This window comes from Meles meles, chromosome 5 (genome assembly GCF_922984935.1).
Source record: "Meles meles chromosome 5, mMelMel3.1 paternal haplotype, whole genome shotgun sequence".
In the NCBI taxonomy this organism is placed as follows: Eukaryota; Metazoa; Chordata; class Mammalia; order Carnivora; family Mustelidae; genus Meles; species Meles meles.
In genome coordinates, this window is record NC_060070.1 from 92,131,021 (window position 1) to 92,413,024 (window position 282,004).

General features: G+C 52.3%; 4 protein-coding genes, 1 non-coding gene and 1 pseudogene across 6 annotated transcripts; 3 read left to right on the top strand and 3 right to left on the bottom strand.

Moving 5' to 3' along the window:
- Nucleotides 1-884: 884 nt before the first annotated feature.
- LOC123941338 lies at nt 885-1,328 on the bottom strand (annotated as a pseudogene).
- A 2,053-nt stretch (nt 1,329-3,381) lies between these two features.
- Nucleotides 3,382-8,654, top strand: LOC123941436 (MAD2L1 binding protein). The gene is made up of 3 exons (XM_046004581.1): nt 3,382-3,446; nt 3,939-4,204; nt 6,443-8,654. Exons 1-3 carry the CDS (start codon nt 3,401-3,403, stop codon nt 6,953-6,955), a joined length of 825 nt encoding a protein of 274 aa, XP_045860537.1. The 5' UTR covers nt 3,382-3,400; the 3' UTR covers nt 6,956-8,654.
- A 1,174-nt stretch (nt 8,655-9,828) lies between these two features.
- Nucleotides 9,829-23,460, top strand: RSPH9 (radial spoke head component 9). The gene is made up of 5 exons (XM_046004580.1): nt 9,829-10,182; nt 13,289-13,454; nt 15,489-15,618; nt 16,100-16,246; nt 23,258-23,460. Exons 1-5 carry the CDS (start codon nt 9,956-9,958, stop codon nt 23,416-23,418), a joined length of 831 nt encoding a protein of 276 aa, XP_045860536.1. The 5' UTR covers nt 9,829-9,955; the 3' UTR covers nt 23,419-23,460.
- Nucleotides 23,461-23,829: 369 nt separating this feature from the next.
- On the bottom strand, nt 23,830-39,913 carry MRPS18A (mitochondrial ribosomal protein S18A). 2 transcript variants are annotated; one of them, XM_046004584.1, is made up of 7 exons: nt 39,772-39,875; nt 32,623-32,654; nt 30,355-30,455; nt 30,110-30,217; nt 27,583-27,706; nt 27,270-27,339; nt 23,830-24,232 (listed from the first exon to the last, which is right to left on the bottom strand). In XM_046004584.1, exons 3-7 carry the CDS (start codon nt 30,427-30,429, stop codon nt 24,088-24,090), a joined length of 522 nt encoding a protein of 173 aa, XP_045860540.1. In that variant the 5' UTR covers nt 30,430-30,455; nt 32,623-32,654; nt 39,772-39,875; the 3' UTR covers nt 23,830-24,087. The 2 variants fall into 2 exon arrangements, with proteins under 2 accessions (XP_045860540.1, XP_045860539.1); XM_046004583.1 differs by lacking the exon at nt 30,355-30,455 and having other exon boundaries at nt 39,772-39,913.
- A 28,230-nt stretch (nt 39,914-68,143) lies between these two features.
- VEGFA (vascular endothelial growth factor A) lies at nt 68,144-138,953 on the top strand. The gene is made up of 11 exons (XM_046006074.1): nt 68,144-68,180; nt 68,742-68,880; nt 70,363-70,467; nt 122,490-123,630; nt 126,672-126,720; nt 130,359-130,555; nt 131,371-131,447; nt 131,767-131,796; nt 133,640-133,711; nt 134,820-134,951; nt 136,981-138,953. The coding sequence occupies exons 1-11, from the start codon at nt 68,144-68,146 to the stop codon at nt 137,000-137,002; spliced, it is 2,001 nt and encodes a 666-aa protein (XP_045862030.1). The 3' UTR covers nt 137,003-138,953.
- Nucleotides 138,954-178,920: 39,967 nt separating this feature from the next.
- On the bottom strand, nt 178,921-179,024 carry LOC123942944. Its single transcript, XR_006818564.1, has one exon. It is a non-coding gene; the product is annotated as a small nucleolar RNA U13 (small nucleolar RNA).
- Between the last annotated feature and the right edge of the window lie 102,980 nt (nt 179,025-282,004).

Consider the following 282,004-nt stretch of genomic DNA (forward strand, 5'->3'; position numbering starts at 1 on the left):
CTTAGTGTAACCCCACTCCTAGATTATGAATTACTCCCCAATATTTTCTTCAAGGAGTTTGGAGGTTTATTTTTATAGTTAGATCTTTAACCCATTTTATTTTTAAAAATATTTTATTTATTTATTTGGGAGAGAGAGAGAGAGATAGAGAGAGAGAGATAGAGGGAGCACAAGTGAAGGGGAGGCACAAAGGGAGAGGGAGAAGTAGGCTCCCTGCTGAGCAGAGAGCCCTCTGGGCTTGATCCCAGGATCCTGGGATCAGGACATGAGCCAGAGGTTCAGTCAAGGGGACTGGCAGGCAGAGGGAGAAGCAGGAGCCTTGCTGAGCAAAGAGTCCAACTTGGGACTCGATCCCAGACCCTGAAATCATGACTTGAGCTGAAGGCAGATGCTTAACCAACTGAGCCACTCACGTGTCCCTTAACCAACTGTGCCACCCCAACACCCCTTTAATCCATTTTTTAAAAAGATTTATTTACTCACTTTAGAGAGAGAGAGAGAGCATGAGCAAGATTAGGGGGAAGGGCAGAAGGAGAGAGAGAATCCTGAAGCAGACTCTGCGCTGAGCTGGGGCCAGACACAGGGCTCGATCCCAGGACCCTGAGATCATGAGTCGAAACTGAGAAGCAGCCACTAAACTGACCGTGCTACGCAGGCATCCCTAGATCTTTAATTCATTTAGAATTTACCTTTATGTAAGATGCATGGTAGGATGATTTTTCTTATAAATAAATAGGGAGGTGTCTCAAATTACTTGCTTTGAAAGTCACCCTCATCATATATTAAAATCTATGTATACATGGATCTGTTTCTGGACTCTCTCTTGTTTTTGTTTGTTTGTTTGTTTGTTTGTTTGTTTTTAAGGTTTTGTTTGTTTGTTTTTCACTGAACTAAGTGGCTATACTGTGGAGAGTTAGGATTACAATGGACTTAAGAGTTGGCATTTTGGCCCTTCTTCTTGCCAAAAGTGGGCACAAATTGACAAAGCTCCAGTTGTACTGCATCTGCTGCTTGGCTTGGCCTGTCTTCTTCTTTTTCTCCTGTTTGGACACCTTGGGAATCTGCCCTCTTACTTTCCCAGTAGAGGCCAGGGAACCATGGACTTTATCTCTAAGCATGCGGCTGGCTACTTCCAGGGAGGTCAGAGCCTTCACTCCACACTGACCTATGATAGCCTCATCCTTCAGGGGCGTGCCTGCCAGGAGCATGACTTGATCTTCTGGAATGATGCCTTCCAGTGAGGCCACATGAGCCTTGATCTGGACAATTGTCCCCTGGCCGGTCACCTCAAGGGTGTGCAGCTCCTGGGCGTGGACAAAGAGCTGCATTTCAGTGACTGAACCATGGGAACCACAGCTGCTACCACAAAGATGGAGTTGAGAAAGAGGAGGAAGTAAGGTACGCAGTCCACATGTCCTCACCCTGCTGGGTGCCGCGTCACTGCTATGGACTCTCTCCTGTTTGCTTATTTGTTTGCTCATTCCTGAACCAACACCACAGTATTGTAATCATTGTACTTTTATGGTGTGTTTGGTCTCTGCTCCCTACCTTCTGAGACATACCCCTCTTGGCCTCCATGACTTGACACTTGTCTATTCTTATATCTACCTTTCTAGATACTCCTCAGTCTCCTCCACAGGATCTTATTTCTCTGTTCATCCCCTAAACATTAGCATCTTCAGGATCCTAGCTCATTGTCATTCTACATGTCCTCCCTGGGTGATCTTACACACTCCTACACCGATGACTCTCCAATACACTTCTATTCCTAATGGTGTTCCTAAATATCTCTTCACTGTCCAATGGAACAGCAAACTCAACCTGTTGAAAACTGAACTCATCTTTTTTCCTTACACACACACCAGTAAACCTGGTCTTCCCCTAGTGTTTCCTCCTTCATCGAATGGCACAATTGGCCATAAAGTTGCTAAACTTAAAAAACCTGCTTGTCTTCTTGGTATTCTTTATCCTTTTTCCTCTTCCTGGGATCAACCTCCAAGTCATGCTCATCGGACCACCTAAATATCTCTAGGGTTCACTGATTTCTTTCCACCCCTCTGTGACTACCACAGTTCAGGTCCCTTTCACCCATACACTCGGGTAACTGCAGTCACTAGCTCTAATTGGTATCCCTGGCTCCTCTCTCAACCTCCCTGTAATGTAATCTCTATACTGCAGCCAGTATAGAGATTAAATTTATAAATTTAATCATGTCACTCCCTATTTAAAGCTTTCAAAACTTCCCCATCCCCCTCTAGGATCAAGTTCAAACTTTTTAACAGTGCTTGAAAAACTTTGCCATGATCTGGATCCTGTTTATCTGCCACAGCCTTAACTCTTTATAATCTGAACTCTTTTCTTTCCTTTTAATTTAATTTAATTTAATTTAGGGATGCCTGGGTGGTTCAGTCATTAAGCATCTGCCTTTGGCTCAGGTCATATCCCAGGGTCCTGGGATCGAGCCCCGCATTGGGCTCCCTGCTCAATAGAAAGCCTGCTTCTCCCTCTCCCACTTCCCCTGCTTGTGTTTACTCTCTCGCTGTGTCTTGCTCTGTCAAATAAATAAATAAATAAATAAATAAATAATTTTACAAAAATTTTTAAATTAAATTTATTTATTTAGAGAGAGTGCATGAGTGGGTGAGGATCAGAGGGAGAGAGAGAATCTCAGGCAGACTCTGGCTACTGAGTGCAGTCCCTAGCAGTCTTAATGTCACGACCCTGAGATGATGACCTGAGCCCGAATCAAGAGCCCTTCACTCAACCGACTGAGCCACCCAGGCGCTCCTGAACTCTCTTCATTCCTTGAATGGAGGATGCTCTTGTCTCTCAAGGTCTGCCGGATACCTACGCCCTCCTCTTTACTTTCACTCATCTTACAAGTCACAGTTTCTTGGACACACTTCCACTGGGACCACCCCTTCTTCCACACCATCTAGATTAGGGAGCTGGTCCTTCTATACACAGCCCGTGCAAACCCCACGGTATATAATTTATCACACGATATCCTGTTTTAGGCAGCAAACCCCTTAGGACTGCAACTGTCTCCTGCTTGTTTGCCAGAGGCTCCAGCACCTAGGACAGGGCCTGGCACGAAGTAGGTGCACAGTCAACAATGAACGCAGGAGAGAATGGGTACGTGAGGGCGAGTGTCGCCTGTAAGGCCGACCTCAGCGGCTCAGAGAGCGTGGGTTCCCTGTGGGGGAAGGGCTCGCCCTACCCCTGCTAGAGTGTTCGGAGAGAGCACAGAGACCAAATCCCAACCCCGCCCAGCTTCCACCGCTGTGGCCTCGCCGCGCCCCCATTCGTCCCCGCCGAGCCGGAAGTGGAGGCGAGGGCTTCCCATGATACCCCGCGGGGCGCCTATTCAAACTGCGCGGAGAAGAGGGAGGCGGCCGTGATGGCGGCTCCGGAGCCGGAAGTGGTGTGCCCGGCCGTAGTACCCGGTAAGGCCTGGGGTCCGGAGCCTGGGGAGCCTTAGGGACTTGTTTCTCCCCTACCGCCGCTATCCAGTTTTTTAGCCCACGGCCCATTCTCTGGCCCGTCTTCCTTGCCCCATCCCTCTTGGCTCCCGCTCGGCCCCAGGGACTCCATCGCCCCCTGGCTCCTGGATCCCATTGGTTCGTCCCCACTCGGTCTTCCTTTCCGCGGCGTTCTGGACCCCGCTTGATTACACTTAGAGTAAACGAATTTCTCCAGGTCAGGGCCTCCACTTTCTGAGCGGAAAGTGTCAGCGTCCGAAATTCTCTCTTCCCCACCCTCCATCCCGCCGTCACTTAGATCTTTGGCGACTGGAGTCGGGAATCTCCCCGCCACCACCCTCAAGGAGTTTTGCGGAGGGAATGTGTCGGGCTGTCCCCTCCCCAGTACAAGGAATGAGAAGACTGACTTTGGCTTTTAAATTTTTTGTCTCCCTTGTTTCTCGGCGCACCTACCAGATTTGGAATGGCATGAGAAGTCAGAGGAAACCCACGCCCCCCAGATAGAACTACTCGAGACTACGTCTACTCAAGAACCTCCCAACCCTTCGGAGCCCTTTTGCCCCAGGGACTGCATGGTGCCAGTGGTGTTTCCCGGGCCTGTGAGCCAGGAAGGCTGCTGTCGGTTTACTTGCGAACTTCTAAAGCATATCATGTACCAGCGCCAACAACTGCCTCTGCCCTATGAACAGCTTAAGCACTTCTACCGAAAACCTTCTCCCCAGGTAGGCACAGCCTTTGGGAGAAAGCTGGTGGGGAGGCTGTGACTGTACATGGTAGGCAGGTGAAAGGGGTTCTAAGGAATCTTCAGGCCCTGTCAGCCTCAACATTGGTAAGGAAAGTGTTTGAGCCCCATGGCTTTAGTTTCTCTCCACTCTAGTCTTTGATAGTCTACCCTCCAGGATTTTCTCCTTTTCATTTTCTGAAGCTGCTATTGTATTGCATTTGGACTTCATGAACTGACCTTTTTATTTTAATGTCTTTTCTCCCCAGATGTTCATCTCTCTTTTTTAAAAAAGATTTTATTTATTTATTTGATAGAGCACAAGCAGGAGTGGCAGAGGGAGAGGGAGAAGCAGACTCCCCGCTGAGCAGGGAGCCCGATGTGGGCTCAGTCTTAGGACCTTGGAATCATGACCTGAGCCTAGGGGAGATGCTTAACCCACTGAGCCACTTGAGCAGCCCTCATCTTTGTTTTTACTTACTGGGGACTTCCTTGATTTATATTCAAACACTTATGTAATTTTTTCCTTTTTTTGGCCATCATAGTTTTTTTTTTTTTTTAAGATGTTATATTTATTTGAGATTGAGTCAGGGTGGGGGAGGGGCAGAAGGAGAGGGAGAAGCAGATCCCCGCTGAGCAGGGAGCCCAACATGGGGCTCAGTCCCAGAACCCTGGGATCATGACCTGAACTGAAGGCAGTCGCTTAACCGACTGAGGCACCCAGGTGCCCTTGCAATCATAGTTTTAAGAGCTCCTTCTAATTTCTTTCACTTTCCTTTTTTATAGCATCCTGTTGTTTCATGTCTATATGATCTTCTCTTACATGGAGATATTAATTATTGGTTTTTTTTTTAAAGATTTTATTTATTTATTTGACAGACAGAGATCACAAGTCGGGGGGGGGGGGGGAGGGGGGGAGGAAGCAGGCTTCCCGCGGACCAGAGAGCCCGATGCGGGGCTTGATCCCAGAACCCTGGATTATGACCTGAGCTGAAGGCGGAGGCTTAACTCACTGAGCCACTTAGGCGCCCCTAATTACTTTATTTTTTGAAGTTTTACTCTTTTCTTTTCAGTTTCTTATTTTTTTCTGGATTCCTTTTCCTCTTTGCTTTGGTCTCTGACTTTCATGGTAGAGGCTTTTATTCTGTGTCTGATGAATATGTAAGAAAAAGTCAATGAAAGCTCTGTGTGCATGGCTGGGCCTTGTGAGCCGTAGACTTCACTCTGAGGATACTGGGTAGGAACCAAGCGGTCTCTTTGGAGGACTCCCAGAACATCAGTATGGGAAGTCTTCTCTCTGGAGAAGATAGGGTGGAGGAAATTGGGAGATGATCGAAGGGTTCTCACGTGGGTTTTCACTCAGTCTCCCTTTGTTCACTCTTCTGTGGTACCTATATTGCCAATTCCTAAGCCCTTCTGGGGTTCTGCGTGTGAATCGGTTTGCTTTTCATAGGGGCTCCCTCTTTTAGCACTTGGTATTCAGCTCCCTTGAATTTTTCCATCTGCCTTCTACTTCCCAAAAATTTGTGGTTGCCTTTGTCTGTTTCCCAGTTCTCTTTGGCCCTGGGAGTTCCTTTTCTTTCTCCTCTCCCTCCCTTCCTTTTTCTCTATTTAGTAGTATTTTAGATGGGACCACAAATAAGCATGTGTTTAATTTTCCACATTTAACTGGAAGACCAACTTCAGAATCACCAACTCCAGAATCACCTCATTTCCTGTTGTCACACAAGGCATAGCAAAATTTGCCACCTGGCATGCCACCAAATCTCCCTATTTTAGTTGCTTATTTCTGGATGTCCTCCTGCTTCACAGTACTGTCTTTGCTGTTCTGAGCATGGGAAAAGTATGGTTTTGTACAAAAAAGGCATTTTTCTTTTTTTTTTTTTTTTTTTTAAAGATTTTATTTATTTACTTGACAGATAGAGATCACAAGTAGGGAGAGAGGCAGGCAGAGAGAGAGAGGAGGAAGCAGGCTCCCCGCCAAGCAGAGAGCCCGATGCGGGGCTCGATCCCAGGACTCTGGGATCATGACCTGAGCGAAAGGCAGAGGCTTTAACCCACTGAGCCACCCAGGCGCCCCGGCATTTTTCTTTTTAAACATATTGCCCTCTGATAAAAACCCAGTGTCATGACCATGGAAACCCAGTCCCATAAGTCTACTGCATCCCAACAGGGTTCTTCAAAGGGCATTAGCTTCCCCTATCTCCTCCTTCCCTTTCACTGGTCTTTGTCCTCACAGGCCGAGGACGCGATGAAGAAGAAAGCTCGGGCCGCCGCTGAGGTGAGCAGCAGGAAATGCCAACAAGCCCTGGCAGAACTGGAGAGTGTCCTCAGCCACCTAGAGGGTCTCTTTGCCCGGACATTAGTACCCCGTGTGCTTATCCTTCTTGGTGGCAATGCCTTAAGTCCCAAGGAGTTCTATGAGCTCGACTTGTCCCGCTTGGCTCCCAACAGCATGGACCAGAGCCTGAGCACTGCGGCTTGTTTGCGGCGTCTCTTCCGAGCCATTTTCATGGCTGATGCCTTCAGTGAGCTACAGGCTCCTCCACTCATGGGCACCATTGTCATGGCACAGGGGCACCGGGACTGTGGAGAAGATTGGTTTCGACCCAAGCTCAACTACCGAGTGCCCACCCGGGGCCACAAACTGACTGTGACCCTGTCCTGTGGCAGACCCTCAATCCCAGCCACAGCCTGGGAGGATTACATTTGGTTCCAGGCACCAATGACACTTATAGGCTTCCGTGAGTGAATGGGGCTGCTTCTTCAATGTGAACACAATGGCTTTAATTATCTTTCCCCCTATGGGGCCAAGTCACCCATCTCTTGCTTGGAGCTAGAATTGCTTCCTGGTGAGAGGAATGTTCTGTCCTTACAGCTGCCTGCCTCCCTTCCTCAGACTTCCTGGTGGGCTGATTGTATGGCTGTGGCTGTCATAATTATCACTGAACAACGTCTCTTTGAATCAAAGGTTGATTTTCCCAGAAGGTGCTGGGTCAGGCATTTCTGTTCTGGTTGGAAGGCAAATACGGGGCCATAGACGGACAGTCTTATGGAAGTGGCCCTTTAATGCTTTTTGCCGTGGCATTTCAGAATTTTTGCTAGGGACATAATGAACTTAAATATAAAAATGAATGGATTTGCATTAAATTATCCTGTAACTCTCGGCTTAAAGATTCCCAGGGTTAAGACTAGAGTATTTTGTCTTTCTCCTTGGCATCTTATGCTTCAGGGTTTCTAGGATTTTTTTTTTTTTTTTTTTTTTTTTAAACTGATGATTCTTTCTCTTCATAAACCCTAGGCCCTTCTGGGAAGTGAAGGGACTTGGCCAAGGTTCTGTGACACTTCGATGTCAGAGCTGGGACTAGAGTCCTCATCAGTTACCTCCCTGCCTGTCCTCCTTTCCTCGCCGTGTAAGGGTCTTTGTGATCATTACAGTATGTGTGCCAAAGGTCACATAGGGAAAAAGGAGCTGAGAGACTAGGCTAAGAAAGGAAAACTGAGAGGGTCTTTGACAAGCTCCAAAGCCCATGGGAACAGTTTCTGAGGCCAGATGTCCCTTTAGGGGTTCTGCCTAGCGTGTCTCCATTGCAGTGACTGGTGGCTGCTGGCGGTTCCTGCTGGCAGCACTGCCCTTAGGCATACCCTGGTCTCCTGCCTGCGGCACTTCCTCCGCAGCTGTGCCTCTGACTTGGCCATCCTGATCCTTGCTCTTCTCTCCGGCTTGTGCCCGTCCTGACTACTAAGCACTGATGATCTTTGTCCCTGAGAACACCTGCTTATGTCTTGGAAACAAATTGAAGACATAGTCCTTACCCTGCTGATGTTGGAAATAGGTAGGTTGTGTGTGTGTGTGAGTGTGCATATGTGTGTGTGTGTAAATGGGGACAGTAGAAATATACACTATTTTATGTTTTAAGAAGAAGAATGTTTTTTGTGTTAAGAAAACAGAAAACATGGTTTAAATTTTACACTATATTTTAAGCACTTTACATATATTATCTCATGAAACAACCTTCCACAGTATGTGCTGTTCCCATCTTATAGATGAGGCTTGGGGAAATAGAATAATTTGCCTTTGTGGTGGAACCTGGATTCTAACCCAGTCCACCCAGCTCTAGAGGCTGAGTGCTGTGCATAGTGCTGCATGGCCTGTATGGGTTTTACTCTGAAATAATTAAGCAGATTCACTCTGCCAAAGGTGGTAGCATTAGAAAGCTGCAAGACTCCCTTCTCTGGCTTTAGACTGTAGTTCTGAGAGGGAACCTGCTGGTAATAAGTGGTCAGAAAATCTGGAATCAATGAGAACAGTATAGGTTTGGGGGATTTTTGGTGCTATGGCCACTTGAAGCATATTTTACCAGTTAGAATTTCAGCTGGTTTTCGGTCTGAGGATACTGCCTTACGAAAGAGGAACAGAGCCATATCTCCCACTTGAGAATGGAATGGACAGGCTGAGGGCTTAGGGGAGGGAGGGTTTTGGACAAGGGAGTTACAGATTGTTTTGACATGGAAAACACCTTAGGCCAAGTCAGCTCCCTCAAATTTTAAAAGCCTCCATAAGCAATGCCCAGATAATCAAAACAAAGTAATTATCTGGGTAATTTAGACACTTACTTCTCTCTTGCCTTGACACGGGGGACCACATCATTCTGATTGCATGAGTCCTTTCCAAAGGAATCCAGAAATGAAAAGGTCAGTTAATATTAACGACTCCCTACTCAGTGTGGAGTCTGCTGCTCTCTCTCCTTCTGCCCCTCCTCACCCGCTCACACCCTCTCTGTTTTTCTCTCTCTCCTTCTCTCCAATAAATAAATATAATCTTTTTAAAAAAGTCAACAAATCCCATCTCTTTCCCTGACAACAAGCTTGCTGAGACATCTGTTTACCTGTTTGACCTCGGCTGGGGACCCCAGAGGTAGATGTGAAGGAGCCTCTAACCCAGGGAGGGAAGAGCCCCAGCTGCAGTGGGGTCCTGGCCTTTTCTGTGTTGCTACCATTTGGGCCTAAAAACAACAGTTGTGGGGCCCAAGTAGCTAAATGTAGGCGGCAGGTGGTGTCATCCTTTTTGTACTTCTCTTCACATCCCGCTCCCCCAGGGTGTGGGCCTTGCCCCAGTGCCTAGGTCTCCATTTGTCAATTGGGTGGAATAGTCCTGTGGAAGGGGTGAATAGAGACCTCTCATGAAGACCGAGGAGAATGGAACAGTGGACCCCACTCTGTAGGCCCTGGCATGGGTGGGGATTAATTGCTTTAGATTCCTAGACTTTTAGAGCCAAGACCTCAAGTTCTTTTCTTCACTCAATTCTGAGGCCAAGAAGGGACGCAACTGGAGTGAAAGAATACAGCTAACGTCACTGTCGGGTTGTCTTTCTTCCCAAGCCCTCAATGCATATACAGTGAGGACTCAATTCAACTTTTGGAAAGGCTCAGAAAAGGCAAAAATATCCATGGAACTGGGGACCTTCAATCCCACACATAGGCTACCTATGTTAGGGGAAGCCACGCTGTTAGCGTGACAGCAGAACACGTGCGGTCCCCAACGCGAGAAGGACCGAGGACAGGAGCTGGTGTGTGTACAGGCTTGGGGGAAGGAAGGGCTGTGTGGGGAGCGGGGCGCGCCTGTGGCTCGGAGAGGGCGGGGCCGCGCTGGTGGAATCCTTCCGGCCCGGCGGGAGGGCAGAGCTTTGGGTCACCATGGAGACAGTGTCTCCTAGCAACCTGGCGGGCGTTGATCAGAGCCGCGGGCGCGATGGACGCGGAAAGCCTCCTGCTGTCGCTGGAGCTGGCGTCCGGCAGCGGGCAGGGGCTCAGCCCCGACCGTAGGGCCTCGCTGCTCACCTCTCTTACGCTGGTGAAGCGCGACTACCGCTACGATCGGGTCCTCTTCTGGGGCCGCATCCTCGGCCTCGTCGCCGATTACTACATCGCGCAGGGCCTGAGTGAGGACCAGCTGGCACCACGCAAGACTCTTTACAGGTGGAGGCGACGCCCTAGAAGCCGCGGTGGCCCCCGCCTCCCGAAGGGGGCGCCTCTGGGCTTCCAGGAGGGGGTGGGCGTGGTAGGAATCGAAAGGGGTGGGGATCCTGAACTGGAGAGGGGCGGGGGGGCGGGCACGCAAGTTGATGGTGACCATTAAAGGGCAGGGACCGGAGAACATCGTGGAGGTGTGGTGGGCTTGGGGGATTCGGGGGGCAGGGATTTGGAGGTGGTTTTATAATATAGGCAGGGCCAAGAACGGAGGCAGAGAGAGGTGAAAGGTCCTGGAGAATAGGGACCTGGAGTAGACTCCAGGTGCAGGCCCGGCATTCTGAAGAGCACAGTTTGGAGAAAGATGAGAAGCCCTGGAGGGTAATGAAGTGTTGTTTGGAAGCAGGTCCAGAAGCATCTTTGGTGGTGGAGTTGGCTCACAAAAGGAAGGGCCCTAGGAAGTAGAGAACGAATGCGGAATGGGAGAGGAGGGTTTAGAACCAGGGAAAATTCTCGACAGGCTACTTACCCTACAAGCCCACCCGCCTCTTTCTTGACTACCCCCAGCAATGTCGGGAAGCTCACCACCTTACAAAACAAGCCATCCAGGTCGCAGGGAGTTGTAGACTTCATTTATCTCTCCGTGCATCAATCCAACATTGATTGGAACGCATTTGGTGTAGACTTACACAAAGGTTACAAAGATGGCTGAGACTCCCCCGTCTCCAAATTATTCAGAAGGAATATAGACATGTATATATTCTTCCTTCCTTCCTAGGAAGGAAGATAGACATGTAACCCAGCAATTAAAGCAAAGTGTAGTGTGTTAACCCCAGGACAGAGAGATATGCAAAGGGGGATCAAGGGGGGTCTTCTAGAGAGCAATGAAGTAAAGATTGCTCAGAGAGATCTGAAAGCTGATGGGTAGTTCCCCAGGAAGGTGTGGGGAAAGGCATGCCAGTTAGAGGGAAGGGTTCTGCAAACTTGGCTGGAGTGGGCTTGGAGTGTTTGGGAGAACAGCAGGTAGGTGAACCTGACAGTGGCAGGCCAGGGTGTTACACACACTGGATGGAAAGACCCGGGATTTGAACTTTGTTCGGAGGCTGTGGTGAGCTAGAGAGCCATTCAGAGGCCTTAAGGAAGAAGAGTCTGCTCAGATCCGAGTGTGCAGGCTGGTCTGAAGTGGGTGAGCATCCATGAGTCTGTTGCAGTGTCCAGATGAAGGAAACCGCAAGGAAGAGGTAGCTGAGGGACTGTAGATCAGGGGGTGGGTTGGAAAGATGTAAGCGGTGGCACTAGCCAGACTTGGGCCTGAATGAGAGGTGGAGGAGAGGTCAAGGTTGACTCTTCCTTCCAGCTAAGGCGGCCGAGTAAGTGCTGATGAATCCCACTGGAACAGAATTCAGGAAGCAGGACTAGGAAAGCCCCATTGAATTTGGTATGAGTTGCTCTGGGTGGGCAGGGGGTTGGGTGGTGGCGGGAGGATCATAAGGAGGTATATTAAAGTACAAACCTGGAGTCCAGACAAAACACTTGGACTAAAGATAAAGACTTAGGATTCATTTTATTCCATAAGTTTTTATTTCTTCAACACCTACTATGCGCTAAGCATTGATCCAGGCACCAGGAATTCAATGGTAAATGAGACAAAGTCCTTGTGTTCATGGAGTCTACATTATAGTGTGTGGGGGTGGGGGGAAGGGAGACAATAAATAAACACACATACATTGCAGATCTAGAGAATACGGGATGCGGTACTGTTTTAAATAGGGTGGTCAGAGATAGCCTCTCTGATAAGAGACCTGAAGCAACTGAGAGAGTGAGCTGTGTATTTATCCGAGGGAAGAGAATTCCAGGCAAGCGCAAAGGCCCTGAGGCAGATGTGTACTTAGTGCTGGTGGAAACCCATAGAGGCTAGTGTGGCTGGAGAGGAGAGAACATTGTAGGACATGGGGTCAGAGAGGTAAGGGACCAGAAGGCTTTGCGGGGCGTTGCAAGGAGTTGGTGTAATGAAGTCTTTGGAAGCTTCTATACAGAGACATGATCTGGCAGTTGGGTGGGAAGTAGACTGAAAGGGGAGCAAGTATGGACTTGGGGAGACCAGTTAGGAGGTTACCGTAGTATCTAGGTAAGAGAGGGACTTGGACCAACGGGGAGCAGTGGAGGTGGTGAGAGGAGGTTGGGTTCTGCATATCACCTAGGGCTCTGGGAGTCGGGTGGGCCAGCCTGCAGGGAGAAAGCAGGGGTGACAGTAGATCTTTGGGAATATTTGGGGCAGTGGAGGAGAGCGAAGGGAGATGCCAGTGAAAACAGAAATGGAATGTATTTGTTGGCTTTTATGTCTTGTTGATGTCCTCCTAAGCCATTTTGTGGGGTGGTGGGGGCAGAAGTGACTGTGTAGTGGGCAGAGTGAAGGTGAGGGGAGAAAGGCTTCCACAGGGCAAGTTGTTCTGAGATTATTGTTCAGAGATGGAGGAGAGGAGTGAGAGACAAGAAAAGGCTGTTTTCCATCAGACTGTTATTTCTGAAAGCTGAGAAGTTCTGATGTTGAGAAGGGGCCAGTGGAGAGAGAAGGGTGGAAAGATGAGCAAGCCCCCCCCCCCCCACCTGCCACACCCAGCAGGCTGGTTGGGTTAGAGAGGAGTGGGAGAACGCCCTCTCCTGGCAGGAGTGGGGAGGAAGGGACTGGGCCGGTCAGTGCTGGAGACCGCAGAGGACAGGTCCTAGAGCCTGGACTGGCTTTCCTGAGAAATGAGGGAAGGTGGCTCTGCTGTTGGCTCAGTGGGCAGATGGAACATGAATCTGGGGTCTACCAAAAGTGGTGCTTGTAACTGAGGAAAGTTCAGCTTTCTAGAAGCTTATCAGGAATCTTACAGTGCAGATATCTGGGAAGAAGTTTTTGGAATTTTGGTAGGCACAAAGCTTTTGTGACCTTGACCTTCTATGAAATAAATTTGAATTTGCCTCACACGTGGGGGTGGGGTGCACCATAGGCCCTTAGGGTTTTGAAGGGGAGAGGTGTGAGTCCCAACAGTGCTTCTTGGGCTTTGTCCCTCAAGAGAAGGGGCCGTGGCAGGAAGCTTGGAAACCAGGATCATGGGGATGTCGTTGGCAGTCTGAACTGCATGGAGTGGAGCCTCCTGCCCCCTGCCACGGAGGAGATGGTGGTGCAGACGTCTGTGGTGAAGGGCCGCTTCATGGGGGACCCCTCACATGAATATGAACACACCGAGCTGCAGAAGATGAGTGAGGGCGAGAAGGTCTTTGAGGAAGAAGTAGTGGTGAGTGAAGATGAGAACGGGAGGACAGAAAGAGCCTGGGCCATCCAGAGCCCAGCCCAGTGGAAATTGTGGTGCCAACAGCATAAGCCACACAGCTCCCATGCGACAGGGTGCAGAGTAGACAGGCCTCTCCATCTGGAGCCGGGCTCTGGGCAGGGGCTGGGAGAGGCGGGTCTGTGTTGCGCTTTCAGGTAATGGGATGTGCACAGGCTCTTGTGTCTTTATATCAGTCTTTGTCTTACTGGATAATATATCCACATGATTCGCAATGTGAAGGTACAAAAAGAAATTCAGCAAAGCGTCTCTCTCGCCCCTGTCTGCCAGTCCCCCAGGTCTTCTTTCCCAGGGACATTAACGTAACCCATTTTGCGCCCATGTGCACGTCCACGTGTTGTTATGCAAAGCGCAGTCCGGACCAGAAGCATCATCATGGCTTGGGAGTTAGAAACGCACACTCTCAGGCTGGCATCAGGATCGGAATTTTAACACATTCTAAGGGGATTCGAATACACATTAAAGTTTCAGAAGCTCTACTTCCAAAGATATTTGATGCAAAACAAGTCTCAGCAAACAGCTGACCTTTCCACATTCTCTTCTGATCTTAAGACAAAACAAGTGGCAGATGTCACACACACATTTCTGCACCTTGCTTTTCTCACCTCATAAATTTTGGAGCTCTTTCTATGTCAGTGCTCTGAAGAGCCTCCCCCATTGTTTTTACTGTGCGTGAACGTCCCGTAGTTGGACCAGCGTCCCGGTCATGGAAATCCATGACATGTCCGAGTTGGAGCTCTGCCAGGCAGTTCCATAACGAATGAGCTTGCACATGGTGTCCTTTCCGACATGTGCACACACTCTGAAGGTTCAGTTCCTAGAAATGGAACTGCTGGGTCAGAAAATAAGGAGCACAGATTTTGAAACAATCAAACCTGGAATTCAAAATGCAGCCCGTGCACTTGCACCTGGGTGAGGCCAAAAGTGTTGGTAGGGGCCTGTGATGCCTCAACTGGAGTCCCCACTCCTCTCCCTTACCCCACCTGACAAACTTGACCTCCCTGAGGCTTATTTTCTGAAACGGTGGGATAATTATATCTACTTTGTAGTCTTGTACAGGTGAAATGAAGGGACCTATTTGAAGGCCCTTGCGTAGGCCTGTGGAAAGCACTGGTTTCTATCTAATGTGTAAAAATTTCAGTGGGAGCTCCTGGAAAATAGGTAGCTGAGTAACTCTCAGAAGCCCTGGTGACCCGTTTTCCCTGTCAAACACTGCTTTTCCTCAAACACCTCTACAAAGTCCTTTTGTTAGGGGTTGCCCTTGATATTGGTTGTAACCAAATTCATCTGCATAAAAATGCTATAATATGCGGTGGTGGTGCTGGGGAGGTGTTAAGTCAAAGAAGTATATAAGCTGAGACTCCAATTTTGTTTTAAATAGATACACAGGAAAGAGAACAGAAGGAAGTACGCCAGTATGTTCTTAGTGATTTTCTTTAGGAGGTGGGATTATGAATGGTTTTAATTCTTTGGCGTATATTATAAACTTTTTCTATATTACCTAAGTATTCCACAGTGATCAGGATTGCTTTTATATTTTAAAAAGGTAAAATAACCCACATTTACATATAATAGGGTGGTATCTTTCTGGAAGAGTACATAAAAAACCATTAACACTGGTTGTCTCCAGGGAGGCCAGTTGGAGGGTCAGGGTTGGGGTGAGAGAGACTGCTTTTTTTTTTTTTTTTTTTTTTGTGGTTTTAAATATTGCACCATCAGTATGTATTACTGATTTAAAAGAGAGACAGACAGAGGAATGAAAGAAGGAGTGAAGAGAGGAAGGGAAGGAAGGAAGGGAGGGAGGGAGGGAGGGAGGGACTTTTGAGAGGAGAGAAGGGGAGGGCTTGCCCAACATGATTTTCTGTGGACTTGGTGTCTATGTGGTGGCGATCCAGGTCAGGGGGTCATGCAGGGGGCCCTTGCTCCAGAGGTGAGTGGGCTTAGCACTCTGGCAGGTTGGCTTTTCTCCTGTCTCCTCAGGTCCAGATCAAGGAAGAGACCCGCTTGGTGTCTGTCATTGACCAGATTGACAAGGCTGTAGCAGTCATCCCCCGAGGAGCCCTTTTCAAGACCCCTTTTGGACCTGTCCATGTCAATCGGACCTTTGAAGGTGAGGTCTCCAGGGACCCTCTCAAGGGCAGGAGGGCGTCTCTTCCCAAGCATAATCGGACACATTTCTGGGAGTCTTGGGGAACCTGTCCCACTTCCTCAGAGAAAGACCAGCTGTATCCAGATCACTTGGAAAGATGTGGTCCATGGCCTGGGATCGGCAGTTGGCATGGGCTGCTCGTCACTGGACGCTGACTCTTTTCTGCCTGAGGGTAGAAGAGCATTTGCCACCTGGGTCCCAGGGCTTTGTGGGGGTCTGGGCTCCCTGCCTTCCCCACCTTCTTCCTCTTTGGTGTCTCCTCATTGTAGGGTCTGGACCAACCCTGGGCTGACAGAACACAACTCCTTTTTCTCCTTTTAGTTCTCTGTCAGTATCTAACTGAGTCCTTTGCAGGCCCCTCCATGTGGCCCCCATGTGTGGAGAAAGGGGGGCTGTGGGGTTTGGGGCTGACCATCCCTTCCTACCTACCACCTCTTTTTAGGACTGTCCTTGTCTGAAGCCAAGAAGCTTAGTTCCTACTTCCACTTCAGGGAGCCTGTTGAGTTGAAGAACAAGACCTTGCTCGAGAAGGCGGACCTGGACCCCTCCCTGGACTTCATGGACTCCTTAGAGCATGACATCCCCAAAGGTAATAGCCTATGACTTAGAGGACATTGGATCTGCCCCCAGGTCAGAGCAGTGGGTCATGCCACATGCCATTCTCCTCTGAGATTAGAACCAAGGGCCTGAGTGGGAGTTGGTGGTTCACTGGGGTTCCTTGAGGGTGGGGGCTTCCCCAGGGTCCGGTCCAGGGCTCGGCTCATAATAAACAGCCAGTACTTGTCTGCAGACAAAAGGAAGCACTGTCTTCCCTGTGATTCCACAGACAGGGAACCTCGGTGCCTCTTTGGATTTCCATACCAGTCTTGGAGGAGGCAGGCAGGAATCCTCTCCCAAACATCCCTGACAACATCCCTGAAAATCCTAGCCACATCTATCCCAGCTGTTGGCTTTGGGGTTAGACCAGTGCTTGGCACATAGCCGGGGCTTGGTGAGTGGGTGCTGAGCAACTGCAGAGCAGACCGCCTGCTAAGGACATGAATTCTGTACATTTGCTTCCTGCTGTGTGCACACATCCTCAGAGGTCTTCCTGTTCTTCAGGGCCCGGCTGGCCCAGGCACACCCCCAGCAGTTGGGGCTCACAGGGACCCCATGTCCTTCCCCCAAGCTGTGCCAGTAGAGAAGCTTGTGTCCTGAGCAGAGGCTGTCTGCCAGGACAGGTGCCGGGTTCTGGACAGCTGGGGGCCGGGCCCTGGGTGCTGACACAGTGCCCCTGCCTCGTTTCCTCCCCACGTTTGGGGTTTCTGAGCACTGCAGGGACCAGCTGTAGATGACAGCAGTGCTAACGACAAGGCTAATGATAGGAATGGCGACTCCTGAGAGTGACAGTCCTGCTTGCTGTGCACAGGGTGCTGCGCTCTGTCCCTTCCATGCCTTATCTCAGGTTCCTCCTCAGAGGCACCCTGCGGCGGGGCGGTGTGGGGGGACAGCTACTGTTGTCACCCCCGATTTACAGGTGAGGACCCAGGCTCAGACTCTGAAACCCAAGGACACAGTGAGCGTTAGAGCCTTAGACTCCAAGGTAGATGGTAGATGAATGTTTCCTTTTCAGTGGACAGTATTTGCCCCCACCTTGCAGGGGACCACTTGTGGGGAGCTGTACACTCCCCGCCAGTGGGGGAGCGGATGGAGGAGGCAGGGACTCTGGCTTCAGACAGCTTCGGCTGGGATCCCGAATCCACGACTTCCTAGCTGAATGACCTGCGGGGCGGGCTCCCCACTTTCCTCATGTCTCCAGTCCCTCATTCCTAAAAGGGAATAATGGTAATTTCTACCTCACTGGGCTGTTATGAGAATGGAGTGAGTTCATGCATATGCAAGAAGTTTATTGCAGTGCCTAACACATAGGAAGGACTCAAATGAAAATTAGTGATTATTACTAGTGTTATATTTAGTGGCAAAAAAAGTCTTAGGGGTGCCTGGGTGGCTCAGTGGTTAAAGCCTCTGCCTTCAGCTCAGGTCATGGTCCCAGGGTCCTGAGATTGAGCCCCGCATCGAGCTCTCTGCTTGGCAGGAAGCCTGCTTCCCCCTTCTCCTCTGCCTGCTTCTCTGCCTACTTGTGATCTTTGTCTGTCAAATAAATAAATAAAATCTTTAAAAAAAAAAAAAGTCTTAGAGGGGAGTTGGGGCAGGCCAAGAAGACCGAGGATGCCAGGGGTAGGAGGCTTACAGCAAGGCAGTGGGAGCTGCTGGAAGCTCTTGAGCGGGTCTGTGACAATAAGGTGCACGGAGGGATGGAATAGGGCCCAGTAGGGATCTGGAGGCTATTTCATGGCTACTGCAGTACCCCAGGGGCTGGGAGATGGTTCCAAGGGGGTGAGGGCTGCTGGCAGGGAATGGCCACTCTGGCCTCTGCTCCATGGGGTGACCTGAGTCAAACCTTGCTCAGCACAGAATGGGGCTCCTGGACCTGCGGTGGGGGAAGGGGCGGGGGGCAGGGATAAAGAAGGTTGGGAAGGGCTGGGGCACTTCTCCCTCATGGGACATGCTTTCCAGACTCCCATTATCTCCCCCAACTCTGTGCTCCCAGCCTGGCCAGAAGCCAGAAGGGCCTGCACACCCTGGGTGATACAGGAAGCCAGTAACACTGTGGTAGTGGGACACAGCAGCAAGGTCTGAGGGGTGGGCTGAGGAGAGTCCTCTTCATACCTCCAGTCTGGCGGCAGGAGCACTGCTCCCCTGAGCCTGGGTATGGCTGGAAAGGCCACCTCCAGGCTGACTTCACTTGCCTGCAGCTGGATACTCCTGGGCCTGTGGGTGCCGCGCTCTCTCCACAGTTCTGGCTGGCTAGGAGACTGACCCAAGAGGGCCTCCTCCCCCTTGGAACTTCATCTTCTGTGGTGGGAGCAGGGATTGGCGTGCTAGGGCCTTTGCAGGCCAAAGCCAGCTAGATGGAGTGGGGGGCCCAGCAAAGTCTACCTAAGGGAACCCCATCAATCCTGTCTGCCCTTTTCTTTTGGCTAAAGGGGACACAGGAGGCAGCCATTTCTCCCTGCACCTGGGGTTGTAAGATAATGGAACTTTGGGGGGTCTTCCTAAAGGATGATGGGGCCATCCGGATGTGTCTGGTCGGCAAGTGAATTCATCAGGAGGTAAGAACTTGGGCCTGGGAGGTAGGGGAGCTGCAGTAGCCTGCGGCCCTAGGCATCCCAGCCTCAGGCAAGCCTCAGGACTGAAGGATCAGCTGATGGTTCAGTGTTGTCCTCAGTGCTGGGGCCTTGGTGGCTGAGGGCTCCTGGTGTCTGTGTGTGGTCCTGAGAGGGGGAATGCTCCTGGCCTCACCTTGGGAAACATCAGAGCTTCTGGGCTTCCAGCTCCCTGCCTCCCAGAGCCAGCATCAGCAAACCTGCAGGCAGTGAAGCCCAGGTTTTCCTCAGGATGGTTTGGCTGGGGCCATGGTGTGGGGGTGGGAGTGTGGGTGGTCTGGGGAAGAGCAGACGCTCAGGTTTTGCTCCCAGACTCCCTTCCTTACCTGCCAGTGAAGGAGCAGAAAGAGCTGCTGGGAGGCTGCCTGCAAGGCAGACAGCTGCCTCAATGGGCCTGGCTGCGAAGAGTGGCCAAAATTCCCAGGAAGGAAGGTTCCTTGGGACACCAGCACTGGCTGGAAGGCTGGAATTTGACAGTCGTTTTCTGCCAGGGGAAGGATCATTGTTTCCTTTCTGGGACTGAGGCATTTGTTCCGGGGGACTTTGTGTCACCTGTTAGCAGGGATGGTTTGGTGTGGGCCTGCCCCCGGGACTCCAGCTCTCTGTGCCCATGGAGGTAGGCCAGCGCAGCATCTTGTTCCCGGGCCAGTCTTGGTTGCAGACAGGATGGGGAGGGATGTTGCCTTGCCACCAACGCCCTCCTGAGCTGTCCTGCCTTTGCCCTGGGGTCTGCAGAGTTTTGTGGGAGTGGGTAGCTTTGGGGGCAGAGCCATCATCCTGGTGGATAACCGGCAAGGGCCAGTTCTCTGAGCCCGTCTGTAGTCACGTGAGATGGAGCGCTAGGTCGGGTCAGACGTCTAGGCAGCACTCCGCTGCTCAGTGCTCCCCAGCCCCAGCTGTTCAATCCATCAGTAGATAGTGACTGAGCAGGCGCTGTGTGCTGGGTCGCCCGGACACTGCCCTTGCCTCAGAGACATTTGGGAAGATGAGATGAAATAGGATGGGAAGTGGAAATAGGAAGTAGAAGGGGCCTCATGCACAGGGTCACTGGTGTCCTAGGAAGCAGAGCGGGGTCTGGGGTGGAGGGCAGATGGAGCCTCTCTCCTTACAGGTCTGGGGAACTTCCAGGTCCCAGGGCTGCAGCGTTTGGGAGCCAGGCAGCAATGCCCACTTCTGGCAGCAGAGGGCAGCAAGGGGCCTGCTTGCAGGCCTGGAAAGCGTAGTGGTTGGTGGTTGAGGAGGAGGGGACAGGAGCGACAGGTGGGGGATACGGTGTGGATCAGCTTTCTCTTGGGGTTGTGTGCAGGCGGCTCCTCCCACCCAACCCCCAAGAAGCCTGGCTGACAGGTGCTTAGCCTTCTGGACCAGGAGGCCCGGCCTTGCCCATCAAATAGGGCACTCTTCACCATCAAGGGATTTGACCATGACTTCTGGCCCTGGCGAGGGGGGAGTGACCGCTTTTGAGAGAAGTGACCCATGGCCATTTCTACGTGTGTGACAAGTTGTGTGAGGCTGTTCTGAGGAGAAAGTGTAAAACCATCTACTGTGACTGGGGAACCCCTATCCCCAGTCTGGTCCACTCCCTCAAACATAATCTTTCTCCCAGGAAGGCAGGAGAATGTAATTCTGATTTGCATGCATACCTGAGGCTAGCAGAGGCTTCCACTAGCAAGGCAAGACCCCTGGGGCCCACACAACCCAGGAGGACTTCCTTTTTTTTTTTCAAGATTTTATTTATTTGACAGACAGAGATCAGAAGTAAGCAGAGAGGCAGGCAGAGAGAGGAGGAAGCAGGCTCCTTGCTGAGCAGAGAGCCGGATGCGGGGCTCGATCCCAGGACCCTGAGATCATGACCTGAGCCGAAGGCAGAGGCTTTAATCCACTGAGCCACCCAGGCGCCCCCCAGGAGGACTTCCTGCCAAGAGGCTCCATCCTTGATTTACCTGCTTGTCCCCCAGCACATCCTCAGAACACAGCTTTTTAGAGAAGAGTGGCTGCCAGAGGGAAGGAGGGCAGTTTTGGGGAGACTTGGGAGAGACCAGAGCCACAGGAGGCTGCTTCCCCTGGAGTCCGAGAGGAGGTGGTGGCGGTGGCTGGGCCCGGTCTTTCCAGCAGTTGCAATAAGTGGGTGAAGGTGACAGTGAGTGCCAGGTTCTTCAGGTAGACGCTACGTGACTCCTGGCACGTTGAAAGTCTGTGCGCGCGAGTGTGTGTTTCCTGGGCGACCAGCTGAGCCAGGGATAAGGAGAGGACAGGAGTGTGACAGGAATGCAAGGGAGGAAGGCGGGGGTGCTGTTGGCTGGCTGGCCTCTCACATGCCACTTCCGTTGGCTGCCAGCACCCTTCAGCCTGCTTGGCCTGGCCCCCTTACCCCAGTGGGGGTACTGCATTTCTCTCCCTGGCAGCCCTGTCAGTTTCCCCTTGCTCTCAGTGGGGGCTGGGGGTGCCCGGCTGATGAGCCTGGGCCCCTCCATCTACTGGAGGCAGGAGGTAGTAAGTGGCCAAGGTTGTGCAGGAGAAGGTCAGCTCTCGCCAGCATGTGCCAAGGTGCTGGTGACTGCGAATTGATGAGAGCCATCTATGCTGGGGGCCTCCAGGGGCTCATTTCTTTCCGGGCATTCGGCCCAGGCAGGTTGTTAGCTGCCCTCCTGGGTGGGCAGAGAGAAGGGAGCCAGAGCCTGACCTGCTTTCAGTTTGAGACAGCTGTGTGACTGTGGGCTCCAACGGCAGGGACTGTCCCCCAGTGATGCTCTGGGCACTGGTGGGGGTGACTGGGTGGTGGGAATGTACCTTCCTGGGGTCTGTGCTTCTGGCCAAAAGCTGAATGCTGTGCACGGGGACACTTTGTTCTGTCACATCCTCACTCCTATTTCCCCCAGGCAACCTGTTTTCTATGAGTGACTGGGAGGGGCAGGCTAGAGCCTCTTGCACTCTGAGGGCAGTTCTGGCTGGTGGAAGACCTCAGATGCCCGGAGAGGAAAGTTGTAGGAGCCAGGGGGAAACACTACCCCACCTTTCTGACCAGGAAAGTGCCCCCTCTTCCCAGGCAGTGACCCAGCCGGAGCTCTGGTAACCCAGGGCCCCTCTCCTTTCTTGATGCTGTGGTCAGCACTGGGTGGGCCTGGTGGGGGAGGTGAAGGCCCCACTGTGGCTTCCCTGCACCTTCTGAACAGGTGGAGGTGGCACGTGGTGCCGGCCTCTCCTGAGCAGGCCAGCGCCAGCTGACCTACACGCACCTGGAAAGCTCTGGCTTTGACTGGGCAGGTAATGGCATCCCGAGCAGGGCCGAGCTGCCATCGGGCTCCAGGACTCCTGGTGGTCATGTCTCTCAGATGCAGGGTGGCCCCTGGTGGGTGGAGACAGAGCCACAAAGCTGCTGGGTGTGGAGTGACCGGGGTGGGCCATGGCTGGAGGCGGCCTGTGGGAAGCTGGGGTGGTGGGAGCCAAGCAGCCGAGCTGAGCTGGCAGCTGATGAAGGCTTCAGCGCATCACTGGCTGGTCCAACACCAAAACCTTCAAAGCATTTGCCTTTCTGGCAGGGCCTGGAGCAGAGCTGCGGCCGGGCCGGGGAGAGGCCTCAGCGCGCAGGGGAATAGAAGCTCTAGATCTACATCCAGAGGCGATTTTCCCAGGCTCCTTCCTCCCACACAGGGGCTCCCTCCCTTGGTTCTGGAGCCGGATCAGGCCCTTCCCGCCAAGTCCTCATGGCTGCACAACTCAGCCCCGGGCTGGGCTGCTCCTGTCTGGGGAGCAAAAATCCAGGGCAGAACCCAGCATAGACAAAGGCTCATTAGCTGCAGCTCAAGTCCCCTCCCGCCCAGCATGGCTTCCAGTCCACCAGCTGCCAGGCTGGGCTATTGAGCTGGGAGGCCTGAAACGGCCCAAGTTCTGTGTGCCCCTAGTCAGGTCTAATCCATCTTGGAGCAGAGGCTTCTGGGACTGGGGACAAGAGAGCAAACTGGCCAGAAGAGCAAACTGCGCCAGGACTGCAGGTCACTGGTGACGGGCTGCCCCTCATACCGGTGGGGAAGCCTGGAGGGAGCCTCTCCTAGCTGGGCCCCATCTCCCCCCGCCTGTGGACTCCGCTTCCTCCCCCACTCAACCTTTAACTAGACTTGCTGACAGGAACAAAATGAACCGGGGTGTGCTTCACCTCTTTTCATTTCCTTTGCCCTCCCTCTGGAAGTGGTTTTAATGAGCAGTGAAATGGCTAAAAGGCAATCAGGAGGAGTAAAGCGCCAGATAATTAAATTGTCTTCCCTTTCCCAGTGGAACTATAGTACCCGGGCCAGGCTGCTCATGGGGCTTGCAAGGGGGAGGAAGGGGTGTCCAGTGCAGGGCAGAGCTCTGGCTCCATGGGACCCAGGCCTCCCCTCCTGCCTGCCCCCTCCCAGGGTCCTGGAGCATCCAGATGGAGAGGGGCAACGCCTTGGTGGTGCTACGCAGCCTGCTCTGGCCGGGCCTCACCTTCTTCCATGCTCCCCGCACCAAGAACTGTGGCTACATCTATGTGGGCACCGGCGAGAAGAACATAGACCTCCCCTTCATGCTGTAGGAAGCATCTACAATTTACTTTCATAAATGGCTGTGAACTTGATCTGTTTGTCTTGTCCTGCTGCTTCTCCATACCTCTGCCTCCATCTGGTGTCCAGGCTCTTGAGGACAGGCCGCTATGACGGGAGAGCCAGCCCTAGAGCAAGCGGTGGAGCTGCAATGTGCTCCTGAGAGAGATGGCAGTGGGTGGAAAGGGCTGGGGGAGGAGGGTGCAGCTCACCTCCTCACAGCCCTCAAGCCAAGGGCTGACAGCTGTCAACACAGGGCATGAACCCACTTGGCCCGGAAACTTCCTCTGGTGGCATTCACGTGGCCTATCACAAGCTGAGTGACTCAGTGCTCAAGAACTGGCTAGAAATGGGCTCAAGCCCCCTGTACTTCTTAGGCAGTAAGCACACACCCAGCAGCAGAGTCCATGAACCTGGTTTATGACATTCTTTTGGGGAGAGCTCCTATGCCCCAGCACCGGGCACTGCCCAAGGCAGTCATGAGACCACAGCTGCAGCTCAGGGTCCCAACCACCTTCCCAGTGCTGTTGTCAGGCAGGCTGAGTGCACTGGAGTCGGTCCCACTGCCTCCTGCGTCTGCCATGCCTGCCAGAGGAGCTGGGCCGCCATGGTGCGATGGGGCCGGAGTGCGGGAGCTCTGGTCACGTTTGCAGGGAGCCCAGTCAGTGATACAACACCAGAGGCCTTCCTGAGTAGGAGACGTTGTCTTTCAGGAGGGGTGACCCCACAGCCATACGAACTTTGTTCCAGCGGTGGCCTTTATTATAGATGGGCTTGACAGAGCGGGGAGACCAGCGGGTCAGGTACCTGTGGAGGCAGAGCAGTGATGTGGCTGGGAGAGATGGGGGTGATGTTGGAGCTGGGACGGTGGGTCATGTCTCCTCGGGCCAAAGCCCTTCACCAGTTTCCCTTCTCGCGGAGCAGGGACTTTTCCTGGGAGCAACGGCTAACTGTGCCGTAAACAGATGGGCTGGGCTCCTGCTGCCGCAAGCGTGTGTGGCCAGGGTCAGGCAGCCCAGGGCCATGCGCTCCCTTGATCTTTATGAGTTGTCAATTTTTGTGTGTATACTTGCTGGGGGAGGAGGCGGAGGAAGAGGCTGTCCAGAAAGCAGATCATTCCTCTCTGGCCTCAGTCACGGGGAGAGGAGAGGCTGATGTAAGGCCTGGAGAGATCCTTCCCTCTTCCCTACTTGGCTCACTCTGCCACTCTGGCCTTCCAGGAGCTCCCCTGGGTGGCCGTCACTGATGTAGGACCCCTGCCCCTCACCCTCATAATGGGAGCCAAGGGTGAGGGCCTGTGGTACAGACCTAGCCCGGCAAGGTTCACGTAAGCAGGAGGGGGGATGGGGAAAGATGGCTGCCGCCCACAGTCCTTTGGCCTCCTTTGGGGATGGCCAGGGCCCTGACAGTTCCCGGAAAAGTGGCTCATGCCGGCTGTGACTGGGGTTTACTCCATCCAGAATGAAACTTGGATCCAGTCCAGAGAGGCCCACCCTTCGTCCTGAAAGCTCAGCCATGGCAAAGCCAGGCTCCTCCCAGCCTCCACTCTAGGCTGGGGCTCAACCCAGCTGCCGCTAGAGACCCTCACATGAGAAACTTTATCATTTAAAAAATTAAACACCTTGGTTGAGAATTTTTAGATAAAACTGAAAGAAAAAATGACTACTGATTCACACATTTCAACTGAGCTCCCCTTCCCTGGACCTTGGTTTCCTGCTCTTAGCCCTGTGCAAAGGGAACAGCTCTGAAGAAAGTAAAAAGCTGTGGGAAGTGCTGCCCTACACTCCAAGTGTGATGTGGGCAGCGGCAGGGGGGTAGGTGGGATGGACACATGACTCTCCACATGTAATATCAATGTCAATGCCCCCAACAGGAAGTCCTCTGTGCACTGGGTGGGGCCTACGGCTGGCTTTTCTCTGGTTGGTGGTGCTGGGACAACAGAAGTGTAAAGGTGGAGGGAGGGGAACACCTGGCAGGTCCCCGAGTCGGCATCTCCCAGTTTTCAGAGGGAGTGGGAAGGAAGAAATGGGAGTGTGGGAGCAGGCTCCCTAAAAGGAATGTGCAATGAGATTACGGACCCTGGAAGGGCCTGAGGCTGACAAGCTTGTCCAGAGTGCTGCCCTCAAGCCATTTCCCCCTGCCCTGGAGAAGGTGGAGGGATGCTGGGCTTCAGCTAGCCCCGGGCCTGATGCCTGTGCCACATGGAATAGCTGCTGACAGGGTGGGGAGGCGGGGAGTGCATGGCCTGAGTGGCCTCCAGTTAGCTCTCTGGGGAACACTCCAGCTCTAGGAAGAACCAAGGTTCCTTCGTACTCTCCTGAAGGGGCAGGAGAAGGAGGAAGCATGGCTCCTCAGGGCCCAGCAGGGCCTGGGCCAGTCCGAGGCAGCTCAAGGCCCTCTGGATGGAATCATCAAGTCCCTTGTTGCAAGAGAATCACGCTCCTCCTAGCCAGGACTCCCCCTCCCCCTAGACTGGCCTTTTGCAACCCAAGAGCCCCCACACATCATCAATCCTGTGTCACGTTAAAGGACACCGGATATATGGGAGGGAGCCTGGCCTTGCTTCAAAGGCCTGAGGGCAGGATGGATTGTGTCCTTAGGCAGGCTGCTGTCTCTTTACATGTCAGACAGGAGGGTGGGCTCAACTCCCAAACGGTCCAGAGCACAAGTGGAAGAGCACCAGAGCACCAAGTGGGAAGGACAGGAAGAGGTTAATATATCTTGCTCCACCAGGGCTGATGGTCGAGGGCCCAGCTAGCCATGTGGGAGGTACAGGTGGAGATGCGCACGAGGCCAGGGCGCTGCCGAGGTGTCAGTGAAGACCCAGCTCTGGCCCTGCGCCCCCAGTCCAGCCACCCGGAGCTGAAGTCGCCTGGCCTCCCACCCTCCGTGCCTGCATTCTGTCGGGGATCAGCCTTGGAGGCTGGCTGTGGATGGGTGTCTTGCTTTGCTTCAACCATCTTTGGTCTCCTCCAGAGAGCACTTACAGTAGCAGCCAGACAGACTGAAGAGGGAGGGGTGTTGACAGGGCAAACAAAAAGAAAAGACCAGAGTCGATTTTCTAGACCTGGATCTACTCTCAAGCAGGGGCTACTGCAGATCTGGGAGGATGTGAGTGTAGTCGTGTCAAAGGGGAGGGAGCTCACCATAGAATGGCTGTTTTGAGGGTGAGACAGGAATCTGCTCCTATACCAGAGGGGCCCCCCCTGCCTCAACTGGAAGGCAGACTGACTGATTCCAGGGTCTGGGGGTGTTCCTCTGTTCTACAAAAGCCCAGACCCTCCCAGCCTGCCCTGGGCAGCTATACAGGTTAACTGCATGACCCTAGGGAGCGACATGGAGGCTGAAGTTCCACAGTGCACAACGGGCATAGCAATACACAGCGGCTGCACCCCCAGAGAGCCCTCCCCTTTCTCAGGCCTCACTCTGCCCTTTAATAACCCTAGTGCTGGGATACTGAGAAGTTTGTAGAAGTGCTCTGACATTTCCATAGCAACCCAGTATGATGTCATAAACAGGGGATTAGCACATTCTAATGCCCAACCGGCAGACCTTCTTACCCTCCCTGCCCCCGTGCGAAGTGCCCAGCTGGGATGGGAAGAGGAGCGAGGCGGAGGCCAGCAGGGGAGGCCACAGAAGTATACCCAGGAGCCCCGCAGCAAGTGCTGGGGCTGAAGGGGGTGGATGCTCATGCGAGGAGGGATGGAATAGACAGCCAAGGGAGCACTCTAGCCTTCCTGAGCTGTGGGATGAGCTCCAGGAAATGGCATCCCCCATGGACAGAGTACAGTAAGAGCTGCGGGCCTGCAGGGTGCTTCAGTGGGTGACGCCTGGCTTTGCTTACCGGTTGAGTTGGGGTTTGCTCTTCGGAACAAATCCTTCAGGAAGCCGAGGCCTGTGATTTGGGAACAGACCTGAGTGGAGACGAGAGCACATGTGGGATGGTCTTGCAGCTCCCGCTGCAGCTCTCGGGGGCAGGAAGGAAAGCTCAAGGGTGTGTGGGAGATGGGCACTGGGGGGGTGAGTTCAGCAAAGACTCTGGATGTTCCTATCTCTTCCAAGAGGGGCTGGCCCAGGGGGCAGCCGGCAAGGGGTGGGATGGGGGGATGGAACCCATAGCCCTCTGCCCGCCTCTTTGCCCTGAGAGGGCATTCTACCTGCTCGGTGCGCCATCTTCACACACTCCTCAATCTTGCGGTGCTCTTCCCGGCACAGGCCTGTGACCCTCCGAGGTAGCATGCCCCCGCAGGGCCGGATGAACTGACTGAGCAGCAGAACATCCTAAGGGAAATGGAAAATTGTGGTCAGCCAGCCGGCAGGCGCTGGATACGGGGCACCAGGGCCTCGCGGCCTACACGGGAGGCCGTCCTACCCCAGAACCTGAAGGGGCTGATGTCTGGAACCCACCAGAGACCACCCCCTCCACACAGAGCCTTTGCATATTGGTCTGCCTTTACCCTAACACAACTGCAATCCCAAGTTGGTAAGATTTCCCAACCCCAGGGGCTTCCAGCATCTCCATGATAATCTCTGAGACATTAGAAAACCGACACTCCTCAAGAAGCGTTCCTCTTTGGAGCCCAGGCAGCATCTCTCCAGGTAATGAAAGGTCTGTTAGTCTCCTTGGGTGAGGTAGGAGGCGTGTCATAGATTTCCACTCAAGGGGGAGAAACCAGCACGTCTCTACCCCCACAGCCTACAGGCTACAGGCTGAACACACACAGACAGACCCACCAGCTCAGTTCCCCTACAAGCGCTGGGCAGCACAAGAGCTGGGGGGGAGAGGATTGGTGGTGAAGTTAAAGAGCCACATCTTTGAAGGCCCCTGTGGCCAGATGTGAATGGATTCTTGGGCTTCCTTTGGACCATCAGACTACTTTGCACAAGGCAAGGACACAAGGAGAAACAGCCAAAATCAAACCAAGAGACCACTTCCCCCTCCACCTTTCATTGGGTGGCTGAGGGGGTTAATAAAAGCCACTGCTTCTCCGAGGAGATGGGGGCCCTGCCCACCGAGGGGCCCTCCGTGCCCGACTTCGCAGGTCTGTCCCACAAACCGATATGCTGCCCTGGCAGGCGCCTTGCTGTATAGCCACAGATTTGTTTTAATCACTGGACAGCTCCTGAGGGACCCGGGCCCCCAATTCCCACCCCTGTAATCTTTAGAATCTGGTGAAAAGAACTTGGACTGGATTATCCAGGACTAATAAACTGGGCCCGCAGCCCCAGCCACCCCCCCCCCACCCCGAGACTGCGAAGCAAGCTGACAGCTTTGTGCGGCTCAGGCTAATGGTGTCCTGGGTGGGAAGGGGTAAAAAGGAAAACAACTTTAGCCTTTACCTTGGAGGGGATTGGATTTCGTCTGCTGGATAAACAGAGCCAAGTCCATTTCCTGGAAACGGCTGGTAGAAAGAGTGCCCCATGGTGGTTAGGCAGGTGTGGACTTCACTGCCCCATCTTCAGCGGGATTCTAAGTACAGCCACGACCCCACTACCTTCTACGTTACAAGAAGCTGTGAACACTGCCCCGTGGTCTGCAGGTTTCCTATTACTCTGGGTGGCCATGAGCAGAAGGGTGGGGAGCGGAGTGGAAGGAGCGCACCCCCCTCCCCGCTGGGTGGCCTGGAGCCAAGGCTCCCAGCCCTGGAGATTAGTTGGGTCATTCTGTTTGGATCCCATGGGCATGTGGCCTCTCCTGCTCTCACCACCTGACCGGGATCCGTGCCCTGAGCCATCCCATTGCACGGAGCAGTACAGCAACAACTTGCAGGTCAAATTGGCCCAGAGCCTGCATCACCTGAAACCTAAATATAGGGTGCTTAATGTCACCAAGGGAACCCTGAAGGACAAGTATGGATTTCTCCAGGGCTGCGTCCTTCCCCCAAGCCTGCCCTGTTTCTAGAAACGATGGACAGTGGTCGTCAGGATAGTAGGCTCTGCCTGGGTTTCGTACGCTGGGTTTATGGTCTGGCTCTGATACTAGCTGGGGGACCTGAGTCAAGTTCATCAACTTTTCCATGCCTCGAAGTTCCTTGTCTGGAAACCAAGGACAAAAAAAAGGAAATACTTCATAGGGCTATTGTGAAAACCAAGCGAAGGAAGGCCTGGCACACCCCAGGGCCTGACCCGGAGCCTACACGCAGTGGGGGTTACCCATTCTTATTCAGCACCATCGTCTTTCCGTGGAGAGAATGGCTCTAGAAGAGCTGGAGCCACCAGGGGTCTCTGCAGCTCCAATACGGATGGAGACAGTAATATGTCCCTAGATCACAGTGAGAACTCCCTGAATACACCCTCCCTAAAAGAGGAGGAAAGTCAAATCCAGAGCCTGATTCCATCTGTTGGGAACACACAGGGTTACAGGGCCCTGGTGGTCTGAACTGCATGTGACCAGCCCATGACCTAAATTAGTGACTCTCAACCCTGGTGACACTGTAGAATCACCTGGGGAGCTTTCAAAACTAACCGTGGCCAGGCTCCACCCAGACCAAACGCAGTCCACGTCTGCGGGTGGGGCCTGAGTATGATTTTAAAGCTCCCTGGGGCAGCCAGGGTTGAGAGCCACCGTCTTTGGCGGCAAAACAAGATGCAGCAGTGGCCGGGGCCGGGGCTGCGGCTGAAGCGAACCAGCGACCGCGCCCCCGACGGCACGCAGAGACGGGGTCTGCGCACAGCTCAGCTCACCTCGTAGCTGTACTTGTGCTTCAGGTTCCACCGGCAGATGGGGCACTGGCCAGAGGGGTTAGGGGGGTTTGGGCTTTCCTTGGGAGTCCCTGTTAACCGGCCTTCAATCTAGGAGGAAGAGAAAAAGAGCCAGTGAGGGAGAGGGCATGTGGAGCCTCAGATCCTTGAGCAACCCCCCAAATGGTGAGATGCCAGGGAAGTTCCTCTCTGGGGGCCTCGTGGGAGTAGCTAATAGGTCTCTCCACCTCAGCAGTGGCGCTGGTTCTGCAGCTGCTGCATACTGGACCTCGGCGGGCCATGGAGACATGATCTGGTGGCATGCGAGCGTCGCGGCCAGGAGACAATGCTGGGGGCAAGAGGGAGGGGTTTGTTCTGTCAGCGGAATGCTACCTTTCCTCCACCGAAACGAAACACCAGAACATTACGCTTCCTGCTCTGGGAAAAAGTGATACACGCACACGGTCAAAAGTTTCAAACTGTGCAGGGGTACACAGTTAAAAGGAAGTCTCCCTCCCACCCCACACTTCGTATCCTTCTCAGAGGAAACTGCCCTCCAGCTTCATCCAACAGAGGCTAGTCTGCCGGCGGTTCTCAATCAGGTCCCCCAGGGGACACTGGACAATGTTGGAGACATTTCTGACTGTCACAGCTGGGGCCTGGGGTGCTCGGGACATCTAGCCGGGAAGCTGCTAACATGCTGCCAGGTCCAGGACAACCCCCATGACAAAGTCCTAGCCAGCCCCAAATGCCACCAGTGCCGAGGCAGAGAGCCTGCTCTGTGCCTTTACAAGCGGGGACCATGCGCACTCTTGCTGCCTTCCTCTCTCTTTTCGAAACACACATGGGAAGATCTATTCCCCTGCCTGCCTCCTTGCTTTTATCATTTTGGATGTCACCTTTCAAATCCTGCTGAAGCCATGTGTGCAGTGACCTCTGCCACTGCTGCTGTATCCTGTGACACAGCCTTGGAATTACTAAGTGCCATAAGCCAATGATCTGGGAGGCGGCTCTAATTACAAGAGGGGGAGCGCAGAAAGCCTTGCTGATTGAGGCCGTGGATTATGAGAGGGAAGCAGGGAGAGGTCTGAGGCTTTGGGAGGGAAGCAATACCATCTCCTGGGGCAGAAACTGGGAAAAGGGAAAGGGGGCTGTGCAGGGCACTGCTACCTGACTTTCTGCCAAGGCCACTGCAGCCATGCCAGAAACGCAGAAGTGCACTAGGGAAAATGTGGAGGTGCACGCTGGGTCTTGGGAGGGGGTTACGGTGGGTTTGGCAGGGGGCGGGGCGAACATTTATTGACTCCCCTGTGCCTGGCTCTGTGCTAATAACAGCTCAAACGTATCACCTCATCGCACCCCTAAGACCTCGTGAGGGAGGCATCATGACCTTATGTTACAGATGAAGAAAGTGAGACCCTAGAAAGTGAGCAATGCCCAGTTAGCTGCGGCAGTGGCTCTCCATGGAGGCACGGATGGGCTTCCCACCTCCTGATGGGTCTCACGGTGCCACGACGTTTCCAAGTTCATTTTGTAAATAGCAGATTGATGCCCCACATGAGAAATACTCCACACTCAAAAGCCAGATCTATTTCTCTCCCCCAGCATGGAGTTCCTCGGGTGAATGCTTGTTTTGGCTTTGATAAGGGAACCAAAAAAGGAGCTCAAAGGGGATGGGGGCCCCCTAAAAAGAACTGTTTTGAGGCTAAGCAGTGAAAAGGCTGAGGAGTATTCTGGGGAAGACCCAAAGAGAAACGGCTCATCCTGGGGATAAGGCTGCTTTGGGAAGGACCAAGCTTGGCTGGCTGCCAGAGGGGTTAAATCCTTGGTTGACATGGAAGTTATGGAGGCTTCTGGGAGCTCTGTGGAGTGGCTGAGATTACTTGCAAGCATGGAAGGTCGTGTGAAAACGTTGTCTTTTAGGGATTATAGGATAATCTAGGCCCCATGACTCCCCGGCAAAGGGAGGTGAGATGGGCCTGACCAGGGAATGGGGGGAGTAGGTGGATGAAGAATCATTCTAGCTTTTTAACCAACAGACAAGCCGGGGTGCTGGCTAGTGAGCCCAAGGCCCAGAGAGTGTCACCTTTTAATGGTATCCCTTAAGGAGTAGCTTGGTCATTCTAAGCAGGCAAGAAAGGAGCTGAGATCCAGGCTTCTGGCCATGGGTCAACTTACTTGGGCTCTCTACTCTCACCACTGCCTTGGCTTCCCCTTTGGAAAACTGATTCATCCCCAGCAAAGGACATATCAGCAAAGACCTCTAAGACCTTATCATAGGAAAGGCCACTTTGATCCAACAATGGATGCCTCAGTCCAGGCACAATGACTGTTCCTGATTCAACCACATGACAGCACAGCTTGAAAAACATTAAGACTGTGGATTTATGGTGACAGAGGGAGCTGCCCCTGACACCAGGAGTCCAGTTTGGGATGGCCTCCCTTCCTCCCTCCCCCTCTCCCAGGCAGCTCCAAGCGTTAAAGAGGTTGTAAGTGGCCAATTCGATGATACTTACTATAGTCGTCTTGCCTTCTTGGATCTCCACCACTACAGAGATAAAGGGGAAAAATCAGGTCAGCCATTTAATAAGGAACAGGGAGTTTCAAATAACAGCTCAAATTCTACAAATGCAGAAAATCGGAGCCTTTGGTCAGCACTCTCCCACGGTCCCCACCTGGGAAAGAAAGCATGCAGGGTTCATTTCTGAGTGCCAAGGCTCTCTGCTCTCGAGGCTGGGTCGGGGCAAGCCCAGATGCCCAGGTAATAGCATCTCTCTGGGATTAAGGGTCTCCACACTGTTTTCCTTTCTAAGCCAAGATTCATCCTGGTCCTAAACCAAGGGAAATGGCAAGATCCGGCACTCCCATGGCTGGCAGTAATGACCTCAGAGTTGGGCTGGGTGGGGGCGGAAGCATCTAAAAGACCTTCAGAAGTACCTATTGCGTGTCCTTTCATGACGAGAATCAGACAAAAATGGCTTCTGACCCTGAACAACGTGCAGTCTCGACACAGGCCTGAATCAGGACTGTGCTCTGGAGGCCCCAGGCCAGATAAGGGGTAAGACAAGTTCACTCGCAGAAGTCGGCCAGGGAAGCTGTGCTAAAGCTCCGAGAGGCAGCTGTGAGGGTTAAATCCTCAGTGAGCTCTGTCCCTGGGAGCGAGTGGTGACAGGCATGGCAGACAGGGGCCTGCAGGGGGCCTGCAGACGTTGGCCCGGGCTAGTTTTCAGGAAAGCAGGGCAACTACAAACGGGGGGGGGGGCTCCCTCAACGCCCTACCCAGGAGAGACCTCAAGGGCAGGATAGTAAAGTCGCACACATCCCTCAGGCTGTATGTATTTCCTAGCTTACTCAACCAGGAGGAAGAATGACAACTTCAAGAATATTCCAAGGAAGAACCAAGCCAATGGCACATGCTTGGAAAATGTAATCAAACAAAGTTCTTAGAGAGTCCCCCTTGTTCTCTAGTTTCTTCAGAAAGAGGGGAGCCGCTGCCATCAGCGTGGGAACCAGCACGCAGCAGAGGCCGTCAACGCTAGCTCGCACCAAGACCACAAAATACGGGTCCCTTCTGACTGCTACTCACTGCGACGGAAAACCTGGGTCTCCAGAGCCAGCGGCGAACTTGTCTCATGCCAGCATACCAGCACCGTACTGAAATAGCAGCCGGGCTCCCACAATTAGTTTTACTCAGCTTCAGCCGAGGCAAGAAGTAGTACAGTTTAGAAAGAGTCAAAGGTGGGGGGGGGGGGGTTGGTGGGGTGGGGTGGGGGCCTGGGTGGCTCAGTCAGTAGTAGAGCGTTGGACTTTTGGTTTTGGCTCAGGTCATTATCTCAGGGTCGTGAGACCACGCGTGCGCCTGGCTCCAAGCGGTGGAGAATCTGCTTGAGTTTCTCTCTCCTTCTGCCCCTCCCCTCCATGCTTGCTCTCATTCTCTAAATAGAGAAGTCTTTAAGAAAGAGCTTAAGGTCCTCAATGTTCAGAATCTAGTGAAAGTTATGGACCTTTTCCTGGAAACACGCTTATGAGCACACATACAATCAGACTTGTGTACCTAAATGGCAACGCTGGTTTTCTCCCAGTGGTGGCAGTATGTGATTTTTACTTTGTTCTTTATGCCTGCCTGGATTTTCTAAAGTTTTAAAAATAAACATGTACTGCTTTTGCAATGAAAAATAAACAGCAAAGAGAAAGAGAATGAATGTCTAAGAAAAAAGTGAGGCAATTCGAACCCAACTGGAGGCCCTCGGCAGCATCTGTGATCACTGAGCTCTGTGACCAACACCTAATTGGACACAGACTGCCTGGAATTGTCCCCCATTTGTTTTCTGGGCAAGGCCATTCATAAAGCCTCATTACTCCAAAACAACCAACCTGAGAGCCCCTCAGTGTTCCAAGTCCAGATATACACAAAGGAGCCACGAAGGCCAGAAAGGCCCTGAGGCTTTCTCCAGAACACTGCAGTTAACTAATCAATTCAAAGACAAACTAGTTCTCTCCCTGTAAAAGAAAATGCGTCACCTCACACACGGATCTACTTGTTCGGAACAGAGACCAGCCTGAACGGGATGTGGGTGAGACTCAGCCTGGTGCTCAGTCAGGAGGCCAGCACAGCTGCGGGGCCATGGTCCCGGGATATGTCAACGTACAGACACAGGGGCGCAGGAGCGGGCAGAGCCCCAGCTCAGCAGGGCTTCCGGGCACCCCAGGAACTTTGCAAAAACCCAACCTGGGAGAGGGACGGAAGGCAACCAAGTAAGCATCAACAGATGAGGGCGAAGTTTCTAAGAATCCAGGGAGGAAACAAAAGGTGAGACACATTCCTGGTACCCCTCTAGCCAGCAGGAGAACGAAGGCCCAAAACACAAAGCGGATAAACATGTGGTTCCCCTCTCTGTGGAGGCGCTTGGGTCCTAACCATGAGGTAAACAAATCTAACAAAACACACATCACTCCCGGCAAAGAACCAAACCCTGAAGTCATCCCACTGGCCCCTGGAAAAGAGATCAAAGCCGTGGCCAGCTCCACTGTTCGCTAGCTCCCCACACAGCAACGCTGAGCCAGTGAATCATCTTTCCCCACGCCCGCCCGTGGGTAAAACAGGCAGATGCTTACCTACTACAGACAATCTGTCAAACCAGAAAGAGGGACCCAAGAACAAGACTGAGAGTGATCAGGGCAGTGTCTCAGTGCAGGGGCAGAAGGCCTGGCTGGAGCCTTGAGAAGCCCCTAGATTTTAAGCCCCTAGATTTTAAGCCTCTGAAAACAGGAGACAGGAATCAAAATAGTATTGCTTTTCAGTGTGCATACAAAAACAGGTCAAAACCAAACAGAACCTGAGATCCATTTTGCCCCTGGCCTCCTCGCCACTCAGGATGGGGGTAACCATGAAAAACTGGACTAAGACATTTAGGTACTACCAGACACCTGGTTTAGAAAAAGGTAGAATCGCCCTAGTGTTCTGAGATACAGCTACTATGAAGTAGACAAAGGAAAGACATGAAACTGGAGTTTATGGGTAGAGTTAGGGGCAAATTTTCTACGACGAGCACGGGCACTTCTCTCGCACACGTCAAATAATTCGTCCCACACGAGGCAACGTTTTTGCTGAGCACCCAGGGAGAGCACAGCCTGGTCCCACACTGTGGAGACCTGCAACAGAACAGGAAGACAGTCTCTGCCCTAGAGGAGAAAAGGGAACGAAACCAAGTATGGGAACTTCACTACAATAAAAGTCCATGCCTCGTAAAGAGGCCCTCTGAGTACTTCAGTAAATACTCACTTAGGATGGGGTCCAGGAAGACTGAACTGTAACAGTCTAGGGCACACAGTGCCGGGGGGAGACTGCAGTGAACGCAGAAAGACCTCGATGGTCACACGAACACAGACTCGGTGAACTGCAGCAGTATGAAGACCCAACTGTTTCGTGAAGGGGAAGGGGGGACCCATGAATGATGTGGAGGGCGCTGCTGCAGGAAATGCCCAGAGACCAAGTCCTTCTTGGAAAGGATCCATGCAAACCAAGTCCCAAGCAGAGTAGAACAGAATGGAGCCGCTGATGGCTAAAGGGCAGCACTCACAAGTCCTGGGGGAGGGCCAGGGAGTGGAGTATCTGTTTGGGACCAATGGCTGCACTTCTGGCCCTTGACTACTTTTTTCAAACTCCTTCCCCACTCCCCTCTGCTCATCTTCAGTTCTACTACAAGTTCTCTGATTCTCTCATCACCTACCCCATTCTTTTCCCTGGACCTCTGAGGGAATGTCTCTCTGCACTAGGTTTCACCGGGCTTTTTCCACTAGAAGGTTCCTCTGGACTATGTCCCTTTTAGTCTTTAAAACCCCAACTCACACACTCCCCTCTCAAAGCTTTTGGCTACAGGGCTGCCCATCCTGTCAGGCGCATCCTTGTCTGAAATGTGAGGTCCCCCAGAAAGCCCTTCAGCTAACTGGAAAAGGTGAAGAAAATTCCCTTCAGCCTTTACTCATTTTAACACACTCTGCACTAGTTTCTGATGGATGATTCCTGTTAATTCAGAGAGTCACATGTGTTTCTGTTTTAAATACATTTTCTTCCCAAGAGCGATACGGCAGGAATGAGATCTAACACAATCTTTCCCATAAAAAGCACTACACGGTCTTCAGCCAGTGAACTGAGGAGAACTTTCAGGTGGGAGAACCACAGGGCAGCCCTCCCATGGAGCACCACAGCAGTCTTAGCGGTGAGGAGGGAGAAGTGCTGGCTCTGCTTCTGATGCCACCACTTACTGGCAGGTGATCCCAGGTGGCTACTGAACTCCTCTGGGCCAGATTTCCTCATGCGGAAAAATGTCAATAATATCCGCCTTTAAAGATTGTTGAGAAGATCGAATGCATGTATGTGGAAAGCCCAGCACAGTGCATGCAGCAGGCACAGACTAAACCATGATGGCCATTTTTGTCTTCCTGCACCTCTCCTTGCCTTTGTGTTTCCCTCTGATCTAACTTTCGACTAGGCTTTCTCAACAGCAGCATAACTGGCATTTCAGGCCAGGTGGTCCTTTGATGGGGGTGGGGTGGGGTAGGCATCTTGCACACATCCCTGGGCCTCTACCCACCAGATGCCAGAAGTACCACCTGTGACAACAAAAATGCTTCTAGACGTTTCCAAATGTTCGCAGGGACAAAACTGCCCCCAATGGAGAACCACTGCTTTAGCCTAAGAGTCTCTACAGGCAAGAGCACAGAATGCGGGGCACCTGGGTGGCTCAGTTGGTTGGGTGACTGCCTTTGGCTTAGGTAGTGTTCCTGGAGTCCCAAGACTGAGTCCTGTATCGGGCTTCCTGCTTGGCAGGGAGTCTGCTTCTCCCTCTTCTCACGCTCTCTCTCCCCCAAATAAATAAATAAAATCTTAAAAAAAAAAAAAGGGCACAGAATGCTGGGTGCTCATAAACTGACTAAAATTAAGTAATGCTACTTGATACCCTGAAAAGTAGGATGCTTGAATATTTTCAGCAGAACACCCAGCTTCCTGCCCACAACTTTAAATTCTGTGTCTACAATACTGTTTGGATATCAAATATACCAGCTGGGATCCTGACTCAAAATTAAGTATATATGTAATATTTTACGCCTTACACATAACAGGTAGTATATTAAGATGAAGTTTTTTTCATTTAAAGGCTCTGAAGACAGGTGGTTCTCAAGCAGAATAAAGAATACGGTAGTGCCTCCACGTAAGATCACATCAATTCAATTATTTAGCTTTTAGGTCTGACGGCAAGTAACAGAAGAGTTACCAACCCAGGTACTTATGGAAAGAGGTTCCAAGACCTATCTGATTATAGAGTCCATCATTTCACAAAATCTCCAACTGAAAAAATTCTAACCTCAAATACTCTTTTGAAAACAAAGAGACAAAAATCTATTCCTCTTGCCCATCCTCTGGGAACATAGCAAAGAATTGTTTTCATATCTGAATTTCACAATGGATATGTAAATTACAGCTATTGGAGCCTGATACTTCGTAGAGACCCTCAAAAATGTTACAGGTATATGCTTATTTTGCAGCAAGGTACAGATGAACCATTTTACATGTCCTTGCTATTATCAGCATGATTTTTTTTTTTTTTGGTATCTTTATTAGTGGATTAGTTTATCTAATATTAACCAGGCAGTATCTAGATTTTGTTTTCTTTCTAGGGTGTGATCCATCTAAATTCTTCCAACATATCTGTTTCCATTTCTTCATGAAATCTCTCTCTGATTTCCCCAAGCTGGGACCCAGATCTCACTTCCCCTGTATCTGCTGGATGGAGGCGAAGTCCAGCTGGTTGTGGCTGGGCCTACCAGGAGCCCTGTCTGCCACTGCTGTTTGAAAGCTAAAACAGCTTTCTTTCTGAGACAAATCCAATGGACTCCTAATTAGGTTCTTCTTTTTGGACTTTTCTGCTCCCTCTGACAACAATGATCGTTCTTTTCCTCTTGGCACCTCTCAGCTTTAAAGGATACATTGGGCAATACTATGCCAGAATCTTAAAAACAAATATACCGATGTCACTTCTTCTGCACATCACTCATCTACTTTGGCTTCTAGCAGTGCACAAAGGAAGGCTATGTCCTGACATAACTTTTCACTCCTTGCCAGATTTCATCCTCTTATGAGCCTATTCAAGACACATCCCCCTCGGGGGCACCTGGGTGGCTCAGTGGATTAAGCCGCTGCCTTCGGCTCAGGTCATGATCTCGGGGTCCTGGGATCGAGCCCCGCGTCGGGCTCTCTGCTCCGCAGGGAGCCTGCTTCCTCCTCTCTCTGCCTACCTCTCTGCCTACTTGTGATCTCTCTCTCTCTGTCAAATAAATAAAATAAAAAATTAAAAAAAAAAAGACACATCCCCCTCATTAAAACTTCCAATTGGGTTTCTGTTTCTGATAACCAAATCTTCCTGTAATTAATCATGTAAATACCTCACTTGCATTTATTGGAGCATATGCGTGTCACCTCATTAGAACCTTACTTCTCAGGAAAAGGGCTGTATTTTCTCTTTTTCCAGGATCCTCTGACAGTCAGAAGTACAGTACGTGGCCTTCAGTAAGCTCCCAGTTCAAGGCTAGAATCAGGCTGCCTTTCCATGCTTATGACTAATGAAAAGTAGAACCACTATGCAGCATCTGTCGCTGCTTCACCTTAGCTTCTATCTCTCTGGGAGACTAGCGGCAAAGGCGGAAAAAGCCGCCATCAGAGCACAGCATTTTCACATGAGAAACTGGAAACGGAGGCCCTGGGGAGGATAGCTACACGTCCTTCCCTCATGGTCCAGGTTTGTTTGTTTGTTTGTTTGTTTTTTTAAACAAGGGAGGAGGCAGCTAAGAGAATACGGAAAGCAAAACTAAAACACGCACACTTCTACAGAAAGCTTTCTGAATCCCGGGACAGGTTTCTTCTTGCTCCTGAACTAAGCAGGGCTTCCCCGTCCTTCCCCGCTCCTACCAGTGAGAACGCTCCCGAGCGGTCAAGATACTAACGTCAAGGTCTGTAAAGTGCTTTCAAGCACCCCCGGCGCGCTAGCCTCTACCGCGTTTCAGAACCGCGCGGAGAAAAGGGAGGGAGGGGAGCACGGTGGCTGGAGAAAGCAACCTCCACTGCTCTCTTCCTCAGCCTTGGGAGGTGGCCGGAACCCAGGACTCACCTTCCCTGAACCCGCGAGCTGGAAGCCGCGCCCAGCTGGTTGCGATCGGGCCAGCAAGGAGCCCCCGGAGCAGCCGTCTACAGGAGTACACGAGCACATTGAGGGCCACCATCTTGAAAAACAAACGGTGACCTCTTGTGCACTTCCGCTTCCGGAACGGCGTGTGCGCTGCCGCAGTGGTGAACAGGAAGTGTGAGGTTGTGGGCTTCAAGCTCCGATGCTCTCGCGCCTCCATTTCTCTAGTCTCTCCCGTTAGGGTTAAACCTGGAGATCTCTGTGTTAAGCCCGTGTTTTTTTTTTTTTTTTAAAGATTTTATTTATCTATTTGACAGAGAGAAATCACAAGTAGACAGAGAGGCAGGCAGAGAGAGAGAGAGAGGGAAGCAGGCTCGCTGCTGAGCAGAGAGCCCGATGCGGGACTCGATCCTAGGACCCTGAGATCATGACCTCAGCCGAAGGCAGCGGCTTAACCCACTGAGCCACCCAGGCGCCCCAGCCCGTGTTTTGTTCTGAGGGTCTAGGGCAGGTGTTCTAGCTCCGGTCTGCCAGTCCTCCGAGTGTCAGGTCGCTTTCGTTCCCTCACAGGCTTCCTTTGTAAAAATCACATACACCTCCCCTATTTACTTAAAAGCTTTTTCTTCGACTCAGATGACGGATTTTCTGCTTCTTGTGGCTAAGGCTAGACCTGTACAATAGAGCTTGAAATTGTTGGGACTCTGGTTCTTGAACGTCAGGTATCAGGCCGACCTGGCATAGAATTAATGCATACCTTCTCCACCTATCTCCTTTTCCCCCCACCCTCGAATCCGCACTTGTCTTTAATTCTCCTATACCTAACACTTCCCTTTGGCCCCAGGGCCTTCGCATAGTTCTTTCCTCTACCTGCTCTTTGGCCATCTGCTAAACTCCTACTTACTTCCCAGAGCTCAGCTCAAAATTCACTTCCACATAAGAGGCTTCCTTAACTTCGCTGTTACTGGCTCTCAGCGCCAGATAACTCTCCATTTTAGTACGTGGCATAATGGCATTTTACATCTATTTGTATTTTTGTCTCTCCACCAGACTGTAAACTCTGTGAAGGCAAAGATAGTTTTTTTGTTAACTTTTATCTCCAGCAATTAATGCTGTGCTGACACATGTCACTTAAGTGCAGTATATAGTTGTTGAATGAATGAGTGGAATCTACTTATAGGGTTGTGGGAAGATTAGATGAGACTTAACTGCTCAATAACCAAAGCTGATTAATAATGCAGTTACTGAGATGGCCCTCTGCTAGGTACTTGTCATAAGTTTTGATGTACTTTCATAATGAGAGGCTTGTAGTACTAAAAAAACCCCACAACTTTCCTCTTTTGGATTTGCGGAATATATAGGATGCTCCCCTAGATCTATATAAGAAGCATATGCAGCTCAATTCTTCCACCCTCCATAATATCCTCCATATTCTTTTCCACCCTCCATAATAAACCCAAAAGGGGATTTTCTAGTTAACCCACTCTGATTCATAGATGGAAAAATCGGGCTCATTAAATGGCAGAGTATTAAATGTTTCCTGATAAAGGGGAGGGAAAGAGTCCCATCTTCCAGTTGGGACTGCAGAACAGCTGCTCCATGGGGAGCTTGAGTGATATCACCATAGACAAGGAGAACAGTAGAAATATGGCTTGGGTTACCATAAAACATCACATCCAGCAAGGCAGATCCTGGAGAAAAAGATCAGTCTGGGTGAATGAGACAGACATGTGAATTAGGAGTGGAGGAGAGGGTTTTGGTGGGGTATTTTTCAAGATGTCCTGGCTAAGATCAGGAAAACCTTGGCTTTCTCTATAGCTACCACTTTCCTTCTGTATGATGACATTGAGCCCTTCCTGCTTGTACCATACCCCCTGTTTCTTTACAAGTCCCCAGCTTCTGGTGATCCAGTAGCAACAAGGGCAGTAAGAGAGCCCCTACCCAGAGCTTATTTTTGGACACAGTGAGCTAAAGTATTTGAGTGTCAACCCTCTCTTCATTATCTTATCCTGACTTATTATACTCAATTTTTATTTTAAGAAACAACTTGTATTTTGGGGTGCCTGGGTGGCTCAGAGGGTTGAAGCCTCTGCCTTCGGCTCAGGTCATGATCCAAGAGTCCTGGGATGGAGCCCAGCATCGGGCTCTGTGATCAGCAGGGAGCCTTATCCCCCGCCCCCCTCTGCCTGCCTCTCTGCCTGCCTCTCTGCCTACTTGTGATCTCTGTCTGTCAAATAAATAAAATCTTAAAAAAAAGAAACAACTTGTATTTTATACAATGACAAGTAATGTCATTATTGTAGAAAAGAGAAAACAGTAAAGTAAAAAGAAAATATATATCGCCCATAATCCAGAGAAAAACATTATTTACATTTAGCAAAATGAAATAATACTGAAATAATACTTTGCTTTTCAATATCTTAGTTTTCTGAACCTATTTATTATTAGTTCCTACATGAAAAAAAATTACCTGAGACCAGACTTTGCTCAGACTAGTTTAAAAATTTTTTTTAAAATAAAGAATAACCTGTATAGAAAGTAAACAAATTATGGGGCACCTGAGTGGCTCAGTTGGTTGAGTGTCTGCCTTCGGCTTGGGTCGTGATCTCAGGGTCCTGGGATCAAGCTCTGGGTGGAGCCCCGTGTCAGGCTCCGAGTCTGCTTCTCCTTCTCCCCCTGCTCATGCTCTCTCTCTCAGTCTCTCTCTCTGTCTAAAAAATAAATAAAATCTAAGATTTTATTTGTACTGTTTGTGCTAAGGAGTACAAGCAGCCAGAGCGAGGTGGAGAAGCAGGCTCCCTGATGAGCAGGGAGCCCAATGTGGGACTTGATCCCAGGTCCCTGAGATCATGACCTGAGCCAAAGGCAGACACTTAACTGACTGAACCACCCAAGTGCCCCCCCCAAATCTTAAAAAAAAAAAAAAGAAAGTATACAAATTATCAGTTTGTAGCTTTTTTTTACACAGGAAATACACTATCCACATCATTAAGTAGAACATTAATAGCACTTTGGAAGACCCCCTGGTGTCCCCTCCCAGACATTATTTCCTCTTCAAGGGTAATCATTATCCTAATTTTTAGCATCATACATCACTGTTTCCTTCTTTGAACTTTGTATAAATAGAATCTTACAGAGCATGTACTCTTTTGTGTCTTCTTTCACCTGCTCATCAACATGTTTGTAAGATTCATCCATGTTGTTATGTGTACTTGCCATTTATTCATTCCCGTTGCTATAGAATGTTCCACTGTGATTATACCTGCTGTTTCTCCTTCCTCTTGTTAATAGGATTTAGATACTTTCCAGTTGGGACCACTACAAATAGCACTGTGATGAACAATCTTCTGTATGATTTTTGTGAACACAGGAACAAGCATCCCTCAGGACTTTATCTAGAAGTGGAACTGTTGGATCATAGCATACGCATGTACTTAGATACTAGATAGTAGATTCTGCCAAACACTTTATTCTGGTACCATTTGTGTATAAGAGTTCTAGTTGCTCCACATAGTTACCAATATTTGATATTTTTTGTACATTTCATCTTGACCATTCCGGTGAGTATGTCATAGGATTTCATTGTGTATTTAATTTATATTTGTTTGACACCTAATGAAGATGAGTCATTTTTCATATGTTTATAAGCCATTTAGATATTTTCTTTTGTAAAATGTCTGTTCAAGTCTTTGGCCCATTTTATATTGGGTTGCCTGTATTTTTCTTTTCAATGAAGCAACTTAAAAAAAGATTTTTGTTTATTTATTTGTCAGAGAGAGAGAGGGAGAGAGTGGAAAGCAGGGGAAGAGGGAGGCAGAGGGAGAAGCAGGCTCCCTGCTGTGCAAGGAGCCTGATTTGGAACTCTATCCCAGAACTCTGAGATCATGACCTGAGCTGAATGCAGATGCTTAACTGACTGAGCCACCCACATATCCTTTCCTGTATTTTCCTTATTGATTTGTGGAAGTTCTTTATGTATTCTGGATACTTGTCCTTTGTTGGACATAACTATGGCAAATGTCATCTTCCTCTCTGAGTTGCCTTCTGTAGTATATTTTTTTGATGAGCAGTATTTTAATTTTTTAAAAGTTTTTATTTATTTATTTATTAGAGAGAGAGAATGGGTGAGAGAGCACGAGCAGTGAGGAGTGGCAGAGGGAGAAGCAGACTCTCTGCTGAGCAGGGAGCTCAATGTGGGGTTCTATCTCAGGGCCCTGGGATCCTGGCCTAAGCCAAAGGCAGACATCTAACTGACTGAACTACCCACGTACCCCTTAAATTTTTTTAAAATTTTTAATACAGTGTAATTTATCAGTTATTTCTTTTGTAGTTGGCATTTTTGATATTTTAAGTAGGCTCCATGCCCAACTTAGACTTGAACTCATGATCCTGAGATCAAGAGTCACACACTATCAACTGAGCCAGCATGTGTCCCTTTGGTTTCTTTTTAAAATTTTTTCCTCTTCAAAATCATGCAGATATTCTGTTTTTTTTTTCCCCCCTCAAAACTGTATTGTTTTACCTTTCAATTAGATCAAAACTCACCTGGAATTATTTTATTACATGATCTGAGATTGGGATTAAGACTCATTTTTTTTCCCATTAGCAATATTTAACTGACCTGGCACCATTTATTAAAAGCATCACACATTCCTCCATTGCATTTTATCTGGTCTAGATCTGTCTCTGGAGTTTCTGTTTGGTCTCTTTTTCTGTCCCTTAGCATTATTTTAAATGGCTGTATACTATTTCATTGTCTGAAAGTGTCATAACTTAATCAGTCCCCAGTTGCTAGGAATCTAAGTTGCTTTTACTTTGAACATATTTTCTAAGACCTATCTCCCTACTCCAAAAAAAGCATTTTCATCAGTGATTCTTACATACTCCGCTACCCAGTTGGGTGTGTTGTGGAATTTTTAAAAAAAGAATTTATTTATTTATTTATTTGAGAGAGAGAGAGAGAGAGAGCTCAAATAGGGGTGGAGGAGGAGGAAGAGGGAGGGAGAGAGAAAATCTCAAGCACACTGTGCACTTAGCTTGGAGCCAGATGCAAGACTTGATCCCATGACCCTGAGATCATGACCTGAGCCAGAACCAAGAATTGGATGCTTAACTGACTGAGCCATCCAGGTGCCCATGGATTTTTTTTTTTTTTAAGTAAAACTGTGGGGTGCGCCCGGGTGTCTCAGTGGTTGGGCATCTGCCTTCGGCTCAGGTCATGGTCCCAGGGTCCTGGGATTGAGTCCCGCATCAGTCTGCCTGCTCGGCAGGGCGCCTGCTTCTCTCTCTCCCATGCCCCCTGCTTGTGTTCACTCTTTCTCTCTGTCAAGTAAATAAATAAAATCTTTAAAAAAAAAAAAGTAAAACCGTGGTGTGGAATAAGAGAGAGTGAGGGCCCTTCTCTAGGGGCTGCAGAATGATAGCTGCTATGCAAAGGAAGGGTCTTTTCAAGAGCCGGAGTCTCTGGGGCTGTTGGCAGAGTCACTCTGTTGCCTGGGTCGGGCTGTTTGTAACTGCATTAGCAGTCCTGGACCCCGAAGAGCAGCAGTGACCCTGGAATGCATGGAGATGAGATAAGGGAGGCTGCTGAACCAGCCACTCCTTAGATGAACAAAATTTCCTATCCATCCCTTCTTCTGAGGAGTTCAGATCCCTTGCTTCCAATCCATTTGCTAAGGAAATCTTCCTTCTTTTGTCCATTACTTGTCCTGGATCCTGTATCTTAAATCTGGAGATAACTCACATCCCCTGTAAACTGTCCTAATGAAGGTGTCTGGGGAAACGTTCACAAGGGATAAGACCAGAAATGCTCATTTTGCCAAGAGAAACATAAACTAGCAGCAGAATCAATCTGGTCTAGAGACTTGCTCCCAGCCACCAGGCCAGCCAGATGGGGCCAGAGCAAAGACAAAACACTGGGAAGCCATGGGTGGGTCAGCCTGTCTATGGCCTCGGGGCTAAGGAAGTTCTGGTCCCAGCTGGGGATGAAGATGTTCTTCCTGCCTTCCTCCCACCTCACCCAGGAAGAATGGGTTGGAGCCAAGAGCCACACAGATGTTCTCCTGTGAATGACAGAGGCAGTGAAAAGGCGCAGGAAGGTGGAGAGGGCTGATCTGCTAGAGACCAAGGTGGGAGGGGGCTGCAAGAGAAGCCAGGGAAAAGGGCTCACAGAGTGAATGACTGTCATGTTTGCTTTCTCCTAATTAATGTGGTTTCCTTACAAACCCCTGCTGATTCCCAGCTGGTTGACTCAACCATAACAACACGTGGCCGGCCCTGCCCAGGCCAGGAGCCCAGGCTGTGAGCCTCCCAAGAAGGGTCTGGTTTCATCTGCAGCAGCTGCCCCTCCTCCTCAACTGGCTTTGGGCAGCTGAGGGAAGGGACAGCCCCTCAATGGGGGAGCGTGAGAAGTTGGGAGGGGACAGCCAGAAACGGCTTGCTTTGGGCTCGCCTGGCTGCTCACCTGTGTTTCCTGTGCCTTTAAAAAAAGGGCAGTTTCTTGCTGGTCTGGCTGGAGTGTTGCCTCCAGACAGGTATGAATGGGGGTGGGTGAGGAGACCTTGGGCAAAGAACCCTGCGCTTAGTGGTGACCTCTCTAGGGGTATGCCCTGTTTGACTCAAGGAGCCTAGAAACAACTAGGCTATGTCTAGGGCCCTGGGCAAGTCAGTGTTTTCCATCAGTTTTTCAGAGTTGTGCCTCTTCCTCACTGGGACTTTTATTCTGTCCAAGTTATGTGTCTTAACCCCTCATTTGTTCATGGATTCATTGGGCCAGCAAGTATCCATTGAGCGCCTACTATGTGCCTTTTGCAAACCAATGATTACATATACCAGGGGAGACTCTCGAGTTGTGAAAGCTCTTGTTTGACAAAGAAACATTATGTGACCTGGATGATTGCCCTGGGAACTATTTGCTTCCTCTCCCCTTCCCCTGCTTTTTAAAAAAGCATTTTCTACTAGTAAAATAAAATATGTTCAGAAAAAGCACGTAAAACTTAAACGTACCATTCAGTGGATTGATTACAAGGCAAAATGGACTCATTTCCAGCCTGGCTCTCTAGGGCTCTCTGCTGTCTCAACAAGAGCTGGAGGGAGTATGAAAGAGAAGTGAAATTGGTGAGACTTGGCTTTAGGAGCTTTGAGGACCCCAAAACCTTTCAGGAAAGTGAGGCCAGAGGAAGGAGGTCCCAGACAAAACTGCCAGAGGATACAAAGTCTGCTGAGCCCTTTAAGTGTATTCCCAGGGCACAGGCCAGAATCTTCTCCGAGAGAGTGCACCCTGGTAGGGATGCCCAGAGCTCAGCTGGCATTGGCCTCACCCCAGCTCAGCTAATGGTTGGGGCCAGTTAGACCCGCTCAGCTCAGTGTCCTTGCAAATTAAGCCATCCTGGCTGTGGCTGGAGCTTTGTGCAGAGGGCTGGGTGCCCCTTCAGAAAGGGTCTTCACATCCCCGTCAGGCTGAGGGAGCTCATCAGATTTCTTTCTCTTGGTGCCTGAATCCAGTTCTTGCATAAGGGGGAGATTTTTACCTTTTAGAGTACTTTGAAACTATTGGCATATTTTTGCGAAGAGGGACAAAATGGTGCCCTGGGTGGATGCTGTCCCCTGCTTGCACGTGGGGGACACATACAAAAACAAAAGGGAAGAGCTGCAGCCTGAAAATGAGGCTCTGCTCTGCCCACTGGCCACCTTAAGTCAGTAATGCTCTCTAGGCCTCAGTTTCCCGCTCAGTAAGGAGTTCAGTCTGGTTCTAGAGTTCGGATTCCATAAGGAGACAGAACGAGAGAGTCCAGTCCTTAGCTTGCTGCTCCCCTCTCTGCTCCTGTTCAGAGATCTCACTCTGACCGGCTCCCATCTTGACACTGGTAAGTCCGAAATCCACAGCCCTGCTCCAGCCTGAGCTCCAGCCTTTGTCCCCATCTGTCCACAGAGATCTCTTTCGTTCTTCCGAAGGAGTGTCAATGTGCACCGTGTCCAGGTGAGGCCACCGCCACCTTCCGGATAACTGCCCGCACGTCTGTCAGTCTCCCTGTCACTCAGAGTCACCGTCTACTGTCCCCATCCAGTCGCCAAAGTTTTCATACATTCTCATATTTCAAAGTTACCTCCTGATTTCCCCTCTTCCTCACCATTTCCATTTCTGTCATTTTTCCAGTACCACCATTTGCCTCGCCCCTTACCCTGTTCCTTCCTTTCCAGTCTATACGGCTGTCCCCGTCTAATTTTCCCAAACGCGCCTGATCTCTTCCCTGCTTGACTGCACCTTGTCGCCTGCAACTGGCTTCTGAATCTGCATTTTTAAAGAAGTCCTGGAACACTACCATCTGAGAATTGCTGACCAAGGGAACTAAAGTCCCAGCTTGACATACGGGGCCTTTCACGAGGTGGCGCCCCATCTCCCCCTTCCCACCCTTCTCCAACTCTCAAAGCCTCCCCCGTGCGCATTCTCCCAGACCCCCTTACTCTCACTATGTTCCTCTTCAGGGGTGCCTTCTCTTCTTTCCAGGCCCAGCCCACTTCTCCCCTCCTTCCTTAGGACTTCCTGCCTCTGAGCCTTCTGGGTATTCTCTCTTGCCTACCTGCCCTTCCAATGCTAGGCTGCTCCTACCTCTGGTGACGTGATTCCACGTTATTCCACAGAAGCCAGGACTCTCTGGGCTATAAGTGACAGTCATCAAATGTGCAGGAGGACACTGACTACCTTTTTTTTTTTTAAGATTTTATTTACTTATTTGACACAGAGAGGAAAAGAGAGGGCAAGCACAAACAGGGGGAGTGGGAGAGGAAGAGGGAGAAGCGGGCTCCCCACCAAGCAGGGAGCCCAACATGGGGCTTGACCCCAGGACCCTGAGATCATGACCTGAGCCAAAGGCAGATGCCTAACCAACTAAGCCACCCAGGCGTCCCCATTTGCTATCTCTTATAACCAACACAGGACAGGCAGATTTCAGTGGGACCTCGGGGCAACTGGAACGAGAAACTCAGAAACATCAGGTGCATCCTCTCCTTCTCTTATCTCTATTTCTCTGTGCGTTGGCCTTTATTCACTCCTTCTCTCTGTGCGGCTGCCGGTGGTTCTCAGCCTTGAGGCAGGGGTGCAGATTCTAAGATTGGCAGACCCCAGGGGAACTGCATGGAGAAGCTGTAGAAAAAAATAAGACATGTTTCCGTGAAGAAGGGGAAGTATTGTTTCAAGAAAAAGGGAAAATGCTGGACAGAAAAATGAGTCAATAGTCACCCATTTGTCGTAGTAACTGTGTTACTTGGGATTCGGCTCAGCTATTGTGTGAGGAAAGCCCCCAAGAGCAGTGACTTAAATAAGATGCAAAGAACTCCGGAGAGAGAGACCCAGGCTCCGTATAGCTTGTTACTCTGCCAGCTTGTAGTTCTAGAAAACTGCTTGAGCACCAGCCACTCCACCCATATATAGTCCAGGGAGCAGAAAGGGGAAATGAATGAAGAATGACCTGACTCGCCGTCTTTTAAAGATGCCTTCTGGAAGTTGCACACAGTTCAGCTTATATCTCTTGTATTGACAGGATTTAATTAGTTCTACAGCTATCCTTAGCTGGAAGAGCTTCTGAGGAATCCCTTAGTTTTGGGCAACCATGTGCATGGCTAAACGTCAGAGTGCTATTACATGCTGAGGACGAAGGCTGGGATGGATCTTGGACAATTAGCCTGTGCAGGGACCATGAGCCTTGAGGTGTCTGAGGGGCATTTCCAGCTGATGGGGAACACAGTGCTATGCAAGCTGACCTCCTCAATTTTTGGACAGCTCGCACATCCGTCTCTGACTGATCCCTGCCAGTTCTCGCTCTGTCCTCTAGGTCCTTTCTACACTGTGGTATTTACATTTTTAGATGTAAATTTTAGATGGCACTCAAGTCAGTTTTGGTCCTATCACCCTTAACTTTTGTTTTTCTCTCCTAAGTTCTAGACCCCAGTGTGCAGCTGAGGTTGGTCAGTATTGTCCTTAAAAATGTGAGTCCTTGAGGCACCTGGGTGGCTCAGTTGTTAAGCATCTGCCTTCGGCTCAGGTCATGAGTCCAGAGTCCTGGGACCGAGCCCTGCATCAGGCTCCCTGCTCAGCAGGAAGCCAGCTTCTCCCTCTCCCTCTGCTGCTTCCCCTGCTTGTGTCCCCCCCCCCCGTGTCAAATAAAGAAATAAAGTCTTAAAAAAAAGTGTGAATTCTTCAGCTGGGCCCAGTATCCCAGGTGTTCTGTGACCTGTAGAGGATATAACTGGGCTTTTGGTACCCGCATCTCAACACCCTACATCTGCCAATGTGCCCAAGATCGAGGGAGAATGTGCTATCTCACGTGTGGTGGGCTAATTGCCAACTAACTTCCCACTTATCCTCATGTGGTCATCATGCTGCCAAAATGCTCGTCCTCTGCCCTCTGATCCCCTGGCCGTCTGAGCCCACAGTGGGTCTTCACAAGTGTCTAGAACCTTTACTTTATACCTGGACTGTCCATTGGTGGATTTGCTCTTCCTTTTGACTTCTGCCAGGGTCAGGAGCCATCTTCCATGTTCCCCATGGAGCTGTTCATTTTTTTATTTTTAATTTTTTAAAAAAGATTTATTTTATGTATTTGAGAGAGAGAGAGAGAGCAAGCATGAGCTGGGGGAGGGGCAGAGGTGGAGGGAGAAGCAGGCTCCCTGCTGAGCAGGGAGCCCAACTCAGGGCTCCATCCTAGACCCCGAGATCATGGCCTGAACTAAAGGTAGACGCCTAACCGATTGAGCCGCCCAGGCGCCATGGAGCTGTTTATTTTGTGTCTTCCTTTGGGTAAGGTTATTTCCCTGTCAGGTGCAAGGTCTCTAGAACAATGGAAACCACCCAGACTTCAGAGTATGTTGAGGACTGGGCTCCTTAGAAGCGGGCTCTGACGTGGAAGTTAGCATGCGATGGGCTTTTTTAGGGAGTGCTCTTAGAACCGGTGTTTGCTAAAGGAAGGGAAGGAAGGAGGATCAGACAGAGGGAGGGGTCAAGCTGCAATGGAATCTCAGTGAAATGTCCCAGCCTCCCACAGGGAGCTCTGAAGCTGGGATGATCCTTCAGGATTGTCTCAAGCAGGGACAAGAGGGCCAGGCCTTTTTTTTTTTTTTGGTTATAGATTGTATTTATTTTATTAGAGAGAGAGGATAGGGGAGGAGGAGCAGACTCCCTGCTGAGCACAGAGCCCGATGTGGGGGCCTGATCCCAGGATCCTGGGATCATGACCTGAGCTAAAGTCAGGCGCTCAACTGACTGAGCCACCCAGGCTACCCAAGACGGCCAGATCTTTCAATTTGAGTGACGATGAGTCATTGGATGTGGGGTCCCCTTCAGCTAAACATTCTCCACAGGAGTTGGCCTCTCGGGGCTTTGGGCCTGCACCTCTCTAAGCAGCTGGAAAAATAGATCCTTTGTTTCTGAAATGGGGTCTGAACAATGCCCTGTGGCGTCTACCACGGAGTGAAAGAGCTGGGGGCTCTAGAACTGCGGCTGACCAGTCCTTTCACCTTGCTGACTCAGTTTCTCCTCTCATAAAAAAAGCTGGCTGGGGGGTCACCAGTGGAATGGGCTGAGGGTGGGCCAGCTTCCAGCTGTGGCGGGAGCTCGGCCTAAAAGGCCTGCTCAGAATCCGGAGGTGATTCCCAGGCCCTCCCCTAATCTCTGTCTTTATCTGGCTTACTGCGGGCATTATTCGAGAGCCAGGGGGTCACTCGGGTCTCAGGCCAGGGATGGGCATCGAGGTGAGAGGGAAGCTGCCTGAGGGACCAGCTGGCAGGGGACCCTGGGATGCTCTACTCTTTGGAATGGTTTTCCTCAGAGTCCTGGAAAGGCCTGGCAGGGGACAAAAGTCACAAAATGGTTGTCAGGGACTGAATTTTGGGAGCCCCTTCCCAATTTATATGTTGGAGCCCTAATCCCCCGGTATGATGGTACTGGGAAGTGGGAGCCTTTGGGAGGTGATTGGGTTTAGATGAGTCTTGTTGTTGGAGCCCCAGTGTTCGGATTAGAGTCCTTAGAAGAAGAGGAAGAGGCACCAGAACTTCCTCTCTCTGCCTTGGGAGGACCTGGAGAGAACGGGGCATCTGCAAGCCAGGAAGCAGGCCCTCAAGAGCCGGGTCTGTTGGCACCTTGATCTTGGGCTTCCCAGCCCCCAGAACTGTGAGAAAGGAACGTCTGTGTGTGAAATCGTCTGGTAGTGGCAGCAGGCCAAGCTGATGAGGATCCTGGTGGTGGGAGAGGAGGAAGGAAGCTGCTGAAGAACCTCTCGGGGGTCACCACTGAGGAGTAGAGTCAGGAGACTTGAGTCGCCATGACAGGTCTGCTCCTCATTGGCCGGGTGACCTGGGGTGTGTGCCTGGATGCTGTGGACTCCAGTGACCTCCTCTAAAGAATGAGATCAGATAAGAGGTCTCTGAGCTCATCTCTAACTTTGTGGTTCAATCTCTTGAGAGCTAAATGTCCTTCTTGGGCTCCTCTGTCGCCCTGGCTAGGATGGGCAGAGGGGAGAGACTGGGAGACATTGAGGCAAGCTTCCTTCTCTTTTCTTCACTCTGGCCCTGCTCTTCCTGCAGAAGCCTTTCCAGGAAGGCTGTCTTTGGGTGGGGTGGGTAGTGGTGGGGTGGGAGGGTGGTCCTGGAGGTGAGAAGAGGGCAGGGCCCAGGATCACAACCTTCCCTCAGTACTGTCCCTCCTGGCTAGTGGCAACTTCTGGGAGCTTTGGATTTGACAGTTGCAGAGTGAATTTATTAAAGTTCAGGGTACTAATAATAAAAGAGTATAAACTAGATTTTATCTGTGACATGAATACTCATATAATATGGCATGTGCTCTGTGCACGACTCGCGCGCGCGCGCGCGCGTGTGTGTGTGTGTGTGTGTGTGTGTGTGTTGAAGAGAAAGAACGAAAGAGGGAGAGCTGTCATAACTTGATGTTTGGGGGATGCCTGGGTGGCTCAGTCTGGTTAAGCGTCTGCTTTCAGCTCAGGTCATGATCCCAGGCTTGTTGCTCAGCAGGGAGACTGCTTCTCCCCTTGCCTGCCGCTCCCCCTGCTTGTGCTCTCTCTCTCTCTCTCTCTAACAAATAAATGAAATCTTTAAAAAAAATAACTTGATGTTTGGAAAAATGCCACTTTTCCCCTTTGCTCACAGTTTCACTTTGACCCCTGAGAAGATTTTTGGTTGTATTTATCACCACACAACTGCCTGCCAGCCTTGGAACGTGAGAACCCAGGGGAGGAAGTGGAGCCAACCTCTGCTCAACCCTCTGGGTGACTGGAAGGCACCGAGCAGAGCAGCCAAGCATTGGGGACGGAGACTGCTTTCTTTCCTTTCCCCTTTCTAGCCCATCTGACCCTTCAGTGGGACCTATGTCCTGCTCCCCTCCTCTCTGATGCCCTGAGGAGGGGAGGAAGGTAGATGGGATGCTCCCTGGCAGAAGAGGGAGGGAGAATGGAGCTCATGCCTTCCAGGCCAGCTTGGTCCTGGGGTCTGGGGGGGCAGGGCATGGGGCCATTCTGTGACCCCCGGCTTCCCCTGCCCCTCCCCTTGCCCCTGAAGGCCTGTGCATATTGTCCATCTCAGGCTTCCAGGCTTCCAGTGGCTCTGATGGCAGGATCACTCCTTGTCTCACACCAGTCCTGGGAGGCAGGAAGTGGCAGACAGAGGGTGTTCCCCATTCTGGAATGACCTCCCAGCTCCAGATAGGACAAATGATTTGCTTAAAGTAACATAGTTGCCAGTTAGAGTCAGAGTCCTAGTCAATCAAGTGACCTGCCTTCTAGAAATAGATTGTATTTCTGCTCTCTGATTGGGAGGTGGGAGGGGCTAGAAAAATTGGGAGGTGGGAGGGGCTGGAAAAATTCTGTCTGGCTGGTCAGGTAGTCCTGTGGGACTGGACATTCCAGTGGTCCTGCCCCTGGGTACCTCCTGAGACTCAGCAGGGCCTGCTCCTGTCCTCTCGCCCTGAGTCTGCCCTGGAACTGGGGGCCTAGGGAGCAGAGCCCAGGAAGGAGGGAGAGAGAGGCTGGGATGTCGGGGGGGGGGGGCAGAAAGGGAGGAAAAGGGCTTGGGGACAGAGGGAGCTGAGAGTGAGCAAACAAACAATGTCCTGGAAAACAACTTGCTTCCCCTTTTCCAGGCGCCCTGCCTGGTTGCCTTCGCCACTAGAGACTGTAATTTAGAATAACGAGTCATAATTTGATTACATTCTCTTCCAGCCTCGCAGGGTAAACAAGGATCTCTGCTCTCTGCGGAGAGAAGGGACAGCAGGACCCAGGATTCTGTCATACCCCACTGGGCCTCGACAGGGCTTTCCCCTCATGTCACTGTCCCTCTTTTCCTGGGTGCACTTGAAACATGTTGGGGCAGCTTCAACCCCCATTTTTTACCAAGCCTTCCATTGTCCTCTGTCTCCTAACCCTTCCTCCCCCTCTTCCTCTCTGCCCTTCCCGATCATGTATGCCAGAAGCCTGTATGCCGTGTAAATATTTAAACCCATCTATTATTTCCTGTTTAGTAGCTGTGTAAATCCTGGGTTCATTCACTGTACATCTGTCCTGCTGTATCCGTGTCAGAAGGGGAGGTCCGAAGAGAGAGCCATGTGTCTGCTCTTGCCCTGGGAGGGTCCTCCCTCAGGCCTGTAGTCAGCTGTATCACCAGTTCTGATTCCGAATGTTTTCCCTACGCATTTTGTTTATTGCGGTAACGTATGCATAATGTAAAAGGTAACACCCGAATGTAAAGCTCAGCTGTATTAAATACATTCTTTTTTTTTTAAAGATTTTATTTGTTTATTTGACAGAGAGAGAGAGAGATCACAAGTAGGCAGAGAGGTAGGCAGAGAGAGAGGGGGAAGCAGGCTCCCTGCTGAGCAGAGAGCCCGATGCGGGGCTCAATCCCAGGACCCTGAGATCATGATCTGAGCTGAAGGCGGAGGCTTAATGGACTGAACCACCCAGGCCCTCCTATTAGATACGTTCTTAATGTTGTGCAACCATCATCCGCATCCATCTCCAGAAATCTTCTCATTGTGTAAAACTAAAACTAGGGGCGCCTGGGTGGCTTGGTCATTAAGCATCTGCCTTTAGCTCAGGTCATGATCCTAGGGTCCTAGGATAGAGCCCCACATTGGGCTCCCTGCTCAGCGGGAAGCCTGCCTCTCCCTCTCCCACTCCCCCTGCTTGTGTTCCCTCTCTTGCTGTGTCTCTGTCAAATAAAAAAACAACAACAACTGAAACTATCCCCATAAATACTAATTCTGCATTCTGCTCTCTTCTCGTCCCTCGTGGCCATCTCTATGGTGTTGATTACTCCAAATAGCTCGTATGAGAGGAATCACACAATACCATTTGTCTTTTTGTAACTGGCTTATGTCATTTAGCATCGTGTCCTTGGGGTTCACCCATGTTGCAGTGTAAGTTAGGGTTTCCTTCCTTTTTAAGGCTGAGTAATATTCTGTCGTGTGCACAGACCACATTTGGCTCATCCATTCATCTGTCAGGGACATCGGGGTTGCTCCCATGTTTTAATTATTGTGACTAATGCTGCTATGAACCCAGATGTACAAATAGGTTTTTATTTTTTAGGGCAAACCTTGTTTTAGGGCTACCTTGTATTTTAGGGCTACCTTGTATTGCCTGCTTGCCACACACTCAAGAGTGTGCAGAGTCAGTCACTTAATTATCACAAGCACTTGCCAGGGGACGACTATTCTCTGTTTCATGGACGAAGAAATCGACGTTCTGAGAAGCCAGTTTGCTCAAGGCAGGGAAAGGAGGAGCGAGGACCTGAGCCTGCCCACGCTTCTAGCCATAGCCTGTCACTGCACTGCACCGATAACGGACTTGAGGAAGGAGTCTCAGGGTATATATCCTGTCCTGCGGTCCCAGGAAGGGCAGACTCTTTCCGGGACCCTCTGACTATTGAGACAGCCCATCGTCCTGTCTGTGCGGGCCCCGCCCCCCCCCCACAGGACCCTGCGGGGCCCCGGATGGGCCTATCAGCCCAAGCAGACCCCAGAATGAAACACTGTGACAGCCTTCAGGGTGCCTGCATTTCCGTCGCCTCCCCATCAAGGGTGAGGGCAGTGAGGTAGAGGGCAGGGGTCAGTGCATCATCAGGAGGGTGGGGAGCGGAGGGAGTGGGGAGTCCTCGGGCCCCACAGGGTGGGGTCAGGGCAGTCATCATCCATCCCCACCCCCAGCTCTCCCCTGTGACTATAGAGATCTCTGCTTGATGTCCCTGCCCCAAGTCCCACCCGTTCCCCCCACTCCCTCCCAGTTTCCCTGAGGGCTCCTGAAATCCAGACTGGTATCCAGGCCTAGAAGACTTCTAGGCCGGGTTGTGTCCTAAGGTATCCAGCCTCAGGGACTGCTTGAGGGAGAGCACACTGGGGTGAGGGTGCCCTGTCAGCCTGTCCTGGATTCCTTCCTCTGAGCCAGCCTTGAGCCAAGAACTCCAAGGTCCCCATGGGAATAGCAGTGGGGCAGCTCAGTTCCCATGGCAATGTCCAGGGTGGGGTCGGGGCCCCCGGAGAAGGAGGCCTGACCTGGGCCCTGGGAAACAGGTTAGTCGCTTCCTGGCTGTGCGACCTTGGGCAGCTCTCCTTGCTGGGTTAGAAAGGGCTTGGTTCACATCACTAGTTCTCAAACTCCGCTGCCCTTTGGAATCCTTTGGAGAGCTTTAAAAACTACTCTTGACTTGTTTTCAGCCTCAGAAATGCTGATTTAATTGGCGTAGGCTGTGGTCTGAGCCTCAGGACTTTTTTCTGATGATCCTCAAGTGATTTGAATTTATACCCAGGTTGGAGAACCACCGTTCTAGATAACTGCTTCCTGACCATGGTCACGTCATGATACCCCTAGAACAAGACAGTATTTGAATAGTACTGCTTTTTGTTTTTTAATTTTATTTATTTGTTAGAGAGAGAGCAGGAGCGCATGACGGGGGACGGGCAGAGGCTGAGGGAGAAGCAGACTCCCTGCTGAGCCAGGAGCCCAAGGTAGGGCTCCATGCCAGGACTCTGCGATCATGACCTGAGCTGAAGGCTGATGCTTCACCGACTGAGTAACCCAGGCACCCCACGAACAGTGCCCTGTTAACAGAGGTAACCGCGGAGGGTCTCCAACTGCCCCTAGGAGCCACAGGGCTTAGTGTCTCTACCAGCAAGAAGCTCTCCTGTCCTTGCAGGTAATTCCTCCCTCCTTGCTCCTCCAGCTGACTCATACACGAGGTTCCTGCTGAAATATCACGTGCTTTACAAAGTTGCAGGTTAAACATGGGGCATCTTCTTGGAGTACCAATTTCCTGGAAGATTTTAGGAGAAAAATTACGATTCACATTGTAAGTAACTTAAGATGTTTTTAAAGATCTAATAAGAGATATGGCTATATCCCAGAGTAGAATGCAAAGCTCAAAAATATTGGGGGGGGGTGTTGCCTGGTGGCTCAGTCGGTTAAGTGTTTGCCTTTGGCTCAGGTCCTGATCTCAGGGTCCTGGGATCCAGCCAGTGTTGGTGTCATCAGACTCCCTGCTCAGCGGGGAGCCTGCTGTTCCCTCTCCCACCGCTGTTCCCTCTCCAACCGCCCTTCCCCGCCCTCGTGTTCTCTCTCTTGTGCTTGTAAGCTCTCTCTCTCGTAAATATAATCTTTAAAACAAAACAAAACAAAACACTTAATATATATATTTGGAGGTAAAAGATCAGGTATCAAAAAATTTGACCATCGTGTCAGGAGGCATGAACCTGCGCTGGAGAGAGGGTCATGCTCCCTGACTTGGACGATGGTTTGAGAAGAACGCTGGAGAAGCCCTGAGCCAGTGTGTGTATCAGCACATGGATCAGAGGCAAGGAGAAGCATTAACTCCAGTCAGTTCAGGAGGGCTTTTTGGAGGAGGCAGCATTTCAGGGAGGTTCTTGGGCAAAGGGAGGGAAGGAAGGAACCGGGTGGGAGAAGAACATGGGCTGGGGGTCTATACAGCCTGTAACAGGAATACACACTCAAACAATGTCTTTCTTCCCCTTGGCCTGTGAATTGAAGAAGCCCCGAGATCTCTAACACATGCCTGCCCTAGTCCACGCTCTTGAGGCTGACCTGGCCCTCAGCCCACCTGCCCGGAGCAGCTGGAACAAAACCGCAACCCCAGAGCCCTCTCTCCCTTGCCCTGCCTTTACCTGCCCACCGCTGAGTGGTGGTTGCAGAGGTTGCTGCTAACCACCCAGGCAGGAGAGCAGCCCAGCTGCCCCAGTGTCCTGCCATTCTCCCCTCCCTGCTTGCTCTGGTCGCCCACCTTATGAGAGAATTACAGGGTCAGGAGCAGGGTGGAGGAAGGAGAAACGGAGTCACCCTGTTTCCTCTGTGAAGCCTGCCTAGCAAACCACTCTTTGCCTTTCTCATTCCCTGCTCCTCCCCAGTGGCCTCTAAGAGATTGGGTACAGCCCAAGGAGACCATTGGAGGGGCGGCTCTTTCCGGGGGTGAGGGCACTACAGGGCCTAAGCCTTGGGTCCTCCATCCAGTACCTTAGCCATCAGATAGGGGTCATGAACTCCAGAGCCCACCAGCTTCTCAGCAGAGTGGCCACTCTCTTTCATTGGTAACTGGGCCAGTAATGCCCTGGGGTACTGAGCATCCTCTCTGGCCACGAGGATGACCCTTGCTTCTGTCCACACAACCTCAGGGAGGTAGTGCAGCCTAAGTGTTGATACCATGGACTATTTGTAGATCTGCTATCTGTCCACTGTTGTATAAGAAGTATTTAGACCGTGCCAGGCTGTACTAAATACTCAGTTAAGTATTTATTGAATAAACACAAAGAGCCAGGCTCCAGGTTTGAACCCACACAGGCAGACAGTGTGGGACCTTCCTGTGCTTTACTAGCTTTGTTCTGCAACTTGGGGACAGTAAATAGAATCTGATTCATAGGATCAATATGTACGAAGCCTTGAGACAGTGCCTAGCATATGCAAAGCACTCAATAAATGTTTGCTGCCATTTTGAATCTCTAACATTTCCTGGCCCCACCTCCCCCATGAAAGGCTCTCTTTTGCTCTCCTCTGAGTCCCTGCTGGGGTTATAGCTGATACTAGTGGAAGCTAGCTGGATCCAGCTTTGCACATGTTTGGGGTCTAGGGCAGTGTCCTGACCATCTTCCTTTCCCTTCCCTTAACGTGCTTGTGGGCATAAACATGGTTCAAACACATGCAGACAGTCTTGCTTGGAGGAAAGGGCAGGAGGGGCCTACAGACCATGATGTTGACCGATAAGGACCAGAGTTCTCCCTTTCAGATCCTTCTTTGTCCTGCCAGCATGGTCTTTCTAGGCCAGAAAGAAGACCACGTCACTCTCTTGCTTTCTACCCATCCATGCTTCTCTGGTTCTTGCAGTGCGAGCCTGGGGCAATGCAGGGGCCTGCGTGGCTCCCAGCCTTCTGTCTCCCTCCCCTCTCCATCTCGTCTGTGGCTGTTAATCTTGGGCTTCCCATGCCAGTCAGCCCAGTTGATCTCCTCTCCTTGCCAGCTGGCCCGCAGTCACCCACAACAGGAAATATTCTATCCAGGGAGAGGTGGACTCTGACCGTTGCCTGGAAAGCTCATGCCCACCCCTGCTCCCCTGCCACTTTTCTTCCACACAAATGTTACCTCTTTTAAGAAGCCCTGGGGCGCCTGGGTAGCTCAGTCATTAAGCATCTGCCTCTGGCTCAGGTCATGATCCCAGGATCCTAGGATTGAGCCCTGCATCAGGCTCCTTTCTCCTCCCTCCCCCACTCCACCAGCTTGTGTTCCCTCCCTTGCTGTCTCTCTCTCTCTCTGTCAAATAAAGACATAAAATCCTAAAAAAAAAAAAAAAAAAGAAGAAGAAGAAGGCTTTGCTGACTCCTGCATCAACTGGGCTCACGGATTATTTATTTATTGCATTTCCTCGTTCAGGTGCTGCTTTTCTCCACCTGAAGGGTGACTGCTAAGTGCGCCTGCATCTCTGGTGCCTGGCGTGGGGCTTGCAGCTTTATAAGCTTGCTGGAAGTTTGTGAGATGAAGGATGGATGGGTTTGCTGGCCCGTGGACTCCCTGGTACATTGGACAGCTGAGGAATGTTGCATCCTCAGGGGATGTGGGGTGTCTCTGCTTGGGCCAGGACTTCTGTGTGGACACCTTGGGAGCACAGGCAGTGGAGAAGGGGGCTGGACCAACGTTGGGGTTGGCTGTCTGGGAGCTGGAAATGCCCCGCCTTTTTCTGCCTCTTGCCTGCTTCCTGGTCGCCTCCCCGCCTCCCCGGGACCTCTGACTGCTAAGCAGGGATGGAGTCAGATCAATATTTGTCTTTCTTCAGGAGCAGCACTGCTCCCTCCTTTGAAGCTCCGGCATTGGCAGTGGCTCCCTGCTGAACCCTATGAGGGATGCCATACGCAGACTTCGGCCTTAGGGCTCACAGTGGAAGTGGGAGTTAGAAGACGGTGAAAACCTTGCAAGGTGATCTTGTCCAGCCTCCTAAAGTCTCTGGAGGGGCACCAGAATGGCACAGATGACTAAGCGTCTGACTCTTGATGATCTCAGGGTCGTGAGATCAAGCCCCACGTTGGGCTCCACATTCAGAGGGGAGTCTGCTTGAGATTCTCTTTCTCCCTCCTTCTCTGCCCCTCCCCTGTGCTCTCTCTAAAATAAATAAATAAATAAATAAATATATATATAAATAAATAAACTCTTTTAAAAAAGTATCTGGGGGCACCTGGGGGGCTCAGTTGGTTAAGCGTCTGCCTTCGGCTCAGGTCATGATCTCAGGGTCTTGGGATTGAGCCCCGCATCGGGCTCCCTGCTCAGCAAGGGTGTCTCTTTCTTCCTCTGCCTCTCACCCTGCTCGTGTTCTCTCTCTCTTGTCTCTCTCTCAAATAAATAAATAAAATCTTAAAAAAAAATTAAGTGCACAGAAGTGTATAGGTTTAATAAAAGGTCTCCCTCCACCCCACCTGGGCCACTAAGCTTACCACCAGTTTTTTATGTGGCTTCCCAGAGATCTTCTGTGTATATAGGGCAACTGTATATAAACATATTTTCCTTCCTGCTTCTCCCCCTTTCTTTTGCAAATATGTCATTCACAGCACCCTGCACCTAGTTCTGTATTTACCCAACATTTGCTTAGCTTTGCATTTCCTTAGTGATCAGCCCTGGAGTAACAGAGCTTTCTGGTTTTCTGACGGCTGGGCAGTGTTCCACTGTGATTGTGCACTGAGATTTATTTATCCAGATTCATACTGTCTCACCTCCTATGGTCAAATCTCTTCCTGCTCTGTGCTGTAATTTCCCCTTGTACTCTTGAACCTTCAGGAAAGTCGGCTACACAGACATGGGCCTGGTGAGGCTTAGGAGCAGATCACTGCAAGGCAGAGGGCTTTGGGAGGAAAAGTTTGAGAGAACGCCCCATTTTCAGCCCTCAGAGATGCTGGGAAGGGCTCTGACATCCCACAGTGTGTGGATGGGGGCTCAAGGTTTCCCCCAGGTTGTCATAGGAAAAGGTAGGTCAAGGAGACCCAAGGCCAAGCAAACATTCAGATTTGAGATGCCCAGGTTACTCAACGGTCACATAATTAGAAATGGCAGACAAATAGGACAGCATGGGGTGAATCACAAGGTCATAGAATGCCCGAGCTAGAATGGTCCTTGGAGACTACTGAGCAACTGCTCCCTATGGTCATAATGACACAAACACCTAACATTTATTGAGCCCCTACTCTGCCAGGCAACATTCCAAGTGTTTCGTGCTGATTAACCCATTAAATCCTCACTCTAACCTTTGAGGTGGATGCTACCACTATCCTCATTTTATTTTATAGTATTTTTAAAGATTTTATTTATTTATTTGCAGAGAGAGAGAATGAGAGCCAGAGTGCGTGTGCTGGAGAGAGCCCGCAAGCGGAGGGAGCAACAGGCAGAAGGAGAGGGAGAAGCGGACTCTCTGCTAAGCAGGGAGCCTGATGCAGGACTCCTTCCCAGGACTCTGGGATCATGATCTGAACTGAAGGCAGAACTGGAGGCTTAACGACTGAGCCACCCAGGTGGCCCAGTATCCCCATTTAAAATAAAGAAAGTGAGACACAAAGAGGATACAGAACATTCCCAAGTTCACAAAGCTAGTAAGTGAAGAGCTGGAAATCAAAACTGGGAAGTCTGGCGTGGAGCCCACACTCTGAACCCTCACACATTCTATCTCTTACACAGAGGGGAGACTGAGCGGCATAGTAGCTGTGAGGGGTGCTGCACAGCGAGTTGAGGGCAGAGCCAGGGGGTCTAGAATCCACGACCCCTTTTAAGACCCTCTCTCCAGCACACTGCCTCACTTTTCCTGATGAACTGGGGAGCAGGGTGGTATAGGGAGAGGGCCAGCAAGGGTGTGACTCCATGGGGATGAAGAGAAAGGCGGAGATTAGTTCTGGGTGGTGGTCAGGGGGATATCTTGGTGTTTGGGGTCATTTTGAATACCTGACATTACAGGAACACCCCCCCGCCCCCCGTATCGAGGTCTAATGAAAGTGACTTGGGGGTTGGAGATGACAGCTTCAGGACTCTCTGACCTCTTCCAACAGCTCTCCTGGTTAGGCTATGGAGCTCCCCACCTTGCTGGTCCCTGCTCCCCATTCACAGCCCAAGCATCTGTCTGTGTGCTGCAGCCCTGAGCCCATCTGCAAGTCTGTGATTGAGAAACCAAGCCCATTCTGACTGGTGAAGACTGACGCTGGGCGGCCGTCTGTCTCCGCTCCCGCCTGCTCTCACGGGCTCCCGCCTGCTCTCACGGGCTCCCGCCTGCTCCCAGCCCTTACATAGCTCTGCTAATGCTGGACTCACCCCAAGTGCGTGAGCAGCTCGAGGACATCTGAGTCTCCGGGCCCCCGCCACAGCGCTGGGCACTTAGTAGGCACTCCTCAATGCCCATGCAAGTGATGAGCGAGTCCTCTAGCCTGCTGCTGGGTCTTGGAGGAATCCTGCATCCCCTCTGTTCTCCAAGTCTGTCTGACCCCTGCTGTGTACACCCCCTTCCTGACTCCCAAAGGAGCTCGTGGTTCTATCCATCTTGCCTTGCTTTTTTTGAAGGTCTATTGAGATGTAATTCACATGCCGCAGGATTCACCGGCTGAAAGTGACAATCCAGTGGTTCCTGTCTAGTCACAGGGTTGTGCAACTATCACCGCAGTCTGTTTTAGAGCATTTCCATCACCAGCCAGCCTGTCTTTTGGCAGGACCCACCCTCTCAGCTTTCAAACACCCACAGGTCTTCCTCAGCTTTAAAAAAAAAAAAAAAAGGCTCTCTTGACCCTGTTCTGCACTCTGTGGCCATTGTGCAATATGTTTCCCTCTTTTCATGACTAAACTTCTTGAATGAGTGGTTCACGCCCACTGCCTTAATTTTCTTAGATTCAATAAACATTTTTATTTTTTAAATTTTATTAAATTTTATTTTTTTTCAAAGGTGCTATTTATTTATTTGACAGAGAGAGACAGCGATAGAGGGAACACAAGCAGGCGGAGAGGGAGAGGGAGAAGCAGGCTCCTCACTGAGAAGTAAGCCAGAGGCAGGGCTTGATCCCAGGACCCCAGGATCATGACCTGAGCTGAAGGCAGACGCTTAATGACTGAGCTACCCCAGAGCCTCTCAATAAACATTTTAAAAGAGCATCTACAAAAGTGCTGGGCCAGAGGTTTTCATATACATCATCTCATTTAATCTTCACAAACACTGTGTGAGCTGGAATTATTATCTCTATCTTAGAGGCAGGAAATCCAAGACAGAAAGCAACTTGTCCAAGCGGCGTAGTCAGGATTTGAACCCAGGTCTGTCTGAACGCAGACTTGGTGCTTCACCTAGCTGCATACCATCCTTGCTACAAATCCAGCTGCACAGTCGACCTGCTGACCTTCCCATTCAACATTTGGGTGAGGTGCTCCTTGAATCCCACCACTCCTCGAATGACCTTGCTCTTGCAATCAGATTAATGCCCTTCATGCCAGGCTCATTCTTTTCTCCAAGCCTTTGTTCAAGCTGTGCCTTTCACTGGGCATGCTTTTCCTTCTTCCCTTCGATGTTGAAATATCTGAAAATCCATTTTTAAAAGGTCTGGTTCAGATCTACTTTCTCCATGAGAACTCGCTGCGTCTTTGATCAAGCCTAACTGCTCTGGAGGGTGATGGCTTGTCCTGTTCCTTATTTAACAGCTTGGTCTTGTTACTGAAATAGTTGTGGGTGCGGTTCTACACCTCCTGGGATTCTGGAGCCACCTTGGCGGCCTATAACCCCTGCCTTGCAGTGTTCAGGAAGGAGGAGGTGCTCAGGAAGTGTTCTGGAAGAAAGGTAAGAGAGAAGACAGGCGGGCAGGCAGGCAAGATGGAAGGAAGAAAGCAGGGGTGATATGGTGGTAGTGATAGTGAGAATCCCAGGAGATATGGGTGCAAAGATGTTTTCAATTGTGAAACGTATTTTAAGGGCAAAGGAAAACGTGTCTAAGCAAGGGGACTGGTGTATGCTGTGTGCTCAATCATAATTGTTTGCATTAAGTTGAATGACCACCCCTCCCCCTACAACACCCCATTGCTGGAGATAGTGGAGGTGTACTTGTCTCCTCTTCTGGGTGAAGAGTCTCCAGAGCAGGGACTACATCTGTCCCTGATCACTTTCCTGGACTGACTTAGCACAGGACCTGACACATGGCAGCCCTCCAAAAGTGTTGACCAAAAGAATCTCCTACGATGTGTTGTGCCAAGGGTGTCTTGAAGATACATACTGGCTCACTTGTCTAATTCATTCGAGAAATATTTATTAAGCACTTACTATGTGCCCGTCATAGTTCTAGGTACTTGGGATGCAGCAGTAAACAAAACAGACTTGCCTGCCCACAGGGAGCTGACATTCTAGTGGGGAAGAGAGACAATAAAAAGGAAAACATAAATATAAGTAAATCATAGGGTTTAGAAACCAATAAAGGCTTTGGAAATCAAGTTGAATGGGATAAATCAAGTTGAATGGGATAAAAGGAGGAGATTGAGAGTACTGAGGGAGGAGTGGTCACAGAAAAAAAGAGCTTGGTCAGTGTGGGCCCAACTGAGAGGTGAGATTTATGATTAAAAGAGGGAGCTATGGGGATACTTGGGGGGAAGAAAACAGCTAAAGCAAAGGCCCTGAGGCAGGAGTGTATCTGGAGTGTTTGAGGCCAGTGGGGCTGGAGCAGAGGGAAGAGTTGGGGAGAGGGCAGAGGTTGGATGGTGTGGGTCCTGGAGCCCATTGGGAGCCCTTGGCTTTTGCTCTGAGTGGGAAATAACACTGGAAGGTGTTGAGCGGAGGGAAGAGGTTGGCTTTAAAAGATCACCTCTAACTCTGGGTACTGTGCAGACAGTAGGGCCCATTGGCGGAAGGAGGGCGACCTGTGAGAGGCCACTGAAGTAATACAGAGAGAGGGGATGGCAGGATGGTGCAAGCGGAGGTTGGGAGAGGTGGGTTCTGAATACATTTTGAAGGTAGAGCCAAAAAGACTTTCAGATGATTGAAAGTGAGATCTTGGGGACAAGATTTCTGGTTCAAGGGGTTGGAAGGATGGAGTTGCCATTCCTTGTGATGGGGAAGCTGTGAGAGACGTGCCTCTAAAGGGTAAGATCAGAGGTTTGGTTTTGGACGTGTAGAATTCGAGCAGTGTGGTGGGCCCCTGCGGGCGCTGATGCATAGGCAGTTGATTATTCAGGCCTAGAATCCTTTGCAATGAACGGACTTGAGTCTCCTCTTCAACACCGATGCAGGCCCCCTGCAAGCCACGGAGAATGCCACCGTTTCCATAGACTGAGAACCCCCAGCGGATGGGGTGGCCCTGTTTCTAAGGCTTGGTTTCCTCTTTGGCAAGATTGGTACGATAATACTCATTTTGAGGGTTGTTACGGGGGCTGAATGGGATAGTAGCCATAAATCATCGGCACTCAGATGAGAGTGACAGTATATTGAAGAACCAGCTTGGATCAGCTCCTGCAGACTAACCATCAGATGGGTTAGGCGGTGCAGGCTGGGGAGTTGGGAGAGGAAAGGCCAAGGAAGAGGCTGGAGCAGAGGCGTGTGATTTCATTGTCCCAGGGGACTGGAGCTTGTGGGGCAACAGGAAGAGGAGCTGCCCTGTAAGGGGGTGTGGGGCCATCCAACTGCTGGTGACAGAACGGCTCCTTGGGTTGGGACTGTGTGACCATTCTCTGAGTGTCCCAGCCAGGATGATGAGCCGCAGGCTATCTGGCTACCTGGGGGGGTCCTAGGAGCTGTGAACCAGAGCTTAGCTTTTGAAGACACAGGTGTTCTAAGGCGAGGCTATAGCATTTCCTCAGCTTTTCTTTCAGGCTTTTCTTTCAGGCTCAGCATGTGGCCTGGTGTGCCGCAAGCCTTTGGTAAATGCTAGTATCTGTCCTTTCCTCCACATCTATAAGAGGGCGGCTGAGAAACCTGTCTTCTGCAATTGCTGGAAGATGGCATGCCAAAGCATCTGAGGAGGCATCCTCGGAGCCGTGATGACATTTAACCCCTGGGATAATCGAGTCTTAGAGAGATGTTCAACAGCTTCCCTAAGGCCACAGGTGCTGGGGGGTAGAGGGAGATTTGGGGGCAGTCACCTTCCTAAACCTCTACAAGTTTAGGAAGCAAAGAGGACCGAGCTGAGCAGAGAGGAGAGAGGGTCAGACTCCATCTGGGGAGCAAGTCCAGGTGTGGTGTGGAGGCACTAGGGAATGAGACCCCTGAAAGTGGGATGGGGAGGGGAGCGAGCAGAAGGTGTCCGGAGCAGCTCTCAGAGAGGAGCGAGTGAATGCTTCTAAGTGCGGACCACACCACAGACCACACGGAGTCCTTCCCCGGGGGTGCCATCCCTCCCTTGTACAGATGAGGCTGCTCAGGCCAGAGAGAATAAGGACCCTGCTTGAGCTCACACAGACCCACAGCAAGGCAGCTGGGCTTGAGACCGGGCTCTGGTCAGCCACAAAGCCTGCCTTCTCTCCACCACACCACGTGGAGCCCAGGCAGCACGGGGGATGGACGCTATCAGATGACCCTTTGGCAATGTCTTCCGGCAGAAACATTCTCGCAGTCTCTGCGCCTTGGTCTCCCTCCACACTTGCCCCTGCCTCCTCCCTGTCTTTCCCTCCTCATTACTCAACCCCTAGTAACCCTACCAGCTGTCCTGTGGGGCCAGGGGAGGAGGAGACCGGCTCTTCTGGGTGACTCACAGGAACGCTCTGCGGCCTGCCCACCTCCTTCCCACCCACCAACACAGGGGTGAGGACCTCCCTTCCTCCTACCCCGTCTTCTGCAGGCATCCACGACCGAGGGGTACTTCCCAGAATTAGCCACCAAGAACAGCTGGCGCAGGGAGGGGGGAGTGGGAGAAGGGATGGAAGTTAACAGCTTCCAGATGTGCCAGGGCATGGGAGCCAAGGGAGCCTCCAGTCCAATGGTCTCCCACCGTGGCTGGGAGGCCAGGATGAGCTGACCCCGCGGCCGGCCCTCCAGAGCTGCCAAGGCAGCTGGGCAGCTCCCCTCCTTAAGAACGGCGCACACACACATGTGTGCAGCGTGAGGGAGCCCTCTGTGCTGCACCTGCAGAGGCCCGTGGGAAAGCCCTGTGGCCCAGCTGCTCTCCGTGACCTTCCAGTTTCTTTCTTTTTTTTTAAACATCCAATTATTATTTTATTTATATCGTTGTGCTTAAGTTGCATGGAAGAGACAACCAGACAGTTCTGCCCCATTTCAGGAGAAGTTTCCAATCAACACCATTTAGGTGGTGACAAATAACCAGGAAGGTGACATCTTTGGGTCAAGACTGACGAAGAAGGATGGGCTCTGGTGCCACGGTTCTTCTAAGGCCGGCGCCAGCTGGGCCAATGCTGAACCTCTAGCACGGGTCAAACATCCGGGATCTCTTCTCTAAAGCTAGCAAATCAAGTGAAATAATTGGGTTAAAAGTTTGTGTTTTGTTTTTTTTTTAATGAAGCCCGAATAAGTGTAAAACTGCGTTCTTCTCGCAGTGTTCATCCAAAGTGTACACAAAATACACCTTTTTCTTTTTTTTTTTTTAAAGATTTATTTATTTGACAGATAGAGACCACAAGTAGGCAGAGAGGCAGGCAGAGAGAGAGAGAGGAGGAAGCAGGCTCCCAGCCAAGCAGAGAGCCTGATGCGGGGCTCGATCCCAGGACCCTGGGATCATGACCTGAGCTGAAGGCAGAGGCTTTAACCCGCTGAGCCACCCAGGCGCCCCAAAATACACCTTTTTCTTAATGGTATTAATACTAACCCTGTCCAGCTTGGTGCCGCTGCTCACTGCGGAGGCACAGAGACCCCTGCCCCTGCCTGGAGGGCAATGACCCTGCTCAGCCACTCACCAGCTTCCACCAGTGGTAAGAGAAGTTGTAGGACCTGCTGGGGGCCGGGGTTTGGGGGATATCATTTTCCTTCCCACTTAATCTGAAGAGGGTGCTGACTGGGAAAAATTGGCATGAGTTTGGGGGTTCAGAGAGGACCCAGAAGGAGAAAGCAAGTGCCCTAGAAGGGGGCACTAAGAACAGGTTTCAGGAATGTGGAAGGAACAGGGGGCAGGGTGTCCAGAGGTGGGAAGTAGTCCAGGTTGTCCTAGGGTGGCCTCAAAGAGTACCCGGAGCCCCCCTGAGCAAAGCCCCGGGGTCTGCTGACTGTTCTTTCTCTCTGTGTGTTTCTAGCTTTGCCAGTTGCTGCTCCCCTTCGGCACGTCTTCTGCTTGGCTGGGGCGGGGTGGGGGGTGGAGGGTCTTCAGAATTCCCCTTTGTCAAACGGGGAGGACAGGGGAGCAGGGAGGAGGAGAAACAAGAGTGAGGGGGGCTGGAGCTGGCTAGTAGGGAGGCCCGCGATTGGCCCAGCTCCCGGGGCCTGGGCCTGAGGAGGGAGCTGCCTGCCCCTCACCATTCCCTCCCCCTGCCCCCCAGGGCTCCTTGGCTGCATGGCCTGCCAGCTGGGCCCCCGCCAAGCCAAACAGCTGCCAGGGGGAGAGGAAGAAGCATTTCCGAGCAGTGAGGCCCCTGCGGACTCCAACTCAAGCCTAGAATCCCCCTTTATCATCGCCAAGTGAGAAAGAGAGCCTGTGGACATGCATGCAGGCACGTGGGGCACCAGGGAGCCCCGGGCTACAGGACCCGAGGACCTGGGATGCCACGGGTGAGGGTGGGGTACGGGTGTTCAGGAGCAGGCTTGGGAAGGGAGAGAGAGACAGGGGCCATGAGTATGCCAGGTGGGACGGGTGTGGGGGAGTTAGGTTTGGCTCATTCAGAGGTGGGGGTGTGTATGTGGTGGTTGAATAGTCCCCCCGCCCCCCGCCAAGTTATAGCCACCCGAAACCTCAGAGTGTGATCTTACTTGGAAATAGTCTTTGCAGATGTAATGAACGTAAGGATTGAGATGAGAGCACGCTGGGTTAGGGTGAGCCCTCACTCTAGTGCAAGAATCCTTGTAAGTAACAGGAAAAGAACACACAGAAACCCTGGGGGGAAGGCCATGTGAAGAAGAGCCACATGAAGACAGGGGCCGAGGTTGGAGCTCCAAGCCAGGGAACGCCTTGAGCCCCTGGAAGCTGGAAGAGACAAGGAAGGATTCTCCCCCTGGAGCCTTCGGAGTGAGCACCACTGTGCTGACACCTTGATTTCAGACTTCTGGCTTCCAGAAGTGCAAGCGAACACATTTCTGTTGTTTCAAACCACAGGTTTATGGTGACTTGCTATAGCAGTTGCGGGGCGGTGTATGGGAAAAGGGCCGGGGGTGGGTGGGTATACCAGGGCTCCATAAGAAAGGCCCGGAAAACAGAATGAAAAAGATTTATTATTTATTGTGCTACTATTCTGTGCCAGGCACTTTAGAAGATGGTTATCTCAGACCTTACAATGATCCTGCCTGTAGGAATTATGATTCCCATTCTTTGGTGAGGTTCAGACCCAAATTTGTTTTCTTTTTTTTTTTTTTAAAGATTTTATTTATTTATTTGACAGACAGAGATCACAAGTAGACAGAGAGGCAGGCAGAGAGAGAGGAGGAAGCAGGTTCCCTGCTGAGCAGAGAGCCCGATGCGGGGCTTGATCCCAGGACCCTGAGATCATGACCTGAGCCACAGGCAGAGGCTTAAACCACTGAGCCACCCAGGCACCCCCCAAATTTGTTTTCTAATAGCTGGGATGCTAACACTGTATCCTCTGTCTCACCAGCCTGGCCTCGTCCCATGTCCCCTCAAGGGGAGCCTCAGCCGTTTCGGGGTCAGACGATACGTGCTTCAGGTGGGAGAGAAGGTCTCCAGAGGTCCAGGAGGGGAATGGATTAGGCCTCACTGTGGAACAGGGCAAGGGGTCATGACCTCATTGTTCTGGAGCCTGCGGTGACTGGGCAGTTGCTACTCACTGTTACTCCCGTAGCCCTCGGGGGACACTCATGAGGGTCTGTTCACCTCCCTGAGCCTTAGGGAGGGGTGGGAGACACCCACCCCTACTCGCCTCATTCGTGCTGTTACAACCGTCAGGACCACCCCACTGCCACTGCCATCACCAGCCCCTCCGTTACCACCAGCACCTCCCCTGCCGTCATCACTGGGACCATCACCACCACCTCCGTCACCATCACGACCACCGAAGCTTCTGGAACCCGTGTCAGAGGCAGCACGGCCACGTCCAGGTTGTCACCTCCATTACTTCTGCCATGACTGCCTGTGCCATGTGGAGTCATGGAGAGGCCAGAGGTGGGTCAGGGGCCTCGGGGGAGGTCCTGGAATGGGACAGCTTGAGCGCAGTGAGCAGGGAGCAGTCAAGAGTCAGGATGTGTGTGGCTAACAGGCAAGATCAGGAGTAGAGGACGGCTCTGAGTCCAGTCTTGTTGTGAGAGGAGGTGAGACTGCCTAGTGGAGTAAACACGTAGCAGGACAGGCTGTCTTCCCAGGCGTGGGTTCAACGGGTGGAGGTTGTTTGAGTGACATATCCAGGCCCTGCCTGGCTCGTGCGTGTCTCTGGGGATGTGGATTTTGGCGGGTCCCTGGCTCCTGGCCACCTGCCTGGCCTGGCTGTGGCAGTGAGGTCATGCGAGTGGCTATGCTGGGAGCATGGGGGAGCAGGGACAGGAGGAGGGGGCCCGCCCTGGCTGGGAGAGGAAGAAGGCCTCTCTCCCTAGGCTGACCCTATCAAACATGATGAAGTAAGCACGCCTTGATGCTCCATTCCCCCAGACTCCCCTCTCCTCTGCCTGCCTGGCTCCTTGCAGGCTCTGGTGCTACGGGCTCTGAGTTTCTCTCTCCAGAGACACCTGGCTATTCAGTTCAGCCACCTGAGGGAGTCCCCGGACCAGCCAGCTCTGATCTGGGGGCAGGGAGAGAACAGACTATGGGAGAGGGATGTCCTTTTTCTCTGCTGAGCTGTGCAGCCCTTCTTTCCACCTGGGGCCAAGTGTGGTGTGTATGTGTGGTGGGGGGGTTGGGGGGTGAGGGGGTGGTTGGTATGGGTGAATTATTCCAGGAGCGCAGGCCACAGCTGTTCCCCTTGCCCCTTCCCTGCATGCCCAGCCACTTCCACCACTTTTAAGGATGGGACTGACCAGCTCTGGGAACAGCCTCTCTCTATCCTTCCAAACTCCTGAGCTGTCCAAGCGCCTGGCTAATCCCACCCTCTAGGATCGCACTTGAGAGCTTCAGGAAGCGGAAACAATGCTATCGTGGGATGCGCTTATCTCTGCATCAGGCGTGAGAGCCCGGCAGACAGGCTGGCGACTGCAGAGGCTGAGGGGCCACTGAGTCCCAGAGACGGGAGGGAATTGGAGGGTGGGGTTGGTGAACACTGGGGAGCGGGCCTGGTTTGCCCTGGACCCTGGGAAGTGGGTGTGGCTGAGCCTCCGAGGTACTTGCCAGTGTGAATCACTTCTCCGGCAAGGCTTCTGGCGGGTTAGGGAAGACATTCGCAGGTCAGGAAGACCTTCTGATGTCCACTCAGTAGTGACAGCAGGTGTTTACTGGGGACTTATTATATATCAGTCCCTTTCCAAGTGCATATTGACTCATTTAATCCCTCCAATAGCTCAATGAGGTTAGTACAGTTACTGTTATCTGTATTGCGCAGTAAAGGAAGCTGAGGTGCAGTTAGGTTCCAATGTTTGCTGAAGTTATAGTGTGGATGAGAAGTGAGCCTGGGCTTTGTGCCCAGGACATCTGAACTCCGGAGCTTAAGCTCTTCTCTACTCTAGGGTGGGGTGGGGGTAAGTGTCCTCCTGTGAAATCCCGAGTCCCCACTCCAAACCTGTAGATCCCTCCCCCTTCCCCAGTGTCCCACGCGGTGTGGCAAAACTGGAAGCCAGGTGGGGAGCCTGAGTGGCTCAGTCGGTTAGGTGTCCAACTCTTGTTATTGGTTCAGGTTGTGATCCCATGGGTCGCGGGATCAAGCCCCGCTCAGGGCTCCATGTTCAGCTGGGAGTCTGCTTCTAGATTCTCTCCCTCTGCCCCTCCTGCCCCGCCCTCTCTAAAATAAATAAATAAATCTTAAATTAAAAAGAAAAGAAAAGAAAAGAATTGGAGAGCCATGTCTTGTACCTCTAGTATGCTATGTGGCTGTGGGCCAGTCCTTACTCTCTGGCCTCACTTTTCTTGTCTGCCCTGTGCAGGCCTTGCACTGAATCTGCAGCTTCCTGAAGGCCCTTCCAGGTGCTATCTGGAGTTGAGCCACCTTGGCTTGGACCTAGTCCTGTTTGTCAGACCTCCCTGGGATCAGCCTGGCCCCTGGGAATAGCTGGGAGTTGGGGAAAAGACAGTGGCATGAAAGACCCATGTGTCTGGACAGCTCTTGTGTGTCCCCGTGGCAGCTGCCTCTTAAATTCTTCTCTGTCAAGAGGAGCAGCAACGTCAGAGATCAGAGATAATGGCCCGATTTGTTCACTTCCCCAGACCCCCATCTGGACATGGGGTGAAGGCAGGAAGAGGGTCTGCTGGCATCTAGTTCCCACCAGCCCTGGACCCCACCGCTGGCCTCCTCTGCCTGTGATCACCCTCTCCCCACCAAAGGCAGTAGGAAGGATAGGGACAGACCCTTGGCTCTCCCTTCCATCCCCTCTCTTCCATTCGTCAGAACAACTCATGCGCAGCACCTCAAATTATCCTCCTCACGCACTAAGCCCTTTCTTCCCCCTCCCGACCACACCCTGGGGAGTCTTTCTATTTATCTAGTAGATGTTTGCTAAGTGTCCACTATGGGCCAGGTCCCATGCCAGGTGTAAGAAGACAGAGAGGGATACAGCTTGAGCCCTGCCCTAAGGAGCTCAAACCAGTTCTCATTCCTTACTCTATATTTTATTACTTAGACACAATGCCATGCCTTGGATTACCAAAGGTGGAGGACAGAAGTGGAGAGAGGATTTTTGGGGAGTCTGGAGATCAGAGAAGATCTGGGGCACCAGTGCAAGCTGGACCCACAACAAATGTACCAGGCCCTGGAACCCCTTTCTTTGGACAGCTGCATGGGACGGTGCCTGAGTGGGAGGAGGATGGTGCGTGCCATCTTCCTCCTTAATGGAGGAGATTTCTAGTAAGACAATAGCATATTTGCCAAGCTGGAAGCTGAGACCTGTTGGGGCCAACTTGGTTGTGGTGAACAGATGATCCCAGATGACCACCTTTGTGAGGGAAAGAGAAACAGTCACAGAGGCTGCAATGGAGGCAAGGGAGAGCACATTTCTATGTAGGGGAAGTAGACTTCATTAGGGAAAACTGGTGAATCCGAGGACTTGGATCTTGTTGGGTTAATCTGCTATGGCAAGCAACTCCAGAGACTTGAGAAATCAGTAATAATTTCTTTTACAATATTAAGGTCATTCATCCCTTCATTTCACCAACAAGGCTTATTGAGTGACTGCTTTATTCCAGGCACTGTATTAGGAACCAAGGATTTAGTGATAAAAAGTTTCAGTTCCGGGGCGCCTGGGTGGCTCAGTGGGTTAAAGCCTCTGCCTTCAGCACAGGTCATGATCCCAGGGATTGAGCCCCGCTGCTCTCTGCTCAGCGGGGAGCCTGCTTCCTCCTCCTCTCTCTCTCTCTCTCTCTGCCTGCCTCTCTGCCTACTTGTGATCTGTCTGTCAAATAAATAAATGAAAATCTTTAAATAAAAAAAAAAGTTTCAGTACCTGCCCACTTGGAAATTGTGTTCAAGTAAAGGGAAAGAAAATATACTGATTACTCTATAAACAGTTGATTTCGATACAAATTTGAAAAGTATTAGAGAGAATGACAGGATCCTATACTATAATAATTTATAACAGTTCATCCTATCTGAGTCTATGTGACTGGGGAAAACTTCCCTGAGGAAAAGACATTTAATCTGAGACTTACAGAATGAGTACAGTGTGCTGGGGTCAGGTTCAGCCGTGAGCGACAGAAGAATTCCGCAAATAATCATGGGGATAAACAAGATAAAAGTTCATTTATTTCTCACATAAATGAAGCCCTCCTTGGCAGGGAGGGCATCTCCACGCCGTCAGGGACTCAGGCTTCTTCTATCTAATGACGTCACTCTGCCATTCTCAAATACACAGCTTCCATCTCATGGTCCAAAATGGCTGCTCCAACTCCAGTCATTATGCCCACAGTACAGTCAGTGGGGAGGAGAAAAGAAGAGGGAGAAGGCATAACCCTTCTTTTAAGGACATATCTTTGTCAGGAGCACACACCATTTCTACTTATATACCACTGTCCAGAGCTTGGTTATATACCTAGCTAGAAAGGAGGCTGGGGAATTTGTCTTTATTCTGGGCAGACATGGATCTAGCTACAGATCAGCAGTTCTATTACTAAAGAAGAAGAGGAGATGACAGATAAATTCTATGGCACAAGGAATTAGCTGGGTGAAAGATGGGGGTGATCAAGAGGAGAGTGTCAGAAAGAGGATTGCCATCTTTGAAGCCCGTTAAGCAGGTGGGGCATTGAGAATGACTCAGTGACTCCCTATTCCTGATGTGGTCAGCTGACTGACTGACTGGTGATTTCATTTGCTGAGCCAAAGGACCTCGAAGAGGGAATGGGTTTGGTGATCAGGACAAGTTCAGGGTTGACCCATTGAGTTCAATGTCCTTTGAGTCATCCATGAGGGAGGCTCATTACACAGGAGATAGGTCTATATTGGGAGTGGTTGGCATATCAGTGGCAACTGCAGCCATTATGCGAGGGAATGAGAAGGCCCAGGGGGCAGTGCAGACAAGAGAAAACACCTAGGGAACAACCCCAAGAACACAGGAAAGATGTTCACTTTCATTTTGTGGTCTTCTTGTCTCTGGATCCCTTCTGCAGCATTGTCTTTCCACCATCTTGTGGGGTGATAAGTCAGATGATCCATTCTCCCACTTAAGAGTTTGGAAGGCTTCCTAGAGACCTGTTCTACCAGACCCTCTCATCTCCATGGGATGTCCCAGGGGTGGCCATGTGACCTAAGCTCAGCTGGATAGACTCTCTCCTGGGACTGGGCATCTCGAGCACCTGACCCTAGCGTGAAAGAGGCCTTTAGAGTTCAGCCAAGTAATTTCTGCCCCATTTCCAAGCAAGGTATTCTAGCCTTCCAGTCAAATCCCTAGCTAGTTCCTCAATATTTTTCCAATAAATTCTTCAAAAAATTTTTTTGGCTTGTAAATGCCAGGGTTGGTTTCCGCTACTTGCAAACAAAGAGAAGCCAGCAAAGGAAAATGAGCCAGATAGGACTTCAGAGGGGCCTGAGGAAAGCCAGGAGAGTGAGGTTTCACAAAAATAAGCAAAAAAGCCTATCTTGAAGGAAGGAGTAGTCCGTGGTGTCAATTTTTATTTAAAAAAATGTCTACTATGTCTAAATAAGCACAGGAGGAAAAGGCAAGAAGGAGACACAGTTGTTACCAATGATTAACAATGGTGGGGAGGCTTTGCTAGATCTCTGTTTCAAAGGAAGGAACCCAACTCATATGTACTTAAGACAAGAACAACAGAAAAGTAACTTATTGGCTCATGATCACTGAAAAGTCCAGGGGTAGACCTGTCTTTGACACAGTGCAAATAACATCGTCAGGTCTGGTCTCTGCTCTCCTGGTCTCTGAGCTCCGTTCTCAGACATCACCTCCCCCGGCCTTAGCAACTCCAGAGTGGAGAACCAGCAACTCCCCAGTGAACTCCCAGGACTAGCCCCTTTGGCCTAGTCTGGGTCATATGTCCTTTGTGAACCAATCACTGTAGCCAGGACGTTTTGGTGCTTGAATGGCCAGGCTTAGATCACGTGACTCCCCCTGGAGCTAGGGGGCAGAGTCGTTTCTGTCTGAGCCACTTTTACTGAAGGCCTGTGCTTTGCCTGAAATAAATCAAGACTCAATGATCAGAAAAGGGGATGGGTCCTGGACTTGACAACTAAATTTGAAGTCCAGTTTACCAGGGAGAAGGTTACAGATGGCCACGGTTGGGTCACAGGGCTATACCTAGAGGGCATGGGGCAAGGCCCACTGAGGCCCACTTCCTCAAGGCCATGGGTACTGGACAGACACTTGCATGCTTGGGTAGTTGGAGTGGTGGGCAGATGCAAGAATGATAAAATAAGCCTTGTGGACACGTGGATGGGCTCTGAAGTCAGTGACGGCATTTGACTCCCCCTGGATTTGTCATTTGCTATTTTGCTTCTGAATCTCGATTCTTATCTGAAAACTGGGTTAGTACAGGAATAACGCCTTCCTCTTAAAATTCTTATGAGAATTAAGTGGAATGACCTACATAAAGGGTTTAGCTGTGCTCCTAGAGGGTAGTAAGAGTTCAACGAATGTTTGCTTTTAATTTTTTTATTTTATTTTTTAAAGATTTTATTTATTTTATTTTATTTTATTTTATTTATTTATTTGACAGGCAGAGATCACTAGTAGGCAGAGAGAGGAAGGGGAATGTTCGCTTTTTGAAAAGTTTTTAAGTCATCTCTACACCCAACATGGGAGTCGAACATTCAACCTCAAGATCAAGAGCCACATGCTCCATGGATGGAGTCAGCCAGGCGCCCAGAACGTTTGTTGTTATTATAACAGCCTTGGGGGTTTGTTCCATGTCCTTGGTAGGGCAGCAGGCAGTCTTCGGAGCCCCCACTCCTCATGCCATCAGAGTTCCCCAGTTCAGGGCCCAGAACTCATTGGTGGGCTCTATCAGCCCAGCGAGATTCCAACCCCAGGGACGGGGAAAAGAGTGGGGACCTGGTGGGAGGGTATGGTCAGGGTGGATCCCAATAGGGCTGGGTCAAGGCTAACGGGAAGCTGCTGGAGAGCCAGGGATGGAGGAGGACAGTGATGAGGATAAGCAAGGCCAGCAGGGAAGGTGAGGACTAAGGGGAGGGGCAATTTTGGGCAGAGCCAGCAGGGGTCACTGCAGATCTAAGTAAACTATGGGAGACTGCGGGCCACCCAAGGGCCCTCTGACACACTGCTACCTGCCTCTGTCACCGCCATCACGGGGATGCAGGGCTCAGGTCAGTTCCAGGCAGTGGGCTTGGGATTTGACTCATGCAGTTGGAGGTGGCCGCCTAGGGCAAATGCTCTGTGTCCTCCAGGCCTCGATGGAGGCCCTTATATCTGGTATGTGCCTGGATTTCCGCCTCTTTGGGACCCTTACTTCTGGCGGGACCCTTACTTCTGGCAGGGCCCAGAAGTTGTCTCTGGAAACGCTACCTTATAAAGAGCTCCGAGACCAATGAGTTTCCTCGTCTCGTTCCTCTTCTCGGAGGGTCGTGGCCCAGATTAGTGTGTTGGAGGCTCTGAGGAGTCCCCCTGGCAAAAGAACCTGTCCGACTTTTTTATCCCAGGCTTCCTGGGCTCACGTGAGCCTTTTCACAACAGGCTGAGGGAAGCACCGGTTTAAGGCATTGTCCTGGGCAGAGGGCACATGCCCTGGGAGGTTAATGGGTCGAGCCCAGCCTCCTCCTCCGACCTTTTATTGCCAAGTAATACGTAACACACGTCTGTTGTGGACAATCGGGAGAAGTTAAAAGTGCAAAGAAGAAAATTGCTTCGGCTACCTGCTGCTCCTTAGGACTACCTCGAAAGCTCTGGCCGCTTCCTAGGGAGAAGGAGGTGACATGGGGTTCCCCTCCAGGCACACCCACTTCTGCTGCAGAGAAGCCCTGTCAGAAGAGGTCATCCTGCGCAATCCTCTGTCTCCACCCTGTGCCATTCTTGCCTCCCTTCCTTGGGCACGTTCCTGGGGGCAAGAGGATGCTGGTGGTGGCTTGGCAGGTGTTGAGTGGCGTGGGGTTCGGTGTTCAGATCTTTGGCATGGAAGATCTTCCTTTCTAGGTGGGGCAACAGGCCCTGGAAGGGGGCCCTGGCTTACTGGGGTTTCACGATGAGCCAGCGGGGGAGCCGGCCGAATCCTGGGTCCTGGACAGGCACCCTCCGCAGCTCTCCTGCAGCTCTCCAGGCCAGGAGGCCGTAGAGAGGGGCCTGTGTCGTTGGAGCAGGGCTGTGGTTTCCTCTGTGGGCCTGTCAGGCCACCCGGGGTGTGTGAGTGCCGGGAGCGCGCACCCCAGTTGTGTAATGAGCTCCGGAGTGTGTGCACGCGCTCCGTAACCTGATGCAACAGGGAAGTTGCGGTCCCGTGAGCTGGGGTGTGGGCGCTTGGCTGGGGCCCAGACCACAGGGAGGATTTGGCTTGTGGCTGCGGAGGCCAGGCACTGGGGTCGCAGAGCTGTCTGCGTCAGGGCTCCTCCGTTCCTGGGTGCCCACATCCTGGTCCCTGTGGCCATAGGGTTGAAATGGGGCCACTTGGCTAGCTGATGCTGGGTAGGGGGGTGACAGCGCTGGTGCAGAGAGTAGGGGCTTGCCCCAACCTCATCCTGTTTGCCTGGATGCCTATTGTGATGGGGGTGGGGGGAATGAGTTTCCTCCCTTGGTTGCATCTCTTCCATCTCTTCCTGGTTGTAAAACGGACACCCCCTCATCCCCGATCCTGGAGCTCTCACCTCAGTTCCAGGTCATTTTGCACAGCAGCCTCTGTCTATCACTCCCTCCACCTTCCCAAATTCCCCAGTCCTCTCCCTGCCATAGCCTTTCCTGCACACTCCATGCTGAGGGAAGCTGAACAGAAGAGGGGATAAGCTGCTGAGGTACAGCCAGGTTACAGTCTCACTGCCCACCGCAAATTCTGAACCAAATGAGGATAATCTGTGCTATAAACAGATGTGCTCATCTGAAAGATGGGGCAATGAAACTTCCACCACAGGGCTGTTGGGAGGGACCCTAGGATATCCAGGAAGGGATCCTTGTGAATGAGAGTTGCCCTTTCATTCAATTCCACAAGGATGGAACATCCGGGCCCCCTCACAGCATCTCTATCAACAGATGGGGCAACGGGCACTTTAAAGAGCCAGGGGCCCTGGAATGTGGTGGCATCGGCCACCTGTGAACCCTCCTTTCTTGTCCTCGAGGGAAGCAAGTTACTTTTGATTCTTCTGCCCGTTCCACCTGCTCCCGTCTCTCAGAGAGGCAACATGCTTCAGGGTCACCAGTGGGGTGCAGGGCTAGGGAAGGGGAAGAAGGACATCTGTGACCAGTGTCCTCACCTCCATCCCTGCACCTAGGTGCAGGGGTCCTGCACCTAGCCCCCCGGGGCTCCTCCGTAGTGCTCCCAGAATGCCTCAGGTCTGAATCTCTTTATCTTGCACTAACTGCCTCGTGTTTTGATGATCTGGTTATGTATCTATTTAGAAATCAAGGTAGATAACCTAGATTGCTTGCCGTGTGCAAGGCTCACATATCAACTCATGTCCTCTTCGCAATTGAGGAAGCCACAACTATTATCTGTGAGGAAGCCGACGCTCAGGGAAGGGCAGCATCCCGCTCAAAATCAAAAAGCTGGTGCGGTCTAACCTCATCACTATCTTATCGCCCTGGTTTATTTTCTTTAGAACTTTGATCACAGATAGTTGTCTTCTATTCATGTCGTTGTTTGCTCATTTGTTTGTCTCTCTGTCTACACAGCGAGCTCTATGCAGTCAGAGGCTTTGTCTTTCTCATTCACATTCCAAAGTCTTTCCTCGTAGATGGGAGATGCTCAGTAGATATTTGTGGAAAGAATGAGCCACTGAGTCCCTTAGCGGAGACTCCTTGAGGGTGTGCTCTGTGGCTCTTCACTGTGTCACCCCCACACTGGCCAGCCCTGGCCCTGGGCTTGCCTGGGGGCTCAGTCAGCAGTTTGCTGGATGAACACAAGAATGCAGAAGAGTCTGGAGAACTCAGTTGTGGCTGTTCTGCCGTTCAGACTCCAGGAACCAGGGGAAGATGTTCAGCCACAAGAAGTATAAGGGGATAATTTATTCTATTTTATTTTTTTTAAGATTTTATTTATTTATTTGACAGAGAGAGAGCACAAGTAGGCAGAGCAGCAGGCAGAGGGAGAGGGAGAAGTAGGCTCTTGGTTGAGCAGGGAGCCCGATGTGGGGCTCGATCCCAGGACCCTGAGACCATGACCTGAACCGAAGGCAGCTGCTTAACCCACTGAGCCACCCAGGCACCTCAGGAAGAATTCATTCTTCCTGAGTCTCTGTTTTGGTTTCTCTGTATGATTTGGTGTGTGGGCACAGAGAGGGTACATGGTGGGGAAAGTATGAGAAGAAGGTTCGAAACATAACAACCCCTGGGAAAAGACTCTAATTGCTTCATATCTAAAGGCAGGAGATATAAACAGAGTGTATGTGTGTGGCCCAGAAGAAGTTTCTAGTAAGCGATGAATACATGAGTGAGGGAGCGAGTTGAGTCAGTGGCACGGTGAGCTTCTTGAAGACAGGCACAGGCCTTATTTGTCCTTGTAGCCCCAGCTACAAAAGGGGCTCCAGGGCTCTTCTGATGGGACTCTCCTCTTCCTCGCTGGGAATCACCCTTATCTGCATCGTGATCATGACCACGCTCATCTTTGGACCTGGCCTCCTGCCATAGCACTGGAGACCCTGGAGACACACAAATCGACTTCCCATTCAGGGATAATTGCTGTCTGGTTTGGCCTCCACTTCTCTCATATTTTTATTTTTAATCTCCACCCTCCAAGCCCTGACTCAGTTCCCGCCCCATCTTCTCTCTCCTCAATGATTGCAACAGCCTTCCCCACTGGCCTTTCAGCCTCTGGGCTCTTTCTCACCCCCATTAACTAATTTGCTTAATATGTAAATCAAAACCTGTCACTCTCTTGCCCTCGTGCCAAGAACTGACTAAACTTTTTTAATGGAACGCGAAGCCTTGGTAATGTGGCCCCTGGAAATACCTCTCTTCTAGCCCCCTAGTGCCTGCCAGCCGTGCCGTATGTTGCCAGGTCCTCTAACAGACCATGATTTTCACGCCTCTTTGCCTTTGCTTGTGTTGCCCCCTCCACCTAGTAGGTCTTTCCTGACTTTGTCTCTACGAGGAATGCCAAGTCATTCATTTTACCTTTCAGAATAAAAAAGGTGTCATTGCCTTTTCCGGTTATAAAAATGACACAAGGGAGACAAACCGTAGAGACTCTTAATCTCACAAAACAAACTGGGGGTGCCAGGGGTGGGGTAGGGAGAGGGTGGTCGGGTTATGGACATTGGGGAGGGTGTGTGCTATGGTGAGTGCTGTGAAGTGTGTAAGCTTGACGATTCACAGACCTGTACCCCTGGGGCTAATAATATGTTATATGTTAATAAAAAAAGTGACATAAGTTTATTAAGCAATATAGAACATACTAGGAAAAATAAAAGGAAATGTTTCCTCTTCCCACAGTTCCAACAATTGGAGATAACCGCTGTTAAAGTACTATGAATATAATCATGAATTTTTTTGCGTGCATAGATATACATATATCTTTAAATGCATGTAAATGCATACACACTTACAAAAATGAGTTCATTTGTGCTATTTGGTATCCTACTTTGTGTTCTAAGTGAAATATCTTGGACATCTTTTCCTGTGAATAAGCAGTTTTACATAGTAATTTTTTTGCTCTTCAAAAGTCAGTTTCAATGGGCACTGGTTGGCACAGTTGGTTAAATGTCTGACTCCTGGTCTCTGCTCAGGTCATGATCTTAGGGTCATGAGATTGAGCACTGTGTGGGGGCTCTGTGCTCAGCATGAAGTCTGCTTGAGATTCTCTCCCCCTCTCCCTTTGCCCCTCTTGCTCATGCTCTCTCTCTCTCTCAAGTAAATAAATAAACAAATAAATAAAACCCATGTCAACTCCAATTCAAATGTTTACTGACTTGGAAAGCTCTTCTGGTTCTCCTCTTCTTCCCTAGCCCCCATCCACAGTGCCCCTTCTCTGAAGACTCACCCTACCTTGCACCTCTTTCTTTGAAAACTTTCCTGCTTATAGGTCATCATTGGATAAAAAAACAAATGCACAAATCAGTAATTATAAATCTATGGTAATGGGCACACAATGTACAAAGATATCATCTATGACAATAACATAAAGGGGGAGAGATGGAGATGTAAAGAACAGAGTGTTTGTATATTGAAATTAAGTTGGTATTATTAAAACTAGGTTGTTATGGGGCACATGGGTGGCTCAGTCAGTTGAACACCTAAGTGATTTCAACTCAGGTCATGATTTCATGGGTCACAGGACTGGTCCTGCATCAGGCTTTTCACTCAGTGGGGAGTCTGCTTGAGATTCTCTCCCTCTTCCCCTCCCACCTACTCACACTTTCTCTCCCTCTCTCTAAAACAAATACATAAAACTTAAAAATAAAAACTAGGTTGTTGTTAGTTTAAGATGTTAATTGTAGAGGCACCTCGGTGGCTCAGTGGGTTAAGCATCTGACTCTTGATTTCAAATCATGTCATGATCTCAGGATCCTGGGATCAAGCCCCACATTGAAATCCGCATTCAGTGGGGAGTCTGCTTCTCTCCCTCTCCCTTTGCCCCTCCCCCTGCTCGCACTTTCTCTCTCTCTCTAAAATAAATAAATCTTAAAAAAAAGTTATTTGTAATTCCAAGATAACCACTAAGTAAATAATAAAAATATATTAAAAAGGAGAAAAGAAGTATATCAAAATAGTACACTATAAAAATCAACTAAGTGAAAGAAAAAGGCAGTAATGAAGGACTTGAACAAAAAACAGCTAAGATATACAGAAAACAGTAAATGGCAAAAGTAAGTCACTCTTTATCAGTATTCACAGTGAATGCAGATTAAACTCTCCTATTAAAAGGCAGAAACTAGATTAAGAAAAATCATATGCTGTCTGTAAGAAGCTCAAAGGGCACAAAGAGATTGAAAGTAAAAGGATGAAAAAGATATACCAGGTGCCTCGGTGGGCTTAATCATTAAGTGTCTGCCTTCAGCTCAGGTCATGATCCCAGAGTCCTGGGATCGAGACCCACATCGGGCTCCCGACTCAGTGGGAAGCCTGCTTCTCCCTCTCCCACTCCTCCTGCTTGTGTTCCCTCTCTCTCTCTGTGTGTCTCTCTGTCAAATAAATAAATAAATAAATAATCTTTAAAAAAAAAAAAAAAAAGAAGGGGCGCCTGGGTGGCTCAGTGGGTTAAAGCCTCTGCCTTAGGCTCAGGTCATGATCTCAGGGTCCTGGGGTCAAGCCCCACATTGGGCTCTCTCCTTGGCAGGAGACCTGCTTCCTCCTCCCTCTCTCTGCCTGCCTCTCTGTGTACTTGTGATTTCTCTCTCTCAAATGAATAAATAAAATCTAAAAAAAAAAAAAAAGAAGAAGAAGAAGAAGGGGATCCTGCGTGGCTCAGAGTGTTAAGCCTCTGCCTTCGGCTCAGGTCATGATCTCAGGGTCCTGGGATTAAGCCCTGCATTGTGCTCTATGCTCAGCAGGGAGCCTGCTTACCCCTTTCCCTCAGCCTGCCTCTCTGCCTACTTGTGATCTCTCTCTCTGTCAAAATCTTAAAAAAGAAAAGAAAAGAAAAAGGATATCCCATGCAAATAGTAACCAGAAGAGAGTTGGATGGCCTATTTTGTCATATAAAAGAGACTGTCAGTCTAAAAAACATTTTAAGAGACAGAAGCACATTGTATATTAATAAAAGGTTCATTTCAGCAAAGAGATATAATGATTATAAACCTCTACACACCTAAAAACGGAGCCCCTGAAGCAAAAATTGACACAATCGAAGGGAGAAATAAACATTTCTACAGTAATAGTCAGAGACTTCAATACCCCACCTTCAATATCATTTGGAACAATTGGACAGAAAGCCAATAAAGGAATAGTAGTGGACTTGAACAACATTGTGAACCAATTAGGCCTAACAGATATACATAGAACATTCTATCTGATAATAATTGAGTAATTATTCTTATCAAGTGCCCATGGAACATTCTCTAGGATAGATCAAAGGTTAGCCACAAAACAAGCCTTAACAGATTTTAAAAGATCGAAATCATACAAAGTAACTCTTCTGATTGTATGAGAAGAGACCTGAAGCTAGTATCAGACAGAAAATGGAAAAATTCACAAATATGTGGGAATCAAACAACACCCTCTTGAACAACCATTGAGTCAAAGAAGAACTAAGAAGGAAAATTAGAAAATACATTGAAATTAATGAAAATGAAAACACAACATACCAAAACTTTATGGGATGCAGAGAAAGCAGTGCTCTGAGAGGAAATTAGAGTTGTAAATGTCTACAATAAAAGAAAAGAGAAAGATCTCAAATCAATAACCTAAGTGTACACCTAAGGAACTAGAAAAAGAAGAGCAAAGTATCCTTAAAGCTAACAGAAGAAGGAACTAATAAATATTAGAGATAAATGAAATAAAGAATAGAAAAACAATAAGGAAAATAAACAAAACCAAAAATTTTTTGTAAGCAACATTATCTAGATTGGCTAAGATAGAAAGAGAGAAGACTAAAACTACTAAAATCAGAATGAAAATGGGGACATTATTACTGACTTTATAGGAATAAAAAGGATTGTCAGAGAATACTATGGAGGCACCTGGCTGGCTCAGTCAGATGACCATGTGACTCTTGATCTTGGGGTCATGAGTTTGAGCCACATGTTGGGTATAGAGATTACTGAAATAAATAAAACTAAAAAAAAAAAACAAAAAAAAAACAAAAGAAAGAAAAAGAAAACTGTTAACAATTCTTTGCCACAAATTGGATAACCTAGAAACAGACACATTTATAGAAACATGTAATAGAAAGAAATAGAAAGTATAACAAAAATGTTGAATCAATAATCAAACCCCATCCATCCAAAAAAAAGTCCAGGTCCTGATGGTTTTACTGGTGAATTCTATCAACCATGTAAAAGATTAACACTAATCCTTCTCAAACTTTCCCAGAACATTGAAGATGAGGGAACATTTTCATTCTATGAGGCCAACATTACCTTGATACCAAAACCAGACAAAAACAATATAAAAAAAGAACTACAGTCCACTATTCCTTATGCATATAGATGCAAAAATCCTTAATAAAATACTAGCAAACAGAATTCAGCAGCATTTTACTACAAGAAATACACATTCCAATCAACTGGGACTTATTCCTACAATGCAAGGATGGCTCAATATAACAACAACAACAAGAACAACAAAAATCAGGGTCGCCTGAATGGCTCAGTTGGTTAAGTTTGGTTTCAGCTCAGGTCATGATCTCAGTGTCCTGGCATCAAGTCCTGTGTTGGGCTCTGCGCTCAGTGGGGAGTCTGCTTGAGATTCTCTCTCTCTCATTCCCTCTGCCCACCCGTCCCACTTGTGCACACATGCTCTCTCTCTCTCAAATAAATAAATAAATAAAATCAATGTTGTACACTATGTTAATAGAATGAAGGGAAAAAAGACTCATGATCATCTCAGCTGATGGGGGAAATGCATTTGACAAAATAATTTGACTAAAAATTATTAAAAACACTCAATATTAAAAAAAATAAAAACACTCAATAAACTAGGAATAGAAGGAAAATTTCTCAACATGACAGAGGCCATATATGAAAAACTCACAGCTAAACAGGATACGTAATGGCAAAAGACAGACCAAAGCTTTTCCCCTGCAGTCTGAGATAAGATGGGGCAAGTGCTTTTTGTCACTTCTCTTCTATACAGTAATGGAAATTCCAGCTAGAGCAATAGGCAGGAAAAAGAAATAAAAGACATCTAGTTGGAATGGAAGAAGTAAAATTACCTGTTTGCTGATGACCTTACCTTCCTATACATAAAAATTACCTCAAAATGGTAGTCACCCATATTTAAGAGCTAAAACTTTTTTTAAAGATTTTATTTATTTATTTAACAGAAGGAGATCACAAGTAGACAGAGAAGCAGGCAGAGGGAGAGGAAGAAGCAGGCTCCCTGCTGAGCAGAGAGCCCAATGCGGGGGCTCGATCCCAGGATCCTGGGATTATGACCTGATCTGAAGGCAGAGGCTTTAACCCACTGAGCCACCCAGGCACCCCAAGAGCTAAAATTTTAAAACTCTTACAAAACCTAGGGGAAAATTTTAAGACCTTGGATTTGGTAGTGATTTCTTTAGTATAATGCCAACAACACAGGGGACAAAAGAAAAAAAGATTAATTGGACTTCGTCAAAATTAAAAGCTGCCACTGAATTATACACTTAAAATGGTTAAAATGGTAAATTTTATGTTTTGTATATTTTACTATAAAAAAAGTTCGAAAAATAGCTAACCTAGAGAAAACTCTTCAGTTCCACTTCCAGTGTTTACTGTCTTGGAAGCCTCTCCTGGTTCTCCCTTTCCCTTCCTCCCCCCTGGCCCACAGAGCCCCTCCTCTGAGGACTCATTGTACCTAGTACATCTCTATTTAAAACCTCTCCCAATTATAAGCTCACTATTTGTTTACAATCTGGTTACAAGTTGACCTGTCTCCCCTGCCCCACCATGATTTCCCTGTGGGGGAAGCTCAGTGGTTAGGACCCAAGCCTTGGAGACTGAGTTCACATCTCCACTCTGCCTCTGACCACTGTGTGACTACCGGCAAGTTCCTTAACCACTCTGAGCCTCTACATGCTCATCAATAACACGGGGGTGGTGAGAGCACTTACCTCATAGGGCTGTGCATGAAAATGTCTTAGAAGGATGCCAGGCGCACAGGACCTGCTCAGTCAACGTTGTTTAGCTGTTGTTTAGCAAAACACAGATGGCTAGACTATAAAATGAATGCACAGTAGCAATCCTTGCTCTCTTCCCAGCCATCCCTGGAGGACAGATGGATAGGATCGATCTCTCTGTGTAAACATTTGAATGTGTGTGGATGCACCCCAGGATAGGGAGAGGAAAGGGTAAGTCCTTTGTCCCTCTTCCCTGGCCCTGTCTTCCTGGCCCCCTGGTGGAGCCAAGCCCCAGTTCCCTGCCCCTGCTGGGCTGGGGCTGGGAAGTTGAGACCATCCCCACTCCCTTATCTTTGGGGTACTGTCCCCAGTGGCAGCAGAAGCCCCACTCTTCTTTTTTCTCTGGCTGTCCTTACAGTGGGCCCCCTGGGCATGCCCAGGTCGGAGAGGATGGGAAGGGCTCAGATTTGGGGGTGAGCATCAGTCACGACTGCCATATCAATCAGGGCCCTTTCATCAGCCGGAAACAGCTGCACCCAGCTGCCCCGACAAGTCCAGACGGGGGTTCCCTGCCCCTCCCGACCTGCCCCTCTTGCCCCCCTTCCCCAGCTGACAGTCACTCTTACCCTTCCCCGGATGCAGGGGACAGGTTGGGGCAAGCCAGGGACACACTCAGTTTCCCTTCCCTTGCCGCCCCTCCCTGGGGTGACACCTTCCTCTCCTCCCCCACCACCTCTGCCCTAAGTCCCCAGGCACTGGCTGGGGTGGGATTGTCCGGAGGAGCTAGTGGGGTTGTCCCGAGAGGGGTCCACAGGAGACTGACTGCAGTGGTCAGGCCTGAGCTCCTGAGGCAAAATGCTTTAACTGGAACCCTGGAACAGCAAGGTGGTGGGGAGACCCCAGAGCACATTAGTGGGGAAGGCATGTGCCCAGGGTCACTCAATAGCTGAGCTAATGCCAGAACCCAGGGCTGCAGATGCTGCTTTTCTTTCCCTTCTCCTGCAGCCTTGGTTTCCCTATCTGTGTGCTGAAGGATTGCCAAGGGGTCTCCCGACTCCCTTCTAGCTCTGATATTGTGGACCTGCCCAGAGTGTCTCCTCTTTCCCTCCTTGTTTTCCCTGATGAGGTACCCAGGTTTGCTGGTGGAGATGGCTGGGGGTGGGGGTGAGGGAAAAGGACCCTTCCAGCAGGTTCAGCCTCTGTTTTCAGCAACATAGCTCCCTCCCCTCCCTCCCCCCCGGGAACCTAGAGACCAGAGGCAATTGTGTATGGAGTGCCTGGTTTGGGCAGTGGCCAGACTGATTCTATTAAGTCCACAGCTCAGTGCTCTGCCTGCTGGACAGTCCAACCTGGACTCTGACAGATGCCTGATCTATTTGACTTCTGGCAGCATATGATTGTTTAAGGCAACCCCAAGGTATGGGGAGGGTGCATACATGGGTGGCTATGGAGGCAGTGACCAGGGCAGGACCCAGGGGACTCAGAAGTCAGGATCCTAGCTGGAGTGGGTAGGGGAGGGCTGGCTAAGTCAAAGTCAAAAAAAGATGTCTGTGGGTCCAGACTAGGGTGTTGCCTGGCCCCAGACCCCTCTGAGGGACAGGACCGAGGTTGGAGGACAGAGAGGTTCCCAAGATAAGAGAAATACTTCTCTTCCCCCTCTGACTTCTGTCATCCTGCTGGAAGGAGTGCAAGGCCTTCACCTCAGGAACAGCCGGTATCTTCCCTTTTGGCCACCATCACCAGACAGCTGCTAGTAAGTTGGGGGGAGGGAGGCTGCAGGAGCCGTGGGGTGTGCTCTGGGACCCCAGGCTCTTCTCTGGGCTCCACACCACTCCCCACCCCAGCTTGCCTGACTTCAGGTGAGTCACTGTGACTTTATTTTTTAAAAGATGTATTTATGTATTTGAGGGAGGGAGGGGGGCAGAGGGAGAGAATCTCCAAGCAGAAACCCTGCTGAGTGTGGAGCCTAATGCCATGTGGGACTCCATCCCATGACCCCAAGATCATGGCTTGAGCTAAAACCAAGAGCCAGACCCTTAATGACTGAGCTGCCCAGGCGCCCGGATCTCTGGGACTTTTCCTCTCCATCTGTAACATAGGTCCTTGCCCTGCCCTCTCTCCCGCCGGTGGGTGTGGAAATCTCTAGGAAGGAGACAAGATGGTCCTTTGGCATTTACCCACCCCTCACCCCGAGGCCTGAGGTGCCTGCTGCCAAAGAGACTGTCCATCAGTCCTGAGTCAGAAAGAACTCCATCTCCAGGGAGCCTCTGACACAGCGGCTGGTGGGCTGCAGCCCTGCCCTCTGAGAGTTTACTGTCAGAGCCGGTCAGAAGGTACAGGCTGGGGCAGAGGCCCAGTTTAGAGCTGACGGGGAGGGGAGGGAGGAGCCCCCTGCTGCTACAGTCTAGACACTGGGGCTGGCCAGATACATCTGCTTCGCCTTCTCAGACTAGCCCCAAAGGTGGCCATGTCCTTTGTCCTGCTCTCATCTCCGTCTGCCCCTCTGTCACTGCCAGGTGCATGTCCTCTGTCCCCCTGCAGGCTGTGAGCACTGTGAGCACCTTGGCCACTGCTGTGCTAGGGCCTGGCTCCATGTTTGCATGAGAACTGCTCATTCGGTGCTGGTAGGGAGGGCTGGTGGAACGGGTCCCCGCCGGCTCCCCTGTACCCTGGACACAGCTCCCAGCCTGGGCTCCAGTACTTCAGTAAGGGGGAAGAGTACAAGATCATGGCCAAGTCTGGTTTGGGAGGGATGTGGGGTCCAGAAGAAGAGAGGGTAAGAGAAACACTGCTTCATCCAGAGGGGGAGATGGGTAGAGATAAGAAGGTGTGGAAGGTGGGGTTTCTAAGAGGTCCCCTAGGAGATGCCCTGAAGCTGTGGACCCTCCTCTTCCCACAATTCTTCTAGCTTGAAGCTGACTGCTGGGAGGGCGAGGTATCTTCAGATATAAATAGTCACTCCCAGGAAACGACACCCCACATCCTAGCTGGCTCCTTGCTGGCCTCAGGGTTGAGGTCCCAGGACTCTCTCTGGGAGAAAGAACCTGTTCCTGGGGACTTAGAAGGTCTGAGAGAGGCCTTGAGGCCAAAAGGAGCCTAGTAAGTTCTAGCAGGCATGCATGTTGGGCGCGGGGGTGGGGAAGGTCTTGGACAATGGGTGGGCCTGACTGGTGGGGAGCACCTTGGGTATTCCCTAGCCTCACCCCTGCACCTCACAAAAAATTGCCAGATGAAATTCAGCGTTCCCAGTTAAATTAGAATTTCAGAGTCCTTGGCTCCAGGCCAGGGCAGGGTGAGGGTAAGGGGAGGGGGGGTTGCCCTTCTACATAAAGAAGGAGAGAATACATAAGAAATAGTTTTTAGTATATCTCAAACACTGCATGGGACATTAGGGGTCCTGCATTTTTATTTGCCAGGCCTGGCAATCCTACCCCTACATCCACCATGGCCTTTGTCAGGGACACCTGTCTCCCTAAGGCTGCCTGGAAGTGGGGAAGGCCCAGGGTCCCGTGGGCTGGCCGCCCTGCTCCCTGCTCGCCGCAGGCTGAGAAGGCCCCGTGCTGGCTCCCGGCTGTGGCTGCAGGTACAGACAGTGGCTGTGGTGAGCAGTGAGGCAGGGTGTGTGTGGAATGGGGGAGGAGAACCAGGCAGTAGCGCAGCCCGAGAGACAAGGGAAAATTTTTCTGTGGGTTCCTGTCTTGTCCCCTCCCCAGACTCACCACCACTGGGGCCCTGAGTCACTGGGGCAAGGGGATGGGACAGACCAAATTTTTCCACTCAGCCCCCAGCCCTGTTAACAAGGCTCACCTGATCGGCCCCGCCCACACAGAGGGAAATTCCAGCTCTAAATCCTGTCCGGAATTCTCACCCTGGCCAGCCAGCTTCACAATGGGGGTTGGGGAACTACGGGCTGGGAGGGGGGGCGGTTGGGGGAGACACACCTATGGGACTCCCTCCCGCATTGAGGAAAGAGCAGCTTGTTTAAGGAGGGCTGGTGTGGGCAGAGCTGGGTAACTCTTGGGGTGGGGGGCTGGGCATGGGGGCAGCAGAGATGTGAACTCTGAGGCTAGGGCGGGGACAATGTGTGTATAAAGGCGCACTGAGTCCGCTCTGGTTCAGCTGACACCAATTTAGACCGTCCTCAGCCCCAGTGTGTGTGTGTGCACACGCACGCGTGCCCTCCTCACCCAGCTGCTGGACCGGCTATAATTCCGGAGCCATTGCCAACATAAAGCCCATATTCTTTAGCCTGATGTTCAAGGCCCTTTGTGTTAAGACCTCAAGGCACCTTCCCATAGTTGGTTATCCACTGCTGCTCCTTTCAGTGCCCTGGGCTCTCGTCCAGGTCCTCAAACTCAGATGCCTGCCAGGGGCCAGACAGGTAACTGGGGACAAGGGAAGTGGACCGGACTGAGTGGGGGAGGTGTGCGCTTGGCTTCTCAATGGTTGTTGCCTTTCTGGAATTTAAGACTCCAAAGCCCGTCAACTCCCACCCCCAGCCTCATTGTTTACCTTCTGGCTCTGGGGATGGACTGCGCCTTTTTCAAGGACGCTGTGCAGGCCAATGCGGGTGGGCCAGACAGAACACGTCTGAGGGCCGGATGTGGTCCACGGCGCCAGTTTGCAGCCTCCCCTCCGGCTAGATGGCACCTTTCCTGTTTCTCGTATACGGCCCTCCCATTCCTGCCTCTGTGCCTTTGCTTAAGCTGTTCCCTTAGCCTGGAAAGCCTTCTGCCATCACTGGTTGCCTGAGTCCTGCCCATCCTTCAAAGTCCAGCTCACAGGCCACCTCCCCCATGAAGCCTCCATGGTTCTCACCTTGTGCTCCCTCCATCCCATGGACATCTTTTATGACCCAAGTCACTTCCTGCTTTGTGTTAAGGTTTTATATTCCTGTTGAATTACCTGTTGGGGTTGGTTCTGTGGTCAGTTCTCTTCTGACTGCCTGGCACAGAGCAGCATTCAGGAAATAATTGTTGAATGAATGTGAAATGGGCAAATGGAACCACTCCCCCTCTCCCCCCCCCCATCCCTTTGAGTCAGAGCTGGGCTCAGATCGTGGCTCCGCTCTTTTATTATAACTATGTGACTTAGGGCAACTTACTTTGAGCCTTAATTTCCTCATTTGTAAAATGGGTATATTAATAGTATGTATGTTTGGAGATAGTCTGAAGAATAAATGTGTTAATGTATGGGAAACACTGAGAAGTGTGCCAGACACAACCCTTAGTATAAGCCATGGTCATTATCATCAGTCTTGTTATTACAAAGCTCAAATGCTAAAAAGAAACCGCCCCGCCCAAACCAAATGAATCCAAACTCAAATGCTGCCTCCTCCATGAAGCCTTCCTCAGTACTACAGTCAGTATTAATCCCGTCCTCCCTTAGATTCCTGTTGTACTTTGTTATAATTAACAGTCTGTATCCAACTCTCCCATCAGACTGTCGCCTTTTGGAGGGCAGGTCTACGCCTCACGGATCTTTGCGTTTCTGTTATTCATGCAGCACTTACCGAGTGCCTTCAAAAGCCAGGCACTGAGCCAGGGGCTGGAGATACCCTGGTGAAAGATATATCCCTTTTAACCACTCAGCCATAAAAACAACAACGAAACCTTGCCATTTGCAATAACATGGATGGAACTAGAGGGTATTATGCTAAGGGAAATAAGTCAGTCAGAGAAAGATGAATATCACATGATCTCACTCATATGTGGAATTTAAGAAACAAAACAAAGGATCAGAGGCGCCTGGGTGGCCTGGGTGGCTCAGTCGGTTAAGCGTCTGCCTTGACTCAGGCATGGTCCCAGGATCGAGTCAGGGTCTCAGCCCAGCCGGGAGCCTGCTTTTCCCTCTCCCTTTGCCCCTTACCCCACACCTTCTCTCTCTCTCTCTCTCCCTCCCTCTCAAATAAATAAATAAAATCTTTTAAAAAAACAAAAAACAAAAAGCAAAACAAAACAAAGGCTCGTAGGTGGAGAGAGGAAAAAATAAAACAAGATGAAATGAGAGAGGTGACAAACCATAGAGACTCTTTTTTTTTTTTTAAAGATTTTATTTATTTATTTGATAGACAGAGATTACAAGTAGGCAGAGAGGCAGGCAGAAAGAGAGGAGGAAGCAGGTTCCCCGCTGAGCAGAGAGCCCAATGCGGGGCTCCATCCCAGGACCCTGAGACCATGACCTGAGCCGAAGGCAGAGGCTTCAACCTACTGAGCCACCCAGGTGCCCCACCATCAGAGACTCTTAATCATAGGAAACAAACAGAGGGTTGCTGGAGGGGAGGGGTGTGGGGGAAGGGGTAACTGGGTGACAGGCATTAAGGAGGGATGTAATGAGCAACTGGGTGTTCTATAAGACTGATGAATCACTAACCTCTACCTCTGAAACCAATAGTACATTATGTGTTAATTAATCAAATTTAAATTTAAAAAAAGAAACAAAAAAAGAAACATATCCCTTATAGCACTTGGCTCTGTGCCTGGGTTAGTGTTCATAGTCCGCTTCTTCCTATTCCCTGGCGTCTGCTTGTATCATGGGAAGTGGGCTGGAACGAGGTAGGGGTCAGGGCCCAGCAAAGCCCAGGCTCCGCTGACCACCGAGGGGCAGGTCTGCTGCCAGTGTGGCCCTTCCGTGCTAGGGCAGCAAGGTTGAGCTTGTGCTCAGGGAGCAGTGAGCAGGTTGGACGTGGGGTGCAGGTCTCCGTGCCTGCCTAGGGTCATCTCTGTGGGGACTGGGACGGTCCTGGCAGGTCTGGTGCTCAGGCTGGGGGAACCCCCCAACTCCTGGGTCAGCCCCCAGTTCCTGCACCCCTGTGTCCCCAGGCACATTCAGCTTTGACTTTTGGATTCACTACTTATATCCATGGTGTGACCTGGAGAGATAATTGTGAACCAGATGTTTATAAGCCCTAGAGCAAGGACCCTGAGTGTGACTTCAGCGAGATACGTGGCCTCTCTAGGCCTCAGTTCTCTCATAAGAGGAATTACATGAGTTAATGCCTATATAGTTATTTGCATTATCATGGGTTACTTGCACTAGGCTGGGAGTTAGGAGCCCCAGGGTGATTCCTGGCCCACTGCTAATACCCTGTGGGACCTTGGACAAGCCCTTTTCCCTGTCTGGGCCTGAGTCTCCCAGACTGTGAGATCATCTCCAGGGCTCCTTCCATCTCTGAGAGCCTTTGAGCTTAAGATTGTCTTCCTGGGATCCAGCTTCTGAAAGTGGGGCTGGCCCTCTCTCTTCCTAGGGAGTAATTTCTCCCTGACAAATGGGGAGTCACGATCCACTCACGTCCAACGGATCCCAGCCCCAGTTCCCTTGTTCCAGCTTCGGTCATGGGGCTTGAGTCCCCAGTCCCTGTCATGAACCCTGAACTCCTCTTTCCCTGGCTCCATTAACACGTGAGGCTAAGCTCTATGTCACCGGAGGCAGCAGTGGGTCCCTGTGCCTGCATACTTCACCCATTTGCCAGGCCGACAGCTGGGAGATGGGAGCGAGGAGAGAAGGAAAGGTACCCCCCAGGCTCATCTGCAGGGATGGGAGTTGTGAGATGGGCAGGGAGGACAGCTTCGGCTTCAGGGGCCACAGCTAGGAGCAGGGATTCTGAGTGTGAGTCCTGGTGGGCCAGGGACGGCAGTGGCAGCCTTTATTTCCACCTCCCTGCTGTTCCTCAGCAGGATCAGTCTCCCCAGAAACGGGAGAGGGCCAGGAGTGCTGAGAGAGTGGGCGCCCCTCCCCCAAACAGGCCAGACTGTGAGTGCTCCCTTCCCTAACCCCATAAGTCCTTGGTCTTCGTTAAAGACCCTAATCTTCCCACCAGCCCCCTGGCTGTGGGTTCAAAGGCCTCCACCCCCAGGTCTAGCGGGGACAAACATCTACCAATTCCGAGGTGTCTTCCCTTCCCCCACCCCCACCCACAAGACTGGGCTTGGGCACCTGACCAAGCGGTCAATGGGCATCTGGGGGCCACCGGCACCCCAGGGTTGTGCTTCTGGGAAGGAGAGGTGGGAGAAGACAGGCCTCTGAGGAAGGAATCCTAGGAAAAGAGGGAAAAGAGGAGGAGGTGGTGGCAATGTTCTGACCAAGTGGGAGAGTCCCTGGCAAACACCACTTCTCCCTTCCCTTTGCCCCTCAGCACCCCGGAGATCCCCCACTGAGGGGTGCCTCAGGGCAGGCATGAGAACCCAGCTCGGCCCTTATTCAATGTGGCAGCAGAACAGCGTAGGCCAGGGGCGGGTGGTGGGGGGAGCCAGGCGGGGTGGGGGGGCTCTCAGGACTCATTTTCCTTGGGTTTCTCCAGTGGGGCTGATCATGCCTGGGGCCAGGCATGAGGGCAGAGGGAAAGGCTGAGGGGAACACATGCTCTGGCAGGTAAGCATAGTGAGGGCTGGAGGAGGCTGGGGCTAGCATTTACAATTGGCTCCCAGTCCTCTGGCCAAGTGCTGGCCTGTACCTACCACTTCCACTGGCCTAGAGTGTCCTGGTGGAGTGTGGAGCAATCCTGCTCCCTTCCCTTTTACCTCCATTCTCCCCGGGCTGCCGAGAGCAGCTTTCCGGGGCTCTCCTTTCCCTAATGCCTCTAATGGGCTTCCCCGGGAGGCCCAAGTTTCTCAGTGCCCACCCACCCGCCACGTCTACTGGGTGCTAGCTGGGGGTGCTGAGCTACAGGCTTCTGGGCACTCCGGGGAGAGAAGACAGCCTATCCTCGGGGAGCTTCCAGATCGATGGGCTGAGACCCAGGCTTGCAAATAGACACCTGCTCTGTGTGTCATCCACTGTTGACTCAAAGGGGCAGGTGGTCAGTTATGCAGACCAGGGACATCATCAACTGCATCTCATCAGAAGCAAGACTCACGATTAATTCACATCTCACCAAGAAGAAAGAATACCGCTCATTAAACTCTGACACAGTGCCTTCTTGTGGGTGATTGCAAGGCCCATCCCGATTTCAGGGATGTTAAAATGTCAAAAATGTGTGTCAGAGAACAAAAATAAAAGTGAAAAACATTTCTCTTGGACTCACATTTTTTTCCCTGCAAGTGAGTTTCTGAGTGTTTACTCCGAAGGCTCCTTCTGGGGTTTAGGAGATGAGACCTGTGCGTCGGTGCCCTGCCCGGCACAGAGGAAACGATCCCTATGTGTTCACTATTATTGCCATTGCTGTTCTCTGTACATGAAAGCCCTTTTTGCTAATTTTGTGCTGTCCAGAGGCCAAGATCTCCGAGGACCCTGAGCTAGGAAAGCCAAGGAGGCAGCGTGGAGGGGGCTCTATTCCATGGGCGAAATTAACAGCCTACCTCTAACCCCCATCAGAAAGGCTCGGCCCCCTTCTGCTGAGCCCAAAGACCTAAGTTGCCAGCCTCTTCGCAAAGTTCCACCCTGACTCATGAACCCTGTCAGTCAATCAACCACTGGGTTAGCTCACTCATTAAGACATTTCTTGAGCACCTGTGCCTTGGCGATCACTGCTAGATCCTCGCCTCCAGCACCCCCACGTGGCCCCAGCCTGGCCTCTGTCTGTTAGAGACCTAAGCTATTTGAATGGGCACATCAAAGGGAGAATGGCCCTGAGTCCTCATTAGGGGCGTTTTCCCATGGATCAGCTGAGAAGGGCAGCTCCTCACCTCTCTCACTGTCTCTAATCTCGCCCCCCACAGGGGAGGGCATCTTCATTACCCAGGCACTCCTGGGCCTTTGTAGATTCTGTTCTCTCCGTCAAGACACCACCAGCCCTGTTCTGTGCAAAGCCTTCCATTTGTTAAAAAGAGGTGTTTTTTAAAAAAATTTTTATTAAAATTCAAAATTCAATTTAATTGATACATACTATATTATTAGCAAAGAGGTTTTAAGCCCTTTCTTCAGGAAGCTTCTCTGAGAATGCCTGGCCCCCACTCAGCTATTTCTTGGTGCCCTCAGGACCTATTCTGTACCCTACACACTGAACCTGCCCAAGGTACGGACTTCTCTTCTGCTTCTGTGTCCCGGCTCAGGTGGCCGGATGCCCACAGTGCAAGGCTAGGTTCCTATTGCTCCCGACCTGGATTCTGAGTTTTTGCCTCCCCAACCCCTATGGTGTGCTCATGGGAACCAGGCACTGTGACAGGCAGGGGTGGCCCTGCCCCAGGGCCCTCTCAGCCTATGGGACGATGATGTCCTCCCCTGTAATAATATGCTCCTCAGGCCCCTAATCTAGGATCCCAGCCTCCTCCAGTGGGGGCCCACCCTGTGCCCTATCAGATTGGGGTAGTACTCCGGAGGGAGAGAGGTTGTATGCTAAACTCTTCAGCAGACCCTTGACACCCCCCAGCTAGCCACAGAGCACTGGCTACACTCTGTCCCCACTCTCCGTCTCTACCCAAGCAAGCCGTCCTCCGTTGTTTACCATACAAGCTCAGACCCCAGGGGCCGAAGCCTTTCTCACACCCAGGACTGAGCTGTCCTGTCCTCAGCTTTCCAAGAACAGTCTCCATTGAGTGCATACAGTTGTGAAATGATCCTGCCAGGCCCTCCAAGAGATGAGGCCATTTGTGGGCTGAGTGGGCCACTGCAGGCTGCCAAGGGTCAGGCTGGGGACCTGCGGGAGCCAGGGCTCAGGCCTCAGGCTTAGGGAGGGCCCATCTCCTCCCTGCCTGCAGCCTCCAGGAGCAGGGAACCCTGGGGGGTGGGGAGCCAAGCCTCTCAGGCCTCCTTCCTCCTGCTTTCCTCTCCATGAGGGCCTCTCCAGAGGATAAGACATGGGGAGGAAAAATAGACCTTTCTAGCTTGTGGAGGGGCAAGACTGGCCCCCATGGGCCTGGTGCAAAATGAAAATGCAGGTCTCCTGTTCAACCGCAGAACATTAAGCTGAGCATGGGGCCCCCCTGGTCACCCGCCCTAGGACTCCTGTGGCCAAGCCCCACCTTGTGCCAAGGAAATGTCTGTGGCCCTAGAGAGGCCAGGGCCTTGGCCATGCCACCTGGGAATGAAGGCTTGGACTCCTGCTCACAGTCCAGCGCTCCTTCCTGGACCCCACTGCCCTAGAAGGCCTCCTTTCCATTTTGGGCCTTCCCATTTGTCCTCTCTTCCTCCCTTGCTTCAGAGCCTCCTGAAATGTCCTTTGTCCCTCAGGATCTCCTCTTTTAGGGTGCTTTCCCTTCTTGTTTAGATCAGCTTTACCTGCCGGATCATTCCCACACGCCTCTTACCCCTTCCAGGCTCATTCACACAGCATTGCCGTTGAACTTCTGGGTCTTTATGTGTTAGTCCACGTGAATGAAAGAGAACAGCCTCCTTCCTCCCCCGTCCACCAGCCTTTCCAGGTCTTCCTCCTCAAGACTTGGAACCCTCTGAGAACAGGGCAAGCCCTTCATTCAGACTGGGAGTTCCCTGGTGTTGGCTGTTCTGGGCCTCCCTCTGGGTTTGCCTCTGTTTTCCTAACAGAGAAACTTCTGATGTTGAACTAAGGGGGTGACTGTGCCCCTGCCTTGGTGCCCTGTTGGCTTTGTGTGTTGTGGGGCCTGCTCCTGTTATCTGCCACTTCCTCTGTCCTTTCCCCACAGGGGGCAGCAGATTTTGTGAGTGAGACCGGTGTGGGGAGATGGAACCAGGAGCGAAGGAAGGACATGGTGGCAGCAGGAGGCTGTGTGGCCACATGCTCCTCCTCCCAGTAGGGCCCCAAAGGCAAGGGGGCCTCCCCCTCAGGGTGTGAGGGAGGAGGGCTGCTGGAGGGCTGGTGTCAGGGTAAAGGGAGCAGCCACTCAGCTGAGGCCCGTCACTCAGAGGCAGGGTCTGTGGCATTTGGGCCGGCAGGGGAGAAGGGCGGGAATGTGAGGAATATCCTGACTCAGCAGTCACCACCCCACACCGCCCCCCTCAGCTCAGGGATGGGCGTTGGGGAGGACTGATTGCTGAGGACATGCAGATGGCTGAGGCCCCGCTGTCCCTCCCTCCCTCTTCCCATTCCCATTCTGCGTCTGCCCGTCTGCCCGACTGTGTTTGGGGAGGAGGCTGGGGAGAGAAGTCAGGAACACTGGTGTCCCCCCAAAGATACTGGGGAGGCAAGGAAGGAAGCTGAGGGAGGGAGACCTGGACCCACATGTGTGTGTCGTCTTGTGACATTATCATAGCTGTGAATATCCGTGAAATGCAAAGGAACATTCCTCTACCCAAATGAAGAGGATTACTTCTCTGTGGGGACAAGGTGGAGACAACATGAAGGAAGAGATTGGCTAGGGAGTAATGCAGGGAAGGGGTGGGGCATTAAGAGGGAAAAACAGCAGCCTGGACCCCGGGCCCAGCTGAGCGGGAGGTAGATGGAAGCCTACTTTAGTGTTTCTAGATCCCCCTTAGAAGTTTGATTAAAGCAGGGACTGTCTCATAACCTCTTAATTATCCAACAACCTCTCCACAGAGCTGTGTACACAGTAGGCATTGTGCCCAAGGCTGATTTTGAGTATGCTTAAACTATTTTTTAAAGCGGTCATACAATGTCAGGTACCCCAAATTAAACTCACACCCATAAACCCAGCTATTGACATTTCTCCTTCCAATGTCTTTATAGGTGAACACTTACGCAAGGCTGCCTTATGTAAACTCAGCCTGAGTCAAGCTTTTCCAGCAGCCTTGGCGAAGAGAGCGCCCTGGCTGACAGGGCGTAAGCTCGCGTGTCACGCTTCTCGCTCCCTCGCTCTGAGGTAACCCTTGTTCACGGCAAGGAGAGCCGGTGGCACCCTCCCTGGGCAGGTTTCCATCCTCCTCCCCCCCCCCCACGCCATGTTTACATTGCTGCCAAGCAGATACCTGCCTTCGTTTATCTTCTGATTTGAAAGGATTCTGACTTATATAAAAATAGCCTTACATAAGATTTGCCAGAACAGAATACCAACCTGATTTGGGCACCGCATGTGTATAAAACGGTCTGTTGCCTTCGTGTACAGACACCTTTACTGGGTCTGTAACCGGAAAACCCTATTTTAACACTCAAAAGAGAACTCCAACATGTCATAGAACTCCAGAGGGCAATTGTTGTCATGACAGGTGTCTAACATTTGGGAAAGTGGGTGAAGGCAGCCAGCATATGGGGAGGGGAGGAATAATTTGAGATGAAATCACTTGTCATTAATCGCCCTAGAATCTACGCAGCAAATGTGTTGAAGAATAATGTTCATTCCACGATGTGAACAACGATGTTCATGTTATTATTTCACGTGGAGGGACTAGGAGCCACAGGGGGAGGTGGTCAGGAAGATGGGGATGGGAGGCCACATTTGACTGCCCCCACAGGGAGAACTGCTGGGGGCGGTGCCTGTGAGAAATGCAATGGGGAGACATTAGAAGTTTGCTCGGGAGAATTCAGTGGTCCTTGGGGTGGAGGAGTGGGGTAGGTGGCAGAGAGGAGCTGCAGGGAAGTCCATTCTAGAACAGGATCTTCAATCTGCACTTCCGGGGACCCTATTCCCACAGCCCACGTCTGGGCCTGAGGTTCCACAAGAGCTGTGGGGATTCAGAAGCAGGATATATAAGATGTCAGGGCCAGTCTGAAAACCAGAGCCCGGAGCAGAGTGGAGTAGAGAAGTTGGGGCCCACTCCAACCTCCCTCCCCCCGACCGCCCCCTGTAGCCTCCTGCCTCCCCATCAGGGGGCCGGAAGCCATCAGGCCAGGCAGCCCATCGCTACAGTATCCTCCACTGGGTGCTGCTCCAAGAGCAACGTGCTGAGAGAGCACTTGTGAGGCGTGGGGGCAGGGGTGGGGGCAGGGGTCAGGGTGCTTTTTAATTTCTTGTTAGCGATGACAGCTGTAGAACTCAAGCAATTAAGGAGGAAGACTCCCCCAGGATGCCAGAGGGCCAGCCCCCCAGCTGCGCACATCTTCCTCCCTTCCTCCTTTTCCATTATCCCCTCCCACCCCTTCCCATTTACACACACACACACATGCACACGTGCGTGCACACACACAGGCTTCCCCTCTCTGAGCCCGGGGAAACCATGGGATACAATGTTGGGGAAGAAAGTATTCCAAAGGGGTTCCCTTTTCTGCGCTTGAGTAGGGGAATGGGGTAGACAGGGTAGGGAGAGGCTGCTGGATCTAGAAAATGCCTTCTCCATCATCCAGTGGGGGGTGGAAAGTTGGTATTGAGGTGAGGGGCATAAAAAATGACCAAGGCCACAGTAGCCTTCCCCGTGCTTCTAGACTGAGTGACACTCCCCTCCCGACCTTGGGGGTGTAGGTGAAGGGTCTCAGTTGGGGAAGATACGGAGGAGCTTTTCTTTTATTCCGTTGAATTCTCCAGGGCACTGGGCATCTCACGCATTCCCTCTCCATCATCTCACTGGGGATTCCTTCCAGCAGCCTTCCCTGGATCCTGCCCATTTTGTGGATTCCCATTCTGTTCCCAGCTGTAGGGGGAGGTACACGTGTTCGAAGCCATTTTTTTATTAACATCAGTCCTACCACATGGGCGGGGGTGTGTTTTTGGATGTAGGAACAAAGCTCTGTATCCCTGTTGAAACATCCAAACATCGCACTCCACCCACCAGCTGATACTTGAAACTCCACCAATAAACATTTGGCTCCTTGTTAAATTGCAAATAGCCTTGGGATGGGAACCCCTTTAAAAGATCTGATAGCTGATATTGATAAACGGGTAACTGGGATGGGGGGACTGGCTGGCCAGGATTCTCAGGTGGTATCAAGTTTATAGAAGAGAAAAGATTGGCTTCACAGCTTTCCTTTGCTTCTGATAAGTCTCTCTTTTCTTTAAGGTTTTATTTATTTATTTGACAGCGAGACAGAGAGAGCCAGAGAGCACAAGCAGGTGCGGGGGTGGGGAGATGGTAGAGGGAGAGGGAGGCAGGGACCCTGATGCTGGACTTGATTCCAGGACCCAGGGATCATGATCTGAGTCAAAGGTAGACACTTAACTGACTGAGCTACCCAGGCGCCCCTGATTAAGTCTTTGGAGTCCAGGAGGATGACAAGTCAGGCTGGTCCTCTCTGATCTAAAAAAAAAGGGAAGTCTGTGAATTCTCATGGTCATGACCATTATCGATAGCCTCATACCGGCACGGAACACCAGTGATACTACAAAGAAGCCCAACATACGGCCCTAGCTCTCAAGATGCTCACAGCCTGTTGTGGGACACCCAGCTCACCTGAGTGACCAGAGAGGAGCCTGTGGGGTTCAGAGAAAGGGCTTACTTGTACTGAGGATTCCTTTGGGGAGATTAGCCAGGTTGGCAGTGACCAAGGAAGACTGGAGGCAGGAAAGAGGGGATGGTGCTGGCGAGAGCTGAAGAGGCCTCAGTTAGGCTGATAATGGTGGGACCAAGTTTGGATTTGAGGAGAGGCATTTTGGAAAATGAATCTCCAGGACTCTGGCTCTGGGGGAGATGAGAGAGGGAGAAATTGGGTGTGAGTTTGGGGTACAGAGCTTGAGTACTGGGTGATGGTGGTGTTATTGGCAGTGGAAGGGCAAGTCTGTTGGAATTCTGTTTGCATAGAAGGTGTGCTCTATTTCAACATGCTGCCTTTGATAAGTCATTCCTTCCAGAAGAGCACAAGACTGTAGGCAAGCCACGCAGATACCGAGTATGTTTTTTCTTAAAGAACTTCTATAAATACCAGCAGCTCTTCAAAGTGGCCAGTACAAGAGTCTAGATGATTTTCCCTAATAGATTGCCTTTGATCAAAATATCTGACTCATTCAGTTCCTGGATACCCATGAGGCACCTGGTTCAGTCTTATGTAAGGACATGTAGACTGTCGAGTGTATGCCTTCAGGAAATTTGCTCTCTAACTGGGGTGACAATAAAGTAAAATTCATGAAAGAGACTACATAGGCCTATGGCTTCCCATGATACTGGGCACATTATTTGTCTGTTGTACAATAAAGGCCACATGCTTAGCACCACAAAACAATATCCATTTATTAGCCCACAGTTCTGAAGGTCGGAAGTCTGCCATGGTAGAGCTGGGTTCTCTGCTTAAGGTATCACAAGGCTGAAACCAAATTGTTGGCTGGACTGATTTTTTATCTGGGAGGGACAAATCCATTTCTACGCTCATTCTTATTGTTGGCAGAATTCTGTTCTTTGTGACTGAGGACGGAGACTTCATTTCCCTACCGGCTGTAAGTCAAGGCTCCTCACAGCTCCTGAAGGCTGCCTGTACTCCTCGCCACACGGCCCCCTCCATGTTGCAGCAGCAAGGGCATGTCAACCCCTTCTTAATGCTTTAAATCTGACTTCCCCTTCTTTGACCAGCCAAAGAAAACTCTTTGCTTTTTTTTTTTTTCTTTTTCAACTTTTTCAATTGTGGTAAAATATACCTAACATAAAATTTGCTATCTTAACCATTTTAAGTGTATAGAGCTCAGCTGTATTAATTTCATCACGTTGTGCAACCGTTACCACCATCCATTCCCAGAACTCTTTTCATCTTGTAAAACTGGAACTCTATTCCCATTAAACACTAACTCTCTATTGTCCCCTCCCCTGACCCCTGGTAACCACCACAGTACTTTCTGTCTCTATGATTTTGACTATTCTAAGTACTTGGTGTAAGTGGAATCACACAGCATTTATCTTTGTGTGCCTGGTTTATTTCATTTAGTACAATGTCCTCAAGTGTCATCCATATTGAGGCATATTACAGAATTTCCTCTCTTTTTAAGGCAGAGTGGTATTTCATTGTATGTGTGGACCATATTTGCTTATCCATTCATTTATTGATTGATCCTTGGGTTGCTTTTATGTTTCAGCTATTAAGAAAAATGCTGCTATGAACATGAGTGTACAAATATCTTTTGGAGACCCTGCTTCAATTATTTCACATATATACTCAGGAATGGGATTGCTGGATCATATGACAATTATTTTTAAATTTTAGAAGAGCCTCCATACTGTTTTCTACAGTGACTGCACTATTCTATATCCCACCAGCAATGCACAAGAGTTCCAATTTCTTTACATCCTTGCCAACACGTATTTTTTGTTACAGAAAAGCATCTTTTCATGTCTTTTTTGGAGAAATGTCTCTTCAAGGCTCTTGCCCATTTCTGAATTGGGTTATTTGTTTTTTCTTGTTGAGAAAGCGCTCTGCGGTTCATGTGATAGGTCCAGTCCATTGGGATAAACTCCCATTTCTAGAGTCAACTGTGCCATATAACATAAGCCAATCAGAGGAGTGCAAGGGGTCATGTTTACAGTCTCAGGATTATACAGAGAGTCGGGGAATGCTGGGAAGCCATCTTAGAATTCTCCCTACCACACTCAGAATTCAATATAAAGTTTCTATAGCAGCCTATAGGACTACGATCAGACCCCTAGTGACCTCTCTCCCCTTCCATTTAGACATTCTTACTTTCCCTTAAAAGGCAAGCATGTTCTAAAGATAGGGACTTTGCACTTACTGCTCTCTCGGTTTGGAGTGCTCTTCCTCAGACATTTCCATGGCCTTCTCCCTTATTTCCTTCAGGTCTTTGTACAGAGAGCCTTTTGCTGACCCCATCCCAGTGTCCCTTCCTTCACCTTGCTTTATTTTTCTGCATAGGATTTATTACCACCTGATGTATTATATATGTTTATGTCTACTTATTTATTGCCTGTGTCCTCCCACTAGAAGTAACTTCAGTGAGGGCATTAACTTTGTTTTATTCACTATTCTATATCCAGTGCCTAGAATAGTGCCCAACACATAGCAGGTGCTCAATAAATATTTGATGAATGAATAATTGGATGTGTTTTTATACCTACCAAGAGTTTTTAAATGGAAAGTTTCTTTCAGAGGACAAAATAGATGAAAAATTGTTCCTGTATTTTTTTGGTTCACAGTTTTAAACTTTTAATAAATTTGAAAATCTTTAACTAGAGCAATTTAAGCACAAAGTAAGCAGAAGAAAGATAAAGAAAATCAATGAAGTAGAGAGCAGAAAAACATTAGTGAAATCAAAAGCTGTTTTTTTAAGATCAATTGATAAACCTGTAGCCCGATTGATCAGGAAAAAAAGGAAAACACACAGTTTACTAATACCAAGAATGAAAATGGTGTCTTTACTACAGATTATGCAGATACTGAAAAGACTATAAGAAAATACTATGAACAATTTGACTCCAATAATTTCCATAACTTAGATGAAATAAACAAATCCCTTAAAAGACACAGACTATAGAAGTTAACTCAAGAAGAAATAGATAACTGGAATAGGCCTATATGTATTTTTAGAACTGGATTTATACTTAAAGCTTTCCCACAAAGAAAACATTACTCTGATACCCAAACTAGATGAAGATATTACGAAGAAAGAAAACCATAGATCAGTATTTCTCATGAGGGGCACCTGGCTGGCTCAGTCTGTAGAGCATGCAACTCCTGATCTCAGGGTGATGAGTTCAAGCCCATATTGGGTATGGAGGCTACTTAAAAAAACAAAACAAAACAAAGCAAAACAAAACAAAAAAACCCTCATAAACATTGATGCAAAAATTCTCAACAAAATGTTCGTAAATGGAATCTCACTCTTTCTCTCCTTCCTTGACAATACACCATGACCAAATGGGATTTATCCTAGGGATGCAAGGTTGGTACCATTAAAAAAATCAAGCAATATAATGCATCATATTTAGAAAGAAAAAAAGGATCATCTTAATAGATGTAGAAAAAGCATTTGACAAAATTCAACATCCTTTCCTCATCAAAGAACCTCAGCAAGTCAGGAATAGAAAGGATCTTCCACAACTAGATAATGAACCTCTACAAAAGAAAACTGATGAAGGTGAAAGATAAGAATGTTTCCCCTCTAAGATCAGGGATAAGATAAGGATGCTTACTCTTAACTGTGTCTTTTCAACATTGTACGAGAAACTCTAACCAGTGCAGTAAGGCAAGAAAAAGAAATACAGGGCATTCTTATCATTCATATAGGAAAGGAAGAAGTAAAATTGTCATTATTTGCTGATGACAGGACCACCTGTGTAGAAAATCTGATGGAATATACAAAGAAGCTATTAGAACTAATAAATGGATTTAGCAAGGTTGCAAGATACAAGATAGATATACATAAATCAATTGTATTTGCATATATTGGTATTGAACAATTTTTGAATTAGTATTGAATTATTGAATTAGTATTGAACAATTAGTATTGAACAAATTTAAAGTTATAAATTTAAAAGTAATTTAAAGTTATAAATTTAAAAGTAATACTTTTTAAAGTGATCATTCATTACCCTGGGCTCTCAGTTCTCCAGGTCTCAGAAATTTTCTTAGATTACATCATTAACAATATCTTTTCCTTAGTTTTCTGATTTTGTACTATTTGGATATTTCCCTATTATTTGGATATTATTGCCTGAACTGATCCTCTAATTTTATTGTATATTCATTCATATTTTTACACCCTTTTGTTACTGTCCCTCTATTTTACAGACACTTGCTCAGCTTTCGAACTTCTTATTTTTTTTCAAAGATTTTATTTATTTATTTGTCAAAGAGAGAGCACAAGCGGGGGGAGTAGCAGGCAGAGAGAGAAGCAGGCTCTCTGCTGAGCAGGGAGCCCGATGCCGGACTCAATTCTAGGACCCTGGGATCATGACCTGAGCCAAAGGCAGACGCTTAACCAACTGAGCCACCCAGGAGTCCCTCTCTTCCAGACTTCCACTGAATTTTTTATTTCTGCTATCACATGTTTGATTTTTCAAGACTTCTCTCTTGTTTTCCTTTAGAAAAACCTATGCTGTTTTTGTTTTGTTTTGCAATATTTTCTGTTATTGTTCTTATAACAATAATGTGTTGTTATTTTTTAAGTTTCTTCTTGATACATAGTCTTAGCTTCTTCCAAGACACTTTTTGTTTTATTTTGTTTTGGTCTGTCTTTTGTGTTAGGAGCTTTTCTCAGATGTCTCATAATCCTTGGTTGTTCGGCTGTTTTTAAATGTGAAGATCTAAGGGTGTGTGTGTGTCTGTGTCTGCGTGTAGTTTATCATCTGTGAGACTCAAACTAGGGCGATCTGACTGGGATATTTCATTTTAAAGCGTCTGATATTAGTATCTTGGATCTTTTCTTCCTTTCAGGTGAGTCAGATTCCACAGAGATGCACTCTCCGGTTTCCTGCCAGTTTTCTGGGATTCCAGGGGGCCTGAGTCTCAGCATCCATCATGGGATCATTTTCTGCTCTTAGTGTTCCAGGCACCCTTGTCCATAAACATTCTGTTTTCCTCTCACCAGGAAGTAAGCTGGTAGACTTTTCCTGGCTGTGTGAGGTAGGGGAAGAATCTGAGGCTCTGATTTTTTTTTTTTTAAGATTTTATTTATTTATGTAGGGAACACAAGCAGGGGGAGTGGGAGAGGGAGAAGCAGGCTTCCCGCTGAGCAAGGAGCCCAGTGTGGGGCTTCATCTAAGGATACTGGGATCATGAGCCGAAGGCAGCCATTTAACGACTGAGCCACCCAGGCACCCCAAGATCTGACTGCTTTAAAAAAACTCTTTTGACTCGTCCTCTTTATTTACTAAATCCCTTTCACTCCCACTTCTAGAGGAAACTAGCATCACTACTTCCTGAGCCTTCTGGAAATCAGGTGGTTATGGTTTTCCCTACCACCTGTCCCCTCTTTATCACTCTTCTAGCTTTCAAAATTTTATTAGTATTATCTTCTCACCAATTCTTCCTGTCCTTGTGGGTATATACCTTAAAAAACAAAATCAAAATGAAAGAAAATGTAAAAAGCCCTTAACTTTGCTTTAGTGACTGACGTTTTAGAAAAGAGCTAAGTGGACACAAGTATTCAGGCTACCTTTTCCTGGAAGTCCATTAATCCGTTATTGGAGGCTTTTATTATTGCCAATTCTTCTTCTTTTTCTTCTTTTTTAAGATTTTATTTATTCAAGAAAGAGAGAGTGTGTGAGAGAGTAAGCACAAGCAGGGGGTGGGGCAGAGGGAGAGGGAGAAATAGGCTCCCCCTGAGCAGGGAGCCCTATGCGGGGCTCAATCCCAGGACCCTGAGATCATGACTTGGGCTGAAGGCAGAGGCTTAACCTACTGCGCCACCCAGGCGCCCCACCCCCGCCCCCGATTCTATGTAATCATACTAAAAGAACAGATCAGGTGTGCTCTACTCAGGAGCTGAGCTGTATGTTCCAAGAGGTCAGAACTGAGTCTGTCTTACTATGGCATTTCATTCCCCTGCATAGGGCCTGGTATATAAGAAAGTATCAACAAATATTTTTAATTAATTAAATAATTAATGAGAGAGAGAGAGAGAAATCTGAAGCAGACTCCGCATTGAGCACAGATCCTGACGTGGGGCTCAATCCCACAACCTCGAGATCATGATCTGACTGAAACCAAGAGCTGGACTCTTGACCCACTGAGCCACCTAGGAGCCCCCGAAAGTAAATAAATATTTCCTACATGTATGAATCAACAAATATACAACCGAGCTCCCTTCAGAGCCTTTATTACATTAAAAAATTTCCTCAGTGATGTCAAGACTTCACCTATGGGACCTGACGAGTATGTGGAAATAGCCAGAGGTTCTTTAGTGCCAAGATGTGTGAACTAGGGGAGTGAGCAAAGTTAAGCAGGTAATAACAACACCTTTTTTTTTTTTTTTTTTGGGTCCCAAACGGGGTGTGGCACCAAGTTATGAGATTGATTTCCTTGTTTGGTGTACAATGAAATCTGAGGTCACTTCACAAAAGGAAGTAAATGGTGTATGATTTTTAGAGCAAGACTTTGAGGCTGTAGAAGATTCTGGCTTCCCTTTCAGAAACAAAAACAAAAAGCAAAAACGAAAATTAAAACTGAACCAGATGAGGTATCACTACCTTCTTGGCCATGGGGTTTGGCATCTCTGGGGGCTGAGAAATGACTGGAGGGGCGAGAGAATGCAGAAGGTTGATTCTCTGGGACGGGCCTCCTAGTAGGCCAGAGGGAAGGGGTGCTGGGAGAAGCAGCTTCTCTGAAGCCAAAGTGGGGTCAGGAATCTGGCATCTCTCCCTAGCTGGAAATGACATCACCGAGAGCCCTAACCGTGTATTATGCACTCACTCCATGCCAGCCACTGGGCTCTAAACACGTCCCCTCGTTAGATCCTTGCCATCGCCCTGTGGGGTTGGTAGTCTTGTTATCCTCATTTTCTGGGTAAGAAAATTAACTCTCTCACAGGGAGAGGAATGTAGGGTAGACATGTCAAGTCAATTTAGCCCCAGCATGACTAAAGGAAGACAGCAAAGGAGGATGGAGGCCTAAAGGGGATACTATTCCCCATGGCCAGATTTTATTATAAAAGCTGGGGACTGATGAACCATGTGTGAAAATCAGCCAATGAGCGGTCTTCTGGTGGTTATTCCATCTGATCTTTGCCGACTGACTAGCAAATACTGATGATTAAACATCATTGATGCTGAGTTGTTGATCAACAAAGAGAGGGAAAAGAAATGGCAGTTTCTCCTATGAGCAGCTGAAAGAGAACTAGGATCAGCTGGAACATTCTGGTGATTGAACAATTGAACAAGGTAAGCAATTTTTCTGACTCACTCCGGGATGAATTGTGTGTTTTTTAAAAAGACTTTATTTATTTATTTGAGAGAGAGAGAGAGGAAAAAAAATGGGCAGGGAGTAGGGGCAGAAGTAGAGGGAGAAGCAGGCTCCCCGCTGAGCAGGGAGCCTGATGGGGGGCTTGATCCCAGGACTCTGGGATCATGACCTGAGCCGAAGGCAGACACTTAACCGACTGAGCCAACCAGGCTCCTGGAATAGGTTTTATTTTAACCTTACAAGTGCCTCTTTCTGTGATGACTGGGGCTCTCTGGCTTCACTATGAGCCGTGAGTGATGGGACTTGATGCCAGTGGACTCTGATTTGAAATCCTGAAAGCATTTGATTAAAATTCTGATATCACCTTGCTTTCTTGTTATTTCCATCTTTGATCGCAGAAAGGAAATTCTGGTTTTTGGTTCATTCTTCCATTGAAACCATAGTGATTAAGAGTGCAGGCTCTGGAACCAGATAGACTTGAGTTTAAATCCCAGCTTTCTTGTTTATTGGATGATCTTGGGCAAGTTACTTAAATTCTCTAAGCTGTAATTTTACAAGCACAATCTATTCCACGGGGTGAATGTGGGAGTTAACGAGGAAATGTAAGGCACACAGTAGGATAACGAAAGGCAACATTCACTGTTCGTACCATCCAACACCATTCACAGACAGTCTATATATGGGCGTCTACACCTGCAGGCCTGTATTAGTTCTTAGGCTGGGAGGTGAGATGACAGAAAAATATAGTTCTTCCTATATAAGTGCACTTGGAGAGAGAGAAAACACACACACACATACACACACACACACACACACACACACACACACACACACACTCCTTTGCAAAGTTCAATGTATTGACTGACCAAAAATCTGAAGCTGGCTTGTGAGGGATAGACAGCTAATGCTATAGGAGTTTTGAGACCACTGAACGGTCCAGGGAGTCTTATGTTGAAAGGTGAAATTTGATAGCTGCTGATGCCTAGGTGAGGATGAAGAAATAAGTGTGTGCTGTCCAAAGCCCTCTCTGCTTAGAGTGGGATGCTTGTGTAAGGAGGCCGCGGGAATAAGGCTGCAAAGCTGGAACCACACATGATCATGTTATCGATACCAATGGGAATAACATTCAACATCTATTTGGTTCTTCCGATGTGCAGACAGCATACCCATGCTACCCCCTTTCCATATATTATCTCATTTAATCTTTACTCCAACCCTACTCGGTATCATTATAGGTACAGGTATTATTATCACAAGTTAAGAAAACGGAGGCTCAGAGAGGTTGGGTAACTTGCTCAAGGACACAGAGCTAGAAATCAGCAGACCCACAGTTTGGAGGCACAAATACACACAGACAGACACACACAGGGGCCCAGGCTCAGGCGACAGAAGCTGTCTCTCTCCTTATTCTTTGCTCCCCTCCCCTCTAGCTGAGTTAGGGGCTAGTTCCTTTCTTTGAGGGGTCCTGTGTGAAAAAATAACCCCTCTGCTCTGCTGTGCCACCTCTGCCCCCAGTATTCCTGCAGCTTTAGTCCCCAGCATGACTCAGAGGGCAGGGCCAGGAAGGAGAGGGGGGAAGTGGGGTGATGGGGTGCAGTGATTAAGGAGGCATTCACTGTCAGGGCCAACTGGGCCCTTTGTGTCTGCACTCACCTTACCCTAGTTCTGACCCTTCGAGGGGCTGGGAGGGGGTCTGCAGCTTTACTGTATGGGCCCAGAAGCCCCTCTTTATTCCAAGGCCAGGCAGGAAAACCCAGGGCTCAGGCCACCGCTCTCCCTTCTGTCCCCACAGAAGAGTGGGATAAGCTCAGATTGGTCTCAGATCATCTTTCCACTGTTCCCACTGAACCCACCCTTGTTCAGAGTGCCCCACAGCCCAGCTGGGCCCTGCCTCCTCCAAGCGGCCTCCCTCCCAGGCCCAGCCCATACTCTCCTGCCTGGTTGCAGTCTCCTGCATGGTGCCCTGGCCCCCAGGGGCAGTGGGTGGGGGCAGCTGCTGCATCCCAGAGTCCTGTTCAGAGAGCCACTTTGGTATGCCCCAGGGGCTGGGAAGTTCAGCACTGCTCTCCCACGCCCTCTAGAGGCTTGGGGTGGCACTGGGTGAGGTACCTAGGAGGGGTCCTGATTGAGGAGGGGGCCCTGGCCTTCCAAAATGTCTGGAAGGTGTCCACAGTCAGAAAACAGTTTCATTAGACCCCCCTCTGGAAGGGGCCCAGTGAGTTTGTGCTGTCAGCTTAGGAGAAAGGAATTCAAGGCCCACAACCTCTGTCTGGGTGTGGAGGGTCCTTCCTTGTATGCTCCCCAGTCTCAATCCAGGCAGCCTAGCAGGACGGCCCCTCTCCACCTCCCACCTTCCCCTTGGGAAGCTTCAAAGGGGCTGGAAGCTGCCCCTGCCAGCTCTGGGGAAGTGGGGAGACCACTCCTCAGATAGCCAGGGGGGCCCCGAGGAGCTATAGGCCAGGAGGGGCAGAGGGGTGAAGAGTGTGTCCCCAAGTGGCTTTGTGAGGATAGAGCCCAGTAAGATGGTGGGAGAAGTCTTCAACTCCTGGTTGGGTAGGACAGACAGAGAAGGGGGAGAGCGGTAACGTGGTGAGAGCCTGGGAGGATGAGAGCCTTTCCAGCTAGAAGACTGGGTGCTGGAGACTTGGGCCTCCCAAGGGAACTGGGCAAGGCCAGCCCAGCTTCCTGGTAATACACATGCATAAAGCATTTGCAGAGCGGGGCCTCTCCTCACTGGGCCCCCATCAGTGCACCCCAGGCCCACCTCAAATGGTCCATTATTTGAATGAGGACTTTGGGGGGCTTGACCCTACTCTCCAGTTCATCCCTTTCCCTTCCCCAGTCCTCACTGCCATAAAGAGGAAGGACCCTCCTTCCTGCGTGGTTTTTCCGCCTCCATTCCCCTAGGAGACCCAGAGATACCTGGGTGTGGGACAGAGGAGGAATGAGTCAATGAATTGTCCAATCTGCCCAAGTGCCAGGCCAGGAGTAGAGCAAGGGAAGACACTTTGGGACTTTGCCAGCTGGCCCTAGGTGAGGGGTGGGGGTGACACCCAGGGGAAAAGCAGGCCTGGCCTCTGCAACCAGTAGTCTTGGGGGAGGGAAGGGCACTTGTCCTCACAGTCCTCACTGTGATGTGGGGCTGTGTGGGATGTGGACATCCCAGGGTCTGCCTGGGCCCAGGCTAGGTGTGTATCATCTCTACATCCCAAAGTACGGCTCCAGGCTCCTCTAGCTAAGCTGACATCACAGCGGAGGCGCAGGACCTGCCCCAGTGAGATGATATGGTGCCTGGAGCGGGGCTGGGGGTGCCCAGGGCATGGACCCCCGGGGCTGAGGCTCCCCCTCCTCCCCTCCCACCAGGGAAGGGTCTTTCTCTCCATTTCCCACAAACACTCTCTTTGCCACTTGACAGCCTTCTCATTCCATTCCCTCACTGCCCTGCTCCCAGCCCCACCACACCCCTGACAAATTCCTTCCCCCACTTCAGCTCTCAGATTGGAGGTATGGGTATCCCACCCACCTCCCAAAGCAGGGGGAGGGGACCTAGAAGCTGACACCCTGTCTGTCCTCCTTTCTCTCCCACTCTCCAGCATTTCATCCCAGCTAGGAATGGGCCTAGAATTCTCTAGACAAACATACCACTGCTATCATCCCATAAATCCCCCAGCGAAGACAAGTTTGGTGGGCCTCTACTTTGGTAATTTAAATCCTTCTTGTGGTAATCCCAGCTGTTCTGGTCGATGGCAACAGGCAGACTGGGGCTGGGGATGAGACAATGGACTGAAGAGTTTGCTGTCTGCCTCCCTGCCCACCTCTGTTCCTGTAATCTTTATAACATCTCTAAAAGGTGGTCCCAGGCCAGGCTCCCTGGTCCTCCCTCCATACCTTCCAGTCCCACAGGCCACAGGCCAAGTCCACACCCCTCAGCCTTACTGTTTCCTCCCCATCCTCCCCGGCCACAGTCTGGGAGCCCTATCTGGGCTTCAGAAATCAGTCACTCCTTCACTCTGCCGAGAGGACATTGAGACCAGAGATGGGCAGTGCCTTGCTCCAGGTCACACAGCAAAGGCAGTGACACTCCCTGGTTTTGAACTCAGGTGCCCGGATCCCTAGCCACAGCCCCACACATGGATATCTGAGTTGCTACTCAAGAAGCAGCAGGCTTAAGGGCAAGGCTTTGGAGACACTATTTGTGTGAGGGGCTTTCAAGGTAACTCTTGCGGTGGTGTTGGGAGAGGGTGTTCAGGGGGCGCCCAGCCTCTGCAGCTGAGGGCGCCATGACCCAGGTCAGCTTGCCTGGAACTGCTGGGTTTCTGGGAACACTCCTTTCTTCTCTGTGGGGCCCTGTCACGGGTGGCGGCAGCAGCGTCGGCGGCGCGGCAGCAGTGGTGTGTGTGTGTGTGTGTGGTTTATCAGTCCCTATGGCCTTCAGGCTAGAGAACTGAGGAGCTTCGCAGAGGAGGAGGTTTTGGTGGATACGTGGGGGGGGGGGGGGCGGGGAGAGGGTCACACTGTGGGGGAGGAACAGCTCCCCTGAGTGTAAGACTCACTATGCCCACCTCTGTCCTCTTTAAAGCCCCAGGTCATACTGGCTTGGGGGATGGGGTTTGGCACCCCTCACTGTACTCGTGTCTCAACTCCTCTGGCCCCCAGGTGAGCAAAAGTGTGACCCACCTCTTCCCTCTTGCAGGATCTCCCTTAGACCCTGGAGGCCAGGGGGAATTGAGGAGATGTGAAGACCATCTTTGCCCCTAGCTCGTCCCCCACTGCCCAGCCTGCCACCCCCCACAGTGACCTCACAGGAGGCTCTGAGAAGCTGAGGCTTGAGACAGGCAGAGAGGAACACTCAGCCAACAGGACTGTCCAGGAGGTTGCCTGGGACAATGGGACAGACAGGAGGGATGGAGAGAGGATGGGAGAGGGATGAAGATACTCGAAGAAAGAGGGAGGAGAAAAGGAAAATGTTCTGATTCCTTGTAACTGTCTGTGATTTGGGCACTTGGGGTTGGGATTCCAGTCTAGGGCTGGGGCTGGCTGCATCTGCCATTTAAAAAAAAACCACTTAATCGATTTATTTATTTGTCAGAGAGAGAGAGAGAGCACAGAAGCACAGGGAGCGGCAGGCAGAGGGAGAAGCAGGTTCTCTGCTAAGCAGGGAGCTCAATGCGGTACTTGATTCCAGGACCCTGGGACCATGACCTGAGCCAAAGGCAGACACTTAACTGACTGAGCCACCCTCAGGCATCCCCTGTGTCTGCCATTTTTTCAACAGTGGCTGGAACCCGAGAGCCGTGAGGCCCGTGCTATGTGGGATGGACTATATATATGTATGGAGAGGTGGGGAGTCCTGGCTTGGTCTTCTCAGGAGCGGAGGATACATGGAGGCATGAAGACCAGGGCCCCAGACAGGCCTTGTTCTCGGCTGGGAACTCAACATTCCAACCTAGAGTTGAGAGCAGACTGGGGCAGGGCCAACATTCACCTGGCGCACCGCAGCAAGGCCACCTGATTGGTAAACAGCTACTGTTCCAGCACCTGGCCCCCATTACCCCCTCAGCCCTCTGTGTGCCTCTCCGACCACCCCAGTCTCTTCCTGAGTCCCCTGGATCTCCCCACAGTCCATAACCTGTGGGGTTTATGGTGACCTGGCCTCTGCCCCAGCTTTACGTGAACCATAATGGGTGTTCAATATTTTGACCATCACTCTCAGCTGGGTGGTGGAGACTAGTCCTCGTAGAGTTGACAGGGGCCAGGTCCTGGGACTTGGGGACACTGGCAGCAGACACGGCAGTCCGGAACCTGGCCTACCTCACCTCTCCTGATGCTTCTAGCTGTGTTTCGGAAGGATCGAGGTCCAATGGAATGGGCTGACATCCAGGGAGATGTAGGCGTGGGCCATCTCTCCAGGGGATCACCAGAGGTCATGGTTCACACCAGCTGTGCCCTCAGCAGGGCATGGCCTAGAATGAGGGATTGCTGAGCCTCTCCACATGGGAAGGAGAAGCAAAGGATGAAGTCCTGGGCCCAGCAGCTGACCTGCTTCAGATAGATGCGATACCTCATCCAGTCCCCCCTCCCCGGCACTGCCTGGCTTCCCAGTGAGCCAGTCAACTCTTGGGGGCATAAGCCCTACTTCCCCCAAAGGCATCTGGCTCAGTGCTGTGCCCCAGTGAAGGGATTCACTAGCCCTTGGAGAAACAGAAGGGGCACCGAGCTGTGAGTCAAGAGATCTGAGTTTGGGTCTTGCCTCCAGGGAGGTGTAGGGCTTCGGACAGCTCTGGGCCTCATTCTGCTCATCTGGCCAAGGATGGTATTTTCTAACTTCTTTAGTCATGGAGCCTTTTCTTCAGGAGAAATCTCAAGAGAAACTCCAATTAATATGGCGGATAATACCGGGTGTGTGGTGCCTGCCTGTTCCCACTGCCTCCCCCACCTGCTCGGCCTCTTAGGGTCTCCCTAGGCTCCCTAGACCCAGGAACCGGGTCTGATGTTCTCCTGACAAGGAGACCTCTTGACTCATTGTCTACTTCACTGATTTTCTTGAGGCTGTTAGGCCAAGCTGCTCCTGGAAGTTGCGGGGAGGTCCCCCCACTCCCTGTGGTAGGCCCTGCACTTCTAGGTCTGGGAAGGCAGGCAGGATGGTGTGGTGACTCCTTTCAGGGGACCAATCATTAAACAGCTTTATCTTTGTGAACCACCCTGGGGGGCCTGGGTCATCGGCCAAGCTACTGGTCCAGACTCAGAGGGTTCCTGAGGGAGGTGGGAAGGGTCACTTCTTGCTAAGAGGCAGGGAGCACTTGGGTACCTGCCTCTTTCCCCCCGCTAGGATTTCCTTGAAGGAACCTACAGTGTAGCCAACTCAGTGACAACCTGGTGACGCAATCGCTCTGAAGAAAGGCTAAAGAAGGATCCAGGCCACATATCCTCCAGCCCTAGTCATCTATGCAAGCACTGTGTGATTCCTTCCTTCCTTCCTCCCTTCTTTCCTTTGGTTTTTGTTTTTAATTTAATTTTTTTTTTTTTAAGTTAGAGAGAGATTGAGCATAAGCAGGGGGAGCAGCAGGCAGAGGAAGAATCAGGCGCCCTGCTGGGCAGGGAGCCCAATGTGGGACTGGATCCCAGGACCCTAGGATCATGACCTGAGCAGTAAGAAGGCAGACGCTTAACCCTTAACCTGCTGAGCCACCCAGGCGTCCCTTGTTTTTGTTTTTGTTGTGTTTGTTTTGTTTTTACAGAGGGATGGGATAAACCCATTTCCCTAATCCTTTCTGTTTGCCTTTATCGAGATGCTAGCGAGTTGGCATTCTCTGAGAGTTTACTCACTCCTGGGGGCAGGGACAGAGAAAGGGAAGGGAAGTAACATGTATATGACACTGTCCACTAGAGCTTTGCTTGTATTCATAGCCTCCATTTATCTTCTCACAACTCTGGGCAGTAAAACACCCCAACTCCCATTTTACAGATGAGGAAATCAAGGATTAGGCAAATGATGAGATTTGTCCAAGTCTCCTGGCTTGGAAGTGGTGAACCAAGATGGAGTCCAGCCTGTCTGGCTCTTTCCATCACACCATGGGAGTGTAGGGATGGGGCAGGGTAGCTGGTGAAGGCTTTTCACAATGAGGATTCACTAGGACAGTGTCTTTTTATTTTTTATTTTTTTAAAAGGTTTTTTATTTATTTGACAGAGAGAGATCACAAGTAGGCAGAGAGGCAGGCAGAGAGGGAGGGAAGCAGGCGCCCCGCTGAGCAGGGAGCCCCATGCGGGACTTGATCCCAGGAGCCTGAGACCACGACTGAGCCGAAGGCAGAGGCCCAACCCACTGAGCCACCCAGGTACCCTGCCAGTGTCTTTTTAAAAAGGACAGATGTTCTGGTCTCCTAGGTAAGAGAGGAAGCTGTTCTGACCTGCTGGGATTTAAGGGATTCCCTGGAACCACATTTCCCCTCCCCCACTTGGTGCTGGGCCCCAGATTTCACCCTTCTTTGAGTTAAGCATTGTCCTCTCCAGAAGCCTTTTGAAATACACAGACCCCTGGAAGATGTGACATTTCCTATCAGTGATCTCGGCTGGAGTGTTTGATGGAGGGTTACAGAGCCTTAAAGTTTAGGGGGGTGTAACCTTCTGCTCTTATCTAGGAGGATTTTGAGGTCCAAAAAGGGGACTGACTTGGCCAAGGTCACATGGCATGCAGCAGCCTTGACTCCTCCTCCCCCCCAACCTCCCAGTGCTGTTTCCAGGTTTCCACCTGTCTGTGATGGACAGATGGGAGACCAGACCTCTGGGCATCTGTTGGGGGCTAGGGAGGGGACAAAGCTGGAGAAAACTTCTTTCTGCTTTGTGCCCTGCTGCAGCTGAGTGGCCCTGTGCTTGTCACGGGCCGGTGTCCTCTGCCCTCTGCCTCTCTGCTTCCCTGCAAACAATAGTGGTGCGCACCAGCAAGCTGGACCTATGTCTGGTGTCTGCTTGTTTGTTTAAATTCTCTGGCAGAGACATGCTGTCCCAGAGGGCGGGGAAACCTACATGGAGCTCACCCCCTGAGGGAGTAGCATTGTCCCTGTGGGCTTTGACTGGGAATGTTTCTGTAGAAGCCCTAATCCCCCATCCTGCCGAACTTCAGAGTCTCTATCACCCCCAGAGGTGTGGTGGGCCTCAGAATCCTCCAGGTTTTTTTTTTATCCCTCTCCATGCAGTGGGCCAAAACGCCTTTCTTCCCTCTATTCTAATGTGCCGCCTCCTCCAGGAAACCTTCCTCTACAGCCAGCAATCATGTGCCCCCCTCAGAGTTCCCATTTTCTGTTTACTGTTTGATTCCTCTGGACAGAGAGCCCCTTCCACATTGTGGCAACCCCCGTAGCCGAGCCAACCCAGGGCTTCCGGGCTGAGTTTAATACTTGCTTATGGAATAAACGTCCTGCGCTACCTCCTGCAGCAAACCCTTCTTGAGGCCCATCCCAGCCAGTCTGACTGCTCGGTCTTGGTACCCTCACAGCACTTTGGGCCTCCCTTAGGGCAGCTTTCCCACCTCACCTGTAGCTGTATGCATACCTGTCCATGGGCAGCATTTTCACTCCTGTCTTACAGACAAGGGGATCAGGGGGGTCAGAGAGGTTGAGTCACTTGCCCGAGGTCACTCAGCTAAAGAGTGGCAGCCAGGAGTGCCACTTGGGTCCATTTGGATCCAAAGCCCCCATAGCGTTCACTGTCCTGTATCTCCTACAGCGTCAGCACGGTGCCTGGTGCCTGGTGCCCGGTAGGCCTTGGGAAAGATCCACTGCTGGAATGAGGCTCAACTCCCAGGCAGGGCCCAGGTCTGAAGGAAGAATACAGCTCTAGGACCCTAGTGGCCACCTCTTCCCAGGACAGGACTCCCTCCAAGACTGAGTGGGTGTGTGTGACCAGGGGCAGCAATGGGCAGGAGGGGGGGTCAGACTTTGAGGGGTAGCCAAGACTGGGGGTGTCAAGAAGTGAGCATGTCTGGGGCTGTCAGGGAGAAGCAATCCAGGGAGACAGTCCGGCTTTAGGGGATTAAACAGAGGTCTGTAAGGGCCAGGCAGAGACTCAGCTGATAAAGGACTAGAGTTGGCTCCCCCAGACAGTGACCCTGCCCTGCCCTTCCCTGCCCATCTGCCCCTTCTCCTGCTTGTTCGCCATCCCTCTTCCCTCCCCTTTTCCTGCCGGGCTTCTCTGGGGGAGTCAGCCTCTAGTCTCATTACCAATCAACATCTTTGCCCATCATTACCCCAAGTCAAAGATCCAGATCCAGATGGGGACTGGAAGCTGGCAGGAGGAAAAAGAGGCCCTTCTTCTTTGAGGGAGAGACCGGGGTTGGGGGGCCGGAGGCAGGGAAGGGTTGGCACCAGAGAGAGACAGAGAGAGTAGGATAGACCGGCAGCCAGGGACAGCGAATTGAAGGGAGCCAACCCAATTCTCTCTCCACCAATTCAGTGAGATTTGTACTCCTGCCTTTCCAGTGGATCAGATCTGTGTCCAGCTAGGTGCCTGGAGGCGTCAGGGGGACTGTGTGAGGGAGGAGACCTTTCTTCTCCAGGGCAAAATCGCCTGGAGAAATGCTAAGACAATGGCAAGAATGAGCCACTCTCTCCCCACTTTGGAGGGTCTCTGTCCCTTCCTCCATGGGTTTGGAGGTTAACCGCCCACACCCACACAGGCAAGGGCTTCCCTGAACATCCAAGTGATAGGTCATCAGGACAAGGTACAATTATTGCGCCTTGGGCCTGATCACTACTCCCTTTGTCTGGGGCCACGGCTGGCTCCTGGCTAACTGTCCCGCTCCTTGCCGCTCACCCATACCTTCTCCCCACTTCCCCCTCACCTGGAACACCTTCTCCTTCCTTGGCTCCTGCAGAACTGCTTCCGAGCCCTAAGCTGAGGGGGCCCTGGTCTTGAGCCCTCCGAGTGGGGCTGAGGATGCCCTTGGAGGGGACCAGCATGACCCCTGTCCGGGGGATTAAGTCTGTGGGAGGAGAGGGTACTAGAGAGACACAATGTGGTCTTGCGATTGTTGATTGGTGTTCCTGATTCCACGTGCTTTTTGTCCCCTTTCTGGAAGACCCAGGTGTGTTGGGCTCTCAGTTCGATGGCAATATGGGCATTGGCTGGGTGTTATCTGTCAGGATAGTGTATTGTTGGGAAAGCCGGTGACACCACACTGGGCGATAGTGTCCAGAGGCAACCGTCCTCGGAGTTGCCACCAGCTTGTCTCTGAAATGAGGGGTGGGAGTGGGGGCAGAGCAGGGTGCTCCAAAGTCCCTCAGGCCAGGATGCAATTCTGCTCCCTCCTTCCCTTCCCTCTCTGTGCCAGGCACACAGAGGGGACCTCGAATAGGTAGCCGAAACACACCTTACTTAACACCACCGAGGGGGACGTTTGGCTCAGGTTGGGGAAAGCCCTGGGGTTATAGCGACAATTGACAGCCACCTTTCCTTAGAACCCCTCCACTCTCCTCTCAACTTCAGGGTCTTTTATTAAGATCTCCTCTTTTGGCCTCTTGGGGGCCAAGCAAGGCTGAGTTGAGGAAAGACGCAGTGGAGGGGGCCAGTCTGAGCCCCTGCTCCTGCTGCTGGGAGCCTCAGTCCTCGCTTTGCCTGCTCCAGGGCAGGGATGGGGGGGCCCGCCAAAGCACCCACATCTTGGGCTCTAGTGGTGCTACATGCGGACCGGGTTGGAAGGAGGAGGTTTAATGGCGTCCCTTCCATCTCCCATGCAGCAGCTTGGAGCATGGAGCCTAGGTAAGAAGGCTTGCCTGGGAGGAGGGCACCCTGTGCCAGCAAATAAACATTTAGTAACTGGAAAAAGACCTGTCCCTGCTGCTGGGGAGCTTGCCAGGTGGTACAGGCAGGACTGGAGGCATGGGTGATGCAAAGGGTAGGATGGGGGTGGGGTGGGCAGCCCCTCTGCTCATAGGAGCCTCGGGACGCCACTCCACTCCGGTGGAACTGGGCTCCTAAAGAGGTAACCTAGCGCCCTCACCCAACCGCAGGACCATGTGCCGAGGCAAGGGGTTGGCTGAGTAACCTTCCTGGATCGTTTGGGTCAATTTGGGGGAAATTGCGGCATTCCCGCTCTCGGCCCAGACACCCACAGAGGCTACATCAGCCCTGGGCCAGGCCCTGGCCAGATCTGGATGAAAAATGAGACTGGTTGGTCCCTCTCTTCCCTCAGGTATCAGAGCCCCCTCTTTGTTCCCTGGGGGAACCTGGGAGCTGCTGGGTCAAAGCCCAACCAGGAATTTTTCCAGGCTGGTTCCTATATCCAAGGGTTGGGTGGGGGGCCTCGGGGAGCACTTAGGGAAGACCAGGGGAGTTGGGGAAAAAGGGGCTTTGAAGGGAGCCGGTGTGGGGTGGGGGGAACTGGGGGAAAGAGGAGAGAGGCTCCCAGTCAGTAGAAGTAGGCAAAGGATCCTGGGGGTCTGGGGGTCCTGAGGAGAAACCCCAATTCTGTTCAGAAGATGAGCTGAGAGGCTGGGCTGGGGCTGATAGAAAGAGGCTTTGGCCCCCAGCCTGGTGGGAGCTCTGGGCAGCTGGCCTACAGACGTTCCTTAGTGTTGGTGAGTAGGTTTGAATCATCACTCAGGCCCTGGCCTCCATCCGCCCCCACCAGCCCCCTGGCCTCAGTTCCCTGGCAACATCTGGGGGAGGGGGGGGAGCAGGAACAAGGGCTTCTGTCTGCCCGGCTGCCTCTCCCTTTGGGCTCTGCCAGACTCCACAGTGCATACGTGGGCTCCAACAGGTCCTCTTCCCTCTGGGCCACTGACTAACCCAGAACCACACGGCTTCCCATTTTCAGCCTTACAAACCTGGTGCCAAATAATTTCCCCCAAGGAAGCTTCCCTGGACACTTCCCAAAGGACCCCAGTCACCCCAGTCCTTTGGCTGTAGCTCACTCTGATGTCAGCAGGTCAGATGAAGTCTCCAGATGGGCACATTGTCCACACGGATACGTCATGCCTCCTGTGCCCAGCATCGGGGTCTCTGCACGTGGGTCGGTTCGAGTCCCAAACATGCCTCTGTTTGGGAGGTCAGAAATGGGATCGGGGTTAATCTCCCTCCACCCACTTCCCAGAGCCCATTCCCTCTTGAGCCAGAGCTGGGGGTGTGCAGGCAGTAGTCACTAGGGGGCGCTCGGCTACCACAGGGAAGCTGGGTGAACTTGGGAGAGCGGCGTCTGCGTGAGAGTGAGGACGCGTGTGTCAGTGTGAGTGTGTGTTGTGTGTGCGTGGGGGGGCGGACTGAGAGTGCTGGAGTGGGGAGAAGGCCAGGGGTCACGCCGGTATTCCAACAGATCTGTATGTCCTTCTCCCCACCCGTCCCTGTCCGACTCCCTGCCCTCCCAAAGCCCCCCTCCCTCCAATATTCCCAGTAAAGAAGGAATAGCTCCCTAGCCCTGTCCGCACATAACCTCACTTTCCTGTACCCTTCCCCCCCAAAACGGCGCGGGCGTGTGTGTGTCTGGGCAGAGGGGGACTGGGCAATTTTCAGGCTGTGGGGGTCGAGCTTCCCCTTCACTGGCGGGGGGAGGGGGTGCAGGGTTTGCTACACTTCCCCCGGGAAGGCCCGAGGGGCTTGCGGGGCAGTCAGAGAGGCGCAGACACTGGCCTGGCCCCGCCCCAGGGCGTGCCAAAGGCGGGGCTTAGCCTATTTTAAGCGGCCGCTAGTGATAGGGAGCGCAGAGGCTTGGGGCAGCCGGGCTGCGAGGAGGCCGCGGTACGGGGGGCGAGTGGAACCGGCGGCAGCGGCGCTGGGTCGGGAGGCGCAGCGGCGAGGCGGACGAACCGGCGGGGTCACCGGCCAGGGGTCTCCGCACTGGAATTTGATATTCATTTATCCAGGGTTTACCCTCCTCTTTTTTTCTTCAGCAATTTAAAAATCCACACTCTTTCCCGTTTTAATTTATTTTTTGCTTCCCATTCCCCGCTAAAATCGGGCCGACCGTTTGGGGAGATCGCTCCTTTACTTCCCCCAATCACTTCGGATTTTGGAAACCTGAAGAGAGAAGAAAGAGGTAACAAGAGCTCCAGAAGAGAAGTCGAGGAAGAGAGAGAGAGAGAGAGACGGGGTCAGAGAGCGCGCGCGGGCGAAGCGAGCAACGACAGGGACAGGGTCAAAGTGAGTGACCTGCTTTTGGGGGTGACCGCCAGAGCGCGGCGTGAGCCCTCCCCCTCGGGATCCCGCATCGGACCAGCAGCGCTGACGGACAGACAGACAGACACCGCCCCCCGCCCCAACTCCCACCTCCTCCCCGGCGGGCGGCCGAGGGTGGACGCGGCGACGAGCCGCGGGCAAGAGCCGGAGCCCGCGCCTGGAGGCGGGGTGGAGGGGGTCGGGGCTCGCGGCGTTGCAGTGAAACTTTTCGTCCAACTTCTGGGTTGTTCCCGCTCCGGAGGAGCCGTGGTCCGCGCCGGGGCAGCCGAGCCGAGCGGAACCGAGAGAAGTGCTAGCTCGGGCCGGGAGGAGCTGCAGTCGGAGGAGGGGGAGGAGGAAGAAAAAGAGAAGGAAGAGGAAAGGGGGCCACGGTGGCGACTTGGAGCTCGGAAGCCGGGCTCATGGACGGGTGAGGCGGCTGTGTGCGCAGACAGTGCTCCAGCCGCGCGCGCGCCCCAGGCCCTGGCCCGGGCCTCGGCTTCGGGAGGAAGAGGAGACCGCCTAGGCGCCGAAGAGAGCGGGCCGCCCCGCAGCCCGAGCCGGAGAGGGAGCGCGAGCCGCGCCGGCTCCGGCCGGGCCTCCGAAACCATGAACTTTCTGCTCTCTTGGGTGCATTGGAGCCTTGCGTTGCTGCTCTACCTCCACCATGCCAAGGTAAGCGGCCGTGCCCACCAGGCGTCGCGGGCCGCTGCGAGCGCCTCTCCCGGCTGGGGACGTACGTGCGAGCGCGCGCGTGGGGGCTCCGTACCCCACGCGGGTCCTTGGGCACCGGGCGCGTGGCTTCCCCCTCGATCCTCGTACATGTAGGGGGAGGGGGCGCGCGCTAGGTGGGAGGGCACCGGGATAGAATCTCACCGCCCACGCGGGCCCTGCCCACCCACCAGAGTCACCGCACGTACGATCTGGGCCGACCAGCGGAGGGCGGGAGCCAGAGGAGGAGGCCGAGGGGGCTGGGCTTGCGCTGCCGCGGGCAGCTGAAGTTTGCTCCTGGCCGCTGGTCCCGGACAAACTGGAAGTCCGGGCAGCGGGGGCGGGAGCCGGAGCCCAGTGGGCAGGGGGGTGCCCGGACCTTGGACCGAGGGAGGGCAGAGAGCGTGGAGGGGGCAGGGCGCGGGTGAAAGAGAGGGGGCTTGCTGTCACTGGTGCTTCATCTCTTAGGCCCTCGCCACGAGTTTGAGAAAAGTTTCGGGGTGGATTGCTGAGGGGACCCTCGGTCTCCGCCGGGTCACCTGCGCGGAGGCACCCCCGCCCGTTCCCGCTCGCGTCCAGCTCGGTGCCCGCCCTCCCCCGCCCGGCCGGGCGCGCGCGGCGCGGAGCCGATTACATCAGCCCGGGCCTGGCCGGCCGCGTGTTCCCCGAGCCTCGGCGGCCCCGAGCGGGGAGACCCGGGCGGCGAGCGGCGCCCCTCCCCCCGCCGGCCCTCCGCGGGAAGGTGACCTCTCGAGGTATCCCTAGCCGGGGGACCAGGAGAGCCACCCCATACGTCTTCTCCACTGTCCCCAGCCCCTAGCCCCTTCCTGTGCTGGGACGGATTTCTTGGTGCCCCTTCCCCATTTCCTCCCTGACGTGGAGAGAAGCCCCTGCCATCCTTCTATTTTTTACTCCCTTCTGCTGAGAAGACCAATGTAACCCCTCTCCGACCCCAGAGGCCAGGGAAAGGATGATCGCTGTCAGAGGTCAGATTGCAGGGGTCTACCCTGGTGCTTTGTCAGACTACCTAAAGTCCCCACTTGGTGACAGTCCCCTTTGCTCCCCTCCCCCACACTTCCGAGCCGAGCCATGCTTTAGCTTTTATGGGGGTGGCCTAAGGTAGGAATGAAAAGAGTGTCATTACTCCACTTTACACTTTTTGGAAAAATGGGTTAAAATTTGCTGTAAGGTGGGCATTGTGGGACCAGCTTCCCCCTGCCCCCCACCCCTTTTGGAAGGAGCTCTTCCAGCCTTGCAAACACAATTTGTCCTGGTGAAATGGGGTGTCCAAGCAGGAGCAGGTGGTTTTTTGGAACTCTAAAACTTGCCCACCCAACTCGCTTCTCAGAGCCACTGAAGGTGTCCTTGACACTCTTCCCTTACACCTTCCATCGGCCACAGAGTCTCCCCTTGGAGAGAGGCAGAGAGAAAGAAATGGGCTGGGGTCCCTGCTGCACCCTGGGTGCCTCAGACCCTGGCACAAAGGCCTTGGCTCCAGGCCTCCAAGTTGGGGAGAAGGGAGAGGGGGAGGAGTGGCGGCCTGGCCACAGTGTGACCTTCAGAGGCCCCCAGAGAAGGGCACCTGGCCCCTCCCTGCCCAGAATAGCCCTTCCCAGTGCCCCCTGGCCTTGGAGGGGGTTAAATTTCTGTTCCCCTTCCTCATTGGGGCCCAGGAGGAATGGAGAGCACAGGGAGAATGTTGGCAGAAGGAAACCAGGGGGTATCCCGGAGATGGGCCAGGAGCTAAGGTGGAGACCCTGGGGGTCCCTGAGGGAGCTGTTGTGGGAGGCTGCCCAGCTGGGATCCTGGAAACTGTTATCTGACCTTGCCCCTGGGGAAAGACTCGGAGATCCAGGGTGCATTGGGGTATGTGGGAAGGAGACAGTTTGTCAGTGGGATCTGCAGTTCCATGGGCTGGAGTACGACTCTATGTCCCCAAAGAAGGGCAGGTGGGGTGGGCAGCTGGTGAGAACCGGAGGTCCTCTGGAAGGGCGGGGAGAAGCCTTTGCCTTCTCAGAGCTGTCAGGTCCACATGGTTGGGCATGTTGACCTTCACAGCTTCTGGGGAGGGGAGGAATGATCTGGTGGGGGTAGGGAGGGATGGCTAGGGCTAGGGGAGGCCTCAAGGCTGGGTTGTGCAGGGGGCCCCCTAGGGGCTGGGCAGTGCTAAGGCATAAAGGCTTTCCTGGTTGCATTGGAGGGTAAGTGCGAGCTAGGTGAGAGGGACTCTGGACCCCAACCCCCCTCAATCCGGGAGGGAGAAAAAACCAGGGAACAAGGTGGGAGTGTGAGGCTTGGAGCTTTGGAGGTACATTCTGGCTCCCGGAGGTCTATGTGCTGGGAGAAATGGGGCTCTGCCCTCCCCCAGGGTTTTCTCCTTGGTTTTCCCTTCTAGGCAACCTGTGGCTTTGCCGAATATACCTGAGGATATTTGCTGAATACTCCTGAGAGCAGAGGAGTTTGGATGGGGGAGGGTGGTTGGTGCCCTTCGTTCCTCTGCACCCTCCTCCTTCCCCAGCACCAGCTCACCCTGGTATTTGTCATGTCAGCAGGAGAAGGTCACCATGTTGTTTTTCTCGCCCCCAGTCCTTCCTTCCTGCTCCAGTCCAAATTTGTCCTCCTGTTTGACCTTACTACTTACCCGTGGCTTTGGACCAGGGAGTCAGGGGGCTGAGAAAATTCACTGAACTCAGCAGTGGGCCAGTGAGGGGCGGGGAGGGAAATGTGGGGAAGGGTGGGGACACGGACAGCACAGCGTTCTAGTATTTTCCTCTTGTGTTTTCAGTTCTCCGCCCCCCCATGCCCCCCATAGCGGGTCATTCTTTCTCTACTGTCCCAGCTGGAACTTGCAGGGGGCAGTGGGCATGCTCTCTGCTGTGGGGAGCCAGGCAGGTGCCTTGTTCCTCTCAGAAGCCTCAGAGAAGCCAGAGGCTGCCGGTCAGGCATGTGGCTGGGCCTCTCCATCCCTGCTCATGCCCATGCCTTGCTCTTTGTTTTGTCCTCAGTGGTCCCAGGCTGCACCCATGGCAGAAGGAGAGCACAAACCCCACGAAGGTGAGTCCCTCTGGCCCTTGGAGGGGTATCCTGTCTCCCCAGGGGAGGGGTGGGGAGGCCCGATCCCTTTCTTTCAAGTCTGTGGCTGTGGGACTGTGGGACCGGTGGTGGGGGGGCGGGAAGGGGTGCACGAATGGGGATCAAGAAGGGAAGAGGGGAGCACCGTGAGAGTCACCCTTCATTCTGGAGGAAGCTCTTTCCTACTCAGGTCTCTGTTAGAAATAGAACTTGCTGTCTATTCCTTCTGGTCTTTCCAGTAAATTTTATTTGGAGAGGGAGCAGTGAGCACAGGCCAGGAAGACAGTGTTCAAAGATCTCAGGTGTCGCAGGAGGTGTTCCTTGTCCCACCTGCCCCGAGGGGAGGATGGATAGACTGTCATGTCTCATCCAGCCCAGCCTTGTCACACCTGTGGGGTCTGCGTGGAGGGGGCTGTGCCCTTCGCTGTCCAGCAGATTGGCTGTGCGTGAGCTGGAGGTCCAGAGGGCCCAACCTCCTGAGAAATCCCCGCACCCACAGCCTGGATTCCTTTGGTGAAGAGAAGGCCCTGCCGTCTCTCTCTGCCCTCTGGGTGAGATAGGTTTGGGTGTTGTGAACTTCCCTCCTGGGCCAGCAGAGGGCTGGCTGTAGCTCCCAGGTGCCCCGCCCCCTGCCCAACTAAGAGTCAGCCTGCCTTTTGTTCCTGTGGTTTGGAGTAGGGATCCTCCCATTTCTCTAGGGAAGCCCTGGTTCTCCCCCCACACTGAATGTGGCCTCTGCTCCAGCCTGGGGAGAGAAGTGCCTGATGCCACTCCCCCAACTCCCCACCTCTGAGGTGGGAAGGCCCCCCAGGTCTTCCTCCGGGCAAGGTTTCCAGCCCCAAACCCACTGTGGCCCAGGGTGATGGCCAGGTGTGGTGTTGGCACTCCCTGGGCAGGGGTGATGCCCAGCTAGTTCCACCTCCCTCTTCACTCAGGAGCTCTCTCCTTGGCCCAGGGCCTGACTTCCTGGCCACTCCACAGCCTGTGGCCCCCAGAGGCTCTAGGCTGCCGGTGGGCACCCACCCCCCATCAGCCTCCTGGTGGTCTCTGTGTTCTGGGAGAGGCAAGACAAATGGTCTTTGTTTCCTGGGGACAAGATTGTCTTCAAGAAGTAAGGAAAAGCAAGAAGGCTTGTTGTGGGAGTTGATGCATGTCCGTGGCCTGGGCAGAAGTTGGCCGGCTTTCTTTGGGGGTGGTGGCTAGGGTCCGAAGGGGATGGCTGAAGTTGCTCCCTTGACCTCTCTCCTGTGGCCCTTGAGGATTCCAGGGAGCTTTTCCAAGGAATCCCTAGTCTGTGATTTTTTTTTTTTTAAAGATTTTATTTATTTATTTGACAGATAGAGATCACAAGTAGGGAGAGAGGCAGGCAGAGAGAGAGAGAGAGGAGGAAGCAGGCTCCCTGCCAAGCAGAGAGCCCGATGCGGGGCTCGATCCCAGGACCCTGGGATCATGACCTGAGTGAAAGGCAGAGGCTTTAACCCACTGAGCCACCCAGGCGCCCCTAGTCTGTGATTTTTTACCCTCAGCTACCAGCTGCCACAGTCCAGACCAGACCTTCCTGCTTTTTTCCTGTCCTGATTGGGGCCACAAAGCCTGGGCCATCTCTGTTCCCAACCATGACAAAGTGTCAAGTCAAGATTTCTTTCTTCATTTTTTTTTAAAAGATTTTATTAATTTATTTGACAGAGATCACAAGTAGGCAGAGAGGCAGACACAGAGAGAAGCGGGGGAAGCAGGCTCCCGCTGAGCAGAGAGGCCAATGTGGGGCTCGATCCCAGGACCCTGGTATCATGACCTGAGCCAGAGGCAGAGGCTTAACCCACTGAGCCACCCAGGCAGCTCTAGGTCAGGATTTCTTGATTAGTCATCTTCTTCGATTTGGACTTGGCTTAGAAAAGGGCTTCTTCAGATCTCTGATTTCATCTGTACTCTTTCTGATGGTGCTTGACCTTAACCCTTTTGAGGCTGGAGGAGAATTCTGTATCTGTTGTCTGCAGAGAGGTAGTAGATCTCAGACAGGGCCAGGGACTGGCTGGGAGCCCCTTCCTCCTCCCTTGCTATTTGCACACGTGTGGCCCTCCCCTCCCTGCCCCTCAGCTCCCCCAGTTCTCAACCTCCCTGTTGTATAGATAACATCCAGGTTCATCTTCCTTTACCCTCTAAAGGGAAGAGGAGGCTCAGCCACAGTCCGTGGGGAAAGGCAGGCGAGGGGATTGTGCTTCAGATGACTTGGGGGTGAAGTTCCAAGCCTTGTGTTATTTGGGCTGAGAAAGAGCACCTGTTCTCGGGGCTGGAAATGGGATACAAAACCCCACATTTCCAGTCTCAGTTTCAGTGTCTTTAAAGATCTGCCCAGGCCACTTACACAGATCTGAGGCAGTCTGAGGGCCAGAGAGGGACGGGACTGGCCCAAGGTCACACACCAAGTCATGGCCAGGGCCGGGACTTCTTCACAGGCTGGATGCCACTTCTTCCTCCCGTGCAGGGGGCAGAGCATTTCAGGGAGAGGATTACTTTGTGGTAGTAGGGTGTGTGTGTGTGTGTGTGTGTGTGTGTGTGTGTGTGTGTGATGGAGAGTGACAGGCTGGGCCACAACTGGGAGCCATCGTTCCAGGTCCTGAGTATATCTGTTCTCCAGGGCCCCGCACCTGTGGCCTAGAATTACCCCTTCATGCTCTAGTGCACCGCAGGCTCCATGGCCAGCCTGGGAAGCTGTCTTTACCCTGCTCTCCCTCCAGATCAGCTTCTAGAAGTGCTCCGCGGCTGCAAAGGCAGCACCGTTTTTTCCATGATGCAAGCAATTTGCCCTCTGGGGCGGGTGGGGGTTTGGGGGATGGCGGCTGGGCCTGCAGAGCACCCACCCGCTGCCACCTGCTGATTCCAGGCAGGCTCGGCCCCTGTGCTGATGTTCGCTGCATCCCCAGCCCGTTTCTGGGGAGGGGTCCGGCAGGTGGCAAAGTGCCCCCCCACCATGCTTCCACATGATTTGTCTTGGGAAGGCTTTGACCAGAGCTGTTCAGAAGTGTGGGCCTGGGGCAAGTTCCTCGGAACCTCCAGGTCCCCCTTTGTAAAATGGAGTTCCTACTGGAACCTCATACTATTGGCCATGAAAACACACAATGCCCACCTTACAGTAAGTTCTCGTTCAGCGGTTGTTGCTATGGTGGTTTGTGTGGCAGAAGTTGTAGGGAAATGGGGAGTAGGTTTGCCAAGCTAGCTCTTCCTCCTTTCATGGAAAACTTGGATCACCCCTCTCCCCCAACCCCAACAAGTACACTCGTCCTCAGACTGGCGTCAAGGTTGACCCACGAATTGGCTCGGTGGTCATGGCGAGGCAGTGGGTCAGATATGGCAGACCATCTTCCTCAGAACCCGACAGCCTCGTGTGATCTCTTTGGAATAGAACCAAACCTTCATCAGTGCCCAGGGTGGAAAGCTTAGGGAAGGATGTCAAGCACATAGCTGGAGGGACTTCAGCTAGAGTTTGGGAAGGGCTGGTACCCCAGTAGGTGGTACCTCACAGGAACCCCATGGGGTTGCCCTCTGAAGCTCGGGGGAGATAGGGGCCGGCCATCTCCTGTGTGACCAGCGGAGCTCACATGTCACCCCGTCCCATGCAGTGGTGAAGTTCATGGATGTCTACCAGCGCAGCTACTGCCGTCCCATTGAGACCCTGGTGGACATCTTCCAGGAGTACCCCGATGAGATCGAGTACATCTTCAAGCCATCCTGCGTGCCCCTGATGCGGTGTGGGGGCTGTTGTAATGATGAGGGCCTGGAGTGCGTGCCCACTGAGGAGTTCAACATCACCATGCAGGTGGGCATCTGTGGGGAGTGGGGGTGGGGGAGGGGCAGGGGGCAGGGGTTAGACTTTGGAACAGGTGCTCCCCGGCCTTTTCCTGGGCAGCTCTTGAGAGGAGAGCCAGACTTGCCTTGCTCAGCTCCTGTCCCTAAGTCAGTTACAGCAAGGTGTGGGGAGTCTTGCCCCTTTGGGGGAAAAGATGCCTGCATTTTCTGGTTTGGGGTTCCTCACAAGTCCCTGCTGCCTCCTTCTCCTCCCGACCTTTGCCCCTGGGCTCAGGAGGGGCTCATACCTGTGACAGGTGCCCCTCTCCTCTTCTCTTGGAGGAAGAGGACACCTCCTCCTTGGGGGCTCTGTTTGGGGTGCTGGATGAGCCTGGCGCATGGAGAGTGTTCAAAGGACATCGTTTGCTGCTGCCCAGTGACAGGGCACATCTCAGGCCGGACAGGGTGGGAGGGAGCTCTGAGACCCCAGGGAAGGTAGCTCTTGGGTAGCAAGTAGGGGTCAGGGTGAGGCCTAGAGTGGCTAACAGGAGGGGAGGGGTGGGGACTGGCAAGAACCCAGGACTCGAATTCCCAGCCTGGCCAACCCGTGCAGCCACACCTGCCCCAAGGAAGAGGGGGGCTCCTTGAGGTCAGCAGGGTCAGGGGAGTCAGAGGAGTGGGGTTGGGCCTGAGACTCTTCCTGGTAGAGCCCCAGGTCCCTCCTCCCTCTGCCCCCACCCCTGCTCTGTAGAACCCCTGGTGCTAAGTGGCAAGAGCCACGGGGTGTCCCATCTGGGTATGGCTGGCTGGGTCACTGACTCTGTGATCTGCTTCCTTTCCGTCTAGATTATGCGGATCAAACCTCATCAAGGCCAGCACATAGGGGAGATGAGTTTCCTACAGCACAGCAAATGTGAATGCAGGTGAGGACAGAGGCACGGATTCGCTCATTCAGCAGACAGTGGGAGGGCTAAGCATGTTACACTTGTTAGCTGTTTCTCCCTTGCAACTGTGGAACCTTGGGCATTTTAATTTTACTTCATGGTGCCTCAGTTTCTACATCTGTCAAATGGGCACAACCATAGGATGTCTCTCATAACGTTGTTGGAAGGATTGAGTTATTTTATGTAAAGGGATTAAAACTGCGTTGATGTGTCATAAGTAATATGTTACTACCTTTGTCAGCATCGCCATCTGAATCCCTCTCTGTTTTGTTCTTTTCTTTTCCTCTGCCCGCTGCAGACCAAAGAAAGATCGAGCAAGGCAAGAAAAGTAAGTGGCCATGACTTTAGCTCCTCTCCCTCTCCTTGGCCGGTTATCTTGGTTGGGGTTCTTGGCTTCCTCTCTCAGGGGGTCTGATGGCTTCACCGGGTCAGGGAGTTGGCATCACGAAGACTTGTGGTGGCAGGAGGGGGTTGGAGCAAACTCGAGGATTGTGGCTCTAGAATTAGGGACTAAACCCCTGTCTGGAGCCTGGAGCTTCCTGTAGAAGACACCACACATTCCAGGTCTCCAGGTCCTTCCTGACTGGGACTTGCAGTTTTGGTGTGCTGCCATGTGGACACGGGCTCCCCGACCTGCTCTAGTCTCCCGTCACGCACAGCGGGGAGAGGGAGCAGGTAGCAAAGAGGCCAGCTTCTGTGTGTCAGAGGGGACGGCCTCTCACAGTGGTGCTCTGGTGGTGTGATTGGACTTGGGGGCCGGCTGAGATGTTTTCTGGGTGATACCCTGTAGGAGGGGGGTGGGCCAGGGAGAAATGAATTGACAGTTGGTCATTTTCTGAGGCTTCTAGTTGTTCCGTGTAGAGGGCTGGGTCAGGATGGAGCAGGGGGGCATAGTCTGGGGGCAGTGGGCCTTTGAGACCTGGTGAGCAAAGGGGACTAGCCTGCAGGGAAAGAGAATGAGAGAGAGCACCTGTGCCCTTCCCTCCCCTCCCTCACCATCCCGTCTGCCCCCAAAGCTCTGGGGACTCAGAAGCTCTGGGGCCTTCCCTCTTCCCTGAGTCCCCAACTTCCAGGATTGCTGTGATTCCCAGAGCAGCGATTTGGGATACTAGGCTCAGAGAGAGAGAGAGAGAGAGAGAGAATGAGTGTGTATTTGTGTGTAGACCTCCCGCCTTCCCAGTGCTTTCTCCTAGGGGAGCTGTCTTGCCCCTCTCCTCAGTCCCTTCCCCCTCATTTCTTCCCCCATGGCAGACACTCTGGGCACCCCCTGGCTTGGCAGGTGTGGAGAGTGCTGTTTCCCTTGAGGGGAACAGGCTTCAGCCTGCCCCCCCTTGCCCATTTCCCAAATGTCTGCTTTGCCCACAGGGAGAGTGGGGGGCTCGCCTGGGCTCGGAAGAGAGTCTGGTGAGATGGTGTAGCAGGCTTTGACAGGCTGGGGAGAGGACTTCCTGCCAAGTAACGCCCAGGCCCCTCCTCCTGTGCCTCCCTAACTCCCACCCCACCCCACCGCCTGCCTGGGGCTCTGACACCCATCCCCGCCTCTCGGCCCAGGTTATGACTGGGCAGGCTGGCGCCTTTCACGTGCCGCCCCTGGGTCTGTGCCAGCTCCCAGGGTAGCTGCTCTCCCACACCAGGATCTGCGGAGGCAGGGCCCTGAGGGACCCCTTTGCTAGTACACTTGGAAATGAAGGCAGAAGGTGCCTATAGCACAGCCTGGGCCTTGACTCCTACCCCCATCAAGTCAGGTCTCTCCAAACTGGCCTACCTTTTATAGCACCCCCGCCCGACCTTCAGGGTCAAACCTGCCCAGGGTTGCTAGCACCAGAGCCTGCCGACAGGTCCTTGCGTGGGACCAGGAGCTGCCACGAGCATACATGCCTTTGGGTCCTGTGTCCTGCACCCAGTCTCTGCTCCCAACACAGAGCATTGCTGGAGGCTGGACTGGCCTCCGCAGGGAGGCCAAAGGGAGAAGAAGGAGCCGTTGCTTGCCTGCTGCCCCAGCCTGCGTGTACGTGTGTGTGTGCATGTGCAGGCCCTTTCCTGGAGCCCGCTGGCCTCCCGATGCCTTGTTCCAGGGAGTGTGTCCCGAACCCTGCCCTCCTTGTTGCTTCTTTTCCTTTCCCCTTCCCCCTTGCTCTCTCTTTGTCTGTCTCTGTTTTTTTATTTTCCAGAAAATCAATTCGAGGAAAGGGAAAGGGGCAAAAAAGAAAGCGCAAGAAATCCCGGTATAAACCCTGGAGCGTGTACGTGGTGCCTCCGCTGTCTCATTGCCTGGAGCCTCCCGGGCCCCCAGTCAGACTCCTGCCGGCGGGACCCCTAACCCTGCCCCCCCCGACCCCCCCAGCTCTCCTCCGCCTCTCCCTGCAGTGGCTCTCTCTCACTCTCACTCCACTAATTGGCACCAGTGGCTAGACTCGGTGGTGGCGTGGCTGCCTGGTCCAGGGTTGGGATGGGAGGGCAGGCGGGCAGAGTGGGCCTGGAGAATTCGGGGGGGGGGGACTCTGGCTTGGCTGGGCACCGCCTTTCCCTCACCCACTGGGCACTGGTGGCGGGCCCATTTGGCACGGGTGCCAGGTACTGGTGCCTTCTCACTCAACTGGTTTCCACTGCTCTGGGCTTGTGCACTTGTCTGGAAGCTGAGGGTGGTGGGGGGCAGACATGGTGTGAGGAAGGGGTGCGAATGACACGAGGCAGCCTGTCGTCAGCTAAAGGAGAGGCCGGGTGGGGTCAGGCACTGCACGGCAGCCCACCCTCATGGACCTGGGGCTTCCGGAGGGGAGCCCTGTAACTCAGCCAACCCACGGCACCCACGGGAACCTCCCTGTAGGTTTGGAGGCTCTTCCTCTGGGTTGGAGGCTGTGGTGGGCCCTTTGGCCACCGGTGGCCAGGCTGTGGATGCTGCCTCTGGGCTTGGCCTGCCATGGTGCCCTCCTTCAGCCTGTCTTTGGTGGAGGGGCCCAGGCCCTGGATTGCTGTCTCCAGCAGGTGAAGAGTCAAGGTGTGCTCTTTCTGGGGTGGTAGCTGTTGGGGCCTTGTGGCCCAAGACTTGTATTTGTCCCCAGGGGATAGCACCCCCCTTACGGGGGCCCTCTCCTTGCACTCTCTGCCCATCTGTGCCTGTCTCTTCCTGCAGGCAGGCTTCCTAGCCAGTGCTGCCTCTTTCCGCCGCTCTCTCCGTCTTCCGCTGCAGCCCTTGGATCCTTCCAGGGCATGGAAGGGCAGGGGACCAGTGAGCTGGGGGGGTGGTGCAGCTGCGGACTGTTAGGGGGTGTTGCATGGTTTTTTGTTTTTTTTTTTCTCTCTCTCTGCTGACGCTCTAGCTTAGATGTCTTTCCTTTTGCCTTTTTGCAGTCCCTGTGGGCCTTGCTCAGAGCGGAGAAAGCATTTGTTTGTACAAGATCCGCAGACGTGTAAATGTTCCTGCAAAAACACAGACTCGCGTTGCAAGGCGAGGCAGCTTGAGTTAAACGAACGTACTTGCAGGTTGGTTCCCAGAGGGCGAGGGAGTCAGAGAGGGGCTTCACACAGAGATGGGGAGAGAGAGAGAGACAGAGAGAGAGAGAGCTGGCGCGCACGCGCACCCAAGAGGGGCCAGCTGCTTGCTCGGCTTCTAGCTGCCTGCCTGGTGACTGACTGCTGCCTTCTGTGCTCGCGAGGCCCCTGCGGGGGGTGGCAGGCGCTGGCCTGGCCTGGTGGGGCCTGTTCAGACGTTGCCCTGGTTGCCTGAGGGGGTAGCCTGGTGTGGCTTCATGTGACAGTGTGGACGCAGGCTAAGTGTGGTGTCCTGTGGTCCTGCGGTCCTGCGGTGTCCTGTGGTGGCTGTTGGTCCTGATGTGGTTACTACTACCTTGCTACTAATACGGAGGGCCCTTCTTGGTCTGAGGGAGGGCTGCCATCAACACATTGCAAAGGCTCTTGGGGGCCTTGCCACCGCCCTCTGAAGTCTGTACTGCTGGGCTTCTCATCCCCTCAGTGTCTCTCACGGGGCAGGGGGTGAGGCCTTCTGAGACTGGGATCCTAGGAGAGTTAACCTACAATACGCCAGTACTCATGATGACAACCCCAAACAGCCCACATTATTAGTTCCAGATGCCTCCAGGATGGGCGGGTCGGAAGCACAGCACGGGAGGGCCTGGCTTTTATTCACCAGGGTGACCTTCCAGGCATCTGTAGCTCTGTCCTTGGACCACAGTGGGGACCTAGAAAGTGTCAGGCGTGTAAGCGAATACATGGCTGAGTTCAGGGGGTAAGGTCAGGAGCACAGAGCCATGACAGGTTGGCGGGCAATCTTTCGAAGCCTTTGGTGGTGTTTATACTAGTCTGCCTGTTGCTCCAAGGCCGGGAGCCCTCTGGGCCAGCCTGAGTGTCACTCGCGGGGGCTTCTATGGGGATGCCCGCACAGGGTTGGGGTCCCCCCAGCCATTCCAGATGCTACATTAACAAAATCTTTGAAATGTGGCTGCCTTCCCCACCCCCCGTGTTCCTGTGGCTGTGGATGTTCATGGGATACCGGGGATGAGACCCTGGGGCGTTGGTGCAGCCTTCTGTCTGTCTCGGGGGTACATGAAGACGGGAAGTAAAAGTGAGTGCTAGCCTTGGGGCTCTGCCTAACTCTGGGGCCCAGTGAGGGGTCTCCACATGCCCCAGGGGCTTCGGGGAAAGTGAGGGCTTTATCATTTTAGGGTTTCTTGGGGATTATTCTGCAGAGAGACTGTCTGGGATGGGGTATGGGAAGTGACCTGGGGCTAATGGAAGTTATGCTAACTTCCAGTGACCTCCCCCATATGTGGGAGTTTCAGGACCCCAGCTCGGGGCTTAGGATGCCCATTATCGGGCTCTGAGAAGGGCAGGGACTGCTCCAACCTCTCATAGTGGAGAAGGGCAAAGGCGATCAGTGCCAGGGGTAGGGGCCTGACACGAAAGCTCTCAGCATCCCCTCTGGGTGGACAGGAGCAGTGCAGGAAATGATCATGTCTTCCCAGTGTCAGTCACACAGCAGCCTGGTACCTGGCACCCGCTGTGGCCAGTGTGCTGAAGAAATGAGGCCTGGAGGGAGGGCATGGTGAAGGGAGATGTGTCCCTCAGTCCCTCGCCGGCGTCCCCTCCCTTAGCTCCCAGTCAGGGTGCTCTCCCCGCTGTCTCCCGCCAGCCAGCCCCACAGAGGCAGAGCCGAAGCACATCTCTCTGCGGGCACTCTTCGCTGACTAACTCAGCCTAACTCTGGTCACCATCAGCTCTTAAATGTCAAGGAGGACTTTTGAGTGTGGATTCATTTGTCGCCTCTGATGACATGTCCCTGTGTCCTTGTCCTGTCTCAACTAGACTGTAAGCTCTAGAGGGCAGAGGGGTGCCCTGGATGCAGGGACTGGCTTTCCCCTCACGCTGGGCTCCTCGAGGCAGCACCGTGCTTTGGCCAGGGACTCGGGGCTTCCAGGATGGGGAGGCTGCCTGCCTCACCACTGCATCCCCACGGCCGGCCCTGACCCCAGCCTCTGTTTCCCATGTTCCGCAGATGTGACAAGCCCAGGCGGTGAGCCGGGCTGGAAGAAGGAGCCTCCCTCAGGGTTTCGGGAACCAGACCTCTCACCGGGAAAGCCTGATTCAGAACACTACAGAAACCACGCCGCCACCACCACCACACCAACCATCGCCGTCACCAGAACAATCCTTAATCCAGAAACCTGACATGAAGGAAGAGGAGACTCTGCGCAGAGCACTTTGGGTCCGGAGGGCGCGACTCCGGCAGAAGCATTCCCGGGCAGGTGACCAAGCATGGTCCCTCTTGGAATTGGATCGCCATTTTATTTTCTTGCTGCTAAATCACCGAGCCCGGAAGATTAGAGAGTTTTATTTCTGGGATTCCTGTAGACACACCCACCCACATACATACATTTATATATATATATATATAATATATATATATTATATATATATAAAAATAAATATATATATTTTATATATATAAAATATATATATTCTTTTTTTTTTAAATTAACATTGCTAATGTTATTGGTGTCTTCACTGGATGTATTTGACTGCTGTGGACTTGAGTTGGGAGGAGAATGCCCCTACCCAGATCCCAACAGGGAAGAGGATGGGAGGGGAGACTCTGGCGTGATCTGCAGTCCTACTCTTAGGAAGGCCAGGGTCCCCCTCCCTGCCCGGGAACATGCGTGGCCAGGGCACGGGGGCAAATTTGGCCTGCTTTTGGGAACACCGACAAACCCAGCCCTGGCCCCAAGCCTCTACCCCGAGTCAAATGGGCAGACAGCAGGTACAGGGATGAGGACACTGGTTCTGACCAGGAGTTTGGGGAGCCTCCGGACACTACTGTACTTTGGGGATCCTCTCTGCATGCTGCACAGGCATCTTGCCTCCAGGAGCACTGCCTGGAAGATTCAGGAGACTGGGCAACCTTCACCGGCTCTTCGCTCGCTCTCTAGAGGCCCAGGGCACTGCCTGCAGAAGTCTTGGCGAAAAGAAGAGAGACATTGGTGGGGGAAGGGCCGCCTGGCGGCAGCTTGTCCTCCAAAAGAAGGGACTCCTGCCTTGGCCTTCTCCCAGTTCCCCTTACTGGGTGCAGCCCTGGAGGGCCTGATGTCCTCAGACCATTGAAACCACTAGTTCTGTCCCCCCAGAAGACCTGACTGTGTGTGTGTGAGTGGTTCGCCCCTCCCCTGTCCCCAGACCCCCACCCTTCCCGCGGCACAGAGAGACAGGGCAGGATCCACGTGCCCACCACGGAGGCAGAGAAAGTGTTTTATATACGGTACTTATTTAATATTCCTTTTTAATTAGAAATTAAAACAGTTAATTTAATTAAAGAGTAGGGTTTTTTTCAGTATTCTTGGTTAATATTTAATTTCAACTATTTATGAGATGTATTCTCTCTCTTGCTCTCTCTTGCGCTTATTTGTACTGGTCTTTGTGTTTTAAGATTCATGTTTCCAATCTCTAGCTCCCCGATCGGTGACAGTCACTAGCTTGTCCTGAACAGATATTTAATTTTGCTAACACTCAGCTCTGCCCTCCCCTTTCCCTTGGCTCCCCACCACACATTCCTTTGAAATAAGGTTTCAATATACATCTACATACTATATATATATTTGGCAACTTGCATTTGTGTGTGTGTGTGTGTGTGTGTGTATATATATATATATGTTTATGTATATATGTGATTCTGATAAAATAGACATTGCTATTCTGTTTTTTATATGTAAAAACAAAACAAGAAAAAATAGAGAATTCTACATACTAAATCTCTCTCCTTTTTTAATTTTAATATTTGTTATCATTTATTTATTGGTGCTACTGTTTATCCGTAATAATTGTGGGGGGAAAAAGATATTAACATCACATCTTTGTCTCTAGTACAGTTTTTCGAGATATTCCGTAGTACATATTTATTTTTAAACAACAACAAAGAAATACAGATATATCTTAAAAAAAGCATTTTGTATTAAAGAATTTAATTCTGATCTCAAAGCTCCTCCTGGTTTCTCCTTCTCCATTGGGTCCTTGTTCCAGACTCCCTCCTGCCCCCTTTCCCTCCTCCCTTGGGGAAAATGGCATTTGTCTTAGGTCTGGGAAAGGGGTCCCAGGGGTACAGGTGATGGGGTGGCCCGCCTTCTTGTGCTGGGGGTTACAGCACTTACATTCTGGCTGAGCAGGTGCCGTCCCATCCACTTTCTGCCATGATGTGCAGGGAGGGGGCTCTGCAATAGGGGAGGGAGAAACAGCACCCTAGAGAGGAGCCAGGGCCTGCAGTGAGCAGTGCTGCCTTCAGGAACTGAGTGATCCAGGCCCAGTCCCTGGGTGGAGGAAGGGACTGGCCATGTGTCTGAGCTTGCTGCCTGCGGCACAGGAGAGGGCCAAGGTTGACTATGGGGCCTTGGCTGCAACAGGCTGGGAGTGGCAAGGGGTGCTCACAGGCACCCTGTGACCCTAGGGTGTAATTAAATTTTACAGAGTGGGTTCTGGAGTTCCTTGAGCCCTTGGAAGATAGACCCACAGCTCTGGTGGCCCCTGAAAGGACTCCCCGCCCTGCCTTGTTGTGGAGGGCCTGCTCCTGTGGTCCTGGCGAGGGTAGACACTGTCTAGGTCTTTGGCATTTATAAGCAAAGCTTCCAAGTCTACTTCCTCTTGCCTCTCTTTTATTCCCTCAAACCATATTTATGGGGCTACGCTAGGGTAGAGGACTCCTCAAGGGTCTGGTGAGGGTGGGTGGCTGAGGAGTCACGGAAACTATACATCCATGACTAGAAAGATATATAATGTGAGGGGGGGTACCTGTACAGCTTGGGAGGTATTGGGGGCAGCAGAGTCTGGGGGTCCTCTCCTGACATTACCTCTCTATAGCCCCTTGAAGAACAGGTAGGAGAAGATAGAACAGGGAGGGGAGGGGGAAACGGTTGAAGCAGATATCCCAGGCAGAAGGCACGGTATGAGCAAAGGTGTGAGTGGGGACTCCGGTGGGCAGGGGTGAGGTGTGGAGGCAGGGGAGAGGCAGGGCTGGCTCGCAGTGAGCTTGCAATGCCAGGAGCCTCTGGCCTGTCAGGGATGAGCAGCAATTGAGGGGTTTTTGAAGGAGTACCCCAGCATTGTGGTAGGCAGGAGGCAGGGAGGCCAAAAGGAGGCTGTGGCCTCCCTCCAGGGGGAGGGGCTGAGGGGGTGGTGGCGACTCTGCCTCCTCTGGCTATACCGTGAGGAAGATGGGAGGCCAGGTCTCTGCCCTACAGAGCTTTCCATTGGTTAACTCAGAATCCACACCACAGCCCTGTGCGGTAGGGGCTCTCGTCATCCCAAGTGGGTATTCGCTGGAGCCTCTGAACTGGCCCCCTAATTCTTTCAGCCTTACCCCCTTTAAGTTGGTTCTCACACCACAGCCAGAGTGAGCCTGGGAAACTGTGAGCCAAATCATGTCACCATTTGGCTCAAAACTCTGCAGAGAGTCTATTTCACCCATAGAAAAAAATAGAAGTCCTTACGATGACCTGAAAAGGCCCTGTACCATCTGGACATCTACTTCCCTGATTCTACGACTTCTGAACCCCCTTGGCCAGCTACTGTGGCCTCTCTGTTCCTCAGATTATGGGCACTCTCCCACCTTGGGGCCTTTGCACTAGCTGTGCCCACTTCCCAGAGCACTCTTCTCCAATCCTGGCAACGTGGGGGCTCTCTTACCTTCAAGTCTTGTTACCTTCTCAGGGAGGCCACCTTGACCACTTCATTTACAATTGACAACCCTTCCTCACTCTTCCTCACTCTGCACTTGGATCCTCCTTTTATCACCCCTTCTTCTCCCCATAATGTGTGCCATCTTCTCACCCACCCTGTAAGAGTGGTGTCTAGGAGAACTGCCCTGTGACCCACACAGGTAATTTGGAATTTTCTAGGAGCCAGATTTCAAAAGGTCAAAAGAAATGGGTGAAATTAATTTTAATACTATATTTTACTTCATCCTAACTTCCAGCATCTAATCAATGTAAAAATTATTAAGGAAAGATTTCCCTTTTCTTTTGTGTGAAATCGAATCTGATGTGTGCTTTGTTCTTATCGTGCATCTCATTTGGGAGCAGCCACATTTCAAGGGCTCAGTATACACATGTGGCTAGTGGCTACTGTTTCGGACCAGGTAGCTCTAAAATTTACTTTCCCTTTTGTCTGTCTCTCCCCCCATCCCTCATGCCCCACCCCTGCCCCCACTAGAATGCAGGCAATGAGTGAGGGCAAAGATTTTTGTCTGTTTCCTTCATTGCTGTACCTCTAGCTCCCAGAACAGTGCCTGGAGTATAGCACGTGCTTAGTTAACGTTTGTCAAATGACACATTGTGAAACTGAGGCCGAGGCAACCGAGGGGTTCATCCCAAGGCCGTGGAGGCGGGAGAGGCCGGCCGCCGTGGCTGGTGGAGGGGCTCGCTACAGGTGGAGACACTTGAAAAGGGCTGGGCAAGGACGGAACTGAGTCCATGGCAGAGATCAGGGACAGAAGCCAGTGCCAGGCACGATTTCCTCCTTTTAGCCACCCTGGAGATGGGGCTCACGATTTCTGCTTGGCTGATAAGAAGCAGGAGGCTCAGAGAGGGTGAATAACGTGCCCGAATTTACACACAGCCAGTAAATGGCCCAGCCAGAATTTAAACCAGCTTTCCTGACTCCAACTCTAGTGCTCGGTCCCACCACACCGTGGTTGCCCCAGGCTAGGGCAGAACATCAACAAGTAAAAATGAGTCGTCTAGACTGAATACAAACAGCCAGAAGAAAAGTGGGACAGGGGGAGGATGTGGTGGTGGCCAAAACCCAGGGCTGAAATCCAGAGTCCCCAAGTGTGGTAAGGCAAGGCGAGGCAAGAGAGGTCTCCAGGGGCTGGGGCTTGTCAGGGGGAAGATCCGAAACCTAAGCACGAAAGAAATTGCAACATGCAGCCTTGGAGGGAGAGAAACAGTCTTTAAATAGACCATGGGGAAAAGAAGGATGAAATGAAAATGTTGCATCCTCCAGTTGTATAAGACCTGCTCAACCCCCAACCTGGAGTGAGGCCCAGTGCCAAGCTGTCCCAAATCATCTCCCCTCTGTGGGACTCACACCCTTCCCTCTGGCCTGGCCAGAGATACACAGTGCTCCTTCTCAACTCTGATCTGCCCAGCCAGACTCCCCTTCCCTTTCCCCTAAGCAGTGACAGACCCTGGCCATAGCCACAAAGGCCTTGCGATTTCTTGCCTCTCTAAGGACACTGCCAGCCTCCTCTCTTCCCCCACCCCCCGACCCCTGCAAGGAACCTGAGTAGATCCATACAGACCTGGCTGATTCTGGATCAGTTTCATAATGTGAGGTGGCCTGCATGGGACCGTGGCTGCCAACTGTTCTTGCCATCCCTGTGTACACAGGCCGCTCCTCCCAACAAGAAGCAGAGTCTGGTTTTCCTCCTTTGAATCTGGGCTGGCCATAGGACTTGCTTTGACAAAGAGAATGTGGCAGAAGAGCTGTTCTGGGACTTCTTGGCCAAGGCCTTAAGGGACAACGCAGTTTTCCATCTTGCCCTCCTGGAAGGCAGCCACCATGTTGTGAGGAAGTCCAACTACCCTGCTGGGGAGAGAGCCACAGAGGGAAAGAGAGAGGCTCAGGCAGGAACAGCTACCAGCTGTTCCAGCCACCCCAGGATGAGACACCAGACACGGGAGCAAAGCCATTTTGGATTCTCTAGGCCCGGGGGAGCAGCTCTTGCCAAGAACACACAGAGTGAGAAGCCTCGTCGCCTAAATGTACACAGTTATGAGCAAATACACGGACTGTTGCTGTTTCAAGCTATGAGGTTTTGGGGTGGGTATTACCAAGCAATCATAACTATATCATCCAACTAAGTGGTCACTTCCTCAGGGCTTGGTCCTTTGTCCCTTCCCACCCATAGTGTTTTATTGGTATGTGTGATGGTCTTGGGGGGGTAGATTGAGGTTCAAGGAAGGAAGGACATATGTATAACAGACTCAGAGACCAGGGGTCTATCTTGGTGGGAATTCTGGTGGGAAGACTCAGGACAGGGGCTGTCCCAAGCAGGACAAAGTATTGTCCAAAGTTTTGGAGTGAGGAGAACAAGACAGTTCCACTGAGGGCTTACCAGGAGGAAGGGGCCCCATCTACAGCATGAGGGGGAGAGGCTAGATGTTAAGGAGAACTGGCAGAGAGAGAAGCACAAGGAATTTGGAGGAAATGCCAATAGAATCTTTCCCCCCCTTCCCTTCCTTCTCTCACCCCTCCTCCAGGATTTATGGAATACCAGTCAGATGTACTGTTCCTTGGTATGGAGTGACCTCTCCTTTACTAGGGGTGGTTTTAGCACACCCCAGCCTAGAGATGGGGGAATGGAAGAGGTTATCCTCTTGAGAGACCCTGCTGGGTTGGCCTCAGGTTGTTGGGAGAGAGACAATTCAGCCATATCCACAGGCCATCGTGCATCAGGACTCAAGGAATAGGGGAGGGGAGAGAAGGAATCAGTAAATATTTATTATCTACTTGGAAAGAGAAAATGCAAAGCAGAGATGAGGCCTGGCTGAGCATCTGCAGAGGAGGGGACAGAAGACACTCACAAGTGGGAAGAGCCAGAATGGAGGGGAGCAGTAGTTCAAAGGACCCATCAGGCTGAGACACCTAGAAGAAGACACTTCTTCTAGGGGAGAAGGCCTGGGCCTGAGTCCTCAGGATAAGAGGCCTGAGATCTGAAATAGCTTTTAAAAAGTTGCATTTGGCATTGGTGGTGGTTGGATGGAGCGATGAGAGTCTGTTAGTGAAATAAGTAAAGGACTGCCCTCAGGTAGCTCCCAGTCTAAGGGAGTGATATGGCCTTTGCCCTCAGGTAGTGCCCTGTCCTCACAGAGGTTCTAGTCTGAGGGAGGAGACAGAAGCCCCATGGGCAGACACTTCTTCGCTGATTAGGATGGAAACCACTCTCAAGGTACTCCCGTGCCTTCATTTGGCTGTGGTAGATGTTTGGAATCACAGGGTATGAGTGCCTGTTGAGCCCTTCTGGGACCTTCACCCTCATCCTTCCCTCTTCTCCCAACACACATTGACAGGTCCCTCAAGGCTTCTCTCCCCATTTGTTAAGAGTTGAGCGCAGCTTACCAGTCTGGGCCCTGACGTGCATTCTCTCATGGTCTCTGGGTCTGTTTCCAAGTGGGACAGAAACCAACCTGGATCCCCCTTCTGGGGCCCTGCTTGTCCCCTCTGCTGGGGAGGTCTGAGAACCTCATTCGCCACCTCCTCAGGCTCCCTGCAGGGAGACCATATCCCCGCTCCCCATCCTGTGTACAGCAGATGCCATCATCCCGGGACTGGAAGTCTCCCAGGCGAGGAGGTGTGGGCCTGCGGCCCTGTCTGGTGCCTCTGTAGAGCCAGTCTGTGCTGCCCTGAGCCCCTCCAAGCCTTCTGACAGATCTAGGTCAGAAGCCTGGGTCGGCTACGGCCTAAATTACTTCTCTGAGCCTTAACTTTCTCTTCTCTGATATGGGCACGATCACACCGGCACATGAGCTTGAGGGGAAGAGGTGAGGATGGCATCTCAAAGTACCTCGTACAGCACCTGATACGGAGATTGTGCTCAAAGCCAGTCTTTATGATAATTTTCGTAGGTCTAGTCCCCACGTCAATGCCTTTTTCTTCTCTGAGTTCCTACTTTGGAGTAATTTGGCTAGATTTTTTCCCTTCTCACTTTAAAAAAAATTTTTTTTTTTAAGATTTCATCTATTTATTTGAGAGAGAGAGTACATGTGCACGCACATGGGGGGGAGGGGCAGAGGGGAAGGCGAAGGACAAGCAGACTCTACCGAGGGCAGAGCCCCACAGGGTCCTCAGTCCCACAGGCCTGAGACCATGACCTGAGCTGAAACCAAGAGTTTGCTGCTTAACAGACTGAGCCACCCAGGCGCCCCCTCACTTAAAAATTTTTAAACTGAAATACCACAACCGGGTTTTATACCAATCTTTGCAAGTAGAGATCGTTTTTCTCTCAGTGAGAAGTGAGGCAAGCCAGGGCGAGTCCAGCCCTGGAGCCCAGGAGTGGGAAGAGGGGTCACACTAAGGGGAGGGGGTGTGGAGAGAGCCCCCCGGGTAAGGGATGATGCCCTATAGGGCTCCGAACCCAGGGCCAGGTGTGAAGTGGGCCTGCCATGAGTATTTGAGAAATTAAGGAACAAATGAACAGGACCAGAACACAAGGCCATTCTTTTCTCCGTGTCCCCCCAAACACACCAAAGGTTTCCAGTCTGAAAGAGGAAGTCTTGTGTCCATGCTTCTATACACAGCTGGGCTTTGGGCAGAAAACCTGGAGGCCTGAGGTGCGGCTGCCTGGGCTAACTGCTCTTGGACTGTTTCCAGATTACATCTGAGGGGCCCCCAGTGGAGGAAGCTCTCAGGGGGCCCACCTCAGAAACCCGCCAAGGCTGAAGTCCTCTTCTTCTAGGAGCTTTCGGGGGAGAAGTTTTGTGGTTTAGATATAGCCCTCTGGGCCTGGGGCAGGGAGAAGGAGCCTTTCCCTGGGACTTTGAGTGCTGGAAGATCCCATTTCCTGGGGAGGTCGCAGGAGGATGTCTTCTGGAGAAATATTCAGGGAGGGTGTTTGCGGTTGGTTTTGCTTCTGACCCAGGAATCTCCACCTCCAACCTTAATCCCCTCTGCTTCACTCCCCAAGGCTTTCCTCCCGGTGGATCCACTCTCAGTCCTCTCCATCCAGCTTGAGAAATAGAGAAGGTGCCTGGGCCTGCCTTTAGGGCCTGCTGGCCTCGTGAGGCTGGAATCCTGTGGGGGAAGGCCTATCCCCAACAGATGCCCTTAAGGTATCCTCTCTTCTGGGGTAAGACAGGTCTTCTAGCACACGAGCACGTCCACAGGCTCGCACACAAGCAAGTGTGACAGGGGTCACGGCTACCAGTCACGGGGCAGCCGCCTGGTTGGGTAAGGGCTCCCGGGGCAGGGGCTGTGAGGCTCCTCGCAGGGATCCGGCTTCTCAGGCTGAGCCCCCATGGGGTTGGGGGCGGGGGCGCCGGGTGCTGACCTGGCTGTCATCCAATGGCCCAGAGCTGCCCTCTGGGAGCTGCTGATTTTTCTGCAATAGCACCTCCTGGATATTAATAACCCTCTGTTTGGCGGCCACAGGACTGATAACGTCGGGTCACTTCTGGTCCAGCCTGGCCTGACCGCCTGGGTTCAAATCCTGGCCGCTAATTCTGTGTCACGGAGGCCCCAAAACCAAACCTAAAAGACAGCTCCAACCCTGACCGCTTCTAAACTGTGTCTCAGGGCAGAATTACCTTTCTGAGTCTTAGTGGCTGTCTGTTAAGTGGGTGCCATGACCCCTGAGGATCTGGCAAACGTGGATGGGCCTAGGGCAGTGGCTGACATGGAGTAGGTGTGCAGGAAGGGTCAGCAGTTGTTGCCGTTGTCACTAGCCACAGGGTGGTGGGAAGAGAGGGTTTGGGATCCCACAGAGCTGGGCTCTACTTTTCACATCAGCAGAAATTTCTGGCTGTCCGACCCTGGGGCAAGTTACTTGACTTTTCTGGGCCTCATTGTCTTTATCTGTGAAATGGGCATAAGACGACCTATCTCCCAGCTGTCGATGCAGGTTACTTTAGTTAACAATATAAAGTGGTTGCCACCTAAGAGGGGCTCGTTAACTATAGTACTCGTTGAATGAAAGACTGAGCATTAGTCACATCCCTCTGTCAGGGTCCCTAAGGACAGGGATAGAGTCTCTGTCAGCAGGCGGGGTGCTCCCTGAGGATGGGAGTGCAACTCTGGGCTTGCTTCCTCGAGGCTGATCTACAGGACCCAACAAAGGCTCAGCATCTCAGATGATTTATTCCCTTGGTCGGTAAGAAATGTGGAAACAGCCGGTATAGAAACCCACAAGGGAAGACAGAAACAGCTTCTCCTTTCCTCTTAGTCATGAGTGGGGGACAGGCAGGATCTGGGACCCAGCACTTAGCCCTGCTCCTGGGCTTGGGAGAGGGGATGTTTGTGCCCACAGAAGTTATGAGAGCTCAGAGAATGCCCTCCCAGTGAGGCCGGTGGACTCGTCTCCTTTTCTTCTGGCTGTGGCCACCCCAGCCATACCCTCGGCCCTGCCCAATGCCAGTGGCCATGCTAAAAGCCCAAACTGTGGGTTTGTGTGCTGGCGGGTGCAGGGAGGAAGGAGGGCAGAAGAGATATGAATTGGGGAAGAGCTCCTCCTGATGCTGGTAAACCCTCCCCAGACCCCATGACTTCAGAGAAACTGCCCACAGGTGCCAGGCCCAGCCGTTGGTTTTGGCCTGAAAGGAAGTTTCCCTGAAGACTCTCTTATCTCAACCGGCCTGTTGTGGCTGCTGAGAAGGAGTGAAGGAAGCCACTCGCTCCCTTGCCCACCACCACATGCCCACTCCAGAGGCTCTTCCTGGCCTTCTCCATCCCAGCCACACTTCTGGGGGAGAGAGGGAAGGTGGCTGCTCAAGCTGGGGGTGTCTGTGGGTCTGAGGTATGCCTGCTGGAGGCTGAGGGGGTTCTAGGGACTCTCATTTCTGCCCCACCCCCCCACCCCCACCCACAGCCCTGGGTACCGGGTATCTGAGCTTCTGCTATTAGTCCTACATGCACCTCCTATTCAGCCTGATCCTGGTAGGTATGAAGAGGAAATGTCCTGGAGGCAGGGTTGCCAGACCCTGCAAATAATAATACAGGAAACCCAGTTAAATTTTCATTATTTGTCTGAAGTCCAATTCTAGCTAAGCATCCTGTACTTAGTTTGGCAACCCTACCTGAGAGGAGTGGCTAGACCTTCCTCCTAGGTGATTCCTTCAGGTGCCTCGAAGACTTATTTATTTATTTGAGAGAGAGAGCAAGCGAGAGTGAGAGCGAGAGTGAGAGAGAGAGAGAGGGGAGGGATGGGGGGAGATAGAAAGAGTCTGAAGCGGGTGCCTCATTGAGTGCTGAGCCCAGTTCAGGACGATCTTATGACCCTGAGAAGAGTCGAGAGTTGAACGCTTAACAGACTAAACCACCCAGGCGCCCCCCTCCAGGTGCTCTGATCCTTCTCTCCTTCCTCCTCAACCTTCTTGCAGCTTTGCCAGCAAGGTTCCCTGTGTAGACATTATATTTGGGCCCCTGTTCTGGATATATCCATAATTTTTGCCTGCAGCAGGGATGTGAAACCAATGAGGAGCTCTGAGAGCAGAGGCAGGGTCTTCCTCCTCAGACTGGGCACTCCCAGAGCGGAGGGGCTTTGTGTCATCGTCCCTCTGACTGGGAACCTCTGTCTCTCCTCCCCATCGTGATTAAGACCATCTCTGGAGGAAATGAACCTGACCCCCAAGCCTGACGTTTTCCAGAGACTCAAAAGAGTCTCAAGTACTGGGACCTAGGGGAGCCCTAGGAGGGCCTGCTTCTCAGCAGACCTCCTTCCCCTCTTTTCTGAGCGTCAGCTAGTGGTAATCCTCTCCCTCAGCCTTGTTTTTGCAGGCAGTGCTCTCAAGAAGTCCCCAGGCAGGGCGCCTGGGTGGCTCAGTGGGTTAAAAGCCTCTGCCTTCGGCTCAGGTCATAATCCCAGAGTCTTGGGATCGAGCCCCGCATCGGGCTCTCTGCTCAGCTGGGAGCCTGCTTCCTCCTCTCTCTCTCTCTCTGTCTGCCTCTCTGCCTACTTGTGATCTCTGTCTGTCAAATAAATAAGTAAAATCTTAAAAAAAAACAAAAAACAAAAAACAAAGAAGTTCCCAGGCTCTGGAAATTCTACTGTGGGAGCCACCTGAGCTCTGGCTGGGGCTCTGAGACCCTGGGCAGGCTCTGGTTCCTCCCTGGTCCTCAGTGTCCCTCTGTGTACAGTGACAATGTGTCCAGCCTGCTGACCTTGGGGTAGTGTTTTCCAAACCGTGAACTGTGATCTGTCAGGGGGTCAGGAGGTCAGCTTAAGGGTTTGCAGCCAGCATTATGCTTTTTCTTAAATATGAAAGAGAATATAAAATATTCAGACAGGCTTGCCCGTAGTAAGGGTAAATATTATTTCTTGAAACTCCTGGGGTATGTATGTTCATACGTCTTCAGGGGTCACAGTGAAGGGTTGTATTTTTCACAAGGATTATGGTAAAACAAATATTTCAGGAGGACATTTTTTTTCGAAGCTGTGACAGAAGGTGGCAGGGGCAGCTGGAGACCTGGAGGTAGGTGTCTGCTACTTCTTCACCTCACGGATGCCAGGCCAGCTGGCAGCTCCCTCTTGGGGGCTCTCTTTCACTCTCCTAGGTGGTAGTCGTATCTTCCCGCCCTGCCTCTGTGGGCACCGACCAACCCTCCCCCAGAGACCAGGTCCCTCCTCACTGAGGGCCCTCAGGGGCTGGGGCTGGTTCCTTAGCCAGTGCAACAGAGGAAGGTGCGAAGATCCTCAGCTTGGCGGTGCCCAGCCCGTCCGGCTGCCTGTCTCTGCCCCACAGTAATACAGTGTTGGGAAACCGAAGCTCTGGCCAAGTGGAGAAACACTGTTCCCTCCCTAACTTTCCCAACTTTCCCAACTGCCCTCCACCCTGCCAGCACGAAAGCTCATTAACCCCTTCCTGGGGGTTGGGGGAGGGGTCCTTTCCAGGAGTTGTGGGGTCTGGGTGGGTGGATGTGACAGAAAGGGTGAGGCCGGGGGGATCCTCTGCTGTGTGACCTGACAGATCTCTGGCTCTCTGAAACTCACTCACTGCCCTTTCCTCTGGGGAATAAGATGAGACCCACATTCTGGAGAGGATCTGAGGAAGAGATGGGAGAAAGTTGGGAATTTGGTAGGCTGCTAGATTGTTCTATCACTGCTTGCCTCTATTTCTGTAGGTGCTGTCCTCTTGGGGGTCCGACTCACATACAGTAAAACAGGCAGATGGGGAACAGGCCCTGGGACTGGGTCAGGCTCACTCAGGGAGGGGACGATTTGGTTTGGGAAAAAAAGATGAAACCAAAAGCTCTTTGCCTATGGGCTTTCAGTCTGAGGAAAGGAACAGCTTTGTCTCAGGGACCCCCAGCCTGAGGGGGAGACACAACCCTGCCTCAGGGAGCCCCAGTCTGAGGGGAGACACAGCCTTGCCTCAGGGACTCCAGTCTGAGGAGGAGATACAACCCTGCCCTCAGGGAGCCCTAGTCTGAAGGGAGACACAGCCCTGCCTTCAGGGACCCCCAGTCTGAGGAGAGATACAGCCCTGCCTCAGGGAGCCCCAGTCTGAGGGGGAGACACAACCCTGCCCTCAGGGAGCTCCAGTCTGAGGGACAGATAGAACTCCGCCCGCAGGGAGGTGCAGTTTTAGGTGTAGACACAGCCTGGTCCACAGGGAGCCCCACTCTGAGGTGGAGACCTGTGGAAGTCTATCTCTTTGACTCTTCTCCTTGGGGTGCTGACTGCAGTGGCGCCCTGGAGGCCCTGAGCTGACTGGTTTGGGGAAGAGGATTTACCATCCCTTTCCCTGCAGTGTTTGCCTATAGCCTTTGTTATTATATGATCTGGAGAGTACCAGGGAAGTGTCCTTTCTCTCAGCCATGCCCACCGTCACCCTCTAACTCTCTCCTTCACTGGCTGACCACAGGTCTGAAGTCACTTCCTAAAATTCCTCTTGTGATTTAGGGATAGAAGGGATGTTGGAAGTCTGTGAGTCCCAGATCAGAGGAGGAAACTGAGGCCTGGAAAGGGGAAGAATCCTTTTTGAGATCATACAGGGAAGTAAGTGTAGACCCTGACTCCCAGACTTGTGCTCTGGGCTAGATGGAGACTCAGGGGGATGTGGGTCTACACAACACATGTGTGAGTGAGAAGGCACTACAAGGGAGTGTGTGTATATATGTGTGTGTGCACGCACGTGTGTGTGAGGGTGGGAGGGCTCCGGTTCCTCTGTGAGCAGATGTGTGTTGACCTGGGTGTCCACCATGAGGGGTCTGACTCTTTCTGTCTCAATTCAGGGAGGACAGGGACAGGCCTGCCTGAAGCAGGGACACTGGACAGGTCTTATCCCATTCCCATGCCAAGTCCACCCAGCCCAACCCTCTTGGGACCTAGGGCAGAGGGCGATGAGTCACAGATGACTCAGGTGCTGGAGGCCACAGCCACGCGTGGCACCTGATAGCCGAGAAGAGCTGGGTCTGTTCCTGGACAGACAGGTGACCCGGGAGGCTGACCTTGTGAGGCTCCTTTCCTAGAAGACAGCAGGGCTGCTGTGTTGAACCATCTCCGCTGTCCCTAAAAGGTGTGGGATTAGGGTCACGGTCAATGGGAGAGTTTTCCCTTTGGAGACAGAAGCCAGCAGCCCACAGCACGCAGCCCTGCTCTGCCCTTAGAGAGTGTCTGCCAGCCCCGTCTTCTTTGCCCGAGGCAGGGGCTCCTGGAGAAGCCTTGACCTGCTGTTTGATCCTGAGGACTGTGCCACAGGATGAGACAGTCTGGGCTGTGGACAGCATCCTGGGTTTGAATCTGACTATGAGACCCGGAGCTACACTGTTGCCCTTCAGTCCCACCCTTTGCACCATGAGGATTTGTGTTGGAAAGCTTGGAAATTTCTTTTTGCTTCTCCCCCTATCAAGGTGTGAAGGCTGGGCTGAGGGAAAGCCAGCAAGATGCCTTCTCTGTCTCTCCCCTCTCTTGCTTGAGGTGAGGACCTGGGGAGGAGTGGACTGGGGATGAGAAGTCCTGGCCTGGCAAGGCCTGCCCCAGTGTCCCTGTCCACCTAAGACACCCTGCTGATTACAGGGTGAGCATCCAGGACCAGACACTGTAATCTGCCTTCCTCCCTCCTGCCAAGGGCCTGCTGTGGCCTTTCCTAGTTTACAATTGTTTCCTAGGAACCCTGGGAAGGGGGAAGCCCTCATCCCCATGGGGCAAGGCTGAAGACAAAAAGAGGTGAGAAGAAGGAGGGAGATGAGGAGAGAGGGAGGGTCAGCAAGGGGGTGGGAGGAGAGAGGGAGGGAGAGAGAGGATGAGGGGGCAGAAAGGAGATATGAGGGGAGAAGAGAGAGGTGCAGTTTGACAGCAGAAGGCTCTGCTTGGTTGACAGACCAAGGATGAGGAGGGGAAGAAGTGTGTGGGGGGGGGAGTGTCCAATCTCTGCCCCTCAGACCCCAGCTTAGATGCTCTTCCTCAGAGACCCACTGACCTCATTACCTCAAGCAGCAGCCTCCTCCTCCATCACTTTCTACAATTATGCCCCTTAGTGAGGAAAGGGTGGCTCAGATCACGTTCTTTTTGGGCTCAGATACCTGCAGCGGCTCCTGATTTCCCTGAGTAAAAGCCAAAGCCCTCACATGGCCCTCAAGGACCTCCATAATCCCTCCCCAGCCTGGCTTCCTCCCTGACTTTGGTCTTCAGCTCCTCCCTTTCCCCAGGCCTCCTTGCTGTCCTTCAAACATATGCGGCATGCTCCTGCACCAGGGCCTTTGCACAACCTTTCCCCTCTGCCTGGAATGTTCTCCAGCTGTCTACAGGGCTCGCTCCCTCACCTTCTTCAAATTTTTGCTCAAATACCACCTACAAAATGAGGCCTCCCTGGAGTTGCCTGTTTAAAATGGCAAAATTTCCTCCACGCTCTTGTCTCTCATCTTACTCTGTCTCCTAAATGCTGACACTTTCTAGTGCCCTCACATTATAAAAAGCTTTTGTTATGTGCATGATACAGTGCCAGTCTCCCCTCACCTCCAACTAGAATTAAACTTCGGCAGGGGCAAGTGTCTCCGTCTGTTTTGTTCACTGCTGTATCTTAAGTCCTTGGAACAGGATCCAGCATATCCAGCATATAGTAGGTGCTCATTTTGTTGAGAGAGGGACTAGCACCTATCCTTGTGGGAGGGACCTGTTCCCTCTGCCTCTACTTACCCTCTCACCCCTCCCCCATCAATGTTTCCGTTTATAATCAGTCCCTCCACCTGGAACAACAGTCTTCCAGACACCTGGGGCTCTGTCTTCCTTCTTCACTGGTGTGCTCCTGGCACTTCTCTGGCTCAGAGGAGGCATCCAGTAAATATTTGTTGGCTGGATGGAAGGGACCAGTGAGAGTAGGAAGGCAGGACAGTGACCAGGAATCAGCCCATATGTGGGTGAAGGGCAGTTCCTGCAGAAGAGAATTGGGGTGTGTCCACTGGTCACTCTGAGACCCTGTAAGATCTCCCCTGTCTGAAGGGGAGGCTCTCTCGCTCTCTCTCTCTCTCTCTCCCTAGGATGATCACACATCTGTATCTAGAACGGGGGGGGGGGGGAGGCCAGAAACTGTACTACCAGGTTGGTGATGGCATCAGGCTTAACCACTGGGGGCTTTCTGGAGGAGGTGGCCTAGTGCGAGAGTGGCACATGAGGAAGACTGTCGGACACCTCCAGTCCGAAGGAGGTAAGGACCAGGGCGCCTGGGAGGCTCAGTTGGTTGAGCATCTTTCTTTGGCTCAGGTCATGACCCCAGGGTGCTGGGATCGAGCCCCTCATTGGGCTTCCTGCTCAGTGGGAACACTGCTTCTCCCTCTGCCTCTCCGTGCCACCGCCCATAGCTTATTTTCTCTTATTCACTCTCTTTGTCTCTCAAATAAATAAATAAAATCTTAAAAAAAAAAAAAAGTAGACAAGGACCGTGTGGTGGTTACTAGGATGTGGCAGGGGTCAGCAGAGGCCCAGGTGAGAAGCAGGGCTGAGGCAGGACTGAGAAGGGGCCGGCAAGACCCCAAGGGCTTATGGGAAGTGGGGCTCCAGTGGGCCCTTACAGGATACAGGAAGGAAGAGGCTGGGTTTCCCACCCAGAATCCCTAGAGGAGAAATCTGTCACCTTTCTCTGGGGTCTGCCCTAACAGGCACAGGAGAGACGGTCAGTGTCACCCCGCAACCCAGGAGGCCCCCAGCAGGAGCTCTGGCTGCAGGGTCTAATACCTGGGTTTTCCTCAGAAGGTGGCACCGAGAGTGTGTTTTTGTATTTGATCCCAGCTGGTAGTTTTTTCCGATAAAAAGAAACTCTGGACTTAGGAAAAGGAACCATGCCCAAATCCAACATTTGCATTTGTCTAACATGAAAATGGGCTGAGAGAGTGAGCAAGAGAACCACGAACACCAGTACACCAGGCTGCCCTGCCAGCCCCGCTGTCCCCCGGCCGCACAGCCCGGCCGCCTGCCGCACCGTGTAGAAAACCCAGAAGGAAAATAATTTTGAAATTCTACTGTGATATATACAGTTCTGGAGATTTTGACCATTTTCAGAGCCAGGCTTCTGCTTCCCCATCCTCTGTTACAACCTCCTTTGAATTCTTGAAAAGGCTCTATCTTTTGTTGTCATGTGGACACTCTTCTGTGCTAGACATTAATGGAAAAGGTTGTGAGCAAAGGACATTGGGCTCTTTTGTCCTGAAACACGACTGGTAACCCTTGGCTTCCCTTGGAACCTGTTACTTTCCTGTACCTGGAAATGGGACCGCCACCCCCATGGTCGCTCAGACCCACAGCCTGGCTTTCGTATTTGATCTCTGCTTTTGCTTGAGCCCCACATCCAAATCCATCAGCAATCCTGGGGCCTGTTCTACTTCAAAAATATTTCCATCCCTTGCTCCACTCTTCCCGCCATCTCTCCTGGGTTCTGTGGCTTCCTTGTTCCCCTCCAGTCCCTCCAATGCGTGCCCCTCCCAGCAGCCAGGCTGAGCTTTGACACCATATGTGGGATCACGCTTCCTCTCTGCTTAAACCCTCCGCACTCACCGCATAAATCCTGCCCTCCTTACCTGCTTCCTGACCACCTCTTCCACCTCCTGGAGGCCCCTCTCACCCCCTGTACACACTGATCTCTCAGTTCCTTGAACATATCAGTTTCATGTTTGCCTTAGGGACTTTGCACTTGCTGTTCCCTCCTTCTAGAACATTCCAGCTCCACACCTTTGCCTGTATGCCTCCTCCTCACCTTTTAGGACTCAGCTCAAATATCACCTCCTCCAAGAGGCCTCCCTTGAGCACCTCCCCTCGATGATATCAGTCACGCCAACCATTACATCACGTTTTATTTTCTCTATAGTATTCCTCACTAGCTGAATTAATTTTATTAGTTTACATGTTTATTGTCTTTCTCCCTCTCTAGGGTTCCAGGAGAGCAGGCACCTGGTCTGGGTGATTGACCACTGTGTGCTCATGCCTAGTATTTGGGGTTTGATACATATTTGTTGAATGAATGAACAAATGAATGAATGGATGGATGGACGGATGGACCCACGTTCCAGTTCTGCCTTTGCTAACTTGAAGAGATTTTGCAACCTCTCTTACACAATCAGGAGCTTGGTAACCTGTTTGTGCTCTCATTCCAAGGATTTTAGGCTTGCTTGGCCAATCAAGTTGCAGCTCATCAATTCTTGGCGGCCCCACCCCTGCCAACAGGGCCCAGAGCACACAGTAGGTTCTTGGCGCACACTGGGGGACGGGGTTGGCTAGTTCAGTCTGGCTCCTGTACTGATTATTCAGGTGGCTTCAAGCAAGTCCATCTATCTTTTGTTGTTTATATTCCTCATCTGGAAAGATAAAGAGGTTTGCACAGATAGCCTCTCAGATTCTGTTTGACTTTTTGACTTTCAAGGACCAGAATGGAATGAACTGGCTCAGGGGGTTTTTGTGGATTGGGAATGGGGGGAGGGTAGGAAGAGGGTGGTGAGCTATTTGGAGGGGTGGGGTCTCAGATAGGACTTCCTTCCCAGGGCTTTGGGGGACCCTCTAGCTGAGGTTTGCTCCCCAAAGTTGGGGCTTTGCCCCTTGTCATTTCTCGCTTTCCTGGAGCTGTGACTACTGAAGCACGACCTGAAGACTGTGGCAGCCTCTCCTTCTCATCTGTCACAGGGACAGCACCTCCAGCCTGAGGCAAATAAACTGCCTGAAATCACTCACACAGACTTGGGGGGTAGGCCAATGAATGTGTCTGGGGGACAGAAAGTTCTTTGCTCTTGTGTTCTCCAAGGGTTCTGCACCCCCTAAAGCTTAGGAGCCTGTATTTAGAAGGCCAGGCTGACAAGATGAGTAATAGAAGGAGGAAGGGGAAGGAAGAGAGAGTACCCCATTCCCCAATTTTTTCATGTCTTTTCTGGACCTGTTTCCTCTTGAGTAAATGAGAAGTTTGCGTGATACCAGAATAACACCCAGCATTTAGAATAGTAATGTCTACTTTTATTTCATGTACATTATCTCATTTATTCTTTCCAAAAACCCTGTGAAAGCCTTTCCTGTCAGCAGCTCTGTCTTCCAGATGACAAACTCAAGGTTTGGGGAGGCTGGGTGACTTGCCTGAGATCACACAGACTGTGGCTGGCAGAGTGGGCCTGGACCCAGCAACTAGCTCTTGGGTTCTCCCACTGGCACTCTGGGCAGGGGGAGTGAGGAGGAGGCCTAGGGGGAGGAGGTCATGCCCACATGGAAATCCTCAGTTCCTTCCACGGAATCCAGAAGGCCTCCTGGAGAAGGGGGTGCTTGGGAGCTGGGAAGGGGAGGAATTCCCAGGCACCGAAGAGCATCCTTTCTGGTGGGTTCTCAGGTATTCATGGTCCCTTCAGATGGCTGGAATGCAGGTGTGGGTTCGCTATTGGACTTTGGGCTCTGCCACAGGCCTCAGGCTGGGGAGACTTTTCGGAATGTGCCCCTTGCCTTCCAGAACCACCTTTGGCCTCACCTACTGTTTATACTCCTCTTCCTCCCCCTCTACCCCGCTTGGCAGCCTGAGCCAGTGCCAGGAAATTGTTGGTCAAAGGTGAGGTCACCAAGAACCTGGAGAAACAACAGGTCCTCATTAACCTTGTTTATCTGTCAGGTACCTGTTGCCTTATAAGGTTCCTCCTGCCCTTCTCATTAACTTTGTCTCCTGCCTCCTTAGAAGTTCAGATTCTCCCGGAAGATTTCTGTATTTCTTTCGGGTTGACCCTTCCGAGATGCACTTCCTGTTTCTGCACGTGGTTTCTGTATCTATCAGGCCTCATCTCAGATTATGTGGTCACCTGAGTCAAGATGCTGGCTTCTTCGTAAGGCTGTCCTCACTTATCCGTGAGGACAGTGTCTGTTTACCATTGTGTCCTCAAAGGCCGGTGACGACGTCTGGTCCAATAGACTGGTGAATGGAGGATTGAGACTAACGTCCTGGGTCTACAGTTCAGAACACACCACCTCCAGGAAGCGGGCTGGGATTACTTCTACCCTGCTCTTATCATCTTCTCATTCCTGCCTTTGGTCTGCCTCTCTATTCTATCCCGACTTCTGCTCGCTGTTGCTCTTTTAGGTGGGTGCGTTCAACCACAGGTAGGCTCTGTGAATGCAGAGACTGGGTCTTCTTATTCTCTTGCGTCTCCCCCTGATCCCCACCCCACCCCGGTGTCCTGCACACAGTGGACCCCTAAGTGATGCTTGCTAACCAACTGGCCTGTGGGATCTGGGTCAAAGCAGGGCCAGGAAGGTCAGATTATCTCTCAAGGTCACACAAGTTTGTAGCTTAAGAGCTTGGGCCTGTCCTGGCCCAACCAGCACATCCTTCCTCAGACCTGGGGCCCCTTTGGTGGGCAGTGCTGATATTTTAAAACCATCGATGTTCATGCATTTTTCACTAAAAAGACCTTCGGCCAGAGCTTTCAATGTGCCAGGTGCTGTGCTCATTCTGGTTCTCAGGGCTGGAGGTGATATAGTTCCTGACCTCAGGGAGGTGAGATATTTACCAGAACAGTCTTCAGCATTGGAACCAAATGTTGGGGTAGTCAGAGAAAGCTTCCCTGAGGAGGCGGCCCCTGAGGCCCTTAAAGCATTCTTACACAACCATTCATGTGGTCAAGGTGTTTAAGAGAGCCCTTGCCCATCTCTGTTAGTCCAAGATATGCCAGTGACCAGCCTGGAGCCTGGTTCTTGGAGAAGAGGAGAATGTGGGCTGTTCCCCAGCAAGCCCTGCCCCATCAGGAGCCACAGCCAGCAGCCTGCAATGAGAGGGCCTGTCGCCTGCCGCCAGACATGCTGGCTCGGAGATGGGCAGAGATACTCCTGAGGCCTCGCAGTGACCTAGAACCCAAGGTCTGGTCCGGATGGGGCCATGTGGCCAGAACCCAAAGGGGCCAGAACGCAAGTGTTCTGATTCCCCCCTGAGCTCCCTCCCAGAGTCACCCTTTGTCCCTTTTCCTTCACGAGGCCAGTGCCTTCACCAAGCAGGGCTCTGGTCTGGAGGTGGGGCACAGAGAGAGTGGTCCTTACCAGGGTCTCCTCCTCGCCCAGTGGCAGATAGGCATTGAAAAGATGGCCCAGGCTGAGATACCTGTTGGAAAGAGAAGGGTATGAAGGAAGCAGCTGGGGCAGAGAGGATGCTCTTCAGCGACAGTGTGCCTCCTGGACACTGGTGTGCACAGCAGAGGTCCCATTTCTCACAAGCGGGGTTACCCTATCAGAGGAAGGGAGAAGGAAAGGGACTTGTTGGCTGCCAGCTGGCCTGAGCCGGCTGCTTGTAGCTCCCAGGCCTTATTCCTGTACCACCCCCCCCAACCACAGCCTCAGGGCACAAAGTCCAGTGGGGTGATTTTGTCATTTCTTCCCAGGGTAGCCTTAAAGGGCCAGCACCTTCACTTGGGGTTAATGGTTACCTGTTGGGTCATCAACAGCCCCGGAGGTCAGTGTGTACGAGGATGGGTGGGAGGTGGTGACAGAGGGGTGGCCTGGGCGGCGCTGGGCGACACATGAAGAGGAGGATTGTAGCCCTTTGAACACACCTCTCAGGGTTGCGTCCCCTCCTGGCTGGGCTTGGGCCGTGTGTGTCTTTAAGGGCAGACAGCCCAGGGAACTTGTGAGCCTGAAAGGGAGGGTAAAGTCCAGGGCGCTGCTCCCCCCAACCCCCAGCTCTGACAGGAGAGCGGTTTGGGAGAGGAAAAAACTTTCGAGGCTTAGAATTCCCACAGTGTGTGTGTGGGGGGGGGTGTCTTCCAGCTAAATGAGAGGGGAGAGCAGGTCTTGGGCCCTCAGGAGGTCAGGCCTTGGCTAGGCAGGTCCCTGGGGTCCCTCACCCTCAACCACTAGACATACGCATGTCCCCCACACTTGGAAGATTTGCCAGCATCACCCCTGACCTGCCTGGTCCTTCCATTCTCCCTCTCAGTCCCACCCCCCCTTGGGAAGCAGAATAGTTCAGTAATAATATTGATAACAAAGGCCACCCTTTGTTGGGCCCTGAGAATATATATATATAGATTCATTTGTGATCCTTCCAACAGCCCCGTGAGAGGGTACGGATCTCACCCCCACATTTCCCAGAGTGGAGAAGGGAGCCTGGAGAGCTTATGTAACTGCCCGAGATCACACACATGGCAGGGGCAGAGCAGGACTCGACCCCTGGTCTGGGTTGTATCCAGGTGTTTCTCCAGCACGCTGGCTCCATCAAGGCTCCAGAAGGCTTTCATGATTTGCCCCAGCCAGCCTGGGAATGGATGAAGGAATAAGCAAAATGTGGTCTGTGCATACAATGGAGGACTATTCAGCCCTCCAAAGGAAGGACATTCTACCAGACACCACGACATGGATCAAACTGGAGGACATTTTGCTAAGTGCACTACTCCGGTCGCAAAAGGACAAATCCGCAGGAAGAGCAGGATGGGGTCACACTAGTCCCAGATGTCAGTGTGTGCGAGCCAGGGTGGGAAACAGCAGCAATCTCGTGGCCTCGAGCTTGGCCATGTTGGATTGTCTGTCACTGCCTTGGGCTCTGTGGCTGCAAGCGGCTGTGCTGTCTGGGGGTTCCCTACGGGAGGGGCTGGGGGTTCTGAGGGGGCTTGTCCAGTAGCACAGGCCCAGAAGAGGCAGAGGGATGGACAAGATGACCTCACAGGAGAGACTGCCATGGACAGGAGTGTCCCTCTTTCTGTGAAGGCTTTACTCAAGTTCGCTCTCCTTTCCTACTCATGTTTCACAGAGCAATTCATGACTTTTGTCCTTTTGCAGGCATTGAAATCTAATGATTTCCCCCACATTCCTGCCTGTGGCTTTTAACTGTTATCATTTGGCTCAAAGACCACAGGCTGGCAGGTTATCCTTCCTTTGCACACACAATTTCTTAGGGTTTTGGCAGAGAAAGTTTTATTAATCCCACTAGACAGATAAAGACACTGAGCCCTGGAGCGAGGAAGTTCTGTGTAGGAGCCTAGTGAGGCCTGGTGGCGGTGACCAGCCCTCCTCAGCCTGGGCCTCACACAGCTTCCCTTAGCCTGGGCCTCATGCAGTTTCCCGCGGCACTGCTTCTCCAGCCCTCCCTCAAAGAACTTTCTCTGTTCAGGCTCGCTCGCTTTGGAGTTACGCTTCGCCTCTAATTCTTTTACTTAATTTTTGTTTATTGTGGTAAAGCGCACTTAACATAAAATTTACTGCCTCAACCACTTTAAAGTGCACAGTTCGGTGGCATTAAGTACATTCCTATTGTTGTGCAACCATCGCACCATCCTTCTCTAGAGCTTTTTCATCTTTTCCAGCTGCAGCTCTGAACCCATGAGGCATGGACTCCTGGACTCCCCTCCCCCGGCTGACCCCAGCCCCCCGCGGCCGCCATGTACTTCCTGTCTCAGTGAACTGGGCTACCCTAGGTAGCTCACAGTGGAGGATCCGTCGTTTGGTGACTTGCCTTATTGCACTTAGCAAAATGTCCTCAAGGTCCGTCCATGTTGTGGCGTCACGGTAGAATTTCCTCCCTTTTGAAGGCTGAATGATACTCCAGAGTATGTATAGACCACCTCTGGTTGATCCATTTTTCTGCTGAGAGACCCTTGCATTGCTTCCACGTTTTAGCCAGTGTGAATAATGTTCGCCATGTCCTCGCTATGAACGCAGGTGTGCACATACCTTTTTCAAACCCTACCTTCAATTCTTTGGGGGTCATATGCCCAGAAGTGAAGTTGCTGGATCATATGGTAAGTCCATTTTTCATATTTTGAAGAGGAATCAAACTGTTTTCCACAAAGACAGCACCATTTTCTGTTCCTGCCAACAGTGTCAATTTCTCCACATCCTAGTCAGCTCTTGTGATTCTCGGGTTGTTTGATGGTAGCCATCCGGATGGGTGTGAGGGCATACCTCATTCTACCTTTTTTTTTTTTTTTTTAAGATTTTATTTATTTATTTGACAGAAGAGATCACAAGTAGGCAGAAAGGCAGGCAGAGAGAGCAGGGGAAGCAGGCTCCCTGCTGAGCAGACAGCCTGATGTGGACCTCGATCCCAGGACCCTGAGATCATGACCTGAGCTGAAGGCAGAGGCTTAACCGATTGAGCCACTCAGGTGTCCCTCATTCTATTTTTGATTTGCATTTCTCTGATGATGAGTGGAGTTGAGCATCTTTTCATGTGCTTATTGGCCATCTGTATGTCGTCTCGTTAAGTTCTTTGCCTGTTTTTGAATTGGGTATTTTCGTCGTTGAGTTTTGGGAGTGCTCCACATATTCTGGGTATTAATCTCTTACTGGGTATCAGGTATATGATTTGTAAATATTTTCTCCCATTTTGGGGGGTGACCTTTTTACTCTGTTGATAGAATCTTTTGATGCACCAAGGATTCTTTAAAATTTGTTTTTTTAAGCAATCTCCATATGCAGTAAGGGACTTGAACTCACCACCCTGAGATCAAGAGCTGCATGCTCTACTGACTGAGACTACCAGGTGTCCAGATGCAGAGAAGATTCTAAGTTTCATGAATGACCCTTCTTCCTGATGTTGCCATACTTGGGGCTGGCTACTTCGCCTGGGTTTCCAGAGTCACCTCTAGGGCTGTCTCCCAGCATTGACAGTGGGACCACCTGGCTGGCCTCACCCACCAACCACAGAGCCCCCTAGGAGTGGGGCCCTGGCCTGGTTGAGGGACACATGACAAACACCAGCACAGGACCCGCAAATAGCAGGTGCTCTGTGCGTGTGTTTGGTGAAAGGATGAAGAAGATATGTAATGACATATGATTTGGGCTGGGGGTAGCACGGTGGGAGAGATGTGGGGCTTCTGGTGCTGTGGAGAATGGGTGTGAGATGGCTGTCCAGGAGGGGGAAGACAAGACGGAGGGGAGCACAGACTCTGGAGCCAGAATGCCTCGTTCAAATTCTCTTCTTGGCTGTGCAGTTTTGGGAAGGTTGCTTAACCCTTCTATATCTCAGTGTCTTTGCCATCTTCGAAACAGGAGTCATAACAGTTTCTAGCTTAGAAGGCTGGTTATGAGAATCAGGTGACTCATAAAACAAGACTTAACATATCACCAACATGATACAGGTCCTGGCTGTTATTATTACTTTATTATAGTCTCAGCTCTTTGAGGTCAGAGAACACGTTCCCTACGTCTTGGCTGCTCTAGCACCTAGCCCAGTGCCCAGTGCAGACCTGGTACTCAGTCACTGTTTGTTAATTGGATTTTAGTGTCGTCAACCAGGCAGTCTTTCCTTACTCCACCCTTAGTTTCTCCCAGCGGTTCCCTGGCCTGTTTTGCCCTGTTCTCCATCGATCTGCTTCACGGTTGGGTCTTGGTCTCCCTCTGCTCCCCACCCTGTGAAGGGAGGTAAACCGCTGGTTCTCAGCCGTTAATAAAGGAATCCTGAGGCTGGGCTGTGTGGGACAGGGGCTGTGTGGCTGGGGTGGCAGGTCAGGAGAGGCTGGGGCTGGAGGAAGGCAGCCCCTCTCCCTTTTCTTCTTCCCCTGTATTCCCCTGCGCCAAGTCACAGAATCATAGAATCTCAGTGCTGGTTTCCTCCCCCAGGAGGGCCTGGACCATTCTGTGCCTGTTTTCCTTCTAGCTTGTTGGCTGCCTGGTTCTTCCTTGGAACCAGGGGATCAGAGAGAAGAGAAGACCTTTTGGTATTTGGAGAAGGTCCTGGCCATGTCTCCTTCCAGATGCTCTCTGATATGACTTTCCTGATGATCTCCTAGGCATTATCATTACTCCCAGAGGCCCCCTGGAGCCAAGCCTTGGAGGGAGGGTAGAGGATCATCCCTGATCCTTCCCTGGGTCCTTCCCTGCAACCCTCCTCTGTCGACTGCCCCACTACCCTCCATTCGTGGCCATTGATGCCAGGACCAGCTGTGCCCCACGGGTCCCAGGCACACAGGGACCCGGGTGGTCAGTTCTGTGTTCTGCCCAGGGTTCAACCCTCCTTGTGTTCTTGATGTTCCAAGACCTCTGATGTCACCTCAGATCCTATGACTTGCCCCGCCCCACTTAGGAGAGACCTTGTCCCCGAAGACTTTGGCCCTTCTTTGGGTATTTATGGGCAGTGTGGCAGAGAGGTCAGGTGCCAGTGGACAGTGGGGAGACTTGGATGTTCGCTTGGGGCTAGGGTGGGGGTACCACTTTGCCCTGCATGGCTGGCTCTGGGTGTAAGAGCAGTGAGTCACCTCTTGCAGGCAGTGGTGAGGAGAAAGAGAGCAGGGCAGGGGCACTGGGTATGTGTGGGTGGGAGAGGGAGGCCTGGTGGCTGCCTTGTGTTTCTGTGTGCCGTGCGAGACGGGCTGATGTAGGAGTGTGTGATTTGTGGGTGCGAGTGCAGGGGGGATCGATGAAGGGGATCACATGAGGTGTGGGGACTGTGTGTGTGCATGCTGTGGGTGAGGTGGGCTGTGTCAGTGATGGGGTGGGTTCTGAGTGTGCCACTGGGCTTGGGGGCTGCATGCAGGCCAGGGAAAAGAGTGACCACAAATTACAACGTACCTTGATCTCTCTTTCTTTTAATTTAACCTCAGCCTCTGCCAGGGGTCAGGTTGCTGGGTAACTGTTGGGAGTGGGGGGAGAATTTAGGGCGTCCACTTGCCACCCCAGCTGCTGCTTATCATCTAAATGATGACGTCTCAGGAGAAGAGGAACTCACCCCTCTCAGCAATCATACCTCTGGTGGGAGCACCAGCTTTTGTGGGGGGGAATGCTCACACCCTGACCCCGGTTTCTGTGTGTTTATCACTGTGTGTGTGTGTGTGTGTGTGTGTGTGCTGCCACACTGCCCATAAATACCCAAAGAAAGAGTCTGGTATATCTTTGCGCATGTACACGTGTACATCTGCCACCTGTGACGGGCTCTGCAAGCTGGTTTTCGGTATCGTGTGTTCGTGTGTGTATACACAGGAGGAATGCCTTCGTATTGGATTTTACCTGTTGAGTCGTGGAACGCACTAGACTCACCTTTTCAAAACTACGCCAACAGAAAACAACATTCTAGAACTAAATTTTAACACAAATTGTGATATTACTCTAGGCAAATACATGTATGTGTATTCTGTGTCATATGTTTGACATATATCAAAAAAATGCCTTCCATATACAGTGGAAACTTGATGTTTTCTTAAACAAATTAAAAATAGAAATCATTTTTTTCTAACCCTTTATTTCTTCTGGCAATAAAATGAATCTTGTTTTGATCAGATTCCTTTATCACCACTGCCTGAAAATATTATTTATCTAATTGTTTATTATCTTTCTTTCACACTAGAATATCATCTTTATGAGGGCAGGGATTTTTGTCTGTCGTGGTCATGTTGTATCCCCAATAGCGAGAACAGCGCCTGGCACGTAGAAGGTGCTGAATAAACATTTTTTTTTTTTTTGTAGAAGCGAAAGAGAAAGTATTCCCAAGAATATGGCATGTAGGGGCGCCTGGGTGGCTCAGTGGGTTAAGCCTCTGCCTTCGGCTCAGGTCATGATCCCAAAGTCTTGGGATCGAGCCCCGCATCGGGCTCTCTGCTTGGCAGGGAGCTTGCTTCCTCCTCTCTCGCTCTCTCTGCCTGCCTCTCTGCCTACTTGTGATCTCTGTCTGTCAAATAAATTAAAAAAAAAAAAAAAAAGAATATGGCATGTAAATAGAGGCCTGAAAGGTGAGGAGCATTTACCAGGTTGAGAAGAGGTAAGGACTGTTCTAGGTACAGGCAGTATGTACAAAGGTCCTGAGGCAGGAGGGGGCAGAGTGCATTTCTGAGGAGCTGACAGGTGGCTGGTGTGGCCGGAGTGCTCTCTCTGTGCTTGCGTGCGTGTGCGTACATGAGGGCCTGCACGTATGTGCAGAGTGTCTTCTCAGCTATTGGAAGGAGCCTGGAACGTTGCAAAGGAGTGACATGATCAGATTTGCATTTTTAAAAACACCCTTCTTGGGTGCCTGGGTGGCTCAGTGGGTTAAAGCCTCTGCCTTTGGCTCAGGTCATGATCTCAGGGTGCTGGGTTCAAGCCCCACATCAGGCTCTCTGCTCGGCAGGGAGCCTGCTTCCCTTCCTCTCTCTCTGCCTGCCTCTCTGCCTATTTGTGATCTCTCTCTGTGTCAAATAAATAAATAAAATCTTTAAATAAATAAATAAAAACATCCCTCTTGTTGCTGGAGGAGGCTGGAATCTGAGGTGGGGAGAGTGAGAGCAGCAGGACTAGGTGGGGAGAGATGTGTGGACTGTCCTCCCGTGAGAGGGGGGCCCCCTAGGACCGGGTCAAGAGGTTTTCAGCAGCAGCCCGCATGGGGTTTCCAGGGTTACTAGAGTGGCATTGGGAGGGGTGGGAGAGGAAGCTGCGGGGCGTGGGTCTGAGATTTCTCGCTTGCTTAATTGGTTGGCTGGTGAACGGAGTGCTTCCTATGTGCTGGGTGCTCGGCTAACCACTTCGCCGTCCCAGTTAATCTTCCTAGCCTTCTGAAGCAGGTCGGATATCACCCACGAGGAAACGGAGGCTCAGAGTGATAAGTCCTCCGCTGCAGGGTTTACACTTGGCGCTGGGAAGCCCTCCTAACACCTCTCTCCATCAGGGCTTGCAGTCGGCTGGTTAGCACAGGGCTCATAGGCATGCACAGGGCTAATAGCTCATTTTAACTGGGGACCTATGGATGCGCTCCTATTTGCCAGCCTTTTGATACGTGACTGAGGCTTCCCCTGGGCCCAGCCCCTCCTGAGCCCTGAATGTTGTCTCTCGTACAAACCATCCTGTGACACGCTGTCTTCTCTGGGTTCCAGTTTAGGTTTAAAGTACAGGGAGAACTTCACACCTCTTAAGAACTAATCAAGGGGAGGATTCTTCCAGATTTTGAGCAACCCCAACCACGTGGCCCGCCGGCACCACTCTTTGCGGTTTGCCTTTTCCACCTCCGACTCAATGGCCGTGTTTTCAGCGGTTTGCTGTTACGGGACTCTTCCAAACATTCACCTTGGATTTTTAAGAAAACAGGAAAACTCTTTCTTCTCACAGTCATATTTCATTGTGTTAAGCCGGAGTCAACTAAACTGTGCAATGACAGTAACAAGTGCCACCGACAAATAGGTCTGGGGACAAACACAGTGGCTCTGAGGGCCCCCCGGGGTTGGGCTGTGGGAGCCGAAGTGGTGGGCATGTTGCTGATCCCCCCGGCGTGGACGGTGGGTATCAGGTCTGCAGGCTTCTTGGAGAGAGCAGAGGGGTAGCAAACGGAGCCCCAGGCCAGGTGAGTTACCTGTTGAGAATGTGAGCAAAGGGGAGTGAGGCTGTGGCGTGATGCTCTCTGTCATATGTTACCAGAAGACTGAGTCTGTGTTCAATATTTAGTACAATTGAGGGCACCTCAATTGTGAAGACTTGCCAGGCATCTGGCTTGTTTCTGCCTGGCACTGGAGACCATTTCATGTCTCAAACAATTGGGGGGAGAGAATGAAGGAAGAAGGAGCCCTCGGGAATCAACATGAAATGCTATCAGTGGTTTAAGTGTTCAACATCAATTAGTTTTGTTTGTTTGTTTAAGATTTTGTTTATTTGACAGAGATCACAAGTAGGCAGAGAGACAGGCAGAGAGAGGCGGGGGAAGCAGGCTCCCCGCTGAGCAGAGACCCCCTCCCCCAATGTGGGACTTGATCCCAGGACCCTGAGATCATGACCTGAGCTGAAGGCAGAGGCTTAACCCACTGAGCCACCTAGGCGCCCAGCATCAATTAGGTTTAAAAAGTACGTTTCGAGAAGGGAGTTGGGGGAAATTGGAGGGGAAGACGAACCATGACTATGGACTCTGAAAAACAATCTGAGGATTTTGAAGGGGCGGGGGGTGGGAGGTTGGGTGAGTCTGGTGGTGGGTATTATGGAGGGCATGTATTGCATGGAGCACTGGGTGTGGTACATGAACAATCAATTCTGGTACACTGAAAAGAAATTAAATAAATAAGAATAAAAAAAGACAATAATAAAGAAAAGTGGGTATATGGGGAAAAAAGTTAAAAAAAAAAAGTATGTTTCGTAACTGAAATCATTGAGTCCATTAATAATGAGCCAGACAGGGGCACAGTGCTGGCAGTTCATTCTGGAATTTCGCATTTTCATGAGCCAGGCCCTGGGAGGGGCAGCGGGAACTGCAGTCAGGGATGGTGGAGGCAGTGCCCTCTTTGTGTGTCTACACTTTCGGAAGCTGGGGTCCATCCTGAAGGCCAGGCTTCTGCCTTCGAAGAACTTCTGTTCCTAAAGACAGCGAAGAGGGGATGCCCTGAAGCAGTCAGGATCTGAGTCTAGAGGCCTGGTCTGAGCTGACAGTGTGTGTCCTGTGCCCTTACCCACGGGGGCAGCAGGAGGATGGAGGTGGTATTTTCTTGACACATGTTGTCCCCCTGGCCCAGGGTAGGTAGGACCCAGTGCATGGGCACCTCAATTGTGAAGACTTGCCAGGCATCTGGCTTGTTTCTGCCTGGCACTGGAGACCATTTCATGTCTCAAACGATTGGGGGGAGAGAATGAAGGAAGAAGGATTGGTGGAAAGAATGGATTAGCAGAGTGGCCGTGATCCGAGAAATGTGGGATAAAAGTGAACCTGTCCCCTTATTCAGAATTGTCAGGGAAGCGAATTTGGTCCAACTCACTTGAACTGTCACTTCCTGAGTCATTGTGTTAGGAACACATTCTGGGAACGTCAAGAGGCCTAAGACACTATTCCTGTCCTCAAGAGCTTATCATATGGCCATGGAGACAGACTCCAACAAGAGCATCTTCTATGACATGCTATGGCTCCAGGTTTGGTGAAAGAGCTCAGTGATGTTATCAGAAACTCAAGCTTTTTCTATCTTTCTGCTCTGCTCTCCTCAACACATGAACTTACTGTCAGCACGCAAGTTACCTCAGGGTTGCAAGATGGCGGCTGCAGCGCCTCCTATAATTATATTCAAGGCAGGAAACAAAAAGGCCAAGGAGAACATGCACCTGCATTTTTATCAGGGAAGAAAAGTATTTCCCAGAAACTCCATCAGAAAAGGACCTCTCATGTCTCATTGGCCAGGACTGAAAGGCAGGACAGGTTGCTCGTGACATCTTAGAGGAGCCTTGGTTCATCCCTGGGGCCTGGATCCATTGCCACCCGAAAGGTGAGGGTTCTGGAGGAAATGCTGTGCCATTAGGTAGAAGGAACAGTGTTTTCTACATGCAGTAAGAGCTAAGATCAGGCCTGGGATGCAGAGAGAAACCAGAGGGGCAGAGTTAGCCCTTCCTGGGGCAGGGAGTGGGCGGGCAGCGGTGCTGGAAAAGGTGATCCCTGAGCGAGGTCTGGGGCACACCTATCAAGACTAGTCGGAAGGGGAACCCAGGTGGAAGAAATAGCCAGAGGAGAAGCACGGGCATGTGTGCACAGTTAGATATTAAGTTCAAGGATGAAGTCAGAGAGGTAGAGGTGGGTGCGGGTGGAGATGTGATAAGAAACCAGACCGTAGTGGGCTTTGCAAGTCCTGCTGCTTACTTGGATTCTACCCTGTAGGGTCTTGAATGGCTTTCCGCAGAGGAGGGGCCCAGTGAGCTGGGATTTTAAGAAGGTGGGGGCAATGCGAATGGATGGGAGAGGCTGCAAGAAGCTCGGGCCGAAGCAGGGAGGTTCCTGCCCCATCCAGACAAGAGCTGCTAAGGGCCTGTATGTGTAAGATTTTCCAAATCTGCCTGCCAATATTTCAGCGACAAGATAGGAAGGATTCCATGGCACGAATCTCTGGAGGGACAGATGTCTCAAGAGGGCTGGGAAGCTCCCCAAAATGTACATCAGACTGTGCAATCACACGCAGGGTAGTCGATGTCCCAGTGCTGAAGAAAGAGGAGCGGCGGCTAAGATCGGTGGGCGGCATGGCAGCTCGTCGCCGCGTTGCTGTTTTAGGAAGACTCCAGCAGAGAAGGGAAGGGCAAATCCGAGAGGGGGCCATGAGCCTGTAAACACAGTGCCTGGAAGACAAAAATAGGCAGAACTTTGCGAGAGATACCAGGGGCAACTGAAGAGCCCGTGGAGACCGCGACAGGAGGAGGCTGAGGCCAGGCCTAGGCGATGGGGAGTGGAGAAAGGGGGTGTTCCTGGGGCTGTGTTGTTGGGGTCCCTCTGACAGAGACCAGAGACGAAGCCACATTGGGAGAAGAAAGAGAAGCCCTTCCCCAGCGGCTGCTCCCGGGGTGTGCAGGGGGGCTCTCACCGTAAAACATTTCAGGCACAAGGGAATCTTCTGGATAAGACTGCTGGGTCTTCTTGCTCCCCTCTGAGAAAGCTCAGAGCACGGGGCTGGGTGCAGGGAAAATGTGGCTCTAAGTTTTAAAAAGAGAGGTTTGGAATCTATAACTTCACAACTGAGGGCCGTTCTGGGCCAGGATCCTTGCAGACTGGGACAGGGATGGTTCATGAGCCCTTAGAAAGGGAGGTGGTGGGGTGGTGTCAGGGACCCAGCAGGGCCTCTGCATGACTAGTGTATCAGACCAATTAAAAACAACAGTGTTGTGAAGCAGCCCGCTGCCTGCCAGCCCCCTAGCTGCGTTCCTCAAAGGCCTCCAGTAGTATGTATATGATGCACCCATCTACCTACTCTTTAAAAAGGGCAAATGCGGCATATTTCACTTGCCACATTTTATCGAAGTTTCTTTTCCTCTAACAGTAAATTGCAGAGATGTTTAGGCAACAGTGCACGTGGGGCTGCCTGGTTCTTTCGACAGCCTGGGAGTACCAGAGTAGGATGCCCCATCATTTATCCCACCGGCCCCCCACAGCCGCCAGGCCTTCTCTCTCATTGTCATATCTACAATGAATAACTTTGCATACATATCACTTTCTGCATGTTTGACATATGTGATATGTATGCATTTCTATAGAATAAATACTGAGGGAGTTGCCAAGCAGAGAATTTGCACACATTTGATTTGGATAGATATCGTCAAATTGTCCAACTCCACAAAAGTTGTGAGGATTCATGTTCCCACCTTCATACACGAGAGGATTGTTTCCCTATGTTTGGGCTAACTCTGTGTTTTCCAACTCTCAGGTCTTACTGGTGCTGGGCGGTCAGATAGAAGGAATCTCTAGTTTTAATATGCGTTTCTCTTATTAAGATTTCTGACTAATGGGGGTGCCTGGGTGGCTCAGTCGTTGAGCGTCTGCCTTCAGCTCAGGTCATGATCCCAGGACCCTGGGATTGAGCCCCGCATCGGGCTCCCTGCTCTGTTGGGAGCCTGCTTCACCCTCTCCCACTCCCCCTGCTTGGGTTCCCTCTCTTGCTCTATCTCTCTCTGTCAAATAAATAAATAAAGTCTTAAGGAAAAAAAAAGATTTCTGACTAATGAATTTTCTGACTCCCAAGAGGATTGGATACCGGTAGATGCAGAAATTGTGGGAAGTGCAGGAACTCCACAAAGTTCTTGATAACATCTCTCAGGTGCTTTGATGGTCAAGATGGAGAAATAGAGCCATGATCCTCAAGTAGCTTTATGGGTCAGTAGCTGGAAAAATGGTCATCCATTCATCCAACAAACATTCATGGAGCTTACATTCTACAGGAGGAGACCGACAATGAATGAAAGCCAGAACAAATAACTAAATTATGTGATATATTAGAAGGCCATATGTCAACGATATTGCTTAATAAATCCACATTGGTCTAGAAAAGGACAATAGATGCCACAGGGGCTCCGTCATTAGTCCCGTCTTGTCCATTCAACAAATAGTGATTGACTATCTGCTATATGTCAGGTGGTACTTTAGGAACTAGGGATACAGCTGTGAGCAAATCAGACAGAAATCCCCACCCTCCTGGAGCTGACACTCCACTGGTAGGAGACCAACACTAACAAATTGAGTAAGAAAAATAGGGACGCCTGGTGGCTCAGTTGGTTAAGTGTCTGCCTTAGTCTTGGGTCATGATCTCAGGGTCCATCTCATAGGTCTTCCTGCTTCTCCCTCTCCCTCCTCCTGCTCATGCGTGTGCTCTCTCAGCCTCTCTTGCTCACTCTCCCAAATAAAAAAATAATCTAAAAAAAAAAAATAAAGAAAAAAAATATATAGCGTATTAGAAAGAAAAAAAAAGTGCTATGGAGACAAATTAGGTGGGGAAGGCTAATAAAGAGTACCAGAGACTGGGGTTGCAATTCCAAATGGCTGCCAGGAAAGGCCTCACTCAGAAGGTAGCATTTGAGCAAAGACCTAAAGGAGGAAGGGAGCCATGAGGCTTTCTAGAGAAGGAAGGCTGTTGCAAAGCCCAGGATGCTGAAGCAATGCTTGGGTGTTGGAGGAGCAGAGAGCGAGCTAGAGCATGGAGGAGATGAGACAGGTTGGGGTGGGGGAGGGAGCTGGATGGTGCGGGCTGTGGGGGCCCTCGGGAAGTCTCACACTTTTACTCTGAGGCAGGAGCCCTCAGAGAGTCTGCGCAGAGGAGGGGTGGTGTCTGAATTGGGTTTTCATAGGCTGATTCTGGCAGCTTTGCTGAGCATAGACGGAGGGCAGAGCAGGGGAAACTGTAGTGATTCAAAGAGCAAGAGGGCAAAAGTCATGAGGCTCTTGCAAAAATCCAAGCGAGAAATGATAGTGGCTTGAACCTGACTGGAAATGACAGAGGAATGGTTGGAGTCTGCTATGTTGTGAAGGTAGAGCCAATGGGATTTGTTGACACATTGGCCAGGAGATGTGAAAGAAAGGGACGAGGGCAATAGGATGGCAAAGGTGTTTGGTCTGAGCAATCGGAAGGATGGAGTTGACCTGCCCGGAGATCCTGAGATGGTGAACGGGATGAATGGGATGGCTGGGATGGAATGCTGAGTCTGAGATGCCTGTGAGACACCCAGATGGGGAGGCGATGAATGGGGACAATGGGACATGCAGGTCTGGAAATCAGAAGGGAGGATGGGCTGGAGACTGAAGTCTGGGAACCAGCAATTTATGCATCTTATTTAAAGCCTCTCCTCTGCTTGAGATCGCCCAGGGAGTGAGTGAAGACTAGGAGGAGAAGGGGTCCAAGCACTAGCCATGGGGCATTTTAATATCACAGAGCTGAGTCACAGAGAGGCACCAGAAAAGGATTCTGAGAAGGAGTGGCCAGGAGGTGTGGGGTGGGGGGGACCAGGTGAGTGTGAGAGCTTTAAAATAAAGTGGGGAAAAAGGTTTCAGTGAAGAGGCATAACCAACTGTTCCAAATGGTGCCGGGGGGTGAACTGGGATGAGGACTGAGGAGAGACCCTGGGAGGGACTGGAGCACCATGCTGGAGAGGTGAGGGGTGACATCCTGCCTCCCACTAGTTAGGACTTGGAGGAGGGCCCAGATGTTAACCGATCCTCTTGGGAAGAAAAGCGAACCACTGGGAAGGGAGTGGGGACACGGGAGGGCCACGATAGGTGGCCGTGAGGGACATAGAGATACAAGGTGGCATTTACCAGGCTCGCCATGGGGGTCCCACACATCAACCATCTGAGTACAAAAGACTTGAGGCTTGTTGACAGCTCCTGGTGTGTCAGCAGTGACGTGTAGTGATCCGAAGAGCGTGGCAATTACAAGCTGGTTAATGGACATATCGTATCCAGAATGAGGGAGGTGACTGACCTGCTGGGCTCAGCAGCGTGAGGCACATGGGGGAACTGAGTTCAGCTGGGGGAGGGGAGCCGGGAGTGGACCCAGCAGATCCAGGCAGGGAGTGCACAGAGGGCCAAGGGCCTGCAAAGGAGGGGACTTGGGGAGCAGAGGTGTGTGTCTACCGTTCAGAGAAGAGCTCTCCTAGGAGGGTACGTCTCACAGCAGTGGGACAAGGCTGAGGGAGCCGAAGCTGAAATGTGACCAGACTCGGTGCTGTGACTTTTTCTAGATTTACTGTGGATTCTCCATGAAATTTTGTGATTTGTGAGCCTTTCAAGCCACTTCTGACCCAGGAGTGACCCACGACTTGCTGAATGCCTCAATCTCAAGTCTTGGGAAAACAATGCTTTCTCTCAAGATCAGCTGAATGAAACGAGCAACTTCTAATCTGATCATCAACCGAGGCCAAGGAGGGTTATCATGCGAGGCCACAGGGCTGGGGGCTTGGCCTTCCTGAGAACACGCTGTCACTGACAGGGCAGACAGCAGGGGCAGCCAGCTCACACAGTGCCAGCCCTCTCCCCTCCAAAGTGTCTGGGCGCTGGGGTGAAACCAGGAGAGAGCAGAGAACTGGCTCCTGTCCTCCCGGGGCCCCCAGTCTGATGTTGGGGGAGGGGTGTGGAACAGGCTCCAGGGGTTGGAGGAGATGGTGCGACCACACCCCACATTAGTAAGTAGCAAGCTACATTGAGAGACTAAAATGAACAGGTGGTATACATTTTAACCTATTTTATGTATTTGTACATATATTTATTTATTTAACCTACAATATCCACAAATAGTCTCATTTCAACAGCTAATCAAGGCATGAAAATGTCATGAGATAATTTACACGATTTTCAGTCTTCAGAAGCCGTTTGCATTCTGTTAACTCACAGCACATCTCGATTTGGGCCAGCCCCCCACGCCGGGCGTCAAGGGCTCGGTTGCCTGTCTCACGTTCTTCCCTGAGCTGGAAGGAGCCAGGGTGGCCCGCCGGCGTGCAGGGGTTCGGTGCTGGCGCCTGCCTAGCTATGGAAGGGGCTCGCGGGGACCCTCGGATGTGATCTGCCGCACGTGGGGTGCATGCACCCCTGTGTGTGTTCCTGGGTGGTAGGGGGCTGTGCCCAGTGTGCCTGCCATTTTCCAGCGGCGGTAAATATTAACAAAGTGGTGGGTGGCAAGCCCTCTGGGAGGCCTGGGCTCTCCCCGCGGGAGGAATGGAAATAATGCTGTGTACCTTAGATAGGGCTTTCGGTCTGGCCCCGGAGGCTGCTGGGCCCTGAGCTGCCGGGGATACACGGGCTGGCCTTCTGTCCCCAGGACCAGGATGGCTTGCTGGGAGTCTCAGAACCCGCAGACCTCAGAAGTACCACTTGCCTCTACGCATGCACCGGCCTCGCCCCACTCCTCAGTCTCTCTCGCAAACCACCTCTTCACCTGAAGACCTCTTCTCTCTAAATCCACTTGCCAACAAGCCCAGTTAAGCCCGATTTAAGGGCATAGGAAACACATGGAGTTCAGATGATACTTCTTAAAAAAAAACAAAAACAAAAACCAATCAGCACTCACTTATTGAGTACTTGCTGTATGCTGGAGCGTTACAAAAGCTGCCTCCTTCCTCACGGCACGCAGGGCCACCGCTTGTCCCCTCTCCCCCCTCCGCCCCACCAGGAGAGGGGCCTGAAATTCAAGCAGGTCAACGTCACAACTGGGATACAAGCCTGGGCATTTGACTGGACTAGTTCGAGCTACCAGAAAGTTCTCTCTGGGAAGTGGAAAGCAGGAGTAGTTACTTCCATTTGCATAAACAAACACCAGAAGGACACATAGAAGCTAATGTGACTACATATGGGAGGGAATGGGGGAGGAATGGGGTACGGGAGGTTTCTCAAGGTATATCCTGGGTATTACGTTGATATGATAACCAATATATCCACATGATAATCATATCCATATAACCATATCTAATAATAATTAGATCTATTATCTAATTTTAAAAGCAAATGAGATGAAATTTTAACTGTTCATTTTGTTCCTCCTGGTAGAAGAGGAGTTTCTCAGAGTAGATGAGCTTGATGGCCGAGCTGAACTTTTTTTTTTTTTAAGATTTTATTTATTTACTTTTCAGAGAAAGAGAGAGCCAGCACAAGCAGGGGGAACAGCAGACAGACCCTTGGCACAGCAGGGAGCCCGCCATAGGGCTCCATCCCAGGACCGTGGGATCATGTCCTGAGCCAAAGGCAGACACTTAACTGACTCAGCTGCCCAGGCGTCCCCAAGCTGAACATTTTTTTGATATCCGGAATCTGTGTGACCTTACTTTCCATAAAGATCAATTAATTAATTTAGATGACAGAAAAGAAAAGTGACTTCTTTCTGGTCATGACTTACAATTGGTCTTTAACTTATAGACTTGGCTCCTATTTCTTATTCTAGAAGCTTCCAGTATGATGAGGAAAACAAGTGATTTCTACCCCTCAAACAACCCCAGTCTGAGGTAGAAACACAGCCTTGCCCTCAGGGACCCCCGTCTGAGTTGGGGGTGGGCACAGCCCTGCCCTCAGGGAGCCCAGTCTGAACGGAGACACAGCCCTGCCTGAGGGAGCCCCCATCTAACGGGAGATAGTCTGTGTTCACAGAGTTCCCAAGCCCAGCTCCTCTGGACCATGTGAGAGAAGCGAAGGGGCTCCTCTGTGTTCTGAAGCACCCACTTCTGCCCTGGGTCTGGCTCCTTCTTCCCATCCCAGGAAACTCCTTCACTCTTAGCCTGCTCAGGGTGTCGACACCTGATTCACTTCCCCTGAGTGCTCGTCCCTGGGTCTCAGAAGATATCTCCTTGCTTCCAGTCTCTCCTGGGACCAGGGAATGCATGTTGAGGGCATGTGGGAGGTGAGTGCCTCCTTGAGAATCTCCCTCACTGGGACACAGACTGTCTTGTCACTCAGACCGAGCTGGGCTGAGCCAGAGTGGGCCAGAGTGCTGGTCCATGTGGGGATCTGGGGGCTGCCTTACCCTCATCCCAAGGAGCACGTGGACCGTGAGCACTGAGGAGAGGGCCCAGGAGGTTTCTTTTTACTTGGGGATCTCATTCAGTGAGTCTGACCTGGAACGAGGCAGAAGGATGGGAGGCCCTGAGTGTCCTCGGAGTACCAGAGGTCATTGACCTGGGAAGGCAAGGGCAAGCCTGGGGTGGGGCAGGCAGGACGCGCGCGCGCGTGCGCGCGCGCGCACACACACACACACACACACACACACACACACACACACACACAGGCTGTGTTTCCTTCTAAGCAGAAGGTGCTGCCCTTGGCAGAACTGGAGGGGCCCATCCCATTCTCAGCCAGGCTTCCTCAGCATCTTTGAGGGAAGACCAGTCTGTGAGGCCAGTGAGGCCAGCCACACCCCACTCTGTCTTGGGATGGTGCTCACTCCACCCCACCCCCGCCTACATTCCCTTTTCTTTCCTCACTGGCAGAGGGGTCCTCGCAATCGGGACAAGGCCTTGAAGGCTGGAACAGCAAATGGGGCTGGAGGGGTGGAAATCTGGCTGGAAGACTGGGGGGTGGCAATGGGCTGAACCCCTTGAATACCCTGCCCGTCTTCCCATCTCCAATCTTGACCTCCTCCTCCTCCCAGCCTGGCCATGAAACCGAGAGGGAGACCCAGCTGCTTGCAGGGTCCCAGGAGGCCCAGGCAGGGCCAGCAGCCACTCTGTCAGGTACAGACACGGAATCTGAGATTCCTAGCTCCTCAGAGACACAGAGGAAGGGTCTTGGCACGATCCGGCCCAAATGTCCTCATTGAACAAGTTGGGGAACTGAGGTCCATAGAGGTTCTGGGAACACATCCTGGACAAGCCTCAGAAGAGAGGGTCCTGGGACTGGGTCCTGGAAAGCGATTTGTTGGCATGATGTGGGGAAAATGTCAGGGTTAGGGTGAATAAGATGGGAAAGGAGAAAGATATTCGATGGGGAGAGGGGCTGGGGGTGTCTGCCCAGAGTATCAGGCCTGCAGGAAAAGAAAACAAAGCATTCAGGATCTTGGAAGACAAGACCTCAGGTAACCCCAAGGCTCAGCGGTCAGCTCCCTAGGAATGTCGGCTGCTTAGCCGCGCCTTTGACTCAGCACCTTTGTTCCTCAGCCCAGAGTGACCTTGTGCAGGCCATCCCCACTCTGGACCTCAGTGTCCCCTTCTGTAAAAGGAGACTGGTACCCAGCCTTCTTAAAGGACCCCCATATCCATGTTTTACATGGTATCTTTGAGTGGCTTTTCTCCATCTGGCACTTCTCACTCTCCCTGTGAGTCAGTTTCTGCATCTGTAAAATGGGGATGAAAAATAATACTCACTTCCCAAGCTTGTTGTGAGGATTAAATGGATTAATACATGTAAAGCATCTAGTGCCTGGCACACAAAAAACTCTTACTAAATGTTATTTGTCATTGGGACTCCTGGGTGGTTCAGTCAATTAAATATCTGCCTTCGGCTCGGGTCATGATGCCAGGGTCCTGGGATCCAGTCCTGAATCAGATTCCTTGCTCAGTGGGGAGTCTGCTTCTCCCTCTGCCTACCTATCCCTCTCTCTCTGACAAATAAAAATAAAAATCTTTTAAAGAAATTAAATAAATGTTTCTTATCATTATTATTAGTAGTAATTAGGAGAGCAAGTGTCCTTGGCCTGTAGTGCATTTCTTTTTTAATGAAAACCTGGGGATAGGGCCTCCATGGGGCATTTTATTTATTTATTTATTTATTTATTTTTAAAGATTTTATTTATTTGACAGACAGAGATCACAAGTAGGCAGAGAGGCAGGCAGAGAGAGAGAGGAGGAAGCAGGCCCCCCAATGAGGAGAGAGCCTGATGTGGGGCTTGATCCCCAGGACCCTGGGATCATGACCTGAGCCGAAGGCAGAGGCTTTAACCCACTGAGCCACCCAGGTGCCCCTCCATGGGGCATTTTAAAGGCAACCTGGCATACATCCTAACCCAGGTGCCACCCATGTCCAAGCTGGAGGGCCCAGAGGTCAGTGAGAGCCAGAAGTGGAAGCCCCTGGAACCTCATGCCAGGTGATGCAGGGTCTCTGGATCTTGGGCCCCAGAGAGAGAGTCAGCACCCTCCTCCCCCAGCCCCACCCCCACCCCGGCTGGAGACACCCAGCTGTGAGGCCGACTGGAGATAGGGGAACACCGAGAGGCATCCCATGGAGGGCTTTCAAGAGTCTGCCCTGCTCAGGGTCAATATTTGTTCAGCTCTTTGGCTGGCGAGCTCCATCATTGCCTCTGGTCTCACATTCCAACCATCGCACCCCTATCTCAGGAACGCGCTCCCATCGACTTGGGGGACCACGCCCGACATTGGCAGTGGTCTGCCCTGGTCTGTCGCCGCCACCACCCCCATTCCCAGGCAGGTGCGTGGAGGATGCAAGCCAGGTGCTGGCGCTGGGCCATGCACCGTCTGCTTCCGCACCATGAAGTTCTGGCTCCCTTGCCAATTGCATCAGGGAGGGAGAGGGGCAGGGCTTTGCCTGCTCACCGCTGAGATTCCTATTTAAATTAGATCATTACTTTGACAGACATTAACTAAGCACTTACTGCGTTCCTGAGAAGATATCCCCTTCCACCCTCAAAAGAAGAAAAGACTTCTTGTAGGCTCTTGAGAAGCTTGTAATCAAACAGATTCTTCTCATCAGTATCATTTAGGACCTCATTTCAAGGAAAAATATTCTCATGGGACCCCAGTATTAAATCAAGTTTGCTTAGATATATGCAGACATACAATTAGATATAAAATACCTTTCACTTTCAGCTTATGCACAACTCAAAAGGAAAAATCAATTTGCTGTTTAAGTACAAAGTAAACAGTACAAGCAATTGATTTCAAAGGGAGGACACATACACTTTAGTGCTGAAACCAGATCATCACTTACAGTGTGAACAAACTAGGGGCCTCCAGAATACAGGCTTTTGTTCCTTTGAAGGGGGACCTGGGAGTGGCTGGCGACTACTGGACCTAATATCTCTTTTACATATTAAGCACCGCCTCTGCTCTTTCCTCACTGGCCAAGGACAATTGGTATTAATGAGGTCAGGGGAGGAGCAAGGAGGCTAGCTTGTAAGTGCAAAGGCCCTGAGGGATAAGAAGCAGGTCTGAGGACAGGATTATTCTTACATTCTTTGTTTTTTTCTTTTTTCTTTTTTTTTTCCATGTCAGCTGGGTAATGTGCCGAGGTCATAACAAGGTTTAAGGGAGGCACATGTCACACAGGAGCGTGAACACCCAATCATCATGCTTATGAACTACAAAAGGATCTATTCTTATATTCTTATTCCAAGGTGGAGAGGTGGGCAGGGCAATTTCTTTCCAAGTCCTTTCCAAGTCCCTTCCAAGTCCCTTGCGTTTTTGCCTTGCCTCTGTGAGGGAAGGCATGAATTTAAAAATTTCTATTCTTATTTTGTCCCCTTTCTCCAAAAAAGGTAGCATACTTTACATATGGTTCTGTATCTTACTTCTTCAGTTTATTCCATCTCAGAGGGCTCTTGATAGTGGTATGTAAAGAATGCCTTGAGCTTTTTATTTTTTATTTTTTTACAGCTGCATAATATTCCATTGTATGGTTGTTCTGTCATTTATTCAACCAGTCCTTTGTTGAGTTAGGTCATTTCCTTCTTTAGTTTTTACAAACAATGCCGCAGTGAATAATCTCGTACATGCGTCATTTCGCACGTACGAGGTATATCTGTAGCATCAATTCTCAGACCTGGAATTGTTGGTCAATGGTTATATGTGTTTGTAATCTTGATACATATTGCCTAATTGTTCTCTGCAGAGGTTGTAACAATTGAACTCCCACCAGCAATGGATGAGTGTGATTATTTCCCTACAGCCTGGCCAACAAAGTGTGCTACTGGAAAAAAACTTTTTTTTAAAATTTTTGCCAATCTGATAGGTGAAAAATTGTATCTTACTATAGTTCTAACTTGGACATGCTTTTATTCACAAGATGCATGCCTGGGAGGTGAAGGATGCGGTGTTCTGTTGGGGAGTGAAGGATTTCCCAGAGCCCAGCTGTCAAGGCAGAGTGCAAGCACCTGACCCTATTCGCTTTAATCTGTGGACACCTGGCCCAGGGAGAGACTCTAACTGCAGCAGGACCCACCCAAGTCATCTCTGGATCTGAAGGCACCTAGAAAAGCCACATCAGCTTATCCTTGCCTATGGATGGGTTGGGTGGGGCCTTGGGTGTATCAGCCTAGAGCCTTCTCCCAGATCATGTGGCCAGGTTGCTGGGACCTCACACCAGTGGGGAAGTTGCCCTGAGGTTTAACCTCCTCCACCAAAGACCATGCCATTTTTCTAGGTTGCTCCTCTGTGGTATAGGAGAACCATAGGACGAGAGGCTCCAGTGAATGACTAGATGCTAAGCCCCTATTGCTTGCTAGACTATATTGCTAGACTCACCATATTTGTGGTGTCCCTCAGGACCAGAGACCCTGTAGAAGGAGAAAACAAGGTTAACGTCATGATTTGTTCTATGTGAACCTACTCTTCCTCTAGGGCATCAGCACTCTTTCTGGAGATTCACTCCTCAAGGAGGGGTCAGAGACAACTTGACCCGAAATATGTGGGCCTGGCATGGCTGAGGCATGGGAGGCTCAGAGAAGGGCTGCTGTAGGATCTTCTCCCCCTGGAACGTGCTTGAGTGTTCAGATGCTGGGCCTCTTTCCGTCTGAATGCCACAGGGTTTGCAACAGCACATGGGCCCCGGCCTGGGACCCCGGAGTCGCTGAGTGTGATCTGTGGGTCAGCACCCCAGACTCTCTGGACTGAAGAATCTTGGACACAAAGCAGCTCAGACTTAGAATATGAAACACCAGAGCTGAAGTGACTCCCAGTCCCTTTATGGTACAGCTGGGGAAACTAAGTCACATGTCAGGTAAGGGACTCACCCAAGGTCTCCCAACCAGCAGATGGAAGAGGCAGGCAGGGCGCAAGTATCTGGACCCCCAGCCCAGACCTCTCTGAGCTCAGCGCTAAGGGATGCGGACTTTCTGACCGAGTGTGTGTGGCCGGGAATGGTGGATGCCACTGCTTGGATGGCTGCCAGCTAAGGCAGGACCCCCAGAAGCTAGAGTGGATGAGGGCATTTACAGGGTCCACTGTCAGCATGCCCAGATTTGTTTCCCTGCCTGCTTTTAATTGTACCTAATGATCTGCAGAGAAGCCCAGAGAATCCCTGACTTCTTCCTTCGGCTTCCCTCCCTTCTGCAGACATGGGGAGAGGGGCAGGTGGAGGCAGCCGCCTTCCCAGAAGTCAGCCTAATCCCTTTGCCTGTCTTGGGAAAGCTCTTAATGAGGATTGTTCCAAAGGGCGGGGGCAGGGAGGGGGCTTGCTTCTCTGCCAGCGCATGGAATTTCTGAGAAGCCCCTCCCCCAAGATGCCAAGCCCCAGGTTTAGCTGCCAAGGCTCTGAATTCAAGGAAAGAGGAAACTGTGAACAAGGCATGGAAAAGGGAAAAGCTCCTGTGGCAGGGATAAGATGTGTCATTTAGTGCTTCCTCATTGCCCTCTTGATTGGTGGCCAGATTGCCAGCCTCCTTGGCTCCTGTCCTTCCTTCTCCTGGGAATTCCATCTCCACTGCTGTCTGCCTGTTCCACCACCCCACCCGCCCGGCCCCGGTGGCTTAGTTCCATCTACCTTCTCAGGAACTTTCTGCTACTGCTCCGGCCCAGTGAGCTTTCCGCTCTTTGAACCCTCCATGGCTGGGAGGCAGAATTTGCTCAACAGACCTTCCTTGATTAGAATGTGTCAAGCACCTAACTCTAGGTCGGTGTCTTGCTGGTTCCCCATCAAGATGCGGAATTGAGCACCAGTAGCTGATTTGGGAGGTGATCCCCTGAACTGGTGGTCAGGGAGTGAGGAAGTGAGGCAGGGAAAGAAAGCTTGGGCAGATGCCTGCTGTGGGCACCTGGGGCGGGGCCGCACTGGGGACCCCTTGGAGACTGGATAGAATAGTCACCTCGAAGTGACCACCCAAGGGGAAGAGAGCTCGGGTATCATCCCCCTCCATCCTGTGGTCGTTGGTTGAGAGATCCTGGGGTTTGGTGTCAAGTCCCTGGCCTTCCTGGGCTGCTCTGCACATGAAGCCAGGAGGGCTCAAAACATCAGAATGGGAGCACTGTGGGGATAGGAGCAGGTTTGTTTGTCTGTCCGTGTCTATGTGCGCTGGCCGCTGAGGAGACCAAGATGAGCCGAGCCGCCCCTGCCCTGTAGGACTTCACAGTCTAGCAAGGGAACAGAGGGTTAAACACATCATTCCAGCACAGCCCGGGCAAATACGAGAATGGAGGTATCCATCCTGGGCCGTGGGAACGTAGAGGTGGGACACTTGACCAGCCTGAGACCTAGTGAAGATGTCCCAGAGGAGAGAAGTGAGCAGAACCGGAGTTTGCAGGGATGACTCGCTTTCGGGGGTGGAGAGAGCGGCAGGGCAACGGTCCACAGAGAGGGAAGAACACAGCACAGTCACGATGGGGGCTGGGGAGCACGCTGAGCCCATTGTCAGCTGACGTCACCAGGGCTGCCACCGTCTCTCCCCCAGCATGAGGGTCAACTCAAGTTCAAACCAATTTTGAGATAGCAACTAATCTTAACCTTAACCTGGAAGGACCGGCTGGTGTTGAATTTGCAAACACAGAAACATTTGCTCATTTAAGGAGCTCAGTTAGCAATGTGTCTCCCACACTCTTGAAGTACCTCAGTGGTCTTGAAACACGGTGTGCAAGGCTGGCCCATCAATATTTGGGAAGGCGCTGGAAGCTTCTATTATTTTTTCTTTCGCCCTTTAAAACTGTCTATTTAGGGCGTATTTTTCAATAATGTACATAATGATTAGTATGGTAGTATATGTAAATTAAAACAAATATACATATGCTGGGGCACATCACGGAATCACAGAATTTTTATTAATGGAAGCATATGATCAAAAGAATCAGGAGCCTGTTGAAGTGGAGGACGGTGGGAGCCTGCTTGGGATGTGCCACAGGAAGAAGTTTCTAAGAACCTGCTTTTCTCTATCCATCAGCAAGAGGTTTGGGCTGGGCTCTCCAGTGGCATTCCCCAGTCCTTTGTCAATAACCCTGTGCCCATTGACCCATCAGGGACTTGCACCCTCTTTGGTAGCAGGAGCCTGTTTGGAGCTGTTTCCATGGTAACGAGGCTGAAGCCACCATTTGCTGTCTCTGTTCCTGGGCCCCCTTCCCTCAGGACAAGGGTTCCCAGGCCCAGCATAGGCCCCTGTGCCCTCCTGCTTTCTGGCTGACTCAAAGCCTCCCTAGCCCCACTCCAGCCCCTGCACCCCATCCTGGCCTGGCCCCTTGGTCCCTGATTGATGGCTACAGTCACTAATTACCTTAGTCATCTTTCCATCCATGCTTGTTGAGCTAATGGGGAAGGCAAACAGAAATCTCAGCACATGTGGAAAATTCCTGCTGACATGGCTAGAGGCCGTGCCCAGATTTGGGGGGATTAGACCTTCCCCTTTGAGGCTGCAGGGATGGATCCCCATTGCAGAGCGGTCTCCATGGTTTCATGAGGAGGTAGTAGGCAGGCAACTCTCCTGGTCAGCGCCCTGTCCCCCAGCTGGAGGTTCCTCTTATCAAACACAAAGCAAGGTTGGCTCAGTGTGGGGGGTTGGAGGGCAGGACTTGGGTCTGGGGCTGTCTCCAGGTGGGACTCTCAGCTCTGGGCCCCCCAGCTGGCCCAGTCGGCAGAGGCATTGGGAGGGTGGGGCCTCGGCTTCAGGCTCTCTCACACCTGAGGCCTGTTAATAATTACCCCTGGGGAGGGCAAGGCCCAGAAGACATCGCTAATGAGCCTGCTAAGTGACAGCTGGACCCTGCGTCCTCACCTGCTCTGGAAAACAAGATCTGGCCAAGGAATTATTTAACCCTCTTTGGGCTGGCAGCTCCCTAAGGACAAGGGCTGTATCTCCCGCTCAGATGGGGCTCCCTGCGTCCTTGGAGACTTCTCCATTGTCAGTACCAGTCTTCTGCTCCTGTTGTTGATGCCGGAATTTCTGCCTTGAGCAGGTCCCTCCTTGCTCTCTCTAGTACTGGTTATAAGGAGAGTTGTTCAAAAGAATAGATGGTGGGCGTGTTCTAGATCTACTCTGTTGGGTACAGGAGCCACTAGCCACATGTGGCCACCGAGCCCTTCAACTGTGCCTCTGAATGAAAACCCAATTTTAATTCATTTAAAAGTAACTGGCCACACGTGGCTAGGGGCTACCATACCTCCCAGTACAGGTCTGTGAAGTTTCCCAGGGGAGACCCGAATGGGTGGCAAGCAAATTCATGCCACCCAACCCTCTGCCATGCCCGTCGGTGAGTGAGAGCCCCTTTCATTGCCCTGGAAGGCCTGAAGGGGTCCAAGGTCATTTTCTTTGGGGGATACTCCAAGGAGCCTGGCGGGTTTCCTCTCCCATCCCCCAAGCCCCCCAGACAGCTGAGGGGCCCAGAGGAGCAGGGAGCTGGCTAGAAAGCACCTGTTCTTAATGAGGGTCCCCAGGAGTCGGGCAGCCCTCCCTCCACAGGGCATGGGGCTGTCGGCCGCCTGAATGAGGGAGATTTATGGAAAATCCCCTCACACAACAGGCGGATTTTCTAAGCCTCATTGGCTGCTCTGGTTTGAGCCTTCATTAAGGAGAACGGGGGACAATGGAAGAGGTGGGGGTGAGGCTCTGGGTGCATTCAGCTCTCCATCATTCGGCACTGGGGACTCTATCAACGCCTGCTCCCCCCCCTTCCTTGCTCGAAGAGAGGTCACACGCTCTCTCTTTTTAATAGTAATAATAAAAGGGTCACCTTCGAGGAACATCTTTCCTGCATTTTAAAGATTTCCAGATTCGTCTTACAGTTCCCTGAGCCTTGCACAGTCTGGAAGTGCCCCCGTACAGCTAACCTACTTGTGTCCTGCTTCAGGTCCGACTCAGGAGGATCGCTCTTCCCCTTTAAAGTATGGCAACATTTCAAAGTGTCAAGGGTAAGTGTGTGATTTCCTGGCAAAAAATCTTTGTTGGAAGGAGAAGTCACTATCTACTGGAGCTGAGGGGCCCTGGAGATTTGTGGGGTCCCCCACCCCCTCTCCCCGCTGTGCACTGAGAGAGGCCAAAATCCCCCACCAAATGTGAAGTGACAGAGTTTGAGCCAGAACACGTGCTCCAAGCTGGTGTCTGCCTACATACTGACTGCAATAAATACCCAGGGATCCTTCCCGAGGAGAGAGCAAGTCTTAAGCCAAAGGAATGAGTTTCTAATAGTGAAATATGAGGTCTTATTCCACAGATGCTTTTTTTTTTCTTGTCCTAAAACCTTTCTGGGAAAGTATTTATTACGTGTGATGGAGATCAGTGGAGGTGTCTTAGAGGAGGTAAGACTTAACATGAGCCTTTCGCGGTGGCCAGGTTGCGTGGAAGAAGAGAAGGGTGTGGCATTCCCAAGGGTAGAGGTAGCTGCGGCAAAGGCTCAGGAGGACCTCAAGCAGGGTCCTGGGAGGGAGCCCTTCTCCTGTGTCTTGGGGACAGGAGAATGAGTGTCACTCACTGAACAGAAAGTAGATGGGTACAGCCTGTTCCCTGAGATAGTGAGGCATCCAGATCCTGGGGGGTGACTTGACTTGTGGGAAGAACTGGCTGGAGCAGGAGGTGTTTATGGTTCTCCCTCTCCTGGGGGCAGCCAGAGCCAGCCAAGTTTACAGTTGTTCTGAACTCTATAAACACGCTTGGTGAGCGTGTGCGTATATGAGTGCATGTGAAGGCAAGTGTCCCTGTTGCCATCTGACCTTCCTTCCACGGCTGCATGGGCCCTGACCTCCTCACCTGGTGAAGGGGCTTCAGCAACATGCTGTTGGTTGTCTTGGGCCTGGTGACACTTACTGAGGGGGTCAGTAAGCATGGACATCATGGGACCCTGCAGGCCTCATAGATTTCCTGGGGAGGCAAGGGCTCAGGGGGATCCTAGAGAATGGATGTGGGGAGGCAGAAGGGCATTTCAGCCTGGGGACAGCAGGAGCAAGGGGGTATGTGAGTATGACTGTGTGTGTGTGTGCACGCGTGCGTGCATGCATGTGTGTCTGATCAGACAATGGGGAAGTGTGAGACTTAGGTACACAGAGGAGAGAAGGTGGGAGGATTGGCTGGAGGTTTTCTAGCTTTGGGGAACCTGATGGTTAAGAGAGTCATATCCCAGATCCTTTTAAGAACTCATGGCTACAAATATGCCTCCTGTCTGGTCCACGGGCCTCCATGTGTTGATTCTGTTCTTGTTAGTGATTATCATATGTCGAGCTAGTTCCCGCTGTTGTGACTGGCTTCCCCTGAGCACTGCACATTCTGAGCCGTGCTCAACATGAGTGGGACAGTGGCCAGTGTTAGGACAGCCTGTGGTCTCAATAAGGGGTCAGTGGTGGTCAGGGTTAGGGGTCAAGCTGCATCCAGGATGGAGTGAGCCTGTGGTTGAGATAAAGGGTCAGTGGTGGTTATGACTGGCTGTCGCTCAGTGGCCGGGGTAAGGGGTCAGATGCTGACTGGGAACTGTTTTCTTTGTGTTAAGCTAACAGCTCTGGACGAAGCTGACCTTGTCTCAGAGGCATTATTCTCAGAGACCAGCGCCTCTGTTTAGAGAACTCCAGAGGGGCCCAGAATGTGTTCGAGAACTCTAAAGATGGCTTTTAGGCCTAGTTCTGCTAACTTAGGAGCCAAGGCCCTGGGCAAGTCATCTCACTTCTCTGTGCTTCGGTCCTGCCTCTGAAGGAAAGTACCACCGTCCTCTGGCCTAGAGGGTGAGGTCTTCGTGACTGAGCACCCTCTTATAAAATATAAGCCCAGTCATTGCTAATTGTGCCACAGCCCACACTCCTCATCCCCACAGACGCATGGATAAATCCACGGCGGTCAGGCGGTTGGCTGGAGGCTTGGTGGTTAAAGCAATACTCCCCAAACCCCAAACTTGGCCCTTCAGTGGATTCTCTTGGACATCTTCAAAATCATTCCAATGGCGACTCTCACTCCAGCTCCCCCTGTATTTTGAATTCACGGGTGTGGGGGCGACCTGGGCATCAGGAGTTTTAAAAGCTCCCCGGGTGATTCTAACGTGCAACCAAGTTTGGAAACCACTGGGTAGAAGCCTGTGCTAATTAATGAGCTTAAGGCAATGTGTCCTGAAGCAGCCACCTGAGCTGTGGGTAAAAGCCACCAGCTGGCCCCCGGCCCCGGCCCGGTGGGGGTCTGATTGAGGGAGGTGAAGACTCCAGGAAAGAGCTTTCTCTCCTAACCTTCTCCACATCTCTGTTTCTCCATCTGTGAAATGGAGTTAAAAGGATATTAACTTTATGATCGTCGTTGGGGGCCTGCAGTGGAATAAAATGCATTGTAATTGTTACGGTGGGCACCAGTCAACCAAGAGGCGTCGGCTGAATATTGGCGATACAGGTGGAGAAAAGCAGGGTCCCTCAAACCACCCTTCAGAGCTCTCCTCACCAGAAATTCATGGCTAGTATATTGATAGTCTGAAGCCGGGGAGAGGGACCACACAGCCCTGGTGAATCCAGAATCTCTTGGTCCTGAGTAGGATCTCTGGGGGTGTATATCTCGTCTTTCAGGTGTTGTCCCCCTAAATATACTCACAGTAGTTTGACTCTGTTTTATTTTTGGTTTCGGGACATACAGTCTCCATAATAACCTTTAGGGTGGGTGGTTGGTGAGGAGACGGGGTTCTGCCCCTTCTGGCTCTCCGCAGGGGTGGGATGGGATGTTATGGAGTTCTTGGAAGCTTCAGCTCAGGCTTGGAGGCTGCTCCTGGCCAGGTTTCCAGCATCTGGGGCCTCAGGAGAAAGTGGAGTTTTCTCCTGTGGCCTGTGTGCCTTTAAGACGGCAAGAACCGGTGGGGGCACCTGACTGGGGAAAATTCCAACCAGTGGGTTCCTTTGAAATGGAAGTGACATCTAGTGGTTTGAAAAAGAACTGCCAAGCTGGCCCCCCAGGCCCAGGCTGGCCCTTGGTGTTCCTTTGCTGGCCTCCATGCCCCTCTCCTCCTGGGCCGCACCCTGCTGAAGGGGTTTATGGCCCCAACAATGGGGCTCTCAATGGCGAGATGGCTCTCCTGGCCCAACACCAGGCTGGAAACCCTACCCAGGCCCAGGTACCTATACTTAGGCCCAGGACAGCCAGGAGGGGGCCCAGGAAGGGTGTCCCCTTCTCAGTGTGTCAGAGTTACATTGTGGAGTCCCAGGTGAACCAGATTCCTTGGATCTCCTGTCCCTTGATTCTGAGGAGCCCTGTGCCGGGTCTGGCCCTGCACAAGTCCCGTGCAGCCCATAGTGCTGAATCATCGGAAACCTGCGGCCAGGCCGCTGTTATGCAACGGCCCTACCACTGGCCCGCTGCTGTAGGCTACAGGCCTTGCAGGAAGGCAAAAGGCCTCAGGGGGTGTTTGCACCCAGACTGGGAAGTGTGTGAAATAGGGGCCTGCACGCAGCCTTGGCTTTGGAACCAAAAGGGATGGACAGAGGAGGGGGACAGTGCCCAATCTATGACCTCCAAGGTCTCTGACTTGAAGAACCCTATTCTGAGGGGAGACACAGCCCTGTCTCAGGGAGCCCCAGTATGAGGGGGGAGACACAGCCCTGCCCTCAGGGAACCCCAGTCTGAGGTGGACACACAGCCCTGGCCTCAAGAATCCCAGTCTGAGGGGAAGATACAGACATGCCCTCAGGGAGCCCCAGTCTAAACTGGAGACACAGCCGTGGCTTCACAAAAATCCCAGGTGAGGGTGAGGGCAGGAAAGAATGACGCACACAAGAAACAGGCTGATGACCCTTGAAAAGCTCTGGAAAAATCAGGGCAGATGATTATAGGGTAGCAGAGCCCCAGTGACTGGGCTGGGAAGGAGGCAAGTGACAGGCTCCTGGATTAAGTAGCAAGTGCTCAGGGGAGGCGAGGCCTTTCAAGGTGGCAGGAAATTCACCTCTGCCCTCCCTGTGTTGAGACCTGGGTTTTTTTCCCCCTGGTATTTGGCTCACAGGGTGAGGGACCTCAGCCCATCTCAGGCACTGAACTCAGTGGCACCAGGGCCTGAGCAGATGATAAAAGGGACTAAGGTAGGATTGGGAGGGCTTGCTGGCATTGCCCGGACACCTGGCATACCTTCATTTCGTCCCCACTTGCTGTGGTCCTGCCCTGCCCCTGCCCTGTCCTGCCCAATGCCTGGGACAAGGCACAGCTGCTTCTGGCCTCAGCTCTGAACTTCTGGAAGGCTCCTTATGCCCCTTCTCTACAACCCTAGGCTCAGGCACATTCTTCTTGGTGAAGAAGCGTCTGTTTCAGAGGTTGAGGTTGACTTCCTGAAAAAGCTGTGCAGTTGACTTCCTTCTGAGAGATTGAATATCTAACATCATATACTCTCTAGAATTTCTGAGGTAGAAAATGCTTGTTTACTTGGTCCTATTAGTTTTTATTTCCAAGAGATACTATATGGACAGGGTAAAACAGAAAATTCAAGTATGGTAACAATTGGTGAATCTAGATGAAGGGTATAGTTAGTTCTTTGCAACTTTTCTATAAATTTGAGATCACCTCAAAATAAAATAAAAGGTTAAAAACACATTCCAAACAGGAATGTAAGTTTTTCTTCCCACTTTTCCTCCAGCCGCTTCTTAGTTCCCTTTCCCTCAAGTTACCAGCTTCCTGTACCTCTTTCTAAAGGTGGTCCACAATAGATTTATAAACTCTTTTTTCCTCCCATATAAGTGGCGGCGTTCCCCCGCGCTGCTCTGCGTTTTGGCTCTTTCACTTCATCTATCTGGAAACCACGTGATGTGAGCACACATAGAGCTGTCTTGTCTTTTCTTTATGGCTCCAGGGGATTCCGTTGAACTGGTGATTCAAATTTTCACTGGGAAGATACTTTATCACGAAGAGGGAAAAGAGCAGAAACTCTGGAGTTTAGATCCCTGCTCGGCTACAAAAACTCATTTCGTGTTGAAACCCGTGAGTCTGCCTCTTAGGGACTCAGTTTCCTCTTCTGGGGACCGGGGTTAATAACGGCATCTACCTCGGAGCGCTCTGCGAAGATTCGATGAGAGAACGCTATCCAAGGGCAGAGGTCGCTGCCTGGCTCCCAGTAAGCACTCTGTAAACGCTGGCTGGGCCACCCGTGCCTGCTCTGAGATAGTGTTGCCAGACCCCCCTAGAGAGAGAGTGAGGCTGTTTCCGGGCCTTTATTATTCTAAACAATGCCACCCATGAATATCCTGGTCCGCACCTCACTTGGTACTTGTGGGAACGTCTCTGTAGGGAAGGTGCCAGGGACTGGAGTCGCTGGGGCAGAGGCCACATGCATTTTTAATTTGGAAAGACACTGCCAGGTTGTCTGTCCCCCCACCCCACCTCCAGCTGGAGGGGGTCCTCACCTAGAGACTGGAGACTCTTATCCATTAGCCTTGTCAACACAAGTGTGTTTCGCTTGAACACAGCCCTTCCCAAATTTACTGGGGGCATGGAAGCCCTGTTGTAGAGCTCCTTGGGGGGAATCACCCAAGTCTATGAGGGTATTTGTTGGGTGAAGTCAAGCCCACTGGACGATTCTAGGAGGGCTAGAATGGTCTACAGCTTGCAAAATCTAAAGCCGACTCTATGGAGACCCATGCACGTGCACTCACTCTATGCATTTTTATTAAACGTACGGCACTCACCACGAGTCTGCGATTGTTGGTGGCTGGTTTTTCCGGGCCTGTTAGCACAGCACAACTATTGGTTAAATCGGATAACACTCTAGATTGTACTTATTGTCACCAATTCGTGTGTGAGCCAGGGACCCGCAACTTCTAATTACGTTGTTAACATTTTATCACACATATGAAGGCACACAGACAATGCCAGTATGCAATTCACTGTCATCGTAGGGAGGCCTGATTCTTCTACCTGGAGTTAGACTTCCTGCTGTGGCTCACCAGATCAACCAACCTCTCTCCCTTCTCTTTGTGGAAAATTGGAGCCCATTATAAAAAAAGAAAAAAGAAAAAAGCAGACCCTGCTTTGAGCAACCTGTCATCTGAACATGGAAACCTCACCAACACGAAATGTATCTGAAGGGTGAGTATTCCTTTACAAAAGAGTTTCTACTGAGTTAATTTTAGTAGATTTTTATCGAAGCCCTTTTAGGGGATTAATACAGCTGGGGGATTGTTTGAGGATGGCGGCTCAGGGCAGGAGAGCAGACCTGCTGTAGTTCTTACTGAATCGAAACGTTCTCGCTCAGAGCCTCTGTGTGCCCAGATCTCGCACAGGCCCGGGCTGGAGTGCTCCTTTATGATTCACCCTGATTGAGGCTGGTGTGCCAAACTTTCTAGGACTTTTGTGGGCTCCCCGGCCTAGTCAGGCATCAAAGCCTCCGACGCTTCTTTCCCCTCCGATGACCTTGCAGATCTGACAAATGCCAAGGACTTTGCCTGCCCTAGATCTGGTGTGGAGTCCGTCCCAGGCTGCTCAGAGTGGTGGAAACAAATTGGCTGCCTCTCCAGAAGCCCCTGGGGGATCAGGTTTAAGGTGAGGGTGCCCTTGAATGAAGGTCGAATAGTTTTCCTTTTTTCCCGATTGTTTAATAAACTTCATCTAATTACGACACACATGCAGAAAGGTGCACAAATCCTGAGTACGCAGCTGGATGGTTTTGTAACATGGATCTCATGTGTTCTACATGCAATTAATCATCCAGATCAAGAAAGAGAGCCCTGCCAGCTTCCGGTAACGCTTGCTCAATGGCCCTCCCCAGTTGTCACCCCCTGTCCAAGGCAGGGACTCTTCTGTCTTCTAGCCCTGACAGTTAGCACGGCGTGACTTTGGAACGTGATATAAATGGAATCACGTCGCACATACTCGATTGTGTCTGCTGCCCTGGGCTCAGCATTGAGAATTCACTGTGTTGTGTGTCCAGTTTGTTTATGCTCGTGGCTCTGTAGTAGCCTACAGTGTGACTAGACAAAGTTTAATCCCTGTCGCTGGTAATCATTGTGTTGTTTCTAGTTCAGGGCTACGGTGAATAAGGCTGCTGCAAACATTCTTATCTATGCCTTGTGGTATACAAGTGTATGGGCTTCTTCGGGACCGAGGGGGGTACTTACTGTGCCAGAGGGTAGACAGGGCTGTTTTCGCAAGTGCTTTTCCAGGGGCGGTGTACGGGCGTTCCAAACAGCTGCTCCACATCCTCACCCCCGCCACAGTCAGTGGTTTCCATTTGCCGATCTGGTGGTCAGAACGACCTTTCCAAACCACAGATCTTCTGATCACCTTCCTGCTTTGCCCCCCACACTTTATGGAGAAAACTTTCCAACATAACAGAAAAGCTGAGACAACTGTACCTTGAGGACCCGTACCCGCACGATCGCGTGATGGAATCACGTGGTTGATGTTCGGGATGATCCTATTTTTTCCCACAGGTCTAACCGTCTGTCAACTATCTTCTTTTTTTAATTGCCATGCTTCTTCAGGAAGGTTAGATTCACATATCCTCACATTTTCGCACTTCAGGAATACATTCAGTGGTTTCGGCAGCTTTGGACAGTTGCGCAACCGTCGGTAAGTCCGGTTTTAGAATACTTCTGTCCCCTGACGGAGTTCCCTGAGCCTTTTGTAGTCGGTCCCTACTCCGACTCCCAACCTCAGGCGACTGCACATCGATCTGTTTTCTCTCTATGGAGTTTTACCTTTCCCAGAAATTTCATACACACGGAACCTGGTCTTTTCTGTCTAGCTTGCTTCGTTCAGCATATGAATGTGGGTCGTCCATGCCCTAGCCCGGGCACTCACTCCTTCTTACTGCAGAGCCGTATTCTGGTGTGTGGATATACCACAATTTGTCTATCCATTCTCCTGTTAATTGTCCCCCTAGGGTTTTAATGACAGGGTCACAGTCTGTCCTAAGGAGACCTGGTCCATTTATGGAGTGGTTGATCTACAGGAAGAGGAAAAGGCAGAGAGAGACAGAGACCAAGAGCGTTAGAGACAGAGAAGGCAATCTTCCTGTTGCAGCAACACGTCCTTTCCAAACCAGCACTGGGCCTCCTCCCTGTTCGGAACATTCCTGACTGCCCTGTGCTCAGCTATCTCTCTGAACTCTGCATACCTGGCCGGCCGCCTTCCTCTGGTGTCCACAGTTCACTGCCCTGGCCCGGTATCTCTTTCATAGCTGACTGTCTCATTAAGTCCTACAAAGTTCAAAAAGAGCTCAGCACATCCTGGCACATGCATTAGGGCTTGGGAAACAGTGGCCTTGGGTGCCGGGCGGGCTCTTTGACAGCAGGAATCACAGCTTTTGTGTCCTTTTGCTGTAGCTCCAGGCCTGGTATGGCGTTGGGTGCACAGGAAGGGAGAACTGTGGACAGGGCAGTGGGTCGGGGGGCCTTATATGGTCAAGGCCTAAGCACCCCGAAGAACTCAGGCCCTCTGGGGAGCTCCCTATTAGGGATGGCCCCGGGCCAGATCTGAGGGCCACCAGCTTTGGGTGCCAAACCACAGCCGGGAATGCCACTAATGAGTTCCTAGTGAGCCTGGGGAACAAGGAGGCTCCCGCCAAGAGAGTCTTAGGCCCCTGTGAGAGGTCGCTGAGACCTCCCACTGGTGAGAGGCCAGAGCACCAGCCAGGCACGCTGCTCCCCTCCCACCTTTGTCTCTCCTGTAATTCCCGGGATTCCTAACTTCTCTCCAGACCCCAGGCCACTCTCTCTGCATGCTTGTGGGAGTGCTGGGCCCAGTGATGGCCCACCTCCCTCCGTGGCCCCACTAAATTGATGGCCCCGGATCTGAACGTGACTTAACGGCTCCGCTGTCCATGCACGTGCAGCTAAAGTTCTCGAACGCACTGGTCTCATCCCTGAGTGATGTGTGCTCAGGTACAGAAATGAGTTCTTGACTCAACATATGAAGGTAGAGCCTGAGAATTAATTTTTTGCATGTCTAGCAAGTTCCCAGGTAAGGCCCATACTGCTGGGCCAGGGACCAGTCTTGGAAAATTCCTGCTGGAGCACCCGGGTGCTCAGTAGGCTGAGAGCCTGACTCTTGGTTTCTGCTCAGGTCATGATCTCCGGGTCGTGAGACTGAGCCCCGCACCAGGCTCCATGCTCGGTGGGGAGTCTGTTGGAGGATTCTCTCCCTCTCCTTCTGCCTCTCCTCCACACTCACATGCTCTCTCTCTTTCTTTCTAAAATACATAAACAAATCTTACAAAGAAAAAGAAAAAGAAAAAGAAAATTCTTGTTCTAAAACTTGGGGTCTTTCGTCCAGGGGCTCAGCTGGGGGAGGTCAGGGGAGAGACATCTGTTTCCTTCTCTGCACAAGTCCTGAGAAACATTCAGATTTGGGGACCTGTGATGGTGACAGTAGGAAGTTCCCACTGGACTTGCCTCTGGCCAAAGGGCATGGCAAGGCTTCCACAGGAAGGGGCAGATACAATGTCTTGTGGCCAGCGTATCATAAAGACAAAAACAGATCAAAGTTGGAGTGTCTGAGTATAAAAATTAGTAAGCGGTTTCATAAAAGAGATCATCAGAACTCACTATCCCATTTTAACTGCAGTCTCAGTAATAAACTTAGTTTTGATTTTGGAAGTAACCCCTGTAATAAGAGCTCAAAATTGCATGGGTCAGACAAGATAGTAGGTGCAATTTTTCTGGCCTAGAATGGTTGTTCAGCTCAATCCTGTGGTCAAGCTGGGCCTAAAAAAAGGTGCCTAAGAGTTCTCTAATGCACTCAACTCTCAGGCCAGTCCTATGAGGCAGATACTCTCATTCCCATTTCACAGATACGGAAACTGAGGCATCACTGTTAAATGGCAGATTCAGGATTCCAACACGAGTCTTTTTTTGACTCCACCTCAGACTTGAAACCTCAAAGTGAGGTGATGATGCCCCCTACTCCCTGCCTTTTTAAACGAAATACTGAATGCTAAGTGAGATTCTCCCAAACACTTTCTGGCTAAATTTCAGAGGCATCGGGCTGAATGAAGGCTAAGGCAAGCTCTTCTGCTCCTGGGGGTGTGAACTCCCTCACCCCAGCTGGCTACCAGGAGAAATCCAACATCTATGCTGTCAGAAATGACAGACTGAGAAAGAGATTCCTCTCTTGGCTTATCTGGGCTTAAGACAAGTAAGATCGATCAGGGAAGCTGATCTCCTGTGATCACTTTTAATTGTTCTTCAGCACCTGGGACCGTGTGTTTAAACAACCAGGTACACTGTTTAGCGCGTCAGGGGGATTAGAGAGGGCGCTGCGTCAGCTGGGCCCCCTGGGCTCACCCTGGGACAGATGGGTGGTAAGTAAGGGACGTGTCTACCTCCTCTGAGTGTTTGCACGTGGTCACATGAGTAGGCTCTGCTGGAAGGGACACCAGTCGAGTCGCATCCAGGATGCTCTTGCCTCCTGGAACTATGGTGAGCTCCCAGATTTGTGCGACAAATTTCGTTCCAGCCAAAGTTTATCACTCAGTAAAGAATTTAGGCAGGGAGTGAGACCACTTGTGGATTAGACAGTGACCTCTGGGTTGGGACGGATGAGCGCCACCGGCAGCAGGGGTGAGGGTAAGGTGGGGGAGGAGTGGGGATGGGGAGGTTGATGGTTGGCGATAACAGAAGATGGTGACAGCCGTGGTGGGGGATGGTGGAACAGGAGATGGGATGCGGGAGGATGGATGGTTATTGGGATGATAGGCTGAAGAGCTCAGGGAACCAGCTGGAAGTTCCCAAGACGGGGATGGAAATTTGATCATGGTTTGGGGTGGCTGGGGAGAGGGGCCGGTCGCCAGGAGGAGGCATTGCTTTCAGATTACCCATTCCCTCTCCAGAGGTGCCAGCCAGGGTATTTACCAAACCTGCTTCAACAGCACAGCTGGGAGGTCCTCCCTGGCTGAGGTTTAGCAAACCTGTTTCCCAAAGAGGCCTCTTTTCCCACCACAAACAGGTGGGTGCTGATGTCAGCAGGAGGCAAAGCTGTAAGTCAGCACTGGTGGGGGCTGTGCTCAGGGGCAAGTGGAAGAAAGGGCCCTGACTGGCATGGCCTCCTCTGACAGCCCTGCTTCCCCCAACACTGAAGGGGAGGCCCTGGGCAGCTTCACAGAGGAGGTGTGCCACCTTGGGTGGCCTGAGGCTCGAGCTTGGAGTCAGAGAACCCTCAACATGGAAATCAGCAGGACTATCTGGTTCATCCCCATGCAAAGAAAAGAGAGGCATTATGATTCCCATTTCCCAGATGAGGACACTGAGACCTTGGGAGGGGAAGAGCTGTGCCCAGGGTCCCCTGGACAGGCAGCAGCAGAACGAGGCCCAGCACCTCAGGCTCCAGATTCCTGGCTCTGAGCTGTGTTTGCAACAAGCCCTCCATTTGCACGCGGTTGTGGAAGTATGGAGCAGTGGGCCCACCGGTCAGGAGTCAGGCAGAACCAGGAGGACTCCTGGGTCTGTGGTTCACTTGAGGGTATCACTGGGCACCTCTGTTTCCTCTTCTGTGAAATAGGAGTGCTCAAATATTGCTCCAAGGGGGGGCGGGTGCCAGGGCATTCAATGAGATGGGCATAAATAAAGCTCCTTATGAATGTTAGTTTTCTTCCCTCCCTGAATCGTTAGTCCTGGGTTGGAGTTTTCCATGTACTTCAGTGTGAGAGAGCATGTACAAGACTCCGGATGAGAGTGTGTGTGTGTGTGTGTGTTTGTGTGTGTGTGTGTGAGAGAGAGAGAGAGAGAGAGAGAGAGAAAGAGAGAGAGGAGACTGAGATTTACAAATCCTGACCAGGCAGTCCCAGGGAGGGGAAGCCACAATGTTTACTGATCTTGGAGGGCATTGAGAAGTTGGAGCCTCTAGGAATGGCACGGCATGGTGGCAGGGGCGTGCCTGGCAAGGGAGGCGTTCTGGGGCCCCCCAGGCTGCTACAGTCCCTGATGGCTGCTGCCCTAGGAGCTGGCAGGGCCCGGCAGGGCTGGTCTCAAGGTTGGGCAGCTCACCTTCAGGGCTTAGGTGAGCTTGCCCCCAGCCTCAGTCCTCAGAAGTCAGGACTTGGGCATTGGTCCTGAAGGGGTCCCCGTGGGCATTTGGAGAGCAGTCCAGTGGGGATGTCTGATGAGGTGTTGGAAAGCAGGCTTGAGGGCACCAGGAGAGGGGAAAGGAGTTAAGCTAGTCCCTAGGCCTCCAGCAAATTCCACCTTCCTTGTAGCCCCAAGTGACCCCGCCTCTCCCTTTCTCCTGGTCTGGGAAGAAGCTTGAATAGGGGAGTCTGGTTATTGGTGCTGCTTATTAACATTTGCATCACAAGCCTTCCAGAGCTGGGGACCTAGGATGCAAATTCACTCGCCAACATGCAGATTTTGTGACGTACCAGAAACACTAGCGCCTGGAAAATTGCTAGGGCACAGAAGGGTCCCCCTCAGAACCACTTCTAAACTGCCTATAATTTTCCCCATTGCATTCACAGAGGCATAATGCGTTAGAGTCCATGAAGGTCAAAGCTGAAGTCAGATCTCGATGGCCTTTCAGTCCAACTGTCTTACTTTACAGATAAGGAAACTGAGGTCCAGACAGGAGGCATGACTTGCTCCAGATTATATAGTCAGTGGCAGTGTGGGGTCAGGACCTGGTCCAGCTTCTTGCATATTCATCCCTTGACTAACTATGCACAAAAGCATGGATTTGGTGAGCATCCTTCAAGCACACCCAGCCGTGCCTCTTGCAGCACTTCTAGCTTCCTTTTGCTTCATCGAAGTACCTGACATTACATATTTTGTGGTTTATCTTCCACCCCCTTCCCCCCACCGAAGAAAGAAGCTCCATGGGCATAAGAATTCCCCCCCCCTTTTTATTCATTGCCATATTCTAAACATCTAGAACATGTAATTGCTCAATAAGGAATTGCAGGATTCATTCCTTCATTGGCCAACTCTCTCCATTCTGGAACCTGATAACACAGTGAGGAGTCAGAGCTGGCCCCTGTTCCACAGAGGTCCCTTTTCCAGACCCCCCACCGCTGGAAAGAGGAAAGGCTCAGCTTTCCTCATGTACTCTGGAAGGTGACCCGTGGGGAGAGAGGAGCTGGGGTGAGGTGCTGGGAGTCTTTCCTGAAAACCCAGAACTGGATCATATCCCGGGACAGAGGCGGGGGGCCCAGCAAGCACAGAGGAGAACAGAGGTGTGGACACAGACTGCTTGTGACCAGAGGGAGAGGGAAAGAAGGGTAGAATCCTATAAGGGGGAAGTGGGAGTGTGGAGGTAGGTCTGGGGGGAAAGGGTGAATGTGATTCTGTGGAGGGCCTGGGCTCTGGTGTTTGTGGCAGGTCATTAGGGGCAGGGGGTGGAGGGGAAGCACGGTGACATTTATCAACGTTCGGGCGGGCAGGAGAATGGGACCTAGGGCAGAGAGAAAGAAGTCCAGATTCCAGCCCCTGCAATGCATATGGACCGATGGGGAGACATTGCTCAAGCCTAAAGAAGAGCTCTGGTTCGAGGCTCAGTTTTCTCATCTGTAAAATGGTGATGAAGACACGAGTCTGGTGGGGGGTGGTGAGCCTTTGTCTGAGATGATCTGTCTGAATGCCCTTTGCCCAAGCTGGACCCCCAAACACACGATGGCCTGTCCTAACCACTTGTCCATTTTCCCCTGGGGCACAGGCTCTGGGGAGTGGGGCTCTGGGTCTCTGCCCTGAGGAGTGGGCTGGGCCCTGCTGCTCCCCAACCCCTCTATGGTTGGCGGCCCAAGGGGTCACCCAGTTTCTTCTGTCCCAGTTGACCAGACCCTCTGGGCTCTGGGGGCACTGTGGGTTTCCTGGCCAGGGCCCAGGCCCCGGCCTCACTGGGGGCTGTGAACAAGAGAGCAACAGACCAGATTTTGCAAGCCTGAAATAGTTTATGGCCAGGCTGAGGCAGGGAGGAAAGAGGGCATGGCCCCAGGAATGCGAGAGGAATGCCTGGGAGGCTTGTTCCTGCCCCCCACCCCTCCTCAACTCCCCAGGGGAAAGCCAGCACAGGCTTCCGGCCACTGGGTACTGGGCAGCAGAGAGGGAAATGGTTTGGACCCTAATTTCAGGGCCAGGGAGTGGGCATATATGTGAGGGGTGAGCTAGTCTTCCTCCTTGAGGATCATCTCCAAGGAGGCCACTGGGACAGACTGATCTGTGCCACTAACGCCTGTCAGGCTTCCCCCTGACTTGGCCAGCAGCTCCGTGAACCCGTATCTTCACATAGGGAAGGGAGAGGGTGGTTTTTTGGCTTCAAACAGGGCCTCCGTGTTTTCCTTTAGACTGGGAGCCCCTGAGATCAGGGTTTGTGAATTCCCTTCAGGCTGGGAATTCCTTAAGGCCTGAGACTCTGAGGGCCCCATCAAATGGAAGCCGCCCAAAGGAAGGGTGTGCCCCCCTCACCCAGATGCCTCTCTTGGCCAGGATGGGGTGGCTCCCGAAGCTGGGCCTATAAGCTGTGGTCTTCATCCTCGTGCCTCCAGGCCCAAGACTCAACTGCCTTCAAACCTGCCCGCAGGGTGGGGAGCATCTGCGGCCCAGCTAGGTCTTGGGGACACCAAGCTATCAGCAGTGTTTACCCCCTACTGCTCTTCACAGGACACGTGAGGCTCCTACCTGTGTGTTGGGGGAGATGCCAGGTCTCCATTACCCATCTGGGTAGTCTACTTGGCCCTGCTGGTACCATACTCTGGGCTTGCTTCCTCTGCTCATGGTCTGGGGTCCATCCTGGGGAGGGCTTGGGAGTGGACAGGCCACAGCGTGCCATTGTCTGACAGCTAATAATACCTGCACATTCCTGGCGCCTGTATCAGGGCCAGTCATCTTCCCTTTCATGTTTGACCCTGTCCCAGTGAACCAGTGGATGGGGTGGGGGCCAGATAGGGCCGCAGGTCAGGGGCAGACGGGCAGGAATAGTGAGGGGTGGAGAATAGGTGTCTGGCCTATTCTTAAGGTTCTAGCGCCCCCGGTTCCCAAGAAGGCTTCAGCTCTGGTAGGGAAGACCCAAGCTGTCAAAACACTGGCTGGCCAGATCCCACCTCTTTTTTGAAGATATGCCTCTCTTGCCTCTATTGGCAGGACATCCCTTTCCAATTTCCTTCACACTCCTAGATCAGCCCCCAAGAGGTCAATCTGTGGTCAGGGTTACGGATAATCTATTCAGAGTTGGATCATACTATGGAGAGAATTAGGGGGAGTTGAGGGTCAGGCTCTGACCAGGGTTGCAAATCAGCCTGTTTTCTGGGCTGGGGAGTTAGGTAGGATCAGGGGTCAGACTGCATCCAGGATTAGGGATCAATTTCTACCTACCTAGGATTAGGAGTCAGTCTGTACCCAGGACCAGGGATAAGTGTATATCTGGAAGTAGGAAGTCAGTCTGTTTTTAAGATTAAGATTCAGTCTGCAGCCAGGACCCAAGCTATACTTAGGATTAAGGGTCAGTTTATACTTAGGATTAAGAGTCAGTCCAGGGGGCAGCTGGTTGCTCGGTCAGTAGAATGTGCAACTCTTGTTCTCAAGGTCATGAGTTCAAGTCCCACATCAGGACAGAGATTACCTTAATTAATTAATTTTAAAAAGGTAAGAAAAAAAGGGGGGGGCACCTGGGTGGCTTAGTGGGTTAAGCCTCTGCCTTCGACTCAGGTCATGATCCCAGGGTCCTGGGATCGGGCCCTGCATCGGGCTCTCTGCTCAGCGGGGAGCCTGTTTCCCTCTCTCTCTCTGCCTGCTGCTCTGCCTGCTTGTGCTCTCTCTCTGTCAAATAAATAAATAAAATCTTAAAAAAAAAAAAAAGGATTAGGAGTCAGTCTGTACTCAGGTCAAGGATCAGCCTAGACCTAGGAATAGAGTAGTCTATACCTGGAACTAGGGGTTAACAGGCACCCAGGGATAAGTGCGTGTTTTGCGTTGACACTGAACCTACAGTGTGGCCACAGAAGGTGATCCTGGCCCATCTGGTCATAGAAGGCAGAGAATACAGTTTGCAGTTTGGGGGGGCAGGGAGTTGGCTGATTCCTGAGCCATCCGCTCTGGGAATTCGCTTCTGGGAGTTAATGAGGGACAGAATGGGGAGCCTCATCCCTTACAGAGAAATCTTCAATTTGAAAAGTCACCAGCAGCACCAACCTAAGGCCCCTGGGGATGGAGCATGGCACCCAGGCAAGGAAGGTCCCCTGATTGGCTCAAAGGCAACATTACCCAATGCCTTGGCCGGGAAGAGCCGTGAGCAACTCCCCAGATGGCACTTGTATTTGCACTGGACTTCTCGAAACTCATTTACCAACAGCTCACTCTGCAAACATTTCCTGAATACCTACCATGCTTGAGATCAGAGGTTCTCAAACTTGAGTGCACAGAAGAATCATCCAGGAAACTTGTGGGAAAGGCTGATTCCCAGGCTCCACCTCGGGAACTTGGGAGCACAAAGGTGCTGGGGGGTGCCCAGGAATCTGCATTTCCAATAAGTCACCGCTGTAGCAGTTTTAAGACCTTACTTGTGGGACCTATCCTGAAAAGGCTCATGGGTTTAAAAAAGGATTGTGGAAAACACCCGTAATGCTGCCTGTTGAGTTCAGTGGGTTGGTGCCAAGGATTTCCCGGATAAAAGGGTGTGCATGACCATTTTCAGAGAAACCCCAAGAAAGCCCTGCAAGGAAGCAACTAACAGCAAAAAAATTAAAAATTAAAAATTAAAAAAACTAACAGTGAGTCTCTCCCTTGTTTCTGACGACCACTAAGTTAAAATCATACCCGTTGTTGCAAGAATTTTCTAAAATTTCGCTGTTTAACTATCCCAGAGCATGTTCATGTGCTTGGCAAGGTAGGAGAATTAGACAGACACACAAGAGATGAGTTATGAGCAGAGAAATGTAAAGCAAAGCATAATTAATGCATTAAATGAGGTAAAGGCAAAGAATGCATAGGAAAACTCTGTCTGCACCTGGTGCTAAGGAAGGGGCAATGCACCACAGCTGTTATTATTAATAACTCACCAATTGTTTATAAACAATCATCCGGACAAACACTACTCAAGCAGCCCAGGGCAGCTTCATTGAAGCCATGGCCCTGTGCCTTACCCTTCTCTCCCCCTCACACACAGCGCCAGCCAAGAACCCTGCCTTACAGTGGGTCTTTGGAAACCACAGGGGGTATGCTTTCTTTTTCCAAATAGTAAATTAAAATATCGATTATGCTTCTGCAGACAGCACATTTCTCTCTCCAACCTGCCCCTGGATCAAAAATCCTGGTGCTGAAGCACTCGGTGATCTTGAGCACCTTGCCGAAGTCCCCATCCACCCCCACTCCGGCTCACTGCCATGTGGCATGCTTCTGCAAGGTTACATAAACTTTCTTTATTTAAGGTCTCCACTCTTCCCTGGGAGAATGAATGGACTTCCGGGCCTGCCTGTGGGGCAGGAGCTTAAGGTATTGTGCTGCTCAGAATGGGAGAGAGGGCTGGGCAGAGTCCCAGGAGCTCCTGGAGTCTACACCCTCCCTGTCTGGTCCTGGGAATCCAGACCCTCCTGCGGGAGGACAGGAGATGACCTTCCATTTCTCTGGGCCGGGCTGCAGGTCACCTGGTCACAGCCTCTTTGAATCCCACCAGGGAGATTTTTCATCTATCCTAGTTGAATTTCACCTTTGTTGGGTTCAGGCCAGCGTTTCCAGAGTGGTATGGGATTCCTCTGGTTCTTCCAGCCCGCGTTTGACTTTCCCAGCCCTCTGGACACTCCCTACCTTCAGAGTTGCACCTCCCCAGGGCGTTGTTCCCTTCCCTTCATTCATTCAACTAGCCTTCACTGAACCGCCCTGAGATTCCCCGTCTGGGGCTAGGTGCTGAGCTCCAGAAGTAGATGCATGGTCACGGTGCAGACAGACTAGGCACAGAAGTGGGTCATTGTTCTCTAGTGCAGTATAAGCATGCCAAGGGATTAAGGGGGCATGGAGGGCCCGTGGAAGATAAGGAGGTCTTCATGAAGGAGATAACACTTTATCTGAGTCTCATGTTATGAGAAGGGAAGGGTAGACTGGGGGTGTCCATGCAGAAAGAACCTGGGGTCTGGAAACAGCCTGGCCAGGGATGCTTTCGAAGTCACCTTCTGGGGGCTGCATTGTGAGGTTCAAAGTGGAGAGAGTGTGGGGCTGAGGCTCGAGAAGCCTGCAGGGGCAAGGTCATGGTAGAGTGTGGGGAGTCAGGGCCTGCCCTAGGTAGTGGGTAGTAGAGAGCATGGAAGGTTTCGACTTGAAGAGAGTGACCTGGTCAGGTCTGCCAACTTGACAGGGTCCATTAATAGCCCATGATATATCTTTTTCATGGCTGTGGATTCTCTCTCTCTCTTTTTTTTTTTTTTAAAGATTTTTATTTATTTATTTGAGAGAGACGGAGAGAGAACACACATGAGTGGGGGAGGAGGGCAGAGAGAGAGGGAGGAGCAGTCTCCCCAGAGTGCCTGACCAGGCTGATTGCAGGACCCTGGGATCATGACCTGAGCTGAAGGCAGATGCTTAACCGACTGAGCCACCCAGGCGCCCTGTGGCTCCAGGTTCTTAACAGCTCTGGGAAGGCAGGCTGCTGTAAGAACTGGACAATGTCATGAGGCACTCAGCTGCAAAATCTGGGGGAAGGGGAATTCTTCTGGATTTAGATCCCTCACTATGTGAGTTCTGCCAAGGTACAGAACCTACCTGAGCCTCAGTGGCCCCGTCTGTAGAATGGGAGTGATCTAGTGCTGAAGGCCGAGTGGCAGTGAGCGAGAGAGCCTGTATGAGAAACTGTCAGGGAAGGGGGCTGGAGCTCATTCCAAGACTGTAAGTGGGGGGACCAGAGCCCCCTGACTGCCCTCTCCACGGCGGCCTGAGCAGCAGAGTCTGTGACGGCCCTCCTCGCGGGAGGTCTGATAACAGAGCCTGGAGAGCTATCCCCACCATAAACAGTCAGGCCCTGGGTTTCTCCTCCTGATCTGGTACCTTGGCCCTGTGCGTGCTGTGGCCCCACCAGCTCTCTGGCCTCAGAGCAGGGGTGGGGAAGAGAGTGGTCTGCCCAGCTTCCGGCAGGCCTCATAGTTGTACAAGGCTGTCTGATTCCAAACAAACTGTGACCCTACCACCTCCCTTGCAATTCCAAACATTCTGGCCAGCAGGTGGCCAGGCTGCCACCGCTTGGGACAGTCAGGGTTCAGGTCCCAGGCCAGGTCCACCCGATCAAGGCTGAAACTAGTCTCACGGTGTCTGGGTCTGTCATGGCTGGGTCTCTGGTGGAACGGAAGGAGTCCTGGGCAGAGACTCAAGGGTCCTAGGTTCTAGTCCTAATTCCCCCACCAACTCACTGTGTGACCTGGGGTAAGTTCCTGGGCCATAGTCACTTTAGCTGAGCCCCAGGAGTTTGGTGGCGATGATTCGGGGTGGCTTCCATCCTGGCGTGCTGGGTATTTGAGTTGTTGGGACCTAAGTCCTTGGAAAGATGGTGTGGCCTTTCCCGAACTCCGGGCAAGGGGCCTACTGCCCCTCCTCATTTATTCCATATCAGCTCCAACTCCAGAGAGCAAACCACAGGCATGAGAGGAACTCTGGTCACATGTGAGGGCCTGTGTAGGAGTGAGGAAGAGCTTCTTGGATGTTTTGGAAGCTTCTAGGTGCTGCTTCATTCATTAGGCCATACATTCTTCCATTCAAAGAAATTGAAGAATGAATTCATTCATTCCTTCTTCATTCACTTGGTTAACAATATGAAGGGCCCCTATTCTATGTCAGACCCTGTGCCGGGACCTGGGATTTACTACTGAGCCAGACGAGGCAGAGTCCTTGGTCTTACTGGAGCTCCTGGCCTGGCCTATTTTTCCGGAGAAACTGGAATAGAGCATGCCCCTGTGTAGTGTTTGAAGGATCAAGCTAGGGAGCCCTGGGCCCTAACCCTGGAGAACCTTGTCCTGACCACAGAAGGGGGAGTGGAGGAGAGAGGAAATGTGTCTCTGCTCCAGGAAGCCCGCATGCTGTGCCGATCCCCAGCCCTGATTTCTGGAGCTGGTCCCGGAGCCGGCCAACCCCTCAGGGACCCACGGGAGCCACACGTCAGTGGGCGCAAAGCCAGGCCCTGCCCCGGTGGTTCTGGGTGAGGGCAGCCTGCAGCTCCCAAGGATCAGGGAGTTTTCTCTGGGCTGCTGCCTCTGCTTCTGGGTCATACCGTGTGCCCTAAGAAGGGGTTGGGGAATGGAGGCTGAACATGGCCCCGTTGTGATTTGGGTCTGGGGATACTGTGGAAGGGGTCAGGCAGCTGGGGAAGACTCTGGGTCCTTCCCAAACTTGGGAATATGGAGAGAGGCTCTTTGCTTGGTGCCACAGGAGCCTCTGACACCCTGGGGGCCTCGCCAGCACAAGCCTGCCCTTGTCCCTAGCAAAGGCAAGGATGGTGTCAGAGAAGAGGCCTGCTCACAGGGGACCTGGCCCAGAGAGAGGAGTGCCTTCAAGAGGGGTGATGGGCAGCTGGGCCATGCCCGCTCTCCCTCTCCACTGTGGCCAACTCGACTAGCCGCTCCCCTCCTGGTCTTCCAGGCGCCGGCCCGTGGAAGGGACCCAGAGGCTCAGGAGAGGTGCCTTGCCTTGCTGCCCCCACACTTCTTGCACCAGGCTCTTGCCAGAGTTCAGACGGATGAACATTGACAGACTCCCTCTTTCCTGTCCCTTCCCTGTCACTGAGCTTTTAGTGATGTCCATTTGGTGTAGACCCCTGTAGAGCATGGTCTTTTGGGCAGTTCCAGACAGTATGTTTAGCATTCGAACTAGTTCCAGTAGTTTAATATCCCAAGTCAGTGTCAGCTGAACTTATTTTCTCTTGGGGGAATGGGAGTCCCAGAGGGAGGACGAGGACTTGCCGGCTCCTGCGTCCAGCCAGAGCCGAGCTGGGACCAGAACCCTCTGGGCATCGTCTCAGGTTCCCCTGCTGGCTGGCTCCTGGGCTTGCTCCAAAACTGCAGGCGGAGCCAGCTGCATCATTTGTGGGGTCTACGGCAAAAGGAGAATGCCCGGTGCTTGTGCAACATTATTATGAATTTCAAGATAGTGCAGCAGAGCATTAAACCAAGTATGCAGCCCTTCTAAACACGGGCCCTTGTACGAGATTGCAACTCACATGTCCACAGAGCTGGTCTGAACCCTAGGAATGCGGAAGGAGGAGGGAGGACCCCAGCCAGTTCTCCCCTGGGAGATCAGAGGATGCACTCCTCATTGCTGGATGTGTCTCAGAGCCAGCCGAGATTTCCAAGATCAGTAAAAGCCCCCATTTGGGGACTTGCTCCTGCCCAGAGGGTCAGTGGGGTACAGCGCCAGGCTTTCCAGAGGTCTGAGGGGTGGGGGGAATAGACCCAGAGGATATCTTTATTAGCAACTAGCTGCCTTAAACATCCCCTATGGAACGTTCCTAGGCACCCCCATGAGGGCCTGGAGGTGCAGCCAGCCACAGCCACCAGCAGAGGCTCTGGGCCAGTGACGAAGGAGGTGCCGAGGGGGAGGAGGCGGCCACAGTTCCTAACACCTTATGCAAGAGGGAGAACAAAGGGGCTTTGCTGGGAGGTATTATAAGATTAAGTGGCTGGGTCCAGGACAAACTCAGCAAGCCCCTTGGGACCTGAATTAGCAACAGCAACTGAAAGGGGGGAATTAAAGCTCTTGGCCCTCTCACGGAGGCCCCTACCCCCAGAGTCCCTGCCTGGGCCTCCTCACAGAGCTAATCTGCTGCCTTGCCCAAGTTCCTGCCTGGGGCCTGTGAGAGGGGCTGCTCCCCACCACTTAGAGGGGACTGGAGCCTTCCTGTGGAAGGAGCTGCCTGACCCCTGGCCCCTGACCCCTGGGGCACAGGCTCTGAGCAGACTGGGTGGCCCAATTTGGGCTGAACTTAGATACTTGGCTGAGCTCTAGGTTTGAGGGGAAATTGCTGCTTCTCTCTGGGCCTCTCCTTCCTGCTGATAAAGTGGGAATTTGGGGCCGTGGACCCAGTGGCCGTCCTGGGGGTCCTTGAGCTGGTTCCAACAGGCCTCAGGGTGGACACCCTTCAGCCACATGATGCCCAAGGGACAAGAGTGTCCCCAGAACAAACGAGAGTTTGGAGTCTCGGGCTAATGGGTGTCAGATTAATTTAAAAAATGAGAGGATGTTTAAGGTTCTACCGTCTGGTCCCCACTGGCCTTCCCACTTTTGCTTTCTACTACCTCCCCCCGGGACGGTGTAAGCTGCAGGGGCTCCCCATGCTGCCTGCTCCTGCTGTTCCGCTCTCTGCAATTCCCTTTCCTGGCCGGCCCTTCACTTCTTGAGGCCCCACTCTGTCTGTACCTCCGCGAAGCCCCTCTCTGTCCCTCCCGATGTCTTTCAGGGCATTTACTAAGCTAGCAGCCTCCTCTCTGTGTCTGTGGGCTTTTGGAGAGCCGGGGCCCGGCTGTTCCAGGGGGCCGCACAGGACCCAGGCCTGTGCGGCACCTGGATGCCCGGCGGCCAGGACGTGATGACATTGGGAGCTCCCAGCACTCCCGGGGGACAGGGATGACAAGGCTGCACCACAGCTGAGGTGCCAGTGTGTTGAAGACACTGGAGAGAATTACAAGGGGGTGGGAAAGGACAAAACAGGAGGAATCTGGAAGTAGAAGGTGCCAGAGGTGAGACCTGGTTCAGGGAGGAGAAGGCAAGTAGGACAGGAGCAGAAGAAGCTTCCAGGCCCAGGCAGCCGAGGGTGTGGGGGCCTTGAGATCGCCCAGGAGCTGTGCACAGGAGCGGGATAGGCGGGAGAGGGTGGGAGATGGGGCCTCGGGCGGAGGGGATTGCAGACCTTATCCCGAGAGCAATGCAAAGCTATTAAGGGGTTTTAGGCAGGCGGAGTGAGCGAGGTGATGAGATCTGCATTTCTACGAGATCACTTTCGCTGCTGTGTGGAGAGTGGATTAGGAGCACGAGAGGCTCTTGCAGTGCTGAGAGGGGACAGAGAGTGGACTGGACAAATGGAGAGATTGGGTGGGGGGGAGTTGACAGAATTTGGAGGTTGGTGGGATTTGTACGGAAAGGGAGGAAGAGGGAAGGAAGAGGGGAAGCTCCGGGTATCCAGCCCATCCCTTGGGGTGGTCAGTGGTGCCTGTGGACTGCGTGCGTCTGGGCATTGTGTTTCCCCACACCACCTGTTAGCAGGGTCTGGGGATGTGGATGCTGGGCAAGCCTCACTCCTCAGGCAGCCCCGTGGGGCCACCCAGCTGTTCTCCACCGTTAATGTGCCAGTGAACGTGGACAGGACAGAAGGACCCACGGCCTCGAGGACTCGGACATTACATGTGTGTACACCGACCCTCGGGCTCACAGATACATTCATAGCACCCGCTTGCATACAGACGTTCACACACCCACAGGCTGGTCTGGAGCAGGACATGCACACGTTTACCTGTGTAAATAGATCTGAATTATTAATGATAAAAATAACCAACATTCATTGAGCGCGTGGTATGTGCCTGGTGTTATACTGAGGTGCTAAAATTCAGCCACAGCGCACTCATAGTAATCTGGGCGCGTTCCATGCACGAACTCACGTGCATAGGGACGTGTAGACCCCAGAATATCATACAGTCCACACTTTGATGCACATGGATGCGTGTTTGGGACAGAGGCACAAATTGCTGCAAACGAATTTTCAAGTTCACACACAGGCACACTCGGACGTGTACACTCAGTTCCCACACACACACTTCCTCTCTTGTGCAATAATACGCATTCTCCCGTGCAAACCCCGAGGGGTACATACTTGCACGTGCACCCCCTACTTGTGTGACAGGCTCCTACACTCAGCACACGCCGATACAAACCCTCTGACCCTTTCTCCCACAGGACAATTTATGACCATCCAGGCTCATGTCCGGATTTGCCATTAACATTAATGAGGTGATGTCGCCCGGGTGTTCGGAAACACTTGTCCAGGCGGGGGTGGCGGGGTGGCAACGGGAAGAGGACAGAGAGGCCATGGTCACAGAGGAACAGCTAATTATCCGGCTGACCAAGGTTTGATTGTTTTTCCCACGGCTTCCCCAATAGTCCCCAACACAAGGCCAGGTTCTGGCTGTACCAGAGGGGGTTGGGGGAAGGGAGCCGGACTAGGGAAGGGGAGGGGATGATGGGAGTGGGAGAAGGCGGTGGGGGGCAGTATGGTGACTAACCCCCATTTCAGTGTGGCCCCTCCACCTTCCTCAGACTCACTCTTTGCCTAGAGCTACCGGGAATTGTTTCCTGAAATGCTTCCCAATTCTTAGAGGTTTGAGTCTCTGTGGCCCTTTCTGCCCCACAGTGAACTTGGTATCAGAGTCAAATTCAGCATCTTCATTTCAGGAACTTTTATTTGCTGACCCGGGGAGCATAGGAGGAGTCCCAACCCGATGTTACCAACTTATGTTACTATCTAGCACAGGACACAGTGATAACCATGCCCAGCGCACTTTGCTTCCTCCATTCTCTGAACCAGCATCTTATGAATTGTGAGACATTGTTTTAAGCACTTCCAACTTCCTCCCGTCACCCGAATCCATGAAAAACCTTTTCTAAGCAGGAGGGAGTATGGGCTTCCCATATACTCATCAAGCGGTGAAATGTCTCCCAAGCCTTTGGGCATTACAGTGAGAAAGGAAAATTACAAAATGAAAATGGAGTAAATCCAAGTAACCTCTGTACACCTCTTCCCTGCTTGCAAAGGTGTCTTCCCCCCCAAAGATTTTATTTATTTGAGAGAGAGCGCGAGTGCGCGAGTTCGCGAATGCGGGGCATGGGAGTGGGGAGGGGCAATAGAAGAGCGAGAAGCAGACTCCCTGCTGAGCAGGCTGTCAGATCCCAGGACCCTAGGATCATGACCTGGGCCACCAGGCGCCCCACAAGGGTGTCTTGCACATCCTTCATACATCTGAGGCTCACAGCTGTCCTACAAGACTAGCAGAGTAGGTCGAGTTATCCCCATTTCACTGAAGTGGAAGCAGACTGAGAAGGGAGAGATTTGCCCATGATCACGTGACTGGGGGCGGGGGGGGGGGGGGGGGGAGGAGTGGGGGGTGGGGTGGGGAGCAGGGCTGAGCCTGGGCTCTTCCAAGCCACTTCTCTGAATCACATACTCCTTGTTCTCTGCCATTTATTTGTGGGACTGCCTCCTAAAACGTAACACGGATTATACTCCGTGTGCTTCTGGGGAACTTTTCATTAAACCTCCTCAGTTACCTGGAGCAGTTCTGGGGTGGAAGGTGGAGGGTGTGGTCCCAGCCAGAGATTAGGGTCATGGACTCTGATGCTGGGGGGAATCTGGGTGTTCTTCTTGTCTTCCCATAGACCTAGATGGGGACGGGGTGCCTGGCTGGCTCATTAGGTAGAGCATTAGACTCTTGATCTCGGGGTCCTGAGTTCAAGTCCCACATGGGGTGTAGCGATTACTAAAAACAGAAACAAAAAAAGATAGAGATGGGGACATCAAGGGCTTCTTGAGCCCAGATGGCACCAAGTTGACTGCCTGGGATGCCCAGATCAAAGATCGGGGGGGCTGGGCTCCAAGAGCCCTGGTCTAAACACCACCTCCAGGCATGTCCTCTTAAGGAATCATTAGTCTGGTTTTACAAACAAAGAAACTGGAAACTTGACAAGTCATTAGGACAACTGCATTTATTGAACACCTATTATATTATGAAGCCCTGAGCCCAGTGCTCAGTATGATGAAGGACTAAATGAGCACAGTTCTCAAGGTGCTTGCAGTCTGGCGGGGAAGAAAAAGTTTGAGACTTGGGATCACAGAGTCTGGGTCCGAGTTCCAGCTTAGAGAGCCATTTTGTTTTGAACAACCCTGATTTAAAGTCACTTTAACCTCTCTGAGCCTCAGTATTCACAACTCTACAATGGGAATGTTTCTACTTTCCTTTAAGCCTGCTGTGAAAAATTAGATATAAAATGCCCGTCGCAGTGCCCCTCACAGACGTCGTCTTCTCTTAATCTCCTGCCAGGCTCTTTTCTGTTCAATTCTTCCCCCTCCCTCCCTACTGACTACTCCTTCATGAGCCACCTCTTTTGGGAACATCTGAACTTTTGGCCCAAATTTGTCAACCCCCCACTATCCCCAGCCACATCCTAGCTTGAATAGGAGGGGTGCTATGAGGGGCACAGAGCCAATAGCTCTCCCCTGCCGCCTTTCACTCCATCCATCCCCCACCCAGAAGAGACTAGGAGACCCACAGGCACCCCCTCCCTCTTTCTCTGGCTTCCTCAGTCCAGAACACAGCTATTCCCAGGAAGCCCTACTTCACGCAGCCACTGACGTCCTTTCTCACTGCCCTTGAGGGCCGACTCCAGAGGGACAAATGCACAGATTGACAAGTCCTGGGATGTCCTGGGAGCGCTGGCTCAAAGGCCCCCCCACCTCGGGACATCTGCTCCCCTCTCAGCTCTGCAGCTTAGCTCCGTCGGGTGAAGGTGGCAGGGGCTGGGGTGGGGGCACCTGTGGCAGGAGCCTCTAGCTCAACAGAACGTGGGCCCTGTAAGGTCAGTGGGGTCTGCCAGGATTCTGCAGAACCTGGGCAGCCTTCCCCTCTCTGTCCAGCCTGGAAGGGAGTCAGCACCCCAGATGGGGAGGCAGACTCCTGGGTCCCTGCCGCTGCTGTGCCTCTGCTCCCGACTGGGCCTCCGATCTGCCTTCTGGCCTTCAGTCTCCTTTCCTCTAAAATGTTAGGATAACCCTCCTCCGGCTCCCCCCAAGTCTACGCAACCTGGTATGTTATGGACATCTCATAAAACTATGAATAAGAAACACACTTAAATGCCTGCAGTGTTGTTCAGATGGAACTGAGGTCCCTCGTGGGAACTTGGACAGAGCTGTGGGGTTCAAGACCACAGCACATTCTTGGTGGGCGGACGGCCTGTCCAGGCCAAGGGACCATGCTTCCCTGGCCCCAACGTTCTTCTAGCCTTAAGCTATAAAAATACCAGCTAAAGAGATCCAGAGATGCTGCTCCGCTTCAGGAGCAGCGCGAGGCAGCGGGTCCTGCCAACAGCAACACAGGGAGCCTGCCGGCTGCCTGGGTGCCCTGGTCCAGCCCCTGCACCGAGCAGCTTCTCAGCGGCCTGTTTTCTGGGGGCAGGTGGCCTGGTGGGAGTCTCTCAGCACCCGTCCGGAGATTTCATGGCCTGTCCTGTCCAGGGTCACCTGGGGTGGCCAATGGGGGATGCCTGGAAACAGTGGGTTGGGAGAGAAGTGGCCAAATGGGGGATGCCTGGAAACAGTGGGTTGGGAGAGAAGTGGCCAGGAATGTGAGTAGGGAGAGCAGGGCGTGAGAACAAACAGTGGAACCAGCAGGAAGGTGGATGTGGCCGTGGGGGCAGGTGGGGGACGCTGGCTGGGAGCACTGGTAGGGCAGGGGCTGAGGGATGGGTTCTGGGGATAGAATGTCACACTGTCCCCCAGCACCCAGGAGGGAGGGATGGGGTGGGTACTGGGGTTCCTTCCCCGACCCTGCAGGCCAGGGCTCTCTGTGCTTGAGGGGTCTGAGGTCCTACAGGGCCTGCTATGGGTCCCATGCCCTTTCTACCTCCAGGCTAGGGAGCTCTTCCCAGAAAAGGGGCCTGGAGTGCTTACCTGAGCTTACAAGAATCAGGGCCCCAGTGTCACCGGCCGAGGAGGCTGTCCATTCCTTTTCTGCCCCCTTGCAGTACAACCGAAGGCAGAGGGCCTCCTCCCTGTGAGACCTCAGGTCTCTTCATTTGTCCAGTGGGGATAAGGCAACCTCTGCCTGCCACTGCATGGGGAGGGGGTTGGGGGGGGGGGACTGGGGTGGGCCTCTGGGAGAAGCCGACAGGGCCCCAGAGGTGGCCCTTTGTGGGCACTTTGGTGGGACCCGAGGTGGTGGGGAGGGACGCAGAGCTCCTGAGCACCTCTGGCCCCGCTCACTTAACAATAAGCACATGATTTAATGCGGCCTGTAAATCCTTTTCCGCCTCAACCTTTCAGCTACTGCACCACAGGCTCAGAATTCAGCTTGAAACAAGTCTAGGATTAGGGCTGCCGCTGTGAGATGCAGGGGGTGTCTGTGGGGGGAGGGATGCCCTAGCCTGGGAGGCGGGGGCGGGCATGCCGCTTCCTATGCAGGGACAGGGAGTGGGGGCAGGCATGCTGTCTGCTAGGCTACGAAGGAGGATGGCCCAGCGACTATCTCAAGAGGAGTTCTCAGGACCCTGGAGGTTAGGGCCTTGCAGAGGGGTCCCCGGAGCCACAGAATCTCAGGGCTGGGAGGGACCCCAGGCTTCATCATGCCACCAGGCCCTGGGCTATACCAGGCAACTTTGGAAAGGGAAGGGGGAGGATGGAAAGCCACCATGGATCATCACTGGTCTTACTCTTCATACATGGAATGTCTCTGAAGCAGAGCCTGCTTCTCCATTCCCATGAAGCTCTGTCTGGTGTCTCAGTTTTTCAGAGTGCTGGGAACAAGGGTTGGAGAGCCCCAGCTAGAGATGAGCATGAAGACAAGGACAATTGTGGGTCTTCAAACCTGGGGAAGGCTTCCTGTGGAGACTGGACTGGGTTTCTGCAGGGTCACCTCACACTCACCCCGCAGGATTAATGCCAGAGCAACCGAGATCAGACAGCCCAGGGCCCCAGCTTCGTGACGGGAAGGGTGCTGCCCCTGGAAGGAAGGAAGCAAGCTCCCCATATGGAAAGAGAGAGCGCCACGTGGCCCGTTGCTACAGAGGAGACTCGGCGGCAGTGAGGGGGCAGCAGATGTATTTAAGACATGGTATCTGTCTGCCTGCCCGGCTCAGACCCCGGCCCCACATTAACAGCGGTACATGGGCAAGGTACTTCATATCTCCAAGGCAGTGGCCATTATCTTAAAGAAGATAATAATTCAAGAAATGTTTGTGCCCCAGAAAGGGTCTTGGAAATTCTGCAGTGCATAGAAATGGAACCTTTCCTAATGAGCTGGTCTACTCTAAGGCATAGTGGGATGTTAGTCCTGGGGCATGATGGGACCTTTGCCCCAGGGCATGGTGGGATGTTTATCTCAGATAATGTGGTACCTTTGCCCCAGGGCATGGTGGGGTGCTTATCCCTGGGAATTCTGGGATGTTTGCCTCAGAGCATAAGGTACCTTTATCCCAGGGCATGGTGGGATGTCTGCCCTATAGACCACTGACTCCTTTCTACGCTAGCTAGACGTCTTTTCCTCGGCTCCCAGGATACCCTGTGCTTTGTGATTTCCTTGACTTCTTTCTCTGCCAACTCTGCAGAGAGAGGGCCCAGGATCTCACTCACCTCTTTGGGCCCTGCCATCACCTTCACCGGCAGCTCTGGTCTCCAGCTTTCACCTCTGTCCTGGACCCCTCCCCCTGCCCTTCCCTGCAGCCAGACCCGCTCCTTCTCTGACTTCCTTGCTCACCCATTAGTCAGCCCAGCTGCAACTCCTGAGCTCCATCACCGGACAGCACTCATGAACAAGGTCCTCTCAGTTCTGCCTTGCAAACGGCCTGGGTCCTCCCAGGCTCTCTTCTTCCTCCCCAGAGCTGCTTCCTCTATCTGGTTCCTCACAGCTTCTCTGGAATCTCATCCAGTCCCCCCACCCCCGTACCCTCCCCCTATCCATGCCCAACAGGTCACAGATGAGTTGCTTAAAATGCACATTGTGTCGTACTTTAAAAAGCTTTGACAGTTACCACTCTGGCCCACACTCCTCATATTTTCCTACCTCTGTGCCACGGTACAAGCTTTTTCCTTTGCCTAGAATACTTTCCTCTGCTTCTCCAACACAAAAAGTGCAGCCTCAGTAGAGCCTCCATCATTTCCTCAGGCTCATTCCCTGTCCTAAAACCCTCCAGTGCTCCTTCTAGGCCTTCGGAACCAAGTCCTGGGTCACGGTCCCAGCAGGCCTCCAAGACTGTCATAAAGGGGAAACCAAAGGGAGTTGGATGCTCTTTACAGAGCTGAGGGAACCAACACAGGATGGAGCCAGCGGTTGGTCTGAAGGAAGCAGGGAGGCAGCTGTTGCTTCAGGAGAGGGGTCACCTGCTAGGACCTGAGGTCATGGATAGAGGTACACAACCCCTGCCAAGGTGTGGTCTAGCAAGTGTGCTGGGGGGCCTCTCTCTCTTCCCTTCCTGAGATTACCTCCTGGTGCCTTCCATTGGCTCGATGCAACCAGAAGCCAGAAGCCTGTGGGAGCCAGCCTCCCCAGACAGAGCAGGGTGGAGAAAGGACCTGGGGGAGAACAGCCATCGTGGGCCTCAGGTCCAGATGTGGTTGACTTGGCATTCTGGCCCCAGCACACCTCCAAGTGACATGCCTCGCACACCCTCTAGCACTCCAGTAGGCCCCCAAACCCGTAGTGCCCCAACTTGCCAAGGCCGTACCTTTGCAGAGCTGTTCCCCAGGCCCTTTCCACCTTCCTGTGTTGGCTGAAACCTGCTCATCCTTGGACTCTCAGCTAGGGTTGTGCCTCTGGCCCAAGGACCCGAGTCTGTGCTCCCAAGGTCCCCTGGGCCCACCTTCATCAGGCACTTAACTCTCACTGTCCTGGTCTCTTCACTCACCCTGAGGACTGTGTTTCAGAAGTGCTTATTTCTGGCTCTGCTTGCGGTAGGTGCTCATTGAAACACTTATCGAGCGGAATTCTAGCACCTGTGTCTCTGGAGAAGGTTGACTCGCTCACGTTGCTCTGGGCCCACGACCGCCATCTCCTTGCGTACAGGAAGCAAGTCTAACTCCGTTCAGTATCCCCTAAGCCCCCCAGTGCGGTGGCATTTTCAACAACGTTCGTTGATGGCTCACGCGAAGAAATGAACATGTGGGAGGCAAAGCAGACGGAAAGAAGGGGGACACAGGTCACGTGCTCTGAGAGTTCAGAGGAAGACGTGGCTCCTGGTTGGGGAGAATCAGGGAAGACTCTCAGAGGGCTAACTCGGAGCTGGCCCTGAAGGATGAAGTCGTGAGGAGGAGCTGGGAGGAGCACTTCCAGGCGGGGCATGGCCTCGAGAAGGGCCTGAAGGGGGAGTGGGTAGCGTCAGGAGAGACGCGGAAGAGAGCCGCCCAGCTTCCTGGGTATTCCTCTGGGCAGTCGCTCCCTCTTTTCCTCCGGCTTCTCTTCCCATTCCTGGCCTACCTCCTCCAGGAGTCCCATGACTGAGCTGCCCCCCTGGGTGCTTCTGGACTCTCGGCCTCCACCACCCCCCAATGTAGCACCCCTCCCCCTCTGCCCAGCTGCAGAGTCCTGTGTTCTTGTGTTCTCCTCCTGCCCCCACTTCTTTGGGCCCTGGCTTGGAACCTCTGAGGGCTTGAGCTGTGAGTTCGAGTTTGGCCAGGAGCCTGCTGGTCCCCCAGTGACGTGTTGGGGCTGTCTGGGCCACAGGGAGCCAGACGTGCAAACCACCGGTCGGTCCTCTGAGCAGGGAGGCCGGCCGCAGTGCTCCAGCCTGGGTGCCCGCCCTGCCCCTTCTGCCTCTCCCTTCCCTGAGGGATGTCCCCAGTGGACTGGCCAGTGGCCCGAGGCTCCAGGGGAACAAGCTTTTAGCAGGCTGTGGCTGAAGGAGGATGAACCCGCTGTCCTGCCAGCTCCGTGTGGGGAAGAGGGAGGTGCCCTTTGCCAGCCGGCACCCCACAGGACGCCAGCCACAGGCAGAGTGACTGAGGCTCTGGCCTCTACTCCCTAAACCACTAGTCATTTTCCCCTTGGGGCCTTTGATGGGAAAGCCAGAGCTTCCAGTACTGGGGGGAGTGACTCCCAGGGAGGGTGTTTATAGGCATGGGCTCAGGGCCTGGGAAAAGCCCATGCGGGTGGGGACCACTGACTTCTAGGGTCCAAAGCAGCTGGCAGACTGTGGCAGGGCAGAGGGAGGGAGCTCCTTCCACGGCCCTGGTGCTTGGGGCCCCTTAGAGCCCATTGTGGCTGAGAGGCGAGCTGAGCTCCCTGCCATTCTCGGCCGTCTATTGAACACTTACCCTGAGCCAGGCGCCCACTGGCCCTCAGAGGGCAAGGGGGGAAAGAGGCCAGAAAGGCCCCAACAAATCCTCCCAGGCCTCCTCCTCTGTCAGCCCTTCCCCCAGCCCTCCCAGGCCTGGGGCAGGCACCCAAGGGAAAGGTGCCCTCAGCCTGCTCCAGTGATGCAGAGAGAGGCCTCCTCTGAGAGGGGCCAGGCGTGGAGGAGTGGGCCCCAGGGGGTGAGGCTTTCTTAGGGGGTGAGGAGTCTGTACTGGGCTTGCTCCCCACTGGTGGAAGACAAACAAAAACAGAGCTCACTCTTACCCTCCACAGGCAGCCCTCCTGCAGTGAGGGGCCTACTTCCCTGGCTGTTGGTTTTCCTCCAGAGTAAGAAAGAGAATAGAGAGAAGGATCTCATTTCCTTCAGATTCACTTATTGCTTCAATCTGTCTCTCCCTCAGTGCTTGCCTTGTTGCTTCCTTCCTTTGTTCCTTAGTTCTTTCGTTTGTCCCCTCAGTAAGTAAACGCATCTGAGTACCTGAGAAGTAGTTGGCCTTTCGCTGGGTAGGCTCTGGGGGGTCTGAAGAAGTGGGAAATGAGAGTTCCTAACCTTTAAAAAAAAAAAAAAGATTTTATTTATTTATTTGAGAGAGAGTGAGAGAGTGAGAACAGGCAGGGGGAGCAGCAGAGGGAGAGGGAGAAGCAGGCTTCCCTCTGAGCTGGGAGCCGGATGCGGGACTCAATCCCAGGACCTTGAGATCATGACCAGATCCGAAGGCAGACGCTTAACCAAATGGGCCCCCCAGGCGTCCCCTGCCCCAACCTTTTTGGGAGCAAAAATCTTCCTGATGAGTGATGACCAGACTACATCTTCTCTCTCAGCAAACTGCCTGTGTCACCAGGATGGGTTAACAGTTCCTAAATGCTACTACCAGCCTCGGGTGGGGGAGACAGCTTGAAACAGAACTAAACACTGTGTGAGAAATGCTAAGAGTTTGATTTCTGACCTACTCAGTTTCTTAGCTCTCAGAACCCGGGTTCCTTCACCTTTGAAAAGCGGATAATTCTATCACCTCCCTGTGTTACTGTGGAGATGATATGAAACAAACTCCAGAAACGACCTAGCAGTGTCTGGTGGACATTAGGTGTTCACGTATATGACTTCTCTTTCCTCCCACCCCTAGGAGACTGGCACTATTATCACTCCATGTTACAGAAGAGGAAACTGAGGCACAGCAAGGTGAAACACTGTCACACGGCTGTTAGTGGAGCTGGGATCTGTACCTGCTTGGTCTGGCATCAGAGTCTTTGCCCTAAACCACTACTCTGTATTGCTTTTCTAGAGCGGCTCTCTTTCCTCACCACGCTAGGAACCTCTAAGTCCCATTCAGCTTCTTGCATATCCCTTCTGTTGGAACAAAGGATCCAGGAGAGAAAATGGAAGTCCTAGAGAAAATTTACTGCCTTTCTTAAACATACAAGTTCAAGTCTAAGCATCGAGGCAAGGGGGAAGGAAGCCTCCAGAAGACCAACTTTAAGGAGTGGTCGGACCATCAGTCTGGAGCTTGTAGAGCTAGGTCTGGGTTTTGTTTCTATTACAAAACCACCTCTGGAGGTGCGGGCAAGACCAAGATCTGTAAAAGGGCTTTGAGGCCCTGTGTGCATTCCACGGCTTCACCAAGGGCCAGCCCTACACCAAGGCCTCCTATCCACCTCTTCCACAGACTGTGGGCTCCACCGGGGCGGGGCCAGGTCTGTACTTCTCTCCCAGCTCCTGCACCCTCCTTGGTACAAGGGGTGCTCTATAAATGCTTGCTAGACGAAGAAACCAAGACTCACCTCCCAAACGTCAGACCTTACACCAAGAGGCCTTCTTTCCTTTTCCTGGTCTGGAGGCCTTGTACCTGCCTGGCTGGGATATCTGGGAGAGCAGCCAAGGTTACCAGAGGAAACTTTTTGCCAAAGTCCAGGAGAAGCACCCGCCTAAGCCACCCTGGCCCCTACCTAGCCCTCTCAATCCTGAGTATCCCAGCCCTTGGGGCGCCTATCCATGCCCAAAGCCTGCTGGACCCAGACTGAACCCCACGGCCCCAAGTCACAGACAGGTGGCCAGAGAGGGACCAGGTCATTTCAGTTTCACACAAAGAAACTGCCAAAGTTTTTTCTATTAATACATTGGCCTTCTCCCCACCGTGTCCCAGGGACCCATCCGGGAGAGCAGGAGTGGGTGTGGTTGAGCCCTCTATCAGAATTTTATTTTGTAAATTGCATCGTATGTTCTAAGCATGAGGTCATTGGCTAGTTTAAGAGCTCTGCAGTGAATCCCTTTGTAAACTGGGGATAGAACTCCTTGAGGGAACCTTTCTACAAATCTAGGCTTGCTTAAAGGGAAGCAAAAAGCTTGCCCGGGGCTTCCTGTTTCACAGAAGGGGAAACCAGTGTCTTGAGGGTCCGAGCACCTTGCTGGTTGGGGCAGAAGTTGAGCAAAAGGAGGCCTATCCCCCTGGGAGGAGCCATGGAGGACGGAGACTCCCTGCAGTCAAGAGCAGGGGATGGGGATGGGGGCCGCGATGCCACGTGGGAGTGCTGGCAGGGGTGAACCTGGAAGGCCTGCCTCAGCTGAGGGCTGGCCAGAAGTCTGCTTATCTGACCATCCAGTTTGGGTTAGTGGGCCGCCATCCACGTGGACGAGACAGTACCAGCTTTGTCGAGCAATGTCGCTTACCAGGGTCTGAGCCGGTGCCCAAAGCAGCACCTCACAGAACGGGGCTTGGCTGGTTGTGGCTGGATAATCACCCAGAACGGCTAGAACGGATTCCTCTGGGGGAAGGGTGTTGCGTGTGAATGGGTGGGGGTAGGTGGTGGAGTAATCAAGAAGTCCAGTTGGTCCTCAGCCTGAAGGGCCCCTAATCTGCAGGGGGAGGCTGACATATCCCGCACCATAGAATCTGAGGTTAGAGAACACGGCGGGAGAAACAGCAGATACATAAGAACTCCAGCTCTAGAATTGCTTTATTTAATTAATTAGTTTGACAACATTTACTAAGCACCTACTATCTGCCAGGCACCAGTCTAGGCTCTGGGATACAACAATGAACAAAATGAACTAAACCCCCTTCCTTCATAGAGCTCACATTCTGGTAGGTTAGAGATAGTTAAAAAAACAGATAAATGTGTGTATACACATGTCAGTAGCCAGAATGACTCTGAAGAAATAGAAAGCAAGGCTGCGGGGGGTGGGGGGGAGGAATAGAGAGGAGATGGTAGGCTATTTTATTCAGGAAGGGCAGGTAAAGCGTCTCAAAAAAGTGATGTTTGAGTAGAAACCTGTTGGAAACCATAAATGACTCTTAATCTCACAAAACAAACTGGGGGTTGCTGGGGGGAGGTGGGATTGGGAGAGGGGGAGCGGGCTATGGACATTGGGGAGGGGAGGCGAACCATAAGAGACTATGGACTCTGAAAAACAACCTGAGGGTTTTGAAGGGTCAGGGGTGGGAGGTTGGGGGAACAGGTGGTGGGTAATGGGGAGGGCACGTTTTGCATGGAGCACTGGGTGTTGTGCAAAAAGAATGAATACTGTTACGCTGAAAAAAATAAATAAAATGGAAAAAAAAAAAAAAAGAAACCTGTTGGAATGGGTCCTGTGGATATACAGAGAAGAACATTTCAGGCAGCAGGAGTAGTAGGTGCAAAGGCCCTGGGGCAGGTGTATGTTTGTTGGGTTGAAAAAATAAGGCTGAGGCCACTGAGGCTGGAGTCGGATGAGGGGGTGCATGGTAGGTCTGAGTTCAGGGACGTAGCAGGGGAGCAGCCCACCTGGGGCCTCGGCAGTCATAGGAGAGCCATGCTTCTGGTGGGCAGACAAGAGATATGATCTGACTCACACTTTAACAGGCCCACTGTGGCCAATGTGTGGAAAACTCACTATAAGAGGCCAGGTGTGGGTGGAGGCAGGAGACCATTGCTTGGGCCCTGCAACAGTCCAGGCAAGAGGCGATGGTGACCGAGATAGCCAAGAGCAGCGGCTGTGTGAGTAGGGGACAGAAAGCAGTAGGATTCCAGCTCGGCAACTTTCTAGCTGTGTGCCCTTGGGCAGATTACTTAACCTCTCTGGGCCTCTATTTTCTCAGCTAGAAAACAAGGTTGATAAAAATATTCACTTACTTACCTGGTAGGATTTTTGTGATGCTTGCACGAGGCATCACCCCAGTGCCAGGCTCACATTTGGGGCTCCCTCCCAGACAACTCTTAGTCATTATTAACCCCCAGAACCCATTGCCCTTGGAACCATATATTCACGGTGGAATTTACAGAGCCCAGAACCTCCCCCTCACCCCAGAAGGAGTGAGGGGTCAGTTGGCTTAGCAGTGAGAGAGCTTTAACGTGTTTAAGCCACCAGGGTCTTAGGGCTCAGCTGGCTACTGTCCTCTCACTGCCTGTCTCTAGCTTGCATGCCCAGGGGCAGAGGTGCCCTTGGCCTCTTGTTTATTTGTTTGCCTTTTACCTGCGTTGAAGTTTCAGCTGAGAAACCGGCCCCACCAGTTGCTGGGCCCAGGCACCACCCCCCCAAATGGGCTTCCAGCTGTTCCTGCAAAGTCAACAGTGCTCAGGAACAATGAAGGGGGAGGGGACAACTAGAAGCCTGACAGCCCTCTGTGGTCCCTGGCAAGCATGTGACCCTGGGGGAATGACTGTTGGAAGTAATGGTGGGGAACAGACTCAAGGAAGGTGGAGGGCTAAGGAGGAAACTGAGGTCTCTGGGCAGGTGCTGGGGGCCGTGGGGCCTGCAGGACTGGCTCTCCCGGCTGTAGACAGCCATGGCTCTGCCAGACAAGGTGTGGCTCTTGGGACATTTGCCTGCCCTGGAGGACATCGGGCTAGGAGCCTGAAGGGACAGGCCCAGGAGGGGTTGGTCTAGCCCTGTTGTGCCCGTGTATTGATTCCCTCTTTCGTCTATTTATTGCAAATACTGAAGCGTTTTGTTTGCCTTGGCCTGGGCTTAAAAAGATTCCTCCTATGAGGTATGTTCCTCAGACAAAGTGAGAGGAGAGAGAGGAGGTGACTTTTCCAAAGTCACATAGTAGTTCCCTGCAAAGTCCTTCCAGGACTCCCGACTCTCTGTACAGTGTTCTGACCAGTAAGAGCCCCGACTGCTCTGGCCACCACTTGGGTGGCAGAGGCCAGCCTGTGTCCATCCCCAGGAGCTCCCTCCTTAGTGCATCTATGTCTGCCTGGTTACCTGGGATGGGGAGGGGACTGTACCCTGTTCAGGGCCATAAAAGCCAGAGGACATGTCTCCAGCCTGGCTGGGTGTGTGTGTGTGTGTGTGTGTGTGTGTGTGTGTCCTGGACCAGCCAGGGAGGGGCAGTGCCCGTCAGCCATGTGGCTTCCGCTTGCTCAGGGTCATCTCCCTGGATCAGTTTTTGAGTGGGAATGGGTTTCTCTGCCAACTTCTCAAGGTCACTGTGGGGAACATGAACGTGCTTTCTAAAGCGCCCCCCACCCCCCATGCAGACAGGAGCAATGTGGGTCAAAGCGGGGATGAGGGCAGGAAGGTGAGTTCCTGGTTCCTGGGAGAGGCATCTGGCTTGTTAGCTAATAAGCCTGTCACTTCTGGGAAGTCTCTACTAGCCTGTAGGTCGTGAAGGCTGTGGGGAGACCCACGGTGCCCTTGGGGGGGGTCTGCTCAGAGAGACACAAATGCTGCCTGTGGGAAGTCCCCAGTCTCCTAAACCCACAAACTTAAGTTAGGATGAGTTTATCTGGTGGTTCTGTGGGCCCCACTGGCCCCATGGCACCCTAAGAAGTTGGTATGTGAGCTAGTCACCTGCCCTCGCCCCCAGCTCAAAAGGGTAGGAGGTCTCTGCCTCTGGGCATGGAGGCTGACCCACTCGGGCTCTCCCAGCCCCTCTGCACCAGATGGTCTTGGAGCCTCCCACGGTGTGAGCCACGCGTGCCGTCTTCACACCTCTGGTGCCCGTGCAGCCGTGTGTCCACTTCTGTCTAGTCTCGCTCCTTCCACACCTGACCTGGAGTCAGGGTGTGGTGGGACCCAACAGTGACGTCCTTAAGACTCTCACCCTAGGGGAGTGCCCCGTAGACAGCTGTGTGCCTGGCTACTGCAGACACACACACACACAGCGGCCTCTCTCAAGTCTCCATGTTGCTGGACATGCAGAACTACAGATCCAGCCTCCTGAGACCACCTGCTGACTGATACCCCCCAAATGGGCTCGTGGCCCAGCCTGGGCAGCCCCGTCCGTCCTCTTCGGCCTCAGCATCCACGTCCAGGTGGCTTCAGGCCTCAGGCCGCACCCCAGAAGATTCTCCTTCCTGCCATAGGCTCTGGCACTGCCAGCCTAGTCCAGAAAGATGTGCAGAGCCGGCTTCGTATCCGGCTCAGCCTCCCGGTGCCGGGGAGGGTGGTGGGAACCGTGCTGAAGGTCAGGGTTGGGGCCGGCGGGGCCTGGGAAACTGCAAAGTCCACGGTGGGTCAGGAGGGCCCAGCCACTGTTTGTTGACCCTGCACTGTGGACACAGGAGAAAGCACCACATCCCCCACATCCCTTCCTGCATCTCCTTCCTGCACTGCCTTCTACCCTCCTCCCATCCCTGGTGCGCTGTGGTCATGCGCCCTGCCCCCACCCCACGAACCATGCTTCTCCCCTTCTTGCCCATTTCCCTACTCGCTGGCCACCCCACTCCAGGCCCACTCCAAGTGGGGCTTACATGTAAAAATATCCCAGCTTTTTTAAGCTTGTTATCTACTATTTTTATCAGACGGTCCAAGCAAAGCATGGCCGAAAAAAGGGAAAATCATACAGCTCTGTTTGCCAAGCTCAATAGAAATAGCAACGGGTGGGCTATTTTTAACAAGATGAATACCCCTGTCCTCTGAGGTCTCCCCTGGCCCCACACCAGCGTCCTTTGTCTCTCTGCCTGGACAGCAGATTTTAAAATACGCCCACAGTCGCCAAACCACTAAATGCACCCAAGACAGTGACTGAGGCGCTTGGAGCCAGGGAGGACCATGGGGGGTATTTTTTCCCTTCTCTTTGCCTTCCCTGAAGGAAATCACACTCTTTTGTTTGAAAAACCTTCCAGGTTGGTTTTCGAGGCCTTTTCCTGGTTGTCCCACTCCCACGGGAACAGCAGAGGTTACTCGGAAACATGCAGTGGTTTGGGCAATTGCGAGCCCAGAGGCCTGGCATGGCCCGCGGTGGACTCACAGAACGAGCCCACGGAAGCCAGGCCCTGCGGAGCAGGGTGGGAGGAGACATGGCGGCAGTCGGGGGACTGCCTGAGGTCAGAGGCACCCAGGGGGTCTTCGCTCGGCCTTTCCACTTGGCTAAGGCAAAGCCAGCGCCTCGAGGCTCCTCCCAGCTGCTGTCCGTACCAAAAAGAGTCACACACCTGTGGCCGTGGGGAAGCCACCTCTCATGGGCCGAGCAGCATGGGAGACTTAGAGAGAGAGAGCGAGTCACAGCCTCACTTCACGTCTCTGTGTCCCCCTGTGTACCAGGAGGGGCCTGCTGGACTCGCTCGGGCTCTTGGGAACGGGTGGTTGGGAAAGAAACGGAAAACGGAAACAAAAGGTAACATGCATTGAGCTCTTAGGGGAGGCATTGAATGAAACACTTTCTATCCCATTATTCTTCCCTGACTTACTCTTCACCCCAACTCTGGGACTGCTTCTGCTGAGGTTTACAGAGCATCCCTCTTCCCTGGTGGTGGAGGGAACACCCGGGCAAGGCCTGGAATCTCATGCCCACCTTGCGTCCATCATTCAGGCCAAGGGAGTGGGATCCTGTGATTGGCTGTGTCTGATCCCAGGCCTTCCCTGCGGCCAGGTCCAGGTCCAGGAGTTCGGGACAGCAACTGCAGGCAGTGGGGGACTGATACTGAGGAGAAAGGGGCAGGGGCTGGGCAGAGAGACCAGGACCACCCCCTACAGGTGTGGGAGCAGGACACCGACTCCACACACCCTTCTCCTGGTGCCCTCCTGCTGACACTGTCTGGAAAGCTACTCTGCTACAGGTCTGGGCAGAAGGAGGGAGAAGTAGGTCCTGGGCAGGAGGAGGGGACAAGGGCCGGAGGGTCCCGGGTGTGACTCCGCTTCAGGCATTCCGGATCCCTGAGCCCCCTCCCCACCATACCAAGCTCGATCTTTGTCCTTCTAGCAGCAATATGGCCTCCCCATCTCCCCTTCTCCGTTTCCTTAACCTCCCATACATTTTAAAAAATTATTTAAATTCAGTTAATTATCAAATAGTGTATTATTAATTTCAGTGGTAGATTTCAGTGATTCATCAGTTGCGTATAACACCCAGTGCTCATTCTATCATGCGCCCCCCTTAATGCCCATCCCCAGTTACCCCATCCCCTCACCCCCCTTCCCTCCAGCAACCTTCAGTTTAAAGACCCATCTCAATGGTCCCTCCTTAAGGAAGACTTCTCAGCGTCCTAGGCAGTTCAGGGACTCTGGGACCCCTGCCCCTAAGTAGTAGCGTATGGTGACTGCCTGCCACATGCTTGCTTGGGGGCCAGGACCAAGGCCCATTTGGTCCGTTCCCATAGGGCCCAGCACAGAGTGTGAGAGCAGAAAATGCCTGTGGAGTGGATGAAAGGGAGAAGAGATAGAGGAATGGGGATTGAGAAAGAAAAATGAGAAGAGAATGGGGTGAGGGCTGGGGGAGGGGAAGAAAGGAAGCACAGTCATAGGCCAGGGCCCGGGAGGGCGTGATTGCAGGGGAGGGAGGGCCGGAGCACAGGTGGGTTCTCCCATCCGGGAGGCTCTGGCCTGGGTCCCTGCTCCTGGGGGGCAGTGGCATTAGTGGGTAGACGTCACCTGCTTGTTACGTAGTAGTATCTGTCTACTGACTGACTATTGTGCGCTTGATGCTGTCTGTCCACAGGGTCCCTCTTCTCCACTGGCTTCTCTAGGAAGTTGCAGCAGAGTGATGGGGAGCAGGGCCCTCAGAGCCTTCTGCAGCACTGAGGAAATGGATCTGCCTGTTTCTGGACAGTGGGTATCTACTCCCACCTTGCCCTGGGGCCTAGGTCGGCGCATTTCTCAGAGCACATTGCACGGCAGGAAGACCCCTAGAAGACAGGAGGGTCCTGTCAGCCACGCCCTGCTGGAGTCTTGCCCACTCCCCCACCCCCGCGGTTAGCCCTGGAGAGGAGCTCGCACTTAGGCTGGCCCCCCACACCACTCCCACTGCAGGAAGGATGGAGATGGGGAGAGGAGGGAGTCAGCCGACCAGCTGCTGCCCAGCCTGATAATGAACCGTCCCAAAGTTTGCTGCCCCGTCTGAATAGCTCTGCTTTTGAAAGGGGTTTGTGACAAAGGGTACATTGAATGTCGGCCACTAGACAAGGAGGGCCGCCTGCACGCATACACAGAGGAAGCCCTTTGGGGAGCCTGCGAGAGATGGCAAGAGTGATCCAGACAGGGAACAGCATTCTGTCGCTCAGTCTGCCTGGTGGGCTTGGCTGGGTGCTCCTTTCTGACTCTGGGACCGAAAGGGCTCTTGCCCGGGGTGTATGAAGAGACGGAAGATCTCCTTGGTGCTGTCTGTGGCCCAGGGACCAGCTGAGCTGGGGTGGGGGCCCGGGACGGGGTGGAGTAGAACTGGCTCACAGAGGGCCTCTGGCCATTTAGTTGGGAATGTGAAACACAGCTGTCCAACTGCGGACACTCCCTCCTCCTAGGATCCTGATGGTCAGGATGCTCCCTGGGCCTCCTCCAGACCCCCGCCCAGGTAGACTGCATTCCTAGAGGCCAGGGTCTCTCTGTCCTGCCTCTCTGGGATCCCCACCCCCACACCTCCTGGCAAAGCAAGTGGTCGAGGGTGGGGGCCCTAGTGCTCACAGTTCTGGAATTGATGATGATTTTGTTTGTTCAGAAATTATTGGGAACAGTATTTTCTGTTGATTCGATTTAATGTGCACGTGCCTATGCATATTTGGTTTTCTCCACCAAAACTCTGGTTTTGCAGAGCCTGGGTTAGTGGCCCCACCTTTAGTCCTGAAGTCATTTGTGTATTTATACAGCAGATTTTTTTTTTTTTTTTTTTTAATGAGCATGGGATGTACCAAGCCATGGCTGAACATCTGGAGTCCCAAGGACTTCCCTCACGCACTGGGTCACCCTGCACCTGGTCTCTTTGAATGGGAAAAAGGGATCAGATGAGAAATATCCCCGAGATCGCCCTTGATGAGGCCATGAGCACAAACGGATCACGGCTGTCCTGGGTTTGTAGCCATACCACATCATAGGACATTCTCCAAATGCTGATCTGGGGGCGGGCGCATGTCTGCTGTGACTTGGCCCATTTGCCCTGCATGCCACAACACCAAAATATGTGCATGGGCTCCAGCCTTCCTAGAAGGGGCACCAAGCACGAATCCTGACTTGCCACTCACCCAGGTGAGGATAACGGCAGTTATCTCTATGGCAACCGATTCTCCTAGTACCTTGGTTTTCTCATCTGTGAAAGGGGGATAATGGGAAGGACTGCTTCACTGACTTGTTGTCAGGTTAATACTGTGAAACACTCAAGACAATACTTTGCACGTAGTAGGCACTCAATAGATAGTAGCTATTATTACTATGACTACCTCCACCTTAGAAGGTGTCTTAGGTCAAGTCGCCAGAAGCAGATCCTGAGAGGGGATTCCTGGCTCAGTGATTTCCTAAGGTAGTGCTCCCCGGGGGACTGGGGAGGAGTCTGGACAGCAACTGGGGGATGGGAGAGGAAGAGGCCGACAAGGGTACAGAGGATGGCTTCAGCCAGGGTCCTCCCCATGAGAGATAAGGGAGCTGGGACCTCCCCCTTCCACACCCCAGTCGTTGGCTAAGGGTCACTTTTAGGGGGGTTGTAAACTTCCAGGTACTTGGGGTTCTGCAGAGAAAGCAGCTTCTGTAGCCTGGGGTTGTCACCCAAGGGAGCCACAGAAGGTAGGGGGAAGCGCCCAGGCCCGATACAGAGATCTGGGGGAGTCTGATCTGGGGGACCTGAGGGTGACACCAATAGTCTCCTCCACTGAGAGACACCATGAGGGACAAATGAGCAGGGCCTGTACTTGGCAGCCCATGGTCCACGGTAGCTTTAGTCTCTCTGCCTCACCAGCTATAGGTTGCTTTTGGTCCCAAGGCAGGGACACCCTATGGTCTGGGAGGGCCTAGGTAGGCCTGGAGCCTCATCTATTTGTATAGGACAGTGACTCCCGCTCTGACCAAGGAACCAGTGAGAAGAGCCTGTCTACTCTGGCTGCTGAGCGAGGTGTTAGTGGGGTCAGCCCTGCCAGCTGGAACAGGATCCCTGGTGTCTGCCCCCGGATGCTGGGAAGGAGGAAGAAGCCATTTCAACGTCAACAACTATGTGGATACCCTCCTGGACACCAAGCACCTGCTACCTTGTCCCTGCCCTCTGCCTGATTTCTGATTTCACGTGGCCAGTCTGGCTCTGGGCGTCCCTGGGCCCCATGGCACTGGGCAGCTCTGACCAGGTATCAGCCTGGGTGTCAGACAGAATACTGGGGAACATGGCAAGCCCAGCAAAACTGGCTTTGTGAACAGTCCAGACCCTCCTAGAGAGCTCCCATGGCCAGGGAGGCAGAGGCAGGAAGGCAGCCCGGTGCGGGTGACTAACTCCAAGCTGAGGATCACGGGAATAACCTGTTATCACCTACGATGTGTCGAGTCATCCCTGTGTTTCAAATGGATCCCTCTGTAGGTACCATTTTATTTAAAACCTGACACAGTGCTGTGAGGTCATAGCTCCCAGGTCCTCATTTTACCGGAGTGGACTAACGCTTGCAGAGGCAAAGTTTCAGACTGGCTGACACCGTTAGCCCATGGCCACCCTCTCTCCAAAGCGGCTTCCGCTCACTCAGGGTAAAAGCCCTGGCCTCACATCCATCCCTATGCCTTTGCCTGATCCGGCTTCCTGGGGACCCCAACCCTCCTTCCTACCATCCTCCGCTTGTTGTCCCCACTCCAGGCCATCAGCTGCCTCTTGGCTATTCTTTTTTTTTTTTTTTTTTAAGATTTTATTTATTTATTTGACAGAGAGAGATCACAAGTAGGCAGAGAGGCAGGCAGAGAAAGTGAGAGGGAAGCAGGCTCCCTGCCGAGCAGAGAGCCCGACGTGGGACTCGATCCCAGGACCCTGAGATCATGACCTGAGCCGAAGGCAGAGGCTTAAACCACTGAGCCACCCAGGCACCCCTCTTGGCTATTCTTTAATATGTAGCATACTAGCACTGACCTCAGGGTCTTTGCACTGGCTGCCTCCTCTGCTGGCAAGGCTCTGCCCCCAGCTGCTGTGACTCCCTGTCTCTCGCTTCCATGTCTCTGCTCCAGTGTCACCTCCTGTCCCCCTACCTGTGTTCTCTATTTCTTCTACTCTGCTTGCTTCTTTTTTTTTTTTTTTAGGACCTCTTAAATATCAATCTGTGTATTGCCTGTTTCCATTCACTAAAACACCAGCCCCATGATGGCTGAGATTCGCCTCTTGTTCCCTGCTGAATCAAGTCCTCTATTGGTGTGACGTGTAGTCAGTGTTCCATAAACAGGTGCAGAATGATTAAGGGTGCCAAGACTTGGCCTCGAAAACTCCGACGATCAGGTGTCTTCGGATTGGTGGAGGGTAGCTGACAAGGCCGGGCCGAACCCTGGGGTCTGTGATTCTGTGCAGGCCGTCTTTTCCCACAGCCAGAGGGAACAGAGGACAGTGATCTTCAGGGGAGTCTGGCCCCAGGCACTCCCCTCCTGTGCCCAGTTCTGTTCAGCGTGGCCACGAGGAGCCTGCCTCAGGCTCTCGGCAGCCTCCTTCTCTGGGCGGCTCCGTCCTTGGCCCGCTCGCACTCACTTCCTTCCTCTTGACTCTGAGGCCTGGGGGAAATGCTGCCCTTTCTCTTTCAGTCTTGGATCCTTCCCGAGTTTTCAAGTCCAGAGAGGCTTGGTTTCCTCTAAAGTCCACATCTAGAATTTCCTCCAAAATGCCTCCTGCATCATCTGAACACTTGTTCACTCAAATAATACTAACCAAGTATTTCCTATGCTCCCGGGACCCAGACAATGGAGGGAAGGACCCAATTTCTAGCTCCTTGTGTCACTGCCAGGCCAACCTGGCCCAGGAGGCCTTATAACGAGTACCTGGAGCAGAAGGGGCTTGGGATACAGAGGCAGGGCCCAGAGCTGTCCTCCCTTAACCGTACTTTCTTGCCAAGAATGTGGGGAGCAGGAGAGGGAGCTCCAAGAGGCAGCCCCACCCCACACGGCTCCCTTGGGGGAGAGAGGCAGCTTCTTGGGTCAGCTGGGTGGAAAGCCAGCCTTTCCGAGGAGGGAGAGCAAGCCAGGCATTTGATTTGAGGGAAACCTGCCAGCCTCCGTCCTCTTCCTTGAACCCAATTCTGAGAAAGCCTTCCCTCTCCTGTCTTCCCCATCCCCCCAGATAGTGACCTCCTTTCCCCCTGAAATGCCTGCCCAGGGCTACTATGGCCGGGGAGCCATGGCAGGGGTCTGGTTTCCCCCAACACCCCCTGTCTCCCCAGGAGGAAGGTGGGCAACTTCACCTGGCTGCCACCTGCCCCTGCCCCACGTGAACACAGGCTTCCTCATTCCAAGAACTTGTAGACTTTAGGCTTCTGTCCAGGTTTTTCCACGTCTTCACAGGCCTTTGGCAATGAATCCTGGAAGGGAAAGAGAAATGAAGGCCTTCACCGGGACAGCAAATCAGCGTCATGAGTGTCCTGAGGAAGGTGAGGGAGGGGTAGCTACTGAAACCAGGAAACATACAAGGAGAGTCCCAAGTCTGGTGGGGTCTGTATGGCAGGAGTGGTATCTGGGCCTGCTAAAAATCTCAAAAGGGCATCAACAGTTGACCATGAACTTCCTCTCTGGGCCTCAAAATCCTAGAAGGGCCCCCGAGTGGGTGGCAGTGGGGTGTTCAACATAGCCCCCTGAACGGCCTCAGGGGTTGCGCCCCACCACTTCCTCCAGGAACAGGGGCCTCACCTCAGCTCAGCAAGGCTGAGTCAGTATTCAGCAGGTTAGCCTTGCTGGGGACCCCCCGCCCCCCCCCCACACTGTTCCTTGCTCTTCAGGCTCTGTTCTGTCAGAGGATGAGTAAGTTCCATATGGCAGAAGCCCCAGCCGGGACTGGTAGGCCTTCAGTTCGTGCACCTTGAGCCCTTCCTGCCTTCTCCTTGGGTGCGGGGACCTCCATCCCCACCCCGACCAAGGCGACCTGAAGGGTAGGACCCAGTGTGACCGGCCTGTGACCCCAAGCCCAGGAGCAAGGGGCACCATCGGCAGCCAGCGGCCCGAGTTCACATCTTACATCCAGCATATTCTGTGTGACCTGAGTCCTATGTTTCACCCCTTTGCTGCCTCAGTTTCCTCCTCCATAAAATGGCTGAAATGATAGACCTATTTCATACAACTGTGGTGACCTTAAGTGGGATAATCCAAGTGGAGCCCTCAGACCAGGCCGGCAGCTAATAGGTGGTGTTCTGCCAGCTGTTGACACTCTGTCCTGAGCCGTGAGGGATTCTGGGATTGGGTCCAGGTGGGCTTTCTCCCCAAGATGACCTGAACTTTTAGGAGACTCCTGAGGAGAAGGGGGCCCTCCCAACCGCTTCCAGGCCCCCGGGGGTTGCGGCTGTTCTGGAAAGCCCCGACTCACCACACTGTTTGGATTGGGTTTCTATTCCCAACACCGGTGAGAGGCTTGCTATTTATGGGCCCCCCATCCCACCCCCCGGTCGGCCAGACAGTGCGTGGGCTGGGGACCACATGGCCGGCAGCCCACGCCCCCCCCACCCCCCTGGGGCTCTCTGACCAGGGCACGTTCCGCACGCTGGTCAGCCTGCTGGCTCTGCTGCTGTATCCCCAGCTCCATCCAGGCTCCCAGGGGAGAAACACAGACGGCGGGGATGTGAGGGGTCATTGGCCTCTCCATCCTGGCCTCTGGCTTCTAGAAGGTCTCTCTGAGGAGAGGTGGGTTCTAGAGGTGCTGGGGAAAATACTTTCTATTTCCACCCTGAGAATGACACATGCTGCCTCTTATAGCGTCTGGTTGGTTAAAACACGGGCACTGGAGCCCGACTGCCTGGGTTCAAGTCCTCCTTTGAGCCCTCATTAGCCACCCTGCACTGGTGCCCTGACCCCTTTGTGCCTCAGTTTCCTCAGTTGTAAGATGGAGCTAGTGCTCTCACCTTCTTCATAGGGCATCATCAGGGTCAAGGGGACAGGGATGGGTCAAGCATTGAGCACTGGATCAAGGTCGCCGTTACTCCTGCAGGGTCTGGGGTCTGGTGCAGGATGGCCACTCTGGCCTTCTTCCCATGGCTCCGGCTCTTGGACTAGGCAGGCCTACTGTCCCCTCTGTGCAGATGGAGAAGCTGAGTCCTGAATGGGGGAAGGATTTTGCCAAGGCCCCATACCTCAGCTACTTCTTGATCTTTAACCATTAGAGTCTATCCCTGCCCCTCACCAAATAGATAAGGGAGCTCCCAGCAAGAAAAGGAGGGGACCTGACAGGTGTGTATCCAGTGGAAGCCAAGCTGAGATCGCCCCCTGGGCCTGCCCTCCCCTTGTCGGGTGCCTCCAGCCTGCCTCTTCAGGACGGAAGCTATTTTTAGCACGTGGTGTTTGTCGGGCAGTGGGGGATATTTGCAAAGGGTCAGTCTGCCGGTGTCCTTTGGCTTCCAACTGGAAACAGCTCTCGGATGTGCAGCTGATTGGCTGAGAGCATGAGGCTTTGGCGAGCCTTTTCCCTTCTTTACAAAATGTGGCCATTTCTCCTTCCTGTTGCCAAGCCCACAGCTTCTGTTCCTGGCTCCCCGCCGCCAAGATGGTGACAGCTTTCCCAGGTCTGGTGGGATGAGCAAATTAGGCAAAGTGTGGTTTCCTGGTCCTGGCCCGGCATCTTCCCTCCACTAATAAACCTGTGGCTAACCATCCGTGGCCTCGCGCTCCGTGAGTTAGAGTACCACGCCAACAAGGCCAAGGTCACACTTTATCCCAACCAGTCTGGCATTGCAGGGAGGTGTGCTCTGATCCATGGCCTCGGCTTGCCACCCTTGCCAATGCAGCAGGGACTGGGAGCAGGCCTGGGGAGGGCTGTGGGTCAGGGAGAGTGTGTGTGGGTGTCTCTGTGCCCCTAACCCTGGGAGGGCCCGACTCAGCTGGTCCACATGCCCACTGACTCGTCCACCTGCCCGCCAACGAGCAGGGCATGGAGCCAGGCACTTTCCTACGTGAAGATTGGCATGTGTGTTGGTGGGAAAACACTGGAGAACAAGAAAGTGCCAGGCTGGCAGGCCCAAGGCTACTGAGTCAGTCTTCTGAATCCATTGGGGAGGGCTCTGGAGAGGTGGCAGAGTGGCAGAGTGTGACGGTTAAGTGAAGAGACCGTGAGGTTCAGTCAAATCCCTGAGAGGACACTTCATAGCCATGGAGTTATGTAAGGACTCTGGGCCTCAGTATCCCCACCTGTAAAACAGAGACAGTCCTAGACCTATCACAAGGATGAAGTAAGCTAAAGCTTGGAAGCACTTAGCACAGTAACCACCACGTAAGTGTTAGCTCTGGTCACCACTGTAGTATCTCAACCCCCAACCCCTGTTCCATGGCCGCTGTACCCCTCAGCTCTGGCCTGACCTCCCTGTCCCCCACTGCCTCCCTCAGAACAAGCCAAAGCAGTCACCGGCCCCAAGGTCTTTGTGCTGTGGAAGGCCAGGGGTACAGGGAAGCCAGACCCCAGACATGTCTTGCCCTCACCCCTGCCAGAAAGAAACACAGTGTCTTGGGAACGAGTTGGCACGGGGCAGGTGCCCTGCTCCGCTCCTGGGGCTCCTGCCCAGGAGGGCGCGGCCACTGAGCTCAGGTCTATAAATAAGGTATCTGGGAGGAACGGCTTTAATTTGCACTTTACCTATTGGTGTTTACTTTGCTATTTCCAATATGGTAATTTAATTCTGCAGGGCGCCTGGCCGGGAGGTGGAGGGGGGCACCTGGGACGTGCGGTTACCTGACTGCACCAGGAGTGACTCCCGTGTCCCCGTGCAGCTCTGGACACAGAAGCCCCGGGGATAGCCATGATCTGTGGAGGCCCCCCAGTGTGGGCATGGCAGGTGGGACTTGGCTGGACATTGAGACCCTTCTGTACTCAGACCCACAATTCTGTACTCAGACCCACAATTCTCCCCTCTCCATTTGGCTCGTTCCTGGACAATGGTGGCAGCATCCCCCTTCCCTACTGCCTCCATGTCTCTCCTTGCCTCGGGTCAGGGCCTCCATGTTCCCTGAGATGACTGCCCTCCTCCAGCCATCTGGGAGCTCTCTCCAGGCTTCTCTGATGGCCATACGGCTAATTATGATACAGCCTGTTAGGGCTCTTCCCCCTAGCTGCTTGTTGTGTTTTAAATTTTTGTATTTTGTCTTTTCTGTAAGGTTGTGGGCTCCCCCTCAGACTGGGGCTCCCTGAGGACAGGGCTGTCTCCCTCCCTCACACTGGGGCTCCCTGAGGCAGGGCTGTGTCTCCCCCTCAGACTGAGGTTCCCTGAGGACAGGGCTGTGTCTTCCCTCAGATTAGGGCTCCCTGAGGACAAGGCTGTGTTTCCTTCCTCAGAATGGGGCTCCCTGAGGGCAGAGAATTGGGTTTTCTTTCAGAGTAGGGGTCTTCTGAGGCACAGGGCTATTTTGTCCCCTGGTCTGATCTCCCCAAGGGCAGAGGGTGAAGGGCTCCTATTTCATGTGCCTGTTCCCTTTTCTCTTTTCCTTTCCCACAATTCCCAGGGTGTATGGCCCCAGGAGAGCTTTGGCCCAGGTGTATTCCCTCTGGTCAAGGCTGTCCATTAGGACCACCAAGAGTGCCTTCGCCCTACCCTCAGTGAGTGGAGGCACTGGCCAGTGGGATCACATTATGAGTTTTCTGGGCAATAGGCACTTTTGCCTTTGGGAGCCCCTCCCTTCACAATTACCAAAAATTATGTTATATGACTGTGTTGGAATAAAGACAAATATATCTATATCGTAGGAAACTATGATATTTGACTTAAGAAATCATGTTTTCCTCTCTACTTTAAAATAAATGAAAACATCGGGGGTCTGGGTGGCTCAGGTCATGATCTCGGGATCATGAGATTGAGCTGTTATCTGGCTCTTCACTCAGCATGGAGTCTGCTTGAAATTCTCTCTTTCCCTCTGCCCCCTCCCCTGCTCTCACTCTTGTGTGCTCTCCTTCTCTCTCTCTCTCAAATAAATAAAATCTTAAAAAAAAAATTAAAACATTTTCATGGACCCCTAAATGTCTCATGGGCTAACACTGTGTTGTGCTCTGGACAGAGGAGCCTGCGTGGACCAGGAGCTCAGTCATCTCTGGCTGGGACGCCTTGCCCATCCCTCAGCTCTTACCAGCCTCACAACATCCCCATGAGCCAGGCAGTCCCCACACCCATGGCAGGGTCACGGCCACTGCTAGGGGCAAGAGCCGAGGCAGGGACCCCGTAAATGGCACCCTGCTCCGTGCCAGGCGCTGCACTGAGCACACAGTCCCCTTAATCTTATCTAATCCTCACAGCCATCCTATGAGGCAGGCACTGGGATTTTTTTTTTCCCCATTTCCCAGATAAGGAAAATGAGGCTCAGGGGGGAAAAGTGACAGGTTCAAGGTCACCCAGCCAGTCAGTGACAGGGTGGGAATGGAGAACCCAGAGGTCCTGGCTTCTGAAGGTCTAGTTCCTTCCACGGCACAGAGGGTGAAGGATGCGGCAAGGTATAGGTGGGGGGTCAGCCACGGAGATCGGTTCTGATGTCTGCAGGCAGGTCAGAAGGAAGGTGGAACGTACCTTGCCCTAGAATTACCTGTCTGCTTTCCTGCCCGCTCTCCTCTCTGGCTTCCAGCCCCTCGGGGCGCTTTTTTGCTAGGGGTTATAGACTTGATTCCATGGTGGGGAAGGGGTATGGGGATTGCCGATGAGGTGCCCCATGCCTGTCCCCCTGGAGGTCTGCTAGCTTTCAGGCTCTTGTCCCTCCCCTTCAAGACACCTTCTTCCAGAAGCTGCCTGGGAGGCTCACCTGGGCTGGGAGCTGCAGGTCCAGAGGGTAGGGGCTAACCTCTAGGGTGGCATGGGGAGTGAGCTCAGCGTGGGGGAACCCTGCTCATTGAGGGAGTGGGGGTGATCAGGGGCCTGCCTGCAGTCTCCACCTGGAGCTGGGACGGCCTCTCTTGCCTTGCTGGCCCATCTCCATGCCCTTAGAGTTATCTGCCTCTTTCCTTCTCCTTCTCTCTGCTGTTCCCTCTTCATCTCTGGCCTGGCTTTAAAAATATATAGGTCCCCCCCCCCTTTTTTTACTTGTCAATCTCTCCTTCACGTTCTTGTCTTCGTTCTTTTCCCCTCTCCCTGTTCCTATCTACCCTTGCCCTCTCCGCATTTTCTCCCTGGACATCTCCGCCTGTCTGATAGGCTTCTGCTGCCCCGCTCTCCTCTCTCGGTCTGTCCACTTGTTTCTCCTCCGCTCTCTGTCTCCGAGAGTTTCTCCTCCTCCTGCACCAGCCGTCTTTCTGTCATTCCACGTCACTCTTTGTCTCTCTCCCTCTCCCACATGACTGGTGCCTGGCTCAGCGGGGACAACACGTTCCACAGTCTCATTATCCAACAGAGGTGGTGAGACCGTGCGTGGAGGCGACCTTCCTCAGGCACCTGGTCCCTTGGCTCAGCTGTGCGGGTTGTGGAGGGAGGGGAGGCCTAGGAGGAGGTGGAGTGTGGGGGCCAGCCCCCCACCCCCTCCTGGAAGGGCACTGCTCAAGAGCCCTGGAAAGGAAGCGGGAAAGGCCAGGCCATTTGTGCAGACTGGCTCCACTTGGCTTCCAAGCAGCACGTCTTTCTTCCAAAGCCAGTCCTTTGATCCCTAGAGACATAAAAGGAGCCATCTGCATTGTGTTGCCTACAGGTAATAGAGATGGGGAGGGCTGGGGAGAGAAAGGGGGAGGGCAGCAGACACCTGGGGGATGCTTAGAGGGGTCACACCAGGCCTCTTGAGCCCCACATTTGGGACCCACTTCTGTGCCTTCTTGCATGGGGGACCTCTCTGTCAATGCGCATATATAATAACTAAATAAACGGGCAGTTTTCAAGACCAAATGAGATGATGTGTGTAACAACAACAACAAAACCCAGTAAAGGGACTTTGAGGAAATTGGTGTGGTGAAGAGCAGAACCACGCCATGCTTTTAAAGCCTCTGTGTCCTCAAGGTGAGTGTTCTCCTCCAGGAGGCTCCTAGGTTAGCCCCGGTCCCCAGGGTTTCTCAGCCACTGAACCCCTCCAGTGCCTAGGTGCCTTGGTCACCCTCCATGTCAGGATGGATGCTGGTTGTTTCCATCTCCCTAACACATCCGAGGGTGGCAAAGGGCGGCGCCAGGTCTTTCCTCTCCCCTGCGGCCTCACGGCCTGACCCAAGTGGGATGCATGGGATGTCCTTGGTCCTAAGAATGCTCTCCTGTGGTCCCGAGGAGCCTCTGATGTTCAAAGTACTTTTGCAGATGCTATGGGACTTGATCTTTGACCAGCCCAGTGAGGAAGGTAAGGCATGGATCAGTGTCCCCATTTTAAAGGCAAAGAAACAGGTTCAAAGGGGTCAAGTAACTTGCCCAAGGTCAGTTAACAAGTGGGATTAGTAAGATACCCAGAGCCTGTCTGCAATCCACGTTTTACAGAAAGGGAAACTGAGGCAGAGAACAATGGAAATCTGAACCATAATCTCTGGACCACCCTCCTGAACCCATGTGGTAGACACTTATTAGGGGACACCAGGCTCTCAGAGAGGGTTTGGGAGGCCCAGGGCTATGCCAGGGGGGCCTGCCAGGTGACTCACTGGGATAGAGTTCAATGCTATGCGGATCCCAGACGCTCCCTCGTGAGAATAGGCCACGGATCCTGCTCATGAGTGACATGGGGCTGAGAGATGGGCTGGATCACCCCTGTCCTTTTCTTTCCCTCTGCATGCCAGGCTGAGCGCAAGCCTCTGCCTTTGGCTGCCAGGAGGGGAGAGCCGTAGGAGACGGGGACAGAGGGCTGGTGCCATGGGAACCTCCCACAGGCCACCCCAGCCCGACCCCACCGTCCCTTTAGACAACACAGAGTGTCTCACATGTGATCTGAGAGCCAGGGAGAGGTCTGAGGACCCACGGCAGGGCAGACTTCTCTCCAGCCATCATGGCTCTCAGGACCTCCAAATTCTAACTCGGAATCCTCTGGAGTCCTTGATCTGGGGCTCCTCCCTCCCTCAGCCCCAGAACTTCAGGATTAATGCCCCTGCCTACGTTCCATGTTTTATCTACCGAATCTGTCGCTTGTTATGTCCTGATCCATTTCCCCATTTTATTAATGAAGGAAGCCTGTTCCTGAAATAAGCATTTTCCGGTGTTACTGTACTGAGGAAGTGCCAGCGAAGGGCAGACATTTGACATTTGAGTTAGAGGCTGCAATTGAATGAGGGAACTGGTAGTATTTCCAGGTCAATGTTTGCAATACGGGAAAGAGCTCAGGGGCTTGGGCCCCCATGCCAGGGACACTTAGAGCAGTCATGGGGCGTGCATACACATGCGCACGCGCGCGCACACACACACACACACACACACACACGCACGCACTCATGCCCCAGAAGAGCAGATTGGGCCTGGGATGATGTGACTTGCTTGCCACCCCAGTCCCTTCGGCTTGACTTGTCTCCTGGCTCCAAGTCCTATGATTCCTCACTTGGGGCTGGTTCCCTTTAAGACCTTCCCAGAGCTGTGAGCTGGGTCTTGTGCTGGGACTAACCCCCCGTAGACCGAAGTCCCAGCCCAAGCTGTGCCAGACAGGTGCCCTGGGTAAGGAGAGGTCCCGGAGATGAGCAGAGCTAGGGGCCGTGTGGCAGGCTCATCACACTGGGATAGTCTCCCGGTGTGGTTGGTACATTCAAGTCCTTTCTCGCTCTGCAGGAGTGGCAAGGAGTCCCAGGCTCCTAGCGGCTGACTGTCCCCAAGCCTCACGTATGTTGCCTTCAACTATACTCAGAGGCTTTGTTTTTGCCGGTAGGTTTATCTCCTTGATTAGGTTTGGCTCCAGCTAGTGTTAGAATCAGTGTTCATTACTTAAGAAGGTACCGAAACAGGTTGAGGGGCCTCAAATGTGGGCCCGGACCTGGGAGAAGGTCACCTGGGAGGCAGTGACCACCACAGGTAACCCTTGCACTGTGCCATCCTCCTGCCGAACAGAATCACAGCCCCAGGCAGGTGCTGGGAAGATGGTAGAACCTCCACCCTGGGATGCGGGGGGGGGGGGGGGGAGTGCAGCTTTTCAATTCAAGGGCCGGTTTTGTCTAACTCTTTCATTTCACAGATGTAGAAACTGCAGTCTGGGATAGAAAGTTATCTCCCCCCCCCTCCCACCAGCAGGAGAGCCAGGAGTCAAACACGCCTCCCCTGTGTTTGCCACGTGAAGCTTCTTCCCTCCTGTAAGTGAGAACAATGAGAGGGGTGTGAGGATGGGACTACTTCGGCCAGCCCCTTCCTGACTTGTCCCATATCCTCTCTGGGTCTCAGTTTTCTTACCCATAAAATGGAATGCATGGCCTCCATGAATGTCAAGATTCCAAGATGTAACAGACTAGAACATTCCTCTCTGGCCTCTGAGGCCTCAAGAGAAGGGATTGAAGCCAGAGTGAAGCAACGGAAAGCCGTAACTCCAAGCCCAGGAGGCGCCTTGTCCAGGGGAGGGGGGTGGTAGGCAGAAAGTAGCAAAGTTAGTGCTGTGCCCTCCACCCCAGCTATTTTTACCCTAGAACACTGGACTGCAAGAGGCCTGGCTAAAAATACCAGCAGCCCAAGCCCGGAGCATCTTCCCCCTAGAGAGGTGGCGTGGGGGCTGGCAAGAAGCAGACTGTGGGGACTGGGAGTTCCAAGGGCATCCATCCTTCCCCTTCCCAGGGCTGGGATGCTGGGGGCAGGCGACACAACTGGGAGGGAGAACCTTCCCTTCAGAGGGCCTTTCCTTCTAGATAGCCCAAGAATAAGCTTGTTTTTTTTGTCATTTTTGGCAATTCTAGCTAGCCTTGTCCACACACGTACATACGCATATATATTTTTTTGCCCAACGTCATCAGAATATGCTACAATTTTATGTTCTGTTCTTTTTCTCACTTACTTGTCATAACCATTTCATGTTACTACCTGTCATTCTTAATGGCTGCATAATATTCCATCCCGGGGACTTCTCTCTTCCCTGATCATTATGCCTTTGATGGCTTCCAGTGTTCCATTAGTATAAACAAAGCTGCTTGGACATCTTTGTGCCTGTGTTTTTTTTTCTCCTTGTTAATTATTTCTGTAAGATAAGTGCCCAGGTCAGCGGGCAAGGCTGTTTTTGTGCTGTTTGATGTGGCTTGCCAAACTGCTTTCCAAAAGTAAATGAAGGTTTCATGTAAGGATCCCACACTGGACGCCAAGTACAGTCAGGCTTCAGGGAAACTGGAGCTGAGAGCCAACAAGAGCTCAACTGGCCGCCTCCGGTTCCCAGGGCCTGCCTGTCCCAGCCTCTCCCTCTCTCTGCTCTCCCTGCCCAGGTATTTCTTTTCTTTTCTTTTCTTTTTGGACCTAGAAGAGCTGTCATCTCTGAGCACATATCATTTTGAAACCCACCACACACATGTCCTAAGGATTTACTTTGTCCCAGACCCCATACCAATCATCTTTATAGATTATCTTAATTTTCACAACCACTCCTTGGGTGTAGGGATTATAATAGTCCCCATTGTACAGATGAAGAAACTGAGGCATGGGGAAAAACTGAGTAACTTGTTCAAAGATGCAGTCGGTAACTGGTGGGACCAGGTCCCACCTCACTGGCCTACCTCATTTCAAAAAAGTACTCAGAACCACTATACCAGTCTCCCTGGGAACACAGAGACCCCCAAATATGCCAGCAACAGCCTAGCATTTCTGTGTCTCTGAGTTAGAATTCAGAAAAGGGAGAATCTGACTGACTTAGCCCAATCTATGGGTTGGAACCCTGTAAGTCAAGATCCTGCTCCCTGCGATGGAGACAGGGCCAGACAGGGGATGCTGAAGAGTGGGCTGGGGCCCAAGGGCAGGCAGAAAGACAATTCTGATGTCCCCTGTGTTAAACTCTGTTAAAAAATATGAAAAAGGAGGGCGCCTGGGTGGCTCAGAGGGTTAAAGCCTCTGCCTTCAGCTCAGGTCATGATCCCAGGGTCTTGGGATGGAGCCCCACATTGGGCTCTCTGCTCAGCAGGGAGCCTGCTTCCCCCTCTCTGCCTGCCTCTCTGCCTGCTTGTGATCTCTCTCTGTCAAATAAATAAATAAAATCTTTAAAAAAAATATGAAAAAGGAAGGTAATTGGCGCAAACGCTAACTTGTTTGCACTGGCCTCTCACTGGTTATTTGTAAGCCTGAACACGTTTCCATATGTTCCTCTCCTTCTGTGCGTGCTATCCACACCCACCTTCTCGGTCACACTTTCTGTCTCGCAGACGTGAAAGCCTCACAGAACCGCAATGTGCTGGGAGGGGTTGCATGTGGCGCGAGGATGGTTTCTCACGACATGACTTCTCTTTTGTCCTAACGGCCTGGGGACAGCAGGGTTGACCGGCTTCCTAATCTGTGTTTCTGAGAAACTGCCTTCTCCCTCCCCACCTGGCGTTGTTATTTGAACTAGACTTTTTTAATGGGGACATCCCCCACCAGGAGGGTCTCTGCGTCTGCCCTCTCCTTTCGGGCTCCTTCTCCCGAATGAATTGACTGTAAGTTTCCAGGGCTGAACCAGTTTGCTGCTCAGGCTGTGGGACTTGTCCTCGAGCTGCCTCCCACGTCTGCCCTCATTGCGCTTTCGCCTCCTCTTGATACTGGGCTATGGGCTCACTTTGGTCTCCAAACCCCGGGGACAGAACTCTTGTATTTGCAGCGCTGTTCTTGGAAGCTGTGTCACTGGACTGCTCAGAGGCTCCGAGTCCTCTCCCATGGTTGACCAAGCGCCCACTGCTGTGGCTCTGAAGTGAAGAGCCTTCCATCAAGGAGCGGGAGGCCGGGGAGAGATGACAGGCTGCAAAGAAGGCTACACAGCTGGCACAGACAGCGAGGGCCCCAGGCCTGGTGGGAGACACACGGCTAGGTTGCTGGCAGAGCCGAGGCAGGAGAAGCCCCCGTGGGCAGGGATAGCCGGCAAATCTCGGGTCAGCCTTTCATCAACAGCCACCTGAGCTGCCTGCTCTGGCCAGCTGTTCACAGCCGCCAGCTACCTGGAGGACAGGGTGGTGGCGGGGGGGTTGGGGGTGGAGGGGGCGGGGGGGGATGGCACTAGAGTTGCTCTCTGAGGCCAGAGATTCAGGTTTACTAGTGGGAATCCACTGTGGCCTCCGCAGCCTGGAACTCGGTCCCAGTCCTTTGGAGCCCACACACACCCAGTGCTTTGGGATCTGGTGGAGAGTTCATGGCATCCTCTTTGGAATTGTGAGTGGTCTCTCCGGGGACCCTCCCCTGCCATGCACTGGAGATGCTCAAGGGCTGTCCGTGGCAGTGAAGTTGATAGAACCAGTAGGAAATGGTGCTCCTAGGAGGTCAGCTGGCTTCTGATGATGTAAAGCCCAGGCTGCCTGCCACCCATGGGCCACCCTTCTCTTTATATCATGAGCCCTAGTTCAGGGTCATTTTTAAAATTTCTCCTCTTGTTGTCAGGAATATGGTCCCTTCTAACTCACAAGATTGGCAGACCGAATGTGCTGGGGCTGGTCATTTGTTTCCTATGACTGAGATGACCAGTTATTCCTTTATATCTCTTCTCCTCTTCTATGGTGATAGAAGTTTTGGTCTCCACCAAAGACTATATTTTCCTGCTTCTCTTGCAGTTTAGATGTGGCCCATGAGTAGGTCCTGGCCAAGGAGATTGCAAGGAAGGAGCACTCCCTTTCACCTTTCCGTTTACCACTTGTTGGAATGCAGATGTGATGACAGGAATTGGAGCAGTCATTTTGGACCACACGAAGAAACCTGCACATTGAGGAAGGTAGAACAAGTTTGAAGGCAGGTGTGGTGTGTACCTGACATGATTAAGCCACCAATCATCCTTGAACTACCTAGTTGGATGTTTATATGTAGGACAGATCAACTTTTATTCCATTGAAGCCTCTGTATTTGGGAGTTTCTTTGTCCTGGCAGCTGAACTTATGTACTCACTGTATGAGTGTGGTGGAACTGCCACATCTAGATGTGTCTGGTCACTGGTGAGACTGGGAACCCCAGGTTTTAGCAGACTATGACTTTGGTGGTCTCTAATAGATCATCCTTCCCAGTATTCCCACCCTCGAGTGACTTCTGCTCACAATGACTCTGGACTTAGCCATGTGACTTGCTTCGGCCAATGGGGCCTTAGCAAGGTGATGGCAATAAGCAGAGACTTGGCAAGCATTTGCATAGTGGGTCTTGTCCTCTTGGAACCCTAACTCTTGGGATGCCTCTTCTCCAAACCCAGCTGCCAGTCTGGAGAAGCCCAACATAGCCACAAGGCGAGGACACATGGAGGAGAAGTGAGGCGCTGCCCTTGGCCCCAGGGGATCCTGCCAGCATGTGAGTGAAGCCATTCAGGAAGTAAATCCTACAGTCTGAGGTGTGGACCAGAGACCCCCTGTCCCTGCCATACCCTGTTGCAACTGCAGAATTGGAATCAAATAAATAATTGTTGTCTTAAGTCATTAGCTTTTGGTGTAGCTTGTTATGCAGCACAAGGTAACTGAAACACAGGTGGATGGCCCCGGGCCCTTTGTACTGTCAGAAAAACAAAATCCACTGTGCTTCCTTTTACATGAAAACACCAAATGTCTCTTCCTTACACCTTGAAACTAAAGCACGACCTGGGAAGGTGCTAATGCTCTGGAAATATGTAGGAGTGGCCACTCTTCCCTCCAGAACCCCAGGCCCGCCCCTCAACCCCTCCCAGGTGTTCATCCTTTCCCTTCCCGCTTGGATTTGTTGCTTCTTCAATGGGGGCAGGCTCCAAGGACCACCCCTGCTTTTCCATAAAGCTGCTGACGTGCCCTATCAGTTAGATCAGGATTGGGCAGCGTTTGGCAGCCAAAGGCTAATTGTGTCTACAATGGCCTCCTTTATGCCCACATAAGTAAACCTTGGAGGAATAAATGAATTAAAGAGCGAATGAATGACTATGACAAAAAGGAACTTACCTGGATCCCGGCACGAGGTCAGGGTGGGAGAGGTACAGAAGGGTCTCCATCAAGGGCAGAATCAGCAGAGAGCCTAGGTCTAATGAAAGATTGCTTTAGAAATACGTTAACCCTTTTAAAATATAATTATAGTAGCTGACATTCTTGAGTTCTTGCTATGTGCCAAGCACTGTGCAAAGTGCTTTGGGGAAGTTACTGCATTAATCATCTCAGCAATCCTGGGAGGTATGTCTTAGAACTTTCATCCCATTTTATAGATGAGGAAATCGTGGCCCAGAGAGGTTAGGCAACTTGCCTAAGTGGGGATGGGAAGATTTGAACTCAGACAGTCTGGCACCAGCACCCAAGGGCATAGCCCCCACGCTCTGACAGACAACAGGAGTCCCATATTCCACCCTTGGAGAAAAGGCCAGAACCTGAAACTTTTTAGGGTGCAAGCCCCAGACCTGAGTCTAGGAAGTGCTCCTGGGAACCTCAGAAAGCCTAGGTTAGAAGAGAAGAGGAAGGAAAAAGAGGAGGTGGGTCTAGGGTGTGCCAGGCGGCAGGGGTGCTAGCATTGGGCCCAGAGACAGCGCCAACCGCCCTGCCTGAGAACCTTCACCCGCTGCTCCCACTCACTCCCCAGAAATGAGCCTGGCCCGTTCACACGTGTCCCTAATGCCAGGTTCCAAGAAAGCCACCTAAATACCTGGTATTTGAGATGTAAAGAGACCGGCTCCCTGTACTTAGCGCTTCGCTAACTTTTCCAATTATAGCGCCCTATTTTCCAAAGTCTAAAATGGACATATGTTATAACTGTCTTGGGCCCCAAGGTTTCAGAAACACCCTTAAGGCTCCTGAAATACAATCGTATATTTTAGACTAATTCCTAAAAGGCCGAGTGGGGTTCTCTTTAACACCTGCCAGCAGTCACACAGATCTGGTCTTTGTTTGCAGTTGAGCCTGGGGCCTGGGCACAGGGCAGCCTCAGGTGGTACTAGCTCTGTGCTGGGCTGCATGGGAAGACGTGCAGAAGGTAGATCCCAGGTTCGGTTGCGGTTGGGGGTTGAGAGGGAGACACAGCCCTGCCCTCAGGGAGCCCCAGTCTGAGGGGAGACACAGTCCAGTCCTTAGGGAGCCCCAGTCTGAAGGGTCTGCCCTTGGGGGGCCCGAGTCTAAGGGGGAGGCATAGCCCTGCCCTCAGGAAGCCCCAGTCTGAGAAAGGACACAGTCCTGCCCTCAGGGAGCCCCAGTCAGAGGAGAAGCTCCCAGGCTGAAGGAGGCAGGACTATAGAGGAACACAACAGAGGCTCTTGGCACGGCTGTGGGATTCACTCCCCCCAGCTCTGTTGTCATGGGTGGGCTGGTGGCGAGGGGGCAGGCAGGAAGGCTGCCTGGTGCCCAAAGGGCCTGGAGGCAAGCAGATTGGGTGGGAGGAGGCGGTGGAGCTGAACTTTAATCGTTCCCTGGAGCCTGTGTGGCTTCGGGACTGCCAACCGGGGCATTTTCTGGTCAATCCCAATTGTCATTATTAAACATTTATTATGCAAGGGAGATGTGCTTTTCTGGTCGCAGCGTTTGGCCAGTGGGCTTGGTGAGTAAATGAGCTAGAACTAATCCTGTAGCTAAATAGTGAGGGCCTCGGAAAAGTAAATGCATCACTTGCCTAATAGCTCTCACGGAGGAGAGAGGTATAAAGTACCAGCCCTTAGACTGCCCTTTTCCCCAGGCTGCCTCGCCTGGCAGCCAGACCCCCAGTGGCTTTGTGAACAGCTGGGGCAGAGATGACACTCCAGATTGGGAGTTTGAGGAAGTCGTATGTAGGGGCAGAGTTCTGCTTGGCATCAGGAGAGCTGAGTTATGAGTCAGCTCAACACTTAATTTGTAGGATATCCCCTCAAGAGTTGGGAGGGGCATCCTTTCTCCCTAGAGGCCAGAGCCTGGAAGAGGAGGAAAAGGAGAAAGTCTCCACTCTGACTGGAGAACGGCCCTGCCCTCAGGGAGCTCCAGTCTGGGGGGAAACACAGCCTTGCTTCAAGGAACCCCATTCTGAGGAGGAGTCGCAGCCCTCTCCTTGGGGATCCCCAGTCTGAAGGAGGAGGAGACATAGCCCAGAGACTCAAGAGAGAGAAGCACCAGATAAACTTGGCCGTTGGGAAACAGGGTTCATCCCTATCCATCCCCTTCATTACTTGTCCAGAGAAGGCCAAGGGCTCCTCAGATAGTCATCTGGAAGGAGTCATTCTGAGTCTGGACAGAGACAGGATGGGGTAGGTGTTCCACCATTGCCTGGAGCCTCTTGTTGGCAATGCCAGTCCCTTACCTCGTGGAAATCTTGCCGGACATGCCCAGAGTGGGTGCCTACAGGCTCAGCAAAGTTTACTTGCCAGGCCATATCCACCCCCACCCCCACCCCCAAAAGGAGCTTTACTGACCCTGTTAGGGTTGAAAGACCAGGAAAGGGGTTTATTTGAGTCTGGAAAAGTCTCCTTGCCAGACCAGGAGCTTTAGTCCTAGGCTAGAATGGAAACTTCCCAGGGCAGGGATTTTTGACCTACCTTGTACACTGTTTTACCCCCAGGGCCTAAGACCCAGCCTGGCATGTGGTCGGTGCTCAATAAAAAATCATTGAATTAATTAGAATCCGTTTGCCTTTTCAATAGTAACTTAGACTCCTCTCCGATCAAAAAATCTCCATGATAAAACTTCCCCAACTTGAGTGACAAATGCTCAAACTCACTGGCAAATATAACTAATTGAATTCCAACAACTGTCCATTTTGAAAGGGTAAAACCATGAATTTAGACTATTATTGCCGTGTAATAATAATTGCCCTAAACCAGTTGCTTTAGAGACATTCTATCGCTTAATCCTTGAAAGAAGGCCCTGGTTTCCGAAGGAGAATGGGGCTTGGGAAGATTACAGAGCGAACCTGAATTTACACCTCCAGGGAAATGTAGAGCTGGAATTTGAAACCACTCCTGGCTCAGGCCATCCCCCGGCTTTTCTTCTGAATCCTGTGGAATTCTTTTTTTCCAATGAGTTTTGTGATCCCAGAGGTGATTCTACAAAGCTTTGTTTAGCTCCTGTGTGTTGACCCACGCTGGATATAGTGCCCATTAGAAGCCCCAGTCCCTGGAGCCACCAGGCCAATGGACAGCGGAGCATTGAGCCTAGCGGAAGCTCCTGTGACATTTGACCCAGTCTCCCCGCGAGCCCTGCCAGCCCCGACTTAAGGACACCTGCCATGAGGACCAACACAGGATTACCCTCCAAAGTGGAGCACAGGCCAGCCTTCTCCAGTTCCTTCTGGAAGTAACCCCACCCTCCCGGCCCCACACTGCTGATGGAGTCGGGAAGGGGAGCTCCCTCTCTCCCACCTTGTTCTTCCTGGGAATCTTCCTGGGGCAGAGCTGAAGGGACTCACCCCGCAAGCTGCCTGTGTCTGAACTCTTTGTATGAGCTCAAACGTCGTGATCTGTCTCTCTGTCTCTCGTTTCTGCCTGTGTTTGTAAATGTCTCATCTCCCCATTATTCACTCCCAGTAGGCACCAGGGGCTCGCCGTAAATTATTTCTAATCTCCACGAAAACTCTACCATTATCATGCACAGGAAAGTTAAGATTTGGAACCTGGAGAGGTCATATAAACTTGTCAATGTCAGAATCAAGATTCAAATCCAGGGCTGTCCGCTCCAAGAAAGTTCTCTAAACCAGCCTTTTCCAAAGCTAGCTGTTTATCAACATTAGCGGAGAAGCTTTATACAAGTACATCTTCTTTACAACAACGTCATGAAAAAGATAGAGGCAGCTCTCTACACATCAGTATGGTGCTGTGTGCTTCTAGAATCTCTCCAGAGAGAAGGCAAATAGCTAGACATTGCTGACCCTGGGAGACAGTCCCTGGGAAGGAATACAGGAGAGGGACTTGCTTGTCACTGTATTCTCTTCAGTACTGCTTGGTTCCTCCCTCCGTCCCTTCTTCCCCTCTTCCTCCTTCCTTCCTCTGTTCTTTTCACCTTTTCAAAAATATATGAAAATAATTTTTAAATCAAATAAAACTATAGATTCTGGGGCCCCTTGTTGGATTTCTTATAAATTAAGGTCTCAAAGGGTTGGGTCTTCAGAAGCTGTATTTTATTTTATTTTTTATTTTAAGTAGGGTCCCCGTGTGGCATGGAGCCCAACGCAGAGCTTGAACTCAAGATCCTGAGGTCAAGACCTGAGCTGAGATCAAGAGCCAGATGCTTAACCAACTGAACCATCCAGATGCCCTGGGAATTAGGCTTTAAAAAGCACCCTAGGAAGGCGCTGGAGCCCTCTGATCCCAGCCTCTTACAGGGCCCGACCAAGCCTTGCCTCTCCTGGCATGTCCCTGCTTCCCTTGATCCTGAGCTTGGTACTGTCAGCAATGTGTGCGACCAAAGGCTCCCTGAGACCCCTGAGGGTCCTCCCCTCGGTGGGGTCTTCTCCAGCCTGATGTCACAATCTCCAGGCGGCCAATAAGCCAGTGCCACCCTGGGCTGTGGCCCCTGTGTCCTGTGTCTGCCAGAGCTCAGAGGTCACACCTGCTCTCACACCTTGAGGCCACACACCTGGGGCCCGCCACACCCCTGCCTCCTGCCACACCCCTGCCTCAGGGCTCCCAGCACCCGTGGTCAGCCAAAGCTATGTTATTCGGGTTCCCTCATACAAACAGTGGCCTCCTGACCACACTCTTCTGTTCCTTGGCTTTTTCTCTTTCAGTCTATCCGGGAGATCTGTTAGCACGGAAGGAGAGCAGCCCAGTGTGGCCCTGGGTTGAGGTGTTGGCATCTGTCTGGGAGTGGTGGGAGCAGGAGTGACGCCAGAGCCAGAACTCGTGGGTTCAAAGCCCAGCGCTTCCGCTCTGAGCCGTGTGACCTGGGGCAAGCTCTTTATCTCTGTGACGTGAGGTTGGGAGGTGTGGGGACACGTAGCACTGTGAGGTAATGACTGGCACGTAGCAAGTACATAGCGAGTGTTCTCAGGATTTCTCCTGTCATTCGAGCCTCAGAGGGAAGGCAAAGTGGGGCTAGTAAGCAAAGCCAGGCCTGGGCATTCGACCGGCTCAGCCTCCAGCCCCCACTCTTCTTCTTTCTAGCCGTCTTACTAACTTCTCAGAGTCTCTGCTTCCTCATCTGTGAGACAGGAATGACTCCTAGCTCACAGGAAGGGGCATGATGGGGTGTGGCACCGAGCCCACATGTGACAAACATTTGTAGGAGGGACAACGGAACAGAAGTGGGGCCAGATGCAGGCCGGTGGGCACAGGTGTCCCGCCCCCCACCCTCTGCCTCCGCCCCTAGTGAGGCCTTACGGGCATCGGGTTTCTGGCTGCTCCTGGCCTTCCTTCTCCAGAGCGCCCAGGGGACTCACAGCCTGAGGAAGACCCTAGAACACCCGGACATTCATTGGGGGAGGGAGATGGGCCGGCCGCTGCCCTGGTCAGCACCGTCCACGCACCCCTCCTCCTTGAGAAGCCGGACCTCGGGAGGCAGATCGCAGTCTGAAGCCACATCATTCACATTCAGGACAAGACGCTCTCACAAGGGCCGGGAAGTCTCCTCAGTCACCTGGTGGGCGAGGGCTCTGGGCCTCAGGAACACCTGGACTTGACCGAGAATGGAACAGAGAAAGCAAAGTCTAGGCTGCATGCTTGTGTCCGGGGGGCCTGGGCTCCCCCGAGCGCTGCTCACTGGCCTGGGAAGAGCATCCCCCCTTTCCTCCGGGGTGCCTCTGTCCAAGGCCCATCCAGCCCCTTCGGGTGCTCCAACCCCTCTGGGGATTCAATCGGCCGGTCTGCTTCACTCTCCTGATGGAGGCAAGAGGAGGGACTGCTCTGGGCCTCCCTGAGCCCGCTGCCCATGGGCTGGCTGTCCATGAGCAGAGACTGTTAGGGGCTCCCCTTCAGACACAGTTACCCCGTTTTTGCCTTAGTCTAGTACTTCCTCATCTGCCCAAGCTCCCCTCAATAGACTGAAAATCTTACTCATCACCCTTCCTAGGGATTAAGTGGCTGAAGCTCCAGTACAACACAGTTATTTTTAACCCCCCAAAGGTCAAGGACAGAGCTGTAGCAAGATGAATTGAGCGTGTGGCTCAGGCACGTGCTGAGCTCTTCACAGGTGTTAACTCGTTAATCCTCACAACCCTATGAGATCAAGGCCATGCAGTCTTCGTGTATGGAGAGGAAACTGAGGCACAGAACATAGATTGACTTGTTTCCCAAGGTCACACAACTAGGAGGTGCCAGGATTCAAAGGCCTGGACCCACTTTCCAGTACAGTAGGAGCACTCGGTGGGCGTTTGTGGGGTCCCTGTGGGAACGGTAGGCCGCTGGGCAGGCACATGGGGAGGAAGGGCCAAGGGGGACCAGGCCTAGGTTTCTGGACTGGTTCGGGACTGACCTCAGCCGTTTGGAATCCAAAGTCCTCTTGGCCCTGCTCCTCCTCCCCCTAGCACTCACCTGGGCCCACACAGATGACCCAACAGTAGCTAGGGTGCTGGTGGGGACGTGGACCCTACCCCCATGGGGACCTGTCCTCTCTCTATCATGTCCAATGGGGTCATGCGGTGTGGCCTAGCTGCCAATGGCTCCCAAAGCCCTGGGCCAGGTGTAGCATCTCTTTCTCTGCCCTGCTCCTTCACACGTTCTAGAATCTTCAGTGGTGAAGAGCATGGACTCCAGGGTCAGACCGCCTGAGTTTAAGTCCTTGCTCTGTTACGGGGCCTTAGGCATGTCACCTAACAACTCTCTGGGCCTCACTTCTTCATCTCTGGTATGGAAATTAAAACAGATCCTTGTAAGGATGGGTGTGAAGATTAAATGAGTTAAGATATGTTAAAGGCTTAGAACAGTGGCACATCTGGACCAGCGCAAGGTCTCGCGACTCTTCCTTGCATTTCTTCTCACCCATGCATTTAGACCGATAACTAAATAGGCAGTGGAGAGGAAGGGGAGGGCAGCCAGAGTAATAATGGTCTGCCGTCAGCATCACTGGAAAACCAGAGAGGAGCTGCCAGGACAACCCCCCTGCTCTTACGGAAAGTCATCCCCAGTTCCGGCGGGGGAGAGAGACCCACCCCCCACCTCCCACCTCCCTTCACTGTAACCCTGGTCCTGAGACTTCATGCTGGCGTCGTCTTGCCCTCTGCTGAGACGGACAGCCAACAGCACCCCATCCAGGACTTAGAGCTCAGGCACACCTGACCACAGCACAGGTCTCTACTTGATGTATTTCAATGGATTTTTTAAAAATCTGTATCAAAGTCGCTTATGAGTCACCTGAGAGTCACTTGGCTCTGTAAGGTTCTGTAAGGTAAAAACAACAGTCTCCCTCTGCAGAGGTGACCACGTTCACTTGCCATGACAGATTCTTCTGGTGCCTGCGGCCATACTCCTAGGCGCAGCCTTCCCTCCCTCCCCCTCCATAATCCCCATGTCCTTCTGGTTAGATGAGAATGGATGTGACTTCGTGAAAGCATTGACATCCAGCGGTGAGCCACTTAGTAAACCGTGATTTTTTTTCTTTGCATAACGTTTTATTCTCTCTGCAATTGATGATAGTCCTTTCGGTCGTTCACTTAATTTTCTACGTACTTAGGAGGAATTCTGTGGCTCCTCACTTTATTATACCTACCATCTGTTGAGCCCTTCCTATGTGCCAGGCCCCCTTTAAGTACTTCCCGTGTATGAACTCACTCCGTCCCTACAATAGCCCTCAGAGCTGTACGCTACATGATCTTGTTTTACAGATGAAGAAATTGTGGTACAGGGAGGTTAAGTGACTCTCCCACAATCCCAGGTCAAGGAAGTGGCAGAGCCAGGATTTAAACCCTGGCTTTTCCCACTGCAGGGTCTGTGCCCACCTGGCCCCTTTGGGCCCCTTAGGAGCCCATCTGCATGCCGAACTCCACCAGGCCCTTCCTTGTGCTCTTGCTGACTTCTGTCTCTGCAGCTAGACTGTACGTGGGGTGAGGACGGGCCCCAGGTCCTTTCCCCTGCAATGCTAGAGGTGGGCCCGAGCCAGCAGATCTCCCAGCACTTAGCGGGATGGTCCTGCCCTCAGCTGCCTGCTAGTCCACATGTTGCTCCAACTGAGGGCCTGATAGGTGGGAGGCAGGGCGGGGAGCAGAGCTGGTGTGGTTACAGCTGGGCCTCCAGAGGCTCAGAAAGGCCCAAGAAGTGCCTTGAGGCCTCACTGTCCGAGTACTTGGGTCTGAACCCCCTCCCCTGGCTGCAAGCCCAGCGCTGTTCCTAACAGGTTAGGCTGCCTCCTACAGACACGGGCTCCTACACACCACACACGTTACACGTACAAATATGCAAACATATAAGCTAATCACACACACACATTTCCACACAAGCATTTAATATACGCATACAGACAAACATGCTTGCCTTTCATGCATACATCTGTGCACACAGGCACACACATGTCCACATGTAACACACAGGTATGCCAATTACACACAGATGCATTCTAGCCACAAACATATGTTAACACAGAAACACATGATACAAACACATGCTTTATTTACAGACACAAACCCAGCACATTACATATGCACACATACGTGGGCTCACATAGCGTGTACACATATGGCACGTAAAAACACACAAATGTGTCGATATACGTATCTACCCCCATAAACATACAACCCGCATTTGCATAACATTCTCACTCACGCATAGTCACACAGACGTGCGCACACACTTTTCATACAGTAAAACACACAGGCCTCTGCCCAAAACACATACAAATAAGCACACAATATATACAGGCAAATATACGAGCATGTGCATGCAGCCACAGATGTGAAAACGTGCACAAACACACCTACACTTGCACGTGCATGCAAATACACACACGCAGGCACGTGAGCGCGCATACTGGTGTGTGCCTGCCAGGCCTGGCATGCCATGGAGCCGTGGGAGAAGGCCCATGTGTCCGGGCCCGCAGCTGTCAGCTGACTTGGGGGGAGTGTGTCTCCCAACCCCCTTGGGGTTGCATCAGAGTGTACCTCCCTCTGGCAGGGCCTGGGGTGGTGCCTGCCTTTTTGTATCAGTGGGGGGTGGGGAGATACACAGGCTCCAGCCCATGGAGGGTTGAGGGTCTCCCAGACGTCCTGCCGTGCTCTGGAGCCCCACTTAGGGTTAGCGCTGGTCCACTCCCAGGGAAGTTCCAAGAAGTGGCGAGCTTATACTCTTACAATTGAGAAAATGGAGGATGAAATTTTGTGAAAGCCTGTTAAAGGAGAGAGGGAATTTGAACTCGAGTCTGTCAGAACCTAAAGCCACCACCCTTTGCCGATCCACCCTTTGCCGATCCCTAGGCTTTCTGCACTGTGGCTCTGCATACGGCAGCCACCATAAAGGTGTGCAGGAGCGGACAAGACCGTTGACCCGAGGGGTAGCAGCACTCCAGGGCCTAGGTCTGGCAAGCGCGTAGAGGGCTACAGAGAAAAAGTCCCAGAATTCTGAGGTGATGTGGACCCCCTGTATGTTTGGAGATCCTGCCCACATGACCCCCGGCCCAGAGGTCCAGCCTCAGTGCCCGCTGGGGACCACCAGCCCAGGGAAGCCCGCTCACCCAGAGGCCCCTAGGCTTGGTGCCTTCCTCTCCCCCTTGGCTTCTTTCCCTAAGCAGGTCTCCACGCCAGCACCAACACTCCCAGACACATTCCTCTCCCTCAGACATTCATTTGAAGGGCCCAGCGATTGCTTTGCAGGATTGGATTTGCCGCTCAGGCATTTCCTCGAGTGGCCCCTCGATGTTCGCCCCCATCCAGATGGCATCCAGATGCAAACATCCCTCCGTTCCCCCCAGTTCTGGCTCCTCAGCTGGGGGAAATTAATCCTGAGCCCACCTCACACCCCCCTCCCGACATCACTGGCTTGGTTTCTTGGCCCGAGGTCAAGGCTCAGGCTAACACCTCTGCCTGCTTCTCTCTCCAAAACCAGGGCCTCTGGCTGACCTGTTATCTGCGTCTCTCTCGGCCTTTGTTCAATTTAACAGGTAATTGCTCTGCGAGCCAAAGCAAATGTCAGCACGATAATGAGGGCGATATGAGGCAGTTGTGGCTCCGGCCAGAAGGGGGGACGAGCAGGGTGTGTGATTGTGTTCAGGCAGCTGGTGGCGAGTGCCCTGGACCTCCAGTGGGGGTCCTGAGAGAAGACTGAATGCAGTGAGGACACTGAGGTGCAGAGAGGGGAACAGATAACCGATGTGCCGATAGTTATGGACCGATGTCTGCGGGCAGCAACACAGAGAGCAGCCTGCCTAGTCTTATGAGTGGGGTGTGATCGTTTTCATTTTACAGATCTGGAAACTGAGGCCCAGGATGGAGAGAAAAACTAACCAGAACAACCACCTATGGAATCATTTCATTTGCCAGGCACTAACAGAAGGATAGGCGAATCTAATCTTTGGGAAACTTTGAGAGCTGGACATAATTGTCCCCATCGTATAGGTAACTGAGGCTCAGAGAGGCTTAGTAATGCACACAAGACTGTATGGCTGCTTAAGTGGCAGAACCGGGCTTTAAACCAGGCTTCCAAAGCCCATGGGGCCTCCGTGTGGCCCTGCTGGGTCGACAGAGCCCTGTCTGGGTGTGGAAACTGCCAGCCTGGTGGGAAAAATCTCCAGGAGCCTGGGGGACTGTCCTAGGTGGGAAATCCTGTGCCTGGGGGAGCCTGACTGCTCCTGAGGCAAGGTGCCAGGCCTCCCAACTCTCTGTCCAGTGCTGGACTCTCACCCCAGTGAAAGGGCCAGCAGAGGCCAATCCCCAGAGGGACAGCTCTCCACTGCCCAGGAGAGGAGGGCAAGGGCTGCTGATCTCTGCTCAAACCCTCTGCTTCCCCTTCAAAATTAACATTCACATGCCTTCCACAGTGGCGCTGCGAGGCTGCCATGGATCTTGAAGTGGCCAGAAGGGCTTCCCTGGTCCCGGGCCCCTCAAATCCTTTTTGGGCTCCAAGTGGGCCCACTGGCCTCCAGCCAGCCAGAATGATGGGGCAGTTGTGCTGCGCCAGATGGACTTTACTCCTTTTAAATTGTGCATAGTCGAGCTTCCCTGACAGAAAATGGGGCACTTGACTCACACCCAAGGTTGCTGCACAGGCATTTCCTAGAACCCCGGGGCGTTGGACCCCAGAGGTGAGAGAATAGGGCTTCAGGCAGTTGTGGGGATGCCAACGAATAAGATCTAGAAGGTTCTGAGGTGTGTCGATGGAGTTGGGTGGGCACAGTTGTTCCTCTGGTCTCCCCAGCCCCAGCAAACATCAGAGCTGGACACACAAGTTAAGTTGGGGACATGGCCTGCCTGCTTCTCCCAACGCCTCCTCCAGGTGGCTTCCCAGCTTGCTGAGCCCTGAGTACCCCCATTGGCTAGACTCTCTCCTCCCCCGACTCCTTCCCTTCACCAGTCATCATTCCTTCCAGACTTGAAGTGAACTTGGCTTTGCAGCAGAAGGATGGGCAACCCAAGGAACGAAGGCTCTCTGAGCCAGGCTCTTGCGCCAGAGGAGGGTCTGAGGCGCTGTTTTCACCCAGGAGCTGGGCTGACCTGGAAGCTCAGAGAGTGTCAAGGAAGACTCCAGGCTGAATGGGGGAAGGGTCATCCTCCTTCACCCTGCAGTTCCCAGTCCAGACAGGTGCTGGCCAGACACCTGCTTGGGGTCCTCAGGGAGGTGCTTCCTGCCAAGAGTGTGTGGGTGAATGTCTCAGAGTCACAGTGATGGTCAGGGAGAAAGGACACCGTCAGCAGCTGCACATTGGTGGCCAGGTAGCCTGGGAAGGGACACCATGGCCAGAATGCCAGGTCTTACAGGTTAATGTTTGACTTGGAGCCACGTGTTTTTCCACTTGGTATTTTTATCCTCTGTGCCTGGCAGTGGGCATCCGGGCACCCTCCTCTGTGGGCAAAGGAGGGAGGGAGGAGGGGTCCAGGTGGGGCGGCCCTGGGCAAGACAGAGCTGCAGAGAGGCCGGAGGGGCTGGCTTGGGGGTGAGGGACAGGTGTGTGTGTGGGGGAGCACGAGGGGCCACCCCAGCCGCATACCTGGTCCCGTAGTGCCCGGCCCAGCCCTCAGCTCCTCTCCCTGGAAGGGCCGGCAGAGGCAAGGGGAATAAAGAGATCTAGGGAAGACCACGGTTGCTTCCAGCAGTCTGCAGCTTCTTAGGAAAGAGTTACCCTCCTTGGTAATGGATCACTCTCAGATCCCGGACAACCACAAGTCAAGAGATTTTGCCCTTCTGAAGGCACCTTGGTCTTATTCATACGGTGGGAGTAAGGCAAAGCTGATGGGTCCCATCTCCCAGGACTATCAGAAGGGGAGCACAGCCCTGCTCCCAAGGAACCCCCAGTGTAAAGGGGGGGAGCCTGTGTCATAGGACAGAGAGTTGTTCCTTTATATTCAGGAATCTAAACCTGAATTAAAGACATCCACTGGGTCACACAGCGCCGAGCTTCCCAAACCCTCACCATCTCTTGGTCTCCCTCCTTGGCAGTGGGGAGTCTGACCCGAGCTGGCTTTGGGAGGCTGTTTACAGCCCAATGGCCAGACTCCTTCTCACTCCTGCTGAGAGATGTGGGGGAGGGAGTCCCTCAAAGGTGCATCAGTTAGAGCCAGCTGATGCCACAGTGCGCGCTGAGCACAGCCAGCTTCTTTCCTGTCCCTGCTGAGAGCTCCAGATGGGCTTTCAGTTTCTTCTTGAGTCTGGTGGGAAATGGATCCCCTGCAGACCCACCCATGGCCGTCTCCCCAGCTCCCCAAAGGCCTCCCTGCTTTGCAGCTCAGCAGCTCGGGTCTGAAGCAGGCCAGGCAGGCTGGTCTCCAGTCCCAGCTGTCGTCTCAGGACTCCCTGAGGGGCATGCAGGGGAAGGGGTAAGGCTTCTGGAAACTGCTTCCCTCTGGCTGGCCCCACGAAGGGCTTCCTCAATGAGCAAATGAAGGCCCCCAGATCAAGGTGGGTTAGGGGGCCTGCTGGAAGAACAGAGATCTTCGGGAGGGGTCCCAGTTCTCCCATTGTCCCCCCACGATTGTTTTGAGGTGGGATGTAGCAGCAGGACTGGGTACCAGAGAGTCTCAGCCCTACACAGGGAGGAGGGCCATTTGTTGGTGGGCAGCAGTTCTCAAGGCTGTCTCTAGTCGTGATGATTGCTCTTTCCACTCCCAGCTAAACTTCCTATAGGTCTTCCCCATCCACTGTACCCTAAATCCCCAGCCAGCTCAGACTTGGCTACCTCTCCGTAAACCAGCTTACACCAGGCGCTGGGCTAAGGCCATTCACCCACAGGCCTCCCTCAGTACAGTCTGGGTGATGAATCTCTCTATCTCCATTTTACAGATGAGGAAACTGAAGAGAAGCATCATTAAACAATTAGCCAATGGTCACACGCCAGCCAGTGAGTGGCATAGCTAGGATTTAAACCTCAGTCTGTCTGACTCCAGATCCAGCTAACTGAGAGATCACAACAACCACATAGTCTGTGTATTTTAAATCCCAGATTTCTTATCAGCTCACTCTTCCCCAGGGACTGAATATAACTGGCTCCTACCCCCACTATCTCCTATTTCCAACCCTAGGAAGTCCTTCCCGGAGTCTAACCTGGCTGCCTCCTCCTGTCTCTTAACATGAAATCAGGGAAAGTGGAACAAAGATGGTCCCTGCCCCGTGCCCTGTCTTTGAAGACTGTCCCACAAGACTGTGGCATTCCTCTGGGGCTCCGAAGTGTGGATTGCTCCTGGCTGCAGAAGCAGGAGTCCCAGACATTGGGGAAGAAGGAGGACGTATTCTCTCGGGCCACCTCCCAGAGGAGACTTGGACAGCGCCTTCAGACCCTTTCAGTTCCTACTGAGTTTGGGACAGGTGAGGAGTGAGTCAGGATGAAGGCAGAAACTGCCAGCCTTTCGGAGGGTCTTCAGCTTCTGATGCCGATGAATTCTTTGGGGGAATTTGAGGCTATGCCTCTGGGGGCACCAAGAAGTCCCAGGATCCGGAAATCCCCACATGGCCTTTCCACCCCTGGGGAGGAAGAAATTGAGGGGGAAAGGACTCAGGCTTGCACCCATTCCCTGAAATGGAGGCATTCAGTTCCTCATCGGGGTGAGCAGGAAGGGGGAATTCCAAAGACCCCGCTCCAGAGCTCTGGCACCAGACCCAGATCTTCAAGCTTTCTTAGAAGCTTTCCAGGAGAGCCCTCCTGACCTCTGGTCTCTTCTGACTGGGTTTGGCAGGTGGTCCAGATCGTGTTCACGTTTGGAGATGGCGTAGAGGGGCCACAGCTAGCTTCTATGGCTCCCCCACCTGGGAGACTGAGATGGAGAAAGCCCCTTGCCCCTGAGCCCACCTGAACTGCCTTTCTCTGGCTGCCTAGCCCTCAGAGCCCCAGGACCGGAGGATGAGCCTGCCTCCTGCTGGCCACACCCTCTGGAGAAGGGCGAGGAGCCCAGCACCACTGTGGGGAGAGGAGCTTTGCCAGTTTACCTCCTCCTCTGCGCATTCCAGGGTTCCTTTTCCTCACTGGTCAGTAGATGCTGGTTTTCTCTGGCCTGGGCTGGGGCCCATGAGAAATTCTGACCAGGAGCAGACAGAGGTCCTCGGGATGTCCACACAGAGGCCACGCCATCTTGTGCAGGGGTTATAGATCCCGCATTAGTGCTTCAGAGAACAATAGTAAGAGCTAACATTCCTTAAGCACCTCCAAAATGGAGCACTTTATACAGATTAACCCATTTAATCCTCACAACCACCCTAGGACATCAGGATGGCGGTCCCCCCTTATAAGTGGGGGAATATCCACTAAGACCCCCAGTGGATGTCTGAAACCATGGATAGCACTGAAACCTCCACACCCTGTGTTTTTTCCCTACACATACATACCTATGATAAAGCTTAATTCATAAATTAGGCACAGTAAGAGATTAACAACAGGGGCACCTGGGTGGCTCAGTGGGTTAAAGCCTCTGCCTTCGGCTCAGGTCATGATCTCAGGGTTCTGGGATCGAGCCCCGCATCGGGCTCTCTGCTCAGCAGGGAGCCTGCTTCCCCCTCTCTCTCTCTGCCTGCCTCTCTACCTACTTGTGATCTCTGTCAAATAAATAAAATCTTTTTTTAAAAAAGAGATTAACAACAAAAAAAGAGATTAACAATAATAACTAACAATAAAACAGAACAATGTAACCACATACGGTTATAAAAAGTTACATGAGTGTGCTCTCTCTCTCTCTCTCCAGATATCCTATTGTAATGTACTCACCCTCCTTCTTGTGACGAGTGAGATGGTAAATGCCTGCGTGATGAGTAAAAGTGAGGGGAATGGCCCAGGCGCTGTGACATAGCGGTAGGCTGCCACGGACCTTCTGATCCTGGGCCTGGGGGAGGATCCCCTGCTTCTGGGCCGTGGTTGACCATGGATGACTGAAAGCGCGGGTAAGGGGAAAAGTCCTCTACTATAATATCCACAATTTACAGATGAGGAAGCAGAGGCCCGGAGAGGCTGAGGAACTGGTTGGAAGTCTTACAGCTAGGAAGTAGGATGGGAAGCCAGGCCTTCTACCTTGGAGCCTGAGCTCTTACCCTCTGCACCCGAGAAAACCAAAACAGGAGCCACTAAACTCATGAGACCAGAGATCTTCCTTGACTTAAGGGATTACAACCTTAGCCTCGCCTACCTTCAACGTGCTCGGAATACTTACATTAGCCTGCAGTCGGGCGAAATCATTTAACGCAAAGCCTATCTTATAATAAAGTGTTGAAATCTATTGACTACTGTATTGAAAGTGAGAAACAGACTGGTCCTACGGGGACAGAATCATTGTAAGCATATGGGCTGTTTGCCCTTGTGATCGCGTGGCTCACTGGGCGCTGTGGTTGCCCCTGCCCAGCATCATGAGAGAACATTCTACTGCCTCTTGTTAGCCTGCGCAAAGAGCCACGCTGGAAATTGGAAACACGGTTTCTCCTGAACGCGTGTCACTTTTGCACCATCATAAAGTTAAAAAAAAAAAAATCAATCAGGGGCTGTATTTAACTTTGCACTAAAATTCAATACAGCAGAAATTCGGTTCCTCAGTTATACCAGCCTCCTTTCAAGGGCTCAGTAGTCACACGTGGCTAGGGGCTACCATACTGAACGGTGCAGATGCTAAACTTTCTCATTGTGGCAGAAAGTTCTTTTGGACAACGCCCGTCTACAAATTACTGCCTCTGAAGAATCAAGAAGGAGCAATGGAAAATCATTCTTCAGTTGATAGAATAAAACAATAATTAACAGTATGATAATAATGGCTATAATTTGCTGAGAGCTTCCTACGTGCCAGGCGCAGTGCCAAGCTTGTAATCTTTACCCAATCCCAGGCTCAGGAAGGTTACCCAGGGTCAGAGTAGTCAGGAAGTGAATGGAATCCAGGTCTGGGTGACCCCAGGCTGGTCCCTTCCCCCTCCTGCTCTACCCCCTGCTGTGCCCCCAGGAGTTTATAGTCCCTGGGGAGAGGAGGGGAAGGCAGATGCATGCATTTCACAAGAACAGGGATTAAATAAATGGGCGCTTAATTAACAACAACACATTTCCGCAAGCCCACTGACCAGAACATTGAGCTAATGAGGTCAAGGTCTTGATTTTGAGCCCTGTGAACATCACTTCACTTCACACAGAGAGAGGCTCATTCCCTGCCCTCACGGCCGCATCCTGCCCCAGATACTGTGATGAGAAGGCTGGGAGAGTGTGACGGTTTCAGCAGAGGCCCAGCCCAGGACAATTCACTTCAGGCAGGGTGGGGCTGGAGAAGAAGGGCGCTAAATGCTGGCAATAAATGGGATGGGAATGTCTTCCACTTCTAGAAAGGATGGGGTTAGTAGAAAGCAAGTTCTAAATGTGGGGGGGAAAAAAGATGTAACAGAAGATAAAACAGAACTTCTGAGACTTGCTTCCCCTAAGGCAACAGTTTGGGGGCTAGGTGGTGTATAGGGACTTTGGAGGGCTTGAGGGTGGGGAGATCTACCTTAGTATCCCATAAGGATTGTTCTATTCTTGGGATATTTAGCTCCACTGATATGTCAGCTCCCATGTGTCCTCTGGGGAGATAAGACCCGGGGAATGACAAGAACAGATAGTTTAGAGAGCTGGACCTTCTAGACAGAGCTGAGATAATGAAGGCTTGGTGCTTACATGGGGCAGGTGTGTGGAAGGTCTCAGGAGATGCTAGTTCATTCAAATGATTTCTCTCCTTTAAGCAACTTTAAAAAAAAAAAGATTTTATTTATTTATTTGACAGAGAGATCACAAGTAGGCAGAGAGGCAGGCAGAGAGAGAGGAGGAAGCAGGCCCCCCACTGAGCAGAGAGCCCAATGCAGGGCTCCATCCCAGGACCCTGGGATCATGACCTGAGCCAAAGACAGAGTCTTTAACCCACTGAGCCACCCAGGTGCCCCAACTTTAAGCAACTTTCCACCAGGCCAGCACACCACCAGGTTTGGGAGACCCTGATTACATCAGCCTTATGTCAAAAACATAACCCAGTGGCCGACTGTGGGAGTCAGGATAGGGCAGGTTGTGCTACAGTAACAGATGAGCCTGGAAATCTCGGTGGATTCACACCACCATGGTTTCTTGCTTGCTCAATTGCTTGCTTTTTAAAAAAAAAAATGTTTTATTTATTTATTTAAGAGAGAGAACACAAGAAGGGTGAGTGGCAGGCAGAGGGAGAGGGAGAAGCAGACTCCTCACTGAACAGGGAGCCCGATGTGGGACTTGATCCTAGGATGCTGGGATCATGACTTGAGCCTAAGGCATCCACCGACCAACTGAGCCACTCCCACTCCCACTCTGCCAAGGTTTCTTTCTTGCTCATACAATTTAACCCAGGCAGATTGGCTCAGGTTCTGCTCCACACAGTCGGTTCGGGACCCCAGATGTTGGATACATCAAATTTCAATACATGGCTTCCATGGTTGTGCCTACAGGGACAGAAAAGATCAGGAGAGCTCTGTACTGGCTCTCTAATGCTTTGGCCCAGAAGTGACAGGCAGCATCTCCATTCACAGCCCACTGGCCAGGACTGCTCTTGTAGTCCCATCTGATGGTGAGGGGGCCAGAGAGTGGGGGGGGAGCATGTGGGCATGGGGCAAGTAGTAGACCTTTCTGCCACTTCACCACTTCCCCTCTCAAAATCTCATTTTCCTCTCCTATAAAAGAACTCCAAGGTGTGTTTTAACTCTGGGGTTCCAGGTCTCCATGGAGTGCTATTCCACAAACATTCCTTAGGTGTTTCCCACAAAAATGGGGACAGCCCTCAGTTGAGTTTGACCCTCCACTCTCAGAGGTGGATTTGATTTGTTTAAAACAATAAAAAGTTATTTGATGACCCATTTTAAAATGGTCAAAAGATGTGAATAGATACCACGTCAAAGAAGATATATCTATATGAAATAGACATATATATGGAAAATAGACATATGAAAAGAAGCTCAATGTCATTTGTTATTAAGGAAATGCAAATTAAAACAATATCAAGAAACAACAGCATATCTAATCAAAATGGCTAAAATAAAAAAATTGACAATATCAGTTGCTGGCAAGGATGTGGAACAAGACTTCTCATTCATCACTGATAGAAATGCAAAATGTACAACCACTTTGGAAAAGAGTTTGCCAGTCTCTTATAAAACCAAAATACTCTTACCATATGATCCAACCATTGCACTTCTAGGTGTTTCCTCAATTAATTTTACAACTTAGATCCACACAAAAACCATCACATAAGTATTTATAGAAGCAATTTATTCAGAATTAACAAAAACATCCTTGCCAAAGTAACCAAGATGTCATTTCATGGGTGACTAGATAAACGGGGGTATATATACTGTGTTTAACAGTATTTAGCCATAAAAAGAAACGAGCTATCAAGCCACACGAAAACATGGGTAAATCTTAAAGGAGTATTGCTGAATGAAAGAAGCCAGTCAGAAAAAGCTACACACTGTATGATTCTATTATATGACATTCCAGAAAAGGCAAAACTACAGAGATGATAAACTGATCAGGGATGGGGAAAGAGTTGAACTGATGAAGCACAAGCAATAATACAGGGTAGTAGGACCGTTTTGATACCAAAACGGTGAATACATGACAGTCATTGTCACAACCCCCAGAACTTACCAGTGCAAAGAGTGTACCTCAATCTACGCACGTTAAAAAACAAACAAACAAAAAACCTTAGAAGATTGGGAGGTCACGGGACAGAAGGTAGAACATGACCAAAGAACCTAACCATCTTACAAAAATTTGAAATCACCTCACTGAAAGGAACAAGAAGAAAAATGCTAAGTCACTCCGGAAATCAGTGGAGTCTCCAAGAGCCAAGACAGAGGAAGAGCACGTAAGCACTGTACTCTAATTGATTAAGTTGTTTCCCAAAGAAATATGGGTCAACGATCTGAAATAATATACGTGTACATTGGAGTCGACCAATTAAGGAAATGGGTAGCAGATGATGAGAGCCAGGTTTCTGGCTGTTGGAATGAAGTTTACAGACAAGTTAAGGGGAGAAGGTTAGAATGACTCATGTGGTAATAGAGTTGGGACCATGTTTAGCTTAATACAGATACAGATGGTTACATATGCAATACTTATAGAAACGTATACATTCATGGGCCAGTACACATATATCTCCTTTCTCTGTCAACTAGGAAGGACTATATGCAACTCTACCCCAATATGGATAAGCACACCTAGCACTCAGATCTTGGTTTCTATACCCCAGGGCTCCTTGGAGTAAAGGCTGATTCTGGGACTGGGACAGGAAATACACAAGATGAGCCCAGAGTGTCCTGTAGTGTCAGAAAGTAAGGAAGTTCTCAAAAAACCCCAAAGGAGCCAACTGAAAGGACTCCCAGTGGCCAAAGATAGAACAATTCAAGAAATGAAATAGTTTGTATTATAACCTGAAGTATAAAATAAATTTTGATGAGTCCGTATTGATAGAAATAAATGATTGAATAAATAAATGGGAACAAGGAGACAAATCTCCTATGCAGAACTGAATGCCATATAATTATGTAGATGTTTCCATCTCAAGGAGGGAGAACATAGTGACTCAACCCTTCAGTGTAAGCTGGGCATAGTGACTTCCTTCCAAAGAGAACAGTATGGAAAGAGCTGGGGCAGGGGGCAGGGTGGGTGCGGGTGGAGGAAGAGGGGAGAGTATCTTTAAAGTGGAGAGAATTGAACAAGACCACTTCAGCCAGATGATCAAGGTCAGTATCCACAATCGTAAGTTATGTTGGTAATTTGTACCCTTGATACGATGGGAGGAAAATGGCACTTTATCTCTGTATTCTTCCTTCATGGATTCCTAATTTGAGCCCAATTGGGAGAAAAACACCAGACACATCCTAACTGAGGACATTCTACAGAAATACCTGACCAGTATGCCTCAAAAGTGTCAAGGTCATCCAAAACAAGGAAATGAGGAACTGTCACAGCCAAGAGGAGCCTAAGGAGACATGATAATGAGCTGTAATGCCGTATCCTGGCCTGGATCCTGGATAAGAAAAAGGGTATTAGTAAATCTGAAAAAAGTATGGACTTTAGTCACTAATAATGTATCAATGAGTTCATTAATGAGAAATACACCATGCTAATTGAGATGTGTACTATAGAGGAACATGGGCGTGGAGTACATGGGAACTCTGCATTGTCTTGGCAATTTTTCTGTAAGTCTTAAAGTATTCTAAAGCAAAGAGTTTCTTTAAAAAATGCTATTTGAAATCAAGTTCAAAGAATAATTGGATTAAATTGGGTAAAGAAAAAAAAGTTTGATTCTGATGTGATGAGTTTAATTGACTTTAAAAGTGCTTGTGAGCGAATCAAACCGCAGGAAGCCGGGCAAGAAAACTCTTGAGGGAGGGGAAGCTTCAGAGTGGGTTAGCCACTGGAAGGAAGGGGCCCACGCGCTGGGATAGGGCAGAGACAAAGACTTTTCCATGTTGGCCTTTTCCATGTTGCACCTGTTAATAGAAATAAATAAAATGTAAATCAAAAACAAGAACAAAAATGTACCCAACGAGCAGCCTGATCAGAGTAACTGCTCTCTTCTGAGGTGAACTTTTTGAAGAATAACCTCACTCGTTTACCGAAACAAAACCCCACCAGAACCCTTTCTGACCCCACCTAACAGAGAACAGGTTGCTCCTTGTTCCCTGGGGCGTGTAGGTGGGGGGGCAAGGTGGTGGAGGGGACAGAGCACGGCCAGCAGACTCCCGTCCCACTCGCCAGCTGTGTGACCTGGGAGAATAGCCAGCCTCTCTCAGCCTCTGATTCCTCCTCCCTGACACGGGGCCAGAAATCCCCACCTACCCGGTGGTGGTGGGAAATTGGAGAGAGTGTATGTGAGCTAACAAGGCTTTTCGTGAATGCTGGCAACTACTAGCAGAAGAGCTGGAGGACAAGCGGATTAATCCAGATGGACTGGCCTGGATTGTGTAGACGATGGGAGAAAAGAAGGCCTTGTTGACTGGGCGGGAAGGCTTGAGGGGTACATTCCGAGTATAGGAGCCGCAGGAGCACGGGAAGCGGATGGAGGGGTAGACCCCTCAGGGGGGAGGAGGGGGAGGCCTGGAGGGGCCAGGGAGGAGGTTCTGAGGTGGGCCGGGCCTCCACACCCTGGTGGTAAATCCCTCTAACGTTTGTCAGCCTCAGTGACCTCTTTAGTGACCCTGGTAACTTTTAAACCAAAAAAAAGGGAAGGGATGGTTCATCTGGAGAAAGAAAATGGACCAAGGCTAGAACCTGCACCAGAGCCAGAAAAGGGCCCCTGCTCTGAATGGATCTAAGGAACAATTCAGGGGGTATTTCTGCTGGGAAGGCCTGAAAGGACAGTGTGCTCCCTGAGTCTGTCAGAGGCCTGGAGACTCAGGTTGTCCTGTCCCCCGCTTTAAGCAGGGAGAGGCTCCCCATTCTGAGGAACAAACCTGTGCCTCCCCTCTGAGAGTGGGCAAGAGGAAAGGAGGGGGCTGAGGACAGGAGCTGGGTCTCCACCTTCAAACTGGAGGCTGCTGTGGACAGGGGCTAGTTCTTTCCCCCATGCCGGGGGGGGGGGGGGGGGGGGGGGCGGGCTCCTCAGGAGCAGGGCTGTGTAGTCCTCCTCAGTATCCTGCATGGAGATCTGCCCCGAGGCATTCTGGGGTTGGGGGAACAAAAGCTCCTGCTTTCTTGAAACTGTGCCCTCCACAAAGCAGGTCAAAGGACCAGGGCTAAAAGAAAACAAAGAGGAGATTTTGTTGTTCTGCTACTTTCCATAATTTCAAAACACGTTTTTCCTGGCCCTGGGAGAAGATGCCTCCCTTGGGCCACGCCAGGCCCTTGGTTGGGTAGCAGCGGGAGAGCACCAAGGATCCGGTTCTTGCCAAAATAAATCCCTCTCCCGACCATCGTGGCCTGCAGGGCTGAGGCGGGCCCACCCACCCCCGCCTGGCAGGGTCTTCACAGGGCCGCCAGGCAGAGGCCATGGTAAATAGTTTAACTGTGTTTATGCTGCAGTAATATGCGTGTTACCTTTCACAGCATTCCAGAAGGCAATCGCGGGTGATTTACCTCGTCCCTAGCGGCCGCCAGTCCCCGCGGTAGGTGGGTGGCCTCTGGGGCCCCGCTCTGCCATCCCAGAAGGGCTGTTTTCTAAAAAAGCTGCCCTTACCTTGCCGTGCCCCACCATGTGTGTGTTCCCAATCTGCGGATTCCTCAGCAGTCTCGCCAGGGACTTCTGTGGAGTCTGAAAGAAACTGTCAGGGGCCACCCCTTCCCTTCTTCTTGCCTCTCAGGCCAGGGCAGTCTGTGTTCGGGACTTGCCCATTGCGTTCATGGGGACGGAGGGATGCAGGCCCCAACCCTGTTCTCCTCACGAGCTCTGGTGCTCATTACTAATAACGACTCAACTTTGTCGAACCCGTATAACCCTTTCATAAGCCTCGTAGCTTGTGAAGGAGGTGCTGTTGTGAGCCCCTTTTACAGACAATAAAACTGAGAATGGGAGAGTTTATGTAACGTGGCCAAAGACACACAGTGAGTGACAGACAGAGTCTGGATGTCACCAGGCAGCCTGAATTCTCAGCCACCATGCTTCTCCTCCTTTCCCAGTCGGTGAGCAAGGCCGGCTCCGGGATGGGGCGGGGTGACTGGCTCAGAGGTGAAATCCAGGCAGCAGAGGCTGGCCCCTGCGCGTGCTGGTACTCACGAGTGGGCATGGGGTCTCCCGTCCCGAGCACACACGTGTGCAGGCATCTCCCGCATGGTGTCCATGCCCACACTTGCACACAGCATATGTGGGTATGATATGAACATATGTGTGCATATACGTACCCACAAACAGACCTGCGTACTTCCCCTAGGTCTAGATCTAGATCTTCACCCTCTATACGTGAGTTCACCTTGTACATGTGTGTTCCTCACACACGTGTATTCCTCACACACGTGTTTCCAAAGGACACACACATGGGCAGATGTGCACATAACACATAACACGCGTGTGCACCGAGAGCATACCTCCTTCCTTTGAACTTCGAGCTAAGTGTCAGCCCTAAGACAAATGAGGCAGGAGTCAACCTCCTCTTACCTCACGTGTTCGCTCAACCACTACTTCCTGAGGACCCATGGTATGTGGAACCTTATGCTGGGAACTGTGGTGGCAGAAGCCAACCAGGGCCCAGTCCAGCCCCTTAGGGACACCTTATGCAGGGCAGAGGCGGGCTGTGAGCCTACGGACAGTCATCTCTATTGCCAAGGGTCAGCCTGGGGGAATGCAGGCTCAAAGTAGGCTCCGTGCTCCTCTCTGGTGATAGCATACCTGCCTCCAGAGGCCAAGCTACCTACCTGCTTCTGGGCACCTCCAGGACCTTGAGCTTTCCTGCAGGCTTGAGGTCTGTGGGTAGCCCAGCTGGAGACTCTGGATACACTGGGTGGGCCCAGGACCTGTCCCCCACATCCTCAGAGTGGAAGCAGCAACACAGAATCTCTGAACAGCCAAGTGGGTATGAGTCAGCAAGCAGGCCCAACACTGCCTGCCTGCCATCCCAGCAGTGTGCTGGTCTGGCCTTGCCCACACGGCTTCCAAAAAAGTCCACAACGTGAGCCTTCCTGAGGCCTGGCCCTTCTGTCAGCCCTGCCGTGCCCTGCCCTGTACTGCGGGTTGTGCTGGCCCCACTAGGCCATGAGGGGCCAGAACTTTCACACAGTATCCAGTACCCCAGTGCCTTGCCAAGAAGAACTAGGAGCTGGGAGCCCAGCAAACAGCCTACTGGCCAGGACAGGCCTCATGAATACGTGACCCAAAGGGCCCACACGTAAGAGGGCCCCAAGGCTGGCTTAGAGCTCTGCAGCTGCCATCTTGAAACTCCTAATAGCTTTGAACAAGGGCCTGGCAAACTGTGTAGCCCGCCCCGCCACTGGCTCAGGCCCTCTGTGGGTGAGCCTGGCAGGGCCCTGCCCACTTCCCGCCTTCCTGCTGCTTGCGTGCCCCTCGGCCACCCTCCGCCACTGCCAGCTCGGCCTCCTGCCCTGGGCTGGCCCCGGCTGTGGGGATGTGGGCGGCTGTGGTTTCCCGGCGCCCACAGCGTGGCCGCAGTGTTTGAAGATGCACTTCAGCGGTGTCCTCAGACTGTGTTCCTTCTGTCGCCCAGCCTGCGGCCACCCTTGCCAGCTCCCGCCCCATGCTTGTTTGCCCGCTGCCGCCCAGGCCGTGAGGAGCTGGGAAGGGGGGCCTCGTCTGTATCACACTCAGCTTCTGGTTCCGAGGTCCTGCAGAGTCGGCTCAGCCCGAGCCCCACCCCACCGCCACCAGCCGTCAGCTCCCTCGCCCTCGGCTGCCTTAGCTGGAAAGTGGGGCCAACATGTTTTCCCAGTAGCATTGTTGGGAGGATCCCTCTGGATGCCCGGGGGCACGGGTAGGAAGCCTGGCACGGAGTGGGTGCGAGGAGAGCATTTAATTTCAGTTGCTTAGTAGCTCAGCATTTACCAAGTGCCTGTGAAAAGCCGAGCCGGCAGAAGACAGGCCGCTGCTGCGGGGCTCAGGGTCTCGGTGCAGCGGGGGCAGGCGGCAGCGGGCAGGGCCTGTGAAAGCTGAGCGGGAGTGCAGACAGAACACTGCGATGCCAGTCGGAACCTGGGGGGGAGGTGGCAAACCCAGGCCCAGGGAGAGGCTGTCCCTTGCCTAGGCGAGGACTCGAGAGCCTTGTGTCTCTGCCCACTGGATAGCCCTGGCGGACCGGCTCTGTCGCGTCTCCGGGCGCTCAGAAAAGACACCGCTCCTGCTACTCAGCAGCCGTGTGCCATGTGAATGGGCTGCATTCCGCGGTCCATCTTGGCCGCACGACTCATGGTCTTCTTGGTGGGTTGTGGCCATCGTCTGTGCCTCCGGCCCTCCCTTCTGACCATTACTGAGAACCTCCTGCATCCCCAGCCTCTGCAGAGGCTCAGTGGCCATTCTTGGGACATATCACCACAGTCCCCAGGGTTCCATCCCAAGCCAACAGCCTGCCTTTTGCCTCCTTGGAGCCGCTCCATTTATTTCCACGCCGCAGCATCCTGGGCACCTCCAGGGGAGTCTGAGGCTCCTGCACAGGGAAGGCATAGCCGGCGGTGGGGCCCCTGTGCTCACCACCCCTTCCCGCACTCAGACCTTCCTCCTGCCAATCTCCTGAGGTCACCTGTCTTCCAGGGGCCCGGAGAGCCCTGAACAGGGCGTTTGGTGAGGACAGGCCTGCCATGCGAATGCCTAATTGAAAGCAGAGAGTTGAAATGACGGCCAGTGATAAAGGGAGAACCTGGAGGGCCCGGAAGGGAGTCTGGGCAGGGCCGTGGCCCAGGGGGACTCATGGTTAGCAGCTCACTCAGCTAGGGAGCAGAGAGGGGTCTCCGGGCAATCGCCGACGGGAAGGAACCACGATAGTCCAGACACCCGCCTATGGGAGCCGAAAGTCTCCGGATGGGTGGGGAGCCCCCCAAAGAGGCTTGGAGCTAGAACCTTTGCCCTCCTGTCAGCTGCACACCCACGGCCTGGGAGAGTCCCTCCTCCCCTCAATGGATTCCTGGTCCTGCCTATGGTCCCCAGGGCGTGGAATTGTTCAGCCTGGGAATCAGGCAGTTGAGTCCCAGGTCTGCCCCAGGCTGCAGAATAGAGAGTTGGGGTTTTTTTGTTGTTGTTTTTGTTTTGTTTTTTTTTATTAGCTGTCCCTTGTTAACTCATAATTGCAATCATGTAACATTTAATAGAGACACAAAGTGATCCCCATCGCTGCCCCACAATCATTCATTAGCTAACAAGATGGAGTGGCTCATAAAAAAAGGCCCTTAAAAAAATTCCGGAGAAATGGAAAGCAGGAGGTGATGCAAGCCTTGGTTAACAAAGGCCGAGGGCCGGGAGGCGTGAGCGAGTGTGAGCAGAATAACCCAGCCCTGATAAGCCACAAAGCAGAACCGGCTGCTCCCTCCTCCCTCTGCTGCCTGAGTCACAGAAGCCCGGGATGTGTTCAAAATCGAGCAATGTAATTAGCAGGTTGCGTCATGCCCTCGATTATAAATTACAACGGGCACAAAGAGGGAGGATGGAGGAGCGGGGATTATAGGGGTAACCCAATCCTGGTGCCCGGGACGGGGGGTGGGGGGCCGGGAGCTACCACCCAGCCACTCAGGGACCCCAGGAGCCTCTGCCTACCCTGTCACGGGGCAGCGACGAGCCCTGCTCAATGCCGGCTTTGTGTAGCCCGGGATAATGATTTACAAACTTGAGGAATCAGGAGGTGCGAAAAGAAGACGACCCTCTTAACCCGGCCATTGTCTACCCCCTGCGGGAGCGCCCAGCATGCCGCGGGCCTGTGCACCTGTGCACACGGATGCTGTTTGAGGATGCTCCAGGTGAGGAGCCCTCGGAGGGGCTGGATCGATAAGATCTAAAGGGGCTGAGCTGGGGGTTTGGAGACACTGTCAGGGGTGACTGAGACTCAGCAAACAGAGAGGGACTGCAGTGATCTGCTGAGGCTTCCCTGTGCAGATGAGTGGGGGTGGGGGGTGGGAATGGAACTCAGGGTTGATGAGAGAGCCGGCTCTGTTCCAGGGGTCAGGGAACCAGATCCACCCCAGGCTTTCGGCCGGCAGGCTGCAGGGGCCCAGACAAGCCATTTCTCCTCTCCAAGCCTATCTCCCCACCCCACTACAACCCATCAGCCGGCCATCGGACCAGAGTGAGTCATTTCCCATCTCTGTGCCTCAGTTTCCCTACCGGGCCTTGCCAGAACTGGCCATGTCACCTGCAGTATGTAAAGCTCACCTCCGTGTAAATGGGGACCTTGGTTTCCCCATTTACAAAAGGGTGGTGACCCTAGTCCATCTTGAAGACCAGCTAGAAAGACTCTGGGTCTAGGATGAACTTTTTGTCTGAAAGCTAAACAATTAGCCAGTGAACCCGCACCTCGGAGACCGGGCAGAAGGGGCCAGGTGCCTGGGTGATCTGGGCACCTGTGCGAACCAGAGCCCAGGGAGGGAGGCAGAAGGAAGTCAGAGCCCAGGCACACAGCAGGCTCAGGCAGAGCAAAGCTCTGGCGGCGTGGTTAACCCTGGAGCCTGTGGAGGCACACCCTTGGCTTCCTCCTGGTGGTGAAGTGTTGGCCATTCGCTCTGGCCTTAGCAAACAGCTTTCACGCCTCGATATTTTCTTAGCAGCCCTATTCTTGGGCAGAGGAAATAATCCCATTAACTTTATTATCTCTGCAGAGGAAGGACAAGGGTATAGGTTTGCCCTTAAGTTCAAGGAACGCCTTCTCTCTTGAAAGGAAAACCACAGAGTTCGGGTAACTTGCGTGATGGGAAACTTGCTCTGAACAAGGCCTGGCCCCAGCAGAGTTTTATTCTCAGGGTGAAAGAGAGAACCCAGCTGCATCCTGAATGGTGGCCCTCAGCTGCTCCTGGCCTCCATGTCCCCTCTCCAGGCCTCAGTTTCCTCAAGTCTGAACTGACAGAGAGCAACAGATATCTTTTTTTTTTTTTTTTAAAGATTTTATTTATTTGACAGAGAGAGACACAGCAAGAGAGGGAACACAGGCAGGGGGAGTGGGAGATGGAGAACCAAGCTCCTCACCCAGCAGGGAGCCGGATGCAGGACTCCATCCCAGGACCCTGGGATCATGACCTGAGCTGACAGGCGCTTAACGACTAAGCCACCCTGGCGCCTGAGCAACAGGTACTCTTGGTAAGTGCTGGAGATTGGGATGGAATCCCAGTGACCACTGCCTTTCCTCAGACCCCGGTGCCGCTACCTTGGACTGTTGCCCAGGCCGCCAGCCTCGGCCCCCAGATCCCTTTGCCGCCATGCAGCCACAGGACCTGGTGAAAACCTGTGATTCTGAGCCCACTCTGGCCCTGCTTAAAGCCCACCGAAGTAACCCCCCCCCACCCAGGGTCCCAGGCCTGGCCCCTCCCTTCCTCTCCAGCTCCTTCCTTCTACGTGTAACCCAAGTTCCTCTGAGCCGCGGGGCCCTTCCCAGCACACCCCAGGCTACTTCCCACGTCCTGGCACGAGCTGTTTCCCCATGTAGGTTACCCTTCCCCTTGTTCTGCTGAGCATTTTAGATCCAGCCTTTAGGAACTCCGTGTCACTCCCTCCCAGGAGCCCTCCGCCCCATGCCCAGTCTGTGCTTCCCACCTGAGCAAAGCCCTATCTTCACAAGTGCGAGTTGGATTGAAAAGCACTCTGTGCTGTGTCCTCTCTAGGCGGTGAGCTCCCATGGGGAGGTGGTGGGTGCCCCATACTCAGGGCCCTGCCTGCGTACAGTCAGGGCTCAGAAGCATCTTCTTTGTTGAACTGCTACCTTTTCCCACAAGAGAGAAGAAGCAGATGCAGCTTGAGCCCCAGGCCTGTGGGGTGAAGTCTGAAACCCTTGCTCATTCATTCACTCATTCATTCATGTAAACTGAGTACATGGTATGAGCCAGGAATGGGGGAAGTTTCAAACAATTCCTTGAAGGCATTTACAGGCTCCCCCCCTCCACCCCACTCAAGGAGAAAAATATTCCTGAAGCTGTCCCTCAGTGTGGGCGGACCGCCAGTGGGACGGTGGCAGCGGGAGGCCGCCCAGTCAGCTTAGCCCAGCAGGGCCTGTACCTTATCGGCAGCGATCTCCTGGCTCCCTCAGTCAACAGAAGCTGGGTGTGAGGAGGTGGTGACAGAGAGGGGGCCATCTGGAGGCCTCTTCCCACCTGTTAGGAGCTCCCTGCACGTCCTCCCGTTGGTGAGGCAACCGTCCTTGTGTCTGCACTGCCTAGACAGGTGACAACTCTGCTCCCAGGTCAGGGTGACATTAGATCCTAAAGTCGTGACCTCACTCAGGCATCTGTCCTTGGGTCCCGTCTGTTTCTGAGCTGAGAGCCAAAATATCAGCAGTGACACGGCACCTGGATACCCTTCCCAGAAATGCCAAACACAGAACGAGTGTGGCATTTGATCAGATAGGAACCTGGGGTTCAGAGACATGGACGTACCTACCTGAGGTCACACAGCTCACAGGAGCCTACTTCAGCCTGTAAAGTGCATCCTTTCCTTCTTTCCCTGCCCTTGGGGGCCTGAGCCATGCCTCACATTTGGTCTTTTCCAGGCCCAATGTTGGTGCAGGTGTGAATGATGGAGGAAAACCTCCATCTGTTAGACACCTACGATGTACCCAGCACAGTTTCAAGTATTTCATGTACATGCTTTCAATTAATCATATCTATGGAGTGACAGACACTGTTCTAGATGCTGGAGATATGGCATTAAGCAAAGCACACAAAACCCTGAGGAAGCTCATATTCCAGTAAGAAAAGCAGAATAAGCCAAGAAATGAGTAAACAGAAAATAACCTACATGGTAAAAAGTAAATTGGGAGAAGAGTTGATCAGCAGAGGCCTTAGATCTGGTGACTTTTGAGCAAACCCCCCAAGACACTGAGAGAGGGAACACAGGACTACCTGAGGGACAAAAGTGCTGGGCAAAGCGGACAGTAAGTACCAAGGCCCTGGGGCAGGAACAACCATGGCATGTTCAAGAAACAGCCAGTCACTGTAATTGGAGCAGAGTGAGAGACATGCAGGGTGGAGGAGGTGAGGTGTTGTGTCGGTTGTGTGTTAACTCATTTAATATCACAGCAACACTGAGCACCGGCACTGTTGTTATTCCCTTTAGCTGATGAGGAACCTGAGGTACAGAGAAGGAAAGCAATCTGCCCAAAGTCACACAGCAGGCATGTAGCTCCATACTGATGATTTTAGGAGCATCCCTCACAGCCCAGAGCACTGGTTCCCAGTCCCAGGGATGAAGGAGAATCACCCAGGGAGCTCGGGAAGCATCCAGATCTTCAGGTTCCTAATTTCAGCAAAGCTGCCTGGGAGATTCTCACAGAACCTTCATGAGCCCAGCTGTGGTGAACCTCTGGGCACTGGCTTTGGGCAGGCTGGAGCAGAAGAGTGAGCAGGGCCTGGAGCCTGACCTTCGTGCGTCTCTAATCTCTGAGTGGCTGAAGTCTCTCCGTACCTCAGTCTCTTCCTCTGTGAAACAAGAGGGCTAAACTCTATCAGTGAATTCCCCACACTTTTTAGTGGTAGAATTCTCCCTTTGCTCAGGTCTTAGGTACAGCCTGAGATACAAAATAGGTCAGAAGAGACTTATTGGGGGGTGCTTGGGTGGCTCAGTGGGTTGGGCCTCTGCCTTCAGCTCCAGTCATGATCTCAGGGTCCTGGGATCGAGTCCTGCATTGGGCTTCCCCCCCACCTCTTTGCCCGCCTCTCTGCCTACTTGTGATTTCTCTCTCTGTCAAATAAATAAATAATTTTTTTAAAGGGCTTTATTGGGGGGTGGGGTTCAGGCTATCTGCCTCTTGGCAGCTCCTAAGGCACAATTTACCGATTCTCTGAGCTCCAGTCTCTGGAGAGCATAGGCAGATGGTCAGACAGCTTTGAGTTCTGATATGCTGGATCCTCTTCCCAAGGCAGTGTCCCCTGGAATGTGCCCCAGGCCCTGGTGTAGGTTCTGTAAATCCTGCTTCAGGAACACTCCAGGGACTTGCTCCGGACCCCAGTTCCAAGTCCTGGGGAGGCCTGAGAGCAGGTAACATGGTAGGGGGTGGGTGGAGAGGGACCTGGGGCTGGACACACAACCCCTTCCAGCTTGTCAGTTTCCTCTGCCTGCTTGCCGTCCTTGCTGGGGAGGGGGAAGTGACGTGTCCTAAATGCTTGGGGCGATCCTTGGACCTGTTGTTGGAGATAGTACAGCAGGTGGCAGCCATCCATCTGATGGGGGCGGGGATTTGCTTCTACTTGAGCTGGGCCTCTGGCATCTGGGATTTGCTCTCCTTCCTTGCGTTGGGATAACAAGAACGCCTCCACCAGGGCAGGCCCCTGGCATTGGCCAAGTCCTTCCACAAGAGTCCTTCCTGAGACTGCATCTTGGGGCACCCATTTCACAGATGAGACAAATGAGGCTCGGAGAGATCCATGTGGAATCATGTGCCTTACGAAGGTGGTGAGACCAACCCTTGGACCTCAAAACAAGAGCTTCACCTGCTAGGGCCAGAATCCTTTTGGATGGGAGGAGACATGCCTTGCGGAAGACAGACAGATCCCTGACCTGACAGAGTCTGCACCCTAGAGGAGGAAAATCTCAGGTTGAAGCCCTTCTATTCGCTCCTTCAATACCCAGCACAGTCCCCTGCACCCAGCAGGTGCCAAATAATTGTTTGTGATATGCTTGCTTTGCAGTTAGAAATGAAATGGGTTTCCTGTCTGAGATGCCTTGGACACTCTTTGGAGTTTACCCTCCTCGTTTGTAGGATGGGATAATAAATACTATTACCTCCCTGGCCTGGCTGAGAATAGGAAGCAGGCATTGGAAATGGAGAGAATTCATGCAGGCACCTGCCACACGCTGTGCTTCACCTCCAGTCCTGATGATAATGCCGCAGGACAGAAACGACTCTCCCCATTTTATGGAGAAGGATCCTGAAGGCTGGAGAACCAAACCTGGATCTCTCACCAGAGCTCATGTTCTTCCCACTCCCTCCCTCTTACGGTCCCGGCCCCCAGTGTGCGGTTTGGCTTTGTTTTGATTTGATTTGAAGTCCCCAAGTGAGACAGAGCAAGACTGAAGCAAAGCCTGCCAAGCCGAGCCCCTCCCCTCCAGGGGCAAACAGCCAGGGGCCCCAGGAGGAAAGGCCGGGATTTGTAACTCTAGGTGCAGGGACCCATCTCTCTGACCAGCATGTGGAAATGACACAGATTCCTCAGCATCTCCTCTGTGTGGTGGGAGTGGGGAGAGGAGATAGTCCATGGGGTCCCCGTCCCCCCCACCTCCAAGGCTAGATGCTGGCTGTTTCTGAGGGCCTCATCGAGATCCACGTTGAGGGCCAGGCTGTCAGCGCGAGTCTGAAACCCTCTTCCCTTCCCAACATAGCCATACAGTTGCTCCGGCCACCCACACGGGGCTGTGGCCTTGGACAGACAGAAGTGCTGGAGTCAAGAGGCTGGGCTCGATGGGAGGACTGCTGGCTCCTGTGGGGAGACCTTCCCGAGCCCCCAGGGTGGGTCTGCTCAGGCCTGGCAAGGGAAGGGCCCAAGGTAGGCCCACGCGGCTCCTAGGACCACCCCATGAGACAGAGGCTACTGGGCCCCCGAGAGCGCTGTGGGGCCAAAGGGGAGGGTAGTATTTTCTCAGCAGGATTTATGTGTGTGTGCGTGTGTGTGCGTGTGTGTGTGAGTGAGTGTGTGTGTGAGTGAGTGTTTAACAAGGAGTGGGGCCTGCCTGACTTCTGAGCCTGGAATTTATACAGCCCCTCGATGGCGGCAGCCGTTTATCTTGACCGAAAGAATAATAAACTCAGTTGACAGGATGATGTATTCAAAGCATCTTCCCGTCACAGCCCAGAGCCCCCTGGCCCGCTGTTAGGATGTCTGGCGTGGTGGGGACCGTGTTATCGAGTGTTTAGCCCCCGTGGATTGTCAACAACGCATTGTTTGCAGGTTTGGGGCAAGGCGGAGATGGGCCGGGCTGGGGTGGGAATGGGGGTGTCTGGCCACACAGGAGGGTGAAAGGCTGGCCGCCCAGATGGGGTCAAAGAGGCGTCTGCCTTTGATGGAAGCTCGGAGGCCCAACCCCTCCTCCTCGCCCCGATGTTCCCTTTTCTGCCTCAGAGAGAGTCCTCCTCACTGACCTCCACACAGGTCCCTGCCCAGCTCTAGAGGCAAAGGGACACACAGCAGGGCCCCAGGGTACTCCAGGTGTTGGGAAAACCTCCTCCACCCTCCACTTCCCATTATTTCCTTAAACAAACAAACAAAAATCAACATTAAACCTCAGCTATAAAAAACACCCTGGAAAGAGTGAGGGAAAGCCAATAATCTGGGCTTACTCGTAAGAGAGATCTCAGTCCAGTTCCCTGACCATCCACTGGCCAACCTTGGGCCAGTCCTATGAGCTCTCAGAACCGTCTTCTCTCCTTATGTGACGGGAATCGTGATGGTTGTCCCACCTATTTTACAAACTACCATATCCCCACTCAACCGCAGGGGATATGTTCCAAGACCCCCATTGGAGAGTACCAAGCTCTCTCTCTCTCTCTCTCTCTATATATATATATATATATATATGATTTTTTTCCTATGCATACATACCTGTGATAAAGTTTAATTTACAAATCAGGCACAATAAGAGATTAACAACAATAACCACTAACAAAACAGAACAACGATAACAACTATTGTAACAGAAGTTATGTATATGTGGTCTCTCTCTCCAAAGACCTTACTGGGCTGTACCCCTCTTCTTCCTGGGTCTAGGTAAGACGACATGAGATGAGGCGAGGCAAACGACACAGACACTGTGATGCGGCGTTAGGCTGCTTTCGACATTCTGAAGAAGTCAGAAGGAGGGCATCTGCTCCCAGACCGATGTTGACCGTGGGTAACTGAAACCGTGGGAAGCGAAACCGCGAATAAGGGGGACGGCTGTACACGGTTACCATGTATTCGGGGCTTATGATGGTGATCAAATAAGATAAGGATTAGGCAAACGCTTTGATAGCTTGGAAGCAGAAGATAAATTCAGATTATTTTTTTTTCTCAAGGCCCCCTAAACTTCAGGCAGGAGCGCCCTGGCTTCTGCCTCTGACAATGTGCTTCTCCCTCCACTGCCCTATGGGAAGTCCTTTCTTGTACCTCACCTTAAGCTCTCTCTTGTTTCGGTTTTAGCTGTTGCTTCAGAATGCTTCACACAGAGGTTCCAGTTCCCCTTCTCTCTTAGGGCGCCTCCCCTTTTCTGGTTTAAGGGTCCCAGTTCCTTCCCTGCTCCTGGTGGGGGGCCGCTCCACCCAAACCTTCCTACAGAAGTGAGTCCTTTACTCCTGCTCCTCAAAAGCAGGGGGGGTTCCCCTGGGCAGACAGCAAGCCCCACAGGGGGCTAAAGGGGGAGTGGCAGGCGCAGGGAGCGAAGGGAAGACCCACGGAAGGAATGCTTAAGCAAGCAGTTGGCACCATATCAGGTCAGTCAGTTTGGAGCCTCAGTTAAGCCTCTTAATGGCCAATATTATCTCCATTTTACAGATGTGAAAACTGAGGCTGGGGAAGTTTCAGTTTCTTGCCCCTTGGCAGATGGCAGGTGGCAGAGAGATTCAAGTCCAAAAAGTCTATCTGGCTTCAGAGCTGCACTTGACCTGGCAACCTCAAGGAAAGAAGGAGAAAGCCACCCTGAGGCTGTGGGGTTCTGGGCCAAACAGTTGGATGGGGTAATAGGGTGATGGGGGGTCAAGGCCACTGGAAGAACCATGGGAGATCAAGGCTGAGGGAGGGTGACACAGAAGCAAAGGCCTGCAGGCTGGAGTAGATCCCAGGGGAGAAGTCGGAGAGGACCTCAGATCCAAGCACAGGACACAGGTGTGTGCGTGGTCACCTGGGCTGAGGACAGAGTCACTGTGCAGCAGGCAACAATATCTTCAGACGTCCGAGAGGACTCCGTCATTTGTTAACTCACTTATTCATTCACTTGCTCATCCCTTCACTTCCTCCTTTATTTGTCTAGGAGCCAAGACCCTGGGGGATCTAACAGAAAGAAGACCTGTCAGCAGGTCCCCGTGCACCCATCTATGTGTCGCACAAGTCGTGAGTGCCTATTACGTGCCCAGCCCTGAGTTCTACGGACTGTCCTCACCCTCCAAGCGCTCAGGTCGCACAAGGTGGGGAGAGGGAAGCAGGCAGACACTTACAAACCACATGTTTGTGTGTTCATTGAGTCAATCAACATTTGCGAGCCCTCTGTGAAGAAACCAGGATCAGAACGCTGACCAGGACACCCTCCTGCCCGTGGTGGGCACAGGCTGGCTGAGGCCATGAGGAAACAGCACAAACATTTCAGCTCCAATACTCAAGCAGCTGTGAGAAATACTAAGAAGCTGGAGGGGAGCGCAAGGGTTCCCAGAGGGAAGTGACCGTGCATTTGAATTTGCGTTTGTGCATTCATTTACTCCAGGCCTCATTTGTTATCGAGAATCTTTTGTGTGCTGGGCATTGCTGGCAACAACAGGAGGGCCCACGGAGGAGGCCATCTTTCCTGGGCAGACCACTCTCTGGGCCTCTCGCTGGGGGACAGGCCAAGCTTGGGGTGGACACTGCAGTCACGGGAGATGGGCAGCCACAGACCCTTCCCGGCCATCCACAGGCAGACAGTGGTTAGGAGCTGGAGGGCAGTTAGCAGTGCAGCCTGGGGAAAGTAGAAGAAGGCTGGGTCCTATGCGAGGCTCCATCTGGGCCATACCATGCTCTGCCCCAGCCCCTGAGTGACCTGGGATCAGACCACAAGCAGACGGAGGGGATGGAGTGACAGAGTTGGGACTCTGGTAGAGAAGGCAGACCCAAGCTCCGTGCAAGGATACATTTGGGGATCCCTGGGTTTGGTTCACTAGAACAGAGACTCTCACTGTTACGACTTTCTGGAACCCTGATTTGCACATGTCCTCCCCACCTCCCCATCCTCTGGGGTAGATTTGCATGTCTATTTGCATGTGTTTGCATAAAGCATGCTCTTATCCAGATTCATTTCAGGCATTTTGATTTATGTCATTCTCCCCCTCCCCACAGCTGGCTGTCCCCATGCCTTTTGCTCCCCCTTCTGGCAGGGAAGACAGGGCAGGGACAGTGCCCAGCTGCAGACAATCTCAGTGTTTCTCTGCGGCAGTACCTGGTGAAGGCTGAGAGCAGTTTTCTCAAGAGCTGATCTGCGTGCCCAGCTCTCCCGTGCTCTGTCTGAAACCGCCGTGAGTCCGGAGGGCCCTGGCGACTCGTAAGCTGAGCACGTCCTCATGCTCTTGCTGGGCCTCGGGGAGCGCCAGGCCAGAATGAGAACCGTCTGTGGCCTGTCCGCTGGAGAGCAACTAATGGAGTGATGAGTGAGTGTCGCCTGGAAGTCTGGGGGCCATCCCCTGTGGGTCGCCTTGGCTGTCCACCGTCGGGGGGCCAGATCTCGGCTTGGGACCACTTCCAGGGCCCCCCTGCAGGCACCCGGCCTGCAGAACACAGCCCACAGCATCCACACCCATACATGGAGCAGAGCGAAGTCTGACTGCCGTCTTGGTGTGGGCTGGGTGGTGCTGGGAAAGAGCTTTTCCCTCTGTGGGCCTCAGTTTCTCCTTCTGAACCTAAAAGTCTTCCCAGTGTCAGCTGCTGCAAACGCACGCAGGCAGCCCCAGCTTACCAGCCAAGCCCCAGAGGGGATTCTTCATGGTCATGAAAAGGCCAAAGCCAACTCCACTGCCCTGAGGCTCACACTCTCTCTCGCCAGAACCCTCCCTCCCGCCTCTGGGTCATAGGAACGCCAGTGGACGTGCCGGCTGCCAGTCAGCGCGCACTCGATATAACGTGACCAAGGGCGGAGCCAAGAAGCTGCTGGGAATCCAGGACCCCCCCCCCCCATTCCATCCCTACGGTCTCCATCTTAATGAGGTCCCACTACAGATGCTCCCATGTCAGGGACTGGGAATGTTTCCACCTGGGCAGAGATAGACGGGAGGCTCTGGGGGCTCTGCCTTGGGAAGCCTCCTGCCCGCCAGCGCTGACCGCCAGCTGAGAGCTCCCGAATCGCGCCTACTCCCCAACTTCCCCCCGACACACACACCCTGGGCCGTGCAGGGCTCAGCTTGTCACCGACAGGCTCTCCACTAAATGAGGTGGCTTGATTGCCCCTTATCACGGGGGCTTATCTCCTGTGGTCACTCGCCTGCCAGACTCCAGAGAGCCACTCAGCAGGCCTCTCCCAACCTCTTGCTTCTCCAGCCCTGACTCTCTCCTGCCTCAAGGCGACGCTGGATTCCAGTGACCCTCCCCGTTGGTCAGTCAGGCTAGGGACAGAAAAGGGTTAGAGGGAACTAAGGATACTTTTCCCTGCTGTCCCTTAACCTGTCACAGCTTCACACACGTTCTCACTCACCCCTCTCTGTGATACAGATTTGGGGGGCCCATTCTGCCCAATGTCTTGTCACCCTGCTTCAAAAGTGAAAAACAGGTTATTATCTGTGGTGCAGTTCTTTACTCCCCTGTATCAGGGGTTTCCTAGAACACAGGCTGTGTCCCCCCTTCAGACTGGGGCTCCCTGAGGGTAGGGCTGTGTCTTCCCTCAGACTGGGGCTCCCTGAGGGCAGGGCTGTGTCTCCCCACACAGAAACACCTTCCCCATTGTCTGACCTGAGCTGTACCATACACAGCCCACCTGCTCCCTGGGTAGTGGTCAGTCCTGGGTCTAGACTGGACCTGCTGCTGCCCAAGAGCCATTCCTAGGCTGGACAGAAGAAGGAGTTAGAGTGGAGGCCCCAGGGCACCTCTGAGGGGAACAGGGTGTCCTCTGTAGGGATCTATCTGCGGTTGCATCTGGAAGCAGGGGAATGAACAGGATGACCCTTTTATTGGCTCTGGGTCAATAAAACCTTTTATACATCCTTAGAGTTTAGTACAGGATGCCACTGAGATGGGGCGTGGCTTTTGTTTTGTTC

Excerpts from the sequence above, each read along its gene's own strand:
- LOC123941436 (XM_046004581.1), top strand. The coding sequence starts at position 3,401 with ATGGCGGCTCCGGAGCCGGAAGTGGTGTGCCCGGCCGTAGTACCCG. Across the intron at positions 3,447-3,938 it reads GTGCCCGGCCGTAGTACCCG|ATTTGGAATGGCATGAGAAG; the intron begins GTAAGGCCTGGG and ends CGCACCTACCAG. Across the intron at positions 4,205-6,442 it reads ACCGAAAACCTTCTCCCCAG|GCCGAGGACGCGATGAAGAA; the intron begins GTAGGCACAGCC and ends TTGTCCTCACAG.
- RSPH9 (XM_046004580.1), top strand. The coding sequence starts at position 9,956 with ATGGACGCGGAAAGCCTCCTGCTGTCGCTGGAGCTGGCGTCCGGCAGC. Across the intron at positions 15,619-16,099 it reads TGTCAATCGGACCTTTGAAG|GACTGTCCTTGTCTGAAGCC; the intron begins GTGAGGTCTCCA and ends ACCTCTTTTTAG. Across the intron at positions 16,247-23,257 it reads AGAGCATGACATCCCCAAAG|GGTCCTGGAGCATCCAGATG; the intron begins GTAATAGCCTAT and ends GCCCCCTCCCAG.
- MRPS18A (XM_046004583.1), bottom strand. The coding sequence starts at position 39,883 with ATGGTGGCCCTCAATGTGCTCGTGTACTCCTGTAGACGGCTGCTCCGG. Across the intron at positions 30,218-32,622 it reads AAGAAGGCAAGACGACTATA|ATTGAAGGCCGGTTAACAGG; the intron begins GTAAGTATCATC and ends TCTTCCTCCTAG. Across the intron at positions 24,233-27,269 it reads AGCAAACCCCAACTCAACCG|GTACCTGACCCGCTGGTCTC; the intron begins GTAAGCAAAGCC and ends CTGCCTCCACAG.
- VEGFA (XM_046006074.1), top strand. The coding sequence starts at position 68,144 with ATGACCCTGCTCAGCCACTCACCAGCTTCCACCAGTG. Across the intron at positions 68,881-70,362 it reads TCCCCCTTTATCATCGCCAA|CACCTCCCCTGCCGTCATCA; the intron begins GTGAGAAAGAGA and ends CGTTACCACCAG. Across the intron at positions 131,797-133,639 it reads GATCGAGCAAGGCAAGAAAA|AAAATCAATTCGAGGAAAGG; the intron begins GTAAGTGGCCAT and ends TTTATTTTCCAG.